This window comes from Plecotus auritus (genome assembly GCF_963455305.1).
Source record: "Plecotus auritus genome assembly, chromosome: 4".
Taxonomy (NCBI): domain Eukaryota; kingdom Metazoa; phylum Chordata; class Mammalia; order Chiroptera; family Vespertilionidae; genus Plecotus; species Plecotus auritus.
This window is the reverse complement of record NC_137775.1, coordinates 109,920,282-110,172,090: the sequence shown is the minus strand read 5'-3', so window position 1 is coordinate 110,172,090 and position 251,809 is coordinate 109,920,282. Positions and strand designations below refer to the sequence as shown.

The following is a 251,809-nucleotide window of genomic DNA, read 5'->3' as shown; positions in this document are numbered from 1 at the left end:
CTCACAGATTAACACATCTTTAATTTTCAACACTTGCGTGGCTAACTCAGTAGACAAACTCAGTGGTCTGAGCATCATCCCATGGACTGGGAGGTCCCAGGTTTGATTCCCAGTCGGGGCACATGCCCAGGTTGCGGGTTCGGTCCCCAATAGGGGGCGTGCAGAAGGCGGCTGATCGGTAATTCTCATCATTGATGTTTTTCTCTCTCTCCCCTTCTCTCTTCCTCTCCGAAATCAATTAAAAAAACAAAACCGAAAAAACCGTCCTTTTAGAGGGGATCTAATCTGCTGGGCTCGCGCTCTAGTGTGGGCTGATCTCTCCAGACGCTGCTCTATTTTCCACAGAAGGCGCCCTGACAACCCCTTATTCCTGGTGCCGGTGGAGAGCTGTTGGGTGGCACCGATACTGAATGCAGGAAGGGACGCCAGCTTGGGAGGCCTTGGTCATGGGAAATGAACGGGAAAGCAAGGCCTGACAAATGAAGCGATCAGGTTTCCAGCCAGGGAGACTTCTCTCATGGTAGACACACTTTGCCCTTGGTGGTTGTTAAAAAAAGCAGATACCCTGCTAATCCTATGAATGCCCCTGTAGTCATCGGTCTGTTTGACAGTGTTGACCTGCTTAGCTGGACAACCGCTTGCTGGTCGCGGCCCATTGCCTTTCCCGTGAGCACAGGGAAGGGACCCTCAGGAAGCTGAGCCACAAGATTGGATTCGTTGTAATGAAGAATTAGAGGTGATTGTCCCTCTAGTAGATATGCCTTGCTGAATTAGAACACCGGTGTTAAGGCAGAATCCTTTCCATGCTCAGCTCTTGTACTCCTAGGAGAGGGCGGTGGACATTCTTATTTTGAGGGTCTATAGATTGAAGCCCCAGACAACCAGCTGCAACTGAAAAATATCTTTGAAGGTCTGTGCTTTAACTTATTGGATTGTGATTCTACTCTATAATTAGTTGAAATACTTGAAAACTTCAGTTCTTAAAATGGACTCTCCAAGAAAATGTATCATTTTTATCCTGGGGGTTTGGGTGCCCCCTACCACAGTATTTTGAACTGATGGAAGGGGGTTGTGAAATCAACTTAATGGATGTCGCCTTTAAAAAAGAAAATAGAAGAGAATAGAGAAAATAGTAAGGGGAAGTATTGTCTCATGGAATTTTTGCTCACAGTAAGGGTAAGTATGGTCTCATGACATTTTTTGTGTGTGTTATGTCATTACAGATGTGTTATATACATATATGTTGTGTACTGAGTTCCATTGTAAAATGTATTTCTTACTGTGGTTGCCTCAGAAAGTTTGAAAGCACTGCCCTAATCTGAGAATATTAGGAGTCCAGATGGAGAAGTGCAGTTGTAAAGGACAAATTCATTCAAGAACTGTTCCAACTGTCTTGAAGTCCTTTAAAGTCTGTCAGGCCCAGGAGTCTTAAAGATTCCTTTATTCCAGAGTGGGGAGAATTTGGTTTAATAAGTAACTTAGATTATCCTAGCTAATAAAGAGAGAATATGCAAATTGACTGCCACACTGTAACAAGATGGCTGCGCCCACAGCGGAGGCCAAGTTCCCATAATGAGCCTTAAGGAGCAATCAGCAGGGACCTGAGGCTGTGTGGTGCTAGGCTAAGGAAGGGGACCTGAGGCTGTGCCCCCCCTCTCTGCCTGGTGGGGCTTGACAGGGGACCTCAGGCCACGCCCCTTGCCCTGGTGCCTGGAATCAGGCTGGGGAACCTCTGACCACGTCCCCTGCCCAACAGGGCTTGATGGGGGACCTCAGGCCACGCCCCCCGCCTGGCACCAGGGGACCTCAGGCTGTGCCCCCCACCTGGCAGGGCTTGACAGGGGACCTTAGGCTGCACTCTCTGCCCTGGCACTGGGCCAGGCGACCTGAGGCCACGCCCCCTACCCGGCAGGGCTTGATGGGGGTGGGGCTGGCCGGGTCTGGGTCCTGAGCACGCGATTTCGAGATGTAAGTGGGTGGGTGGGTGGGGACTTGACTCTGGTTCCCATGGCATGCCCCAGACTCTGACAGGGGGAAGATTTTCATATACATTTTACTAATTTTCTTTCATTTCTTACACTTATATTATAGAAAAAGGGTAAATAGCAATATTAAAATATTTCCTCTAATTAATTCCCTGTTAATGTGCACAAATTTCGTGCACTGGTTCACTAGTTTAAAATAACGGGATTGATGGTGTGAATTCACATAGAAATAACTGACTGCAGCCAGACCTTTTAGGAACATGGATGGGAGAAATGGACTTGCTTCTAAATTCAAAGTCCTTCTCCCGATTGAGATCACTTGTTAATCTTTGAGCAGCTGGAACTTCTGCCACCAATAACTTCTCTTCAGGTTCTAGTCCGGAGCTGCTCTGTCTTGTGGCCTCTGCATGCTGCCTTCTCTGTGTGTCCTTCCACTATGTTCTGTTTCCCTGGGAACTGAGAACGCTGTCTCTTCCACTTACATTCCAGAGAGTTCAGCATGATTGGTTCAGCAATTACCATCAGCTCTTGAGTGAGGAGCTCATGCTAAACCTGTGGGTTGGCCAGGTAGGCTCTGCTGGTCTAAACTGCTGGGGTTGGTGGGTAAGGCAGTTCATGGCAGTTATCTGAAACATGAACTGTCCACTCTCATGGGATCATTATTAACTTTCTGTAAGCAATAACAAGTTCAATGACATCTGACTTCTAGTTCCAGCATATATATTTTTAATTCCCAGGGGTAATATACAAAACTTTTTTTCTATCATTGGGTTAGAGCAGTGGTCGGCAAACCTCGGCTCGCGAGCCAAATGTGGCTCTTTGGCCCCTTGAGTGTGGCTCTACCACAAAATACCACGGCCTGGGCGAGTCTATTTTGAAGAAGTGGCATTAAAAGAAGTTGAAGTTTAAAAAAATTTTGCTCTCAAAAGAAATTTCAATCGTTGTACTGTTGATATTTGGCTCTGTTGACTAATGAGTTTGCCAACCACTGGGTTAGACTAAGAAAGAGAAAAGTGAGCCAAAACCGGTTTGGCTCAGTGGATAGAGCGTCAGCCTGCAGACTGAAAGGTCCCAGGTTTGATTCCGGTCAAGGGCATGTACCTTGGTTTCAGGCACATCCCCAGTAGGAGGTATGCAGGAGGCAGCTGATCGATGTTTTTCTCTCATTGATGTTTCTAACTCTCTATCCCTCTTCCTTCCTCTCTCTAAAAAATCAATAAAATATATTTAAAAAAAAAAGAAAGAGAAAAGTGAAAACCACTGCTATGCTTATTTTCAGTCAAAGGACATTTGTGAAATTATTTTATGTCGGGGAGCACAAGAGACGTGGTAGGAAAGTTGTAGGGAGGACATTCTGAGAAAAGGGAAGTGTGTGGAAGGCCACCTGTCCTGTTTATCGGAATTCCAGCTTAGGGGAGAGTAAAGGGAGTGTCGAAGGCTGCACCCCTAATTATTCCTTGACCTTTCCAAACAAGTCTGTGCACATGCAGACCCCCGGGTGTTTACTGGAATCCTAATGCTCAATCCCGGGATGCCCTTGCCTAGAGGACAATGTAAACACATGTCCTCCCAAGATTTCTCACCCTGCTGATTGCATCTAAAGATAAAAATTTCAATAAAGCCTAACCAGGCACGCAATCGAGGCTGCTTGGACCCTTGAGCCAGGCAAGCCCCTTAGCCCTCTCCCCCACAGTGACACTGTCGGAGTAATCTGTTCATCCATAGTTCAGGTTCATCTTTTTAACATGTGAAAGAGTGACCCTCAATGAAAGTAGACATGAAGGCATTTAATTTTTAAAGGATGTGATGAAGGAAGACTGGAGAAGAACTAGACTCCCCTTAATCTTGGCACAAGGCAACCCAGACAGATCTGTTGTGTGTCACATAGGGTATTGTTTAAAGCAAACCATGCAGGTTGGGGAAACATGCCAAGGTCATTTCATTGTGTTGGAGTCAAGGGGACAGGTCCTACTCTTGTGAACGGGGGCATGGTTTTCTCAGCAGGGCCTTGATAGGCCTGTCCTCAGCATCCTAGCATGAGGCCATCCTTGTGGTCCGGTGTTTCTTCCTTTTCTGCGTCCCGCACGGAAAGGGAAGAAAGACAGGTTCCTGAGGGGAGGAGCTGGGGGTTAAGAAATTAGAGAAAGAAAGAGACAAGAGACAGAAATAGATTCAAGCTGGGTGCCGGGTGGCTTCCTGTCCTCTGATAGAGAGACAGTCACACTCACCTCAGACAGCACAGCATATTTATTGGTTTCCAAAAGGGATTTTATGATAAAAAGGAGTTTAGGGTGTGCCCAAATCCTATACATCAGGATCTGAGTAAGCTCCTTATTTTGGGTGGGTTAAGGTCCTTTTTGTTCCTCATTCCAAGTACGTGGAATCAGTACTGATAACAGGATTCTGCCAGTGCCCTTGGGCTCAGCTGAATAAGAATTAAAAAAGTATCCATGTGCCTTCCCAGACGGCCCTCTACACATCCTGGGCAAGGCAAGTCCCCGATTTCTACTGGGATGACAGAAAATCCTCTACTCTCTGAAGCCAGGGGTCAGTCTGGCCTGAACCCTGAGGTATGGAGTTGCATGGAGTGTTCCTAGAAGAGGGAATTGGAGTAAGCCAGCCCTATGTCCATGGATGTAAGTCACGCTTGAGGGAGGAAGTCGGCTCAGCAAGGAGTTCTCAGGACAGGTCTGGGCCTATGCGGTAGTTGTAAGTTGTTCTTAACTGTTAGGGGTTGAATATCTCCCCCACCCCAAGATACATTGCAGTACCATCCCATTCAGAATGTGATCTTATTTGGAAATATAAGTTGGCATGTGTGTGTCGGGGGGTAATTGGTTAAGATGGGGTCATGCTGGAGTAGACTGGGCCCTGATCCAATATGACTGGTGTCCTCATAAGAAGAGAAGAAGGGACTCAGGCACACAGACACAGAGAGAAGATAACAGGCAAGCCATGTGACAACAGAGGCAGAGATCGGGGTGATGCTGCCATAAGCCCAGGAACACCTGAGGCCACCAGAAGCAAGACGAGGCAAGGAGGGATTCTCTCCTAGAGACTTCAGAGGGAGCACAGCCTTGCTGACACCTTGATTTTGAAGTCTAGCCTCCAGAACTGTGAGACACCTGTTCCCAAGAGCCTGTGTGACACCCCTGGGGGTGCTCAGGAAAGGCTTGGGTGACATATGGCCTTCAGATGTTCCTTAGATGTGGCATTTAGGCACAGTGTTCATAAGCCACTGAAAGTTGTAATTACTATTTGAGGGACATATTCACTATTGGTTCCTCTTCCTGTGTGAAGAGTTGTCTCAGTGTTGGAGTTTCTTCCATTGGTGTGCAGGAAAAAATATACAACTTGTATTTTTAAAACACTTTCATTTTAAAACTAAAATAATTGAGCTTTGCCAACATGTAGTGAATGGATTGACCATGGCACCCTCATGGCCTGCATGGCAAATGGCGCCATGTCCTGGTGGGACCTCCACAACAGGGAGGGGTTGGCTGTGTTGCCCTCACTGTTTAGTGTTCAGAATATTATGTTTGCTTTGCATGTCTGGTTCTGAGGAATTGCAGAATATATTACCTAAGTTTTGCTAAACTAAATTCAATCTCACTAAATGGTCACTGGTCTCAAAAGAGTCCTTTCAAATAAACCATGAGTTAATAAGGATGAAAATGCAGTATAAGCAAACCTGAGAAAAATTCGAGAGCCGCCTTATCTTCCTTGTGTGAGCTCTTTGCCAGCTACATTAAAGGCACACATGATAATATAATCATACCTGACATGAAAATGCCCAAAAATGTTTACAAAAAAGTAAGAATTGACAGAAGCATTTAAAATATGGGTTCATGTTCACTATCATTAATGATAAATGTAATTAGAACTGATGACATTGTAAGTATCCATTAACAAATAGCAAGACATTAATAATTAAGCATCCAAAGCACAAGGAAGACCTTACATATTTGTCTGCAACCTTTTTTTTTTTTTTTTTAAAAAAAACCCCACACAAAACACATACTAAGCCTTGGTTTGTTCATTTTTCTTTTTAAAAATTTACTTATGGGTTTTTAGAGAAAAAAGAGAGAGAAAGATCAATTTGTTGATCCACTTACTAGTATTTATGCATTAATTGGTTGATCCTTGTATGTGCCCTGACTGGGGATCAAACCCACAATCTTGGGGTTTCTGGATGATGCTCTAATCAACTTAGCTACGTGGCCAGTGTTGTAACATTTTGTGTATGTGGAAATTTTCAAATACATATAAAGGTTGAGAAATTAGTGCAATGAGCCCGGCCCATCATGTTCACAAAGTCATGGACTATGGGATCCTGTTTTATCTAACCCTACCCACTTCCCCCACCCACTCACGGATTATTTTGAAGCAAATCCTAGCCATCATACTATTTCATTCATAAATATTTCAATATTTTCTCTGAAAGATGATTCTTTTAAAAAAATGACATGCCATTTTTACATTTAAATAAGACCAATGAAAGGTTCCTCAACACCACCCAGACTATTCAAATGTCTCTTAATACTTCATAATTATTTTAACCATTTGTTCAAATCAGAATCCAAATAAAATCCATATAGTGAAATTGGTTTCTATATCTCTTGTCTTTTACTTTTTAAACGTTGTTTTTAGAACTGTTTCAGATGTACAGAAAAATGATGAAGACAGTATAGTGTGTTCCCCTACATCCTGCACCCAGTTTCCCCTTTATTAATATCTTACATTAGTGTGGTCCATTTGTTAGAATTAATTAACAAATACTGATACATTATTATTATTATTTTGGTTAATCCTCACCTGAGGATATTTTCCCATTTATTTTTAGAAAGAGTGGAGGGGAGCGGTTGGGGGGGGGGGGGGGAGAGAGACAGAGTGAAACACCCATGTGACCAGGGCCAGGGATCGAGCCTGCCACCTTGACCGGAATCAAACCCAGGACCCTTCAGTCCACAGGCCACTGCTCTATCCACTGAGCCAAACCAGCTAGGGTTGATACATTATTATTAATCAAAGCTTATATTTCCTCAGTTGTTCCCTGCTGTCCTTTTTCTGTACAAGAATCCCATCCGAAATACCACTTTACATTTAGTCACCAGGCTCAGGCTTCTCCTGGGTGTAATCATTTCTCAGTTTTCTTGTTTTTGGTGACTTTGGCAGTTTTGAGGAGTGCTGGTCAGGTGTTTTATAGATTGCTCCTAAAGTGGGATTCGTCTGAAGTTGTTCTCTGGTTTAGTGTGGGAGTATGGTTCTCTGAGAGGAAGACCACAGAAGTAAAGTGCCATTCTCATCACATCCTGTCAAGGGAACGAATTCCCAGCATGATTTGTCACTGTTGGTGTTGACCTTGATCACCTGGCTCAGGGAGTGTTTGTCAGGCTCCTCCAATGGGAAGTCACTCTCTCCCTCCCTTTCCATACTGTCCTCTTTAGAAGGAAGTCAGTGTGTGCCGCCCTTGCAGACTGCGGGGCTAAGCTGTACTAGTTCCTTCTGCAGAAGAATTTCCTGTAGTCTCCTGGCAACAAATTTACAATTGATGTATTTGAAAATTGTCTTTATTTTATGTCTCCACTTTTTATTTTGAAATAATTATAGATTAGCAGGTACTTCAAGAAAGAGTTCCCATGTCCTGTTCTCTGGATGGTGACATCTCACCTAAATACAGTACAGTATCAAAACTGAGAGACTAAAAGTGGTACAACCCACAGAACTTGTTCAGATTTCACCAGTTTTACATGCATTCATGTGTGTGTGTGCGTAGCTCTGTTCAATTTTATTACGTGATTTGTGTAACCAAAACTACATAACTGTTCTATCACCAAAAAGATATCCCTCATGCTACCTTTTTATTTTTCATTTTTGAAAAATTCTTTTTTGCTGGATATAGAATTTTAGGTAGACAGTGGTGTGTATGTTTGTCCTTAAAGATGTTCCATTTTCTCCTGGCCTCAATTTTTTTCTGATGAGAAACCAGCTATCCTGTTTTTTATGTAATATATTCATTCCCTGCCCTGTCTGCTTTTTCTTTTTATATTTGGTGTTCAGAGTTTGACTATGATGTGTTTGTAATTTTCTTGGCTTTTATGCTGTTTAAGGTTTAGTAACTTTCTTTGTGAGTTACTGTTTTTGATCCATTTTGGGAAACTTCCCAACCAGTATTTCTTTAAGTATTTTTTTCTGCCCCATATTCTTTCTCCACTCATTCTGGGACCCCAATTTCACATATACTGGACAGTTTGATAGCTTTCTACCAAAAGAGCCCTTATTCTCGTCTGTTTTCCCCTTTCTAGTTTAACGATTTTTAAAAATCCGGGTAACATATTTTTTAGTTCTAGGATTTCTATTTGGTTCTTTTATAGTTTCCATCTCTCTCCTGAAATTCTCCCAACATACACAGGTTTTTTGTAGGTACTTTAACATTCTTTAAAGAAAAATTCTTTATTGTTGAAAGTATTACATACGTCTCCCTTTTCCCCCATTGACCTCTTCCCACCCGCTCCCGCCCCCCAGCACAGGCCCTCACCCCCCTACTGTGTCCATTGGTTATGCTTATATGCATGTATACATGTCTTTTGGTTGATCTCTTAACACCCCCCTCCCACCCTCCTCTGCCTTCCCTCTGAGGTTTGAAGATCTGTTCAATGCTTCTATGTCTCTGGATTTATTTTTATCAGTTTACGTTGTTCATTATATTCCACAAATGTGTGAGATCATGTGATACTCATCTTTCTCGGACTGGCTTATTTCACTTAGCAAAATGCTCTCCATGTCCATCCATGCTGTTGTGAACGGTAATAGTTCTTTCTTTTTTATAGCAGCATAGTATTCCATTGTGTAGATGTACCACAGTTTTCTAATCCACTCATCTGCTGATGGGCACTTAGGCTGATTCCAAATTTTAGCTATTGTAAATTGTGCTATGAACATAGGGGGCATATATTCTGATTGGTGTTTCTAATTTCTTGGGAAATATTCCTAGAAGTGGGATTACTAGGTCAAATGGGAGTTCCATTTTTAATTTTTTTAGGTAACTCCATACTGTTTTCCAGAGAGGCTGCACCAGTCTGCATTCCCACCAGCAGTGTACTAGGGTTCCTTTTTCTCCACGTCCTTGACAGCACTTGTCAATTGTTGATTTGTTGATGGTTCTTTAACATTCTTTTTAGTTATTTTTAAATCATTTATCGGTCTGCTTTTATTGAATGACTTTTCTCTTGATTATAGGTCATATATTTCTTTTTACATCTAGTAATTAAAAAATGTTTTTATTGATTTCAGAGAGGAAGAGAGGAGAGAAAGAAACATCAATGATAAGAGAGAATAATTGATCGGCTGCCTCCTGCTGCCCCACACTGGGGATCAAGCCCACAACCCAGGCATGTGCCCTGACCAGGAATCAAACTGTGACCTCCTGGTTCATAGCTTGATGCTCAACCGCTGAGCCATGCTGGCCGGGCAGATCTAATAATTTTTATTTTATAGTGGACATTATGGGTATGTTATAAAATTTTTGGATTATGTACCTTCTGAAAACTGTTGAACTCTGTTTTCATATTGTATGTGGTGAAAGGTATGGAGCAAAGTTCTTTTTTGCATATGACTACAGTAAGTCCTCACTAAATGTCATCAATAGGTTCTTTGGAAACTGCGATTCTAAGCAAAATGATGGATCATGAACTCAATTTTACCATAGGCTAATTGATAAAAAACAAGAGTTAAGTTCCTATGGCATATATCTGCTCACAAAAACATCACCAAAACAAAAGCATAAAGACTCAAAACATTTCTAATATTAAACATTAAAATAAATGTGAACTATACATAATACAAGAGAGATTAATAAAAACAAGATTTACCCAATTTTAGTGACTCAGTGACGTGGTTGTAGTGGTGCACTCACACCCATACCCACACTCACTCAGGCTGGATCATGTTAGACAACAAGTTCACCTCACTGCACACCTTTGGGATGCATGTGGGGGAAAACCAGTTCCCAGAAAACACCATGCAGTCGAGAAGAATGTGCCAACTCCACACAGACAGTGGCGTTGGCTAGGAATCATTTTTTTTCTCATGAAGATTATAATGAAATGATGTTTTTTGAAGACCTGCTGTATCCAATTGTTCCAGCACCATTTGTTGAAAAGACATTGTCCATTGAATTGCCTTCACACTGAGTTTTCCAAAACTCAGTTGCCCATATATTGGTGGGTCTATTGCTGGACACTTATCTGGTCTGATGTATTTGTCTGTTTTTACATCAACAATATACTTTACTGTAGCTTTATGTAATAAACCTTGAAATCAGATAGTTTTATCCTTCCAACCATGATCTTCTTCAGAATCGTGGCTAATCTAAGTCCTTTGCATTTCCTTTGAATTTTAGAATCGGCTTGTCACTTTCTATGAAAAGCCTGCTGGGATTTTGACTGGTACTGTTTTGAATCTATAAATCAATTTTAGGACTTATATTTTAGCAAATTTGAGTCTTCTGACCCATGAACAAAGTGTATCACTCCACTTATTTAGGTCTTCATTAATTTCTCTCAGCAATATTAGGACTTTTTAGTGTATAGGCTATACATTTCTTTTATCAGATTTACTCTAAATATTTCATACTTGGTGCTGTTATAAAAGGGATCTTAATTTTATTTTTTATTTTTGATTGCTCGTTACTATATAAAAATACAATTGATTTTTGGTGATCTCTTATCCTTAAACTTTGCTAAACTCACTTGTTAATTTTAGTGTTTTTTTTGTGGAGTCCATTTGCTTATGTATATATACCATTCCTCTTATATCTGGCCAACTAGGAATGGAAAAATTGGCAGCTAAGCACAAGAAAATCTGCATGGCAGTTTTAAATTAAATATAGGGTGTCCCCAAAAATGTCTACACATGCTTTGAATAATTATAATGGCAGTGTTTATTAAAATACATGTCATTTCCAAAATTGAACTATCAGCTGTTAAAGTGTGTATACATTTCTTGGGGACACCCTGTATGGAGAGATGTGAAGTTGAAGAATCGAATCACTAAGGGTTATTTTTGGATGATGGGAAAAGGATATGAGAATTCATGTTCTCCTTTATTTGGGGAGAAATATCTAAGTGGAAAACTGCATATATAATTTTAATTAATATATGCTGAAACACAAGGTATTTTGAAGAACTCCTTTAACAAAATGGTAGTTAAGATTTATTTTAATTTTTCAATCTGAAAAACAACAAACAAACCCCAAAACAAAAAAACAAACTATACTTATATGTACAATGTCAACATTTTCAGAGCACTTACACTAGGAAACTGTGTTTATCTTCAATCGTATGACAGCACTGTATGTGCCGCAATAACATTTACAAAAACAATCGCGTCAGCAGTCACCCAGACAGCATGATTTCACATTCAATGCACAAGAGAAAACGGACGTCTTCCTGGCACTTTGCTTCCTCCTAACCGCTGCCTGCTTGCAGCCCAGCAGAGCAGGTCCCCAGGTGCTTTTAGAGCTTCAGCTTGTAAAACCCACGGTGGCTGTTTTAAAAGTCACATCCTTTCCAGACCCAAACTTAAATAATGAGAAAGTTGTCATTTAAAAATAACAACTGATGGTTTATCAGTGGGCATGGTGACATTTACCCACCAAAAGAGGTGTAAAAAAATTACATGAAAGGGAAAAATAAATACAGCTGTTTGTAAGTAGTCTTGTTTACGCTACGTTTCAGAACACTTAAACATAAACGTGCCCTTAAAGTTTTAGAAAGTAGTTATTTATGATCAAATTACAACTGCTGGACAAATCTAATGAAGACAAACTGATTTGGTAAAGGTTTAAAGACTCACACGCCAGTAGGCATTTCCCCACGCTCCACGCCGGCTGCCACGAGCAATGTGGCGACCTGCTGTTGTGTCCAACATAAGGCACTAGGTCTGAGTATGCCACACACTCGCCTTATGTCATGTTTCCTGTTCCATACCAGTGAATTCTTTGAAATAAAAAAATAATAAACATTTCAGGACACAGTGCACTTTAATGACATACAGCACTTGAAATCTTTCAGACAGAGGTCTGAAAATAGCCTTTTAATGCAAGCCTGACCCTTCAAAAACATATAGTCCTCTTTTTTAATGCTTAGTTTCAACATCACTGGAAACAATACCCATCACTAAACCCTGATATACATTCTTGGCCATTTTCCTCTCTTCCATGGCGTCAGTGTTCATGAGGCAAAGTGTGACCCAGAATCTTAGTTCAAGTACTACAATGGCTCCATTCACAAAAGTCATTCAGTTTTCGGCTCCTTTTGTTTGACACCTGTCAGTAGAGGGAAAATGAAAGTTTCAAAGGGATATCAAAATCCCTGACAGCACGTGCTCCTCCACATCGGAGGTCCCTGTGTACTGGGCAATGGACGGGCAGGGACTGAGCAGGTGGGCTCCAGGTTCCCCACCTCCACCCACCATGACTGCAGCATGCTTTCAATCGGTATTACATATTGTAATTCTAAATATGCAAGATTTAATTCAGAAAAGGATTCTGCTGATAAAGAATTGTAAAATAAATGTGTATTTACATTTTAGTGAAGATACAAAGTACTTCTATTGGACATATAAAAGTGTCTTAAAAAAAGCATTATACACAATTAAGGATAATTGCACATAACACCAACGTGATCTGGCCAGGATATTTCAAAATGGGATGGGAGAGTTATTGTTTTTCTCATCACAGCAGCTTCTCTCCCATTTTCTCAGTAGACACTCAACTTTTAAAAGAGATTAACAATTTAAAAAAAAAAATAAGGGGGCAACCTGGACAGTGTGACTCAGTGGTTAGAGCGTCGGCCCTCACACTGAAGGGTTGCAGGTTCAATCCCCAGTCAAGGGTATGTACCTGGGTTGCAGGTTCCATCCCTGGCCCCTGGGGGGGGGGGGGTGTGGGAAGCAACCAATGTATGCTCTTTCTCACACCTCTCTCCCCCTCCCTTCTACTCTCTAAAAATCAATGAAAAAAATACCCTTGGGGTGAGGATTAACAAAAAATAAAAATAAATAAGGGACTAAAAAATTGTGGCTAATGCCCTCTGTCTGCTGACTCATTGGTTGTATGTGTAGATACTTAGATTCATTTTGGGAGTCTGAGTTAAGTTTGACAATGAACTAGCTTTTTGAAAGAGGGACAATGTCATTATATTGTATCAGTATCCTTTATGGGGAATTGTGTCCATTATCAGTGAAAAGAATAACTCTGGTACCTCTTATTCACATAATAGTAGATGCTTTAAAAGTACATCTTGATTATTCCATAGACATCCACCCAACAGTGCTCTCCTGGGTATGGTGCCTTATTGTGCACAAGCAGCTTGCACTCACGGTTTTGGTTTCAACTCCAAGCACCTCGGAAGGGACCGAGGGCCTGTATCGGCCTGCTCATTTCTAGTTGAAGGAGCTGAGGGACCCGATGAGGTGCGCAGCTGGCACACACCCACAGCTCTCAGGGATCCCGGGGCGGGGCTCACCAGCCGGACCCTGGGATGATTATTCCAGGCCGCTCCCACGCATGGGAGCATCAGGCCCGGCTGCTGACCTGTTCCGGCAGCCCCGGTGTTCTGACAGGTCTGCTCCCAGTGTTCACTTGTCGTTATAGGAACACAGAGCGTTCGTTTTCCTAAACAGACAGCATTATCCACTCTATATTATAAAGAATTCTAATTCGGCTACCCATCTTTATCACACCCCCTCTGTGGTAACAGACGTTTCCAATTCCTGCTGCACGGCAGGTCCCTCCATCAAATTTGGATGGAAATGTAAACCCATCCAGCCCAATGTGCTCATGGTTCAAGACATGAAGGCATAGAGAGGATAAAGAACTGCACTGTTTACTCCGAGTTTGCGATGCACAACGAATCTTGGCTCCAGGGACAGCCGAGAGCCTTCCTCCACCAGGAGAGGGTGCCTTTCTCTGACGGTGCCAGGTTCTGTGCCCATATGGATGACTCTGCCCAGAGAGGAGGCCTCTTCCTGAAGTGCAGGAAGGGCTGTTTGCTGTCTATACATGTAATCTCTCTCTGGCTGGGTCCGCTCCTCAGCTGGACGCTGCCTTGGAGGGCTGTCCACTGCCCACATAGCTGTGGCTCACAGTCAATGCTTGTAGCATTCCACTGCCCAAACAGAACAAACCAGTCCATTCTTCTGCTCAAGGATACCTGGCTTGTTTCCAGCTTTAGTTTAATGTTATGAACAATCTCATATTCATTTATTCTTTTTATCAACATTTCATGATTATAAAGATTATCATGAGTTTCACGTTCCCTAATATCTGAAATTTTAAAGTGACCACACCAGGCCCCATATCTGGTTTCTGATTCGGAAGGTGTGGGCGGGGCCCTCGGTGTATAAGCCCAGGTGCTGCTGCTGCCCTGGGCCCCGTGTGTCCCTGCTCTACTGGAATCACAACCTTGGGGTTCCCACTCAGGGAATGTGATGCCTTCTCATGGGTGGTGGGGACTCCTGAAGGGCGGCATCTTTAGGTGAGAGGTCAACTGTAAAAACTAGTCTCAGCTAGTTTGATTTCTGAATGAAAGAAAAAATCAATACTGTAACGTAGTACACACACTTGAATGTTTAACTTCTAAGAGTTCAAAGTGCATGTCACTTGTCTACTGTCTTAGCATTCTTGGACTTGGTCTGTGTGGCCCAAGGCTGGGTTGTTTGTATTTTTTTTTTTTTTTAATATATTTTTACTAGTGGCCTGGTGCACAAATTCGTGCACAGGGGGTCCCTCAGCCTGGCTGGCGATCAGGGCCTATTGGGAGGTGGGATGGGGGCTGGCCGGCTGGGGGAAGGGGCCATGGGAGGTTGGCCAGCCGGTGGGGGGAAGGACAGTGGGAGGTTGGCTGGCCAGGGGGAGGGACTGCAGGAGGTTGGCCAGCCAGGGGGAGGGACCATGGGAGGTTGGCCAGCCACTGCGGGGAGGGACCATGGGACATTGGCTGGCTATGGGAAGTTGGCTGTGGGAGTGCACTGACCACCAGGGGGCAGCTCCTGCACTGAGTGTCTGCCCTCTGGTGATCAGTGCGCGTCATAGCAACTGGTCAACCAGTCACTTAGGCTTTTATATATATGTATATATAGATTGATTTCAGAGAGAAAGGGAGAGGGAGAAATAGAAACATCAATGATGAGAGAGAATCACTGATTGGCTGCCTCCTGCATGACCCCTACTGGGGATCGAGCCTACAACCCAGGCATGTGCCCTTGACCGGAATCGAACCTGGGACCCTTCAGTCTGCAGGCCAACACTCTATCCACTGAGCCAAACCAGCTAGGGTTGGGTTGTTTGTATTTACTGGGGGCAAGGAGGGGAGGAGGGGGAAGAAAAGGAAAGGGGCTGGCGGGTTTAGGACCCCTACAGTCCCCCCACTATTAACGTGTGACACAGAAGGAACACCAACTCTTTTCCAAGGCTACGCCCCCGGCATGCTTCTGGCTGGGACCCGGGGGGCAGGCTCAGAGCGAATCTGGCAAAAATGAGTTTAGCCATCGGTGCTGTTTGATAGTTAATTAATTTCCATGCACTATTCATGGAAAAAAGTCTGTTATGTCTTTTGTTTTATATACTCAAAACACTAGAAAGTCATTTTGTTTTTGAAGTGTAGATGGTGTCAACAGTTAGAACCCAAAGAATTTCCCTCCTGTTTTCCAGTTAGCAGACCTAAAAAGAAAGCAAAACTGAAGGGTGTTAGCTTTTTAATGGAAAAGGTTCTGATGAACTTGGCAATGAATCCTTGATTATTCGGGCACTGCTGGGCAGAGAGGGGCTGAGTCAGGATGCTTTCTACAAACTTTTCTCTTATTCAAGTAGAAGAATAAAACTTCACAACCACAAAGGAAATGAAAATGGTTTACAGAGGAACGCATAGAAGCCACCCTCCGGAGGAGCAGTGGCCTGCGTGCCCTGCCTCTGTCTCAGGAGATGAAGGTCAGAAACTGGTCTTTGTACCTGGTGGGGTGAGGATGAGGGCTTGCAGAATATCTGACAGGGAAATAATACCCACAATACTATCTGCTTCATTCACTACCACCAGCCGATGGACCTGCAAACAAGAGAAAAGTAGGCCACGTAAGCAAGTTTAAATAAAACGCTTTAAAATGGAAAATAGGAAAAAAATATCTTTCAGATACTCTACAGTGGATCCATCCCACAAACCACAGAAAGTAACAGCATACAGAAACACGGGAAGGTTTTTGGCTCTACAGTTCAAATGTGATGCTGATCTGCTTGACTACTTTTTTTTTTAAATTTAAGATTTTAAACTTTTATTGGTTTTTAGAGAGGAAAAGGGAAAAACATCAACATGAGAGTATAACATCCATCGTCTGCCTCCTGCGCGCCCTCTACCAGGGATCGAGTCCAAAACTTGGGCATGTGCCCTCACCGGGACTTCAACCAGCAACCTTTTGGTGCATGGATGACACCCAACCAACTGAGCCACACCAGCCAGGACTGCCTGACCACTTAAAAAAAAGATATATTTTTTTGATTTCAGAGAGGAAAGGAGAAGGAGAGAGATAGAAACATCAATGATGAGAGAGAATCATTGATTGGCTGCCTCCTGCATGCCCCCTACTGGGGGATTGAACCCATAACCCGGGCATGTGCCCTTGACCGGGATTGAACCCGGGACGCTTCAGTCCGCAGGCCGATGCTCTATCCACTGAGCCAAACCAGCTAAGGGCATGCCTGACTACTTTTAAGAACAATTTAGCCAGCCATGTCCAGCTGAGTTTTCAAATTTCACAATATTAGTATATGAAAGATACAACTCAAAACATGAAGTACAATGTAGCTATCATATTCTCTTAAACAGTTTTTATTTTTAAAAGTATCTCAGTTTCTAACAACTATCAGATTCTGTTTCACATGGGAAAAAGTCCAAATGAGCACTAATAGGCCACTAACTACCCTGGGATTGTTTTTTATTTATTTTTTATCATGTCTCTATGAAGTTCATATATTAATAATATTCAGAGGATAAATGAATCAGTAAAGCCAAGTAGGTTATAGTCATGTCTCTTTTTCTACTTGAAAGTCTTTTATAAAGAAGTAGGTGATGTTCTGAGGTATTTCTCTAGCGAAGCATCCTTAGAATAGGAAAGGAAGCAGAACATCCCACGTCTCAGATTTAAAAGCTTTAGAACTTACTACTGGTCAGTTCCTTTGGAGACCCTCTTCTCCATATGGAACCATTTAACACCTGGTCCCGCTGGTACAAAATGGGGATGCAGGAGGGAGATGGAAAGAGGGGGAAGTTGTTTTTATACTTTGTCTTTTTTGTTGTTGTTTACCCAGCCTTCTCCCCTTTGGCGACTATCAGCTTGTTCTCTATAACTATGGGTCTGTTTTCTGTTTTCTTTTATTTATTCATTTCATTTTTTTTAGAGTCCACATATAATTGAAATCATATGGTATTTGTGTTTCTCTAACTTATTTCACTCAGCATAATACTCTCTAGGTCCATCCATGTTGTTACAGATGGCAGGATTTCATTGCTTTTTATTGCAGCTGAATAATATTCCATTGTATATATGTCCTTCTTTATCCATTCATCTATCGATGGACACTTAGGTTGCTTCTATATCTTGGCTGTTGTGAATAATGCTACAGACACATGGGGTGCATATATCTTTTCAAATTCGTGTTTTCATGGAATTGCTGGCTCATAAGGTAGTTCTATTTATAAATTTCTGAGGAGCCTCCATACTGTTTTCCATAGTGGTTGTACCAATTTACATTCCCATTAACAGTGCAAGAGGGTTCCCTTCTCTCCACATTCTTGCCAACACTCATGGTTTATTGATTTATTGCTATTAGCCATTCTGACAGGTGTGACGTGATATTTCATTGTGGTTTTAATTTGCATTGCCCTGTGGATTAATGATGTTGAGTATCTCTTCATATGTCTGCTGTCCACATGTATGTCTCCTTTGGAGAAATGTCATCACTGGTACTGCATACCCTTCTCCTAACAAACTATGATGAAGCTGAAAATTGGTCTTTGTCCCCCACTGAGAAGTCACCTGGTGAAAGAAATTATTTTAATGAGGAAAGCCAGGATGGATAAGTTGAGAAACAGTTCAATTACATATTTTCCTCAATGACCTATTTCATATAACAATGAAATTTCTTTTGTTCACCAGATGAACTTCAGGACTAGCCAGATACTTTTTTCTTCTACCTGATGTGACAGGTGCTCACAGAGAGCTAGGGACACAGAGGAGTTTGGCACAACCAGAGCTCTGTCACCCAGAAACAGTCGCTGTTACCACTATGGTAGGAGTCCTTCTGGCTGCTTTTCTATGTATGTGCATGTATGTTACACAAAGAATCATGCTGTTATGCAGTACTGTAATGGCTTTTTCTCTTAGCAGTATCTTGTTAATGTTTTTCTATAGCATCAACATTCTTTAACATGAATTTTAATCGTTATAAAGGATTCCAGGGGGAGAAACCAAGATGGCGGCATAGGTAAGCACCTAAACTGCTGCCTCGCACAACAATTTCAAAACTACAACTAAAAGACAGAACGGACACCATCCAGAACCACAGGAAAGCTGGCTGAGTGAAAATTCTACAACTAGAAGGAAAGAGAAAAGCTCACAGAGAATTGGAAGTACGGCAAAGGGTCTTTGTGCGCGCAGAGGGGAAGGGCGGCTGAGAGCGTGGCTGACTTTCTCTGGCGGAAGGGGGAAGGAAGCCCCCGACCGCACTGAACCCCAGTTCTGACTGCACTGAACCCCAGTTCCGGGAGAAACCCAGTGGACCCAGGCTCATACAGGGGGAGTCTGGACTGTCTGGTAGAGAGAAAGGCACCTGGAGACTCGGAGATCCAGGGGAGACCAGGGGGAGCCCCGGCAGGCAGGGGTTTGGAGGCGTACACGCCAGTGTGCACAAAGGCTGCGGAGGTTGCCACAGGTTTTCCCTAGCAGAAGGGAGTCAGAAGCTCCTGACTGCACTGAACCCCAGTTCTGACTGCACTGAACCCCAGTTCCAGGCGAGCCCCTGAGGACCCACGCTCTTACGGGGGGGAATCTGGACTCTCGGGCGGAGACTCGGGAGCCGGGGAAGGCAGAGGTCTGGAGGCGCGCGCATGCCAGTGCGCACAAAGGCTGCGGAGGTTGCCACAGGCTTTCCCTAGTGGATGGGAGTCAGAAGCTCCTGACTGCACTGAGCCCCAGTTCTGACCTCACTGAACCCCAGTTCCAGGCGAGCCCCTGGGGACCCACGCTCTTGTGGGGGGAATATGGACTCTCGGGCGGAGACTAGGGAGCTGGGGAAGGCAGAGGTCTGAAGGCGCGCACGTGCACGCAAGGGCAAGGCTGACTGGAAGCCAAGACTGTCTGCTCTGCCCTGAGACTCCACCCCATCCAAGCTGAGCACAGAGGCTATTGCAATTTGGCAAGTCTAATCCTATAAGGCTGTCTCCAGCACCGAACTTCTCCCAGCATAGACACAGCTGATCCTTACAGCCAACTGGCCTGGAGGTCAATTCCTCCCAGTGATACCAACAACAATCAAGACTTAACTACAACAAGGCTGTACACACAGTCCACAAAGGGGTGCACCAAGAGTGTCCACCTCAGGTTAACTGGGGAGGCTGACCCACTGGGCCATATAGAAAACCTAGCACACAAATCTACCCTACCAACTCAGGGAAGCAGTGAAAATGCGGCATCAAAGAAACAGATTACAAACGAAAGAAATGGAGGAAAACAAATGACTGGATATAGAATTCAAAACCACGGTTATAAGGCTTTTCAAGAATATCCTAGAAAAGGCCGATAAATATAACAAGACCCTCGAAGATATGAAAAAGGACCAACTAGAAATTAAACATACACTGACTGAAATAAAAAATATTATACAGAGACCCAACAACAGACTAGAGGAACACAAGAATCAAGTCAAAGAATTGAAATACAAAGAAGCAAAAAACACTCAACCGAAAAAGCAAAAAGAAAAAAAAATCCAAAAAGTTGAAGATAGTGTAAGAAGACTCTGGGACAACTTCAAGCGTACCAACATCAGAATTATGGGGGTGCCAGAAGAAGAGAGAGAGCAAGATACTGAAAACCTATTTGAAGAAATAATGACTGAAAACTTCCCCCACCTGGTGAAAGAAATAGACTTACAAGTCCAGGAAGTGCACAGAACCCCAAACAAAAGGAATCCAAAGAGGACCACACCAAGACACATCATAATTAAAATGCCAAAAGCAAAAGACAGAGAGAGAATATTAAAAGCAGCAAGAGAAAAACAGTTAATTACCTACAAGGGAGCACCCATACGATTGTCAGCTGATTTCTCAACTGAAACTATGCAGGCCAGACGGGAGTGGCAAGAAATTTTCAAAGTGATGAATAGCAAGAACCTACAACCAAGAATACTCTACCCAGCAAAGCTATCATTCAGAATGGAAGGGCAGATAAAGAGCTTCACAGATAAGAAAAAGCTAAAGGAGTTCATCACCACCAAACCAGTATTATATGAAATGCTGAAAGGTATTCTTAAGAGGAAGAAGAAAAAAGCAAAGATAAAAATTATGAACAACAAATATATATCTATCAACAAGTGAACCTAAAAATCAAGTGAATTAAAAACCTGAGGAACAGAATAATCTGGTGAATATAATAGAATCAGGGGCATAGAAAGGGAGTGGACTGATAATTCTCAGGGGGAAAGAGTTATGGGGGGGGGGTTCAAGAAGAGACTGGACAAAAATCATACACCTATGGATGAGGACAGTGGGGGGGGGCCTAAGGGCAGAGGGTGGGGTGGGAACCGGGTGGAGGGGAGCTATGGGGGGAAAAAGGAGAAACAATTGTAATAATCTGAATAAAGATTTATTTAAAAAAAAAATAAAGGATTCCACCATTTGGATGTCCATAGGAAGGATGCCTTATCTATTTCTGATTATGATCTTCAAAAGGCACACAATTCTAAGGACATTAATAAAAAAGTTAAGACATATTCCTAAGTCAATTACACCTCTTTGCAAAACAAGTAGTGATGGATATTAAATTCAGGTAGAAAAAGGAAAGACTCTCCCAGGCAGTGTGGCTCAGTGGCTGAGCGTCGACCTATGAACCAGGAGGTCACAGTTCAATTCCCGGTCAGGGCACATTTCCAGGTTGAGGACTTAATCCCCAGTCGGAGGCATGCAGGAGGCAACTGATCAATGATCCTCTCTCATCATTGATGTTTCTATCTCTCCTTCTCCCTTCATATCTGAAATCAATAAAAATATATTTTAAAAAAAGAAAAGAGAAAGGGAAGACTTCATATTCAGATTCTAGTGACACACTGCAGCCATGACAGTTGAAGCTGGGGAGTCACCTCGGAGGAGGGCAGGGGGCAGGGCTGGGTGGGTTCTGCAAGGCTGGCTCCCAGCATGGAGCACTGCGCCCTGCTTCTCACCAAGCTTTCAGAAAACAAGCTGGTCGCTTGTTATTAGCCTGTAAAATAATCAGGTACTTTCATTCTTGGACTGCGCTCTTGCATTTATGATAATCATCAAAGCAGACTTATCGTCATGAATTGATTTTGCCTAATTAGAGAAGGAACATAGTTGCATCCTTCAGTCCTAGAGTGATGAACAGAGAATATTCCTCTTCCTGTCTAACAAGGAAGGGAAAAAAAATGATTTTAGGAATGGGCACACTGAGTTAGATAAATGTCTAGTAACCTCGTCTCCTGACCCTCGGCACTCATGTCCGTTATACTTGAAAATCCTACAGTAGTAAGTATAACGGGACATGAGTGCCGAGGGTCAGAAGACAGGGTTACTAAATCGTGAGGGAGAGGTACTGAGTGGGGAGAGAGAAAATTACTTCAACTTGAAAAAAATCAGAATACATTTTATCATTTACTTTGTTAAAACCGTATAATTGTACTTTTTTAACTTTTGATTTGTAAATACCCTAATGGAACTTGAAGCTCTTGGGACCTGTTTCCTCAAGTATGTATTTTTTAAACATGGCAGTATCTTACCAGTTTACTTGATAACAGGACTTATAAATTGCATTCAATGAATATTTACAGATGACCCACTATGTGCCAGGTAACATGCTAGGTTCTGGAACAGGGAACTGTGTCCTCCCACTGAACTTGAAGATGGCCCCATGGGCTGGTCCTGAGATTCACAATTCCTGAGGCGCCATTCACTGGTTACAGCTCGTATGACTTGGGGGATGGGGAGTGGGGGAAAGGAATGTGGAACAGTCATCTCACCTCCGCTCTTACTATTCTATCCACAATGGTCTCCAATATTTCCAGCTTACTGCACTTGACCACGCCCTCGAAATACTGGGAACGGTGCTGAAGCGCCTGGGTCACGGTGATATCTAGGTTATTGTATGTTTTTTCAGCAGCAAGGTTCTGTAATAAAGTATCAGAATGCATTACATGCTTTCATTTAAGTTCACACTAGTGACCGTGATTAGTAAGTTTAAAGCCATGTGATTTTAAACACATCAATGCTTATGCAGTACCAGCACACCAGCTTGTAATGTGTCATCGCAGTGAGAATTAAAGCTTATAAGGCGGACCTTAATCGTGGAGCAACTTTGTTAATTTGACCGCATGTCCTTCTAAAGATTTCCCCTGCCTCCCAAGGCTCCTTCCTGAATAAATTGTCTTTTGAGAGTTGGACTGATGTAGGGTGAAGAAGTGTCAATGGACTCTCCTTAGGAGCCCCTCGGGGTTCTCATTAACCTGAGCAGGCCCCACTCAGCCAAATTCCAATGAACGTATTTTCTGGCGTCTCTTATGTTAAACAGAATAGGATGAAACAGGCCTTGGGATAGCTGCAAAGGAGTGTTTAAGGCTGGGGTCAATATTATGGCCCCCGATGATGCGCACATGTGGCACTACCAAGTTTCAGTTCCCATTCTTAGAAGGAATGGAAGGCTCTAAGGAAGTACATTTAAAATGAATGAGAAAAAAAGCATCATGTGGAAAGATGGAACACCAAAATCAACCTAGTTTAAACCAGGGATGCAAATGGGATTTACCTAACTATTTGGTACATTTTCTGTCTTCTTTAGAACAGTTGTCCCCAATCATCAAACAACGGGATGCACGCATAAGTTCAGATGCACTAAACACCTGCCCGTTGGTGGAATAAACAATGTCTCCACATAGAACAAAGACGATTTAAAATATATACGCATGCTGTGGTGATGGATAAACTATACTATACATGTATTGAAAAGACAAAGGTTATCAAATACTATTAGTATATTATTAATTGCTAAACCAATGAATGTTAAAAGTACAATTACTACAGGGCATCTATGGAATTCTCTGATAAGATCTTTACACTCCAAAAAGCTAGAAATCATTAAAAGATGGAAAAACCACAAAAATGAATTAGTATGTTTTAAATGCATTTTAGATGACAGGTTTAACAAAATTAAAAATACTTACAATTACATCAAATTTGGAATAAATATCTACGACTTTCCCTAAAATGAAAATATATGTTAGAAAAGTATCTTAGGAACAAAAAATAACATTTAAAATCAATCTTAACTAGGCCATGATTAAGAATTACATATTGCTAAATAGAACTAGTGTGTCTATTTTTAAATGAACATAAAATCCTGTATTAATGGCAAGTGTGAAAATATGCCAGTTTAAAGTTCTTAATATCCGGAGTGCTCCTCAGTGCTGAATTTATTCACCATGTCTAAATGTTCATTTCCCCCACTTAGCTCAGGTGCAAGGCCATCTGACAGTAACTTTACTGAGATAAATAGTTTTTCTGTTAATGGCCAAACAGACCTGACTCATCCACAACAGGTAAGGCGGACACTCGTCTCTCCACGAAGACGTTCAGGGCTTTAATGATGGGTGTGTCGGGGTGGATGAAGGCGATGTTGTGGTAGGTCCCGATTCCCAGTGCGTCCAGGTTCTGCTTCATGAAGGCGGGCTTTGGCATATCGGACATCTGAACGGGAGGACAAGTGCAAATGCTCTAGACCAGCCGTGGGCAAACTACGGCCCGCGGGTCGGATCCGGCTGTTCTATCCTGTTCTCTTGCTCTCCCCTCCGCTCCTTTACTTTGAATTTATATTAGTTCACACAAACACTCCATCCATGCTTTTGTTCTGGCCTTCCAGTCCAGTTTAAGAACCCATTGTGGCCCTCGAGTCAAAAAGTTTGCCCACCCCTGCTCTAGACCCAAACAGGCTCACATATCCACATGAATGAAAAACTAGTGCGACAGATTCAAGCCAGTCTTTTCTAACAATCTGAATCAATATGAAAATGTTACACTAAGAATTGTCTTTTGTTCAAACCAGTTTATTTAAGTCCAGTATCTTTAACTACTTAGTAAAATACTGCAAAGTACTAACAGTGTAACATTTCCCCTTCTCTCTGCCCACTGAAAAGAGGATAGAAGGGAACAACAGGTCTCTTTGGAAGTTAAGACCCAGAAGCCACCAAGAATCCTTATTCGTAAGTATTCACGGGAAACCCCTGCTCCTGGGTCCTCACTAGGTAATACTTATGAGAACCCACACATTTCCAAACCCAAGTGTTTGATGGTGGCGGTCCGAGCTGTAAGCTCGTCCTCACACCATCCGCCTCCACTCACACCCGGAACTCTCCTTTGAGGGCTCTGGTTTTTGTCTACTAGGAATAAAGGACAAGCCAACTAAACAGAATTAAAAAACCCTTTGAAAGTGAACTTTTTTTTTTTTCACAGCTGTTTTAGAGGAGGAGGGAGAAGTCAGAAGAGGGAAGTCTAGGGTCACATTTGATTAAAACAAAATAGGGTCTATGGTTTCAAAAGTCCACCTTTTATACAGGGTATAGCTGATTCCATCCTCCTGGTGTACCTTATAATTATCGGGAAAGATGAACAATTAGAAGAAACAAAATGTTCAAGTCAAAGAGTTCATCAATATTCAAATCATGAGACTCCTAGAAATTTAGAGAGAAAAAAGAAAGCCCTATTAGGTCATCTAGCCCGCTGTGATGCAGGATAACCCCTGTTCCATACTGTGTGCTTAGGCTGGCGGTCAAATGTCCCCAAGGGGAACACTCTCTCAGAAAATGAGCTCACAGTTCAGTAAAAGTCAGATTTTGAAACGTCTTTAAAGTTCTGTATTATGATCAGAAAACCTCTAGCTATTCAGCTATTCTACTAGCATGGCTCTAATTACCATATTGGCCCAAATACAAGGCAGTACCAGCAGAGGCAACCTCCTTTAGTTTTATAGAGGAGAAAACACCAGAGGCTTGTCTCAAATTGCTGCTCCCTTCCTAAGGCAGCGAAGCCATGGGAAGGTGCCGGGAACTTGACCACTTCGCCTCGGAGTCACTCGCCTCAGAGTCACTGGACTCGGCGGGAGGGGGGGGGAGGATGGGGGGAAGGGGCTGAGAAAGGCTGCTGGTCAGCCTGCCAGCAGTGACGGTGGCAGCCACTCAGCCTCGATGGGTTTCATCACTTATAAATGGGATTAATAAAAACACCTACCTGAGAGGGTGGTGGTGAGGGTTAGATTCATCATGTGACCTGCTTAGGACAGTGCCTAACTTACTGTAAATGCTGAACAGTATTTAGCTCTTGGGATTAGAATTACTTTAAAATGCTGTCTCGAAGGGGTAAATTGGGCTCGGACCTGTGGGCCTTTCATGCCCGCCCACCCCGGTCCTGTGAAAGGTCATTGCTAAGGTGACTTCATTCCCAGCTCATTTGATGTCAGGTCTGATCAACAGCACCTACATGTCCCCAATTCTTCCTCCCTGGATCATCTTTCTATCAAACCTCATGCCTTTCTGTAAATGACGCTTCTCCTTCCTACCTTCTTCCTTAGCATTAATTTAAACATGAGGCGTGTTACTTTTCCACGTAAACTATTCAAATATGGGACTGGTTTGACGGACAGGAGTTTCTCCCAGTAACTACACCCCCGGTGCTCTGTCCCGCAGAGGTGGGCGGTGTTCCCCACTCCAGCACACTATTCCATTGCCTTATTTGAAGCAGTAGGTAAGGAATGGGAGAGCTAATCTGAGGCACATTGTTGATGTCTAGTAACTTCTTAAAAAAAAAAAAAAAAGACTCTTCAAATGATCTCTTCTGAACCATGAATGAAGCCGCCTATTGGTTCTAGCTGACCAATTACCTATAAGGTCAAATTCAGTGCATGTCCTTAACAGGAAAAAAATCAAATTCAGTGCCTATCATTAAAAAGAAAAATTTAAAGCCCTCTTGTGAACACTCGGTCCCTTTGAGCTCTTTGAAACCTGCCGACTGAAGAGGGTCTAAGTTTTGTATGATTATGAAACCATTTGTATGATTATGAAATCCAGTTGAAAAAACTTACAGATGACACAGCCCTAATTTGGACCAACATGGTATTCTCTTGCCAAAATTTTATTTGCTTTGGGTTTTCCTCTCACGGCTGCCATGAGAATAAGCTAATTCTGGGGACAGTACTTTTTGAATATATGTTTCCAAAACCATGATCCCAATAAAGCATCGGAAGGCAATTTGCTATAAATATTGGCTCAATTTATCTTGTGTAGTAATTCCTTAATTAGACTGACTTGCAAATTAGAATATTTTAGGTGGTAAAATATTCTAATTTAAATAGAGAATTCCAAGTGTTTTATTATTTGGATATTTTTTAATTGGAATCAACTTCTGAGAATGTACAATTCAAATAGCAGTAAGTTGAGAAACTGAAGTTTAGAAATGGAGACCTCACAACTAACGATTTCTGCTACTGAGGGCAACAGGACCCAATTTACTTGAAGTAAATTAGTTATAAAGTAGATGCAGCTATGTCTTTAAAAACACTAAAAACTACTTACAAAAAGCTGGAGGAACTTGAGGATTCTTTTGTGGGTAAGTATATAAAGTGCATTCCCACTGATAGGGTCAATAACTGGCAATCTGTGGATTTTATTTTTGATCAACGAGTTTACAGCATCGAAGAGGCTGCGGGAAAAGCCATTAAAGTTGTTAGGAAGCTTTCAGGACAAATTAGAAAGCTTTGGACCACCCCTGCTTTCAAAGCATTTCCAGTGTTTTTATATTACAATCATAAGAGGTCGAATGACTTAAAACAGTGGTTTGGAAAAGTTTTAAGCTGGAGATCTTGGTAAATATTCTGATTTTTTTTTCACAATCTGTGTTAATAAATCTCAAACACTAGTGTGAGCTACAAATCTCTGGCCGTTTTCTAGAAGCACATTTACTGCTTTTATTTGAGAAATGACAGACGCCAACCCCTAGGAAAGCTAATGGGCGACACCACCAGCGGCAGAGGCAGCTGTGAGGGGCAGGCCTGGACCGGCCGCTGGCTGCTTCCTGCTGTGCCAGCCACTTCTGGGCAGCTCTGGCCTCTCCTGTGACTGCCAACCAGGAGGCACGGTAGGTGTGTCTGTTGGGATTTGGAAATAAAATACTAAAAATCAATATTCCAGTTTTTCTCGCTGGGGTTCTAGAGTTAAGAATGCTTTCAGATAAGCGTGGAAATGTACGAGAGCCATCCCAGAGGCTTGGTAAAAAAATGTATGGGCTGGAAGACTTCGGAGAGGGCAGCCCTTCTTCTGGGCCACCTCCGGACCGATGGCTAAGAGAGACTGACTTTTCACCTTCACAGCACGTCAGCATGCTGGGCACTCCCGGGCAACTCCCCCAGACGGTTTCACAGGTGGGGGCAGAGCCCAGGGATCTGCAGTCCTAATGAGCTGCCTAGGTGATTTCTGCTACAGGTGACCTGAATTTCCAAACTGCTTAGTATGACCAGCTCCCTAGTCCATTATCAATCCCTTGCATCAATAATAGCTGTGATTTTTATTATCTCTAGACTTACTGAATTTAATATTTGGAATTAAGGAGGCTGGCCCTTATCTAGATAAGAAAAATCTGTTAACCAATCAATCATCGTAACAAAACAGATGGATCTGAGTGAATGTTTTCAAAGGAGAAAAACGGCCCAAGTTTACCTTGCATCTGGAGATATATTCACTAAAGGCTTAAATGTTTCTTGTAAATAAAGCTCTGTATTTACAGAAAGAAAAGATGTAATTAGTAACATATTTGCTGTTTGCAATGATTACATAAATTAAAATACTCTTCAATTTATAGATAATAATTAAAGACCCAAATTAAATTTCATTGACTGAACACTATCCTGTTAATTATAGTTATGGCTATTTTAAGTAACTCTCAAACTGAATGTTGCCTCTGTGGACAAGTTAAATATTTAACAAGAGTATTACAAGAGATGCTGCAAAAACGAGAAGCCAAGAAACCTGATAAAAGCGATGCCAGCAGAGGGCACTAGATGCTACCATGTTACTGCCACCCTCAGGAGCGGAAGCATGAACGAAGTCCTTTAGAACTAATTCTCGTAAGTTAAAAAATAAAAACTGCAACAGACTTTGTTCCCGAAAGGTTATTAAGTTTGATTTTACCAAACTGATGCTCAAAATTCACTGCATCCCAGGGAAGCTCTCTAGTGTAGAAATTATCTTTGTAAAGATCAACTAACTTACTGAAGTTTCTATACAGAAGGCATTCAAGGATATGTTGACATTGTTATTAGTGCTGAATAACCATGTAATGTTAAAATGTAAATATACTTAAACCTGGTTTAAGATGACTTATACAGTAGAATTTGACAAGAAGTAACTGTCTTAGTGTTGTTATATGCACTTTCACATCATAATAGGCAGTGCTAAGATATGGATCCCATGCTGGCTTTGTTTAGTTTGAATTGATAATGCCATCATAAATCAAATCTACCACACAATGAAAACTTCTAAATCACATGGAATTAACAGTCCCCTAGCCCTTTAGAGAATTCCAATGGATGTTCACATTTCACAGCTAGGCACAAAGGTTGCTTATCATACCAAGTGGACTATGGGAAGTACAAAGCAAAATTTCAATTTTAAATTCAAAAATTTCCTTCAACTGGTCCCTCCATTTCTCTCTAGGCGCCACTCCCCCACCCCCAAAACTCCCTCCTCAGTGATTCCCACCAGTCCTTTATCTATGGCAGTGGTTCTCAACCTTTCTAATGCCGCGACCCTTTAATACAGTTCCTCATGTTGTGGTGACCCCCAACCATAAAATTATTTTTGTTGCTACTTCATAACTGTAATTTTGCTACTGTTATGAATCGTAATGTAAATATCTGCGTTTTCCGATGGTCTTAGGCGACCCTGCTAGCGGTTCTCAACCTGCTGTAGAGCCTAAGACCATCGGAAAACACAGATATTTACATTACGATTCATAACAGTAGCAAAATTACAGTTATGAAGTAGCAACAAAAATAATTTTATGGTTGGGGGTCACCACAACATGAGGAACTGTATTAAAGGGTCGCGGCATTAGAAAGGTTGAGAACCACTGATCTATGGTATTCCTGCTGACAGTCCTTGGCCGCCCACCTCTGCTCCAATCCAGCATGATGCGTCTCACTGACACAGAACAGTTTCACAATTGTGCAACTTGAAATGGCCCCATTTCAGAAAGGGTACCGTGATTAAGGGAGAGGGTGAATTTCAATGTTACAAGTAAAACAAAGCAATTGGGACATTACTTTCATGTTATCTGATCCCAATCATGTAGTTCAAGGTTCACTTGTTCTATGTTTCTCCATAATTGGTAAAGAAATAATTATTAACTTTAAATAAGAACAGATCCTTGCTCTTGTTAATCTTAGGCATTCCTCTGGTGCATTTTTCATACAAAGGCAATTTTTTTGGGGGGTAATACTTCGTACTGAAATGGTGGCTCCACTGCGGGCAGAGATATGGGCACTGTTTAGCTTACTCATCTTCACATTCCTGGGCTTAGTATAAAGACCTGCTACAGGTTCTCTATAAATTTCTATTAAACAGAATGGGTAATATACACAGTAGATGGCATACTATCAAAACTAAGATATAAATAAATGTTTTAACTAATGCAATTTATTTTATCATTAAGCAGAGAGAGAAGGATCTGTGAAATTAAAACATTTTATATATGAAGTAAAACATGTTTTCTGATAGTAAAATATTTTAAATACCCCACAGTACTTACCCCTCCATGTTTCAATCTTATGTTCCTCTAATTCATAAATCTGTACCTGAAAATAAGAAAAAATTCTTATTTACAAAAGTTAATGTAATGTAAGAAACATTTCATCACTACTGCTGAATCCTATAATTCAGCAGATGCAAACAAGGTAATTCAGTACTGGAAATATAAATGAGAAAGAAAATGCTCTACATTTCTCTGAAGATAAATGTTCTGTCAATTTAAAACATAATAAACAAGTCTAATATATTTTCATTAACTAATTTGAAAATTTCTGATATACTTTAATTTTAAAGCACACATGGACATATACACTCATTCCTTCTTTCTGAGACAACAGAAGATCTTTAGCATCTCTAACTTAAAAAGAAAAAAACAACACACTTGAAAAACCCCTACACAACAACAGTCTCAGCTGACTAACTGTAATCCCCAAAGGAAGGAGGGGACAGGAAAATATTTGAAGAAACAGTATCGAAGAGAATGGAGAAAAAGAATATAATTTCAGTAGATACAGAGGAAGCATATGACACAATTCAACATCCATTCATGATAAAAACTTTCGTTAAACCTGGAAAAGGAATATCCTCAACATGGTAACAGGCATCTATGAAAAAACTATAGCTAACATCATACTTAACAGTGAAATACAGAACGCTTTCCCTCTAAGATGAGGAACAGGCAATGAGGCCTGCTCTCATGACTTCAATGCTCTACTGGAAGTGCTAGCCAATGAAATAAAGCAAGGAAAGTACCATGCTCACAAACTGCAAGACTCAATATTGTTAAAATGCCAATTCTCCCTAAATTGATCTACAGACTCTCAATAATACCAGCAGTCTGGTTTTTTGTTGTTTGTTTTTGTGTGTGTATGAATCCTCACCTAAGGATATGTTTTTTACTGATTCTAGAGAGAGGAGAAGAAGGGGGTGGGGAGAGAGAGAGAGAAACACTGATGTGAGAGAAAAATATTGATCGGTTGCCTCCTGTACATGTCTCGATGGGAATGGGACCTGCAACACTATGTCACCCTGGCCAGGGCCCATCAGGCTTATTATTTAAGTCACCAAGAGACTATGGTACAAGAGATAGACAAGCAGAACAATGGAACAGAATAGAGTATAGCAACAGATCCACACTTAAGGCAGTAAAAACAATTTTATGACAAAAAGAAAGGCTTTTCAATAGGGTACAACTGATAGTACTTGCAGACATTATTATGTGCATACAAAAATCCTGACAAATGTACAAAAAGGCTCCTAGAACTAATAAGTGAATCTTATAGGATAAAAGGTCAATATATAAAAATCAATTGTGTTTTTGTATACTAATGATGAGTACTTGGAAAATGAAATAAACCGTAGCTTTCACAATAGCATTTTTCTGTACATAATTAGAAAATGACGTGAAATGTGGAGAAAAAATGTCTCCTCAAGTATTAGCTGCACTTAATAAAAATCTATCCACTTACTAATCATACTCTGATTTTGCTAGTCCACAAGCAGAGAGATGACCATTACAAGGAAAAATCAATATTTGCCTGCATTGATGGTATTTAAGAAATCAGATCTATCATGTGAAATAAATATAAAATAACTACACAGTATTTGGCAAATTTTCCTTCTAAGAGTATGTCCTACGAAGAAACTTATTTCCCCGTTTTATGAAGGAATTTAGTTAGTGAGCAATATTGACTATTACATGTAAAAACGGTATTAATTGGATTGTCTTTTACCTTTTAGATACCCAAAATAGTACTAAAGAAACGAAGTATATAATTCTGTTCTTTTCTACCCGTGCAAACAAAAACAAAAACAACCTCTACCATATAATTTCACTTATATGTGTAATCTAACGAACACAAAAAACTAACAAACAAAATAGAAACAGACTCATAGATACAGAGAACAGACCGATAGGTGTCAGAGGGGAGGGGGGTTGGGAGGCTGGGTGAAAAAGGTGAAGGGATTAACCAAAACAAACAAAACCTCATAGACAGCCCACAATGTGGTGGTTACCAGAGGAAAAGGGGGGTAAGGGGTGGTAGAAGAGAGTAAAGGGGGGAAATGGTGATGGAAGGAGACTTGACATGGGGTGGAGAACACATAATATACAGATGGTGTATTATAGAACTGTACACCTGAAACCTATATAATTTTATTAACCAGTCACCCCAATAAATTCAATTAAAAAAAAGAAAAACAACAAAAACACAGAACCCCTCCCCCAATACAACAAAAGCCAAACAAGCTGGTAGAATCACGTAGTCAGAGTGTTAAAGGCCATATGTGGGGGTCTCACTCTTCTCTTACAGAACAGTGGGGCCAGGGGCCAGGGACCAGGGTGTTCTGCCACAAAAATGAACCCCAGCAGTCTTTTTTTAACTGGCAGGAAAATGTCAGTTAAATGTCTTCTGTTTTAATTTTTACTTCTTAAACCACAGAATACATATAGTTCTTGTTGTAGAATTTTGGGGGTAAGTACATGAAGCTGTACTCCCATCAACAGGCCATGAAAGTAAGCCCTGTGGTATTCTCCTCTCAAAGAGCGAGGCTGTCACTGGTGACAGCCACCCGGACAAGAGTGGTGCCGGGGCCGCCTTCATTCATGGTCCAGGCTGCGTCTCTCCATGACAACGTGCCCATGATGCTGTCCCCGGTCACACATTCAGTGAAACCTACAGAACATCTAGGCAACAAGTACGCGCATGGAAGTCTACTTCCCGGGAATTCCTGAAAGCTGAGTAAAGATGTGACTGCCTTTCATTTTTCCTGAGGCTTCCATCTTCAGGCTTCAAACATGTGACTGATTTACACAGAGGTTCCCTGCACATCATATATATTTGGAAAAATCAACCACCAGCATCACCCCTGTACCAAACCCCCACTCCCTACCCGCCCCCCCCAATCTTAAATGCACACACAACCAACCCCTATACACACACACAGACCACAGCTCCAATCAGACAAGGATTCTGGTACTTACCATGGGTGATTTATAATATCTATGTAGTATATTTATGAAATCTGTAATTGTTAGCATTCCTGGAACAAAGAATTGTATGTTAAATAGGAAACTATTAAAACACAAAGAAATTGCAAATGATGGGCAAACCTGGAATAGTTACTAGAACAGCTTCTAAAGTACACGTATCAAGCACAGTTTAATATATTATTTAAAGCTATTAATCTGTTAATTATCTATAGCAAACGAAGATACACAAATTTAGCTGAAATTTAACCTGACAGTAACTGGAATTAATCACAGTACTTGGCAAGTCAAGGAGAGAAAAATTAATGATGGTTACAGAACATCACAAAAGACTTTGCAGCTACATGTAAATAATTTTAAACACTTTAGAACAAGATCAAGCATTCCAGCAGCTCTAAAACAGGACACTGCTGGGGGCACTACGCTGCCAGGCGGGACTGCAAGAGGAAACGGACCCTTTCCCAGCAGCTGAGCTGCGTAAAGCACAGGCAGGGGACACCCGCTGTCTGCCATGGCTCCCAGGATGTGGAGTTTTGCAGTTTAGATAGCATAAGTTACACAATGTGTTAATAGTATAACAATGATTCAGCGAATGCATGGACCACTTTTATGCTTCCTTTGCCCTGTCAGAAAGGTGTTCACCCTGGAGGAAGCCGGGAGGGGCCACAGGTGAGTAACCGTGAGCACAGGTGGCTGACACAGACAGGTGCCCGACCACAGCCTCCCCCTCACATTCTGGTCCCTGGGCTCACAGGGACCGGCACATCAGATCCCCCAGTGACAACAGGGTGCTGAATCAAAGGAAATTCAATCAAAGTAGGGAAGTGATTTTGAATTACTAGTGGCCCTCCCTTACCCGGATGTAAAAGCAAGAATGTTCTTTAGTTTGGTAACATGTTTACTAGAGTGAATTTCAATCAGCTCCCATTAAAATGCCTTGGGCTTTCTGCTTTGTTGCAGATTTTCTTGCGGGGAGGGGGGCGCGGGGGGGGGGGGGTGGGCACACTACTTACCTACAAAACTTTGTTTCTTACTTTCCCACAGTGGCGCTGCTCGAACACCATTGGCTACTAAGGCAAAGAAGGCCTTTTTAACCTGAAGACAAATAAGAGAAATAACACATACTTTTAAACTCCAGGTCAGGAAGAAAAATACTGTCAAAAATATTCAACCAAATCTTATCAGTGATCTTCAACATTAATTTTTCTAAGTTTGAAATACAAGAAAGATCCGAATTTATCAATATTAGCAAAAATGCTTTTGTATTATATTTGAAGGCATATAGGAGTTGGAGATTATTTTTTGAAAATGGAAGAATTAACTTCAAAAAAATTTTTTCTTATTGTATCTAAGACTGGGTTGCGAGAGGGTACAGGCCAGGCTGAGGGACCTCATCCATTCACTGGGCCTCCAACATCCCCTGATGGGTCTGGAGTGCGGGTGAAGCAGATTCAGGGCCAATAGTGCCCCAGCAGCAACCTAACCCATGGCCGATTCGGTGAGAAATCGGGCTCCCTCCTCTACTGGTCAGAGCGTCTGCCCCCTAGTGGTCATTGCGCATCATAGCTACCAGGCGAATGGTTGAACGGTCAGATGGTTGCTTCGGCTTTTTTATATATATAGATGTTCCTTCAAGTTCAAGTGGACTAATCTTCCACTCTACCGATTAAAACCAGTTCACCTTTAACTTTTGACTCCGCAACAAAACCTGCCCACACCACTCCAGTCGAAGCTGAGACCCCTCCCCTACTCCCAGGGTATCTAATTAATCCTCTTTCTGTTGCTGTGGAGTGTCCCTCATGACTCCTTAGGTTTAAAAGTGGCAGAGTAAAAGCACTCTGACCACTTTCCCCCTTGAAAAGTTATCCCCAAACTACACGGAGTACAGACTAGAAGCAGAATGAACAAGGAGATCATTAGGACAAAAAGCAGATGGAGAGAGGCGAGTCGCAAGAGGAAGAGCCTTGCTGGGGAGGGACTGGGGAGCCCGGTGCCAGCAGAAGCACTCTGATCTCTCCCTGGACACAGAACACCCAAGGCTGGAGGCTCTGGATGGGCCCACAGGAGCGGGGATAGGTCTCAAATCAAACAGGACAACTTTCAAATCTGGTCATAACTGCAGCCACTTGGCATCACCATCAAAAGGCTATTTTCTGGAGAAACTGCTCCAGAAATATACAGATAGGAACAGCTGGGGGCTGCCAAGGAAAAGATGACTGCCTCCTACTCTTCGGTGGAATCCACGAGCAAGAAGCCAGCCTGTGAACGAAGTGCATCCCTCACACTGTTGGTGTCCACTTGGTTACACCACCTTGAATGCTTAACACATTGCGGACCAGTAGTTTCATTGCTAGCTTTACCCAGTGACCAGGTAAGTTTCTACTGAACGAGTACAAAATACGTTTTACATTAAAATTAAATACCCATTGCATTTTGAAGTTATTTATTACATGTTCTTATAAGCTAATATCTTTTTAAAGAATTCTTGTGATTGGCCACAGCCTTAGAACACGAGAATTCTCGTGATCTGTCTGCAATGTGTTATGTTGCAGAAGCTGTAGTTTTATACATATTCCACCTGGTGGGTCAGGAAAACAGAGCCTTCCAAAATGCAGAACAAGAGGCAATGAGAAGATACAGGATCAGAATACTCAAGGATCAATTCAGGGGGCCCAAGATCTGCTAACTGAAGTTTCCAAAGTTAGGCAAACAGCAGGACCCTGGCCAGGTGGCTCAATTGGTTGCAGTGTCATCCCACACACCAGAAGGCTGCAGTTCTGAATCTCGGTCAGGGCACATACCGAGGTTGTGGGTTTGATCCCCGGTTGTGGTGTTGTATGGAAGGCAACCAATTGATGTTTCCCTCTCACATCAACGTTTCTCTCTTTTTCTAAAATCAATAAAAACATATCATTGGTGAGGATTAAAAAAGAAAGAAAAGAAAAGAGAAAAGAAGGAAGAAGGGAAACAGCAGGAATGAAACCACTGAAGAAATGCTAGAGGACGGACTTGAGCGACATGTGTCAGGTTCCAGGGGCACATGGCGTGCCAGGCACGAGGAATGCAAACCACCACAACCAGGCCAGGCACACAGTGTGAAATTCCAGAGAACCAGATACAAACAGAAAACCCCAAAAGCTTCAAGGAGGGGGGATGACAATCTATACATACAAAGAGGTAATAGGCTAATTGCCGTTACAGTGTCCCCATACGACCAATTTGCATATTGATGCACTTGCAGCAGGGGGCGGGCAGCTGGAGACAAGTTCCTGGGGGTCTGAGGAGAGCGCCTGATAGGATCCTGGACTGCAAGGAAGGAAGAGGAAGTGGCCACGGGGAGCTCTTCCAATCCCCCTGCACGGACACCCTATCCCAGTCTCCGCAACCCGGGGGGACAGACGGACACCCTACCCCAGCTCCTGTAACCCCGGGGAGACTGGGAGCCTGACCGGCGGGGAGAAGACCCAGCCTCGGGGGTAGCTGCAGCCTGCACCTCCGACTCCTGAATTCTTCCCCAGCCACCCCCGCCAGGGGTGCCCACAACAATAGCACACCTGCGACCACCCATCAGTGCCCCGGAGGCACCTGGGGCCCATGGCCCACTGCTGCCGGGCCCCCACGGCTTGGGCTGGGCATGCCTCTCCTCCCTACAACTCCAGACCCGGAGACAGGCCTGAGCGGCCCCCAGGGTTGGACCCTTCCCCCCCGCCCTCCCCCCCAACAGCAGCAGTACCTTCTGGGCAGCGGAAGGGCGCTAAACCTCGCTGGGGGCACGGCTAAACCCGCCTTCCTAGCCCACCTGGCTCCATGCTGACCCAGCCCCCACCCCGCTCCAGTAGATTGGAGCCCCGCCCTGAGCAGGTACAGCTGCAAAACAGCCACGTACAATTTAAAGAATGGCACCAAGCAGGAAGGTTTGACAGTTACTTCCCCTTCAGCCTTGCCGTCCCCCTAGTGCCCCCCTAACGCCCTGCCCCCTGCCAGCACCTCCAGGGATGACCACCGCTACAGGGCTGCTGGCCAGAGCCCGCCTCTCCGAAGCCTGTGGAACCCTCTGCAAAGCTTCCATAGCTACAGTCCCAGGAAACAATCATGCCCTCCTCCCTAATAGGCACCTGCTACCTGCAAGGGTACCTGTGATCTTAAAAATAACAATCCCTTCCCGTTTAGACATCACTTACATAATGAAACATTTCTAGGTTTATTAGCTCAGAACCTCCTCAGGACAACCCAGTGAGGCAGGCGGAGAAGAGATTACAGTTCCCATGGTATATGCGTATGTATTCAGAAATGAAGCTCAGAGAGTAAACGTGTCAAGCCCACTGGTTCCCAAGGTACAGCACACGCCCCACAGGGCGGGGGGGGGGGGCAATTTGATTTTAAATGGGGGCAATTCGAAAATAAGTTAACAGTGAATTTTTTTGCATTTCTTATGGTTCTAGGGGGCCTCATCTACAGCGTAGCCTACATAATAAAAGGCTAATATGAAAATGACCGAATGGTGGAATGACCAGTCACTATGATGCGCAGGAGCTGCCCCCTGGTGGTCAGTGTGCTCCCACAGGGGGAGCGCTGCTCAGCCAGAACTCACGGCTGGCGAGCGCAGCGGCAGTGGTGGGAGCCTCTCCCGCCTCCAAGGCAATGCTAAGGATGTCTGACTGACGGCTTAGGCCCACTAAGCCATAGTCGGACATCCTCCCAGGACTCCCAGACTGCTAGAGGGCGCAGGCCAGGCTGAGGGACCCGCCCCAGTGCACGAATTTCATGCACAGGGCCTCTAGTCACATATATAAAAGATGGAGATAAAAAAAGAAACACAGCTTTCCCTTCAGTAGCACTGGCAGCTAGAGGTAATGGAAGGATGCCTTCAAAATTCTAAATTAAAGTGACTTTTATTCTGGAATTCCATGGTTCCACATTCCTAGCAGTCTGTGAGCTGAGTATAAGGGCCATGCATTCCTCCTCACCACCCCACAGTGGTTAGCCCCCAGTTTCATTCTTTTCTGGAGTACTGAGAGGCTATCCTTTTATCTATTTAGTGACTGGTCCTAAGAATGATTTAGCTTGTTGAAGAATCTTTCTGGATATTATTATCAGCTATTTTCCTGGTTTCAAGTCATTTGTTAATCAGATGACCTTACAGTAAAAGAATCCAGTGGGGTTTGACATGTGTCTAAGCCTGGGTCCCGGGAGGCAGAGCCTGGCCTGCACAAGTTTGTTGGGAACGTGATTCCAGGGCAAGGCATGGAGGATGGAAGGGCTGAAATGGGCCAGCAGGTGGGTCAGGATGTGGGTGGGTAACTGCAAGTGTGGGCAGACTGACACTCATTACATTCGGATCTTCTCAGGACTGCCCATTCTGAGGGTGCAAGGGAGCATTTATCCACCAGCTTATGTCCTCCATTGGTTACAGAAGCCGGAGGCGCCTGTGCTGGGCTGAGGCTGGTGGTGGATGGAGGAACAGGTGATGTGAAATGGCCCACAAGAGGCCCTGATATAACCAGAAACCTCAATCCAGGCTGATGGAGATTTAATCAACATCCTCTTCAAGGTCCAAATGAGTTGTTAATTCACTCACTGAGCTGCAAAGTCTGCCTCTTATCCATTGGGACATCACACAGGCCCTGCAGCTGCCAACAGAAAACCAGACATGCCTGGCATGGTCTACAAGGTTCACCTTCCGTGACCTTTGTTTTCTGTCAATGTGCTGGAGGCTAATTCCAGCATGTCATAAATGCAAGAAGTTTCATCAAAAGGTTGATGGAATCTTGAGGCTTCAGCAGGGCTGAAGATACATATTATTGCCTGTTGGAATGGCCGAAGGCATTTCCCCACACCTAAAGATATGCATATATTATTGCCTGTTACCAGACAACTGAGGGCATTTTAATCTACATGTTATTGCCTTCTGCTGGCCAAACACCTGAACAGCTGAAGGCAGTTCCCCCAAAACTGACAATGCCTCTGTATACTAAACCTTAACCTTTGATATGTATATCTACCTTGCCTTAGGACAAATTGTGTTAATAAAGAAAGAAGGGTCCAGAGATTCAGGAGAACTTGGTTCCTATAACTAAGCTCCTCTGGCTCCCCCATGGATTACAAATCTACACTAATAAAAGAGAAATATGTAAATTGACCGTCACTTCGCGATTCCCACCAGCCAATCAGGAGTGAGTATGCAAATTAACTCGACAAAGATGGCGGCGGCCAGTGTGAAGGCCTGAGTCCTGGGTGCCGGAGGAAATCTGGTGCCGGCAGCCAGGGGAAGGAAAGCCTATTGCATGAATCTTCATGCAACGGGCCTCTAGTATATATTATATTTCTAGTCTCTTTATTAATTTACGCCGCAGTGCCTTCTCCAGATTCCTGAACCCTTCCAGATGCTGGGAAACACCCACTGGCATTACAATGCATGACAGCTTCCTAGAAATGACTGCTTCTTCTGTTTTTTTGTTAATTATCCATTCAAACATCTTACCTGGGACTGACCATTCTCCACAATTCCTCTAGTGTTGTAAGAGCTTGGCTATCCATCCTCATTATACTAGGACCTGACTCATCTGAGTCTGATTTATGCAGACGGGTGCCCTCCTGTGATCTCTACAGTGATCTCAGGCTTTCATTTCCCCTAATCACCATTTATTATACTTTTTTCACTTTGAAGATCATTTTCTTTGAAAATTAGGAAGTACACCAGGAGCTGAAGAGGGTCACTTCCTCTTTGTTGCCACCTGTGGCCAGAATTTTGAGCAGCAGGCTAGCCCTGCCCTTTCCTCCCAGCTTTTAAAATATGCAAGGCCCCCCCTACCCATTTCAATCCCAACTGAAATCAGCTGGCAGCCCGGCCTGGTCATCCCTTCTTTGACTCACTTTGGACTCTATGTTCTTCATCCTATATTTTTTACATTTTCTTCTAAAAACGTGTGCTTGGCAAACAGTCAATGATTTGGATACTTGCTTATTTTCCCTTTCATTGGCATAATTAACAATCATATTAACTGGAATAATTTGAATAAGAAAATAAAGTAATAATGGGTTGTAACCTAATGGGAGATATATATATATGTATGTGTGTATGTATATATCTCCACGCACCTATACTGCTATAAATGATTGAATAAATAAAGCGGGGGTGGAGGGCCAGACAAATACCTTGTAGAAAAATAGCACCTCACTCAGGCAGACATTCTGCCCTCAAGGAGGGGAAGTCCCCACCCCTAAGCTCCCCATTAAATTGCTCTGTGACTGTGTCCTCTTGAGTGACTTCGAGGAACTGTCCACTTGATCACCTGAGGGCCAACTGCAGCGGCCTCCGGGTGTGGTGTCTCGGGGACTGGCTGCTGTTGCTGAGACACACTCTGTCTCTCAGGCCCCAAGTGGTCTGTGTGGACCTGGAAAGGGCCACTGTCGGTGACACTGCTCACTGGATCTGATGCGTAGGAAGCAGCAACGCCTCAGATGCCTCATGAGACACCTGCCACCCAGAGGGGGAGGCGCTGGCTGGAGTGTCAGACGGCCTCTGGAAAGTCTGCACATGGCCTGCGGGCCACCCATCTGGGCTTTTGGAAACAACACGCACTGACCTGAGTGGCTGCTCCGACATATTTACTGACGAGCCAGCTGTTCTCAGAGGGGACCAGAGCAGGAATACCCTCTGCATCAAGTGCAGGCTCCTGGTCCACGCGGCCCATGACCAGCGGAGTCACAGCCAAGGATACGCGCAAAGGAAGCCCCGTCAGGCACCAACAGGGAACAGGGGACCCATAGAGCAGATTCTAGGGATTTGGCGGGGGGTGGGGGGATGGTGGTGGAAACCCCGTCTTTTTCTGCAGATTATTTTTTTCCTTCTGAGAAATGGTTCCTGGCTTCCCACTGGGCCCTGGTAGAGACTGAACAACGAATGAGGAAATGCCAAGTGACCATGCAGCCTGAGTGTCCGTGTGTTATCTGGCCCGTCCAGCCACAGCTGGCCATGGTCAGGTGCCCAAAGAGTGAGGGACACAGGCCCGGAGAGTAAGGAGCTGCCCCAGCCATGCCTCCTGCTCCTGCGCTGGTGCCAGCTGCGCCACCTCCTGTCCCCGTCCACACCCAGAGCCTGGGTGGGAGGGACTTCTGGGAACCGCTGGCCTACAGATGTTCCTCATGGCAGGCTGGCCCTGCATTTTTCACGTATTACTCACTTTGGCTAAATTCTAAATTCAGGAGAAAGATAGTTTCCTGGTGAGGGAGAAGCTGAGTGAAAGCCGACTCAGGCTTCGGTGGCTGTCACTCTTCTGGTGGCGGGAAACCAGCGGTTAGTACCCAGGTCCTTGGAGAAGTGAACCTTTGGGGATGGCAGCAAGTGAGCTGGGCTGACCCAGCAGTTCTGTTGGGGCAGTGGTCGGCAAACTCATTAGTCAACAGAGCCAAATATCAACAGTACAACGACTGAAATTTCTTTTGAGAACCAAATTTTTTAAACTTCAATGTCTTCTAACACCACTTCTTCAAAATAGACTCGCCCAGGCCATGGTATTTTGTGGAAGAGCCACACTCAAGGGGCCAAAGAGCCGCATGTGGCTCGCGAGCCACAGTTTGCTGACCACGGTGCTGGGGAATTCAGACTTTCTAGTTCTTGGACTCCTGAAATCTGTAGTTAGAGTGGTAGAGACCACACTTCTAGAGCTACTGTCCGTTATGTTCCTCCTATAATAATGTTTGCAGCTTCCCTCTCCTCTTCAGGGTATAGGGTCCTTAAAGGGTCCCTGGTAAGTGAATTTAGCAAAATTGTAAGTATAAATCAGGTCAATTTACAAAAATCAGTTGTATTTCTATATGCTAATCAAAACCAGCTGGGAAATAAAACTCAACGAGAACAAGGCCGGTTTTTACATTCCCGAGAAGGGATGCAGGCAGAGTGGCCCCAAGAGCCCAGGTGTCCTCTGAAAAAGACCTGGGACGGGTGAGCCGCTGGAAGTGACACAGACCAGGCTGGGGCGGGTGAGGCGGGGTCCCAGAGCACAGGGCAGAGCGGGCAGAGCTTGGGCACACCTCTCCCAGAACAGCCAGGACACCTGACCCTAACCCTTCGCCTGCTGCCTCGCGTCAGTGCAGTGCCCTCCTGGGGCCCTTGTCTGAGATCTGACCTGCAGGGCTTCCACCTTCTGAGGCTCCCTAGCCCCTTCGGAAATCTCCTGGGAAGGACCCTAATAAAGTGTGATTCCCAGGAATTTCTGGCTCTGTCGCTACTTCTGGGGAGAACACAACCAAAGACAATCCTTCTTGGCAAAGACGTGTCTTAGAGCCGCTAAACGCAGACATGTATGTATGGGGACATTTGATATTACACTGAACGTATTATTTGCACTTTTCAATAGTCATATTGGTATAAAATGAGCTATAAAAAGCACAGTTTTAATACCAAAATGGACATGTTTAAATTTTCTAAAAAAGATCAATAAAGTTCTCAGGAGATTATACACCATAGTATTTTTTTTCTTTTTCATCAGTATTATTTCAAACTAGAGGCCCAGTGCATGAAATTCATGCACCGGGGGGGGGGGGGTTGCCCCTCAGCCCAGCCTTCAACCTCTCCAATCTGGGACCCCTCAAGGGATCGGGCTTAAACAGGCAGTCGGACATCCCTCTCACAATCCAGAACTGCTGGCTCCCAGCTGCTCGCCTGCCTGCCTTCCTGATTGCTCCTAACTGCTTCTGCCTGCCAGCCTGATCACCCCCTAACCACTCCCCTGCCAGCCTGATTGATGCCTAACTGCTCCCCTGCCAGCCTGTTTGCCCCTAATTGCCCTCCCCTGCTGGCCTGGTCACTCCTAACTGCCCTCCCCTGTAGGCTTGGTCACCCCTAACTGCTCTCCCCTGCAGGCCTGGTCCCCCCCAACTGCTCTCCCCTGCAGGCCTGGTCACCCCTAACTGCCCTCCCCTACAGACCCAGTCACCCCCAACTTCCCTCCTCTGCTGGCTGAGTCACCCCTAACTGCCCTCCCCTGCAGGCTTGATTGCCCCCAATTGCCCTCTCTTGCAGGCCTGGTCCCTCCCAACTGCCCTCCCCTGCTGGCCTGTTCGTCCACAACTGCCCTCCCTTGCAGGCCTGGTTCCTCCCAACTGCCCTCCCCTGCTGGCCATCTTGTGGTGGCCATCTTGTGTCCATATGGGGGCAGGATCTTTGACCACATTGGGGCAGCCACCTTGTGTGTTGGAGTGATGGTCAGTTTACATATTACTCTTTTATTAGATGGGATAGAGGCCTGGTGCACGGGTGGGGGCCAGCTGGTTTGCCCCGAAGGGTGTCAGGGTGGGGGTTCCTTTGGGGCGTGGGGCCTGTGGTGGTTTGCAGGCCGACCACGCCCCCTGGCGACCCAAGTGGAGGCCTTGGTATCTGGGGTTTATTTATCTTCTACCATTGAAACTTTGTAGCCTGGAGTGGAGCCAAGCCTTCTGCTTGCTCCGTGGCGGCAGCCATTTCTATTGGGATTTATGTATCTTCTATAATTGAAACTTTGTAGCCTTAAGCGAGGCCTGGGCCGGCTAGGGTGTGCGGAAAGCTTGGCTTCCTCCATCGCCGGGGGCAACCCTAGCCTCCTGCTCTTTTCAGCTCCGTGGCTGCCACCATCTTTGTTTGGGTTTATGTATCTTCTATCATTGAAACTTTGTAGCCTTGAGTGGAGGCCTAGGCCGGTAAGGGCAGGCGGAAAGCTTGGCTTCCTCCATTGCCGGGGAAACCCAAGCCTCCCTCCTGCTCTCTGTGGCCGTAGCCATCCTGGTTGGGTTTATTTGCATATTTGCTCCTGATTGGCTTGTGGGCATGGCTTGTGGGTGTAGCGGAGTGATGGTTAATTTGCACATTACTCTTTTATTAGATAAGATTAACTTGTGACATATTCTCCTAAATAAAAAACAACAACCTGCACACACTGAGGGAGGCATGCACGCCACACAGACTGCGGTCCAGACCCCATCCCCACCCGCTCTGTGGACCAAGATCTTAAATTCTAAATCTGCGGTTTCAGTTGGTGATTTAAGCTCTTTAACTTAGAACTTTAGTTTCCTTCTCCGTAGGAAGAGGACAGCGGCAGCACGTTCCCCATAAGGCTGCCATGAAGATGAGGAACTCAGACAAAACCTCAGCACAGCGCCCGGAGCGTGGGAGGCCCCAGTACGCGTCTGCGGGGATTTTCGGACTGAAATGACCTCCCAAGGTAGCCATCCCAATAACACAGCGATAAGTCATGAAAACCGGGCTCACTTACTTGTAACGTAGTATCAAAGACCACGAGCTTGGAACTGGTTGGGACGATGTCGTAACACTTGTGTGACCTCATGAATCTCATGTAAACGCCACCCTCCGAGTCTTCTGCTAAGAAGGAACGAAAAAAAGGCAAATATCAGTGATAATAAAGAACTCCCCAGAAGGGATGCAGAGTAGGCATGGAAAACCTACTGCTGATGGACTTAATGGAAAATATGGAGTGTTTTCCCTGTGTGAGTAAGGAGAAGACATGGATGTTCCCTCTGACAACGCAATGCCGGGCTGGAGGGCCTCGCTGGCACACTAAGGCAAGAAAAAACACAAAGCGCGCAGATTGAAAAGGAAAAAGCAAAATTGCTTTTATTTGCAGTCTATCTGATTTTCTACAGAGAAAATACCAAAGACTCTACAAAAAGTTCCCAGATCTTTAATAAAAAGAGTTCAGCAAAGTCACAGGAAGCAGAGTTAATAAACAAAGAACATGCTATCATATTTCTACATACTGGCAGTGAACAACTGAAAATTAATTTCATTTCACATGAAGGTACCATTTATGAAAATGTCATATGGAAATATGAACCCACACAAAAGCACACTGAAAACAGTAACCATGTGGACAAATGTACATCTTTCTTATTTAAGTCACTGTAAACCCACCATACATCCCAAACATCTACAGACGCAAGCGGCAGACCTTCCCCACACACCACACCATTCTGGATGCCATTAGCCGCAAACCTCGCATATCAACTCTGGTCACCCAATTTTAAAATCAGACTTGTTAGTGACACCTCTGGGTTTATAAAGAAAATTCACAAATATTCCAGTGCATATGGAAGAAATGGGGATGGTTTCCATTTTGGACGCGTGGCAGTTAACTGGTAAAAGTTACTTGACTACTGACAAAAGGGATGACAGCGTATTGTGGGGTTTACAGCATATTTATTAGTTAAGTGAGTGGCACCGCCACCCGACCAATGATACAGAAATCTAGGCAGCATCCTCGTCATATCGCCTCCTTCATCTTCACCAATTTATCATGCAAATCTCTTTCTCTTTTTTTAAAATCCTCACCCAAGGATATTTTTTCATTGATTTTTAGAGAGAGTGAAAGAGAGACAGAGAGAAACATCGATGTGAGAGAAACACATTGATTGGTTGCCTCCTACAAGCGCCCTGACCAGGGTCCAGGCCGGTGAGGAACCTGCAACCCAACCGAGGTACATGCCCTTGACCAGAATTGAACGCGGGACCCTTTGGTCCATAGGCTGATGCTCTATCCACTGAGCCAAATCAGCCAGGGCTATCACCCAATTCTCCCTTAAATCCATCTGTTTCTCTCTACCTCCGTGGCCACTGCCCTCAACCTGATATAAATACCCTGACTTCCTAACTGGTCTCTGCTTTCCATCTTGTTCCCTTTCCAACTGTCCATGTGGCATCCAGAATGGTTTTGCCAGACGCAAATCTAACCACATCACCCCTCTGCTGAAGACTCAATGGCTCCCAAGGACTTTAGAAAAAAGAATCCCGACACAGCCTAGGAGACTCTGCCCTGAAAGATCTGGCCCCCATCTCCCCAGGACTTCCTCCAGCCCCCATCTCCTCTTAGTCCTTCCTAAAGGTCATGCCCTCTGCTTCTGCAGGGGCTTCAGCGGCTGGGTTCTTGGCCTGGAATGCTTTTCCATCTCTTCTCAGCCTAGTCAACTCCTCCTTCACTACCCTCAGCTCATGGACATGACTGAGAAACTGTGGCACCAGAATTTGAACCCAGATGCCTCTTGATTCCAAAGGTGTGCTCTTCTCGGGTATGATGGCCCTACTGCCCCGGCCTGCCGTGACCTAACTCCCAGCCTGTCTCCATGGCTCAGCTCAATGGGCATCTCCAACTCTGTGATGATCTACAGAGGACCCCTCCCTCCCCCGCCATTCCGTGCAGTGTGGGAAGACTTAGATGGCCACATAAAACCAACCCAAGTTCTTTGGCTGGAAGGACCCTCGTTGTTCTTACATTTCTTACTGTGGGAAACAGTGTGTACTGACTGTTTGCCAACTTCATGATCAACTATGTGAACCTCTGCCACGCCTGTTTCCAGTTCTGACCTCTCTTCCGGGCACTGTAACCCTAACCACATCATTCCCATCAGTCCCTGGACAGGCCCCTCCTCAACTGTCTCTCCTCCTGCTTGTGCATCAAGTCCCACGTCTTGGTCCGCGCCCGGGAGCCTCAGTGATCTGGCTTCCCCGTAACCTGTTTCCCCACGTCATATTCTCAGGTCCAGGCAAACAGCTCCCTACTGGGTTCCCTACTGTCCTTAATCGCACTTGCTTGAATTCATTCAATTTGCTTTAACTTAAATATCCTTCTTTGCCTTTTATTCTCCAATTTCAACCCAACCTCAAACCCCATCTATGTGCTCACTATGGAACAAGCATCTTCACACTGTAACACCAGATGTTACATTGAATTCCCTTGTTTAATTTATGTAACAACCTGAGGGTGATGCCTTCATTTCTTCACTTTCACATGAGCAAACTGAGGCTCACAGGAGTGAAGTAACCGGCCCAAAGTCAGACAGTTAGGAAGTGAGCACGCTGGGATTTCAATCTGTCCAAGACTCCATCCAGCTCCTCATGGAGACTATGCGGCTGCATCTGCATCTGCTCGTGGCCGGGCGTGGCCAGGTGTGGCTGGGCATGGCGGGCAGATACCTGTGGGGCACTGCTGTCTGCTAGGTACTGTTCCTGCTGTTGGGAACAAAGATGAACATGGCAGACACGGTCCCTGCCCTCCCAGCTCACATGCTGGCAGAGAAGGAGGGCGCCTGGCCATGGGCAAAGGGTCACACGGGCTCTCACAGGTGGTGAGCACCCTGAGCCAGAAGGGTGAGGAAAGAGGTAGGCAATGGCCTCCTCCTCTGAATATGTATAGCATCCTCTATGCACTTCTCACCAATCATCACTTTATGTCTCGTTCACAGTGATTGTAAGCTCTAATATTCTTTCCTTTCCTGGATACTTTGAATGATCAGGATCTTCCTCATCTAGCACAGTGGTCGGCAAACTCATTAGTCAACAGAGCCAAATATCAACAGTACAACGATTGAAATTTCTTTTGAGAGCCACATTTTTAAAACTTAAACTTCTTCTAATGCCACTTCTTCAAAATAGACTCACCCAGGCTGTGGTATTTTGTGGAAGAGCCACACTCAAGGGGCCAAAGAGCCGCATGTGGCTCATGAGCCACAGTTTGCTGACCACTGATCTAGCATATTAATTCAGTCAATTACTATTTATTGCATAGGGTCTTAGTGTGGGTTCTCCCAAAGCTGACCGTGAGGCCAGGGGAAGTGAGCCAGGGAAGGAAACAGTCAGACTAGGACGTGTCGGTAAGCAGGTGGCAGCTCTGTGCAGTGAGGGTCGAGGCTGCAGGAGACCTGTCAGTCGGACTGTGCATGGACTTCAGACTGTCTTGTCATAAGAATCACTCCTGCCTGTTTTGGTTAGGAGGCTGCCCCAGGCAGAGATAATGAAATAAGAGAACTGGATGCAGGTAAGGCCTTGCTACCAACACTTCCGCTGTGCTAGAGGCCAGGGTCCCCTCTGGCTGATGCCCAAATGGAGGAGAGACATCAACTGTCACAACAGCATTGCGGGCACGACCCAGGGCAAGTGTGGGGTTTATGCGTGAACTAGGGGCCCGGTGCACAAATTCGTGCATGGGTGGGGTCCAGCCGGCTGCCCTGATGGGGGCTGATGGGGGCCGGGCCGGCGGGTGCGGGGAGAAGGGAGAAGGGACGTGGGAGGTCGGAGGGCGGGGGGCTGATCAGGGCCCCGATCGTGCTGGTTGGCCACCACAGTACGTGTCATAGTGACCAGTCTGTTGTTCCGGTCGCTTGGCAGTTGAAAAATGGGCGATGACCTTTAAGTTTGCGTGTTTCCATGTTCCCTGAAATACTGATCTATGGGAAAACGGGAGTCTTACAAGGGGAACTGAAGCACAGAAGGTCTCAGAACAGCTGCACAGACAGTTCTGACCATCTCTGCACTGTGCCCCCATCGCCAAGGACGCGACTGTCCTGCCATGAGACGTGCTGTTTCCTTGCCGCCTGCTCAGTGGGGATTTGTCAGACACAGAGGCAAAGAGATCGCTACAGTCAAGCATCCTCTTAGCTAATGTTTAGGTTACACATTGCCGGCCAAATCCATACTCCTGAAGTTCAAATAAATGAAATCAAGAGGAAAACTAACTATAATAAAACGTAATAATCCATCACCCAGAAAGGAAACCTTACAAAATATTTTGTTCATTAATTGAATTGCGCCTTTTCATAAAAGGAGCACACATATTATAGATGGTAATATCTCAATATGAATATCTGAGATAAAATCTTAAAATGTTATAAAAAGAAATACTCAAACTTAATATTTTAAGCTCTAAGTTTAGTGTCAAACAAATTTTTAAGGTACATTTTAAATCCTCTGTTGATTTTTGAAAAATATTTAAATAAACATTTTATTTTAAACAACTTTAGATTTAGAGAAAAGCTGTGATAATGAATCGGTTCCTGGTATACCCACACCCCACACCAGATTCCCCCTGAAGTTAACATCTGATATTACTGTGGCACATTTATCACAACTAACGGACAACACTGACACATAGGTTATTATTAAAGTTCACACTTTGTTGGATTTCCTTAATTTCCCTAATGCCCTTTTATCTGATCCAGGATCCCAAACAGGAGGGCACAGTTAGTCATCAGCTCCTTGTTCCCCCAGATGGTCACAGTTTTCAGACCTTGTTTTTGATTATCTTGACCGTTTAGAGGGGCACTGAGCAGTCTGTAGCATGGATCTTATGATCTCAACCTTGGGGTTGTGTGCTGGGAGGGAGACTACAGGTAAAACACCCCTCATCCCACTACATCAAGGGTGCATCTGCTGTCAACATGACACCTCACCTGGCTCAGGTAGAAGCTGTCTCCACTGTACTCTCCCTCCTTCCATACTGCAGGAGTTGTCTGCTGTCTACCTCAATGTGGACTCATGACATTTATTTCATACTCTGAGCTATAATCCAGTGCTACGTTAGGACTGGTGAGAGGTTGTGTGCAAGCCGACAGGGCATTCCCCTCCGCTGACGGATCTGGGTGTAAGTGTGGAGCACACTCCAGGTTCTTCCAAGTCTGCCCTGATTTTGACTTCTCCCCATGTCCTCCCCCGAACTCCCCTGCTCGTACCTGCAGCCTCCACATCAGCAGGGACCTGTCGGGGGCTGGACCTCTGGGGTCTTCTGTGTGTGTGTCCTCAGGAAGAGAGAGTGGTGAGGGAGTGGGGCTCCCCAGGTTCTTTCCCGAGCATCCACCAGCCCCCAACAGCGAGAGCCAGGTCTCCTCCATCACTGATGTCTTACATTTGTTACAACTAATGAACCGATAAAATAATAGTGAACTAATTATTAACAGAAATCCATTCGTTACTCAGATTTCCTTAGTGTTTAATCTCTCCAGGATAGCACATTGTGTTCAGCCGAGTCTCCCGGACATGCCTCGTGGCTGTGACGCTCTCCCAGACCTTCCTTGTGTGGTGGCCTGGGTCCTTCTGAAGAGGGCTGGGCGGGTCCTGGGAGACCCCCTCGGCCGGATGGCTGATGTTTTTCTTAGGATTAGACTGGGGTTCTGGGGCTCGAGGAGTACAATACTTTTCTTAAATGTAGAAAGCTTGACTCAACAAAGCAAAAGCAAAATGTTAAATATGTAAAACAAATTACAACAAAATTTATTTTGGTTCTCACTATGAATAGATGGTCATTGATGTAATAAAACAACATCAATAACAAAAGTGTCAGCATTTAAGTTAGGTAAAGAAAGTGAAATGTTCTAAAATGTCATTGCTTCTCCACACACAGTATAGCTTTCTGATGTTAGGTGGCTTCGTTTGTGTTATTTATATTACGATGAAGCCTTTGTTGAGTCAAGGCTGAGGACACACACATTCACTTGAAAAGAAAAATACACAGAAATAGTGAAAACTAGAGTGATCTGGAGTTCAACCAAAAAGAAAAAACAACAAAACCTTTCAACAATAACAGGTTGTTTGGAATGCATTATAACATTCCTGAGCAGGCATGAAGTTCACATTCTCATTATTCAGCAGGTAACTGGGGTTAAGATAGTATCACAACGTTCCGTTCTTTTGTTATTTTATAACTCACTGGGTAGAAGCATAATTATAGAGTATTCTACTGGCACCTGAGTTACTGGTCTACCAGAGGAGGTTGTTTGTGGAATGACATGAAATCTCACTACCCTTCCAATAATAATATGCTAACCCAACATCATTGTTCAAGGGAGCTGCTAAAGAGTGCCTTTGAGAAGCAGAAAATATGTGGTAAAGTATTTAATTTGCAAAGGTTAATAAAACAATTTGAAAATGCCACACCTAAGTTTAAATGCAAGCAATTAATACACATTTTTCTTTCTAAAGATCTGACTACATACCACCCTTGGCTCAATAATTCATGACAGGTCCCACTACTACACCTTCCCCCCAAGCCCCCCCGCCACACACATCATTTCATGTTTCTAGAAATCGAACTCTAACCCATCACATCCCCTAGGAACCTTACCATTGATACTTCCTTTGGGAATGTGATCCTTGTTTCCGTATCTGCTTTGTGCATGCTAGTCTCTCCCCGAGAATAGCGGCTTCCCATTCCACTTGCCTTTCTATAGTGGGATGAAGAGCTATCTCCTCCTGGCATGTTGGAAGGAGACCTTATTTGGAAAAGTAAGGATCTTGAGATGAGATCATCCTGGATTAGGTTGGGCCCTAAATCCAATGACCAAAGAGAGAAGAGGAGAAAACACAGACTGACCCAGAGGAGATGGCCCTGGGAAGACGGAAGCAGAGATCAGAGTGATGCAGCCACAAGCCAAGGACACCACGAGCTATGGACAACCAGAAAAGCTGAGAGAGGCCTGGGGGAGAGTTCTGGGGGAGAGGCAACCAGCCCTGCCGACACCTGCATTTCAGACTTCTGGCCTCCAGGCTGTCGTTCTAAGCCACCACGTTTGTGATAATGTGCAAAGGTGGCCTCAGGAAATGACTACACCTTCAAAGTTCAGTTCAAAGGTCCACAACACCTTCCTGAAGACCCGCAAGTCAGAAGGAATGGCTCCAGTTTTGACATTTCCATTAGAGCTTTGTGAATCACTCACGTTTGGAGTCGTCTGCCCTGTACTAACATCAGGTCTTCCTTTAGATCGCAGCTTTCTGAGGCAGTGGCCAGGCACGCAGCAAGTTCCTCCTGGGTGTCAGCCCAGCCTCAGGCCTGCTGACCTGCGTGTCACTGGCAGACACACTAGTAAATCGCAGACGACCAAGTATGAGTCCGAGATTACTATATTACATTTCTAACCTCAGAGGGAAAAACAATGCACAGGCATTCAAATGAATACTAAAGATTCTAGATTTAATGATCAGTAAAGAAACCTGATTTATAGGCTTTTATAGGACTGCAGGATTGGAAAGGGATGTTTTTAGTCACAGAAATAATGCATCTATGGAAATGCACCATCATTTTTTGTTAAAGCAAAACAGCATTGATCTAAAGCTTTAACAGTATTTGCAGGAATATTTTATATTGAAGCTTTTTTCTATTGGACAAAAACATGTAATTAAATTGAATGAAACTACTGAAGACCTTAAAATGTTCACACTATTGTCAACATATTAAAAAAACCTGAAAATACAGCAAAACAACTTTACAGTCATAAATGACTTTTTCTCAAAACCATGTACACTGAATTTTAATTTAAAATCTGTAAAAAAAAAATGTGTCCTAAGATGATGTGGTTCTGTGTGAAAAGGAACAGAACAGACTGCCACCGACCATTTGTTCGTCTGAAGAAGACGAGACTGAAGGAGGGGACAGAGAGGACGAGAGCAGGAGAAGGGGCCGGTGCTGCCGGAGGGCTGGCTGCCAGTGCCCACAGGACTCAGAGGGACACACTCCCCCGAGGGAGGTGACAGGAAACAGCAGCGCTGAGTTCAATAAACCTGACTCTGTAAGGAAGCCGCCAAACCTTCGGCAGCACAGAGAGTTAATCTGCTCTCTCTGGGCAAGCGCCCAGTGAACTCGGACCCGGGGATGTCAAGTCAAAGAGCATAATTAAAGCCTCCGAGTAAAGGACAGTCAGTAACTGCTCACTCTGCTCAGCTCCTGCTGCTGTGACACGGCAGCTAGCCAAAGGGCTTTATTTCATTTAAAAAAACTTTTAGGGTTTAATTTTAAAACAAAACATTTTTAAAGATGATTAATATGTTAGTTATTTTTAAAATTATCTTTTCATACTTTATTCCACATTTAGGAACACAAGTTTACTATTACATATAGTATATCTCCTTTTAGAAAACCATTTCAAATAGTTGAGCAAGAAATAGGCAAAAAAGAGGAACACGGGCCCTGGGCAGTGTGGATCAGTGGTCAGAACACAGGCCTGTGCACTGAAGGGTTGTGGGTTTGATTCCCGGTCAAGGGCACGTACCTGGGTTTCAGGTTTGCTCCCCACCGAGTCGTTGTTCCTGTGAGAGGCAACCAGTCAATGTGTCTCTCTCACATCAATGTTTCTCTATCCACTCCCTCCTCCCTGTCTAAAAGCAATGGAAAATATATCCTCAGCTGAGGATTAAAAAATATAAGTAAATAAAAAAGGGGAACACGGAAGTCAAAAGTATGTGCAAAAGCCTGGTCAGTGTTGCTCAGTGGTTGAGTGTTGACCTATCAACCAGGAGATCACAGGTCAATGGGTTGCGGGCTCGATCCTCAGTGGGGGCGTGCAGGAGGCAGCTGATCCATGATTCTCTCTCATCATTGATGTTTCCATCTCTCTGTCCCTCTCTCTTCCTCTCTGAAATCAATAACATACTTTTTAACAAGTATACAGAAAAGATTAAACTCGTATAAACTTTCCTAAAGTGCTTAGAATCAGGAATATTAACAAAGTCAAGGCTTAGATATAATTGAAAGGACTTACAAGGTTACAGATAAATAAAATGCTTTTATTCCCCTTTCCATGCTTTTTCATTTGGTCTCAACTGTCCATTGAAGAGGAAAACGCATATACTTTTCCAGATTAGGGGCAAAGAGTTATGAGAAAAGAAGGAAAAGTGTAAGTAAGTAAAGGCACACACTTTCCCCAATAAGGCACTTCAAGGAGCTGCAAGAGATGCCCAAGGAATGTCTCAGACAAAGCAGTGACCTTGAAATTACACACGACGCCCAGCAGAGTTTTAAAATGGCTCTGGGTGCAGCCTCTATCACAGTCCATGTTCCCTCTTTTTCAGGAAACAGACCCAAATACTGAGCTGCAACAACAAGAGGACAAGGTCAGCTCACAGGGCTCAAGCTCTGAGCACCAGACAGGTCAGGAGAGTAAGGACCCCTTGGGCAAAGACAATGCCAGGAACCACACTGCCCGGCCCTCAGGCCAATGGCGCTTGCAGCAATGGGAAGAAGCCGCCTCCTCTCTCGAGCTGACGACGGATTTCGTTACAGGAGCGTATACTGAATTTTATCAATTGCTATTCCAATCACTGGGATGCCCAGAGGTTTCTCTCCTTTAATCTGCTGGCATTCCTTCCTTGGGGGTTTCTTAATACGGTAGCCTTCTTGCATTTCTAGGACAAACCTTGCTTGCTCACCATGCATGGCTCACTGTGCTGATGTTTACATCTTCCAAACAGGTTAATCCCTTGTTTTCTTCCCCATTTGCTGGCATCTGATTCTGATGTTAGGATCAAGCTAGCCTCACACAACGAACTGGGAAGCTGCTAGCCTTTTCTGTGCCCTAAAACAATTCAAACAACAGAGGCATTAACTGTTCCTGTAGGGCAAGCATGTCAAACTCAAAGGCGAACACAGACAAATCAACAAGCTTTAGGTTTATGTGGCCGCAAGAAAACAAAAGCTTCAATTTCCAAAGAAAGGTAGGTTTATTTTGATAGAGACATGCTGAATACAAAAGGCTGAAATAAATGAGTCATCATTAATACAAAATAGAACATTTTAATAAAAATTAATATTTTTTCTTGAACGTTAACTTACCAGACATTGAATAACTGCACAAATTAATAAGCGTAACGCAACTAAACCTATTTTTCTTGTTCTCTGAGAGCGAAATATTTCCTGTTGTGCACACCAAACAAGTCAGTTCAAGACTAATGACATGGCCATCAGCTGCTAAAATATTTGCTGCCAGTATTAGTGGAGAGAAATGGTGCGCCTGCGTGTAAGGCGCGTAAGGGAAATGAATGCAACACGATTATAGTAATCAGTCATTAGTGAACGTTGTAGTTCATTGTTAATAATCATGTATAACAGGATATTGTAAAAATTAAGTAATGAAATTTTTATTAAAATGTTTCTTACATACCATTATATTGGCTGGGCCACAAAAATATTTGTTGTGGGTCACATGCGGCCAACAGGCCACAAGTTTGACATGCTTGCTGTAGGGTTTACAGAACTCACCATCGACATCGACAGGCTGAATAACAGGCCTCTTTTGCATGGGCAGAAGAAGGGTGAGGACTTTTAATAACTTTTGGTAGATAATAGCTTTGTTGAGATATAGTCACATCCATACCATTCTCCCATTTCAAGTGCACAATTAGTGACTTTTTAATTTCTTTTATGGTGACTGATCAAAGGGATAATCAATTAACCAGGAAAAAACAAATTTATAAGTTTATTCATAAATGGCAGAAAGATTTTTTAATTTATTGGTATAGTTTGGTATGTACAGGTTTCTTTTAATGGTATGTTTGAAATCTCTGCATTTATAATTAAGAAGCCCCTCTTATTTCTAAGGGGCTTTTCTAAGAACTAAGCTTTTGTTTTTGTTCAGCGAGACTACATTCTGTATTTGATTTCACTGATTGCTGTCAGTTCAGTAGGATTTTAGGAGGGAAGAGGGGTAAATGAATATATTCAGCAAACCATCCTGAATCACACGTGTGGCTGCCAAATTCAGTCAGTTGTTAGGTGATGCCACCAAGTCCCCACATGCCCTACAGTTTCTGATTCCGACAGGATGTAATCCTTCCTCGATCATACCGATGCATCACAGGTGAGCAGAGCCTAAACCTAGGTCCACAAACGCCTGCACATCTTTGGGGCTCAGCAATACGATAAACCCTCCTGCTCTGGGCCTCTGGCTACCCCAAATGCAGCACGCCACACTCCATAACATGAGAAAGCACCGTTAAGGATTATGATTTCAAATCAAAATATGATACGATGACGTGCAGAGTGAGGTGCTGCAACAGGCGCTTCCTTTATGAGCCCGCAGGCTGAGGGCCCTTTCTTCAAGCGCGCCAGGTGGGAAGGAGCCACCCTTCTCCACGGGGGCCTCCGGGCATCAGGTTCCCAGGAGCGAGCACAGAAGGGAAGCAGGCAGATCTAGACCAAACCTGGATCAGAATTGCCATCACCTTCAGCGCGACCTTGAGCAAATCACGCAATCCCTTTGAGTGAATTTCTTCATTTGTCAAGTGGGGATGACACCATCTTTCTTGCAGGCAATTCTGAGGAATAGGGATTGATCAACAGCCCATCACAAATGCTGCTGCCTGGACAGGCACAATATATTCACGTGGGAAAGTCTGGCTGTGTAGACACTGAACCTACCCCTGGATGAGTGGCTGTGACTGGAAAGCACACTCATGGTGACGTTGACTTTACATTTTTGCTGAGCCGCCTTTCCGGTCCTTTGTTCAGTCACCATCATGGTTACATTTACAGGGAATACCCCGGGACAGGTATTGCAGCGAACACCATGCTCATGTTATTCGACCTATAACCCTACCATCCAGGTACTGTTATTAGTTCCCACTTCCGAAGAAGGTGAGGTTGGAAATCACTTGCCCGAGGTCTCACAGTTTTTAAGTAGAAGAAACAGGACTCTGACATGAGTCTGACTCACGTCCTTAACAACAATGGCTCTAATTACATCTGAGACTTAAAGGGGGGGCACACCCCAAAGCTAGAGTCAAGGCGAAAGTGAGAGCCAAACAGAGGTATAAACAAACACCCGAGGATGTGGACGTGGGTGTTTCTGACAAGGTCTTAATGGAATGAGTAAACACTGCATTTCAAGGAAAATATGGTCTATGATCTATAAGATAACAGTTTCCAGATAGCAACTTGCTGTTAGTTACAAACGACCGAAGTAAAACAAACACATGAATCACAACCTTCAGAAACAGCAATGAGGTTAGGTAAGTGTAAGTACACAGGAAATAGCTCAGAGAGGCAGAAACAGCCAATTAAACAGATTAAAAAAACGGACCAATAATTTTTTTTTAAATAAATCTTTATTCAGATTATTGCAATTGTTTCTCCTTTTCCCCCCCATAGCTCCCCTCCACCCGGTTCCCACCCTACCTTCTGTCCTTACCTCCCCCCCACTGTCCTCATCCATGGGTGTATGATTTTTGTCCAGTCTCTTCCTGTATTCCCCACACCCCTTTCCCCCTGAGAATTATCAGTCCACTCCCTTTCTATGCCCGATTCTATTATATTCACCAGATTATTCTGTTCCTCAGGTTTTTAATTCACTTGATTTTTAGGTTCACTTGTTCATAGATATGTATTTGTTGTTCATAATTTTTATCTTTACTTTTTTCTTCTTCCTCTTCTTTAAGAATACCTTTCAGCATTTCATATAATACTGGTTTGGTGGTGATGAACTCCTTTAGCTTTTTCTTATCTGTGAAGCTCTTTATCTGCCCTTCAATTCTGAATGATAGCTTTGCTGGGTAGAGTAATCTTGGTTGTAGGTTCTTGCTATTCATCACATTGAAAATTTCTTGCCACTCCCGTCTGGCCTGCATAGTTTCTGTTGAGAAATCAGCTGACAGTCGTATGGGTGCTCCCTTGTAGGTAACTAACTGTTTTTCTCTTGCTGCTTTTAATATTCTCTCTTTGTCTTTTGCTCTTGGCATTTTAATTATGATGTGTCTTGGTGTGGTCCTCTTTGGATTCCTTTTGTTTGGGGTTCTGTGCGCTTCCTGGACTTGTAAGTCTATTTCTTTCACCAGGTGGGGAAGTTTTCGGTCATTATTTCTTCAAATAGGTTTTCAGTATCTTGCTCTCTCTCTTCTTCTGGCACCCCCATAATTCTGATGTTGGTACGCTTGAAGTTGTCCCAGAGTCTTCTTACACTATCTTCAACTTTTTGGATTTTTTTTTCTTTTTGCTTTTTCGGTTGAGTGTTTTTTGCTTCTTTGTATTTCAATTCTTTGACTTGATTCTTGTGTTCCTCTAGTCTGTTGTTGGGTCTCTGTATAATATTTTTTATTTCAGTCAGTGTATGTTTAATTTCTAGTTGGTCCTTTTTCATATCTTCGAGGGTCTCGTTATATTTATCGGCCTTTTCTAGCATATTCTTGAAAAGCCTTATAACCGTGGTTTTGAATTCTATATCCAGTCGTTTGTTTTCCTCCATTTCTTTCGTTTGTGATCTGTTTCTTTGATGCCGCATTTTCACTGCTTCCCTGAGTTGGTAGGGTAGATTTGTGTGCTAGGTTTCCAATATGGCCCAGTGGGTCGGTCTCCCCAGTTAACCTGAGGTGGACACTCTTGGTGCACCCCTTTGTGGACTGTGTGTACAGCCTTGTTGTAGTTAAGTCTTGATTGTTGTTGGTATCACTGGGAGGAATTGACCTCCAGGCCAGTTGGCTGTAAGGATCAGCTGTGTCTATGCTGGGAGAAGTTCGGTGCTGGAGACAGCCTTACAGGATTAGACTTGCCAAATTGCAATAGCCTCTGTGCTCAGCTTGGATGGGGTGGAGTCTCAGGGCAGAGCAGACAGTCTTGGCTTCCAGTCAGCCTTGCCCTTGCGCGTGCGTGCCTCCAGACCTCTGCCTTCCCCGGCTCCCGAGTCTCCACCCGAGAGTACAGATTCCCCCCACAAGAGCGTGGGTCCCCAGGGGCTCGCCTGGAACTGGGGTTCAGTGCAGTCAGAACTGGGGCTCAGTGCAGTCAGGAGCTTCTGACTCCCTTCCACTAGGGAAAGCCTGTGGCAACCTCCGCAGCCTTTGTGCGCACTGGCATGCGCGCGCCTGCAGACCTCTGCCTTCCCCGGCTCCCGAGTCTCTGCCCGAGAGTCCAGATTCTCCCCCGTAAGAGCGCTGGTCCCCAGGGGCTCGCCTGGAACTGGGGTTCAGTGCAGTCAGAATTGGGGTTCAGTGCAGTCAGGAGCTTCAGACTCCCTTCCGCTAGGGAAAGCCTGTGGCAACCGCCGCAGCCTTTGTGCACACTGGCACGCGCGCCTCCAGAACCCTGCCTGCCGGGGCTCCCCCGGGTCTCCCCCGGGTCTCCGAGTCTCCGGGTGCCTTTCTCTCTACCTGACAGTCCAGACTCCCCCTGTATGAGCCTGGGTCCACGGGGTTTCGCCTGGGACTGGGGTTCAGTGCAGTCAGAACTGGGGTTCAGTGCGGTCGGGGGCTTCCTTCCCCCTTCCGCCAGAGAAAGTCAGCCAGGCTCTCAGCCGCCCTTCCCTCTGCGCGCACAAAGACCCTTTGCCATACTTCCAATTCTCTGTGAGCTTTTCTCTTTCCTTCTAGTTGTAGAATTTTCACTCAGCCAGCTTTCCTGTGGTTCTGGATGGTGTCCGTTCTGTTTTTTAGTTGTAGTTTTGAAATTGTTGTGTGAGGCAGCAGTTTAGGTGCTTACCTATGCCGCCATCTTGGTTTCTCCCAGACCAAAATTTAACCCAAAGGCTCCCAAATTAGTTTCTTCCCCCAAAAGGCTCCCCCCTTTATTATCGGAGGCATGTTACACTCTTTCCTCCTCACATCAGCACAAGTCGACCACAGAAGGGAGACCTGAGACTTTACTCGGATCCCAGATCACGTAAGCAGTCGTCATACTTCTGTCCCCTGTTCCTGCCTTTCGTCTGTCCCCTCCCTGGGTGTAATAAATACATTTGCACTTCCTATTTACGTGGGAGACACACAGGCCATAGTCCTTTCCTCCGTTCCTCCCCGTGACCCTGCTCTGTGATAAGTACACAGTAACTAGGTAAATGGATGCCCTCTCACTGCCTCAAACAGAAAGGCCTTAATTATTATTATTACTTGAGGTCCGGTGCACGAATTCGTGCACGGGTGAGGTCTGGCTGGCCCCTCCCGAAGGGGTGATCGGGCTGGGCTGGCCAGGGGGAGGGGATGCGGGAGGTTGATTTGCCAGCTGGCCCACCCCCAACTGGCGTGGAGGGGGCTGACTGGGGGCGGGAGAAGCCATGGGAGGTTGGCCAGACCCTCCCCCTGGTCGAACTCCTGGTTGAGGGGACAATTTGCATATTAGCCTTTTATTATATAGGATTACTTTTTGTTAATCCTCACCTGAGAATGTTTTTCATTGATTTTTAGAGAGAGTGGAATGGAGGGAGAGAAACATCAATGTGAGAGAGACACGATTGGTTGCTTCCTGCATGGGCCGCGACCAAGACTGGGGGCTCAAAACTGCAACCCAGGTACATGCCCTTGACCGGGAATCAAACCAGACCCTTCCGTGTGTAGGTGGATGCTCTACCACTGAGCTACACCAGCCAGGGCAGAAATGCCTTAATTCTTTATAAGAAAGAGCATGAACCTTTGAACTGCACTAAGTCTAAGAGGCAAAGTAAAAGTTAAAGCTCATATATATGTATATACACACATACACGCTCTCCAAATATTTACTAAACTCAAAGTCTCGCTCATCACAATATCTTTGAGGCCTGGTAAATACTAAGTTCTCAGTCCCCATCCTCCCAGAGCTTACAATTCAATGGCAAGGGAATATGGGTAAATTCATTTCTCCTTCACAACCCAGATCTATTGTGAGGGATCATGAGACTACACATGGCGTCCTGTCTGGGACTCTGGAAAGGCTTCCCCAAGCACGTGATACAGGCTGAGACCTGGTGGCCAGGAGGAAAGGGAAGAACACTCCAGGGAGAGGGAACAGCCTGCGTGAAGTGCAGATGGCATAGAGGAACACGCAGTTAGAGGAACTTAAAGGCAAGGAAAGCTGGAGGAAATGCAAGGGGGAGACAGGTATCCAATGAGGTGGGGGTGGGGGGCGCAGGTACATGCGGGAACAGCAGGGTAGACAGGGGCTCCAGCAAAGGAAAATCACTGAAAGTTTTAAGCATGGACATAATGTGACTAGGTAAATGTTTTTAAAAAATATCTCTTAAGGCCAGGCCAGTGTGGCTCAGGTGGTTGGGCATTGTCCCATGCACCGAAGGGTTGTGTTCAATTCCTGGTCAGGGCACATACCCAGGTTGCAGGATGGATCCCCTGTAGGGGAACATACAGGAGGAACTGATTAATGGTTCTCTATCACATTGATGTTTCTCTCTCTCTCTTTAAAAAAAAAAAAAAAAAAAAAGATCTCTAAGTGCAGCATGTAAAACTTGTCGGAGGGGCCTGAGCAGATGCTGGGAGAGATCTGGCTACTTACGGGTTCAAGAGAAGATGCCAATGCCTGGCCCACCCGAGAGAGTAATATTTAGGAAGTAAAATTGAGAGGATCAGATTACTTGGGTGGGAGAGTGAGAGAGCCACAGCTAGGCATCATTCTTGTTAACAAAAACAAATTCGGTGGATGTGGTGCCATTGGGCTGGCTTTTTTAAAGAGGAGGTAGGGGCAGGAGACTAGAACTGACAGACTGTGACATGCATCAGGCAGAGATACCGAACAGGTAACTGAATACTCAGCTGAGGCCTGGTGGAGGTATCCATCTGGGATCCACGGGATAAAAACACTGGGTAACACGTGTCATAGCAACTAGAGCCAGGAAGGGCACAAGATGGTCTAGGACAGTCGTTGGCAAACTGCAGCTCGCGAGCCACATGCGGCTCTTTTGCCCCTTGAGTGTGGCTCTTCCACAAAATACCACGGCCTGGGTGAGTCTATTTTGAAGAAGTGGCATTAGAAGAAGTTTCAGTTTAAAAAATTTGGCTCTCAAAAGAAATTTCAATCGTTGTACTGTTGATATTTAGCTCTGTTGACTAATGAGTTTGCCGACCACTGGTCTAGGATGAGGGGACAGAATGAGAAGGGGCCCAGGACAAGGCCATGAGGAAGTCCCATGTCTAATGCTCAAGAAAGAAGAGCAATTGTATGGTATGTAAATGACCTCACTAAGCCTGTTACCAAACCAAAAAAAAGAAAAAAAAAGAAAGAAGAGTAAAAACCATCAAGAAAACCAACAGCCAGCCACTTATGAGGAATGCTGCGTGGGCGGAGGGACCGGTCATCTCTGTTGACTGTTCCTCAGAGGACAGGTAAGTGTCCCCTGGAGTTTGCAGAAAGGAGCCATGGGTGAGCACCCGGCGAGCTTGGGTGGAGCATGGGAATGGGCTGAAGAATGACGAGGAGATGAGAAAACGGAATGACAGTTTCCAAATAAAAGATGTTTCCTCTCTGTCATGCTCAGACTGTGCTTGAAACCTTGCCCTGAAGCAATTTATTTAACCGCTTACTTTCTTGATTTCCTCCTCTATAGAAGGGGGGGTGCTAAAAACATTTCCCCCTTAAGGTTGTTCTGAGGATTAGATGAGATACATGCAAAGGACTCGGAACTGAACCTCACTGTACTTAGCATGTGCCAGCTATTACCTTAATAATAAAAAAGGATGTAAAAATCCTCCATTTTTTTTTCAAGTAAATGGGAAATGCTTTGTAGTATCAACAGTTTTCTGACTTTAAAATTCACAGGTAAAATGTGAAGTCGCAGGAAACCTGGTATAACAACTTTTCAGGGTTTGCCCGCCCCACAAAGGAGGAGGGCACCACCCCAGCCATTAGACAGGTGTCTGACCCATCGACCTGGACTCCGGGAGCTGACCGGTGGGGCCAGAGCAGAGTGCCCACCAAGGAGCAGACAAAGTCGGTCTTGAGAGGAAAGGTGGTGGAGACCCTTGTGATGGAGATGAACAAACAGTGTGGTCTTAGCACCTGACTCCTGTCCATGATGTGGGAAACCCCAAAAAAATCCCACTTTCAGGATGCCCTGAGTCCTCCTGCGCAGTCTCCTTTCCTGCTGTTTCAGGTAACAAAACGCCCTGGGTCTCCAAGACAACCATTCTCTCAACAAATATAAGCTCCATCAATGCGAAGCTATGTCCTGACTTCAGAGACAGTAAAATGTGGACCTAAAATCTGACTAAATGTGGTGAGCTTTTACTATGAGGCCAGCCAGAGAAGAAAACATTTACGTCTTTATTGCTGAAAGTATTACGTATGTCCCTCCCCCTGATTAGCCCCTTCTAACATGCCCCCGCCCCCTGCCCTATTGTCTGTGTCCATGGGTTGTGCCTATATGCATTCAAGTTCTTTGATGGATCACTTCCCCACCACCCACCCTCCCCCGCCTTCCCTCTGAGATTCCCCAGTCTATCTTCTATGCCTCTGGGTCTATTTTGTTCATCAGTTTATTTTGTTACTTAGATTCCACATATGAGTGAGAGATCATGTGATATTTGTCTTTCTCTGACTGACTTATTTCACTTAACATACTCTCCAGCTACCTCCATGCTGTCTCAAAGGGCAAGAGATTCTTCTTTTTTACCGCTGCATAGTATTCCATGGTTTAAATGTACCACAGCTTTTTATCCACTCATCTACTCATCTACTGAAGGGCACTTAGGCTGTTTCCAGATCTTAGCTATTGTAAATTGTGCTGCTAGGAACATAGGGGTGCATACATTCTTTCTGATTGGTGTTTCAGTTTTCTTAGAATATATTCCTAGAAGTGGGATTACTGGGTCAAATGGCAGTTTTAATTTTTTGAGGAAACTCCATATTGTTTTTCATAATGGCTGTACCAGTCTGCATTCCCTCCAGCAGTGCACTAGGGTTCCCTTTTCTCAACATCCTTGCCAGCCCTTGTCATTTGTGGATTTGTTGATGGTAGCCATTCTGACAGGTGTGAGGTGATACCTCATTGTCGTTTTAATTTGCATCTCTCTGATGATCAGTGACTTTGATCAATTTTTCATATGTCTCTTGGCCATCTGTACTAGGTGTACCAATTAATAACGTAGCTTTTTTTCAATAGATGGAGTTACAAATATGTTGACATATATGCAATTTGATATGAATGCTATTTTGTTGTATTGACAGCAAGCTTCAAAACTTCATATGTCAAATTTGCTGAAGGTGTTAACATAGATATTTTTACGCTTAAAAATGTCGAATTTCATGCCAAAAAAAGAGCATTTGCAGTAAGTTTCAATTCATTGTTTTATTTTGAAGAAAAATGCTGCTGAAAGTTATCATATACTTCGGGAAGCTTATGATGAGCATGCTCCATCTCAAGATACTTGTGAACGCTGGTTTAAATGCTTTAAAAGTGATGATTTCGATGTGAAAGACAAAGAACGTCCAGGTCAACCAAAGAAGTTTGAAGACCAACAATTACAAGCATTATTGGATGAAGATGTGTGTCAAACTCAAAAACAACTTGCAGAAAGATTAAATGTTGATCAGCAAACAATTTCTGATCGTTTACAAGCAATTGGAAAGATTTTAAAGGAAGGAAAATGGTTGCTACATTAACTGAACAAAAGACAAATGGAAAACTGAAAAGTCATCAGTAAAATGTTGCTTCAACTGCACGAAAGAAAGTCTTTTTTGCATAGAATTGTGACTGGCAATGAAAAGTGGATTTATTTTGAGAATCCCAAATGCACAAATCATGGGTTGATCCAGGTCAACCAACCACACAGATTGTAAGGCCAAACTGCTTTGGAAAGAAGACAATGCTCTGCGTTTGGTGGGATCAGGAAGGTGTGGTGTATTATGAGCTTCTAAAACCGGGTGAAACCATTAATACTGATCACTACTGACAACAAATAATCAATATGAACCATGCTTTGATCATGAAATGACCAGAACGTTCCAGAAGACACAGGCAAACGCACCATCACACACTTCAAAACCAGTTAAAGACACGTTAAAAGATCTTGCCTAGGAAGTATTAATCCACCTGCCGTATTCACCAGACCTTGCTCCTTCAGATTATCACTTGTTCTGATGAATGGCACATGCACTTTCTGAGCAGCACTTCAAAACGTATGAAGTGGAAAATTTGGTCTCTGAACGGTTTGCCTCAAAACAAGAAAAGTTCTATTGGGATGGTATCCACAAATTACCTGAAAGATCGGGGAAATGTGTAGCTAGCGATGGACATGACTTTGAATAAAGCACTTTTGATGTTTCTCTTGAAATTATCGTGTTTTCTTTGATTACAAAATCCGCATTAGTAACCGGTACACATAGTATGTTCGTTCTAGGTTTGTGAAATATGCAGGTGGGGAGTGCATTGAATCTGTAGATTGCCTTGGGTAGTATGGACATTTTAATGATGTTAATTCTACCAATCCATGAACATGGTATATTCTTCCACTTGTTTATATTTTCCTCTATTTTTCTTTCCAATGTCCTGTAATTTTCCAAGTACAAGACTTTTACCTCTTTGGTTGAGTTTATTCCTAAGTATCTTAATTTTCTTGTTGCAATGGTAAATGGGATTGTTTGTTTAGGTTCTCTGAGAATTCATTATTGGTGTTTAAAAAAGTCATTGATTTTTGGATGTTGATTTTGTATCCTGCTACAATACCAAATTCATTTATTAAATCTAGTAGTTTTTTGGTGAAATCTTTAAGGTTTTCTATGTACAATGTCATGTCATATGTGAATAATGAGAGTTTTACTTTCTCCTTTTCAATTTGGATGCCTTTTATGTTTTCTTTTTGTTTGTGGCTAGAACTTTTAGTACTATCTCTATATATAAAAGGCTAAGCAACCATCGCATCCGAAACAACCGAATGGACGACCAAACAGGCTGCGTGGGGCGACCAGGCCAGCAGGGGGGGGGCATTGATGGGCAACTAGGTTGGTAGGGGGAGCAGTTGGGAGTGACCAGGCCAGCAGGGGGGGCAGTTGGGGGTGAACAGGCAGGTAGGCAGGTGAGCAGTTAGGAGCCAGTGGTCCTGGATTGTGAGAGGGATCCCGGATTGGAGAGGGTGCAGGCTGGGCTGAGGGGAACACCACCCCCCATGCACGAATTTCACGCACCTGGCCTCTAGTCTATATATATAAAACCCTAATATGCAAATAAACCGAATGGCAGAAAAACCTAACCAGTTGCTACGATGTGCACTGACCACCAGGGGGTGCACGCAGAACATGGCGGGCGTCAACAACAGGTGGCAGAGCACAGAACATGGTGGGCGTCGGCCATGGTGGGATGGTGGAACAGGTGAGCAGAGGCACCAGACCAAGGCGGGGCACCGGTCGCTGTCATCAGGGAAAGCCTCTAGTGGTTACTGAAAATTCTTTGCTCCCATACACCTGCTACCAGCATCACCTGCAGCTGGCGCTGGAGCTGCCACTCACACACACAGCCGGTGCCAGAGCTGCTGCTCACACCCACTGCCGGCGCCCAGCACCAGTCCTAATCACTTGGAGCCATTAGCGGGTGCGAGTGGCACCAATCGCCCCTGAGAGGTTCTCCACCTCCCCCTGCTCCTGTGGTGCGATCGGGGCAGCAGCAGCTGCTCGCATCCACTGATGGCACCGGTCCCACTCGCACCCACTGCTGGCGCCAGCCCCAATCACTCTGCGCTATCAGCGGATGGGAACGGTGGTGGTGGGAGCAGGGCTGTCAGCAGAGAGGACTGGGGGCCGTGGTGGGAGGGGCCAGGTGGGAGCATGGAGGATGGGCCCCTGTGCCCACTGCAGCCTCCCAGGCCAGTTCCTTGCAAGGTGCACAAATTCGTGCACTGGGCCCCTAATGTTGAATAAGAGTGGTGATAACGGACATCCCTGCCTTGTTCCTGTTCTTAGGGGAAATGGTTTTAGTTTTTGCACATTGAGTATGATGTTCGCTGTAGGTTTGTCATATATGACCTTTATTATGTTAAGATATCCTTCTATTCCCACTTTGCTGAGAGATTTTTATCAAAAATGGGTGTTGGATTTTGTAGAATGCTTTTCTATGTTTATTGATAGGAATATGTGATTTTTGTCTTTCAATTTGTTTATGTGATGTATCACGTTTATTGACTTGCGAATATTATACCAGCCTTGCATCCCTGGAATAAATCCCATTTGGTGATGGTGTCTGATCTTTTTAATATATTGTTGGATCCAATTTGCTAATATTTTGTTGAGAATTTAGCATCTATGTTTATCAGGGATATTGACCTGTAATTCTCTTTCTTTTTAGTGTCCTTATCTGGTTTTGGAATTAGGATAATGCTGGCCTCATAAAAAGAGCTTGGAAGTAGTCCTTCCTCTTAGATTTTTTCAAATAGTTTGAGGAGGATAGGTGTTAGTTCTTCTTTGAATATTTGGTAAAACTTCTGTGTGAAGCCATCTGGACCAGGGCTTTTGTTTGCTCGGAGCTTCCATTTCCTTAGTTGTTATTGGCCTATTCAAGTTTTCCGATTCTTCCTGATTCAGTTTTGGAAGATTGTATTTTTTTAAAATTTGTCCATTTTATCCACATTGTCCAGCTTGTTAGTATATAGTTGTTCATAGTATTTTCTTACAATCCTTTGTATTTCTGTGGTGTCAGTTGCTACTTCTCCGCTTTTATTTCTGATTTTATTTATTTGAGTTGTATCTCTTTGTCTTTTGATGAGTCTGGCTAATGGTTCATCAATCTTATTTATATTTTCAAAGAACCAGCTCTTCGTTTCATTGATTTTTGTATTGATTTTTTTTCTCTAGGTCATTTATTTCTGCTCTAATCTTTATTATTTCCTTCCACTTACTCTGTACTTTTCTTGTTGTTCTCTTTCTAATTCTTTAATTTGTAGGCTTAAATCATTTATTACTAATTTTTCTTGTTTTTTGAGGTAGGCCTATAGTGCTATGAACTTCCTTCTCAGGACTGCTTTTGCTGTGCCTGAGATTTCGGGTTGTTGTATGTTCATTTGTTTCCAGGAAATTTTTTATTTCTCTCTTGATCTTATTGATAACCCATTCATTGTTTAATAACATGCTATTTATCTTCCATGTGTTTGAATTCCATGTCATTGTGATCAGAGAAGATGTTTGATATGATTTCATTCTTCTTGAACTTGTAGAGACTTGTTTTGTGTCCTAACATGTGGTCTATCTTTGTGAATGACCCATGTGCACTTGAGAAGAATGTATATTTTGCTGCTCTGGGATAAAATAATTTATAAATGTCAATTAAATCAACCTGATGCAGTGTGCCATCCAGAGTCACTGTTTCCTTGTTAGTTTTTTATCAGGAAGATCTATCCAGTGAAGTCAGTGGGGTGTTAAAGTCCCCTACTATGACTGTATTGTTGATCTCTCCCTTAAAGTCCTCTAAAAGTTTTTTTTAAAAATATATTTAGGTGCTCCCATATTGGGTGCATATATATTTACCAGGATTATATCCTCTTGTTGGATCGATCCCTTTAGCATTATGTAGTGACCTTTGTTGTCTCTTATGATGGCCTTCATGATGAAGTCTATTTTGTCAGATATGAGAATTACTACACCAGCATTGTTGTTTTTTTCATTTGCATGGAAAATTTTTTCATCCTTTCACCTTCATCTGGTGAGTCTTTTGTTCTGAGATGGGTCTCTTGTAGACAGCATATATTTGGGTCACGTTTTTGTATCCATTCAGCTACCCTATGACTTTTGATTGGAGCATTTAATCCATTTACACTTAGATTATTATTGATAGGTACTTATTTATTGCCATTTTAATTTTGTATGCCTATGTTTTTCTATTTCTTCTTCTCATTACAGCAGTAGTCCCCTTGGCAGTTCTTGTAGTGCTGGCTTGGTGGTGGTAAACTCCTTTAGCTGCCATTTTTTAATTTATTTTTTGTCTGGGAAGCTCTTTATTTGACTTTTGAATGATAGCCTTGCAGGATATAGTAATCTCGGTTTCAGATCCTTGCTTTTCATTACCTTGAGTACTTCACACCATTCCCTTCTGGCCTGTAGAGTTTCTGATGAGAAATCAGCAGACAGCCTTATGGAAGCTCTTTTGTAGGTAACAGTTTGCTTTTCTCTTACTGCCTTTTAAGATTTTCTCTTTGTCTTTAATTTTTGGCATTTTAATTATGATGTGTCTGGGTGTGGGCCTGTTTGGGTTCTTCTTGCTTGAGACTCTCTGTGCTCCTGGACTTGTGTGACTTTTTCCTTTACCAGGTTAGGAAAGTTTTCTGCCATGATTCTCTATCCCTTGCTCACTTTCTTCTCCTTCTGGCACATATATTAGGTGACTACTGTTACATTTCATGTTGTCCTACAGCTCCCTTAAGCTGTCGTCCTGTTTTTTAGTTGTTTATATTTCATTTTGGTTCTCTGATTGTGTGATTTTTCTACCGTCTTCTAATTCACTGATCCAATCCTTGTCTTCCCCTAAACTGCTGGGTATTCCTTCCACTATGTTCTTTATTATGTCATTCTTCATAGTTACTGTATCTCTCCTCATACTATTGAGCATCTTTGTTATCATTATTCTGAACTCTGTGTGAGATAAATTTCTCATCTCCATTTCACTTAGCTCTTCATCTGGAGAATTCTATGTTCTTTCATTTGGGTGTTTTTTTGTCTCCCCATTTTGGCTGCCTGTTTGGGTTTGTGATTATGTATTAGGTAGATCTGTTATGCCGCCCAATCTCTAGGGCTGGACAGTGTCAAATGCAGTTTCTCACTAATTATATCAAGTAAAGGCTCCAAGTCTCCAGAGGCCCACCTCTGCCAGCAGATTCAGTCTTGAGTAGCCTCTGGATTCAGTCTTGAGTAGCCTCAGGCAACTGCCCCATCCACAGGTGGGGCAAGAGGTTTTCCAACAGGGTGGGGTAATTGCTTCTCCCTGGAGGCTAACTGTTATTCTCAGTCTTTTAATGGGCCTCAGAAACTCCACACCATGGGGTAAGATGTTTTCCAATAGGGTGGGACAGCTGTCTTCCCCCCAGGCAAAAACAACCTGGAGAGCAAAAGTCTGCCTGAGAAAGATGTCCTCCGCAGTGTGATGGACTCAGCACAGGAAACTGGTATGTCTGCCTTCCGAGCTCTAACTCCAGAGCCCCCAACCCCGGCTTCTGCTCACACAGCTCCGGTCCACTTTGCCCTTTTCTGCTGGAGCCCAAGGTGAGTGGCTGCACACAAAATTTTGTGCATTGGCCCTTTAAGAGAGTGCCTGCATTTCTCGCCATCTTTCCCTGGCAGACAGCAACCCTGCTGTTTTGCACAGCCAGGTGTTATGTGGACACCTTTCTCAGTTCTGGTGCTCTGGGGGCCCAGCTTGGGGTTTAGAACCAGATTTCTCAGTGACAACCCTCCATAGCTGAGATATCTCTCTGGAACTTCAGCTCCTGTCTCTGGGAACCCAGCCAGTCCTTTTGCACCTCCACCCTTCCTACCAGTCTCTGTGCAGTCTCCCCTTTCCCGTCCTTGGTTATCAGAGTTCTTTCCAGCTGGTCTTCAGTTTATTATTCAGGATGGTTTTTCTTTTTTGTATTTTAGTTGTAATTTCAGTTTGATCCTGGGTGCATGTCAGTGTAGCATCCACTTACTCTGCCACCATTTTTTATCTCTTCGAGAAGAAAACATTTAATCATAAATATTTCAAGCCTGGCAGGAGTGGCTCAGTTGGTTCGGCAACATCCCACGCACTGATAGGTTGCCAATTCAATTCCCAGTCAGGGCACATACCTGAGTTGTGGGTCTGATCCCGGGGAATACTGAAGGCAACCGACTGATGTTTCTCATATCGATGTTTCTCTCTCCCTCTCTCTCTCCCTTCCTCCCTAAGCATGCCCTCAGGTGAGGATTAAAAAAAATTTAAATATTTAATAAAATTATAACTATTTTTATAACAGAGAAAATAAGTCTCTTGTCTAACGGGAGTATGGAAACTCAGAAGGAAGGGCAGCATTTGGATGACAGGTGATCAGAGCTGTTTAATGTAATAGTACGTCACATAATCAAGGAGCAACCAGCTGTGCTGTCACCACAAACCTGACACTTGATGTCTCTGCCACCAGAGGTCAGTACCTGTCACACCATCGTCAATACCATCCAAGTGCACTCAGGAGCTTCCTGAGCAGCTGCTCTAAAGCTCAGTGACAGGGAACACTTCCACACGTTACCACAAACACGCAGAGGCAATTCTCCCTTAAGCCAATTAGGGCAGTGCTTTCCAACCTTTCTGTCATTATCCACCTCCCCTCTTTTTATACATTTTCCCCCTAATTCCATGAAACTACCACAAATATATATACGGCCTATCTGTCCCAAGACTGTGGCCCTTTGGATGGCCACAAACCACTCTAAATGACTAGGCTGACTAATCTTGCAATAAATCTGAAAAGGTTACACTTTGGAAAATGCCATGCAGGTGAAGAAGGGACAGCCAGGACAGAATAGGTCGCCTGGGAGGAAGGAAGCAGGCAGGTGGGGGCAGTGGAGAGGCTGCAAGCAGGACAGGTTGATGAAATGACCACAGTATATTAGGGAAAACCCGCATTACTGAAGAGTCTATGACAGCTGACACAGCAAGAGGGCAGCCAGGAGACAGCACAGGGGAGATTCTTCAAGTGCCAGAATGACAGAGCATTAATCACGAATAAGCTGCTGAAGATTCACCTACTTCAAAGAGCATTCATGGGTTGTGTTTCCACACTTAAAAGTGCGTGCTCCTGCCACTACGTAAGTTCAAGACAGTTAATCCTGATAAACACACACATAGATATGACTGACAGAATAATAAAAACATTTGAAAAGCAAACACAACCATGGGCTAGACCAGGGGTGGGCAAACTTTTTGACTCGAGGGCCACAATGGGTTCTTAAACTGGACCGGAGGGCCGGAACAAAGGCATGGATGGAGTGTTTGTGTGAACTAATATAAATTCAAAATAAAGCAGCGGAGGGGAGAGCAAGAGAACTCTCCGCTCTTTCGGCTCTGCGGGCTGGATAGAACAGCCGAACGGGCCGGATCCGGCCCGCGGGCCGTAGTTTGCCCACGGCTGGGCTAGACGCTGTTCTTGTCACTTTGCATATACCAAACCCAACGTTCTCAGAAAGTAACTACGGTCATACCCCTGATCCACAGGCTTGCCTTCTGTGGTTTCAGTTACCCATGGTCAACCTCAGTCCAAAAATATTAAATAGAAAATTCCTGAACTAAATCACTCATAAGTTTTAAACTGCATGCCATTCTGAGTAGCATGATGGAATCTTACATCATCCCGCTCCGTCCTGCCCATGACGTGACTCCTCCTCTTGTCCAGTGCTCCCCACTGTGAGACACTGCCCGTGAGTCACTTAGCCATCTCCATGATCAGACCAACTGCTGTGGCCTCGCAGTGCCTGTGCTCAAGTCACCCTATTTTATGAAACAACCCAAAGCGTAGTGATGAGGGCAATTTGTATGTGCCAAAGAGAAGCTGTAAAGCGCTTCCTTTAAGTGAAAAAGTACATAAATAGAGGAAAAAACATAGCATATATAGGGGTTAGGACTATCCATAGTTTCGGGCATCCACCAGGGGTCTTGGAATACATCCCCTGTGGATAACGAGGGACTAATGTATAAACTTTTAGTGTCTGTATTCATTGAGATACCAAAACACTGTTGAGCACCTACTCTATGCCAGCCACATCAGACACTGGGAAGAGAGACTAATTGTTAGAGAAGTATAGAAGGGATTGGGGGCATGGCTTCAAAGAGAGAGTGAGATTTGGGTTGAGCCAATGAGGTAGTGGTAAGATTGTCAGGGTGGAGAAGGGAGCAGAGAAGATCTTACCCTCCAAAGATGTAACACCTTAAGGCACAGAGACACGAGGGACACACCAAGGCCGTGAGGGACACACAGAGCAGGGTTCACACAGAGAAGGCTGACCTGTGGGCCAAATCCAGCCCATTTTCGTAAAGGTTTATGGAACACAGCCCTGCCCACTGGACTGATTTGGTCTCTGGCTGCCTCCTGCCTTGCTGTGGGGCACAGGCAAGCTGAGTAGTCATGACAGAGTCGGAGACCAGCTAGTTGGCCCTTACAGAAGTTTGGGGATGCCTGTTCTAGAGTCTTGTTTTCAGAGAGGGGTCTGTGAAGCAGCAGCACCTGGCGGTTTGGCAGAGAGTCAGACACTCAGGTCCCATCGCAGACCCACGGAACTAGGATCTGCCTCCTAAAAAGATCTCTGGCAAAACATTTTAAAAAATGTTTTTATTGCTTTCAGAGAGAGGAAGGGAGAAAGGGAGAGAGAAATATCAATGATGAGAATCACTAATTGGCTGCCTCCTGCATGCCCCCTACTGGGGACGAAGCCTGCAACCCAGGCATATGCCCTGAATGGGAACCGAACCGTGACCTCCTGGTTCATGGGTTGATGCTCACACCAGCCAGGCTCTGGCAATTCTTATGCTCAGAAAGCTCTCCTGTCACTGGCGTGTGGCCGGGAGGAGGTGGTGAGGCTGCAGATGAAGAAAGGCATGCACTTATTCTATAAATAGTCAGACAAACGCGGTAAAGATTTTCCCATAAAGGCGTGGTACCATCAGTCCATGCTCCAGAAAGGTCCCTGGGTCATAATGTGATGGTCAGAGGAGTTGACGTCTGAAAGCAGGTGGGCAGCGGGTGTCAGAACCCAGGCAAAGACCCGCACTGAGCAGGGGACCCTGCCAGACAGCTCCCTTTCTTCCCAGAAGCAAATGACATTCTAAGAGATTACTCCAATTTCACTAGTGCCTCCGATTTGCTTCTAGCAAATATAGCATCAGTTATAATTAATGAGGAAACAAAAAAATACTTAGTAACAAAATATTAGTAATCATGTGTTTCTGTGTACACAAAATGTATCTCCATCTAAGTAATGCTTCCGACCATAATACATAAATGATGAGATTAACTGGATGAGAAGGAAGTTTAAAGATTAAATGAGAATCAACTCCACAGCTATCTCTTATGTAGACTGCTAACACATCAGTTCCCAGGATATTTAGAGGTGTAATGTCTTGTTAGGACCCCCCCCCCATAAATGCATGATTCTGCTTGATATTCAGTTTTTCCATATTTTGGATGAATAAGCAATCTAAAGTAAAAATAAATAAATAAATAAATAAATAAATAAATAAATAAATAAAACAAAGAAAACCAAAGTAGCATTTTAGACAAAACGCCAACACCACTCCTTCTAGCTCGGCTAACAGCTTCTGAGTGATTGCTTAACATTCTTCCTCCTTAAAAATCTAGAAAAGTTTGACAAGGTTATTTGTGGGATTCAGTATGCTTTAGCATAATGAGAGCAATATAGATAAAAATAGATGAGTGAAAATGGGAAATTCCTTTTCTTAGGTGCTTAGGTTTCATAGTTTACATGCATTCCATTGACAGAAACAATGGAAAAGAAATAAGGCTTGTATATCTGCTCTGAGAAATGAAGCATAATTAAATAAATAAATCTCAAGTAAGAAAAGAACCCATCAAATTCATGTTGAGAAGACTCTCTATGTTAAGATTCATTGATAAAGCCTTAGGAAGTCCACAAATTCAGTACAGTGGTTAATGGTACTTAAGATATAATAGTTAATAACATTTCCTCTGGGTTTACACTGCATTAAATATCATCACATGGACTATTTCATTTAATCCTCAAAATACCCTGATATTAGCTCCATCTTATAAATGGGGAAAGTAAGGCACAAAGAGGTTAAGTTACTTGTCCAAACTCACACAGCTAAATAAGAAGTGGAGCTAAGATTTGGAGTGGGGCCTGTGTGCTTGACCATAACTGTGGTACCCAACTGCATCTGCTGTCTACTCTCCTCTTGTCCCCAGGTGAACCTGCAAGAAGTTTAAATGTAGTGGATGCTCATTGTTACTAATGTCAGAGACAAAGAAAACCCCTAGGATTTAGATATTCGCAGTCTTTTTTTTTATATTTTATTGATTTTTTTACAGAGAGGAAGGGAGAGGGATAGAGAGTTAAAAGCATAGATGAGAGAGAAACATCGATCAGCTGCCTCCTGCACGCCCCCTACTGGGGATGTGCCCGAAACCAACGTACATGTCCTTGACCGGAATCGAACCTGGGACCCTTCAGTCCGCAGGCCCACGCTCTATCCACTGAGCCAAACCGGTTAGGGCCATTCGCAGTCTTAATGGAAAGGGGGACACACCATATTGCCCTATAGACAGTGGCCAAAATTTGACCTGTGATAGAATAAAACCAAGGAAAAATGAGGTGGATTCATCAGTAATATAAAATGCAAATTAAATCTCAGTAAAAGTCTGAAATGTATCAAGTAAGCGCTTGTTAATAATAAATATGGATGCAGGCTTTTAATGATAATTACTGTGAATGCATTATTTTCTAGCTAAGGTGTTTGTGAAACTCTACAGAGAATCTAAAACATAAAATAAATGTAGGCACTGGCCTAATGCTATCGGGTTAACATTCTCAGCTGGTTGTTCCTGTATGTCATTTAAGTAATTGCCTGTCAATGAACAGAAGTATTGAAGCAAAGTTGGCACAAGGTACAGCACCCACATGGCACATTCTTTGTTCCAGGAGCTTCATTCTATCAAGACTCTTGGGAGAAAGAGAAGTCATGGAATAAATAATGCAAGTCCGAAAGACAGTGTGCAGGTCTTTCAAATATTTCAAATTGTGAAGCATCTTATACAAAGTTCTTTTTCCACTTTAAGCTCATCATCTTCCATTTAAAATACTAATTTTGCCCAAAATCAAGCTACTGTATTTCCCTTCAAATTTTAACAGTTTTTTTTAAAGACCCAGGTTTTAAACATTAATTTGGCCAAAGAACAAACTCATTCCTTTCACGTTTTAACAGCTTCAAAATAATATCCAGGTAAGTAAGACAAAAACAGGGCAGGGGAAAAAACCAAATGAGAGAAGAGGCGACAGAAATGATGGAGTGACAGTCACCTGAACTCCAATTCACTCAGCCGCTTCAGGTTTTCCCACCTAACTTTCCCCATTTACCAGAGAACACACCCTGGCAGTGGTCTTTTCACAAAAACCAATAAGGGGGCAGTTTGCGTTATTTACAGGAATGGACCATAAACATAACTCGGGGGTCACCCCAGCGCGTACGCGGCATTACAAGCAATGACTACTGCATGACACCTGGCTCCCACTCGGGTTTAGGCTGCTAAGGACAAAAGGACCGACCATCCTCGGACCCCTCGGCTTCCCCTGCGGAGGCACGGCGAGCCACTGCAGACGCTCCGCTGGCCCCGCGCCTCCGATGCCGGGCCGGGCGCGCGGTGGGGTGCGCGGCCTCACGGGCGTAGGGACCCGGCTGCCCGGCTCGGGGCGCACGGGCGGAGCGCTTCGCAGCGCGGGGCACTCACCTTCTTCTTCCAACTCGAATTTCTCCAGCATGCCGGCTTCCACGGGTCCCGGGGCCGCCAGCGCCGCCTGAGGAGGGAGGACAGGGGTCAGCACGCGCTCGGCGGGCTCGTCCCCGCGCGGGGCGGGGGCGCGGGGCCGGGAGCGCAGGGCGGGGGGCGGGGAGGGGCTGGGCTCCGCGGCCCCGCCGGCCGCAGCGGCCTCGCTGGGCGCTGCCGCCGGGAGGAGGGGCCTCCGCGCGGCTCGAACGGAACGGAACGGAACGCGGCCCGGCCCCCGCCCAACCACCGCCCAGCCCCCGGCCGCCCTGCCCCGGCCGCGCCTTCCCGCGCCCCTCCCCGAGTGGACCGCTCCGCCCTCACCCCACCGGCGGCTTTGGTACGGACCGGCGGGGGAAACGCGTGGGAAGGGGACCCCGGGGCGTGAGCGGGCGGCCCCCCACCCCCCTCGGGCCTGGCCGGGCCGTGAGCGGCCATTAGCCGGGAAGGCCCGCGTTCTCATCGCCGCCTCGCCTTTCCACCGCTCAGCTACCCGCACCCATGGCCGGCGCGTCCCCACGGGTCTAACCTGCGCAGGTGTGGTCTGGGCAGCTCGGGGGGGTGGGGCGCGAGGGGCGCGCCGAGGGGTGGGGGTGGAGGTGGGGCGCAGGGGTGGGGCGCAGGGGCGGGGCGGGGCGGGGCGGGGCGGCCCAGCGGAGATGACACCGTGGGCCAGGTTGATTATATTTCTTTTTTTAAATTTTAGGTTAAACTGCCTATTCCCCTCCCATATTAAAAAGAATTGTTTCTCGGGTTTCGCGTACTGCGCTTGCATTTCGTGGCTGCCACTCTCACCCAGCCATGGAAGTCTTACTTCGCTTCCTCTCTTCACCTACGATTCCCTGCTTTGGGTGAGCCGCTGCCAGAAGCGCACCAAATCTAAACCTGGCCCTGGCCACTCGGTCGCCCTGGATCTCGTATCTGAGCCTCTCCTATCGCCAACTCAGATTGGCAGGCAGCATGGCTGGCAGCGCAGAGCTGCCCGGGAGAGCAGCGCAGCGGAAGGTACAGGCACCGAGCTCCGGGTGACAGCCAGCTTCTACACCATCTACAGGGGGCCCTCAGCTCACTCCCAATGCCGGTTCCCTCAGCTCATTCCCAATGCCAGGGCCCTGATAACGAGCCTAGCTCTCCAGTGCTGATTAGAGCTGAAAAGGGGCCCCAGCCTCTGGAAAGGAGGTTTTATCAGTCCTGCAAGCCTAGCCTGGAGGAGCAAGTACTGACATCTCCTTTGCGCTTTCTTTTTGCTCTGTCATGTCAGTTGTGCCAATCCCTAAGTCTTAAGCTTCTTAAAAAGAGGGAAGTAGGGAAGTAGGGGGAGGAAAAGGAGACAAATTACATTTTTTAAGAGGATTGGGGGTAAAAACCTACAGCCATGTCATGGGTAAAAACACAGCAGAGGATTGATTGTGTTCCCTCAAGAGCAGAAACAGAGCAAGGACGTCTGCTTTCACACTGTCCTTATTCCACACAGTACTGAAAGTTCCGGCCTCTGCAATAAGGCAAGAAAACTTACTGAAAGGCATACAAATTACAAAGAAAGACACAAAACCATCCTTATTTGCAGAAGACATGGTTGTCTGCATAGAAAATCCCAAGGAATCTTAAAAACAAATGAACACACAAACAAAAACCTCCAAAACTAGAATCAGTGAGTTCAGCCAGGTCATAGGATACAAGATCAGGCAAAAATCGATCTCATTTCCATACACTAACAATGAACATGTAGAAACTGATATTAAAAACAATTCTATTTACTATCACTGCAAAGGAAATTAAATACTTAGGTATACACTTAAGAAAATGTACAAGATCTATATGCTAAAATTATAAAATGTGGATGAAATAGAAGGAAACCTAAATAAATGAAGAGGCATCCCATATTTGTGGACTGGGAAGTCCCAACATACTAGTAGTAAAGATGTTAGTTCTCCCGCAAACTCATCTTGAGGTTTAATGCAATTCCTATCAAAACTTGGATAAGTTTTTTGAAGACAAGCTTAGTTTAAAATTGATAAGGAAGCCCAGCCAGGGTGGCTAAGTGGTTGAGCACTGACCTATGAACCAGGAAGTCATGGTTCAATTCCTGGTTCATAGGGCACAAGCCCGGGTTTTGGGCGGTTGCAGGCTTGACCTCTGGGTAGGGAGCACGCAGGAGGCAGCAGATCATTCTCTCTCATCATTGATGTTTCTATCTCTCTCTCCCTCTCTGAAATCAATAAAAATACATTAAAACATAAGGAGAGGCACAGGCTCCAGAATAGCTAAAGCAATCTTGAAAAAGAAGAATGAAGTGGGAGGAATCATTCTCCATAAGAAAGCTTACTCCAGAGCTACAGTAATTAAGACTGTGTATTGCATATGATTTCACTTATATGACGAATCTAAAGAAAATAAATGAACAAACAGACTCATAGATATAGAAGAACAGACTGATGGTTGCCAGAGGGGATGGGGGTTGAGGGACTGGGTGAAAAAGGTGAAGGGATTAAGAAGTACAGATTGGCAGTTACAAAATAGTCATGGGGATGTAAAAGATACCATAGGGAATATAGCCAATAATATTGTAATAACTGTGTATGGTGCCAGGTGGGTACTGGAAATATCAGGGGGAATAGTTTGTAAAGCATATGATTATCTAACCAATGTGCTGTACATTTGAAACCAATACAGAATAATATTGAATGTCAACTATAATTGAAAAACATTTAAAAAAAGACTAGTATTGGTGGCAGAGGGACAGGCATATAATCAATAGAAACAGAGAATCTGACCCACATAAATGTGTCAAACTGGTGTTTGATAAAGGTGCAAAAGCAGTGGTGCTCGAGCAACTGGCCATGTAAATGGAGAGGCAAAAAGAAACCTCATTATAAGCCTCACACACCATACAGATGAGCTCAAGTTGGATCACAGACTTAAAAATACAATGTAAACCATGAAACATATAGAAGAAAATTGGATAACATCTTTAGGACCTATTGTGAGGAAAGAGGAAGACCTGATCTCAAAAGCATGAGCCACAGCCCTGGCTGGTTTGGCTCAGTGGTTAGAGTGTTGGCCTGCGGACTGAAGGGTCCCAGGTTTGATTCTAGTCAAGGGCATGTACCTTGGTTGCTGGCTCGGTCGGGGCATGTGTGGAAGGCAACCAATCGATGTTTCTCACTGCTCTCACTTTCACTGTCTCCAAAAATCAATGGAAAAGTATCCTTGGGTGAGGATTAACAACAACAATAAATAAAAAAGCATTATCCACAAAAGGAAAAATTAATAAATTGGACCTCCTTAACACTGTTAAGAGGATGAAAAGGTAAGTTACAGAGTGCAAAAAACAAACAAACAAACAAAAAAAACCCACAAAACTTACAAACCACATAGTAAATTACTAGTATCTGGAATCTGTAAAGAAGAACTCTCAAAACTCAACAGTAGAAAAAGAAAATCCAGTTAGAACATGGGCAAAATATATGAGGAAACATTTCACTGATGGCAAATAAGCATCTGTAAAGATGCTCAACATCATTAGCCAGTAGGGAAATGCCAATTAAAATCACACTAAGTGATCACTATACACCTACGAGAATGGCCAAAATAAAAATAGCAAATGCTGGTGAGGATGCAGAAAAACAATCACTCCTGCATTGCTGTGGGGACGCAACATCGTACCACCAGTCTGGAAAACACTCTGACAGTTTCTTATAGAACTAAACTTGTAACTGCCACAAGACACAGCAATGCACTCTTGGGCATTTATCCCGGATAAATGAAAACTATGTTTACTTGAAAACCTTGTATATGAATGTTCACAGCAGCTTCATTTGTAATAGCACAAACTGGAAATAACAGATGTCATTCAATGGGTGAACAATGAACTAAACCACAGTCATGCTCCACTTAACGATCTGAGAAATGTTAGGTGATTTTGCTGTCGTGCGAATATCATCATATGCACTTACACAAACCTAGATGGCCTAGCCTACTAGACACCTAGGCTATATGGTACAGCCTGTTGCTCCTGGGCTATAAGCCTGTACAATATGTTAATGTACTGAATGCTGTAAGTACTTGGTATCTAAACAGAAAAGTTACAGTAAAAACATGGTATAAAAGATAAAAAATGGTACACCTGTTTAGGGCACTTATCATGAATGGAGCTTCCATTTGTATATTTCTGGAAGCTGTTCTGGGTGTCAGGGAGTGAGTGGCGAGTAACTGTGACATTACATTACTGCCACTACTATAGCATTTATAAACACTTCACTTAGGCAAAACTACATTTATAAAATTTTTTCTTTCTTCAATAATAAATTAACCTTAGTTTACTGTAAGTTTTTACTTAATAAAAAATTTTAAGATGTTTTGACCTTGTAATAACACTTAGCTTAGAACACAAACATATACAGCTGTACAAAAGTATTCTCTTTGTTTATATCCTTACTCTATGTTTTTTTTCCATTTAAACATTTTTTAACTTTTTAAACTTTTTTGTTGTTTAATTTTTTAAAAAGTATGGTGGTGCACAGTGGTAGTGTCAATCATTTAAATTTTGAGAAGTCTACTTTTTAATTTCTTGGTATAATTTTAAAAAGAAATCCCTCTTCGTCTATTCAGAGTGCCATCAGTTTAACCTGTAGTAGGGATGAGTTGGTTTTGGAGACATAAATGGGCAGCTGTGGGCGTGTGTATTTAAGGAAGCTGCTAACTCTGCAAAAGTGGTCCTCAGACTAAAAAGTCCCATTCTGCCCTGGCCGGTTTGGGTCAGTGGATAGAGCGCTGGCCTGTAGACTGAAGGGTCCTGGGTTCGATTCCAATCAAGGGCATATGCCCGGGTTGTGGGCTCTATTCCCAGTGTGCGGTGTGCAGGAGGCAGCCAATCAATGATTCTTTCTCATCATTGATGTTTCTGTCTCCCTCTCCCACTCCCTTCATCTCTGAAATCAATTAAAAAAAAAAAAGTCCCTTCCCATTACTGCAGACATTAGTTGTGAATAGAAATGGAAAAAAATTCATGTGAATCTCTTCAGGTTGACTTCACTTGGTAACGTGTACAGGAGGAGGCTGCGGTGAAAACCTGGATCATGCTGGCAAGGCTGAGCTGCTCTCCATGGGTTGTTTTCACTGAGAAAGCTCATGTCTTCTTCTTAGAAAGGAGCACAGTCTGGACACTAAAAAGGGCAGATAAACTTCTCCATAACACACAAAGATAAACTTCTCCATAACACACAGCTGCCGGGTCGGGCCTGCAGGCGTCTGAGGTGTGCACATATGCTGACAGGGTCAGGTAGTGATGGGTTTCTTAGCGCAAATAATTTAAAATTGGTGATTGTCAGTTGCCCATTCATGGTGATGTTTTCTTGAAGTCTGAACAGACCTGTCTGCTCGCCTTAATTTTAGCTCTTTCAGGCAGGGCCAAGCCTGGAGAGGCCTGGCCATATTCTGCGTTTGTGACCCTCTCTCTTCTGTCTTGGGAACTCAGTGGAGTTCCCAGTTGACCGTTAGTGAGCGAATGCCTGAGAAACGTGGAGCCATTGCAAAGTGTGACCTTTTGGTTGGTGGAAAATGTTATATTACTAAGGTCTGTTGCGCACCATTGTGCCCAGGTGCAGAAAATACAGTATTTTGAAGGACTCTTGGGAGGGAAAACTTGAGTCTGAAAACTTAATCACAAAACGACTGCCACAAAAGCTTTTCTTTATGCATTGAGGTTACATATGAGTTCATTTTGCCTTAATATACAGTATATATGCTAGTGGCCCGGTGCGTGGATTCGTGCACATTGAAAGGAAATTAATCAGTAGAAAGATTCGTGCAGTAATTATGTTACTGCAAAATTACATGTCAAAATAGTATATATAATATAGTATTGTAAAATTAAAACACGTGTGCGATTGGTGCCAGTGAGAGCTTTATATGTATCACGTATGCGCAAGTCAGCATTTATTTTTAAATTGCCAGTGTGCGTCCTATGTAGCAGCTAGTCAGTCGGTTGGACGGTTGGATGGACATATGGCTGGTCACTTAGCCTTTTATATATATAGATAAAATCTTAAATAGCTACTGTGAGAAATCAATCAACTTTATTATTTATTTATATATTTTTATTGATTTCAGAGAGGAAGGAAGAGGGAGAGAGAGAGATAGAAACATCAATGATGAGAATCATTGATTGGCTGCCTCCTGCACGCCCCCCACTGGGGATCGAGCCCACAACCCAGGCATGTGCCCTTGACCGGAATTGAACCCAGGACCCTTCAGTCCACAGGCCGATGCTCTATCCACTGAGCCAAACTGGCTAGGGCGAAATCAATCAACTTTAAATACTAGATGAGTAGCTCCTGAGTAACTCAGGGCATGGGACCCACAGCTCTGAGGTTTTCCCCACTATCTCTGAACTCCGGCTCTGCTCTGCAGAGATGCCCTCTGTGAGGTGGGAACCTGCCACCAGGGCCAGGACAGGAGCAGCTTTCACCCCCACCTCTGGGCTGACCACTCCCAAGCCTCCATCTGAAGTTGAAGGCCATCTGCTGGCCATTGCCACTGAACTTTCTACAGACATTCAAACTCCTCCTGAATCTGTCCCTGCACGTGCTCTCTTCACCACCTCAGAATTCTTTGCTGCTGCCCCACGAAGCTGCATTTCCACTGTCCCATGCTTGCTGGCTGGATCAGCCCTAATTCCTCCTGTCTCGCCCTTCTCCACCCTGGAGCCAACGTGACCTTTTAGAAACACTCCTTGTTTCTCCGTGTGTGGAACCGCTCAATGACTCTCAGGAAGCTTTAGGAATGCTGGCTAGCTCCTCAGCGGGGCCTGAGCGGTTCATTCCTTTACCTTCTTTTCCCCCTGCAGCCCCCGCACTTGAGCCTTAGGCATGTCCCTGCCCACTATACTCAGGGTTTTGAACATTCTGGCTGGTTCCTATTCACTCCTTGAGAATGAGTCTTACGAAAAAGGCTCAGTTTTCCTGATTCTCGGCCTCTTCTCACAGTTTACCTGGTTAATTGCTTCTCTAATCCACACACTTACAAAAAAAAAAAAAAAAAAAAAAAAAAAAAATATATATATATATATATATATATATATATATATATATATATATATATTATTGATTTCAGAGAGTAAGGGAGAGGGAGAGAGAGATAGAAACACCAATGATGAGAGAGAATCATTGATCAGCTGCCTCCTGCATACTCCACAACCTGGACATGTGCCTCTACCGGGAATTAAACCGTGACCTCCTGGATGCTGGCCGGGCACCCACACACTTCATAAGGCACTTACACAGGGTTGGGGTTTACTTTTCGGTTTCCCGAAGCCCCATAAGCTCTTTGTGGGAAGATTGGCTGTTTGGTTATCCTGTGTCGCTTATGCCTGACACATAGTAGACATTCCAAAAAGACTCGAGTGAAATGAATTGTTCGTTATTAGCGAATCACTGGAAATGTGGTGGGTAAATAGTTGATTTAATAGTGAGAATGGTTCAGGGATGATTTCATGCCATTTACTCATGCTCCTTCTTCACCTCATTCCTATTTAGACATTGCACCAATTTCCCTTGAGCCTTGGACCTGACATTTTGAAAAGGAAAGAAAAAGTGACTATGCTAAGAAATAACGCAGCAAACGTTTTTGTTGTAACATGCTCTTCAAGGCCTAGAGATCACTGACACTCTGGTTTGGGTATTAGCTGAGAGCTTTGCTGGCTCTTGACCCCACCCTACTGTTTCAGTTTCTCTGACATGACTATTGATTTTTTTGTTTTGTTTTATGAATCCTCACCTTGAGGATATTTTTCCATTGACTTTTAGAGAGAGTAGAAGGGAGGAGGAGAGACACACAGAGAGAGAAACATTGATGTGACAGAGATACATACTCTGACCAGGGCCAGGGATCAAACCTGCAACTGAGGTATGTGCCCTTCAGGAATGGAACCCGGGACCCTTCAGTCTACAGGCTGACGCTCTATCCACCGAGCAAAACCAGCTAGGCTGTGACTATTGATTTTTTTAAAGTGGTATAGAAATTTGATAAAAACTAAAAAATATTGGACACCATAACTATTCATTCTTCTAATACATTTTAATAAGTATATTTTGGGGGAAAAGTTTTGTTCACTTTGATAGTTTTCCAAATAACCATTTCAGATGCTTTTAATAAAGTTAGCTCCTTCCTCACATTTTTAAATGATTTCCTTTAAACAGCGTTTATTCCACAGTAGCTTTTCAGAGTGTGGCAGCCAGTGTATGTAGTTCAACAAGTCAGCTGAAAATCTGTTTGATACGAAGTATTGTTAAGAAAACTGACAGAACCAAAAAAGTCCTGTTTGTCTGGATCCTTTGTGTTAAGTTATCTTCTAACTTCCCCAAAGTAGACAATGTTAAGATTTTGAAGAGAGTCATTCAGCAAATATTTAGTAACTGCTACCTGCCAGGAGCCATGGCAGGTGGGTCCATGAAATATCCAGATGATTAGAAATGCATATCCAAGATATAAAGTAGGAACCCTCCCCATACATAGGGTCATTCTGTTACTCCTCCAATTCTGATTCTGTGGCGCTTATTAGGGTCTGAAACCGGCATTTCTCTTGCCTTTCACAAGCAAATCCAAATTAGTTTTCCTTTTTTGCTACTTACAGTATTAAGTTTGTGTTTAACACAACTCACTGGGAGCTAAATACATTCTTCTGTTGACACTTATTGTATCATAATATTTTGCCAATTAAAAAAATCAGTATTTCTCCCTAAGCTCAAGAAACCTTTCTACTCTAGCCCTCCAGCTGGCCCACTCATCAGCCCTCTGGAGCAGACCCCGGTGAGTCGTTTTCTCAGCCCTTTCATCCCTGCATCTATGGGAACTCTGGCCAGAAACTGGTGAAAAGTTACACAAATGATTGAGACAGATTGCTTCCATGACTGTTGTGTTTTGTTCTACATAAAGCCATCAAAAGGAAGGACAATAGTCGAGATGCAATTAGCCCTGGCCTGTATTGCTCAGTGGATAGAGCTTCGGTCTGCTCACCAACAGGTCGAGGGTTCAATTCCTAGTCAACCGTGCGTGCGGGAGGCAACCAATCAATGTGACTCTCTCACATCGATGTTTTTTCTCTTTCCCCCCATTCCTCCATGCCTTCCACTCTAAAAATCAATGGGAAAAAATATACTCGGGTAAGGATTAACAAAAAGAAAAAAGGATGAAATTAAAGGGCCCTGTACTTGCTTCTGGTGAATTCTGTGATCTTTATTCCCTATCTAAGGTGCGATGCAGCTAACCAGGATGGATTAGGGTGAGCCTGGGACACAGAGCCAACTACAGGCAGATGTAGGACTAGTGTGCCTCCAAATGTAAATTTATATATATGTATGTATGTATGTTTCAGAGAGGAAGGGAGAAGGAGAGAGAGAGATAGAAACATCAGAATGAGAGAGAATCACTGATCGGCTGCCTCCTGCATGTCCCCCACTGGGGATAGAGCCTGCAACCCAGGCATGTGCCTGACCGGGAATTGAACCGTGACCTCCTGGTTCATAGATTGACCCTCAACCACTGAGCCATGTCGGCCAGGCACAAATGTAAATATTTTAAGAAATATTTTTTGTCTCTTTTTTATTGTGATATATATAATTTACCTGCAACAAACTGTATCCATTTCAGGCATACCACTTAATGAGTCAACATAAAACCATTGCTACAATCAAGATACAAAAACATTTTTTTTTTTACCCCAAGAGTTCCCTGGTGCCCCTTTGTGGTTCATCCCTCCCTCTCTCCGTGGCCCCAGGCTACAGTGACCTACTTTTTGTTACTATAGGCATTTAGGCTGAGTTGCATACCCTCATCATCATGGACCCTCGTGTGTGCCACATTGCATTCAGTTGTAGGGGATGCTGTTGGTGGCCCAATTGGCACCGTTTCCTCTTCTCACCTTTTCTAGAATAATGCCCTGATTTTGTCACAGTGCACACCCTTTCCTTACATGAGCCCTTGAGTCATGATGGGGACCATCACTCCCACGCTATCCAGGGTTCGAGGGGAGGACTTCTGGTTGGAGAGAGCCAGTGCCCACATGCGTGTGTGCACGTCACCTTCCCACTCTCTGTTCCTGCCCCGTCAGCACATAGTCCTGGCTACTGAGGACCAGCTTCCAGAGGAAGCCAGAGCAGAGAGACAGACAGAATTGGGTCCTTGGTGACATCACTGACCAGGCCTATACCTCACCTTGCCTGGGCCCATCCTACCTCTAGACCTGTAACAGGAGACAATAAATGTCATTACCTTTGAGCCAGTTTGAGCTACAATTTTGTCTTACTTTGCACCAAAAACATCCTAAGTGATATTTGTGTATTAATAGTAGATACAGGAGATGATGCTCTAACTATATGCAGGTCATATTCTAATTGTGGATATATCTGCATATGTAACAATGCAAAAAATTAAACTGTTTAAGTGAGCAACTATAGCAACTTCACAGTGTACATCAGTGCTACGGGTACTGTGGGAGGGAAGCTGCCCTCAGGAGCTGCATTGAGGCAGATCTGGAAGGAAGCGAGGAAGGAAGAGCATTTTGGATGCTGGCTGGGGCAGAGGAAGTGCTCTGAAGGCAAAGATGTTTGCATGGCCTTTATCCGAGAGCTAAGGGGTTGTTTGTTTGTTTTTATTTTTAAATATATTTTTATGTTGATAGTATTACAGGTATCTCCCTGTTTGTTTTTACATTTTTATTTATTGATTGATTTTTAGAGAGAGGAACATAGATTTGTTGTTCCACACATTTATGTTCATTGATTGATTCTTGTATGTGCCCTGACCAGGGATGGAGACCCCATCCATGGTGTATCCCGACGATGCTCTAACCAATTGGGCGACCCCGCCGGGACAGAGTTGAGTGTCCTTGTGACGTTAAAGAAAGATAGAAACCAGTGGGAGCTAAAGGAATGGAGTTAGGTTTCATACGGTGGGATAGAAGAAGCGGATGTAAACTTCCTCCAACCGTTTCGGCAATACAGAAGATCCTAATATCTGTGTAGAGTGCAGAGGATGGATTTGAGAGAGCCCCAGATCAGCAGGAATGTTTAAATGTCTTTACAATGAATGTAGAAGTTAAGTGGGAAAGTCTGAGAAGTATCGCAGAAATAAAAATGGGTTGAATGTGGTATTTCAGTGAATTAGGAAGCAAAGAGAAAACATACCAGAGTAATAATTAGGAACAGAAGCACCAAAAGGAGCCTCTGCATAAAGCAATGGAGTCTGTGTGGAAGCAAAGAAAAGCCAGTAAAGGCAAACGGACGGCATCACAGCAGCCGCCCGTGTGGCTGTAAACGCCGCTCAGGAGCTTCTGAAGTTACTGCTCGTTTCGCAAAGGCCTCTGCCAACCCTTTTTATTGACTTTGTTTCAAAAACAGTGGCTTTAGCCTCAGCGTTCTATCCTGTTTTATAACTCTCCTGAAAAGAGTGCAACTTGGAAGTTAAGTTTAGATTAGTACTGTTTTCCTGTAGCAGTCCTAAACAGTGTATACAGTTTGTTTTGTCTTACACAATCTATTACAAGATCTTTAAATTTTTATTTTGTCCTCACCCAAGGATATTTTTTCCATTGATTTTTTTTTTTTTTTTTTTTTTTTTTTTAGATAGAGTGGAAGGGAGAGAGAGGGCGAGAGAAAAACATTGATGTGAGAGAGACACATTGATTGGTTGCCTCCCATACGATCCCCAGCCGGGGCCGGGGATCAAACCCGCAACCCAGATATGTGCCCTTAATTGGAAATCGAAGCCTCGACCTTTTGGTGTGCGGGCCAACACTCTAACCACTGAACCACACCAGTCAGGGTAGATTTTTTTTTTTTAAAGCTTCATGATGCCTAGCAACTCAGGACTTTTTCTCTTCCCTCCCTCCCCTAACCTAGGCCAGCCCCTTATTGTGCCTGCTTTCAGGTTGCTGGAAGGTGCTTTACAAATGAGGTGATGTAGGCTCAGAGCAGCCAGAACAGGGCAGCAGACGCAGAACAGGAATCGAGGAAACCCGGTAGGTGCAGAATTTCAGGTTTTAGAAGCACAACAGTTATGAAGGGTTGAATGGGAACGAACTCACTGCAGGCATCTTCAGCATGAAGGGCAGGCTGCTGGGCATCACTTAGCAATTTTCTCCCTAACTCCTCCTGCCCTGTCTGATTCCTGAGACAGTGTCGGGGACAGGAAGTTGAGACAAACAAGGAGGAGGAACGTGAGAGAAGCTCGGGATGTGTTACTGCTGTTGCTGAACTTACCCTTAAAAATGAAATTATTCCCAAATTTAACCTGGGAGAGTTGCCCAACTTCCAGGTATTGCTCAAATAGGTGAACAGGTAATTTTTTAAAAATAATGTGTGTGTTTTTTTGCATGGCCAGCATGGCTCAGTGGTCGAGAATCGACCTATGAACCAGGAGGTCACAGTTCCATTCCAGGTCAGGGTACATGCCCAGATTGCGGGCTCAATCCCGAGTAGGGGGTTTGCAGAAGGCAGCTGATCAATGATTTTCTCTCCTCATTGATGTTTCTATCCCTCTCACGCTTTCCCTTAGTCTCTGAAAAAAAAATGTTTTATAGAAATTGATTTTAGAGAGAGAGGGACAGTGAGATAGAAACATCTATGAGAGAAAAACATCCACATTGACTGGCTGCATCCTGCATGCCTCCTACTGGGGATCAAGTCTGCAACTGGGGCATGTGGCCTGACTGGGAATTGAACTGGTGACCTCTTGGTGCATGGGTCGACACTCAACCATTGAGTCACAGCGGCCTGGCAGTGAACAGGTAATTTAATTTTCTGCCAATATATTGTTTCTGTGGGCAATTTTGTCAGTGAATAAGCTATGGCAATTGAAAACTCAGTCTAAACCTGCCACCTCAGCAACTCTGCACTGGTGGTTAAGTTAAAAAAGTTAAAGCAGCTTTGTTCCTCATGTCCATAGAGAAATGACACATTTGTCTGGTGAGTCAAGAAAAACTGGAAATAACCAAACATTTAAAAAGGATGACAACACAAGCTACGCTTCAGGACAATGAGCAAAACCACAGTCCATTTCCTATGCAAGAATCTCAGTCCAACAGTGTATTTCGCGCGGCATAGGTCTCTGCAGGATTGGATCCATTTAGAGGGTCTGAGTAGAGAGGCCAATGTCTAGGGTAGCACGTGTGAATAAAGCCAACACCCATCTCTTGTTTCCTGTCTGAGGAAAGGAAGTGACTCAATTGTGTTGGATCAGTACTTTGACTCATATAACATCATGGAATTCCAAAGCCAACAGGGGTACAGATCTCAAAGGGGTGTCATCAGCTGCCCTTTCTTTTATTAAGATCTCAAAGTCAACATGTGTGGCCAGAGCATAGAAAAAATGAAGCAACCCAGCAGTGCGACTGGGAACAAGCTCAGGCTCTGTGCCCCCGAGGGCCCGCCTCTGAGTCCCGCTTGGCCACTGGGGGCTGTGCGCCCAGCACGTCGGCCTCCGAGCCTCAGGCCCGTGTGTGCTGTGCTCCTGGCACTGTCCTCTGCTCAGGCCTGGTGCCCATACATGATAGCTCTTCTCAATGTGGGGGCTGCCCTTGGGCAACATGAGAAGAACACCGACTTAAAAGATAGGCCTCCATCCGAATCATGTCTCTGCCATTTACTAGTCAAAGTCTCCAGCAGATGAGTACATTTCTCTAAACCTTGATTCTTTAAAGAATATTTATTTTATTGATTTCAGAGAGGAAAGGAGAGGGAGAGAGATAGAAACATCAGTGATGAGAGAGAATCATTGATCGGCTGCCTTCTGCATGCCCCACAACCTGGGCATGTGCCCTGACCAAGAATTGGACCGTGACCTCCTGGCTCATAGGTTGACGATCAACCACTGAGCCACACTGGCAGGGCTAACCCTTGATTCTTCACCTGCAAAATGAAGATAATAATATCCCCTGTGCAGGGCTGGCATGAAAATGAAGAGAGAAACATTGATGTGAGAGAGAAATATCGGTTGCCTCACACATGTGCCCCAACTGAGGGTTGAACCCAAAACCTGGGTATGTGGCCTGGAGGATCCAAGATGGCGGCGTAGGTAAACACCTAAACTGCTGCCTCGCACAACAATTTCAAAACTACAACTAAAAAACAAAACGTCTATTACCCAGAACCACGGGAAAGCTGGCTGAGTGAAAGTTCTACAACTAGAAGGAAAGAGAAAAGAGCATTGAGACGTGCACAAGCACTGAAAAGCTGAGGTACAGAGGCGCGCGTATCGGGCTGGCGGCAGGCGACTGGGAGTGCTGCTTTTTTCAACCCGAAGGGAGACAAGCTCCCGATTACTCCGAACTCCAGTTTCTGGGGAGACGCGGGGGACCCAAACTCCTATGGGGAGAAGCTGGACTGTCTGCCATCGGGTCGGAAAGTGAGGGTGCCTTGCTTGCAGGGCTGCGCGCAGGAATAATTGTTTACTGCGCTGGGGCGCGGGACGCAGGGACACAGTCGGAGACGCAGAGCCGGCTAACTGGCAGCCATCGCTGTTTGCCATGCCCTAGCCTAGAGACGCTCTGAGACCCCGCCCCGCACAAACTACAAACCCACCCAAGCTCTAAGTAGCGGCTCTAGCATATGAATGGCCTGCCCTATTGCAGCTTAACATAGCAAACTTGCAGCCCCGGTCAGACAGCTCCAAAACCTCCAAACCCCAAGCAAAGAGGAGAAAAACTGTAGTTCTCGCTGTAGCGCCTGCTGGGTGGCCTCAGACAGTAGCTGACCTGCACCCCATTGGAGATCCAGAAGCCAGTGTACCTAGTGGTCAGTGTGAGACACCAGATTTCAACTCCTCACATCCATAAGTGACACATTCAAGAGGCAGACTCAGTGAGCACCAAAGCCCCACTGAAACAAGCCCTGCCCCATAAGTGTGTCTCCAGTGCAGCAGTTCTTCCATTATAGACACAGCGGGTCCTCACAGCCAAGTGGCCTGGAGGTCAATTCCTCCCAGTGTACCAACAGCAATCAAGGCTTAACTACACCAAGATTTTGCACTCAGCCCACAAAGGGGTGCACCAGGAGCATCCACCTCAGGTGATTGGGGAGGCTGAGCTACTGGCCCCTATAGGTCACCTACCACACAAAGCCACTCCATCAACACAGGGAAGCAGAAAAATGCAGAGACAAAGAAACATGTCACGAATGAAAGAAATGGAGGAAAGCAAACTACTGGACGACATAGAGTTCAGAACCACATTTATAAGGTTACTCAAGAATCTTCTAAAAACCGCAGAGAAACTTGATGAGACCTCCAAGGAACTTAGTGAGACCTTCAAGGATCTTAATGAGAATGCCAAAAAAATGGAAAAGGACCAGTCAGAAATTAAGCATACACTGTCTGAAATAAAGAATATACAGAAATTCAACTGTAGATCAAAGGACCCCAAGAATCAAACCAAAGATCTGAAATATGAGGAAACAAAAAACACCCAACCAGAAAAACAAAAAGAAAAAAGAATCCAAAAATATGAAGATAGTGTAAGGAGCCTCTGGGACAACTTTAAGCGTACCAACATCAGAATTTTTGGGGTGCCAGAAGAAGAGAGAGAGCAAAATATTGAAAACCTATTAGAAGAAATAATGACAGAAAACTTTCCCTACCTGGTTAAAGAAATAGACTTACAATTCCAGCAAGCACACAGAACCCCATACAAGAGGAATCCAAAGAGGTTCACACCAAGACACATCATAATTAAAATGCCAAGGGCAAAAGACAAAGAGAGAATCTTGAAAGCAGCAAGAGAAAAACGGTTAGTTACCTACAAGGGAGCACCCATACGACTCTCAGCTGATTTCTCGGCAGAAACTATGCAGGCCAGAAGGGAGTGGCAAGAAATATTCAAAGTGATGAACAGCAAGAACCTACAACCAAGATTACTCTACCCAGCAAAGCTATCATTCAGAGTTGAAGGTCAGATAAAGAGCTTCACAGACAAGAAAAAGCTAAAGGAGTTCATCACCACCAAACCAGGATTACATGAAATGCTGAAGGGTATTCTTTAAGAAGAGGAAGAAGAAGAAAAAGGTAAAGATAAAAATTATGAACAACAAAATGATATCAAATACATACCTACCAACAAGTGAATCTAAAAATCAAGTGAATAAAAAATCTGAAGAACAGAATGGACTGGTGAATATAATAGAATTAGGGACATAGAAAGGGAGTGGACTGACAATTCTCAGGGGGGAGGGGGTGTGAGGGGTGCGGGAAGAGATTGGACAAAAATCTTACACCTATGGATGAAGACAGTGGCGGGGGGTAAGGGCATGGGGTTGGGTGGGGAATCAGGTGGAGGGGAGCTATGGGGGGAAAAAAGAGTAACACCTGTAATAATCTGAACAATAAAGATTTATTTAAAAAACAAAACAAAAAAACAAACAAACAAACCTGGGTATGTGCCCTGATTGGGAATCGAACCTTCGACCCTTTGGTGTACAGGATGACACTCTAACCATTGAGCATGCTGGCTAGGACTCAACTAAATGGATTTTAATTGTGTCCCTAATTTCATCACTTGGCAACCAGGCAGGAAAGACCAGCTGCACCGTGTTGGGAAGTCAAAGAACCTGCGTTTGTTGTAGGAAATCAATGTGCTGAATGCTTGTTTTTGCTTGTAAAGAAAGAATAATAAACTATATTCAAAGAATGGTGGGTAATTTTGCTCCATAGACCCCGGAGCCTGTTGTCCTCTGCCTTCTCCAAATCCACTGAAGATCATTTTAAGACTCAAAATGATATTTTCATAAGCTGATCTAAGTCAGTGTTAGGTTGATAACACACACAGAAACACTATAAAATAGGATTGTCCCATACACATTAGTGAGGGACATATTGTTACAAATGGTTTTTTTAAAAGGCTCTCCATTATTTTATTTTATTGGTTTTAGAGAGAGGAAGGGAGGAGGTGGGGAGAGAGAAGAACATTGATGCAAGAGAGAAACATCCATCGGTTGCCTCAGATGGACCAGGGATTGAACCCTGACCGGGAATTGAACCTGCTGCCTTTGGTGCAGGGGACGATGCTCCAACTAACTGAGCTACAGGCCAGGGTTAAGTTACCTTCTTAGCCATTCAGTGCACAGATCAACAAAAGTGAGCACATTCACATTGTTGTGTAACCCATTTCCAGGATGCTTTCATCTTGGAGAAATGCTATTTTTACGGGAGATGATCAAATAATTCTCCAGGTGAATCTAATTTTTAAAATCAAATGCAAAGAAGATAAATGGAGTGACTTAATCAGGCTAAACCTAGATAACTGAATAGGCTTACCAACGGGTGAATGAACTCGTTACAAGCAATGGTCTTTTAATGGGCAGAGGCACAGCAATCGTGTGAGAGTGACCTCTGTGTAGTTCCTTAGAGCCACCTGCTCCAAATCCCCTTTCCTGAATAAAATACACCTCTTCTTTAACCATGCTCAAGTGGCCAGATGCCATTCTTACTCAGGATTCAAAATAACGTTGGTTTTGAGTTCCATGCCAAGCCTCCAAAACAGTGGGAAAAGCATGTAATCCACACAGCCCCTTGAAACAGCTTCCCTGGGCACCGGGGGATTCGGGCAGTCACTCATTAACAGGTTATGCACGCCACTCTCAGACAGACACCCCGCAGCCTTGTTCTAAACTTTTCCACCGTCTCAACTGCTACGTCCTACCGAGTCATTAAGGGAATGCTATTAATACTGCTTTTATTTTTGTGTCGCTGTTGTACCAATGATACTGCACGAGCTCAAGTTAATGCTTTTCTAATGGCTGTGAGTGAGGGCAGTCCTGGTTCGGAGATTAAAGAATTTCCATCTAAATGCAAATCAAGACAAGCCTGACAGGAATGCGTGAGTGGGTACAATGATTTCCCATCCAGTGGTCAGCGCCCCCCCTCCCCGCAAGCATGTTCACACAACTGTATTGGTTGCAGAGGTGTCCTTGTTAAGGAAACCATACATTTTCCTTCCCCGCACCGTAATGACATAGGTAAAGGTGTTCAGAGTCTTGACTTCTTTGACTTAATATATGGCAAATAAAATGGACAAAGAGGACCTGGCCCGGTAGCACAGTTGGTTAGAGCATCATCCTGACATCCAAGGTTGTAGGTTCAATCGCTGGTTAGAGCACATACAAGAAACCACCAAGGAATGCATAAAAAAGTGGAACAACAAGTCGATGTCTGTCTGTCTCTCTCAAATTAATATAAAAAATAAAATGGACCAAGAGAATAATTTTTTCTACTCTCTGCTTCTCTACTCCAGGCTTACATATCCAGGCCCCCGATGTCCCTAATGTCCCAAAAGAATCAAAGAAAGTGTGCCCAAGATAGAACGTGTCATTTGTCTCTAGACTACAACCCCTTCCTAATGTAAGGACACTGCCATCCATCCTTTCTCACCAGAAACTGGAGTCACCTAGACTCCTCCCACATGGCCCATATCTGCATTTCAGCCTATTTTATCTCTTACATACATTCATCAGGAACCCCTTCCTCTGGATCTTCCCTTCTGTGGCCTTAGTTCATCCCTCTGTCATCCCTCAGGGGACCAGTGTTGATTTTCTTTACTAGGCTTCTCGCTTCGTCTTTCCCCCATGAATTCCAACCACTAGCTGCCTCTGGACTGATGGCTCTATGAAAAGGCAAGTCTGACCAACTCTCTCCTCTACGCCATCGCCTGGGCAGACGTCTGTGATGCTCCTCCCTGGGCTCATGTCTAATGTGCATCCCCTCCTCACTCAAGGGGGTGAAGGGGAAGAAGGGCCTTCCCACCTTAGACTTACATTGCTCTGAATTCCTCCAGTCCAGCGGGAGAGCAGACAGTGTGACTTGATAAAGCTATGAGTGTGGGAGACTACGCAGCCTCATTCTTCAGGACCAGTTACCGTTTGGCAACTTTATGGCCAGTGCAATTCCTGGGCCTCTCAGGGGCAGGACTGCTGACTGCTTCACTGCGGTTTCCTGTGGGCCCTGCTCCACGTCTTCAGTGGGGCAAAGCTCTACTGCTTGTATCTTGCCTCTCTGGGGACCCGTCTCATTCTGCCACTTTGCACGGGATGGCCTATCAACTCATTGGATGTCACCGATGAGTCAGGGGCTGGCAATTTTTTTTCTGAAAAAAAAAAAGGCCAGGTAGTAAATATTTTTGGATTTGCAGGCCATCCCATCTCTGTTGCAAACACTCACCTGTGCTGTTGTAGTAGGAAAGCCGTCATAGAGGGTGCAAAAATGGACGAGTGTGGCCGTGTATCAATAACACTTTAATCCCAAACACAGACTGTGAGCCATTTTGACCCACAGGCCCAAGCGTGCCAACCCCTGAATTGGGGATATGTGTGTGCTAGAGAAGCCGAGACGCTCAGGCTTATCTAGAGGTGGTTGGGAACCATGCCAAGAACATGGATCTTGGAGCTCAATCACCTTGATTCCAATCTTGACATTCGTGTTGCTAGCTATGGAGCCTTTGGGTAACTTTGCACAGATTATCTTGTTTGATCCTCACCACAGTCCTCAGAGGTAAACACTATCTCTCTGGGATGGAGGTGTGGGTGGAGAGGGGTCAAAGGTTCAGGACCTTGTAAGTTCTTTCATCAGCGCACACCCCGCCCATCTTTTAAGAGAAATGCCTCTGGACCCCCTCCGCTACAGCCCTGACTCCCAGCTCCTCTTCACACCAAACGTCTTGATAAAGCTGTCCACATCCTCCGTCCACACTGTCATCCCACACTCACTCAGCGACTCTGCAAACTGGCCTGGGCCCCAGCTTATCAAAGTCACGATCAGCTTCTGGAACAGGGACACGCGGCCTCTTACATATTCAGTGACGGCTTTCACACCACCAGCCCAAGTGAGAGGAAAGGGTAATCATGGTGTGGTCTCCTCCCAGGAGAGGTGCTGTTGTAGATTACCCGGATCAACTCCTGTGGTCACCCCAGCGCTAGCGGACACCTGCATTTTCACCTCTGCCTCTCCCAGGTGAGGCAGGGCTGCTCCTCTATGGTGGAATCGTCTAGGAACCCCGACGTGGCCTCTGTTCTCATGGCAGATTCAACCACAAAAAGTGTTGGCTCCATTGACCAAGAGAGCAAATGACTCAGCACTGGAAATGGGACATTTTTACCCACATTTGTGTCCCTGTTATTCCAGCAATGCCAAGCACATGGCCCTGGGACCTGCAGATCTTTAGAAGCACATCCCTCATCTGTTAGGCTGTGACCTGGAAGTGATGAGGTGGGAGATGCCCCTTGACACCTCCAGGGTCCTGATTCTGCAGGCCTTCCCTCCTGCTGGGACACTCCTGGGGGTGGGATTATCTCAATTCTCACTGAGTATCCAGAGCCCAGTACAGTGCTGGGCACACGACCGGATCTTGGGAAACTGTTGAACGAATGATTTCCTGGGAGGGCATTTATCAAGTTAAAAAAAAAATCTTGAGCCCTGACTGGTGTTGCTCAGTTGTTAGAGTGTCGGCCTGTGCACTGAAGGGTCACAGGTTCGACTCCCAGTCAAGGGCACGTACCTGGGTTGCAGGTTCAATCCCCAGCCCTGGTCGGGGTGCATGTAGGAGGCAACCAATTGATGTGTCTCTTTCACATTAATTTTCTCTCTCTCTTCCTCCCTCCCTCCTTCCCTCCCTCTCCCCCTCTCTCTTCCACTCTCTCTAAAATCAATGGAGAAAAATATCCTCAGGTGAGGATTAACAAAAAATAATAAAATCTTGAGGCAGAAAGATCCAACATCCTTTCCTTGAAGCTCATCTACCCCAGGGAACAGAATAGACAAGAACCATAAAGACCCAGGCCCCTGCTCAAACGGGCCAAGCTCTGAGCCAAGGACGCCTCTCTGACTTGGGCTCTGTCTTCTTCCTGATCACTGAGTCATGCCTCCGACAGCGCAGGAACCAGGGAGGATGCCAGTTATAATACCCTGGCTTGACAGCAAGGAGAGCAGCGCCTCTGCCTGTCTCTTCACCACGCAGGCAGCACTTGTCTACGCCCGGCTGTCATGATCACCAGCCCCTGCCGCTCCCACTCCTGGACCCAATGTGAACCCCCCCAAACTATTTTTAAAATATCTAATCTGTTGTGAGCAACAGAATATAGGACTGTTACTTTGCCATTTCTGGGCAGATAGCTTTAACACCAGGCCTTATTACGTTGTAACTAGATATTTAAAATGGTGAGACAGGAATATAAAAACAAAGCCGTGCATTTACTCCTTAATGTCAAGTGATTTGAAATATTTTTAGATTTTTAAAGTGCTTCCCTATTTTTAAGAAGGCAATTATTCCAAATAACAATCTCGAAAAATTGGTTAGTGATTTCCATCCAAATAGTCATTCTGGGAAAAGTAGGAATCTTGGAGACAGATTCAGTGGAAAGTCAGGTTTAAGAAAAAAACACCAAAGTTCATGAATTCATTGAGTTACATCACCTCCCCACATACATGATGAAACAAGTGCTAGTTATTATTATTTTTAATTGATCTTAGAGAGGGGAAAGGAGGGAGGGAGAGGGAAACAGAGAGAGACAGAGAGAGAGAGAGACAGAGAGAAAGAAACATTGATCGGCTGCCTCCTGCATGCACCCCAACGGGGGATTAAGTCCGCAACCTGGGTATGTGCCCCGACTGGGAATCAAATCAGCCACCTTTTGGTGTATGGGACAACACTCCGACCAACTGAGCCACACCAGCCAACGCAAGTGTTATGTTATTTTTTTGATACATAACAAATCACTCCATACTCAGTGGCTTAAGATAACAATAATTTATAATCTGTTATGGGCTAAATTGTGTCCTCCCCCCAAATTTATATGTTGAAGCTGCAACCCCCAATGTGACTATATTTGGAGACAGGGCCTCTGAAGACGTTACTAAGGTTAAATAAGGTCATGAGGGTGGGGCCCTCAGCCAATAAGACTGGTGTCCTTATGGGAGGAAGAAGAGACACCAGGGATGTGTGTCAGGGAGGAAAGACGGTGAGGATACAGCGACGAGAGGCCGCAGCCCAGGAGAGAGGCCGCAGGAGAAACCAACCCCACCAGCACCTTAGTCTTGGACTGCCAGCCTCCAGGACCAGGAGCAGTAAACAACCAGCCTGTGGTATTCTGTATGGCAGCTCTAGCGGGCTCATAAGCGCCGTCTGTGGTTTCTATGGGTAAGGAATTCGTGGGCGGTCCAGCCAACTGGTGCGGCGCTCTGACCAGGTCTCTCAGTCAGTGTCAGGGCTCTGCTGCGTTTGAGGGCCCCAGCACACCCTCCACAGGCTCAAAGCACAATGAAACACACTCCTCTTGCTTCTGGGATGCTGTGTTTGCCTGCTCTCTGCCTGCTTTCCTGGCAACTCAGAATCCTTGTCCTTTGTTTATCCCTTGAATGTACATGTTTTCCTGGCTTTCTTCTCCCCTGCCACACATTCCTCTGTATTATTTCATCTACTATGACGGCATAAACGACCACTGCTCTGATGATGTTCAAATGTTAATAATTAGCTCCAGCCCTGTCTGGTGTGGCTCAGTGGATAGAGCGTCGGCCTGTGGACTGAAGGGTCCCAGGTTTGGTTCCAGTCAGGGGCATATGCCTGGGTTGCAGGCTTGATCCCCAGTGGGGAGCGTGCAGGAGGCAGCCAATCAATGATTCTCTCTCGTCATTGATGTTTGTATCTCTCTCTCCCTTCCTCTCTGAAATCAATAAAAATATATTTAAAAAAAAAATTAGCTCCAGATGCACACAGCCAATCGCTCTTTGAACACCTCCTCTTGAGTGTCCCAGACACCTTATTGTACCGCCACCACCTACACACACACACATACACACAAACATATGTACAGACAAGCACATCACATATGCACACAGCCCACTCCTCTTCCTGTTCTGTTCCCTACGCCAGAAAATGCAAGACATCCATCCAGTTTCCCAAGGTAAGACCTTAGGGATCCTCCTTTGATTCAGCTCTTTCCTCTGCAACTAACCAATCACCACCTTCCAAATTCCTTTCAATCCAGCCTCTTAAACAGCTCTTTCCTTCCAACTCTAGTCCACTTCTTCCCACCTTCAGCCGCCACTAGACCTGCCTCATTTCCCACTGCATCTCACCTGAGCTCCTGTGCCACACAAATCCAATCTAATTCCACACCTAACCCCGGAGGGATCACCCTAAAATGCAAGGCTGATGACTGCTCCCTGCTGCTGAAGGAACAGTCACATCCTGCTGCTGCGGTTGGCTCCCCCACTCATGGACTCTGGGCCAGGGCTCTCCTCCCATAACAACTACACAAGTTCTGTCAGTTCTACTGTACCTACTTACCTGTCTGAACCTCCCAAATGGACAAAAGCTCCTTTTGGCCAATGAGTTATTAGCTATCTCTCGGATCCCTCCAATGTACCATGTGTTGTTAATCAAGTGAACAGAACAGACTCTGTCCCTGCCTTGTGAGGTAACTCACCTTGTCACCCATCGCCTTCTCTTAGCACTGTTTCCAGCACATCCCAGGTGCTTAATAAGAATTTGCTGAGAAATTTGCTGCAGGGACGACTAGACTATTTGCTTCACTACTTACCCACCAATTTACTTCTGCATTTAACTAACTTCTCCCCAGCCTCATTCGGCCCCAGTAAAGATGCAGCTCTAGAAGGCGGGAACAATAGCTCACCTTTTCCCTCAGCACTTAAAACACACAATTCCCTACAGAGCATAGAGCTAATAAAACAGCCACAGAGGGACAAGGAGAGTCACAGGATGTCCTCTGCACGACAGCACATCTCCTTTCTCCCACAGATAACTGTTCTGGACGGGTCGTGCCTCTCCACCCCGCCTCCCCCTACCCCCCCGAAGCCATGTTGAAGTCCTAACCTCCAATACCTGTGACTATGACTGTATTTGGAAGTCAGGTCTTTGAGATGTCATCAAGTTAAGATGAGGTCATACTGGGTCAGGCTGGGCCCTGGTCCAATATGACTGGTGTTCTTATAAGAAGAGGAAAATCTGGACACAGACAGACAAGGAGGGAAGAAGCCATGTGGGAGAGAGGCAGAGGGTGGAATGATGCTGCTGCCAAGCAAGAAAAGCCTGGGGCCACAGGAGCTGGAGAGACTGTGAGCCCCAGGGACCTCGGAGGGCTCGGTCCCACCAACACCTCGATGCCAGACCTGCAGCGTCCAGAGCCAAGCAGGCTTTCTGTTGCTTCCTATTGCTATCAGGCCCCCAGCTTGTGCCACTAGGTCCCACCAGCCCCAGGAAAGGAAAACTACCAAATCAGAGTTGTGTCTGCACAGACCGATCTTAGTGGTAGGTCTTACATCCTTGCTGAGCACAGACCTAATACAGAGCATCTGCGTAGATGCATACGGAACGTGGACCAGGCAGGCGAGAGGAATGGAGTCCCTGCGCCCACATGCAGGGCGCGTGTGGGGCAGCAGGGGCTCCTCCGTGAAGACTCGCCGACCTCCTCGGAAGGAGCAGGGACAGCTGCTCCCCTCCACCAGGCAGGCTCCCCACTCAGCATGCTGCCCCACTCCAACAATGGCACACTTTACATCAGAAAACTCTAGAAGCAAATTCCCATTTTAAAAAAGCTGTGTGTTTGTTTGCTTTTTGCTTTGCCTATAACTTGTCACGTTAGTCTCCCACTCAAGCTAAATGCAAACAAAACTTTTTTTTTTTTTTAAAGAAGCGGAGGGACAAAGAGCTGTTTCTGGGTATGTTCCAGGTGTTACCACTTGTCACGGGCCTTCCACCCGCCCACTGGGCCCTCCCACTTTTTCTCGCAGCCTGTGATTCCTGATAAATACCCCACTGCTGTCAGGAGCCGCAGCCCCAGCTTCAGGGGAGCACCCTCAGACTGGGCCCTGCCTCCCAGGCAGGTCGGGCCCTGACTTACGGTTCTGGAGGGAGCGTAGTGAGCAGGGGACGCTGCCAGAGGCCGGGCTGGGCTGTGGGAGGCCAGGCAGAACCGCTGGCCCGTGTGTGCAGGGGAGGACGAGGCATAGATGCGGTTTTCCAGTCGCTCAGGCTCCTGCTTATAGGACTCGAGGGGGAAGGAGTGCTGCTTGGCCACTTGGGTGGGCGTCGATGGCGAGGAGGAGAGGCCAGAAGCTGGGGAGGAAACCACACGGAGCTGTTAGAGGTTTTGGGGGGTGGGGGTGAGGGTGGAACAAAGCGAGCTCCTCCACTTCCAAGAGCCCATATATCAAGAAGCAAGAATGAGAAGATTAAACTGAATTCTGGGACCAGTCTCTACAAACCACTGGCTCATCCCTTAAGAAATCCCTCGTCATCCAGCTTGAGCCGTGGCGGGCCCCCTTGCCTGAGGGTGCTTGGCCGGGTCAGAAGTTGCCTTGGTGAAAGTTTTCTCACAGACACACATCAGATGCTGTTTTCTCCCATTTAGTCAAATACCGCTGGAGCCCTGTCCTCCCTGCAGAGCAGGTGCCCAGGCACACAGTGAGGAACCAAGCGGCCTGAGGTAAGATGTGGGAAGTCACAAGGTATTCGACAGGGACAAAGGTCGATGCCAACATACACTAAGGACCAGACGGGACAAGCTGGTCTGTCAAAATGTACAGCATGAATGTGCCCCTTGTTGTGGAGCAGACGCGAGTGAACTCCCACTGGAGTCCAGAGCAAATTAAAATTTAGGGAGCCTTTATTAGCTGGCCGGCTGGCTGGCGACTGCTCTGCCCTTCTCCACACAGGGAGTCCAGAGAGCAGCCCCGACCCTTTGTGCAAGACCACTTTTAAGCACATTTACCACATCATGGTTTTGCAGAGCAAGCAACCCAAGACAAAACAGTTTTTCCCAAGCAACGTCAGAGTCATATCATTGACGACCATGTTATTCACAGGGTCATCCTGTTCTTCAGAAAGCTGACAGTGTTCTATGAAAGAAGGCCTACGTGCTGGGAAGGGGCCATGAGACTGTATCTCAAGGCCTGGCCTGGTGTCAGCACTGACAACTCTATCTGGGGCATAGTCCACGGCCTCTCTGGAATGGTAGTAGTAAGCATGCTCAAAAATTTCCACTCTCTAACACCCCTGAGTTCGCAGGTGAGAATTCACAACGAGGGTGCTGGAGGGGACTTCAGGGAGGAGGCAGGACGGGGAAAGGGCCTTGCAGAGTGACGGGTTAGGGACAGGAGCCAGGAGGAAGCAGGCGGGGAGATAGGGGCTGTGAACGTGCCTGGAGTAAGAGGTTGTCCACTCGAATGGGGCCTGTGCAACCCCAGGGGGCTCAGGCAGGGGGTCATCATGATATGGAGCTGACTCTGCCGTAAGATCAGTGTTCTGGGTTGAACTGTGTCCCCTAAAGAGATAGGCTGACGCCCTAACTCCCAGTCCCTGCGAATGTGACCTTACTTGGAAATAGCGTCTTTGCAGATGTCATCAAGGTAAGATGAGATCAGACTGGAGGAGGGTGGGTCCTTAGGCCAAGGTGACTACTGTCCTTGTAAGAAGAGAGGACCCAGAGTCCCACAGCCAGAGGAGAAGGCGGCGGGGTGACAGAGGCAGACCCTGGAGGGATCCACAAGCCAAGGAATGACAAGCCGCCAGAAGCCGGGAGAGGCCAGGAAGGATTCGACTCAGAGTCTTTGAGGAGGGCGCCCTGCCGGCCCTGGGTCTCAGAGTCCAGCCTCCAGAACTGGGAGAGTCCACGCCTGCTGCGTTAAGTCCAGGACACGAACACGCAAGAATGCTTCCTGATACTGACTTGTTTTCAAGAGAAACCATTGGGATTTGGGTCTGGTCTCTCACATCTCCTAGGTAACTGAATGAAAATTTTATTTTAAATGTGTTATTCAAACTATTTAAATCATGTGAGTAAAAGCAAAGATGCCCCGGACACGGCCAAGGCTACCCACTGCTGCTTCTGACCTAGAACTGGTCAGGACTGGTCAGCCATGAAGCCACAGCCGAGTCTCCTTCGCTGTGCTACTCCAGACTCCCGTCCCCAGTCCCTGTGTGCAGTGTCCCCTCTTGTGCTCCTGTCCTCACTTCCCACAGGGCCTCCACTCGGGCGTTGCTTCATCCAGTCTCCTGACCTCGGCCTGTGAGCCTCCCTCTCTGGAAGTCCCCCCAGTAGCTCCACCTGCGGGGGGTTAGCCATCACTGGAGGCGTCCAACTCTGACACCAAATGTGCAGGATGTGTGCTCCTGTCCCCAGGCCCTGCCCTGGGCTGGGTAAAGGCTGGCAGCCCAGGGCAAAGACAGGAGGGAGGGGGAGAAGGAAGGCTCAGGCTTAGTTCCAGTCTCCTCTCCCTCTGGTGCCCAGAGAGTGTGGGGCTGCATTTCCAGGGTGGCCGTTTTGGAAGTAACCAGTGAAAGGGGGAGTGCCTTTCCCAGGAGCCCCATACCGCGAGGTCACACCCGGGGGAGCCTCCACCCCAAGCCCAGGATGGCCATTGGGCGCGCGGGACACTGGATGCTCCACACACGAGTCTGCAGGTCTCTGAACTTCTGACATGAAAGGCCTCCCATGCAAAACCACGAATGCTTTGGAAACAGAAGTTTGCCCCCAAAGGTCTTGAGAAGCAAGGGCTGCCTTGAGGTGAGGCTGGAGGCGGGAGCGGGGAGAGTGAGGACCAAGAGCAGGAAGAAGCTGATGGCTTGGCAGCTCCTCAGGGGAGACCAGCGACTAGCAGGCAGGACAACACGGGAGGCACCTGGCCTGGGCCCAGCTCTCCTCTGGCCAGGCCCCGGTGTCGTGGCACCAACACTCCCCAGAGACGCCCAGAGAAGGGCGAGGAATGCAGATGCCAGCCCCGACTCAGAGCGTGGCTGGGCTGCCACAGCGGTGTCTGGGGACCAGAAGGCACTGCTGTGCTGGTGTCTGTGGGGCCTGCGTACCTCCCTGGCCTCAGGTTCCCGGAGGGGGGAGGTGTGGTGGGGGTGGCGTGTCCATCAGTGATTCTTCCAGTGGGCGAGTCCTCACAGGGGCACCAGCCCGGCTGCTGTCGACGGGCTAGTTCCCAGCGCCACATCCAGCAGAAAATGTTATGGTTCACGCTCCTAACTCTTGCTCTGGCCACTGGACACAGGCTTTCCTGGGGGCCTGCTCAGCATTCTGGAGGGGGGGCAGGGCTGGAGACCCCACGGAGGGGCAAAACAGAGCAGGCTGGGATGCTGGCAGTTTAGGGGTAACTACAACCTAACAGCCTGCAGGAGCCCCGAGGGCAGAGCCCTCTGGGGGCCTTGGTTCTTCATGTTCAGGGGGGCCTGGCCCAGTGATCTCTGGCACCCCTTGGTGATGGCGAAAAGCACCCAGATCTGTCCTAACTTAAAGCACAATCCAAATCAGCCCTCCACCAGGCCAGTGACCTAACTTTCTGGCTCAAACCACCCATGAAGGAATGACCCGGGCTCAGAGGAAATCGGCACCTCTGCAGAGGCATGTTGGCAAGATGCACGCCATTACTCGCGATTCCGCTTCTGTGACCGTCTGCAGATAGAGCTGTGGGATGCCAAATGGCGCGTGGGGCCATTCGTGAGCATGGCGCTTCGGAGAGCACACAGAGACAGGGATGCCTGTCCACAGGGAGAGTTAAACCAAGTCTGGCTCATCCACACCGACAGCCGCGAGTTTGGACCGGGCGTACAAGCCCCTCAGTCTTTTCATCTCTGCGACGGAGTGGGGAATGAAAAATGAAAACTGTACAGCCATCTGTATAGAATGATACCATTTCTAATTTCTAAAAAGGGAAGTGCACACACGCGCACACACACACACACACACACTGCCTGTCTGCATGCGCCCAGAGTGTCTCTGGAAGGATCTGGAAATGCTGTCACCAGACACAGGGCAGCCGGCAGGAGAGACTTCTGTCGCATGCCCTTTTCTACTTTTCAACTTCTATGTTATTTGTTCAGAAAATTACTTGTTTCAGGCCACTGTTCTGCTTCTGAGCAAGAGGCTGGCTGATGCGGGAGGTAAGCAGGAGCCTGCTGCCCCTGCGAGGCCCCAGCTGCCCCTGCTCCGCGCAGGTCTCTCTCCAGATGAGATGAAGAAGGGCTCAGAAGGCAGGGTCTGGGCTCCCTGGCTCCCTGTCTGCCGAGCGCGTGCTCCCACGACAGGCTCCCTCCTGCTCCATGACAGGCCTCCCCCTCACAGCATCCTGCAGGGACCATTCATAGCGGGCAGAATGTCAACATCTCAAGTGCAAACAGTTAAAGAGACCTGGGCTCAGCGGCTTGCCTGCCCCACCCCCAAGAGGCTCCTCCTCTGGCTCCCCTCATGAGCAGCCATCTCCAGGCAGTGCTGCGGGATCCTGAGGACCACAGAGAAGCTGGACACTAAGAGTGCAGCCCTGACAGAACCTCGCTGGACGCCAGCTGCGGAGAAGATAAAGCGGGTTTTCCTCGGGGGTGGGAACAAGCTGTTCCAGGTGGAACAGAAGTATTCCTCGCTGCCCTCAGAACTTCTCTCACTGAAACCTTTCCAATCTCAAAAGATGCTTCCCTGACGCCCCCTGGCCTTCCTGCCTCCTCTCTGCTCCCTTCCCAGAGCAGGTGACCTTTGTGACAGCAGGGGAAGGGGGATTGTGAGGGAGAGGACAAGTAAAATGACGTGTGAATCAGGAGTGTGGTGTTTAGGGTACAGGGGAAGAACCTTCCGGAACCAAAACTACGCCCCCTCATCACCGCTACCTGAAACAGCCTCAGAGGGGTAGCGTCTGGCAATAACAGTCTTTTTGCGGAATGCCTTGCTGTTTGACAAGTGCTCTCACACACGCTGTTCCATGTGCTCCTCGAAGCCACGCTGCAGGGGAGGGGTGGCAGGTTTACACCCACTTTTCAGATGAGGAAACAGGTGGCTGGAGAGGTTACTTATCCCGGTCACTTAGGGGGTAAATGGCAGAGGTCACACCTGAACTCGAGTGTCCTGACTCCAAATGCTAAATCCTTTAGTCAGGATTAAACATGGATATCGCCAAGAGAAAGCACACAGACTTCACACCACCCTTGGGTGTATGATGGGTGCAGGGAGGAGAGGGTGGGCTTCCCACCCTGGGTGGCCTGGGCTGGCAGGAATGGGCTTCCCCCGGGGGTGCTTCTCTCCAGCATCAGCCAGGAAGGTAGACATGGCCAACTGACAGGAGACTTCACCCATACTCAGGCTATCTACCAGTGTGTGTGTGTGTGTGTGTGTGTGTAGCTGTCTTATAAAAGGGCTGTGGGGCTGGAAAAAATGATATAGCTAAATTCTTTTTAAAATATTGGTTTAATAATTCACAAATAAAGAGGAAAATAGGGAACTGCAGACACAATCCCCCATTACTTTTTTTTTTTTTAAATATATTTTATTGATATTTTACAGAGAGGAAGGGAGAGGGATAGAGAGCTAGAAACATCGATGAGAGAGAAACATCGATCAGCTGCCTCTTGCACATCTCCTACTGGGGATGTGCCCGCAACCAAGGTACATGCCCTTGACCGGAATCGAACCCGGGACCTTTCAGTCCACAGGCCGACGCTCTATCCACTGAGCCAAACCGGTTTCGGCTCCCCCATTACTTTTTAAAAAAATCCTTACTGGAGGATATTTATTTCTTTATTTTATTTTATTTTATTTTATTTTATTTTATTTTATTTTATTTTATTATTATTACTAGTGACCCGGTGCACGAAATTCATGCACATTAAAAGGGGATTAATTAGAGGAAATAATTTAATATTGCTATTTGCCCTTTCTCTATAATAGAAGTGTCAGAGATAAAAGAAAATTAGTAAAATGTATATGAAAACCTTCCTCCTGTCAGAGTCTGGCACTCACCATGGGACCCAGAGTCAAGTCCCCGCCCACCGACATGCACCTCAAAATTGCGTGAGACCCAGACCCGGCCAGCCCACCCCCATTGGGCTAGATCCAGACCTGGCCAGTCCCAGGCAGGAGGCATAGCCTCAGGTCCCCTGGCCCAGTGCCAGGACAGGGGGCATGGCCTGAGGTCCCCCAGCCCACACCGGGGCGGGGGGCGTGCCTTGAGGTCCTCCGTCAAGCCCCGCTAGGCGGGGGTATGGCCTGAGTTCCCCCGACCCAGCACTGGGGGTGCACCTTGAGGTCCCCATCAAGCCCCACTGGGTGGGGGACACGGCCTGAGGTCCCCTGTCAAGCCCAGCGAGGCAGGGGGGCACAGCCTCTGGTACCCTGGCCCGGTGCTGGGGCGGGGGGTGCGGCCTGAGGTCCCCTAGCCCAGCACCAGGATGGGAAGTGCACCTTGAGGTCCCCTGTCAAGCCCTGCTGGGTGGAGGGCATGGCCTGAGGTCCCCTGTCAAGCCCTGCCAGGCGGGGGGTGCAGTCTGAGGTCCCCTGGCCTGGTGCTGGGGTGGGGGGGCACAGCCTGAGGTCCCCTGTCAAGCCCCACCAGGACGGAGGGCGGGGCCTGAGGTCCCTGCTGATTGCTTGTTAAGGCTCCTTAAGGGAACTTGGCCTCAGCTGTGTGTGCAGCCATCTTTGTGATGGAGTGATGGTCAATTAGCATATTCCCTCTTTATTAGATAGGATTTTTTAAATCCTCACCCAAGGATATTTTTCCATTGATTTTTAGAGAGAGTGGAAGAGAGAGAGGGAAAGGCAGAGAAACATTGATGTGAGAGAAACACACCAATTGTTTGCCTCCTGCATGAGCCCTGACAAGGGCCCAGGCAAGGGAGGAACCTGCAAACAAGGTACGTATCCTTGACTGGAATTGAACCTGGGACCCTTCGGTCTGCAGGCCGACACTCTATTCACTAAGCCAAACCGGCTAGGACTGTTTTTATTTATCTTAGAGAAAGAGAAAGGGAGAGAGAAAGATCAATGATCGGTTGTTTCCCATATGCACCTGGACCGGGGATCGAACCCACAACCTAGGTATGTGCCCTGACTGGGAACTGAACCCACAATCTTTTGGTGAATAGAACAACACTCCAACCAATTGAGCCACCCAGCCAGAGCCCCCATTACTTTTAAGTAGAGCAATTTATTTCTACCTTTGTCTGATCAGCAAGCACAGGCGTTGAGTGGGGAGCATATTATGATGAATCAGAGTCCCACATTATGATCTCGTTGGGGAAAATGGAACAAAAACAAAGTCCAAACCCAAGTCCACAGTAAGCATTGAGAGTCAAGTGCAGGTAGCCCAGGCAGGAGGCGCTCAGAGAAGAGCGGAGCCTTACCCTCAGTCTTTAATTGCTACCTGACTTCAAATTATCCTTGTTTAATCCTGGCTAAAGGATTCAGCTTGTGGAGTCAGGACATTCGCGTTCAGGCTGGCGGGTGGGAAAGCTCCCAGAGACACGGGGAGGCCTGCGTCTCCTCTCCAGGCAAAGGAAGCAGATTCCCCATTGTGTTCTCCTGAGAAGGCTTTCCCTCCCTCTTCTGGTTCTTAAAGACTTTGTTCAGGACGGCTGTCGCCTCTGAGAGGGACAATGCCTTTGATTCTTCATGGGCAGCAGCCAGGGCAAGTGAATGGGCTCAGTGAGGGAACAGAACCAGCTCCTGGCAGCCACACAAGACATAGGCAAGTGGCCCCAGACACCAGGGAGCCAGGAGCCAGTGATTTCACAGGGCCAGGCTGTACTGGCATGAGCTGCGTCTGGAGAGAAGGGGGAGGGTGCAGCAGGGAGAAGAGGGAGCGGCTGGAGGAATGTGAGCAGTGGCCTGAGGTTTCACCAACCCCTGGCCTTGGTGACATAAACCAGGTAGACCAGATGGCCCTGTGGTGTGCACATACACACATTCCTCCTCTCCCTACACCCAGTTGGGCAGTGCCAGCCTTGTTCATGCACATGGTCTAAAACAACAAGAAAGAAGGAAAAGTTCATTTTGTTTCTGATTTCAAAATGCCCTTGCAAACCATTGTTCCAAGAGGCACAGGTTGAGAAAAGCACCTTTTCAGTTGACAGTATGAGGGGTTTGCTTATATGCAGTTTTAAAAACAACTGCTGGTCAAGGACACAAGGGGGCTTGTGCTGTTTCTAACTTTGGAGGAATGGTGACAAGGGTCAGAGGGGATGGTGGCACAGGCAGGGTGGGTCAAACAAAAGCGCACAGCCAAGGAGGGGCAGAGGCCCTGCTGCCAAGGAGCTACGTGGCAAAGAGAGACCTATAGTTAAAATGACCATATTACCCAAAGCAATATACAGATTTAATGCAATCCCCATCAAAATCACAATGTCATTTTTTAAAGAAATAGAATGAGAAATCATCAGATTTGTATGGAACCACAGAAGACCCCAAATACCCAAAGCAATGCTGAGAAAAAAGAGCAAAGCTGGAGGTATCACACTGACTTCAAATTATACTACAGAGCTACGGTAATCAAAACAGCATGGTATTGGCAGAGAAACAGACACACAGATCCATGGAACAGAATAGAGAGTCCAGCTATAAAACCACATGTATATGGACAGATAATTTTCGACAAAGGAGCCAGAAACACACAATGGAGTAAAGACAGTCTCTTCAATAAATGGTGCTGGGAAAACTGGAAAGCCACATGCAAACGAATGAAACTGGATTACAGTTTGCCCCCATGTACAAAAATTAACTCAAAATGGATCAAAGACTTAAATATAAGATCCAAAACAGTAAGTTACATAGAAGAAAATATATGTACCAAACTTATGGACCTTGGTCATAGAGAACGTTTTATGAACTTGACCCCAAAGGCAAGGGACGTAAAGACAAAAATAAATGAATGGGACTACATCAAACTGAAAAGCTCTGCACAGCAAAAGAAACTGACAACAAAACAAACAGGCAGCTGACCAAATGGGAGATGATATTTGCAAACAGTAGCTCCAACAAAGGTTTAATTTCCAAAACATATAAAGAACTCATAAAACGCAACACCAAACAAACAAACAGCACAATCAAAAAGTGGGCAGAGGACCTGAAAATACACCTCTCCCAAGAAGACATACGAACAGCCAATAGATACATGAAAAGATGTTTAACCTCACTGGCAATCAGGGAAATGCAAATCAAAACTACAATGAGCTACCACCTCATACCAGTTATAGGGGCCATTATCAACAAGATAAGCAATAACAAATGTTGGAGAGGGTGTGGAGAAAAGGGAACCCTCATCCAGTGCTCGTGGGAATGTAGACTGGTACAGCCACTATGGAAAGCAGTCTGGCGATTCCTCAAACAATTGAGAATAGAGCTACCATATGCAGCAATTCCTCTCCTGGGCATACACTCTACAACCTCAAAGTCATGTATTTGCAAAGATATATGCACCCCTATGGTCATTGCCGCATTATTCACGGTGGCCAAGACATGGAAACAACAAAACATCCCCTGATAGAGGACTGGGTAAAGAAGATGTGGTACATAAACACGATGGAATACTACTCAGCGATAAGAAGGAATGAAATAGCACCACTTGTAACAGCATGGATAGACCTTGAGAATATTATGCTAAGTGAAATAAGTCAGTCAGAAAAAGCTAAGAACCATATGATTTCACTCACATGTGGGATATAAAACTGAAACGTGTGAATGCAAACAGCAATGTGTTGGTTGCCAGAGGGAAGGGGATGTGGGGAGAAGGGGTCCTAATATAAGGAGACAGGAGAAGAATTGACTTTGGGTGGTGGACACATGGTGCAATATACAGACCTTGCAACATAGAAACCCACACCTGAAACCTATATGTTCATGTTGACCAAAGTCATCCCAATTATATATCTATATATATAAAAGTTTAATATGCAAATTGTCCCCTTGGGAATTCGACCTGGAGACCGGAAGTTCAATCGCTCTCTATGACATGTACTGACCATCAGGGCGCGGAATGAAGGAAGGCCCTGGCCAGCAGCCACAAGGCTCTGATCGGCCCTGATCGCTGGCCAGGCCTAGGGACCCTACCCATGCACGAATTTAGTGCACTGGGACTCTAGTATGTATATATAAAGAAGGGAAAGAAAACCCCGGGCAATCCCAGAAACACGATAGAACTGCCCACTACACACTATTTTGCTGAGGATGCCTTTTCTCAAGGAGTAATTTGCTGTTTCAGTCTGTAACCTTCTGTCCCAGCTTTCCCTGTGCCTGGCTAGCCGCTGCTCCTCCCTGCGTGAGGCCTGGTCCGTGGACACAAGGGTTCACAAAGTCGCCACAAGTCCCTGCTGCCTGGAGATTTTGTTTCCAAAAGATTGCCCATCTCTGGAAAGATATTGTCCTGCTGCACCCCCCGCCCCGCACCCAACGAAGGCCCCCTCACTCTCAGGGGTGGAGTCTTTTGTCGCCTGACTCAGGGCTGGTCTAGATGTGTTACAATCCATCAGCATTGGCAACGGCCGTACCAGAGCTTACTCTCAATTCATGTATTGAATGGAGTAAGGTTTCTGGGTTACAAGTTCTGCTTATGAACTCTTTTGAACAATCTGCTCTACAAGCTTTCAGGATTCAAACTATTCAAACTATGCTGGGGAATGTGGGAGTCACCTTGGGAGTCACAGCATTATGGAAATGTGTGGGTGAAAAAGGCTATAAAAGCAAACAAACCAAACTTCTCTTAGGACATTTCCTAAGGCCTTCGTCTTCTGGAAGGAATCCAGGAAAAACACCGTTTTTATGGGCTTTCTGTGTCCAGCCATTCATGGTTGGCTCTGGCATGCAGACAGGTCTACGCAAGGACGCAAACAGACCTCGGCAGGGCTCACTTTTCATCAGTCCCCGCAGTGGGGACCCAGCCTCTGGGGGACCCTGGTCTTAGGAAGACCCCTCCTCATGCCTATCTGGGGTCCTGGGCTCTGCTTCAGGGACCCTATTGTGACCCTTGTTCCTCACTAGAGCTGGAGATAAGAGCACCCATGGCTTTGCATGTTGAAGCTCAGAGACAATCCTTGGGGAAGGGAGGAGAGAAAAAGCCTTCAGTCGCTTCTTTTTTAAAATAATTTTTTTAAAAATTGATTTTTAGCCCTAACCGGTTTGGCTCAGTGGATAGAGTGTCGGCCTGTGGACTCAATTCCGGTCAAGGGCATGTACCTTGGTTGCGGGCACATACCCAGTAGGGAGTGTGCAGGAGGCAGCTGATCGATGTTTCTCTCTCATGGATGTTTCTAACTCTCTATCCCTCTCCCTTCTTCTCTGTAAAAAATCAATAAGATATATTTTTTAAAAATTGATTTTTAGAGAGATAGGAATAGGGGGAGAGAGAGAGAGAGAGAGAGAGAGAGAGAGAGAGAGAGAGAGAGAGAGAGGGAGGTGAGAGTGAAACATTGATTGGTTGCCTCCTACACGTGCCCCGACTGGGGATTGAACCCAGAGCCTGGGCACGTGCCCTGACTGGGAATGGAACCCAAGGCCTTTCGGTGCATGGGACGATGCTCCAACCACTTAGCTACACCAGCAGGGCAACCCTTGGTTGCTTTGTGAGAGAAAGATATTCCAGAACAGTCCATTTCTCACATAAAACCGTTTCTGAAAAACCATGTGCTCAGGGTTCTCCAGTGAAGGGGAAATTGTCAGGCCAGCCCTTCTGGCCGCAGGCGGCACCGGGGGAGGGGAGTGGACGGCCACGACCCGGCATGCTGGGTCTGGGAGAGGAGGAGGAGGAGTTCAGGCAACTAGGGTCAGTGTGGTGACTCATTTCCCACGAGGACACGGGCAGCACACGAATCCACTAGGAGGGCAGACACTTAGGCTGATGCCAAGGTGCCCGGTGAGCTTGGGAAGGTTTGTCGAGCTGCCCACAGGTGAGTCCAGAATATTTTGGGCAGGAGCCCCCCACTCCCACCCCCCAGGGCCCTGCCCTGCTCATCTATGCGCTTAGGTCAGGACCAGGTTTCTATGCAAGTTCAAGCAAGTCTTCCGAGCCTGGTGTCCCCGCGATGCCGGTTATAACACAGCGTTGTTCAGGCAGATTGTTCCTGCAGAGCCAGCCTGTCTAGTGCACACAGGCATCACTGTCATGTCATCGCAGGTCTGGTTTGAGGGTACCTGTGATTAACCTGCTGAGATGGGACGGGTCAAGATTGGGGATCTCCGTGCCGGCCCCCTCCGATGCGGCTCTGCCTCAGCCCCTCTTGGAATTCCTGGGCGCCCATGGCCTGAATATTATTTTAGCCACTGGGGAATTCCCCAGAAACTGGGAAGGATGTGACCCTTCAATGTTTGTGGGTCCCAAGACCCTTTGATAACCTGGTGAGATCAATGAATGACGCGTGGACACACAAACTACTCTCTCTCTCTCTCTCTCTCTCTCTCTCTCTCTCTCTCTCTCTCTCTCTCTGAAATAACCTCAGGGCAGTTCCAACTTCCCAAAAGCCAGGTTTTAAGAATCTGAGTTCCAAGGGTCTCCAAACCTCCTCATAGTGTCATTCCCACAGGTTGCAGACTCACACCGAGCTGGCTTCCACCAGTAGCTGTGTCCATGCGGAGGGACCAGAAGAGGAGAGCACAGAGCCTGCGACAGGGAAACCCACGTGCTGACCAAGAAAAGGCAGGGGGCATGCCACACTGGGACCTGGCTCACAGGAGGTCCGGGAGCACTTCCTAAGATGTGAAGTCACCCGGTGAGGTGTTTTTTTTTTTTTTAATAAATCTTTATTCAGATTATTACAATTGTTTCTCCTTCCCCGCCCCCCCCCCCCCATAGCTCCCCTCCACCCAGTTCCCACCCCACCTTCTGCCCTTACCTTCCCACCACTGTCCTCATCCATAGGTGTATGATTTTTGTCCAGTCTCTCCATGAACCCCCCATACCCCTTTCCCCCTGAGAATTATCAGTCCACTCCCTTTCTATGCCCCTGATTCTATTATATTCACCAGATTATTCTGTTCCTCAGGTTTTTAATTCACTTGATTTTTAGATTCACTTGTTGGTAGGTATGTATTTGTTGTTCATAATTTTTCTCTTTACTTTTTTCTTCTTCCTCTTCTTTAAGAATACCTTTCAGCATTTCATATAATACTGGTTTGGTGGTGATGGACTCCTTCAGCTTTTTCTTATCTGTGAAGATCTTTATCTGCCCTTCAATTCTGAATGATAGCTTTGCTGGGTAGAGTAATCTTGGTTGTAGGTTCTTGCTATTCATCACATTGAAAATTTCTTGCCACTCCCGTCTGGCCTGCATCGTTTCTGTTGAGAAATCAACTGACAGTCGTATGGGTGCTCCCTTGTAGGTAACTAACTGTTTTTCTCTTGCTGCTTTTAATATTCTCTCTTTGTCTTTTGCTCTTGGCATTTTAATTATGATGTGTCTTGGTGTGGTCCTCTTTGGATTCCTTTTGTTTGGGGTTCTGTGTGCTTCCTGGACTTGTAAGTCTATTTCTTTCACCAGGTGGGGGAAGTTTTCTATCATTATTTCTTCAAATAGGTTTTCAGTATCTTGCTCTCTCTCTTCTTCTGGCACCCCCATAATTCTGATGTTGGTACGCTTGAAGTTGTCCCAGAGTCTTCTTACACTATCTTCAACTTTTTGGATTTTTTTTTCTTTTTGCTTTTTCGGTTGAGTGTTTTTTGCTTCTTTGTATTTCAATTCTTTGACTTGATTTTTGTGTTCCTCTAGTCTGTTTTTGGGTCTCTGTATAATATTTTTTATTTCAGTCAGTGTATGTTTAATTTCTAGTTGGTCCTTTTTCATATCTTCGAGGGTCTCGTTATATTTATCGGCCTTTTCTAGCATATTCTTGAAAAGCCTTATAACCGTGGTTTTGAATTCTATATCCAGTCGTTTCTTTTCCTCCATTTATTTTGTTTGTGATCTGATTCTTTGATGCCGCATTTTCACTGCTTCCCTGAGTTGGTAGGGTAGATTTGTGTGCTAGGTTTCCAATATGGCCCAGTGGGTCTGCCTCCCCAGTTAACCTGAGGTGGACACTCTTGGTGCACCCCTTTGTGGACTGTGTGTACAGCCTTGTTGTAATTAAGTCTTGATTGTTGTTGGTATCACTGGGAAGAATTGACCTCCAGGCCAGTTGGCTGTAAGGATCAGCTGTGTCTATGCTGGGAGAAGTTCGGTGCTGGAGACAGCCTTATAGGATTAGACTTGCCAAATTGCAATAGCCTCTGTGCTCAGCTTGGATGGGGTGTAGTCTCAGTCTTGGCTTCCAGTCAGCCTTGCCCTTGCGCGCACGTGCACGCCTTCAGACCTCTGCCTTCCCCGGCTCCCGAGTCTTCACCCGAGAGTCCAGACTCCCCCCACAAGAGCGTGGGTCCCCAGGGGCTCACCTGGAACTGGGGTCCAGTGCAATCAGAACTGGGGCTCAGTGCAGTCAGGAGCCTCTGACTCCCTTCCACTACGGAAAGCCTGTGGCAACCTCCGCAGCCTTTGTGCGCACTGGCACGCGCGCGCCTTCAGACTTCTGCCTTCCCCAGCTCCCGAGTCTCCGCCTGAGCCGGTGAGGTTTTTCTATGCTTCCTGCAATGTGGGCGACTTGAGCCCCTGAGAACCTTGACGATGGCGCCCTGCCACCTCCAGGAAGGCCTGAGCCACGGGCCTCCCCGCTGTGTCTTGGGCCCTTTTCAGTGTGCAGTTCTCTGACCCTCAGATCCCTGTTCTACCGGCATGTGGGCCCTGGGAGCACAGTTTCCAAATCTCCACTCTGGGAACAGGAGGAGGAGGTGGAGCTGGGGCCACGGCTGCCTTCTGCTGGGTCCCTGCAGGCCAGGTGGTGGCTGGCAGCCAGTCCCGGGCATTCCCTTCCCAGGTGCCGGCTGCAGCCAGCTGCCACGGGACTCCGACTAGGGCTCTCCTATGGGTCTGTTGACTCAACACATCACCTGACATCACCCGCCTCTGGGTGTGAGGTTCTGGGGAGACGGGACAGGGTGCAGGCGATGCCAGGGAGGTCTGGGGCCAGGAGGGCACCGAGCTGGGCCTCTGCCCCAGCACCAGTTTGCACGGGGTTGTTCTCCTCACTCACCTCCTGGAGAAAAATGCAAGATGAAAGCCTTATACCTGGTTGCTTCCTTGTGCTTTGGGAGAGAGGTGACAACTCTGCCAGAAGAAAATGGGGATGGAGTCATCTTTCTGGGGAGCTCAGAATCCCTTACTTCAGCGTCTGACCTACAGTGACCTCCACAGCCTGAGCTGTTTTATGTGCAGCGAGAAGACAGCCCCCTATTAGCATAATTTTAGGGTTTGAAGAGCCCCTGCCCCCTCCCAAATACCTCACCAGTCTCTTTGATAACCCGGTCTCCCCGTGTGGCACACTGTTGTCACCTGGAAGGCTCTGCGCCCGAATCCCCTTGGCCAACCTGCTGTAGGCTGGTCGCAGCAGCAGTTCCCCTGCTGTGACATCGAGGAGGGGCCATCACTGGGAGAAGCACGGGGGCCCTCGGACTCAGTAGTACGTAGTTAGCACCCTCTGTCTCTGCGGAATTTAATTTTCCCTCTGGTCTCCCTCCCTGGGTTTCCAGAACGGAGTGTGAGCAACGCCCCTGGAATGCTGTGCTCAGGAGAGCGGGGTTCCTCCTATTTGCCTCTGATTCACCCCACACCTTCAGCATTTATCCTTGGCTGACTCCATCTTTCATAAAGCCTGCTCTGGTTTCTACAGCTAATTATTCCTGCTGTCTGCGCCTGGCACATCCAGTGCTATAAAGTTACAGCATGCTGCAGCCACTTCTGTATTCCTTGTCCCGTCTCCTCCGTGAGCACGGGTGGCATCGAGCCTCACCGGCCGGGCCCCAGCACGCAGGTGCCAGGCACACACTCCCCACCAATGCCCGGTTGCCGTGCATATGAGGCACATACTTTGTTCAACGAAGTACTCAACAAGCACTGTCCACAGAAGCACAAACGGAAAAATCGGATTTTATCAAAACTAAGGTCTTCAGAAGACACTGTTAAGAAAATAAAAAGTGACAAGTGACAGGGAGAAAATATTTGCAAAACACATATGTGATAAAGGACTCATCTCCAGAATATATCAGCAATTTTCAAAACTCGGGAATGAGAGAACAAGTAATTCAATAAAACAAGTGTACAGACGATGAAATGGATATTTCGCCAAAGAGGGTGTGTTGATGGCAAGCACATTAGAAGACGCTCCACATGTTAGTGAGGGAAATGCAAATTAAAACCACAATGAGACACCACGACCCACCTGTTAGACCAGCTAAAATGTTAAAAACTGACAATACCCAGTGCCGGCAAGGATGCAGAGCAGCAGAACTCTCATACATTGCCGATAAAAATGCAAAATGGAACAGCAGGTTTGGAAAATAGTTTCACTGTTTCCTCTGAAGTTAAACATACATTACCTGGCAATGCCACTCATTGGAGAAAGAAAACTTATCTTCCCAGAAAAGCCTGATGCAAATGTTTATAGTGGCTTCGTTAATAGTTGCCACCAAACTGGACGTGACCCCAATGTCCGTGGGCTGGTGAGTTAATAAGCAAACGGGTGCATCTGTCCAGGAGAGAACTGCTCAGTAATGATGAGGAAAGAACCTCAGATACAACAACCCGGGTGAAGAATCTCAAAGGCTTTGTGCTGAGTACAAGAAGCCAGACCCGCAAGGCTGTGTGTGGTATTTGTCCATTTACATGACATTCTGAGAAAAGCAAATGTCAGGGGACAGGAAAGTTATAGGTTGCCAGGGGCTGACTATGAAAGAGCATGAAGGAATTACATTTTGGGAGGGATGATGAATATGTTTGTCAAAACAGATGCTAACATGGATGAATTTTACTGTCTATAAACTCTATGCCTATAAACCTGACTTTTCAAAGTGCTCTAAGATGAGTCTGGGCTGTCTGTGTGGCCTGGGCTAACCAGCCTGGTGCCATGTTCCCTGGGCCTTGAGCATGGAGGGGCCGGGCCTGAGCCTCCTCGCTCTGGGCCCTAGACCTGCTTAATAAAAATAGCAACTGGCATCCCTACCCTCGGGCCCAAAGGTCATCTCAGGAGCCCACCGGGAGCCAGCACTGCTGAGCAGGGAACAGAAGTGAGGTCTTGGCTCCAAGGGCCTGAGGCTCAGGCACCACTCTCCCGCCCTGAGGACAGGCAGCCTGTGCCCTCCCACCCCGAGGAAAGGGAGAGATTTGCCAGGAGCTCAAAAGTCAGGCTGGGAAAAGGGAAGAAGGTCCCTGCAGAGTGGGCAGGGAGGCCGTGCAGCCAGACTCACCCGACCCATGGCCTTGGGCCCATCAGTGCGCCTTCCATGGGGCCTGGCATATGTCTGAGCACACAGAGAGGCCCCCCCTACATCCAGCTGCCCAGAGGCAGGGCAGGGGCCCGGGGAACCTGGGGGTTCCAGAGCAAAGGTGCAAGGGTGAGGCCCCACACCTTCTGAGGAGGGAAGACCCGCATTCTGCCCAGGCTCCCCTCCCTGGGGCTCCTTCGCCCGTTTCCTCGGGAAGCCAGGCCAGGCCAGTGGAGGGGTCGATGCCATGGCACAGGCAGTGCTCTCTCTATTTCAAAACACCGGGGCAATGTATGGTGTTTTATTTGGTGCTTTGAATTCCTGCGTGGCTGCCTCCACCAGGTAGTAGGGAACCTCAGCTCCCAAAGCAGAAAGCCGCACAAACATACATTTGACCATCTTAACCATTTTAAGTGCACAACTCAGTGGCATTACATACACCCACACTGTTGTGCAGCCATCACCACTATTATTTCCAGAACATTTCATGTCTGCAAACCGAAGCTCCCAGATCCCCCCCACCTCCCGGCCCCCAGCCCCTGGCACCCAGCAGTCCAGCCTCTGGAATCTGACGAGCTGGGGATCTCACAGAAGTGGAGTCACAGTGTCTGTCCTTTTGTGTTGGTCTTATTTCACTTGGCATAATGCCCTCAAGGTCCATCCACACTGTAGCATGTGTCAGAATTCATTCCCTTTTAAGGCTGAACAATACTCCATCATATGGCTGGACAACAAAGAGCTTCCTTTCACAATTCCCTCCCGCTTTGCGCAGCTGTTTCTCCTCCCACTCCTCCCTGCAGCTGGCCTGGCTCCCACAGCCTGGAACAAGGAGCCAGGGGTTTGGTGCACACGCCACTCAGACTCCTGGGGACACCCTCTGTCCCTCTTGGCCAGAACCCATCCTTCTCAGCCGGTGCCACGGCCTGTCCCTTCTTCCGGGCTCGGGGCGTGTGTGGGATGCCGGGCCATGGTCACAGGAGGCTGAACGGGTCACCAGGCCTCCGGTGGGAGGGAGTCCGGGAGGTGTCACACATTCCTTGCCTTCCCGACGTGCTATCTGAGAGGCTTGCCAAGGGTAATGTGACATTTACATGACACCTGGTGAGGCTGCGTGGTGACATAACTGGGGGTGTGATCCTGGGCACCGCGCCTGCGGCTGGGCACAACCCGATGACCTGGTGTTGTGTAAATGAAAGCAGAGTCACGGGCTCTCCACGTCTCAGCTCAGCTTGCTCCCCTGACGTGAGCCAGCATCACAGTCGGTCACCTCCACCTTCACTCTTCAGCCTTCCTTTCCTCGCCAAAGCCACCAAGCAAACACCTACCAACTCCCCCGGGAGGCTGCAGCCACCGCCTCCACATGAATTCCTGTGAGGGGACAAGCCCTCGCAGCAGGCGCCTGGGACACGCCAGCTGCGGATTCGTTCCCGTGAGCTCGCCAGGGCTCCTGAGTGCTGGCTGGAGCCAGATGCTGTGCCAGGGCTGTGAACGCCTTGGTGGAGGCACAGCCTCGCCCCCTTTCCACTTACTCTGCAAGGAGTTTAACAACAACCTCCTAAGCCTATTGCCCACAAGGGCTGCTCCCTTCTAATCCAGCCTCCATGCAGCCATCAGTGAAACGGACACACCAAATTTGAACTCCTGCATGGCTGCCTCCACCAGGTAGCAGGGAACCTCAGCTCCCAAAGCAGAAAGCCGCACCTGGTCATGGGGGCCGGTCAGAGGCTGGGCGCTGGCCTGGCCCCTAGCCCAGCGTGCAGGGCACCTGGCCTGCACACCTGCACATTCCGCCCCTGGTGGCTCCAGTCCCAAGTGGACAGTTGGGAAAAGCAGGCACTGCCCCTGCCCAATGTTCATCTCAGCAGGAACTGTCTGTGGTTCATCTGGTGGAAAAAGTGGACCCCACTCTGTGTACATCCCCTGCCCCCTGCACCCAGCTCTTCAGAGGCCTCCTCCTTCCCTGCTCCTGTCTTTCCCCATAAGAGTGTGGTTCTGAGCCTCAGCCACGGCTAATGATGCTCTCAGAGAAAATCACAGCCCGTCTGGGCCTCTCACCACCACGTGTGGCAACCTGTAGTGTCGGGTGAGAACAGGGCCCCCAGCCAGGCTCCGGCGAAGCCTGACACAGAGGGACCTCATCACGGACATAGCAAGTGGCTGCTCTGGTGGCCTGGAGCAGGTGGAAAAGTGGGGGTTCGAGGGGACAAAGCTAGGCCTCCCGCACGGTGCAGTTGTCAGCTCTGCAGGCCTGGGTCCCCTGACGGCCGTCACCTGTTACAAAAGGTCACGAGAAGTCCCTCCCCGAACCTGCCATCTGTCATCGTCAAACTTTCAAAAACGGTTAGAGAGCCAGGGGAGGGCAGGGCTGGGCAAAGCTCCCTCTCTGGTCAAGCCAGGTGACAGGAACACAGCTGGAAAGGAAGGGAGGGCAGGGGCAGCCTGGAGAAAGTGAAGAATGAGCCAACCCATCGCTTGTCCTGGAGCCGACCAGTCCTCCGCTGGGAAGGGACGGAGCCACCGCCTGACGCCCAGGCAGGAGCAGCCTGCGCTCCCCAGACCTCTGGTCCCACTGGCTGCCACCTGCAGGCTCAGCCCCTCCCTCTGGCTCACCTGTCACAGCCTCTTTGTGCCCCAGACAAGGCGGGGGCCCTGCACTCTGCTAGTCTCGGCTGAGAGGCAGTGCAGTGGGCAGGTGGTCCGTCACGTCCGGGTCGGGTAGGAGGGACCAGATGCGCCTCCTGCTGGGGAGAGCCCCCTGTGAGGAGCCCGCATGAGGACTGAGGACGGCCCCTAGGAGAGCAGCAGCTGGGGGACCCCCTGGGGCTGCGTGCAGGGAACCCCACAGCCTGAAGTGGTCAGCATACAGTGGACCTTCCTGTGGCCACTCCGGCTCCCCTACTCCTTCCCCTGAGAGCCGTGAAAGCTACGTGTAGCCGAGATCCTGTGGCAACAAGTGAACATTCCAATGACGCCTGGAAGGGTCCTGCTTGGTGGCTGGTGAAAGTACCCCTGCGAGAAGGCTGCCTTCCTCCCAAGTGGGGCTGCAGCCGATACAGGCCCAGCGGGAAATGCTGCCCGGCTGGCCAGATGCCTGTGTGGTTATGGTCCAGGTGGTGGTCTCGGCCCCTAGCTGAGAAAGAGAAGCTGGGGTTACCACGGGCATCCGGGGGGTTGGCGGTGCCCCAGATTCATGGGGAGTGACAGAGGGAATCCTTTCTCTTCAACCTCTGTCATGGAGGAGGCTGTATAAGGAGGTTCCTTCCTGCTAGAGATGTTTATTTTTTTTTTACTAAGAAACAGCAAAGGGGATTTTCAGAGTATTTTTGCTTTGAAATAACCAATAGGACCGTAAGTATTTACTAGGTACCCAGTACACACTGACCTGTTTGGAGGGGATATAAAAAGGCATGAGCTCAGCCGGGTGGCTCAGTGATTGAGTGTTGACCCATGAACTAAGAGGTCACCAGTTCAATTCCCGGTCAGGGCACATACATGCACATTGTGGGCTCGATCCACAGTTGGGGCCATGCACGAGGCAGCCGGTTGGTGTTTCTCTCTCACTGATGTTTCTGTCTCTCTATCCCTCTCCCTTTCTCTCTCTAAAATCAATAAAACATATTTCTTTTTAAAAGGCATGAGACACAGAATCCGTGCTTAGGATAAGGGATAATGGGGTGGGCCGAGGAGACAGAAAGAAATATATGAGCCCACTAAGCTGCTGCAGTGCAAGGACGCATCTGATTAAGTATGCATAAATCTCTCTTGGAAAAAGGAAAGGTGTTCATAAATAAATGAAAGCTGGGTAAGATAAGGAGCTGGTACAGAGTAGAGCACAGTGCTGTAGGCACTGGGTGGGGGATGCTCTGGGCAGAGGCTGGACTCTGGGAATGATGAGAAGAAGATAAAGTGTGGAAGCTGGGGGTAGGGAAGCCAGAAGGTGTGGAGGGGGAGTGGGTCTGCTGCCATAGACTGTCCCAAGTCAGTGCCCCCAATTGCAAAAACAGTGTGCCTCAGTGGGAGACGGCGGTGCCTGCCAACGTTTCGCTGCACCCAAGATTAATGAAATAGTCCCACTGAAACCTTGCAATGCTGTTCTGAGCAATGTAGCTTTTGTCTTAATGTTTAGTAGGAAAGAGGTCATTGAATAAGTCATTGCAAAAATGGTTTCTTCCCCCACTAAGGGGATAGGAGCTGCCTCCCTGGCACCCAAATATTTTATGTTGACTGGATGAGGCACATTATTTGCAAGGCTCTGTTCTAGGTGTTGGAAACAGTGAGAAGAGGCCCAGCCCTTAGGGATCTAGATGTTTAGACCCCCGGGACTCGATGGGCAGAGGACAGCAGCCTGGCATCCCGGGAGCTTGTTAGACATGCAAACGCCCAGGTCCTACCCAGACCCATAGAATCCGAATCTGCTCTCCTCACACAGGTTAGACATAGGGAATCCATGGTAACCCCAGCTTCTCTTTCTCAGCGACCCTCACGCAGGTTAGAGTGAGAACCAGCTGCAGGCCAGCCGTGAAAAAGGTAACCAAGAACGAGATCCCCTGAGGGCCTGTGAGCAGGCAGGCTCTGGGCCTCACTCCTGGAGATAGAGATGAGGTGGCTGGGGCAGAGGCCCAGGCTCTGCATTTCTAATAATTCCCAGGTGATGAGCTGGTCTGGGACCCACTGTGAGAGCCAACTTCCTGGGTTCTGGAGAGCCTGAGACTATCCTGGCCCCACAGACAAGGAGAGGCCTGATGGCGGCTTCCCTGTGTGGCCAGGCCCTTGTTCCTCACTCTCCACACCGTTCCCCCCATCCAGGAGCAGTCCAGCTTTGTGCCCAGCCCAGCCCAGCCCAGCCCAGCTGATCCTCAGCACTTGTCCTGCCCATTTAGAGACCAAAGGTCTCTGCAGAACCCAATCTGCCTGCCCGGGAATCTGAGAAGAGTCATGCAGACGAGGCCACAAAGAATGAGAGCAGCCCTTGCTGTGCCAACTAAGACACAACGTACAACGGAGTGCCAGTCCTTCTCTCCCCCACCTGCCAGAGGTGGGAGGTGTCCCTCTTGCCTCCCTGTCCTCAGGGCTGCTAGCGGGGAGGAAGCCTCATTGGTGCAAGCAGACAACACCTACTTGGATAGGGTGGCTCCGAACCAAAATGCTGAATTATCCAAACTCTCCCTCCACAGTCTGTAGCTATGTGGTCCAGGAGTCAGTCACTAGCCACATGTTGTCATTTATATACTATCTAATAAAAGAGTAATATGCAAATTGACTGTCACTCCAACACACAAGATGGCCGCCCCCATGTGGACACAAGATGGCCGCCACAAGATGGCCTGCAGGGGAAGGCAGTTGTGGGCAATCAGGCCAGCAGGGGAGGGCAGTTAGGGGTGACCAGGCTGGCAGAGGAGGGCAGTTGGGAGGGACCAGGCCTGCAAGGGAGGGCAGTTGGGGGTGATCAGGCTTGCAGGGGAGGGCAGTTGGGGGTGACCAGGCCTTCAGGGGAGGGCAGTTGGGGACAGCCAGGCCTACAGGGGAGGGCAGTTGGAGGGAACCAGGCCTGCAGGGGAGGGCAGTTGGGAGGAACCAGGACTGCAGGGGAGGGCAGTTGGGGGTGACCAGGCCAGCAGGGGAGGGCAGTTGGGGGGACCAGGCCTGCAGGGGAGGGCAGTTGGGGGGAACCAGGCCTGCAGTGGAGGGCAGTTGGGGGTGACCAGGCCAGCAGGGGAGGGCAGTTAGGGGCAACCAGGCTGGCAAGGGAGGGCAGTTAGGGGTTACCGGGCCTGCAGGGGAGGACAGTTAGGGGCGACCAGGCTGGCAGGGGAGGGCAGTTAGGGGTGACCAGGCCGGCAGGGGAGGGCAGCTAGGGGCAATCGGGCCGGCAGGGGAGCAATTAGGTGTCAATCAGGCTGGCAGGGGAGTGGTTAGGGGGTGATCAGGTTGGCAGGCAGAAGCAGTTAGGGGCAATCAGGGAAGCAGGTAGGCGAGCAGTTGGGAGCCAGCAGTCCTGGATTGTGAGAGGGATCCCAGATTGGAGAGGGTGCAGGCTGGGCTGAGGGACACAGCCCCCCATGCACGAATTTCGTGCACCGGGCCTCTACTTTAAAATAAAATAGAAACTTCAGCTCCTCATTGCTGTTATGGGTTGAATTGTGCTCCCCAAAAGTATATGTGGAAATACTACCCCACCACCCAAAAAACCCTGTGAATGCGACTTTATTTGGAAATAGGATCTTTACAGAGGTAATCGCGTTAAAATGAGGTCATTAGGTGGACCGACTCCAATGTGACCAGCGCTCTTACACAAAGAGGGGATCTGAACCCAGGCACATTCCGGGGAGACTGCCATGTGAGGATGGAGGCGGGGCTGGGAGCGATGTAGCCACAAGCCAAGCATCACCAGCAACCGCCAACCCGGGAGACAGGGATGGAAAGGTGCTCCCTCTGGGCCCCCAGCAGGAGCCAGCTTCTGATACGCTGACTTTAGACTCCCAGCCTCTGGAACTGTAGGAGAGGAACTTCTATTGTTACCAGCCACCTGGTTGGTGACGCCCAGACACCAACTCAGGTGCACTGTCCGTAGTTCTGGTGCTCGGTAGCCACCTGTGGCCAGGGGGTACCCGAAGGGACAGCACAGACAGAGGACGCTGCCATCTCTGCACACAGTTCTGGACAGGAGATGTTGAAATACTCCCCCCCAGCACCCAAAAATCAGTCTGCCTTTCTTTCCAAGAAAGAGGCAGAGCTTAACAGTCTGATTTTCAGGAAAAGCCAGCTTCTGCTGGGTTAGCCCGATCTTGTCTTCCATATTCTCCACCTCCTTTGTCCCTGGCCTTCAGGAGGGAGAGACACCCTCCTTATCAAAGGGAAAGCAATGGCTCTGATGGGCTCTCCTCCCTGACACAAGAAAGTAACTTGACATTTGGGCAGAGTCCTCATAAACGCTGATAGCAGACAGCTGGGGTGCAGGTGCACCGGGAACCCGAGACGCAGCCCACAGCACAGGCCCTCTCCTGCCAGGAGCGTCCCCATCTGCTGCCTACCTTATCTCTTATCTGTCTGCTCTCCTCATCTGCCAGTAAGCCCTTTGGGGACACCCCAGCACATCGACAAATGCAGCTTTGAAGTTTGACACTTCCCTGTTAATAATTTATTCCTTAGGACGATGCAGTTATGGCCCCAAGAATCTCAAGTTAACACATCCAAATTATTGAATAAGACTGCTGCACAAATGAATGATCATGTGAGGCTGGAGCTCAGCCCCAGGACAGCGGAGCTGAGTGGGGGAGTGAGGTGGTGATGGCGAGGAGGGGAGACCCGAGCCCAGGTATCTCCTGGGAGGGGCCCACGTCCAGGACTGAAGGCACCTAAGGGCCAGAACAAAGCAGAGTTGACGTTGAACTGTCAATGGCACACTTTTGCCTCTGAGCATTCCTGCCTGTCCTAGTCACTCAGCCCCCTGGATGCTCCTTTCTTTAGCCGAGCACAGCACACACCAGCATGCCCAAGAGACCAGGGAGCCTGGCGGAAAAATGCCCCACCTGCCTTCCCTCCGGCCTCTCACATGGCCTGCTGCTGAAGGTGGCTCTCTTTCCCTATTGCCACTTCGCATTCTTTCACTTACTCATCAGCGGAGCCAGAGGCAAAGAAGGGAAAAAGAAGAGCCCTCTTTGCCACCGTAATGAGTAAGCGCTGCAAAGGGAAGGCAGCTGCTTGGAGCAAGAAAATCTGTTTGCAGAACTCCTCCACTGTCCAGGGTGTCTCTAATGTACTGACCAAAGGGCAAATAAGCCGGTGTTTCACCCACTAGTGTCCCTGCCTGGGTGGCAGCAATTCTGCTCTCAGCTCTGGCCCACATTCCTGCCGGCTCCTTTGAGGCCTTGATGCAATGAACTCTGACTGCGCCCTCCTCCACACCTTGCTGCTGGGGTTTGTAAGAATGATTTATGGGAGAAAAGTGGTATTGCACTGCACTGACATCATGAGTGTATGAATCTGCACAAGTGAGGCCGTCCTGTACGCAGCTCTCAGACAAGGAACAAACATCCTCTCCCCTCGCAGGCATCCCCCCTCATAAAATAACACCATCACAATGCCAAGATCATCTGCGAGTTCTGCCCGTTTTGTCTGCTATGCCAATGGAATCAGTAGTTTGTATCCTGCTCATACTGCGTGTGAGGTTCGCCCGCGCTTGCTGCACCATTTACTCCCACTACCGCAGGAGCCTCCTCTACCATGGTCAGTCGCTGTGTGACGCCATCTGGGTGTTCTCTACGCCGGGCTGTTATGGACGTGTGGTCTGACATTGCGTGCACACCTTCACCAAGAGGCACGCCCTTGTTCTCTGGGGCTGCTGCTTGCTTTGACTTGACATGTTTATTCAGCACAAAAATCTCTGGGGAGAGGCAAGGGGAGGGGCCTAAGGCTGGAGTATTTGTGGACATCAACTGGTGCTGGGCCTACAGGTCTCATCTGATGGAACCAGGTACCTCCTATAAGGTAGGATTTATCCCCCTGTATCTGGGATGCAAAGATAGAGAAAGAGAGAGAAGGGAGGGAGCTGGGGGGGGGGTGGAGGGGGAGAGGTTGTATTGCTCAGGGACGCATGGAAGGAGTCAGGCTGGGAGGTGAGGGACCCAAATCTGAACCCCCTGAGCTACGATTTAGTGGACAGAGCAGGCCCCAAAATGCTAGTGCAACAGTCTTACCCGGCAGCTTAGGCCACAAAGCACAGGGCGCCCTGAGCTGAATGAGGTTTCTTGGGAGTGTCAGATACTGTCTACTGTAAGGTACAGCACTGCACTGACAAACACTGTTTCAACCTTCGGTGGTTGATGGGACTTTCTCAGCGTTCTGATGTACAGCACCTGGGTGGTCCTGCCCTGGCGGAGGTGCCGGCTCCTGAACTCGCGCTGAAACTTGCAGTCACTACGCTGCTCTGCAACCCCTGTGGTATCAGGGTGGGATGAGCAGGTTGGGTTTCCCTTTCATTCCTGCTAATAAGAGAAAAGCCCACTGCCTTTGGAGCAGCACCAAAAATATGAAGGATTGTCACGTTTGTTACCTTACACACACACACACACACACACACACACACACACACACACACACACAGGTGTGCGTGCATGGGAAGTTAATCCGTCCGGGACAGTTGGTTGGCGAGCACTAAGCCCCCAAACTAAGCCCCAAACAGGATCACTGCAGCAGGCTGAACACGACCAACATCCGCCCCGCACACAAAACTGGCCTTGGACCACTGGGTGTGGCCCTGCTGCAGCCGGACTGTGTGACAGGCATTCCTTAAGGAGACAGACAGTGGGGGTCTGTGTCTGCACGCGCAGGGATGGAAGAAATGTTAGGACTACACGCAGGAGTGTCCTGCGGCTGGTCCGTGCTGTGGCACCCCTGGGGGGCAGTCTCTCTGTGCAGCAGGGCCTGGGAAGCGGGGATGCCTCCTGCACTCAGCCATCTGAAGCCTGACTTAGGAGCCATGGTCCCTGTCTGGCCGGCTCCTGATTCACTTTGTTATGTAAGGAGACATTGGAGGTGGCCGTGTCTGGCCGACTGAGCAGCTGTGGGCAGGGGTAAGTGAAACGGGGGCTTTTCAGAGAGAAGAGGACTGAGAGTCAGGCACAGCTGGTGTTCACCAGGGCCCAGGAAGAAAACAAGCCCCTTCATCCAAGCGGTCAGCACCCTCAGTGCCTTCTAGAGCTGCCGCCTACAGTCGCAGGGTCCAGGCTGTGGGGCCCCATCCTCAGGCACAGCACCAGCCACAGGCCTGCCTTTTCCCCGGGGCACACTGCACAGGGCCATCAGGGACAGGGCTGCCCCAGAGGGCCTTCCCGGCCAGCCCCTCTCTCCCTGTGGCCTTTTTCTTGATGTGCCCACACACCAGCTTCACGACCTCGTCCCCGAGCTGCCGAGGTCAGTGCTGTTGAGAGCAGGGTTTCAAGCCTGCAGCCCAAGTGCTCTGAGTGCTGCTTGCTTATCAGGGTAAAGACGGATGACAACATGCGTGGACCTGCCTTGCCCATCGCAGGCAGGTCAGAAATAGCGGCACCTTCCCTGGAGGAGGCGGTTAGATACAACGGTTCTGCAGTTTTGTGTGAGCCAGCACAGTAGCTTGTCACAGGGAAATCCAACCCAAAGGGGTCTACTGGGCAAGGGGAGCCCCAGATACCAGGCGGCTTCCAGCCCCAAAGCCCTGTCACAGGCCCCATTTCTCAAGCCAAGCGGGGGCCTTCCCCAATGCTGAGCCAGTCTCGGCCAGCCCCAGGGACACCACTGATAGAGCACAGCTACAAACCACGAAAATGACCCGTGGCCAGGGACAGGAAGCGACCAAGTCATCTCACAGCAGCCACACCTGGGCCTCCTTGCCTTTCTGCAGCCACAGCTATAAGGGCAGGGCTTGAGGACACAGTGGGTCTGACCAGGCAGGAATCCTTGGGGCTGTGGCATATTGTCCCTTGCCCTGCCACCTGGCCTGCTCTGGCTGGTGTCCCAGCTGCCATGACCAGCAGAAAGCGTGAAGGGCCCAGGGGAGGCTGGAAGGGAGCCTGCCTGCAGGAGACCCAGGCCGGCCACAGGCTCAGCCACAGCCACTCAGGGATGCTCCTGAGTCATGAGCAGAAGGCTCATTGCGGTCAGCTCCGTCCTGTGCTACCCAGAAGTCAGGTCCAGGCTCCTCACCAACGCCCTCTCCACCCCTTGGCCTGGAGCGCCAGCGGAGAAATCAGGCTTTACCTAGAGGTGGTAATGACTTGTTAGAGGTGAGGGTGCTGGTCGCCTGCTCCCGGTCCCCAACCAGGAAGTGGGGCTTCCACCTTGCCCTGCTTTTAACTGGTCAGGTCCTCAGGATTCCCACCTTCCCTGGACTCCCCAGGCCACGAAACAAGGGTCCTCAAGGTGTTAGAGCATCTCCCCAAGACAATGATGAACCATAAAGGGGAGCCCTAGGAAGACACCAGCTCTCCAAGCAGGGGTCGCAGGAGGCCAGCATGTGTACAGCCACCGATCTGCTTCCTAAGACACAGCCTCAAAATGCAACTACAGTTTCATAACGTCACCAGCTGGAGTCTTCCCAACTTCCTCCAGGGAGAGCATTCCAAGGGCAGACAAAGCCATGTGGCTGTCTCAGGGCTTGGTAACGGCATATGCACACGCTCCGTATAGGCTACCAGCTACCTCCAGAACATGTCTGCCAATTGCATCTCCTTCTCAAACCTGGCCTTGAGGCCACTGTGGCTCCCAGGCCTCTCAGTCTGGTGCAGCCAGCTAGCCTGGCCCGAGTTTGGGAGAACAGGGCCCCTGAAAGCACACCCCAAAGGTGTCTACCTATAGGGAAGAGGCGTCCTCCAGGCCCAGCCCCACGTCTGTCTCGGGACACACTGGGTGGTCCTTCCCATCAGTGGAGGTGCCAGGAGCACCAGCCTCACCCCAAACCCCAGGGCACGCAGCACCCGTTTGGAGGACAAGCTCACACACCTGGGGAACAACTGGGTCAGGTCACTAAAACCCCGTCCTGCCTCTCAGATGTTTCCCAAACTTGAGGATCCTTTGTCCGGGTGAGAGCATTTTGCTGGGCCGAGACCTAACAGCTCTGCACCCATTGACAGCCGGGCTGGATAACCCACCGAGGCAAATCCTGGGGTGGCGGGGGCTAGGGGGCGCACGGAGCCTTGGGTCAGCACCACTGAGCTGCAGCTCCATTTCCAGGGCCCCTCTCTTGACTAACCAGGGCCTCGGAGGCCTCTGCTGCTTCTCGGGACCCTGAGGGACCTTCCGAGAAACTCACATGTTCTCCAGTCCGTGTGTCAGCTTCCCCAGGACCTCGCGCGGGGTATCGGATGTTGCCTCTGGGAGAGAGGAGTGGAAATTCAAAGGCCGAAGGTTCTCCTCCCCAGGTAATCATCTCTCTTCCGACAGGGGTGCCAAGAAGGTGACCCGGTCTCAACCACCGTACCTAACGCAGCCATTCAGCTCGGAGAAAGGAACCTGAGGGGCCAGGCCCTTGAGGAGTCATGCTCCCCTGCAGCCAAACACAGGATGCACAAAGGACCGTACCTGACCCAGAGCCAAGTCACACAGGCCAGCCTGGGAGCTGGGCCCAGGGCAACAGAGGGCTCTGCATGGGGCCAGCTGAGCCTGCAGATCGCTGACCCCAGCAGCCACTGCCAGGGCCCAGTGCAAAGTCCGGGCTAAGGCAGCGCTGGTCCCAAGGCCCTGGGCAGCTCCCACAGCGAACAGGATCGCTATTTAGCCAGAAAACTCTCACCAGACCCCAAAAGGGTGGGATAAGGGCATGTAGGGACAAGGTACAGAGCTTCGACCTTGGCGAGACACCCTAATACACCCATGTAAGTGATTCTGGCCACCACCTGTCACAGGGTGGGGTGCTGCCTCCATTGTAAAGTAGAGAAACCCAAGTAGGAGGAGATGGAGTTACTTGCTCAAGGTCACTTGGCGAGCTGGACTTGAACCCAGGACTATCTGGTTCCAGAGCTTAAACTGTGTATCTCCTCAAACTCTCCCAGAAGGCAGCCAGTGTTCAATGTTGTGAAGGAAAACCATAAAGATGATCATTTCCTACCTCCCTTCCCTCCCTCTCTCCCTTCCTCTCTCCCTCCATTTCCTCCTGGGCTCAGAGAGGCCTAATTAAAGAGCTCAGAATTCTAGTAATTATAGCACCTGGGCTTGCCCTCAGCAAAAACTGCTCAGCGAGGCATTCTGTTGCCTCTCCATCTTCCGGTGTCAACCCGAGACCTTCCTGCCATTGAGGAGAGTCGAGCAATGGGACACAGAGAATGGAGGTGCATGAACCTCTATGAGGTGCGTGAACGCTGTTTTAATTCTGTAACCCTCTCATTTGAACAAAGGAGTGCATTTCTGATGCTGGGTTTTAAAGCGCCGAATCACGGGTGAAGGATCTTGGCCGGGGGCTTGTGGTGCCCCCGTGTCGTATTCCTCAGCTCTGGCTGATGGCAGTTAGAAAGGAAACACTGTTTGCATTGAGTCTATTCCCATCGTTTACACCAGTTGTTACGCAGATCACACTGGCAAAGCCTAGGAGATGGTGAGATGTTCGGACACCGTGACAAATTCTACAGGGAACTTGAGCACAAAAAAGTACCTGGCCAAGCACAGGAAGCCACACACATGGGCAGTCCTCAGTGATATGGACAGCTGTTCCACGTGAGCCCACAGCGTGGCGTGGTCGCCAGACGGCAGGGCAGCCCTGGGAAGCTCCAATTAAACAAGCACCCATGAGAGCTCCCAAAGCTACCTTCAATTCCGGGTGCTAGGGACTGGGCATGGGATGCCGATTGTGTGGGGACTCAGCGGCCACTTCACATGTCAGAGTGACTTTCAGCAGTGAAAGTGTTCATCCATTTCCCAGTTAGTAATGATTGAGCACATTAGTCTATGTGCACTTAAGAAAATATTTGCGTTAACATTCAATGAGCTAATATGTTTAAATACTTTGTCTACTTATTTAATGCTCACAAGTGATGAGGGAGATGTTATGATCTCCATTTACAGGTGATGAAACTGAGGCACAGGAAGGGTGAGTCACCACAGACATTTAATTCATCTTTGTGGAGTGAATGAACCAGTGAGCTCATTACCCGGCAGCAGAAATGTTTAAACAGAAACCCAGGACGACTTGTTCAGGTGTTGGGAGATCAGAGCATCAGATAGAGTTTTCACCAGAGCTACTGGCCCATCTGTGGCTTTTCCTTCATCCCGGAAATCCTAGACCCAGGGACTCCTCCTCCCCAAGCCCCGGGGTGACACAGTGAATGCGGGTGCAGGCCGAGTGCTGGTGGGGTGCCAGGGGCCGGTTCGGCTACATCACCCTAGAGGCCCCACCTTCCCTGAGGGGACCAAGGACTGGCAGCAGCCATAAGACTTTCTGGTCTTTGACCAGATGAGCTGTGTGTTCTGTACTTTATTAGCTGTGGGAGCTGCCCAGGGCCTTGGGACCAGCGCTGCCTTAGCTTGGACTTTGCACTGCACCCACCTGGTGGCTGGGTGACAAGCAGCTGGGAAGACCAGTGTCAGGGTGTGACTGGCCACCTGGGACCCAGCCTTCCTCCTGTAGCCTGCCCATCACATGCTGGAATAGGACTGGGCAGCTTGATGTGACCCCAACCCTCACATACCCCATCTGCTCTGCAGTGAATGGACAGGAAGGGACCTGCGTACCTGAGCCTGGACTTCCCGTGCGCTGGCTCAGAAGCGTCCACAGTGGCTGTCACTCCCTGGTAATAATTGTTTTCAGGCCTCATGGTCTGCAAAAGGCCACTGTAGGGATGGCCCTGCAAGGTACCTTATTCTGGTCCAGAGAGAGGGAGAGAGGGAGAGAGAGAGAGAGAGAGAGAGAGAGAGAGAGAGAGAGAGAGAGAGAGAGACTATCCCCACGGATGAAACCAAACAAGCAGCTCCTCTTGGCTCTGACCAGCTGACGCCCACCTGGAACCAGCCCTGGCACTGGGGTGGGGGTGGGTGGGAGGTCCCACTGGCCTGACCAGGAGGCAGTTCCCAGGGCTGCCGGCTGCAGGAGGGAGTCAGGAAAAATTAGACTCCTGCTACCAAAAAGGGCGTTGCTCCTGGGTAACACTCAGAGCTCAGTCACTGGGGCCACATTTGCAGAGGGAAGATGTGACAATGCCCGCCTACCCCAACCTTGATCTTTCATGGAGATATATACACCGTGGTGATGTAGAGGAGAGAAATGGTCTCTAGTCATGCAAATCCATTCCACTGGCATACACATTTTCCATCACCCACTGGGGTACAGGGTATTTTCAGAAGACTCCAGTGCCCAAGCAAATCATGTTTATGGGGCACCCCTCTGCACGTGGGGAAAGTGGCCGAGCCTCAGAGGAGAGGGAGCCAGCTGGCTTGGGGTGTTTTCTCTGTTCCTTCTACAAATACTCTTTACTCTGCTGGGTGGACCTCTGTTTGGAGCTGAAGTAGTTTCTGAATTCTTTTCTCTGTGGCTGAATAATGACATTGAGGCAGGATAACAGGATCTCTTGAATGGGGAGAAAGAAGACTCAAAAGCAAAGTCCCAGGAGGGAGGAGGTCAGTTAAGGAAGAGCTGGGAGCCTAACAGCTCAGAAATCCGATAAGTTCGTTCACAAACCTAAACGCCTCTGGGAGTGGAGAGAGTGCAGGATTTGTTATCCTTTGCTCTGATACCTCCCCTCCAAGGAAGGCTCCATTCTTTCATTGTGGTTTTTAGGACACACCCTTGACAGCAAGCCAGGCTGTGAATCAGCACGTTTTAATCCTCACCCGAGATATTTTTCCATTGGTTTTTAGAGAGTGGAAGAGAGAAGGAAAGACAGAGACATATTGATGTGAGAGAGACACAACGATTGGTTGCCTACTGCACGAGCCCCAACCAGGTATGTGCTATTGACTGGAATCGAACCCAGGACCCTTCTGTCCACAGGCTGACACTCTATCCACTGAGCCAAACTGGCTAGGGCAATCAGCAGGTTTTAAAAGAGGACGCAGTGCCAGCTCACATACATATGTATGACACAGTATTGTTTTCTTCACTTCCCAGTATGGAAACACTTGATCACTTTTAAAGTCGAACAGAATCATGAGCCCCCATTTCCCCATCACCAGTTTCAACAACTATCCATGAAGACAGTGTGTACACATCACCAGCACATCATGCCTGCATCATTTAGAAGTCTTGTTAAAGAAGAAAATTCCTGGACCCCACCCCAGACCAATGTATGACAATGTAGGAGTTAGCATCCCAGAATCTGCACTTTTCCCATACACCCTGAAGGATTCTCACAGACTTTGTTATGTGTGGGGTTATAGGGGTAGAACTCTCGGCTTGGGTCCCTGCTGTGCCATTTACTAGCTGGGTAACTTGAACAAGTTTCTTATGCTTTCTTTGCGACACCTCCATCAGAATACAGATATCACAAGGTTGTTGAGAGGAATAAACAAGATGGTATAAGGAAAGTGCCAGACTGCCCTGGATGGTGTGGCTCAGTTGGCTGAGTGTCCTCCCATGCACCGAGAGGTTGCTGGTTCGATTCCTGGTCAAGGGCACATGCCAGGGTTACGGGCTTGATCCCCAGTAGGGGATGTGCAGGAGGCAGCCCATTGATGTTTCTCTCTTGCTCTTCTTCTCCCTCCCTCTCTCTAAAAATCAATAAAAACATATTAAAAAAATAAAGTACAGAACACACAGCTCATGAAACACCCAATGTGGTCATTCCCCTGAGTCACTATGATTGGTTTCCAAGCCCTAAGGAAAACATACACCAAGATGGAGATTTTTGGGGTGATTCCAGAGGGAGTGCCTCCATCCAAACCCATGAGTCCCACCATCTCTCTGGAAGGTTGAGCCATTGGTTTAGAGTCACTGACCAACAGGGGACAAAACAACACACAAATTGGAGAGTTCACACTGTAGATCGCAAAGGGGCTCTGTGATAAATCTAACTGACAGTAACCTCAGAAGGTGAGCTGTTCACAAATTCCTAACGGGATAGGTCACAGTGGGTAACCACACCCAGGAGTATAACGTCTTTAGTAAAAGGCTGCCCTTGCCTTGATTAGCAAGCCCTGTCCATTCTTCTTGTGCATCTAGGTTAACACACCTTTGAAATGCCTCTTTTTCAGACCCCTTAAAGAGTAACCACCCTCAGGGAGCACATAACTTTGTTACCTGTCATGTTATCTGGATTCCCACCTTGCTTTCTCCCACCTCCAAGTAATCTTCCTTAGGACCCAATCCCGCCTTCATTCCAAACGCATAGAAGAAACTGTGAAACTGCTGTTCTCCGGAGCATTTGAGATCTTGTTTCCCGACACTGATGTCAGTGTGGCCCAAATAGACTCTTACAAAAATTCTCTGCAGGTTTAGATGCTTCTTACGTCAACAAGATGTTGCTATTGGCTGCTCCACCCCCACCCCCGGGTCACACATGGCGCTAAGCCCGAGATCCTCTGGATCTTTATTAAGAAAACTCAAAGGAAGATGAGTGAGGGAGCTCTTACTATGAAATGTGAGTACATTGCCAAGGAAATGGATAGACTTCTGTCATGTTATTCTGTCCCCCTGTGTGATCCTCTTTCATTAAAGAAGCGGGGCAGGCAGAGCAAGCCCCCCTCGTCCAAAGGGGGCTGAATCCACCTGCCCTGGTCTCAACAGCTCAGGGCTCAAACTGCCAGAGTGCACCAGTCACAGACCTTGGAGTGTCTGTTGTCCATGGAACGCAGCCCAGTCTCACACAAAGCAGGTGCATAACAAACACAAGACAGACGGGGAGCCTGTTTCCCCACTACGTTGACGTGGACACTGAGGTGTAGACACAGTGAGGCTTATGACGTGGATTCATTTTGCAAAGCACAGGGGTTGATACAAGCCTTTCAGTTGGTGGTTTGAATTCCTGCCAGGAAAACAGTTTCTACAACGCTTTAGAGAAATGAGTGTTGACAGTGGCAAGGGCAGCAGAAATGTGCCCCATAAGAATTTGGGGGAACAAAAGAACAAAAGAAGGAAAAAAGTTGCCCTTATAAAGTCAAGTTTTGAAAAACACATTAAAAAAAAAAAAAGTCGTAATTAGCCATTGATGACAGTTACCCAAGAGACGGTGATTATATGCCTAAAGAATTTGGGAACACCCATAACTCCACTCAGGGTGACCTGGGTCACCTGTAGGGAGGCAGAAATAATATTTTACTCTAATTTCGTAAGCAGAAACTTTTTGGAGAAACTCCAAAAAAAGAACAGTGGATGGATGGTCATTTAAAGGCACAAAACAGGAAACTCCGAAGCCCTTCAACACATGGTCCAAGGGGAGGGTGGCCAAGTGCCAGCCCCAGCCCAGGTCACACTCTTTTTTTTTTTTTTTTTTTAAATATATTTTATTGATTTTTTACAGAGAGGAAGGGACAGGGATAGAGAGTTAGAAACATCGACGAGAGAGAGAGACATCGATCAGCTGCCTCCTGCACACCCCCTACTGGGGATGTGCCCGCAACCAAGGTACATGCCCTTGACCGGAATCGAACCTGGGACCCTTCAGTCCGCAGGCCGACGCTCCATCCACTGAGCCAAACTGGTTAGGGCTCAGGTCACACTCTTGATCACTTGGCAGCTGCTGGTCTGGCTCCCTGTGGCACTCAGCCATGTCCCCACCTGTGCCCATCACCAGTGCAACTTGATGAGAAAACTCTAGACCTGGATAGCCCCTAGGAACCGAGAAAGGGGTCTGTTCTTGGTGTGTGAAAATGGTTGTCTTTCAGAGCCTACAAAGCTGATGACCCATCCTGAGACTTGGCCACTCCCCGAGGAAGTGTGACCACGTGGGAGAGGCCTCTTGGCAGCTGTTCCTCACCTTGCTTGGACCTCCCTCAAAGTCCCAGTCCCAATGTTGGGAGGACGTTGACCCACCAGCATCTTTACAGCTTCTCTGTGCTTGGCCTCTAGGGTGAGAGAGGGGCTCCAATGTGGGGAATTCTCTCAAGACTCTGACCGGCCCCGCTGAGGCGAAAGCATGTCACCATGGGACCTAGACCAACCAATGGCTGTCCTGGCTCAGAGTCAGCATCCGCTGCACAGAAGCAGGTGCAAAGCAGGATGCAGACAGGGGGCTGTCTCAGTCTGCCACAGCAAAGTGTCATAGGCTGTATGGCTTAAAGAACAGAAATGTACTTTCCTACAGTTCTGAAGGCTGGAAAGTCCAAGATCAAGGTTTGGAATGGTCAAGATCTGGCAAGAGCTCTCTTCCTGGCTTGCAGATGGCTGCCTTCTCTCTGTGTCCTCACATTCCTCTTTTTATAAGGCCACCAATCCCATCCGATTAGGTCCCCATCCTTATGACCTCATTTAACCTGAATGATGATCTAAAAGCTCCATCTCCAGGCTGGCCAGTGTGTCGGTGGTTGAGCAGTGACCCACAAACCAGAAGGTCACAGTTGGATGGTTGTGGGCTTGATCACAATCATCAAACTGTGTAGGGGGCATGCAAGAGGCAGCTGATTGATGCTTCTACCTCTCTCTCCCTCTCCCTCTCTCTGAAATCAATCAAAACATATTAAAATGAATGAATAAATAAATAAATACCCCATCCCCAAAGACTCACATTGGGGGTTAGGGCTTTAATAGGTGATTGGGAGGGGCACAATGCAGGCCATGGCCGTGGCAGAAGCACTGCCAGGGCACCCAGCCCAGCACTGGGTCTTGGGGTCTGTGTCCAGCGCTGCGTAGGGGCCATATCTCTGCTGTGGAAGTGACTCTGGGCACTTCTCGGGAACAGCAGCCTCATTCTTTGCATCCTGGGATTCTGTGAGCTACTTGCTATTCTTTAATACATTTCGTTTTGTCCACCTAACTAGCTGCAATGAATCTCTGGGCCTGTGACTAAGAACGCTAACTGATGCTAGACTAAATGGGACCTCCTTCCATGGAGTCCAAAGCTGACTTCTTTGAATTTCCAAATAGGATCCTCTAGTTCTTGCTCACTGGATCCGAAGGTGCACCTGCCCCAACCTCGCTCCCTTTAGTTTAAGAACTTGCAGCATCTCTCTTTTCAGCACTGCCTGGTGCTGCTGCCTAGGGCGCTCGGGGCCTGTGGTGTTTCAGGGACAAGTCGAGAGACAGACTCCCTGACCTAGCTCCTGCGGGGAGATGCTGGGCAGATCCGTGAGGCAATGCGTGTGGAAATACCTCAGTAGCCCAAGGAGTTCTCACAGGACAGGGAGGGGCGTCTGTTGGGACGCCCTGACATCTTCCTGGATAAGGTGAGGGTGGGTCTGCATCAATGCTGTATCGTCCTCATAAACACACATTTGCTCCGATTGTAACTCAGTTCTGAAACCATCACAATTGAGAAAGATAAAAAAGTTATAATAGATAAAAAGTGTGTGGTGAGGATGTGGGGGAACTGAGCTCCCATTCAGGTGGCAGTATACATCATACAACCTCCTTGAGGGGAACTTGACAATAGCTAAAAAATAAAAAAAAATACATGCACTCTTTGACCCAAAAATTTACTCTTAGGAGTGCGTATCACAGATATATTCACGCATAAGCACAAAGAGTATGTACTTGTTGCATTTTTAAAAAATTCTCACCCATGGCGGCGTAGGTAAACACCTAAACTGCTGCCTCGCACAACAATTTCAAAACTACAACTAAAAGACAAAACATCTATCACCCAGAACCACGGGAAAGCTGGCTGAGTGGAAGTTCTACAACTAGAAGGAAAGAGCAAACAGCATTGAGGGGTGCACAAGCGCGGAAAAGCTGAGGTACGGAGACGCGCGAATCGGGAGCACTGCTGTTTTCAACCCGAAGGGAGATAAGCTCCCAATTATTCCAAACTCCAGTTTCTGGGGAGACGCGGGGGACCCAAACTCCTACGGGGAGAAGCTGGACTGTCTGCTGTGGGGTCGGAAAGTGAGGGAGGCTTGCTTGCAGGGCTGCATGCAGGAATAATTGTTTACTGTGCTGGGCGCGGGACGCGATCGGAGACAGAGCTGCAGAGCCGGCTTACTGGCAGCCATCGCTGTTTGCCACGCCCTAGCCTAGTCACACCCTGAGACCCCGCCCTGCACAATCTACGAACCCACCCAAGCTCCAAGCAGCGGCTTTAGCATATGAATGGTCTGCCCTATCGCAGCTTAACCTAGCAAACTTGCAGCCCGGGTCAGACAGCTCCAAAACCTCCAAACCCCAAGCAAAGAGGAAAAAACTGCAGTTCTCGCTGTAGCGCCTGCTGGGTGGCCTCAGACAGTAGCTGACCTGCACTCCATTGGAGATCCAGAAGCCAGTGTACCTATTGGTCAGAGTGAGACACCAGATTTCAACTCCTCACATCCATAAGTGACACATTCAAGAGGCAGACTCAGTGAGCACCAAAGCCCCACTGAAACAAGTCCTGCACCATAAGCGTGTCTCCAGCGCAGCAGTTCTTCCATTATAGACACAGCGGGTCCTCACAGCCAATTGGCCTGGAGGTCAATTCCTCCCAGTGTACCAACAGCAATCAAGGCTTAACTACACCAAGACTTTGCACTCAGCCCACAAAGGGGTGTACCAAAGGCGTCCACCTCAAGTGATTGGGGAGGCTGAGCTACTGGCCCCTATAGGTCACCTATCACACAAAGCCACTCCATCAACACAAGGAAGCAGCAAAATGCGGAGACCAAGAAACATGTCACGAATGAGAGAAATGGAGGAAAGCAAACTACTGGACGACATAGAGTTCAGAACCACATTTATAAGGTTACTCAAGAATCTTCTAAAAACCGCTGAGGATCTTAGTGAGACCTTTAAGGATCTTAATGAGAATACCAAAAAAATGGAAAAGGACCAGTCAGAAATTAAGCATACACTGTCTGAAATAAAGAATATACAGAAACTCAACTGTAGATCAACTTACCCCAAGAATCAAACCAAAGATCTGAAATATGAGGAAACAAAAAACACCCAACCAGAAAAACAAAAAGAAAAAAGAATCCAAAAATATGAAGATAGTGTAAGGAGCCTCTGGGACAACTTTAAGCGTACCAACATCAGAATTTTTGGGGTGCCAGAAGAAGAGAGAGAGCAAAATATTGAAAACCTATTAGAAGAAATAATGACACAAAACTTTTCCTACCTGGTGAAAGAAATAGACTTGCAAGTTCAGGAAGCACACAGAACCCCATACAAGAGGAATCCAAAGAGGACCACACCAAGACACATCATAATTAAAATGCCAAGGGCAAAAGACAAAGAGAGAATCTTGAAAGCAGCAAGAGAAAAATGGTTAGTTACCTACAAGGGAGCACCCATACGACTGTCAGCTGATTTCTCGGCAGAAACTATGCAGGCCAGAAGGGAGTGGCAAGAAATATTCAAAGTGATGAACAGCAAGAACCTACAACCAAGATTACTCTACCCAGCAAAGCTATCATTCAGAGTTGAAGGTCAGATAAAGAGCTTCACAGACAAGAAAAAGCTAAAGGAGTTCATCACCACCAAACCAGGATTACATGAAATGCTGAAGGGTGTTCTTTAAGAAGAGGAAGAAGAAGAAAAAGGTAAAGATAAAAATTATGAACAACAAAATGACATCAAATACATACCTACCAACAAGTGAATCTAAAAATCAAGTGAATAAAAAATCTGAAGAACAGAATGGACTGGTGAATATAATAGAATCAGGGACATAGAAAGGGAGTGGACTGACAATTCTCAGGGGGGAGGGGTGTGAGGGGTGTGGGAAGAGATTGGACAAAAAGCTTACACCTATGGATGAAGACAGTGGCGGGGGGGCGGTAAGGGCATGGGGTGGGGTGGGGAATCAGGTGGAGGGAAGCTATGGGGGAAAAAAAGAGGAACACCTGTAATAATCTGAACAATAAAGATTTATTTAAAAAAAAAACAAAAAAACAAAACAAAAAAACAAAACAAAACAAAACAAAAATTCTCACCCAAGGATATTTTTCCATTGGTTTTTAGAGAGAGTGGAAGAGAGAGGAAAAGACAGAGAGAAATATCAATGTGAGAGAAACTATCGATTGGTTGTCTTCCACATGCACCCCAACCAGGGCTCGGGCCAGGGAGGAGCTTGTAACCGAGGTACGTGCCCTTGACAGGAATCAAACCCGGGACCATTTGGTCCATAGGCCAATGCTCTATTCACTGAGTCAAACCAGCTAGGGCATTGCAGCATTTTTTCATAGCAAAGAACTGAGAATGGCTCCATCAATAGAGGACTGGTTCAGTACTTCCAGGCTCTCTATAGAATGGAGAACTAGGCAGCCATGAAAAAGAATGACTGTCAGCATAAGCGGTTAAGAGGCTAAAGGCAAGTGGTAGAACAGTATGCATGAAATGCTACCCTTTGTACACAGAAAGCTTGGAAATGCATAGACTACACTTGAAAGGATGTGAGATAAGTACTGCCGAAAAACAGGAGGCCAGGGTCCAGGGAGGGAGAACGTCTAAATGTACAAATTAGTACATTTTGAATGTTCTAACAGGCACATGAGTTACCTATTCAATTGCATATGTATTTAAGCAAAACAACATTATTCCAGGATTAGAACTGGTCTGTGAACTTCCAGCATGGTCAGTGATGGGGTGTTGTGTAAATCACGTAATCTGAGCCCCAGATGCCTCATGTGTAAAACACACTCAGTGGTATTTCACCTTGTAGCTCCTTCTGCTCTAAGATAAAACCCCTTGTGGGTGGAGCAGAAAGATGGAGAATCTTGGTGAAGGGTCCCAGGACTGTCTTGTGCATGAACCTCTTTGAGCAAAGCAAAATGCTACTTACTCCCTAACTGCAGCTTGTGGGGCCCAGTGCCCAGCGCTGGGCGAAGCTGTGAAGGGTGTCGGGGTGTTTGAAAACTCCTCCTTCACCCTCTGCCCGCCCCGCCCCACCAATCTTTCCCTCCTGACACAAGGACACATTGCCCTTGGGTCCCTCTCCTCCCCTTGGCACCAAAACCTGCCCCAGGAAAGGGATCTGCTCTCAGTCACTTGTCCCTTCTCCCTCCGCAGTGGCTCTTCCCGGGCTTATCTCTCCCCTGGAAAGAGGCTTTGCTTTGATAAAGAAAAGCTGGTCGTTACCAGGCAGGGGCAGCAGGCGGGACGGCTCTGTGCTCCTGAAACCAGCAAGGTCCCGGTGGGAGAAGTGGAGATGCAGCCTGACGCCCGGGCTCCACCAGGGACCTGAGAGCGTCTCTGCCTCGTCAGCCCACAGCTCAACACCAGCCCGGCTCCTGGGTGGCCCGTCACTGCCACTTGCTTATCATGGATGTGCCACTAACACACACCACCCCCGGTTAGACAGACGCAGCCCCAGGTCCTCACTCAGGGACATTCCTCACCCCCAAGGCCTTGGGATCTTCTAACTGGCTCCCTATCTATCAGTCCCACCCTGCCCCTCCCTCCACTACTCCCTGAGGTCTCTGCCCCCAGAAAGAGGGAAACTGAGGTCTGCAGCCAGGAAAGGCTTTTGCCTCAGTGGAAACTGAGGAATTCCACACCGAACTCGCCAGCTGTTCCTCCATAAGCTCCAGCCGGGAAGGTGGATGCCAGCCATGTTCTCAGCCTCCTGGGACTAGTGTCAGTGATCTGGGAAGAGTCTAATTATTACCTTTCCCCTGATGCAGTCACGCTGGCAAGACCAACAGGAAGTATTTTGGGAGAACAGGGCCCTTCCTCCAGAGACCGGCCTCCCCTTTACTTGGGGCTCTGGGTCTGTGAACGGCTCGAGTCCGGGCATCGAGGAGTCATGCCTCTGTTTATGGTCTGAGTTAGGCTTTGGCTCAGCTGACCTGGAGCTGCTCTGCATGCTCAGATCAAGGGAGAACTGAGTTCACCTCTAGGACCACCACGGTCAGGCAGCCAAGGCCACAGGCCCGACAACTCGCACCACCGGGCTGACTGCATCCCTCGCAGTTAGCACGCCCGTGGCCCCTGCCACTGGGATCCGATGATGCCCGTCGCATTCAGGGTTTCAGCTCAACGCCAGCAGTGTCACGTCCTTTCTGCCCGACAGAGAGGAGTGACCCAGAGCTCCAAGGATGCTGGGGCTTCCCTGACACATCCCTTGTCGCGGTCTCTGTGAGAAGTGTGTCCTCTGCACCCTCCCGGCTGGGGGCGGGTGAGCAGGTCTTACCAGCACGTGGTGATCTGTGCTCAGGTTCCAACCTCCCTCAGCTCTTGGACACCTTCCTCTGCTCCATCTAGTGAAGGCCACCTTTGAGTACATGTTTTAGCCAAACAAACCAAACAAACGTCAGGCCCTTCTGGTCCCCAGAGCCCTTCTTAGTCCTCTTGGCAGGCCCGGGAGTGAGCACCTCCTCGGCGAGGCAGCTCTACCCCTCCCCCAGGCGTCGCACCCAAGAAAGGAGGGGACTCTCAGAAGCAGGGGTGGACCTCCCTCACCTGTGACAAATGCTAGGCACGCATCCAAGTCCCACGCTCCCTCCCCGGCTTCTAGGGCCCTCTCGACGAGATTTTCTAAGGACTCTGTGCACCCCCCAACCCGGCCACCTCCCCAGGCCATGGCTAGTGCTCCAACCTCATATACCTCCCCACCCAAGGTCAAGGTCTCCCAGCACCTCTGTGTGAAGGCTAATTCAAGCTTGACTGTGAAGTGCTTGCACAGAGGCCTCTTGGAGGGACAGCGTAGCAGAGGATGCTGTCAGGACCCAAAGCACCCAAGCATGTCCCTTTAGAAAGTCGCACTGTGGGGACATGGGTGCTCTCTGTTGCCCTCGGGTCACACTGCAGGTGGCTGTGACCTCACCCCACCGACCTGAGGCGCCGGCAATGGGTGTGGAGGGGCCTCCGGCTCCCAGCACCTTCTTGTTAGCACAGCAATGGGTGTCATGAGACCCTCTCCCCTGTGAGCATCGCCTTGGGAGCAGTGGGGCCATTCATATGGCCGCGTACGAGGGGGTGCCATGTGGGAGGTCCTGGGCCAATAGGAATGAGGGTCCAACCTGCCTGAAGGGCCTGTGATCTGTCTTGGTGGGAGGACAGGATGGACCCGTCCACGACAGATGAATGGGTGAGCAAAAGGGGTATCTACACACAGTGGGCATGATTCCGCCTCAGGAAGGAAGGGGATTCTGACACACGCCACAACAAGAAGGAGCCTAGGACAGCATGCTAAGTGCAAGACGGCGGACACAAAAAGACAAACACTGTATCATTCCTCTCCCGTGAGGTACCAGACTCGTCCAATTCGTGGAGACAGAAGTGGAGTGGTGGGTGTCGGGGCTGAGAGCCGGGGTGAGGAGTTAGCGTTTAATGGGGACAGTTTCATGGGGAGATGGACATAATGATGGTTGCACAACAATGTGAATGTGCTCAACGCCACAGAACTGAACCCTTAGGGTGGAAACGGTACATATAATGTTATGCATATTTTACCAGAATTAAACGATGCAACAAGAAGGAGTGGGCTTATCTCTAACATTGCCGTGTGTGACTCATGGGCAGGGAGGGCTCCAGTGAGGCAGAGCGGGGCTCCCGAGAAAGGTCCGAATCCAAGGACCCCAGGGCCCCCGCCTGCCCTGGCCTGTGTGCAGATGGCTACTTACTGCGCCACGGGCTCCGCCATCCAACGTGTCACGCTTCTTTCTCATTCTCACCACATCTGTGTTCTATTCCGGCCTGAATCTCAGAGCCAGGACCTCAGAGAGAGAGCTCAGTAAACCTCCCACCTGATGCTCAAAAACTCACCCTCAGCTGTGATAGCATGCTGCTGAGGGCCTACTGTGTGCAAGGCTGGTGCTCTGGGTGCCACACTGAGTCCTCGCAGCCACCTTTGGAGGACCACCACCACTGCTCAGCTGACACAGTGGCCCTGTCCTTGCAGGAACCCCCTTCCCAAAGCAGTTACCCCCAGAGCTCTGTGCGCGCGTTAGAGGCTCACAAAGACATCAGGGTGTTGTGAATCGTGGATCTAGGGGACATCTTGCAGCTTTCAAACATTTAAAAGGGTTATTTTACTTTATGATTTTAAAAACGCAGTGAAATGTGTTAAATATAAGTACATATAGCCCTGGCTAGTTTGTTCAGTGGTTAGACCGTCGGCCTTCTGACCAAAGGGTCCCAGGTTTGATTCCTGGTCAAGGGCATGTACCTCGGTTACAGGTTCAATCCCCCGCCCTGGTCAGAGCTTGAGCGGGAGGCAACCAATTGCAAATAACCGATGTGTTTCTCTCACATAGATGCTTCTCTCTCCCCCTCCCCCTCCCTTCCACTCTCTCTAAAAATCAATGGTGAGGATTAAAAAAATAATAAATACATATTTTTTCACAGGGGGAACAACTTCTCTTTTGCTTCGGCAGGGCAGCCCGTCAAATATTAGCTCGCTGCTGTCCAAGCCAGCATCTCCAGTTCTTTCAACTCCTTTTCATACGCCAGGATTTTGAGTTCTCATACCACCCAAATTATCCTTGACCTTGAAACCATTTACAATCTCGTAGAAAAATTAAGGTGAAAGATTAAGAAACTGAATAAAGTCCAAACACAATATGATTGTTTATAATTATTATATTTTGTGGTTCAGACTATAAAGGAGAAGACAGCCGAGGTTTAAAGCGATGGGTAACTTCAGGGTCCCTGCGGCCCGGTTTGCCACACACCCCCACCCCACCCCCACCCCCGGCCCTGTCTGCTTTTTGGGGAGCCAGCTGGTTCAAAAGGCCCCGAGCAGCTATGTCGCTAAACCTCGAAATCCGCCTGGGGTCTTGCAGCTGGGTGGACCCAGCCCTCCCCATTTTGATTTCCTTAGATTTTTCTATCCTGGGGATGAAGGTGATCTATTTTTAGCGAGAGGCTGTGTAAGCCAGGAGTTGCTATAGCGACAGCTGGTGGTTACAAACCAGGTCCTGCTACAGTTCCCAGTCATAAATAAATCCCAAAAGCTGAGCCCTGGAAGAATGCCGCCTCAGAAATGGGAGCTCCGCCCCGACCCACAGTCCCTGTCTGCTGTCCACGGGGTGTGCAATTAGCAGGCTGTGGGCGCTGGGCTCTGCCATTGAGAGGAACCCGGGGGGTTGATGCTAACACCTCAGCTACCAGATGAGGAAAAGCACCTGCATCTGCTTAGCGCTGGGTACTGGGTGGAGGCGGTTGGCTGTGCAGTGTAAGCATGAGGCTAGGAAGCCCGGGAAATGGAAACGTGGCACCTGATTACGGACTAGCCCACGAGGCCGACACGTGCGCGTGCGTACACACACTAACGCTGAAATATCTACCCAGGCGGCACACACGTTCCCCGACAGCCAGCAGGCCTCGCACGTGTCCAACAGAAATGAGTTAATGCACAGGAATATTCCCAGCAGCTGTGGGAGCCCAGGCCTGGAAACCGCCTGGGCCCAGGAGGGGGATGGAACTGTGGTCCTTGCCGATGAGGAGCTTTGTTACCCAGCAACCAAGTGAATGGACTTCAGCCACAACCGCGGCCTCGTCGCATCTCCCAAAGCTCATGTGAAAGAAGCCAGACAAAAAAATAAATCTTGTCTGGACCCAGCCTATGAAGTTCAAGACCAGATCAAGTAGCCTTGGGGGAAGTTCCTGGAAGGGAGTGCGGAGGAGACCGTTTCCTCTCTGCGTGGCCGTTACGTGAGCATGGAGTGCACATGCACCTCTGGCTTGTACTGTTTCTGTGTGCGTCCACGTAGTAAAACACACACGAACAGGGGTTTGGACGTTAGTACTGCATTGTTAAGCCCGCTTCAAAGGCATCTGGTGCTGGGAGAGTTCAAAGTAGTCTGTTCGTGGGTGGGGACCTCCCAGGAGGAGTGGCCCAAGCCCCACATGGCTGCTGTCAGTTCCGAGGTAGAATCACCCAGGCGTGTGGACTCAGAGAGACCCGCTGCCAGCGAGGGGACCCCTGCTGTGGGTGATCCCGAGAAGGGAGGCTGGTGGAGCAGAGACTGGAGAAGGGGGACCCTGGAGGGGCTGTGGAAGGTGAGGGGTCACCCCCTGTGGCTTACGTGTACCTGGGGGGTGGGAGCTGGTTCAGCCTGAAGACAGTGACTCTCATCTTTCTGTGGTGCCATCGGGGCTTCTCTCAGCCATGGCCACAGCTGTCGGGGTGACCTCCGGGCTACAGCACTTCTGTTGTCCGATCGGCCAGCTTGGGCTGCTCTGTGACCAGGCTGAGCCACCAGGAATGAGGAGCAGAGGACAGAGGGACTTCTGACTCAGTATCTCCTCTGACTCATGGCCAGCCAGGGTGGCAGCCAGAGGGTTGGGGACGAATGGGACGAATGGGATGAATGGGACAGAGAAATGATGCTTTTTACGTCACTGCAGGAAGGGGGTGAGCGTGGCCCACCTCACGTGCCGCTGGACAGGCGCTGGCACTCAGCTCTCCATCGCAGGGCCACATGGGGCTGACAGGTCTCCTGGCCTCTCTGGGCCTCAGTTCCCCCTCCACCACCTCCACCACCTGCTCTACCTGCCTCAACAGAGTTATCGCATGTAAAACACTACAGAAGCCACCACATGAGACATCATCAATGGCTAACAGTGATGTCCCATCCACCAGGCCAGAGCTCCGGGTCCCCTCCCTCCTCGCACTGGCCTTCCTCTGCTCCCCGACGACTCTCTCCCGGTCCTGGCCGGCTGCTGCACTGCCTCCCACAGCTCATATCTATCAGAGCTGGTGACGTGGGGCCCACACTGGGCAGGCGCCGGGTGACACAGGAGATGCCAGGCTCAGAGCAATGGGGCTGCCACAGCAAGTGGCAGGAGGGGTGGGGAAGAGCTGCCACCACCCATGCTGGATTCTGTAGGCCGGCCACAGGTCTGACCGGGGCCTGCGCAGGAGGGGACATGCTCCCCCCGGGGACCTATACCCTGGATCACTACCACTGTCATGGATACCCGTGCAGCCTACTGTGCCAGGGCCAAGGCTGGGCCACGGGCCACAGTGGTACAAGAAGCCAACCTGGACCTCAGGGAACATCCATGTTGATTCATTCCAGAGAATACTGGACTTTGCATATTATTTTCTTCTTAATCATTAAAACAAATTATTGCCCTGGCCAGTGTGCTCAGTGGTAGAGTGTCAATCCACGCACCAGAGGGTCTTGGGTTCAATTCCCCATCAAGGGCACATACCTGGGTTTGGGCAGGAGGCAACCAATCGATGTGTCTCTCTCATATTGATGTCTCTCTCTCTCTCCCCCATCCCTCCCTTCCTTCCACTCTCGCTAAAAATCAAAGGAAAAAATATCCTCAGGTGAGAATTAACAAAATAAACAAGCAAATAAATAAATAAATAAATACATTGATAAATAAATACATTAAAAAACCAAATTATTGCTTAAGGATAGAATGCGCCTTGCTCTTCTATATATACTAGAGGCCTGATGCACGAAATTCGTGCAAGAGTAGGCTTTCCTTCTCCCACCTGCCACCTGCGAGGGGCCCTTGTCCAGGGGCCGCCAAGCAGTGTTTGCTACCGGCTCCATAGAGAAACAGTGCAGTGGGCCTATGAGCTCTTCCAACAGGGCTCAGGGGGCAGATGGGGCTGGGGGGGGCAGACGGGGCTCGGGGGGCAGACGGGGCTCGGGGGGGCAGACGGGACTCGGGGGGGGGCAGACGGGGCTGGGGGGGGCAGGCGGGGCTCGGGGGGGGGGCAGACGGGGCTCAGGGGGGGGTGCAGATGGGGCTCAGGGAAACCTAAGGGCCTCGTGTGACTTCTAGCCGAGCTCAGGGTCCCTAAATCCTGTGTTCTCCTTGGGGCACTCGGGAATGCGCCCCTCTGATCCCAAACACCCACCATGACTGTTATAGCATCTGCCCCAACCCCAGCCCCAGCCTTGCCAAGGAGACGCAGCACCTCCAGGGTTCCCTGTATGACAGGAACTCGGCAGAGAGATCAGGGGTCCGGACCTGTGGAGGGACTGGGGCCGGCTCCTGTCCCAGCACCGCCCTCACTGTCCCAGGGCCCTCAGAGCCCAGCAGTGCTCTTCCCGGGACCCCCGGCTCCTCTGCCGCAGGTACGAGCCCAGCCCTCCTTCCTTACCCCCCCGTGGAGAATAACTGGGCTTCCAGGCCGCCGTCCCACCTGGGCCCTGACCTGGCGCTCCGCTCTGCTTCCTGCTGTCCGGCCACACTGGCCTCGCCTGTGACTGGAACACACCGTGGTCTCCCCCTGAGGCCTGGAAGGACCGACCCCAGGTGCCCACAGGGCCCACTCCCTCCTGTCATGCAAGGTCAGCAGGGGAGCCCCGCCCAGCCCGCCGACTCGTCCACAGCGCTCGCCCCCACCTGGCATCGCAGACGACCATCTGTGGAACAAACCAGATCCTGAGGACAAACACTGACTCCACTCATACAGGGCACCTCGAGGCGCCAGTTCATGGAGGCAGGAGGTGGAAGGAGTGCCAGGGGCTGGGGGTGGAGAGAAGGGAGTTGCTGTGGAGTGGGGGCAGCTTTCAGTTGGGGATGATGGGAAGTTCTGGGGATGGATGGTGGCGATGGCTGCCCAGCAGGTGTAAACGCACTCAGTGCTCCTGAACTGTACACTTATAAACAGCCAAGATAGTAAGTCTTGTCCTGTATGTTTACCCCAATTTAAGAAGGTGTGTGCCCCGGGAGGGTGGGCTGGTGTCCTGCTCCGCGGTGTCCCCGGGGCTGGCACAGAGCAGACACTCGGACGATGGTGGGATTGGTAGAGCGTTGGCTACTGTTGAACCTAAAGGTGGGCACCTGCACACCAGTCTCTCTACTTCTCCATCTGCTTGCGAATGTCCATTATAAAAAGCTAAACACATAGATTTGAATGAATACATTTTGGGATCTTTCGAGGCAACCCCACTCGGGACTCCAGGAGCCAGGCAGGCAGGTGGGGAGACCTGGAGGGGCCGGGTGGGAAGCCGAGGGGGGACAGAATGGACAGCAGCCTTCACTCTACAGCTCTGCCTGCTGCGTGAGGCCAAGTGCCCTGACGCCCAAACCAGACTGGCGCCTGGGAAGGCAGTGTTGGGGGACGAGTGCGCCTGGGCACGAGGACCTCTGGAGTGTTGCTCCAGAACCGGTTGTCTGTTCATCCCGTGGAGGGCAGACGGGAAGGGAGGCGCGGCCTCATGCCAGGACTCGCCATCGGTTTTGGTCTGGGTGTCTGCGGACTCCAGCGGCATGGGGACGGGTGTCAGCCCCCGAAGCACCTGGCGCGTCCTGCCTCCAGTGCCCCCTCAGAGCAGCTCCCCTCTAATTGCAGAGGGCAGAAAAGCTGCTACAGTCATTTCCTTTCTTTTTTCTGATTAGCATAATTCCCTCCAAATCTTCCTTGTCCTTTTTTTTAAAATCCTCACTCACCCAAGGAGTGAGGATACTTTTTCTCCATTGATGTTGAGAGAGTGGAAGAAAGAGAGAAATATCGATGTGGATGAGACACATCGCCTGGTTACCTCCAGCTCCCACCCGAACAGGATTGAACCTGCAACCGAAGTATGTGCCCTTGACTGGGAACCGAGCCCTCAGCCCCTCAGCCCGTGGGCTGACACTGCAACCACGAAGCCACATCGGCCAGGGCCCTTTTCTATTTTTACTGCGATTGCCACATGCTCGCCGACCACATACTCTGCAGTTCTGTTGACCAAAGAGGCTGAAAGAAAAGGCTAAGTCAAAATTGCTGCTGTCTACCCTGTGGGCGTGAGAACTAGAGGGGCCCGTGCACGGAAGCCAGGGGTGCAGCTAAATGTTGAGGCCCAAAGGGATGGGCTTTTCCTGAATCAGAACTTTTTTTAAAATATGTATTTTACTGATTTTAGAGAGAGGAAGGGAGGGGAGAGAAACATCGATGTGAGAGAGGAATACCGATCAGTTGCCTCCCATATGCACCCTGACCAGGGATTGAACCTGCAACCTGGGTCTGTGCACTGGCCGGGAATTGAACCAGCGACCTTTCTGTGCACAAGACGACGCTCAACCAACTGAGCCCCACCGGCCAGGGCATGAATCAGGGTGTTTTATCACAAGGTGTGAAGTGTTCAAAATTCCAGCATACTGCTGAACAAAAATGCCACCCAGGGGCAAATACAAATGCTGACCTGCCCACCTTGATTCGGGGTCAGCCATGCGTGCGTGCTTGTGTGTGTGTGTGTGTGTGCTTGTGCAACAAAGAAGGTGTGTCTCTCAATCTGAGGAACTGCAGGGAAACCAGCCGAGGAAGCAAAGTGTACCTTGTCCCCTGAGGAAGGGCCCTGCCTCCCACTGCTGTGGGGCAGTGACGATTCCTGGAAGAGACTGAACCAGCCACAAAAGCAGCAAAAGGGCCCAAGGATTCCACGCCGGCCGCCTAAGTGCGCTTGATCCGGGGGGAAATGGAGGACACAGAAAAGACGGACACACTCACGGCCCTCGTGGAAACTTCCTTAGGGGAGGAAGAGACTCCTGTACGGTTCTCTTGGTGACAGGAGTAACTAGAGGAAGGAGAGCGAGGGGTGGAAGGAAATTTAAGACCCCAAGCCCCGAAGCAGTGCTTCCTCGAGAAGCACGTGTAATCTTGGAGTGGCTCCTTTCCCATCCACCCCGCAACCAGCCATTCGGCAGGGACAGCTTGTGATGCCACAGGTGTTGGGTTTAGAACGATGGGTGAAACGCTCCTTTGGGGACGTGGTCCCGGTCCCTGACCAGCCAGGAAGTCCCAGGCGGGTGATGGGGGTGGTTGTGGAGGCAACGATGGTTCACCTGGGTCTTGGAAGGTGGGCCAGGTTTGGATAGGCAGGGAGCTAGGAGAAAGCGCTCAGTCCACCGTCTCTGTTCGGCCCTCACTCGTCACATCCAGGCCAGGCGCTGTCAGAGGGGCCAACACCGGCCATCTGGCCTTGCTCCTGGTTCCGCTCATGGAGGCTCAGAAAAATCAGGACACACCTGAATACCTGGGCTCCGGTCACCTCAAGTGGCCTCAGGCGACTTCCCAAATCCCAGAGGAAGGTTCTGCAGGGAGCCTTGATTTCCCTGACCCTGTGGTCAGCGCAGGCATTTGCATGTGAGCGCTTGTAAGACTTGGTCGACATGCAAATATCAGTGTTGCTCTCAGAAGAGGAGCAGACAGGGGGGCCGCCAGATTTAACTCCCAAGGGGAGAAACTGCCGTCGGGCAAGCACATCAGAGGCCTTTAATAATGGGCCCGCCCTCCCTATTAGCAAAACCTGACTTTTAGTTTAACAGTAGGTCCAGACTGAATTCTAGAGCAATGAAGGGCTTATTACTTTATTATTTAAAGTAGGGCTTCTTTTTAAACCATGTCTACGAATCCAGCCCCAGTGTCTGTGACTCCTCCGTTGGTTAGGGCGAGGCACCGACTGTGTTCCTATATAATTCACCGTTGTATCCAGTTAGAAAGCTTCCCCAGTTCCTCCCCAAGACTCAGAACTCCCTGAACTCAAGAGCTGCCGAGTCCCCCTCTCACACTGCACAGGGTCATCAACGTCACACAAGGCCCACCGTCCGTAAGTAACTGAATAAAATGAACATAGCTAGGACGTAGGCAAGTTTTCTAATTGCCTTTTTCTTGTCTTATGATCCCACTTTTCATGTTCTGCCCAGATGTTTTGCCAAAGTTGTCTCCCTACCATACATTACACATGTCACATTCCACTCAAGGGACACGACATTTGACACACCCCTTGCTGTCCCGTCTTTAGCACCACTGGGTGTGTGAGCCTGTTCCATCTGGCAGGGGGCGCTCGAACTACCCGTGTCGTACCAGCAGGATGACCCCTATTCTGACAGAAGGAAGCTCCCCCATCCCATTTGAGTGGCAGGTCTTGCAGGCTCCAGGAAGCTAAGAATGCTTCGGAACCCACCTGCCTGTCTCCAGCCACACGGGCACAGCCCACCCTAACCCACAGTCCACGGACACCCTCAACCAGAGATGCTTCCCCACCTTCCAGCTCCCTGGTTCCAACCTCTGCGCCTGGAGAAGGTGGAGGAGGCCCCAGAAGCCAGGGAGCCTACAAAGCAAGCTCCTCTCCCCAGGGACACAGGCCAGGCAGGTGCTGGTCCCTCTCACATGGATCCTGAGGGGCCCGACTGCTCAACCACGGGATGAAGGCCGCCGTAGAATTCCTCCCCCTACACACACATACATCACTTCTAACAGCCGAAAACAGCAGTTCCCATCCATCCTTACTTTTCCCCAAGCCGCTGGCTTTGCCCAAATGAATGACTGTCCAACCGATCATTAACCTCATTAGGCCCGGTGGCTGCAGAGAAAGGCTGTGGGGCAGCTCGTGGCAGCTGCATTGCCATCAATACGGAAACACACCCCAAACACACCCATCTGCTCCTCTCACTGCTGCCTAGCAATCACATCCACGGCTACAGGGAGAGGCTGCACCCTGCAAACACACACACACACACACACACACACACACACACACACACACACCCTGGGGTCTCCCTCCCCCGCATGCACAGCAGAGAACAGGGCAAAGGGCAAAGGGCAGCGTCCTACCAAAAAGGCCATGGGGCTCCGACTGGCGCCTCTCGGTGCTGCGGTTCGTCTCCTTGTGTTTCTTCTTCCCCCTGAGACTGCCGAAGCGCTTCATCAGGAGCTGTGGCCACAGGAATGGCGGCAGGTGACCATATCAGGACCCTTGGAACCACCTTCAGCCCCAGGCGGCGGGGGGCCAGGAGAGGTGCAGCATCAGCCAGCAGGTGTTTGGCGCCTGGCAGCCTCGGCCACCAAGAGCTCGGAGACAGCTGGGAGTCCCCGCAAACTCCCTGGGGCCCTGAGGCTAACGTAGGATGGCTCCCTCTCCGGGAAGCAGCCTCAGGACGCACAGGGTGGTGACCCCGGTGCAGCCCTTCCTCCCGCAGGACTCCCGCCGCAGCAGCTGGGGGAGCCCGCTGGCCTGGAGCGGCAAGGAGCCGCCCGAAGCACAGGCAGAGCCTCGCCGGTCCGTGGGTTTGTTTGTGGAGTTCAGGTCAGCTGTGTGCTCAGACACCCCAAGGGTTTCTCCTCCTTTACAGTAAGAAAGGAGGGAGGATGAAATAGGCAAACGGTGCACGGGCCCGCTGGTCATGTGCGGGTCTGCGGATGTCTCTTTAAAAAGACTGTAAAAGGAAACCACGCTGGGCAGACAAATCCTTGGCACCAATTGGCCGGAGCGCACTCCCATTATGACATGACATCACACAACTATTTTGATTCATGTGTTCCAGGGGCTCAGAAGGCTCTGGCGCTTCTCTGTGGAGAAGTCACATGTCCCTGGAAATCGCTGAATCTACTTCAGCGCAGGGCTCCTTGCGATGAAAGAAACAAGACCACCTGTAAGTGGGTGACCTGGGGCCCCCTGGGATTCACTGGAAGGGTCAGCAAACGCAAATCTGCTAAGAACTGTAGCATGACAGAGCTCGGGAGAGGTTGTAAAGCGGGTCTGGTCCAACCCCTTCCAGTACAGATGGGGAAACTGAGGCTTGGGAAGGAGATGGGACTGATCCAAGGTCCTGCAGGTAATGTCAGAATCAGGGCTAGAATTCTAAGTCAAATCCACCACCTAATTAAACAAACCAAAAGGCTTTTAGCTTGTGTTTTGCAACTGTGAAACCACAAGAGAGGGAAAACAGTTTCCCCCCTCCCCCACACCCCGATATCTTCACTAGACTACAGGAAGGTACAGGACCTGCTGACTTGCGTCGTGACCTTGAGAAAGTTTCTTCCCACCCACCGGCCTCAGTTTCCCCCTCTGTGAACCAAGAGGAGCCGTGGACACGGTGAGATCTACTCATTTCTCAGCCGGAACTTCCAGTGGCTGCTCAGTGTGCCTTTCCGTTCCTGCTGGAGGGCAGCTCAGTGGTCCAACATTTGCAGCAAGGATGTCTGAACGCACACACCAAATAGGCTTCGCCCTTGAGGAATTCCCCAAGGACTTGGAGAGACAATGATAAGCTGTTAAGCAACACTAGCTCATAAAGAAGCTGTATGAGAATGAGGTTAAGTGGTGAGAATGTCAGCACCGATGGGGGCTGGGGGGTGGTCCCGTGGCCCAGCTTGGAGAGAGGAGCCGGCCCTGAGGGTTGAAGGAAAGGAGAGAGGCCAGGCCCCTACCTGGGAGGAGCCGAACTTCCAGAAACAAGGTGTAAACCTACCTCCAGCCAACTCCCCAATATTCTAGTGGGTTATCTCTGTGGTTAAATATCTCAGCCCAAATTTACTGCGATAAACTCTGAAAAAAGACTAACTAGGTAGGTTTGGAGTTCCACATTTAGAGTTCCTTCTTCTTCTTCTTTTTTTTAATCTATCCAGCTGTTAATGAGAATTGAATGTTCTGATTTAAAAATAAAGTCGAACTTCTTTAGCAAAAAACCTGCTAAACAAGTGTTCCAGTAAGAAAAAACGGGGCATGTTTGATTAAAAGGAAAATGAGATGTTATATCTAAACCAATATAATATTCTTGCCTTAGTGATAAAGTATGGAGCAAGAGAGAACATTTCAGAGCGTAGCAACGAAAATGAGAATACAGCAACGCAGTTACGCCTGGTGTTCCCTGCTTAGTGCACATGGCCACTCACTCATCACACAGTGATTAAACCTCCGTCAAAGGTTCAGGGCAGGTGCTGATGGAGGGGATTAGTGTTATGAATAATTTGAAGGCATTCTTGTCCTCTAAGAACTCAATTTTAATTAGTAAAATAATAACTCCCATTTGTGGAGTGCTGGAACATGCCAGTCGGAGTACTGGTCACCACACAATTATTATTTTATCTCATCCTTCCTACAACCTGTGGGCAGGTATTAGTAACACCATTTTATTTAAAGACGAGTAACGCAGAGTCAGGGAAGCAGCCTGACTGGGTTCACACACCTAACAAGTTGGAAGAACATGGACTTGACCCTTATTTATCTGATTCCAAAATGCAAAGCTTGCCCCGCCGCACCCTACTTTCTCATGCACGTGCACAGGGAAATCCTGTGCAACACCCTGGCTGGACCCTACAGGACGTCAGAGGACCCTTGGGTGGGGCTGGAGCGATTGGGAAGTTCCTTTCTCTCCACTCCCACTTGTAATTTTTTTATTTATATGTTTTTATTTATTGGTTTTAGAGAGGAAGGGGGAAGAGAGAGAGAGAAAGAGAAACATCGATCTGCTGTCCCACTTATCTATTCATTCATTGGCTGATTCTTGCATGTGCCCTGACCAGGAATGGAACGAGCAACTTAGGCGAATCGGGATGATGCTCTAACCAACTGACCTACCCGGCCAGGGCCTCCCGCTTATAATTTTGATCTTCAGGTAAGATAGGGGCACCATATTTGAAAGTCTTTGTTCCCATCACAGTTCATCTTGTAACACCAGCCAGCCGAGCGGGTGTCTACGCAGAGCTGACCTGAACCAGGCTGCCCGGCTCTGGGAATACCATGCAGCCCCGCTCGCATTCCTGAGGCCGCGCCCGGCTGCTGAGCACAGGAGTGGGACGACACCTGTCCCCCGGCCCTGAGGGCCCAGAACCCAAGGCTGCCGCCCGCTTGGCTCCACGCTCCATGGACTCGCTTGTGAGAAGGGTTGGTGCCTTCGCAGAGCAGAGCAAGGGTACGGCCGAGTGAAGGGAAGGACCACCTGGACCCTCCGGGTCACGGCTCTGTGACTGAGGCGGGAGCAGAATATGCAGAACAGAGATGCTGGTGCTGGGCTGAGGCGCAGACGGCCATGTTTGGCTGCACACTTCACTGTGGTCAAGGATGCGGGCAAGCTCTTGGTGGAAGGAGTTGGGAGCGGCGTGAAGGGCAGCTTTAAGAAAAGCTAGGTGACGACAAATGTGACAACCTTGAGAGTGGACCCCCCTGCCCCCCAGAGAGACCCCAACTACAGCAACATGTACTTTTGACCTCAATCAAGATGTTCTCCCTGGAGTCAGCTTCACCGACGCGCGTGGGTAGAAGCCTCACATGCTGACGGGGATTCCGGGCAACTGCTCTCCGGGAGGCAGGCGAGGGAGGCTGGACTCAGCCCCTGCCACTCTCTCTGCACAAACACTCCAGCCGGGGCCCTTTCCTGGGTCCAACGTGGCAGGCACTGGCTTGCAAAGTCCCTGGAAACTTTACCATAGGCGCCCACTGGTGTTCCTGTCTGACCCACACATATCTGAAATTCCTTAACTTGGGAATCTCCTCAACGCCTTGCCCTCCCCAGGGGACCCGAACGCTGCACGGGGGCAGGCGACATCCACACTGCAGGAGAAGGGACTCGTGGGACCACTCGCAGGAACATGAGCCCTTTCCGACTGCTGGTCCCAAATGCGTGAGAGGGGCCTCCTCCACTAGCTGGGACGCACCCTGGGGTGCTGGGGAATTTTTTTAAGGGAAGGGTTAAAAAAATAAGGAAATACTGGTTCCCAAGACGGAACCGTATTTGCAAATGTCTCTCAAAGGGCCAGGCCTTTCTGGATCCGATGTTCATCTCTCGGTTGGAACAGGACTGGGTCACTGGAGCGGCAGACACCTCACACAGCATGTCCCAGGCAGAGGGGCAGGCCCCACCCAGATCACCACTCTGACTTGTTCCACAAGGTCTGGGAGGGGCGGGCTCCAGGCCATTCGACCTGTGTTCTTTGTTTTTCTTGCTGTAGTTCTTCTAGTTTTTCAACTATTAAGTAGTTGACAGCTGGAAACACAAAGTGACATCGGAGAGTGCCTCCTGGAGACATTTCACACTGAGCGCAAGTCATGCTCCCGCCCTGCGTGTCCCCTGTCCCCAGCCGGCCTGAAAGCTCCTTGGTGGGGCCTAGCACCCAGGGAGCAGGTTCCAATACAGGCTCCCGAGCACAGAGGTGGGACAGGACCAGGAACAGGTGTGCCCTGCACCGGTCACCTGGGGCAGCATATCCTGTCCTGGGCACATTGGCCCTCCCCCCTGGAGCCGCAGGAGGCTGTGACACCCTTCGCTGCCCTCTGCAGGGCTCCAACATGGCTCAGCTACAGCTCTGCATGTCCCCCACGCAGGTCCACAGAGCACCGGCCTGCGGCATGCGGGGAGGCGGGGTGGGGGGGGGGAGGGAAGCCAGGTGTCCTGATGCTCGCATATTGCAGGTGGTTCCCTCCGCACCTCCAGATACGGCAAACCACTCAGTAGCCAGAGTGCAGCACCCACGCTGAGGCCCAGCTTGTCTGTCACCACACCCAGTGCTCACCCTTGTGCAGTGGCAGGAGGCCCCGAGATGAGGCCACACGGTCCCGAGGCAGCGCCACCCCTCCACCTGAGGCCAGCTCAGCCGTGTGGACTGCCCACAGCAGCAGCGCCCCTGGGAGCCCGAGCTGCCTCTGGATGACCAATTCAGGTAAAAAAAAATGAAAAGGCCCCAACCGTCCCCATCCTGAAGCCGCGCCGAGTGCTGTGTTATATGCAGGGGAGCCGGGAGCCGCACCGATGGGAGCAGCCTGCAGAGCGGAGCCGGCTGCGTGGAGCCCTGAGTTCCCAGTGGAATTCCCAGTGCCGTCCGTCTGTCCCAGTTACAGACTTTCCCAAATCACCCTCCTCACTCTTTCTGTGCCCAGCTGGGGGCAGGGAGGCCAGCCAGTACTGCTCAGCTTACGAAATAAAAAGGAACAGAGGTTTGGAGAAGCCAAGTGATTTGGCCCAGATCCCCTGGGAGGGAAGCCAGGGGAAGGGGTGGGGTACATCCTGGGTCCCCAGTCCCCCATCCAGGGGCCCAGACTGCCTCTTCTCCGTCGGGAGTTGACAAAGTCAATAGATGCCTGTCCGCTGAAACCTCGGAGGATCATGTGACAGAACCTGAAAAGCACTCAGGTCTCTGAAAGACTTGGGCCCAGCACAACCCCGTTACATAAGAGTCAGCGGCCCGCGCGCCCTGAGCAGCAACACTGGTTAGCACCATTTGCCGGTGCTCCTGCTGGTTGCAAAACCCTGTCATATTTCATGGCAAGTTCTAAAGGTCACCGCAGCACGTGACTCTGAGTGCGATCCCTGTCACCTCCGGGGCTCCGAGGCCCTGCCCCAGAGCTGTGGATGAGCTCGTGGCCCCCCTGACTCAGGCCCCCATGGCTGCCAGCACCTCCTGCGTCACCCACACACTCACGGTCATGCACAGCCTCGTGGCTCCCGGGCAGGAGTTTAGAGCCTCTTTGAGTGACAAGAGGGTGGTTTCTTTGGGCAAAGACAAAACTCCTCAACTTGCAAGCTCATGTGAGTGACACCCAAACCCAGAGACAATAGGGGTACCGTCACTTTAAGAATACAGAAAAGCATAGAAAAAGTGAAAAACCATGGCAGGAATTATTCTTAGCATGCCAAAGTGCAGCACCCCCAAAATGTGAAATCCTGAAGTATCCTTAGCCTCTGAAAGGGGTACCACAGCCCACGGAAGGGCTCAGCAGTGGGCGGTGGGGGGGGGAGGATTTAATCCCTTCAGGGGGCCCTGCAGTCCCTGGGGGTCCATTCCAGGCCAAGGGCTCTGAAGACCAGGGTCCCCTGCTACCTGCAGCTTTCCGAGTGCCCCCTCGGGAGTCACAGTTCAGGGGCACTCAGAGGTGCCAAAGGGTCTGGCAGCCACGCCCCTGAATCCCTGTTTCTGAGTTACATCTTAGATCAAGAGATACAGGAAGCTGCAAAACCCTGGGCAAGAGTCAAGGCCGCGATAAGTCACCTGCTGGGCAGAAAGCTGGAGTGTGGCCACCTGGGCCCTCACTCCCTGCACCCGAGCAGGGTTCTGGCCCCTGGATCTGGGGCTCCTCCAGGAGGACCCCGCTGCTCGGCACTGCCTCACCTGCAAACACAGGCGTAGCCTCTGAGGCCTGGGCGGACCTTTGCCTTTGACCCGTTTCTCCTGACCAGTGGAATACAGCACAACACAGGTTAAGAGTTGTGTGTAAAATACTTGGGTCAAGCATAGCATTTAAAGCAATTTGGGTTCACTTCGGGCATGTGATTTTGAGCCATGTACTTTATTCGTCTATGCTTCTTCCATAAAAGAGGTCAGAGTATAGCCTTAGCCCATTTCACAGGCTTTTAAGGAAATCACATGAGATAAAAGAGCATTTTACACGGGATGACATCGCCTGTCCTGAAAGACACCTCGGGGGAAACCGCAGTGAAGCCTCTGTTACTGACACCGGCCCCCAGCTGACCGGCAAGCCCGGACCTGCATAAGAGCCCACAGACGGCAGTTCCCGCGCCAGAGCCCAGCTCCGAGAAGTCACAGGCTAGCGAACAAACACTGCTCTTCAGCCAACGTCCTCCAGCCCAAACATTTGATTTCTTGAATGAGGAGCCAAGGGCCTCTCCTACTAACAAGTTCCTCTTTGTGGCCACACACACAAAGAACACGAGTTTTTTAGCAGCGATGGGAGGGGAGGGTGCTGCTCAAAGCGAGAACACTGGGTTCACCGAGCGCGTCTCTGCACAGAAGGGGACGGGACTATCACGGCTCAGGAGGAGGGGTTAGGGGGCCTTTAGCCCTGAACTTGGTCTTCATGTATCAGTGGTGGCTGGATATGCCAATGGGCGTCACAGGGCAAACGCATTAGGACCCTATAGCATCTATGAACAGTGACATTATATTTAGTATCTTTTGAATAAGAAAACCACAAAGTGCCTAATGCATCTAAATGGGTGCTAAGTGGCTTAAGTTTCAGACATCTTGGAAGTTCACTTATGTGGCTGGTTCGCTTATGTGGCTGGCTCATTTCCTGAGGCTGACAAAATATAAAACTCACATTCTATAACTCAGTCTGGCCTTCTCACAAATTAATCAGTGTTACTATACTCACTAACATCCCTCACCTCAAAGTCTTCTCTGTGTAAGGCATTCTTCTCAAGGGGGAGATATTGCCCCTAAGGGGGTGAAAATGGGCTCTTGGAGAGCTGACATACTCTATTTATATGTAAAGCACAGATATACACACAGTACTAGTATATAAATAATACGTAGTATCTCTGTTTTGATTAAAATTGCGAGGGAATGGTTAGAAATTTTTTCTAAAAAGTCTTTATGAAAATAAGTGTTGATTAATTTTTTTATCACCCCAAGAAATCTCACCCCCCCCAAAAAAAAGTAAAGGTTGATTAATTTTTAAAAAGAAGGTAGAAGGGAAATTGAGAAGTCATGGGAAGTATTCATCGTGCATGGTAATTAGACAACAGATGAGGTTTAACATTGATAAGCCATAAAATAGCTGAATTTGTATGTAATTTTAAAATCCCTTTTGGGTTTTGGTGGAGTGGGCAGGGGACTAGAATGTAACACTTTGTATTGTCTGATTTCATGATGTGGTGGGTGACAGCGAGAGGGGGATGTCCTATGTCTCATTCTCTCAGGAAAGAGTTATTCCTAGGAATTAATGAACTGTGGCCCCCAGAATCCACCTCCCAACGTCCATCCGTCATGTCAACAAATCTCTCTATGGACCAAGTACAATGGAGCAACACATGAAGGTATTTCTGTCATTGAAACCTTGTCCATGAAAGGACACTATTAAGAGAATGAGAAGATAACTCATAGAAAGAGAGATAATACCTGAAAATCACACATCTGGTGTCTAGTATCTAGAATATATAAGGAATTCCTACAACACAATGACAAAGAGATGATCCCATTAAATAATGAATAGACATTTCTCCAAAGAAGATATACAATGGCCAACAAGCACATGAAAAGATGCTCAATGTCATCAGGGAATGAGGAACCAAAACCACAATGAAATACACTTCACACCCACTAGGATGACTATCTACACTAATGAAAGTTTAACATGCTAATTGACTGTACCTTCGAGACACCCACCAACCAATCAGGAGTATGCAAATTAACTCAACAAAGATAGCAGTTTAATTTGCATACACAGGTGCCAAGTGGCCGGGGGCATTCCACACCACCCCAGCTGCTCTGGGCCTCTGGGCAGCATGGGAAGGCGGAAAGGCGGCTCCAGGCCGGAGCAGAAAGGCGGTGCCAGCAGCCAGGGGAAGGAAGGCCCATTCTTGCACAAATCTTCGTGCATCGGGCCTCTAGTCCTATATAATAAAAGCCTAATATGCTTTTATTTAAAAGCCTAAATTGTCCCCTGGGGCAGTAGCTCAACTGGGAGTTCAACTGATCGCTATGACGTGTGCTGACCACCGGGGGGCAGCATGGAACATGGCAAGCATCAGAGATGGGGTGCTGGTAGTAGGCAGCAGTGGAGGCACTGCTGGCCCTGATGGGCCCCGACAAGAGCGGGACCGCGGAGGGATGGTGGAACAGGTGAGTGGGAGGTGCCAGGCCAAGGTGGGTGCAAGCGGGGGCTTGATCGCCCCACCAATTGCCCAGGTGCTGAGGGAGCTGGGCGGGGGCCCAGCCCTGATCAATCATTCCACAGGTGGGATGGTGGAGCAGGTGAGGGGCTGGCACCAGGACACAGTGGAGTGCCAGGCGGGGCTGCGGGGCTGCGGAACTGTGAGGCTGGGGGCACGAGCTGGGGCCCAATCCCTGCAGAGGGACCCCACCTGTGCACAAATTTGTGCACCAGGCCTCTAGTACTAATAATAAGGAAAAGTGTAAGTGTTGGCAGGGATGGAGAAATTGGAACCCTCATATGTGGATGGTGAAATTGCAAAATGGTGTGGCCGCTGTGGAAAAGTTTGGCCGTTCCTCAACCAGTTAAACATAGAATTACCAAATGGCCCAGAAAGTCCACTCCTGGATATTTACCCAAAATAACTACAAACCGGGGTTCAAACAAAAACTTGTACATGAATGTTCATAGCAGCCAAAATGCGGGACAACCCAAGTGTCCATCAACAGGTGAATGGCTAAACAAAATATGGCATACACGGACGATGGCATGTGCTTCATCTATAAAAAGGAATGAAGTTTGGACACACACTACAACATGCATGAGCCTTCAGAACAGCAGGCAGAGTGAAAAGCCAGGCACACAAGGCCACATACTGCATGAGTCCATTGATATGACATGCTCAGAACAGGCAAATCCTTAGAGACAGAAAGCAGATTTGTGTTGGCCAGGAGCTGGGGGTGGGGTGAGGGAGGAGTGGAGAGTGATGGTAATGGATATGAGGGATCCTCTCGGAGTGATAAAAGGTTCTGGAACTAGGTGGTGATGATAAGAGAATGTTCTTTTGCCATATTGGTTCAAAGATACCATCTTTATATTTTTTACAGCTACATAGTACTCCACTGTGTGGATGTACCTCCTTTTATTTTTATCCAGCTACTGGCCTGTCTGTCCATTGGGCCTAGAGGCAATGACACCCCAGTAGCAATGAGCACAATTGGCACCCAGATCTTATTTCTAAATAGGATTTGCCGCTAAAAGTAACAAGGGCTCTTTGGAGAAATGGCTGATTTCAGGGCCGGGCAGGGGAAGGACAAGATGAGCCTGGGGCCAGGTGGCAGGGGCACCATATCGGACAATTTGAGCATCAAAATATGAAAATGACAAGCGAAAACTCATTGAGTAAAATATGAATCCACGGGTCTATATGTATAACACAGGGAGAAAGGGAAAATGCTTCCTGAGTAGAATTCCACCAATCCAGGTAGAATAAGTGACAAAATCAAAGAAAAAAAATCACTTTTTGGCAGACACCATACTAATAATTCAGGCAAGAATAACGGACTGATGCTAAAGCTAGCAAGGGCAAGTTTGACGAGAAAGCAGGTATTTGCACAATACCCATGTTGGTGCCCATGAACTATTTGTTACTCACCAAGGGAAAAGTGGTGAGCTCTAATGCGCAGACACCTCTTAACCAAGCCGCCAGTCCGTTATCACCAGGAATGGCTCAGGGAGCTGTCACGTGCTCCCACTGTGAGTCCAGGAGAGGGCACAGGCCTGTGGCATCCTGCCTGACCAGTAAACCTGAATCTAATTAGGAGGAAATGTTGGGCTCACCCGGAGTGAAGGTCAGGCTACACAACAACTGACCTGTGTAGTCTAGAAAAATGTTGAAGACATGAAGGAAACTGAGGGCTGCTCCAGAAGAAGAGAGACTGAGAAGAGAGAGGACAACCAAATGCAATGTGGGATCACAGATTTCTGCTTAAAAAAGAAAAAGGAGAGCTATTGAGACCATTTGTGAAATGTGAATAGTCTATGGCTTAGCAGCAGACCCTTACATTAATGTTAATTACCTGAGTTTGGTCATTAAACTGTAGGTAGAAGAATGTCCTAGTTTGTGTGAAATATGTACTGAAGGATTTAGGAGTTATTCCATTATTCTTGATGGTTTAGATTTCATGTTAACACACACACATTTGTATTGAGAGAGAGGCGATAAGCAAATGCAATAAAAGTTGACACTGTCAAAATAAAATGTGATTTTAAGAAAAGGGAATTAAGAAATAAAGTGGTCAGGCAGCACTCGTCAGCATCTCCTTGGACCCAGTCCTGTGGCTCCTTCAGGGAATCTGCATGACAGCCACCAGAGGGCGCTCCCCCAGGGGACCACACTGGGTGCCCGGACACAGCTCTGCAGAGTGTTGGCTGGACTTTTCAGGAAACTCAGATGCCAGGCATACCATTCCTTTCTTTGTGGGCAGGCAAGAGGAGTCACGTTTTTCTGAAGTCTGCTCAGCCCAGGAGTCAGACCTCACCAGCTGCCTGGATTCAGCAGGCTTCCGGCTGCGCCGGGCTCAAGGCCCTGGCTTTGGCTGAGCCAGAGAAGCTCAGGGGGCAACTGTGGATGGCTGTGTGCTCTCTCAGCCTCAAAACCAAGCCGTGGAGCACAGCGAAGCCAGGGAAATCGTATTCAGCCAGGCTCAGGGTAAAACTCAGGCAACTCTGGGTTCTGGCAACATGTGGAGACAAACCCAGGGCCACTGGGACAACTTCCATGAGCAGGCAAAGCGTCAGTCCCCAGGCCTAACTAGTGCCAACCTGTTCACAGGCCTGGCTCAGTCTTGCCCCATTCATTAATTCATTAATTCATTCATCATTCATTCCACCCACTTCCTCCTTCCTCCTTCCTCCCACTGGCCACTCCGGCCTCGGGACCCTGGGGCGGAGGACTGAAGTGGGGGCACCTGCTGACCTGAAGAAGAGTCGCAGGTTCCCCAAGTGGCAGACTCTGAGATGGAAACGAACGTGCCGGATGCGTGTTAGGAACGCTCTCGGGATCAGCATTCGAGACAAGGAAAAGAAGGAGGCAGGGTGGGGCTCAGGACAAAGATGAGACGCATGCACAATCAATGGGACCTTTATAGAACCTTCTGGAGCTGAGGTGACCCCCAGAGCTGCTCTGCTTGGTGCACGGGGCTGACCCTGCAGCCATGACGCCCGGCCCCCTTTCTCAGCTGGCTTGCAGCCTGGGGGAGGGAGAGGCCTTGGGCGGCATCTCCGGCTGTGGCTGCAGCCGCCCTTATCTCCGATCCTGCCACAAAAACCAACTTCGGGCTCCCACCAGGTCACCTCTGTGTGCCCCTCCCCGTGACCCCTCCTTTTGCCTTTCCACCCAGCGAGGGAGGAGCTTCCCCACTGGTCTCTGGCTGGCTTCTCCGTCCTCCCTCACCCTCATAGCCTTCGTCTGCTCTACCTGCAGAGTGCCCTGTAGGTAGGACCCGGACTGACATGTCAGGGAAATGGACTCCTTAAGAGAAGCCAGGGAAGGGTCAGCACGGAGCTTCTGCAGAGTCACTGCCTCACGTGCTGACCCAGTGAGGGGGGACTAGAACCTGAGTGTGACCTGCTCGGCACTGGAGCAGAGGGGCCGTCGCACTCCTGTGCTGGCCGATTGCGGGCCAGCGGGGCAGGCGGGCCGGGCACCAGGAGCCCTAGCAGGTGGAGCAAAGTCCTGGAGACTCCAATTACAGTCTTAAAAGCACCAGTTCATCCTCCACACACAGGATAAAACCTTTGGCATTTTATGGGAAAGCAGACTTTTCTTTGAAAAAATAAACTTGATCGCTGGCCGAGAAAGGAAGAGCCATCTACAACCCAAAACAGAGATGGGGGAAAGGGCCGGAAGTCTTACAAGTGAAAGACATTTCTCTGGAAAGCTCATTCCAATTTCAAAGGGTCCTCGTGACATCCGCAGAGACAGAGGCTCGGTTCTTGGTTTCAAGAACCGAAATGCAGCGACCCGCTCCTGGGCACAGCCCTCCATGGGGGGTCTGCATCATAACTTAACTATGGACAGAGAATGACATTTACTTGGGTGTCCAAAGCGCACAGACCTCCATCATGGTTGTGAGCTGGTCTTAGAAGTGGATCCTTCCAATGTCTGCCCTCCCACCTCGGGCCAAACCCCAAGGTTTCCTTCAGTCCCCGGCTCCCTGTGCCCGAAAAGTTCCAGCCCCCCATGCTTCCAGCCGTCCCAACCCCGTCCTGCTGCTCCTGACCGTGCAGGGCGACCTTTCCCTAAGTGCAAATGCCCCCTCCTGCCCTGGAGAAGCCGACGTGGGTCTGATGAAGCATGCTTTGAAAACAAACAGGAGTCGAATGGATAGCAGAATGCAGGCGCCAGGGCAGATACCGCTTCACGAGAAAGGGCTTTCGCTGCACAGCGTGCATGTGGGATTGCGGCATAACTTATACTTCTTCCTGGGGCCACAGTCAAAAAAGTTCAAAACTGCTGCTGTGCTCAGAGGTATATGGGTCCTTCCCTGGCGGGCAGAGCCTCCTGCGTCCCAGGGCACGTTGTCGCCTCGTCCTTCTGGCCTGTCCTACAGACACCAGGGTCGCAACCTAGAGTGGCCCTCAGTGTCATCAGAGAAGCTGGCCGTCCAGGTCAGCCATTTCACCGCCTTCTTTCTTGTAGGACGAAGAGAATGTCCCAATGCCCAGCGGGACCCACTTCTGTCGGCAGCGATCACTCGGTGCGGACTGCTGCCCACGCAGGACGCGGTGCCCCTTCTTGTTCAGGAGGGGCCAATGGCGCACTGCCACGTCTCAGCCTGAGAGCCATTGCCACATGACCGTGCGGTTCTAGGAAGAAAACTGCTTCCAAAAATATCTGTGGCATCTAGTTTTTAAAATCCTCACCTGAGGATATGTTTTTATTGATTTTAGAGAGAGGAAGGGAGAGAGAAACATTGATGTGAGAGAAGGTGCCCACAAGAGGAAGAAGCTCCAGGGTACCCCAAATCACTTGCCCCCTGCACAGAGATGGTGATGAGGGCCGGCCCTTTCTTCGCACGTTCCAATCACTTTCATTTCATCCAGATGCACACGTACCTCCAGAGTACCTCAGCAGGCCCTGACCTCAGCCACGCTTACACCTGGGGCTGGGTTGCATGGGGTTCTGGTTGGCACTGGGGAGGACCTCGGAGAGCTGGGGAACGAAGGGCAGGCCCCTGAAACCTCAGACACCCCATCTTCCAAAAGACAGAAGTCACACGAGCATATCATGGAACACACAGACTGCACAGACACCTGAAATAACAGAGCTCAGCTCACGGCAAGCATAATCAGGCAAGGCTTTTTGGCGAAGGCAGGGCATGGGGAGGTCGCAAACGAGGCCGGAGACCATCACAGTTGATCCTCAGGTCTCTCTGGTGGCCTCCGCTGGTCCCCCCATCTCTGTGCTCTCGCTGCACAGCAGCCACTCTAATGCCTCCAGGTGCAGTCATTCCCTCAGCGGCGCCCGCCTGCTTGCTCCCCATCCCTGCTCAGACGCTTCCACACCTGAGGCCTTCCTGAAGCAGCACCTGTCCCTTCACCCTTGAGACGTTTCTGTGCAGCACGCGCATTTCTCACCGTCTCCCCTCCCTAGAATGTAACCCGCAGGGGCAGGGACTCTGCTGTGCCCCAGAGGCAGGCACAATGTGTTCAATGTGTGACCACGCTCCTGGGAAAGGCCTGGGCGAGCTGCTCAGTGTGCGGGGACACTGCTCCTCTGTGACATAGGCTTCCTTCTGTTTGAGAGGTACATTTGAAGGCGAACACCCCAAGCTGGAAACCCATCCAGGGAGAGTAAGTCTCCTCTTTGCCCTCTGGGCAGGGCCTGCATCAGGCTCAGTAGTGAGGCGATGTCGCTCCCTAGTGGTCACTCAGCCACAAAGCCAGGAAAAAACAGGTTTGCAGAACCTGGGGGCATATCTGGCTGTGGGGAGTCCTGGTCTCTCCCAGCTTCTGGTGGCTGCTGGCACCCCTTGGCTTGTAGACGCATCATTCCAATCCTTTTGCTGCCACATGGCATTCTTCCTACGTCTGTCTTTACATTGCCACCTTCTTGTTAAACACCAGTCATACCACATCAGGCCCACACCTGCCCTGAGCTGACTTTGCATCAATTAATTCCATCGGCAATGGCTTCACTTCCAGATCCCGCCACATTCGGAGACCCCGGGGGTGAGGACTTCAGCATGTCTTTTTTGAGGGGATACATGTCAACCAATAACCGTTATTATAAGGATTACATGAGACCATATATTTTTCTGATCTATGTAGCAGTGCCTGAAATAAATTCTTTATCTTGCCTAATTCCCTAACTAGCCCTTGCCCAATAACCTGACCACAATGCCCATGTGGCCCCTTCATTCCTGACCCGCTAACCGGGCTGAGGGGTAGGGCCTCCTCACACTCGATGTGCAGCCCCCAGGGAATGACATGCTTCGAGGCACTGTGATGAGTGGCAACTGCAGGCCGTTTCACCTCCTTGTTCTGTGACACTCATGACATTAGCCCTCGCCAGTTTCTGGAAAGAACCCTGAGACCTGCCCTCATGCATCGAACTCCAGCTCCTTTTACTGCAGGATTAAAGGAGGGATTCTGCAGAAAACACTGAGGTGGGAAAGCAGGAGGGCGGTGTGCAGGCAGGAAGGGAGGCCACAGCAAATGTCACTTTCCAGACGCCCGTCCCCTCCTTGTGAGGTCAGCAGCGGCCTCTCAGCACTCTTCCTTCTGGGTGGTTTGCACTCCATTCCCTTCCAGCCCAGGCCTCCTGGCCACGGCCGCTGCTCATCGGCCTGGGTGCAGGTGCTCCACCTGGGAGACAGAGCACCCAGGAGGCTGAGGGTCCTGCCGGGAAGGAGCAGAGCGAGGTCCCATCGCTGGGTCCCTGCTGAGACTCTGAGTCAAAATTATTCAGAGGAGAAAGAAAGGGCCGTGGTTTTCCTAAGAGCCTGGCACTATCAAGAGCAACGATGGAATGTGTGAGCAAGGCCAGGCCCAGCGGCAGCGCGCCAGGGCGGCCGGGCCGTTAAACGACCGAAATGCTTCAGAGTCAGCCAGTGCACAGCCTGGCCCAGAGGCCTCCGGCCATCCCTCCTGGATGTCCATCAATCCCACCATCTGGCAAAATGCTTACCCCAATAGGTAACCTCCAGGACAAGTACCTACCTGTGGTGCCAAGGCCACAACCCCATTCAGTCCCCAGGGCCAGGTGCTGGGCTGCACTGGCTGATAAGTTTTTGAGTAGCATCCAGGGTAAGTGGTCATGGAGAGGTGTGAGGACAAGGGACAGAGATTAGGATGGCACCTGATGCCTCGAGCTGGTTTATGGCTTGTCAATGAATTTGCAAGCCAGGTGTCAACTCCTACAACCTTCAGGACAAGCAGCGTGTCCTCAGCTCCTCACAGCCCTGCTTTGCTCATTGGGACTTCAAGGGAAAGAATACAGTGCTTCTCAGTGGTTAGAGCATCAGCCCATGCACGGGAGGGCTGAGGGTTCCATTCCGGTCAAGGGCATGTACCTGGGTTTCAGGTTCCATCCTTGGCCCAGGTTGAGGTTTGTGCAGGCGGCAACCAATTGTGTCTCTCTCTTACGTTTATGTGTCTCTCTCTCTCTCTCTCTCTCTCTCTCTCTCTCTCTCTCTCTCTTTGTCTCTCTCTCTCTCTCCCTCATTTAAACTTTGTTCCTTATGGATGTTACTTTGATATAACAAATGACTGAAGAATCACCTCAATTTTTTTCTCTCCCTAAATGGCTAGTTGTACTATCACTGGCTTAATATTCCTAAAACCCACTCCTCTAAAGCGGAGTCTCCCCATCTGGGTTAAGAGTGGATTGGGGCCCTAGCTGGGTTTGCTCAGGGGTTAAGAGTGGATTGGGGCCCTAGCTGGGTTTGCTCAGTGGTTAGAGCATCAGCCCAAGAACTAAAGGGTCTAGGGTTTGAGTCCTGTCAAGGGCACACCTTGGTTGCAGGCTCAATCCTTGGGCCCTGTCGGGGTGCGTACGGGAGTCAACCAACCGATGTGTCTCTCACATCAATGTTTCTCTCTCTCTGTTTCTCCCCCTCCCTTCCACTCTCTCTAAAAAAAAAAAAAAAAAAAAAAAAAAGGAGAAATATCCTCAGGTGAGGATTAACAAAACAAAACAAAAAAAGTTTTAAAAAAAGTGCACTGGGGAGTGAGACCGCCTCAGTTCAAAGCCTGGTTCTGCCACTCACCGGCTGTGTGGTCTTTGCTCAATGACTTACCCTCTCTGTGCCTCAGTTTCTGCTTTGAGGAATACTATTACTTCACAACCCTTTTATGAAGATTAAAACAATAGTCACTTTCAATGCAGTTAGAATGCATGTGATAGGCACTTGTAATTACAATTACTTATGATTACTAGCTTTATTATTTATAGTATTATAATTATTGTCAATGATTAGGGAGCAAAGTTTAGTAACATGAATTTAAATCCTTCTTGAACAACTGACTGGTTCAGGGATCCTAACTGGGCTAATCAGACATCCAGTAGTGAGGAATGTGAAATGGTAAGTGGAGAGACATGAAGACAAGGAGTTCTCTGGACCCCCTGGGAAGACCCATGAATTCCTGCTGCCGAGGCCCCCGGGCCAGCCTGCTTCCTCCCCTTCCTGAATCCTGGGCTCTTCTTTGAATTCTGTAAATACCCCAAATCCTTCCACAAAATTGTCCTTTTTTTGTCTTAAAAAAAAAGTGGTGTGAAAGTAAGAGACCAAAAATGGATTCAGCAATAAGGCTACAAACATATCCCATAATGCCCTGTGTACAGATTTGGCTCTAAGATTTCTAGCAAGCCACGCAGACAGGGAGAACTGGGCCATTTCATGATGTGTCCACTGGAGGCCAAAGAGCCCAGTGCTCAGACCAGCAGGCGCGTCCCCCGGGCCCTGGGTGATGGACAAGGTCTCCGTGGCCTCCCTCTGGTGGCTGCAGCAGGCTTCAGGGCGGCTCCTGATTAAGTCCCTCCTTACAGACAAGTGGCATTACTTTTAAGCTCAGCATTGCGAATTAGTTCTGGGGCCATGGGGTGCAATAGACAGTCTGGGCACCTTGACCCAGGAGCTGACGGAAACACGAGGAAGAGCAGAAAGACTACACGCCCTCCACTCACTGCAGCTGTGATGCCACACACAGCTAAAGAGCACGTGGCCAGGAGCCGATGGTCCCCCCCGAGAAGTGGGCACGCTCCACCTGGACCCGGACCAGGACCTTCCCCCTTCACCCCCGACCAGGCTGGGCAGGGTTGGTTTCCCATTTAGGGAAAGTCTGGTCTTGGGCTCAGTGGTTCCAGGCAGCAGCATGGGCAGCGTCCTGGGTACTCCTGGCCTAACGATGCCGGTGTTAGGAGCAGCCGGTCCTCCAGAGCCTTCCTGAGCCCCGCCTCCAGTTGCCTCCCCAGACAGTGGAGAAGCACCTTAGCAAGCAGCCCACACCTCAGCCACAGCATCTTACGGCACACCTTGGAACTGGGCATTTTCTGGCCAAGGACACGGGAGAGCCTTTTAAAAGAGCCCCGCACAAGGCAGCGTGGACTGCTGTCTCCCAGGGATCAGAAAGTCTGGCCCATCTTCTCCATCCAACATCCCACCTGCGGCTGCTCCCAGGCCACCCAGACCCCTTTCTGCCTTCAGAAATAACCCTGTCTGAACAGGCTGGCCACCCGGTAACCACAGCCTTCGGCACCCCAACCAGGGGTGTGAACTGCAGATCTCGGCTTTCCTATGTAACGTGTGTGCTGCGTTGAAGTGTTTGCCCCAAACTCGCACCTTTCCAGGAGCCGCAGAACATGGCCTTATTTGGAAATAGGGCTGTTGCCAATGTAATGAAGGTGAGCTCATAGGGCAGTGTGGGCCCTTAATCCACTATAACGCTGTCCTTATAAGAAGCAGAGGGAAGCACTCGGACACAGACACACAAAGAGACAGCACCATGTGACTCTGAGAGGCCGCGATGGGAGGGATGCGCTACAAGCTGAAGGACCCCACGGGTTGCTGGCGACCCCAGGAGCTCAGAGAAAGTCATGGGACAGATCATGTTCTCGACCCTCCAGAGGGAGCACAGCCCCTCTGACACCTGGATTTGGAACTCCCGGCCTTGAGAACCGTGAGGGAACGCACTTCTGATGCGGAAGCCCCCAGTCTGCGGTCCTTTGTCTCACGGTCCCAGGAAACCTAGCTCTCTGCACCCACCACAGGCACGATGCGCCGTTGAAGAAGCAGGACCCCCTGCTGTCGGTCTGGTCCCCTCCTCTGAGAGGCAGTACATGGGGAACGCTGGAGAATTTCGGGGTCCCTGTCAAGGAGGCTGGGCAAGCTCCCTCGAGCATCAGAAGGTCAGTGTTAATGGGCCTCAGACGTAGAGTTCCCAACTCCATGTCTGTGACATTTGTGCGCTTACATTTCGGTTCATCCCCCATCAGGGGATGACTTCGGGGTACTTGGAACAATACCCACACCACCAAAAGAAGAAGAAGAAGAAAAAAAAAAGAAAGAAAGAAGAGAGACAGCAGCCTTTCCCTTATAAGGTGAGGAGACGGAATTGGATGCTATGGCCCAGCTCCCAGGTCACACGGCACCGACTGCAGGTTTCGATACCAATGAAGCTGGACGAAAAAGGAAGACCACCCCAGACCTCTGGTGCCTGAGGGCAAGTCTGTTTTCCAAATCACTGTCTTCCTGAGTAGGACCTTCTTAGTCACCAGGATGAATTGGGGCGGGGGGAGGGAGCAAGGTGATGCTCTAAGACACATGAGAAGAGAAAGTCCACTTCAGAGTTTCCTGGTATATTTTCAACTCTGATCGGCGGTGCTCCATTGAGAAGGGTTTGCACTCAGACCACAAATGTTTATGACCCTGAAGCACTGTCTCTTAAACACACTCAGTCTGTCAGAAAGAGATACACTCCAATCTCCCAATATCAGACACAGGCACAGGCCCACTGGCAAACCAGAGCAAGGGCTGGGCCCGGCCTGGCACAGGACAAACTGTAGCTTCACGCAGCTGCTGTTTCTCAGAAAGGCCTGGAGGCCAAGGCCTCACTGGGTATCAGACATCTACAGTTCAGCCCAGCGGAACGGATTAGTGTCAGGAGGAGCCGACAGGTGGAGACAGACATTGTTCTGGAGGGAGATTTGTTCCCGGGACAGACACAGTGTAGGCGCTCACTCAGCACCAACTAAAGCCATGGGCCCGCTGTGCTGCTCCAGCATCGTGGCCAAGTGGCAGAGGAAGGGCCCAGCAGCCTGGCACCCACCTAGAAAATAGCAACAATGCCTTACTTTTTCTGGAGCGGGAGAAGAACCGGATGCCCCCCGGCGAGGTAGATGAGCTGGACGTGGGGGACGACTCTTTGGACGAGGAGCGGAAGATCCCGCTGAAGCTCATGCGCCGTGGGGAGCGTGGTGGGGACTCCTGGTAGGAGAACGGGAACACGGTTTTGGGAGAGCTGGGGCTGGTCTTGGGCCTCACAGGAGCAGACACAGGGCTGGAGGGCCGGCGTGGGGGGCCTCTGGAGAAGAAGCCTTTGGAGGGGCTGCCAGAACCGAAGGGGCTGTCCACCTGTGAAGAGACCGGCATAGGGATGAGCTACCTCGGGCACTCAGACCTGGGCCCTGCCCGGGCCTGTCACTGTCACACCTGCCGCTCTCTCCAGTGTCCTCTGTCACTGAGCTGCTCCTCCATGGCACCCTGCCTGAGAAACAGCCCTAAGCTCTTCTACAAACAGAGGTGCCACTAGTGGCCTGGGGAAGGCAGCTGCCCCCACCATAGCTCATCTGCAGGCTGGTCAGCACTACCCAGAGGCCCATGACCTCTGCCCAGCTTCCTGCAGGAGGCGGAGTGGGGCGGGGTGGGGGGGGATGACAGGCAGAGGACATGGCTTGAAAGGATGTATCTTCTCCCTTTGACCTGCTTGTGGGTCTGTCTCCTGTTCTCTATGCTCAGACCTCACGTGTGTCCTCGAGGTCTTACCACACGGGACAATGTTCTCCTGCCCTCCTCACAGGAGGAAACAAATCTCTATGGTCTGCACACTGGGCCTGGGCTCCATCGCGAGAGGCCCCAGGGCTGGGAAGTGATGCGTGTTTCAGCTCCACACTGCTGTGGTGCTGGAGTGAGGGGGCTGCTGACAGGTCAGAGGGAACAGGGCCGAAAGCCTCGGAGGCTGGCTGCATCGCTAGCTTGTCACAGGGCTTCTGGGGGCAAGGACAAGGCCTGGCGGGAACAGCCCAGCACGGTGAGACCCTGGTGAGGATCAGTGCGCTGGGACAGTAGGTGAACGCACACACGCAGAGGCAGGCAGGCAGCTCTGTGCCCACCGGGCCACTGTCCACTTTGCGTGCCTGTCGGACCCATTACCCTTATGAGTTCTTCGACCACCAGAGGGCGCCCCTACACAGGGCTGGAGGTTCCTTAAAGGATGTGATGCCCTCACCGGGACTCCACCTTCAGTGACCCTCCACCTCAGGCCCACTCTCTGCCACTCCCCAGCCTGCATGGGGCGTGGCAGCGTGGCCTCAGGGAGATGCAGAGGCCGTGCCGCGAGGCACCAAAGAGCTCAAGCTCACCCCTCACAGAGTTCACGCTTTTCTCTTTCTAACCATTTAACATGAAATGCATTTAGATTCTCTGTCTGTATCCAGTTTAGCCACTATGCCACCTACCAATGGGACTCAGGATTCCTGAGTTTTGTCTAATCCTAGAATAATTAACAAGGAGACGCTCTGCGTGGTGGGTGGTGAGTGCCTGTGGACGTGGCTGGGCAGTGGGAACAAAGGTGACCCGACAGCAGGTTGGCACAAGCAAGGATTCTGGACACAGGATTAGAGTTTGAATCCCAGCTATTTCTAGCAGTGTCACTAGTGCCTTAAGCTTCGGTATCCTCACCTTCCCAATGAGGACACCAGGCCGAGGCATAGGGCCGCGAAGGTGTTGGGATATACCATAAGGGGCGCAGCTGGCACAGTCCTGGCCCATATGTAGCTCAAGGAGTCTAATGGGAAGCAGACCTGCCAAGGTTCTAGAGTCAGGAGGAGGCTGTGTCTGCACTCCAGGGATGGTGCTGGGACAGGAGTGAGGAGACCAAGGAAAGACCAAAAACTCACAGGGGTCATGGGTCTGACAGGCACCCCCACAAAGTCTGCATTCCTCTTCCCCTCCAGTTCTCTACCTACCATCCACACAGCTTTCACTTGAGGCCCTGTCTCCAGCTGCACCAGGAGACCACCAGATGTAGGGAGAAGATACGGGGGCACCTGCAGGTGGAAGTGCAGGTAGGAGCACAGGTGGATATGCAGGTGGAAGTGCAGGTGGGAGCAATGTGGAGCACAGGTGGGAGTACAGGTGCATGTGCAGGTGGGAGCAGAGTCATAAGAGCACAGGTGGATGTGCAGGTGGGAGCATAGATGGACATGCAGGTGGGAGCACAGGTAAGAGTACAGAGGGATGTGCAGGTGGGAGCAGAGGTAAGAGCACTGGTGCATGTGCAGGTGGGAGCAGAGGTGGGAGCAAAGATGCATGTGCAGGTGGGAGCACAGGTGCATGTGCAGGTTGGAGCAAAGAGGCATGTGCAGGTGGGAGCACTGGTGCATGTGCAGGTGGGAGCAGAGGTAAGAGCACAGGTGGATGTGCAGGTGGGAGCAGAGGTGCATGTGCAGGTGGGAGCACTGGTGCATGTGCAGGTGGGAGCAGAGGTAAGAGCACAGGTGGATGTGCAGGTGGGAACACTGGTGCATGTGCAGGTGGGAGCAGAGGTAAGAGCACAGGTGGATGTGCAGGTGGGAGCACAGGTGCATGTGCAGGTGGGAGCACTGGTGCATGTGCAGGTGGATGTGCAGGTGGGAGCACTGGTGCATGTGCAGGTGGATGTGCAGGTGGGAGCAGAGGTAAGATGTGCAGGTAGAAGTGTGTGTGTGTTGGGCACTTGCTGAGGAAGTCCTGCCTTGCTGGCACCTCAAGTGAGCTCTGAGAAAGGTGACCTTACCTTACGAGAAGAGTGCTTCTCTGAACTCTCCAGGTCTCCATCCAGGAGTGGCATGGCAAAAGAGCTTAGATCCTAGGATGGAAACAGAGCACGTGGTCAATGACAGTGGCCCTCAGGTGCCCATCTGCCTCGTCCAGGGCTGCACGTGAAGGCCTCTTTGTGTCACTACCCCATCCTGATGCTCCTTCCATATCAACCATTAGGAAGGGCCATGGATGGCAAATGGGTGGAAGAAGTAGGTGACGATGCACTAGTCCCTCAGAAATTCTGACCACTCTCCACATTCCCTTCCAGAATAGGAAGTGGCTGCCTTTGGTCACCTGTCACCAGGTCACCTGTAACCAGGGAGGAAGGAACGAGAAAGAAGAGGCAAGGACTAAGGAGCAGGGAGCGGGAATGGGGCGGTGGCGGGGAAAGGCGCAGCTTTGGGGAGCAGCCAATGGGCAGCACCACAGCTGTCCATTAGACTCCTGGGTGCGTGGGTGTCTCTGGGACCTGCGCTGATTGGTCTGTGGTATGGTGCAGGCCTCACAGAGACTCAGCCAGCGCCCCGGGCAGATGTCTGGCAGCTTCCCACCAGTGAGGGTTGGGATTAGTCACTCAGCCGGGCCCCACGGATGTGCTGGTCTCTGCAGCCTTGTTTTTCGTATGCTCTGAACCCTGGCTCCTTCTAGCAACAGCCAGGCAGGCCCTTGGTGGTTTTTCCAAACAAGGCTTGTCTGGAACGCTGTCTTAACTGCTCAGACACCTCAGTTCAAGGCCTCTCAACCAACTCCCAGAACAGCCCCTCCCCTCCGGGACAGCCCCAGCCTCAGCGAGCTGGCCCAGGGCTGTGCAGGATCGCCCAGCTGGCTGTTGTCCTCTGCCCGCTCCCAGCCCTTCCCTCCGTGCCATGCTGCTCCCACAGCCCTCCACCCCCAGCCCTGAATCCAGGCTCAGAGAACCCCTGTGTGTCATGCAAAGCGCAATTCAAGTATTATCCCTGGCTGGTCCCCATGCTCGGGAGAAATCAATTCGTCTCTAATCTGTGTTCCCACAGTCCTTGAGATGCATCTGGGCCATCGGCTGCATTCCACATTCACAGTCTACTTCTCTGTGAGACTCACTCCTCGGGGGGCAGGAGGAGCTGCTCACCTTGTGTCCTCAGCCCGTTGGCCTGGCATACAGCAGGTGACAAAAGTGTTTGAATGAACTCCTGGAACAGGCACCCCCTTCCCTGGTCCCAGCATGAGGGCTACCCGTGCGCACTGACGGGCCAGTGAGAAAGCAGGTGCCGTGTGGCTCGGTCCACGAGGAGTGAGGAGCAGCCAGGCGTGGGGCCCGTATCTCCCATTTTAACGAGAACATTCCTCTCTGGTCTCCAGTAATCATCATCCTCGAATGTCTGTTCAGCACAAGTTTCCACAGGCGGAAGCCTTTTCATAAACGCTCATGTGTTCCTCCCCGAAGAGCCCCAGGAACCATCACACTCTCGCTATGGAGGCCCTGGTGGTTCAGTGACTCATGTCAAGCCCAGGACGCTGGCCCCTGCTGTCATGCGCTGCCTGTGGCGGTCCCATCAGCTGTTCCCACCCGGAGCGAAAGCATCGAATCCACCAGCCACCACTGCATGCCCACTCCTGGGTGCTGTGTGTTTGCTCGGTCAAGCATCCCTGCAGGGAAGTCCCTTGGCCCGCGTGGTGGCCTTTGCTGGAAGGCTCCCCACCCCACATTCCCTGATCTAATCTCCTGGGACGTACCAAGAAAGCGCGCAGTGAGAGGCCGCTGTGGGCAATCTCCAACTCTGGCCACAGGACCATTATCAGCTGGAATAATCGGGACCAGGCCTCTCAGGTGGGCTGACATTCCAGAAGGCCCAGGCTGTGGAACTTGTCCTGGCTGTGGTTTTCTGACTTTAAACTCCCACCAGAGCCTCACACTCTCCTCACTGCTTCACTCCCTGCCCCTGCTCCTGTGTCCTGCCAGCCAGCCAGGCACGGCCCCTGGGTGCCGAGTGGGCATTTCCCTGGGCCACGCTGAGGCAGCATTGTGGTTTCTGCCAAGAGACAGCTTTATACTCCGGGCTTGTCATCAGACCTGGCCACAGGCCCTGGAGAGGAGCATCGGGTATTTGGAAAAGGCAGTCTTCAGAATTTGGGCTGATGCTGTCACCTGTCAGGAAGCATCCGGACAAAAGGGAACAGCCCCAGGTTTGGGGAAATTCCTGAGATGTGAGCTGACTGTGTAAGCAGCTCACTTAACCCCCAGCCCTACACCTCTTCAGAAGTGCAGGAAAAGGTCCAAAGTCAATCACAAAAAAGTAGGGTGTCCACAGCAGAGCCGTCACTCATCGGCATTGGCACGTCCTTAAATCTTCCAATCGGTGCCATTTGGTCCCTAGAGCAGCCCATACAACCAGGAAAGTCGAGTGGTATCATCTCAGTGTATAGATGAAGAGACGGAGGGTCAGAGTGGTTATTAAGCCTCTTACCCAAAGCCAGACAACCAGACAGCAGCGAGCAGGCCCGATGACCCAGGTCCACCCACTCCAAGCTCAGAGCTTTTCCTGTTAAACCCTACCACCTCCTTGGTGTGGCTCAGGGCCAGGCATGAACACCAGCTCGGTGTCCGAGCCTGTGAAGACAGAGCTATTCCATGGAAAACAAGTATCCCCGGCACAGAGAGACCACAGGGGAGGGAGGAAGGGGAGGACTTGTAAGTTCAAGGATTCATACCCAAGGTGGCTGACGACACCAACTTTCTCTTGAAGGGTTGCTTCTTAATTAGAAGTAATTCAGGCGCTGATGTTGGGAAGAAGCGAGTGTCAGGTATCCCACCACCAATGCGATCATGCCACACCCTGCATATCTGCACTCTGTATAGTCGGGGTCTTATTTACAGCTCCTGCCCCCCCAACACTTATCCCAACCTTTCTCCGTAAGATAATAGACTTCACACCGTTTACAACCAGCAGCGTGTGAATTTCTGCAGGATGGGCTGTTTCACTCACATCACAGCCTTGGTGGAGGTGCTAGTGCCTGCAGACCAGACGCAGTCCTGGCCACTCAGCGTTTCTGACGCTCTCGGCTCGGTCTTACACAACTCCTTTGTTGCTGCAGCTGGAGTACCCCAGAAAGAGCCTGATGGGAGCGCAAATACAGGACCAGCAGAGAGGCTGCCAATGTCGGGGCCCGGCCCGCACCTGAGGACCCACCAGGGGGTTTAAATGTCGAGGTCACGACTGAACATTCCTACGAATTACTGGCCGAGTGATTCCTATCCAAGAAGGAACAAATCTAGAGAGGTTTTCATTTCCACCCACGATGAGCAGACCCATTACACCCACTGCCAGCGACATCGGGAAGGGACTGTGGGACAGGCGGTGGAGGGTGGGCTGGGCACACCCGGGGCCCAGCCCTCGGCAGGTCTCAACGCGAACTGCTCACAGGGACAGAGCCAGAGGCCACGTGCCAGCCCCAGCCCTGCTCTTCACTGCCGGGGACCTTGGGCACGTCTGAATTCAGGTTCCCGTCTGTCAAATGAGAGGGTTTAGCCGGATAATTTCAGAAGGTGCCTTTACGCCCCCACGTCCTCTGTTCTTACCTGTTGAATGAAACAGCAGGTGGGGTTACTATTGGAGGAGAAGGGCCCCACTGAGTAAATGCAGCTCTCCCCTCATGACTAGCGAGAAAAACAACCTTTTCCACTCTTGAACCACCAAATCCTCTCCAGGGCCCTTGAAGCTCAGGGTCTCCAGGCAGAGTCTCCAGGAGTGGGCAACAGCAAGGGCAGGGGAAGGGCATGCCCGCCACGTATCCCTGAGAGTTCACGTAGGTGGCTACTCCCCAGCTGGTCTGTCGCTTTCTAACTACCTTGTGCCTCCATCAGCTCCTTAGTGCTAAGCCTCTGGTTCTCGGTCGATTTCTAAGGTCCCTCAGTCTCTGGGTCATCAGAAAAAAACGGTAGGTGGGTCCTGGTGGACGCTCTGTGTGATTCCAGAAACGCCGTGAGCGGCATTTTCCGAAATGCAGGTCACTCAGGTTCCCACGTGGAACCCCCATGCCCGGCCCATCTCCCCACTCGCCCACTCCCAGTCACAGGGCTCAACCTCGTCTGTGTCTGACCTGCTGGGACCGTGGCTTGGCGCTCACCCTGGCGAGCCCTTTGGTGGGAGGCACAGGGAGGTGTCTCTGGGTGGAATGACTTTGCACAAAACCTCAACACCGCCAAACGGGCAATTCCTGGTACCATGGTAGGGGTGGTGACCACAGCCATGGCCAATTGGAGCCTTTGAAAAACACGCATGTTATATAACGGCTCTCAGAAAAAATAAGGAACAAGCCCTGAATCACTGGAACTCGTCAACAGGGGTGGGACAGGGGCCAAAAAAGGGAAAACCTAGACTGAACTCTCGGAGAGGTGCCAGGATTCTCCCTTTTCCACAGAGGACACCATGGTTCCTGACTGCCATCTCAGAGACTTCCTGATGTTAAAAAGAAAAGAAAACCACGATTTTTGGTGGTCCCGACGGATTCGTACGGCTGGCTCGCCTCTCGCCCGGCCCCTGGCCAGTGACCTGGGCCTTCGGCCTCCAGTGAGCTGGCCTTTCTCCAAATAAAGAAGCCCTGGGAGGTGCAGCCCGAGCCTCCCGTCCCTCCCTCCACCCCAGCCCCTACCCAGGGGCTCCGCTGGCTCAATAGCCCCAGACAGTAAACTTCTCTCACACCACGTGGCTACAGATTCCTCGATCAGAGTGGTTCGGAGGCCTCCATGTCCCCTCAGCTCTCTTGTGTGTAGCAAGTCATCCTAGCCTCCCAGGATCTCCACCTGGTCAATGAGTCCACAGTGCCTTCTTGTCGTCAGGGGGAGGTTGTGAAAACCATCAGATGATACAAAGCAAGACCCTTCCAGCGAGAGTCCTCACACCTGGGGACCATGAAGGCCACCCACTGAGGACACACTCACCAATCAAGGCCAAGGGGGAGAGGGGCACAGGGTGTCACCCAGGACACTGCCCTGAGCCCTGGTCCACCGACTCTTGCTGAAATCCAGCTGCAAAAGCTGTAGGGACATGAACTGCCGCTCCTTAGCATCAGAGCTGCCTCTGCCCCTTCCCGGCTAAGGCGGGTACTGCACGGCCTGCGTGGGGTATCCTGGAGGACGGTAAAGTGCGGCTGCTCTGGAGACGCCTCTGCCTCTTGCGGAAAGGCAGCTGGCCTGCCCTGCCTGTGGGCAGCCTGTGGTTGACCAGATCTACACGCAACCTCAGAAGGGCTCTGTGGTCCCTCTGAGGATGCTGTGTAGGCTCTCTCTCAGTCCCCTCCTCACTCAGGCCCCAAAGTGACCCATTAAGGCAAAAGTTCCAGTCCAGGTTGAGTTCAGCCTCTGCTAACCACAAAGATTAGGAACATGAATCCGCGTCTTGCCTTCTTCCGGCCCAGGTTCCTCCTGGAAGCAGGGAGTGTAAGGGGCAAGTTGGGTGGAGGTGACAGGGGGCTTGGGTCAGCTCACAGCCAGGAGGGAGGCAGGTGCCTGGAGGGGCCGCAGAAGACACAGGGGAGGAGCCGAGCTGCAGGGTCTACCGCAGCCTCTCCCCACAGGCCACCCACAGAGGCCTCCCCTGCTCCCTTCAGCAGGTGGGATTTAGGCCACGTCAGGTGGTAGGAGGAGGGAGCTGTCACAGATGAGGGAGCTCTGGGCTCCCCTGACCAGTGCCACCATTGAGTCTATGATGGTTCAAGTATGCGTGCATGCGGCCAGGCCACTTCACTGGTGGTTTAATCAATCTTGAGTCTGGAGGCTGTGGTGATGGTGTCTGTGGGTGAGGTTAGCATCGACAACCATGCCTTTCCGTAGGCAGATTCCCCTCCATCAAGTGTGGCTTCACCCATCGGCGAAGGCCATACAACAAAGTGGAGGTTTCCAAAAGCAGAAGAAACTCTGCCTCAGATGCCAGCTCAGCTCCCGCCACATTCCCACCTGATGGCCTGGCCTGTCAATGAGGCCTTGCCAAAACACCTTAGTATCTGTACTATTTGAAATATATTTATACTAGAGGCCTGGTGCATGGATGGTGCACAGGTGGGGTCCCTCAGCCTGGCCTGCGGGGATCAGGCCAAAACCAGCTCTTCAACATCCCCCAAGAGTTCTGGATTGCAAGAGGTGGTTCTTGGGTGACACACCCTGGAACTGGGCTCCCTCCTCTCTGGTTTCGGGTGTGTCATCTGAGAACCGCAGCTGCCAAGTCACCGCAGCTCAGCAGCTCCTGCGTTGAGCATCTGCCCCCTGGTGGTCATTGCACATCATAGCTACTAGTCAGACCATCTGCCCCCTGATGGTCAGTGCACATCATAGCTACTGGTCAGACCATCTGCCCCCTGGTGGTCAGTGCGCCTCATAGCTACTGGTCAGACCATCTGCCCCCTGGTGGTCAGTGCGCCTCATAGCTACTGGTCAGACCATCTGCCCCCTGGTGGTCAGTGCACATCATAGCTACTGGTCAGACCATCTGCCCCCTGGTGGTCAGTGCGCCTCATAGCTACTGGTCAGACCATCTGCCTCCTGGTGGTCATTGCACATCATAGCTACTGGTCAGATCATCTGCCCCCTGGTGGTCATTGTGTATCATAGCTACGGATCAGATGGTCGAATGGTTGAACGGTTGCTTAGGCTTTTATATATATAGATTATTGCATATTACTATCAATGGATGGGTATTAAGCATATATAACATGTATATTCCTATTAATGTATGTACATTAAGGCTATGTATGGAAGCTCTCTCTCTCTCCTCTTGGTTCTGTTTCCCTGGTGAGCCCTGACTGACACAGAACCCTGACCCCTCGCCTGGAGCCGGTGGGTGTTGACCTCAGGTGAGAGGCCAGGATGCTGCCCCAGGAAGTGAGTGGGTGCACTCAGGCACCAGGAGTCTCTGTACACAGAGTGGGACCTTCCCTTTGCCAGGCCCTGCAAGAAATGCCCAAAGGAAACAGGTGGACGGGAGGACCGAGACAAAAGAGAGAGGCTGTCCATCTGCCAAAGTGAGTGACAAACAGGAAACAGTCCCGACAGGCCCATTTTCACTGCCATGGAAAGACAGGTCATCAGGTTTAGAAAAGTCCCACGCTCACCCTGCAGCCTCCCTCTGAGCTCACCTGCAAGTGGAGGCGACACGGTGATGTCACCGTCGGGTAAGTGTGTGTTTCTGCCAGATGTGGATCAGCTGTTAGAAGTGAGCGCCCCTCCCCCCGCACACCAGCAAGGCCTGTCGTGCACCTGAGGGACGCGCTCCCCGAGTCCTGCACACATGGCAGGACTCTGATGATGGATGCTTTTTCCCCTGAACAAACGGATCCTGGAAAAGGCGCTAATTGAGCTCATGCATCCTGACGTATAAATGACTGGAGACAGCTCTGAGTGCGGCGAAGAGCAAGACCCGGTGATAAGAGAATGACACTGACTGGGATATTGTGGTCACTGGGGCCTTCTTTTTTTTTTTTTTTTTTTTTAAAGATATGCACTTTTTTTAAAATATATTTTATTGATTTTTTTACAGAGAGGAAGGAAGAGGGATAGATAGTCAGAAACATCGATGAGAGAGAAACATCGATCAGCTGCCTCCTGCACACCTCCTACTGGGGATGTGCCCGCAACCAAGTTACATGCCCTTGACCGGAATCGAACCTGGGACCTTTCAGTCTGCAGGCCGACGCTCTATCCACTGAGCCAAACCGGTTTTGGCTGGGGCCTTCTTAAGGCAAGGACAGACGGAACCCGCAAGCTGTCCCTGAGAGGAGGTGGGCCTTCCTTCCCAGGACTGTTTGCAGCTCTGACGTTCTGTGATTTTACTAAGACAAACCTCACGTTACCATAGGGTCTGAAAAGACCAGTTCTGGGTCTCTGGAGAAGGTTTATTAACCCACAAAGAAAATGCCAAACCACTAACGAGACTGTGGTCGCCTTGGTGTTGATGCCTCTGTGGGTCTGTCCCATGAACCCCGATGGCCTCGGTCAGACCTGAGGCCCTGGATAGCCGGCCTCCCCATCTACCCTGCCCAGAGCCCCACAGTCAGTGTTGGCACCACAGGAGGAAAATCACGTGGGTTTCAGTCTGTGTTTGAAGACAAACTGCAGGAGGGACACCACACATTAGAATAAAATTGGCACCGAGCGAACATTTGTATAATGTCTCAGGGCTGTTGGCGGGCTCTGGCACACCTTCCTCTATGCAGGGGGGTCTTGCGTGGGTCAGGGCTTTGAGCCCTCCTCCGGTCCCTAACCACCTTACCAAGGTGGCTCTGGACTTGGCCCAGAAGCTGGGGTCCCCAGTGGTTTTCAGCTCAGAATATCAGAATATCAAATGTCCACATTTATAAAACCACGTAACGAAAGATTCTCCCCTAACACTTGCTACAGGTGCCTGAGGGGTCTCCCATCCCTCCTGGCTGGGTCCCGCAGCCCCACTCTGTGCCAGCATGGGATAGACAGAAAAGTACGAGGGGTTCAGAGGAAGCAGAGATGCCAAGGAAAGAGCGCCAGGGCTTCGCACACGACACATATGGACACCAGGGCCTCGACCTGTTGTCCCCTTGCTTTCATCCTGCAGCGAGCTGGCTGCTCCAGGTGCACTTGGCCACAGGTTTCAAACAAACAGTCCCGCCCACTAGGATCATGATTGAGTGGGTTACACAGAGAAGTATGAATTAGAATAAAACAAGGAGGCCTCAGCGTTTCCTGGAGTTTTTATTTCAGCGATGGGCACCCACACATGCGGACGTAGAATAAAATGTCACCTTCCTGTGTTGTGGACAGAGCAGTCACAGCAATGTGCACCGGATGAGCTTTGCAGCGGAGCAGGTGACCTCAGAGATGAGTGACCCTCCGTCCCTCCAGATGTCCTGAGAGGAGACAATGAGCCCCATCTGTTTCCTCTGTCCTGGCTGAGGCCCTCTGACAGCTCTTTGTATTTTGTGCCCAGAAATATGCAGGGAGTAAAGAGACAGAAAATGCCATCTCTGCATTGTCATGCGGAAGTGGGCAATTCATTCCTTTCTCCCCGGTCATCCCACCCATCTGTCCCTCTCCTGGTGCTTTAAGCGGTGGGCACTGCTCTTCCTGCCAACCCCGCAGCCCCAGGCCACTGCTAGACCCAGAACAGCAGCTGTACCTTTGGGGGGAAACCCCACCCAGAGCCCTTCAGAGTGGGTCTGTCAGCACCTGTACCCACCTGACCGAGGCCTGAGGCATACCCCCCAGTTTCCTGATGCCTAGACCCAGGGAAATAAAGCTGTCACAGTGGGAAGAGCTCAGAAATCTTTCCAGGTGGGGTAACTGGGATAACGGATGACCAGGGAGATTCAGGTGAAGAGGTCAAAGCCACGTGGCAGAGTCATGACCCACCCAGACCAAATCCTGGTCTTGCAAGTTCTTGCCCGATTCTAGCCCACCTTGCTCTTTCCAGCTTGTTTTGACTTTCCAGCAAGTTTCCATGACGAAAGATAGTGACAACTGTTTTGAGTCACAGTGCAGATGGAGGCCCTGGCACAAGCTGGCTGAACTGGGCAACGAGAATGTCAGTCTTAAGTATCATATGAGGCTGTCCTCTCATTTATGTTCTGTTGGTATCTTTGCATCTTCCCTCCAAGCGAGAAAGTTCTTAGCCCACATCCCTTTCTTTGTCATCTGTTGGCCTGTGTGAAGTTGTTACTTCCCAGAATCCTCCACGTCTGTGGCCATGGCTAGTAGGTGAGCAGCTGCTCCGAGAACCCTTGGAAGTAAATCACCTCAGTATCCTGCCCGACTGAAGACGGGCGGGCGCTCTGCAGAGCGGGGCAGCAGGTGCGTGGAGACCAGCAGGCCCAGGAGATGGTACCTGCTCACTTCACCCTTTCCAGGGCAGGGCCCACGCTCGGGCAGCCCCAGGTGGGAAACCAGCTCTCGGGAAGAATAGGGATGCACTGGGAGCCTGCAATGTAGCTGCAGGGCCTGCTGGAAGCTCCTGAGGGACCCATGGCCATTGGTCCACCTGGGGACAGGAGCTGGGGTGGTCACTTAGCCCATGTCCGTGGCTCTAAGGCAGCGGAACGGCTGTATTGCCCAAGCCCAGACGCAGGGTCCTGAGCCGAGGGGGTCTTGTCTAAGGCCCAGCCTTCAGGCAGAGAAGAGAAATGAGCCAAGTGCAGCTCACCGCATGAGGCAGCAAGAGGGCCAGGGGAGGTCTGAGAACCGGGCCCTCTCTCAGGCTCAGCAGCCGATGTGAATCCTGCATCAAGGCTGTGGCCTCCACGCTCCAGATGGAAGTCAGTGTGGGCCATGGTCCCTAGGTAGCCTCAGAATATCTGGGGCAGTAGACAAATCCCAAGGCTGGAGGGGACTCGAGGCCACAAACCATGTCATTAGTATGAATCCAAACAAGGAATTTGCTAGTTTTTTTGCTGTTTGTTCTTTAGCTGCCAACAAACCCTTTCTGTTCTGGAGGGGCTCGTTATATAAGGAGGGGAGAGAAGGAAGATGCTGCATGAGAGGCCAAAGCCAGGACAGCAGAAACTTCAGGGTCAGCTGCTGCCACCGTGGGGAGTCAGGTACAAAACACAAGGTTGTTTTCCAAGGCAGGAAAAATAAACGCCTGCTTCTGACATCCTAGGATTGGGTTAAAAGCCATCAGCCTCACCCTAGCCAGTTTGGCTCAGTGGATAGAGTGTCGGCCCACAGACGGAAGGGTCCTGGGTTCAATTCTGGTCAAGGGCATATACCTCGGATGCAGGCTCAATCCCCGGCCCTGGTCGGAGTGTGTGCAGGAGGCAACTAATCAATGTGTCTCTCTCACATCTCTCTCCCTCTCCCTTCCACTCTCTCTAAGAATCAATGCAAAAATATCCTCAGGTAAGGATTAACTAAACAAAACAAAAAGCCCTCAGCTTCTGAGGAGGCCCTGGGCACTGAGAGATCTTCACGGGCAGGACATGTCCCAGGCCACGTGTGTCCCTCTGAGCCAGGACGGGGCTAGGAAGAAACGCCTCCCTGAGCCAACCCTTAGCATTTTTCATCTACTCCCTCATGGGATCTTAATTTTTCGCTGAAAATGCCCAGAAGGTTCCGGGCCAGGTCCTGAGGGGCCATTCCTGGAGCCAGGGGCCTCTTGGCGTTGCCTGTCCCTTGGCACCTCCGGCCCTTGGTTTTCACTCTTGGTCACCATGTGCCTGGAAGCCTCTGGACTACATATCTCTGCCCTTTGCACCTTCAAGGTCCTGGAGACACCTCCCCCGAGTCACAAAACATGGGGCTCCAGGTCCCAAGTCCTTGCACCCAGAGGGAGTGAACTCTGACACCCCAGGACCACCGTGGGAGCTGACCTTCCAAACGGGCATGGGAGACCAGCACGTCCTTGGGGAGGTCCCTGAAAAAGAGCGGGAGCCGAGCCCACAGTTCAGTCCCGAGGAGGCCATGTGACAGCATCTGGCAGAAGTCACACGTGCCTCGCCCTCCGAGCAGCCACGGCTCCCGAGACGACCCCAGCAGTCGGAGGAATGAAGGACGGACAACGTGCACATGGCAGTAGCTGGGGCCTGGGGAAGCCAGAGTGTTCTATAGAGGAATATGTCGCAGACGCCAGAAAGAAAGAGTGTGAGAAAGAGCCCTCCTGTGTATACAGTGATGAGCACGGTGCAGAGCAGGATGCACTCTCACAGGGACCTGCGGGTCAGATGGAGAGGCTCTGCCCTCCGGACTGTGGTGGGAGAGGGTCTGGTCCCCGCAGGTCCCTCCCCACAGATGCCACCGGAGACTTCAGGACATTTGCCGGGTCCGTGAGAAATGGCATCTGAGTGGCCTGTTACTTACGTCTGTCTTATTTAACTGTGGCTGAGCATCACATACAAAGTACAGGAATTGGTACCACGTGGGACAGTGTTTCTCTGACTGAAGACAGGACACCGGGAATGATATCAATTCAGCCAAAACAGGCTTTTTGTTGTTGTTTACGGAATAGACTAGAGCCAGTGCTCCAGGAAACTGGCTTTAGGGTGTGTCTGTCCCACTGGAAGCTCCTCATCACGGCTCATGGCCAGAGCCCTCCAGCCCCGGGCGAGATGGCTCAAAGTGCGGCAGCTGGCCGCACAACGCCACCCCTCATTCATGTCTTCCCTCCGTATGCATGAGCTGTCCCCCATAGCAAAGTTGAGTCTATTCTTCCATCCCTCTCGTCTGGGCTGTTGTCATCCACAGAAACAGCAGAATGACAACAGGTGACTTCCGAGACAGGCGATAAGGAGCCTTGCAGAATACCCCTGAATCTCCTGGCATCTTCCCTGGGCAAACCAGCGCCAAGTTAAAAATCTCACCACCCTGAGACCGCCATGCCATGGTTAAGTTGGGGCCAGCACGTGGAGAGGAAGCCAGCCCAGGCACCGGACGCAGTGTGGGGAAGTCTTGGGGACTCCGGCCTCAGCTGTCATCTAACTGAAAATTCGTGACAAACCCCAAGAGAGCACTACAGGAAAGGGGCAGAGTCAACCATGCCCTGGTGTCTGCCAAGATCCAGCCCAGACTTACTGGAGAAAGGGAGCCTGGGCGAAGGAACTTGGAATCGTTGGTGACGAGTTAGGGACATAGAAAAGTCCCTGCCCCGAGAGCCTTGGGGATGTTCTCCTGGTAGGCTCTGAGATTGCTCAAGCAGACCTTTTCATTTATTACTGAAAATCTAACCAACAAACTAAAGAGGTAGGCGATGAGGTTGGTGGTGTCTGGCTGAGTGGCAGAGCGAGTTTTCAGTGTTGTTGCTGGTTTTCGGCTTGCCCAAGACAGCGTAAGTCACGAGATCGGCACGTCTCTGCTTTTAGATGGAAAGCCGTCAACTCTGGGAACACTCATTACTGATTCTGGTTTCTGGAATGACTAAATGCAGACATTATTTGCTAACAAGTGCTTGCTAGGGTGAATGGGAGGAACAGAAGGAGTCTTGAGGGGAGGACTTTAACATTGTTAGATGTATTTATTCACCTCAACATCTGTTAAGCAGCCTCCACGTGCCTGGAATTGTGCTGGATACAGGTGTTCATGGGGAGACGGGTCTCAAGGTGGCGGGGGAGAAGGGGAGGAGTGGCGCAGGGACTTTTGGGGTGATGGGCACAGTCTGTGTCATGACTGCGGTGGTAGTCACGTGACTGAGAACATGGATCACAGCCCATCTAATTTATACTTACAATTGGTGATTTCATTGTATGTAAAAACGCTATCTCAATAAAGCTGACCCAAAGTGACCAGTGCACTATCACCCATCCCTGTCCCACAGGGGAGAAAAAGAAAACCAAGCCATCTCTCTTACTAATCCTGGGACACAGAATGCTTTTCCACAAGGTGAAAATAGCACTTTCCAGAAGCAGCTGTGCGGAAGCAGTAGTTATACCTTATTCTCTTGCAAAAGTCTCCTCCTTCAATCGCCTCCTTCATGCCAACGCACCTGCTACACCTACCAGACAGGGCACACTGTCCCCCTCCCCCTCCCTGGGTCCGAAAGGCCGGCGTTTCGCCTTCAGCAGAGACTCACCTGCTGGACACCAAGAGCCCAGTATCTCCCAAAGGTAAGTCCCAACAGTGTGAGAGGCCACACACCTACCCCAAGGCCTCTCATTTGGGTCAAAGTAGGATTTAAAAGGTAACCAAGAGAGAGAACTCATTAAACCATCCCTTCTCTGATCAGCCAAGGACTGGATTCACTCATTGCAGAAGAGAATCCTGCTGGCCTGCGAGAGAGGAATTAGAAGAGAGAAATCTGATGGGTGGAAATGCTCTGGCAGAAATGTGCTTGGGGAAGGCCAGTTTGGGGAGCACCAGAGTGGGGACCCTAGACCTCAGGAAGGGTCCTTGGAGTGGGGAACGAGAGGCCCAGTGGCCCTCATGGGCTACGGCCACGTGTGCCACCACCTCTCTATAAACCACCTGTTCCCTCCAGCCACAGAGGGAGTGCGGGGATCGCTGGGCTCCAGGAACATAGTGGCCATTTACACGTGATAAAGGCTGTGACCCGCAGCCAGGTTATCTCAGCCCGACATCCTTACTCCTCGTGTTCCAGGGTTTGTCAAAGTGGAGCTCCTGAGACCCTAGAACCTGCGGGGCCAGAGACTGGGCGCTGCTGGTTCATTCCTGTGAGTGAGGGTTGGAGTGCCTAGTTTTCGGACGTTAGCATTGCAGACACAGCAGCTGGCAGCTCTCAGCCAGCACCCTGGGTAACGAGGCCATTGGGATGATTGAAAAATACTCTTTGGGTTTATTTTATTTTTTGCAATTGTACAATGACTTCCTTATCTTTCTTCATGAGTGAAATTATAGAAGCTGATCTGGGGAGAAACTGCTAGACCCAGTGCCTAGCTGGACCTTGGGCAGGAAGGTCTGGAATCTTCTTTTTAGATAAATGAGCAGGAGAGGAAAGGCTGACTCTAACCCAATCTTCCCTGAGATCCGCTGTCCTGCAGAGCTGGTCCTGAGCCTCTAAGACCCCAGGCGGTTCCCGGCCTGTGAGGTGGCCACACTGAAACATCTGGGCCCTGTCTACTGGCTCAAGTGTTTCCTTCCCACGTTCATCTACCAGGCAGGGATCTGGGGAGGAGAAGGAGAGGTGAAGGCCTCCCTCTGCCCCCAGGCTTTGCAGGCCTCAGAAGCACCCCCTGCTGGGGAGTGGGTGGAGCTCTTGCATAGATGGTCCCAGCACCCACTCGCCAGCAGCCAGGAGGAGGAGCCGTCCTCCTGGGCAGCCACCAGGTGGCCACGGGTGAGATCACCAGGGGTCGGCAAGGCCTGGAGGGGCGTCCTGACACTATCCCAAGGGGCCTAGAACAGGGGTTCCCAGACCCCCAAGCCAGGCACTCAAAGCCCCCCCCCCCAGGCCTGATTGGAACATGCCCCTCCCTGCTCCAGGACCCTCCCTCCTTTCTAGTCCCCCTGGATTTGTGTTGGGTTTCAAGGCTCTGTGTGTGATTTGGGAAGGTAAGTGGGGATGCCTCAGAATGAGTGGGTGGTGACAGATGCCTGCCACCAGCTCCGAGCCAGACCTGGCAGGTCTGTGTAAAAGCCTGGCTGGGTCTTGGCCTAACATGAAGGGCAAATCCCACGGGGGCGGAGGGGGGGGGGGGCAGAGGGCTCTGCACATCTGAGCGGAAAGTCTGAGAAGAACCCCCAGCACAGTCCCATGCCCCCTTCTGGCCCCGGGTCAGCCCAGAACCAGCAGCAGGGTCACCAGGAAGCTCTGGCAGGAGTCTCTCCAGCCTCCCTCAAAAGGAGGGGTGCCGCCCTGCCCCGTGTGGAGGGGCTGTGCCAGGCGCCCCAGCATCTGCTACCAGGAGCTTTGTCTTCCCTCTCATCTTCAAAGCATCTCATTCCTGCTCGCTCCTGAAATGCAGATGCCCCTCTGAGGACACATCCAGCCACCTTCCCCTCATTCCTGACTCTGAACCAGGAGCGCTCACCTGGTGGCTGAGCTGTCCGGTACTCCTTGGTGGCGGGGGTCGGGGGGCATCATCTAGAGAACCAGCCTTGGTAGAAACACTGCTCTCCTGCCCAGGCTGGACAGAGAAGGGTTTAGGTGGCTTGAATTCTGGGTAAGTAATAGTCACCCTCCCGACCCTTCTTGGTAGAGGTATTTCTCACGATGTCGTCACAGGTCTCCCAGCGGGACACGCAGCACGAGCCTCCACCCCAACCCCCCAGAGCACAGCACCGTGCCCCAGGGTGGCTGTCATCATCCCGAGGAGCCTCTGCCTTAATCCATTTGACCCCGTGTTTTGTCACCCTTTTTCTTCCCAAGAGAGGATGACTCATGTCCAATATAGTCCATGGCCCTGATCCTCAGGGGGCTGTGTACCTGTCCCTACGCTGAGGGTCACACGATGTCTGTCCTTTTCCTGACCACAGGTCACCCTTTACCTTGGAAGTCTAGGAACACCCCAAAGGCTCACCAGTGTCAGCCCCAATTTTATATCCCAACCTCCGCCATCATGAAAACGTGACTTAGCTGATGCAGCTTGCAGGCCAAGGACCATGTCTGCGTGTGAGGTCAGAAAACATGAGCTGTTTGGGTTATGAGAGAGGAAAGGCCACACCAAGTCTTCTGAGGCTCGGCGTGTCATCTTATCTGTCCTTCGCTCTTGACTTGCAGCTGGTTCTCTCTCCAAGGAGCCGTGACACCCTGTGTGAGGAGCTTTAAACCACAGAGCCCTCAACCCACAAGGAAGGAGGGTCCAGGCAAGGAGAGAACTTGGACCCCACTCCACAGCCGCTGCCCCCCCACCCAGGGCTGCCTGGAACCCCCACCAGTTGGCAGCCCCACCAGGCCGTAGGGTCACTGCGGTGTCTGCTCTCTTACTCACTGAGTCTGCACAGCGAAGCTCTAACTCATGGGTGACTAACGAGCTGTAGCCATCATTACCAGGCAGATGGCAGACTCCCTTCAAAGCAGACACTAAACTGTATGGTGCCACCACACAGCTCGCCGCAAAGTAAAATCAAAACAGAACCCAAGTCTGGCTTGGCTTGGCTTGGCTTCTCCTCTCTCCCTGCCTCCCCTGTGCTGGTCTGAGGGTGGAGGGTACCAGAGGGAATCAGGAAGGGGATTTGCGGTTCAGGGAAGATAACACAAACAGGCCACTGCGACCTTCAGGAGGCACCTCCGCAGGGGACCACACTGAGATAACAGACAGCCCACCAGAGAGAGCAGGCTGTGCCCACACGGGTAGGCGGGCCGGAGGGCGGGACTGTCACCAAGGACAGATAGGGAACTGGAGCAGCAAGGAAACTACATGAACCCCACAGAACCCAAAGCCTCCTGCCTCCATTCCTGACCAATAATCGAAGTGATGCCACCCAGAGAATCCCATCCAAAATAGGCAAGTGGAGCACTGCCAGAGGCACTCTCCGGGCTCAGCTGGGCACTCCACCTACTGACCGCTCACCCAGGGGGAAGGCCCTGTGAATGAGCATCTATTATGTGCTGGGAAGTGGCCCTGAGCCCATTGGCCTTCACCCCAATCCGCGAGGCCTCACTGGGATCTCCATATTTAGGTGAAAAATCAGGCTCAGAAAGATGAGATAATTTTCCCATGGTCCCCAGATGGTAAAAGTTCATGGACTCCAACTCAAGTCCAACCGCCAAGCCCAGGGCTGAAGGGCTCTGCGGCTGAAGGGGGAACCTCACTGGCTTCCTGGGCACCGGACGATTGGATTGTACTCTTCTCATAACTTAGAGTTTAGTAACTGAGGTTAGCACCCTGCAGTCTGTCATTAAACCACTTTAGGGCTCTAGGGCTTAAGCCATGCTCATGGGAGAGGGTTCTCCCAGGCAGACAAAAGGTTTGCTGGGAGCCTGTGGGATTCCTGGGTGCGTGCTGTCCACCCCAGGGGTTAGGATGCTGAGACCATGGGGCTGGAGGGGTGGGGAGGCGTGGAGCCTTCAAGAAGCCATGGGCTTGTAGGTCCTGCCTAGGATTCTTGCTAAGCCACCATGCCATGATGACAGCTAGAGAGCCAGTTTTCACCACCAGACGTTCGTCGCACGCCCATACGGTGCAGTGGGAGGGGCGACAAACTCAGAGCCTGAACTGGAACCCTAGTTTGTAATTTCATGGTAAATGATTCAAGTTCTCAGAGCCTTGATTTCCTCATGTGTAAAATGAGGCAAACCTCCCAGGGTTGTCACAGGAATGAAAGTCATTAACATCCATGAAAACGTCAAATATGCCACCTAATACACAGTAAATAGTTATCAAAACACAAATAGCTGAGAGTAGTCGAAGAGGTGACAGGGAGACAAACCCTCCTACAAACGAAAACCCTGACCACGGGAGTTATCACGGAATTGATCTACAGAAGTAGCTGCACATAACCCAAGAGAAAATAATGCATAAGCAAAAGGCAGAGGCACAGCCCCGCATCAGCCTACAGGCTGAGTTTGAGGGAATGCAGGAAGGGATGGAGCGGGACTGGGCCACGTCAGCCTCTTGCAGGAGGAGAGGTTGAGACTTTCAAAGGAAGAAAAAGGCCTATAGTTTGAAGGTGAGCAGGGAGGGGGTTGGAAAATCCAAGAAGGATTCCATCGGTTATCAGCTGAGCTGAAATGAGAACCCCAAATTAGCGCCTCCACTGCAATGGGTCCCGGATATCCAGCAACATAGATTGATGAGGTCAAGACCAAGAGTCTTGCTGATCTTGGAATGGCAAGTGCCTACGGCACAGGGCTCAAGAGCTTGTTAAAGAGTTGGTTTCGGTGCCAGCCTGGGATCCACCCCATGGTCCTCAGTCTGTCCCCTCCCGGGCCCCAACCCCACGCTTCTCTTCCCACTCCAGCCCTGTGACTTTAGGAGAGGCAAGAACATGGCGTGCCTTCAGTAGCCTAGATTACCAGTGATCTTTGCTGAATGAATTTAACCTTCAGTTTCCTCTTCTATAAAAAGGAGTTTGCACCTGTCTCAGGCCTAATGTTGGGCTGAAAAAACACCAAAACCCCACCTTAGGTTGACCCAGCCCTGGGAAATGCCCAGGCAAACCGGGGAAGCAGCTGCAAAGGCGAGAAGCCCTGCACCTAAGTGGCCAGCTACTGGCCTCGCTGGGCCCATGAGCAAGCTGGGCTGTTGTGAGTCCGAGGGCAGCCTGGCTGGAGGCCCAGAGCCCAGAGTGCTGGTCAGTGTCGCTGCGTTTGCTTCTTACAGTTCAAGTAAGCTTCATGGGCTGAACCGACCACTGCACCCCCCGCCCCGCCCCTGCCCCGCGCTCTCACTTCTCTTACCTAGTCTACCTAACAGCACCTGAAAGCCCCTCCATTTATGTTTTAGGGTCTCCCCTGCCCTCAGATGTCAGCCTGCTGGTGGCACCATCCTGACTGTGTCCCTCGGGTGCAGGGGGTGTCTGTGGAGCCCCTGCCCCTCCAAGGAACCCTCTCTCAACTGTTCAAGTCACGGGTCACCCTGAGAACCTGCCACCGTCTAGCGCTTGATGCACTCCTGGCCCAGGAGTCTTGCACTGTCCAATGTCCTCTTTCTCCACCTCCCCACCCAGATGGAGAGTTCAGAAGCACAACATCAGGCCTCGTTCTTCTATTACAGTGGTCGGCAAACTCATTAGTCAACAGAGCCAAATATCAACAGTACAACGATTAAATTTCTTTTGAGAGCCAAATTTTTTAAACTTAAACTTCTAACGCCACTTCTTCAAAATAGATTCGCCCAGGCCATGGTATTTTGTGGAAGAGCCACACTCAAGGGGCCAAAGAGCCGCATGTGGCTCGCGAGCCGCAGTTTGCCAAACACTGTTCTATTATAACCCCCTCCCTCCCTCCCTGGGTGCTTCCCAGTCGCCAGGACTCAAATACCAGTAATCACACACTCCCAGCTGAAGTCCTCTTCACTTAGCCCCTGGCTTATGAAGGGATTGGAGCCCCCCCCCCCCCACACCTCCACCCCCACCCCCACCCCTGCCCCACCAACCAAAACTAAGTGGCTCACTCGCCTCAGGAGAAGTGAGGCAGAGCCCACAGCCTCTGAGTCCAGCCCTGTCCAGACTCGTCAAGTTCATTCTGGTCTCAGCCCCCACCGTCCAGCTGCCATCAGAGGACAGACAAGCCTTGGCTCAGACATGACAGTGAGGGTGTCTCCCACCCTCCCATTCCTTCAGTGTGTTACCATAAGTTGAAAGCAACAAGTACACTTTCTAGAGCCGGCCCTCCTCCGCAGGAGCCTGTGACTCCCTATGGGTCAGGCACCTCCCAGGGACAGAACGGGCCATGCAGAGGCCCCTGCTTCATCCGAGGTTTTCTGCTCGGGACACACTGCGTGCACGACGACTTAGGGGCAGGGAGAGGGAAGGCTTGCCAAGATTTCAGCGTGGAAACTTGGAGCCAGGTCGCGGGGGCGGGGGCGGGGGCGACCCGCACACAGGAGCTGCAGCTCTTCCCCCAGCAGCTGGCGGGAAGGAGGGACAGGACTCCCAGCAGCAAGAGATGCACACGCCCACATTGTTCTCTTCAAACCACTAAGAAAAGTTGCGTAAGGAGAAAACACACGCTCAAGGTGGCGAAGGAACATTTGGTTCCTCCCGGGGGTGTTTAATTTAATAAGCGGCCCCCGCAGAACCACATGGCGAGTCACCATCCATCCTGCATACCGAGGAGACAGGGCTGCCGCGAGGAAAAGCCGCACACAGGGCGTACAGTCCCCACGCACTCAGCAACCCGCTCCGCAAGGCCTGCTTACTCAGCCCTGAGTGGTCCTGCAGGTCTCCTCCCCACAGCGCTAATCAGGAGTGTGGCTGCGACACTGGTGACAGGAGACAGCGCTCCCAGCACCGAAGATCCTGCCGCCTTGCTCCTGAGGTCCAGGAGAGCAGGGCGTGCCCAAACCGGCTGCTCTCCGCCAGGGAGCGGCTGATGCACGTCTGCAACAGATGGGGACCAGGCTGGGTGTGTCCCCAGTCCCGAAGCCTAGCGACCAGCGGACCGCAGACAGCGCAGACAGCGGGAGCTGGCCTGACACGATGCAGGCGGTGGTCTTGCTGGCTAGAGCTCGTGTGCGGCTCCCCACGCAGGCACAGCCCCGCAGGAGCCCTCATGGAGCGCTGTACTCTGTTATCACCATCTGTGTCCTGGCCGCTGGGGAGGCACCTCCTTACTCCACAGGCAAGTCTGCAGGAGGGAGGGCCGAGCCAGGTCTTTTAAAAAGACAGGCAGAGGGAGAATGAAGGCAGGAGAGGCTGTGATGCCATGCCAATGGCATCTGGGCTCAGGGTCCTCCCGGTCAGCACAGCCCCTACACTGTACCCCTCTCCCTCGGGCAAGGCCAGTTAGCTTCATAGGACACCTGGAGTCCTGGAGCTCCCTGACCTTGGAACAGGAAAAGAAGCTTTCTCCCTGGCGAGAACAATTGGCAAAGGCCCTTCCAAAAGGCAGGGGTCCCCCAACCCTGGTCCCCCATCCCTGACCAGACAACCTGTAAACACCTGGAAGGCGACACGGTCCCTGCCTGTATTAACCACGTCTTCTTTCCTGTCATTCTGAAGCTTTTTTTTTTAATTTAATAAATCTTTATTGTTCAGATTATTACAATTGTTCCTCTTTTTTCCCCCCATAGCTTCCCTCCACCCGGTTCCCACCCCACCCTCTGCCCTTAGCCCCCCGCCACTGTCCTCATCCATAGGTGTACGCTTTTTGTCCAGTCTCTTCCCGCATCTCCCACACCCCTTTCCCCCCGAGAATTGTCAGTCCACTCCCTTTCTATGCCCCTGATTCTATTATATTCACCAGTTTATTCTGTTCATCAGATTTTTAATTTATTTGATTTTTAGATTCACTTGTTGATAGACATGTATTAGTTGTTCATAATTTTTATCTTTACCTTTTTCTTCTTCTTCCTCTTCTTAAAGAATACCCTTCAGCATTTCATATAATATTGTTTTGGTCGTGATGAACTCCTTTAGCTTTTTCTTCTGTGAAGCTCTTTATCTGCCCTTCAATTCTGAATGATAGCTTTGTTGGGTAGAGTAATCTTGGTTGTAGGTTCTTCCTATTCATCACTTTGAATATTTCTTGCCACTCCCTTCTGGCCTGCATAGTTTCTGTTGAGAAATCAGCTGATAGTCGTATGGGTGCTCGCTTGTAGGTAATTAACTGTTTTTGTCTTACTGCTTTTAATATTCTCTCTTTGTCTTTTGCTCTTGGCATTTTAATTATGATGTGTCTTGGTGTGGTCCTCTTTGGAATCCTTTTGTTTGGGGTTCTGTGCACTTCCTGGACTTGTAAGTCTATTTCTTTCACCAGGTGGGGGAAGTTTTCAGTCATTATTTCTTCAAATAGGTTTTCAGTATCTTGCTCTCTCTCTTCTTCTGGCACCCCCATAATTCGGATGTTGGTACGCTTGAGGTTGTCCCAGAGGGTCCTTACACTATCTTCAAATTTTTGGATTCTTTTTTCTTTTTGCTTTTCTGGCTGAGTGTTTTTTGCTTCTTTGTATTTCAACTCTTTGACTTGATTCTTGCGGTCCTCTAGTCTGCTGTTACGTCTCTGTATAATATTTTTTATTTCAGTCAGTGTATGTTTAATTTCTAGTTGGTCCTTTTTCATATCCTCGAGGGTCTCGTTAAATTTATCGGCCTTTTCTAGGAAATTCTTGAAAAACCTTATAACCGTGGTTTTGAACTCTATATCCAGTCATTTGTTTTCCTCCATTTCTTTCATTTGTGATCTGTTTCTTTGTCTCCGCATTTTTGCTGCTTCCCTGAGTTGGTAGAGTAGCTTTGTGTGGTAGGTGTCCTCTAGGGCCCAGTGGCTCAGCCTCCCCAGTTACCTGAGGTGGACACTCTTGGTGCACCCCTTTGTGGGCTGTGTGCTCAGCCTTGTTGTAGTTAAGTCTTGATTGTTGTTGTTATCACTGGGAGGAATTGACCTCCAGGCCAATTGGCTGTGAGGATCAGCTGTGTCTACGCTGGGAGAACTTCTGTGCTGGAGACTCTCTTATGAGACAAGACTTGCAAAATTGCAAAAGCCTCTGTGCTCAGCTTGGATGGGGCAGAGTTTCAGGGTGGAGCAGACAGCCTTGGTTTCCCGTCAGCCCTGCCCTATGAGGACCCTGGGTCTCAGTGTCCCTCGGTAATGGCTGCAAGCACCTCTGAGAGAAAGTCACCCTCGAGTTTCGCCTGCTGCCAGACAGTCCAGTTTCTCCCCGAATGAGTCAGTGTTCCCAGAAACTTGCCCGGAACTGGAGTTCAACGCAGTCGGGAGCTTCTGTCTCCCTCCTGCTTTAGAAAGCCAGCCACGCACTCAGCTTCCCGTGCATTCAGCAGTCAGTCCTCTCTGTGCCCGTGCGTCCACGCCTCCAGACCTCTGCTTTCCGCAGCTCCCGAGTCTCAGTGTGCTTTCTTTGTCCTGACAGTCCAGATTCCCCCTGATGAGTCTGGTTTCCCAGTGTCTCGCCTGGGACTGTAGTTCAGTGCAGTCGGGAGTTTCCTTCTCCCTCCCGCTTTAGAAAGCCAGCAGAGCACTCAGCTGCCGTGCACATAGCCGCCCGTCCTCTCCGCGTGCAAGCCTCCATACCTCAGCCTTTTGTAGCTCCTCTGAGTCTCAATGTGTTTTCCTCTTTTCTTCTAGTTGTAGAATTTCCACTCAGCCAGCTTTCCTGTGGTTCTGGATGGTGTCCGTTTTGTCTTTTAGTTGTAGTTTTGATATTGTTGTGCGAGGCAGCAGTTTAGGTGTTTACCTATGCTGCCATCTTGGTTTCTCCTCAGCAAAAGCAGTCTTGAGAGGGAAGTTCATAGCTCTACTCCTCCCGTTTCCCAGCTCCTTTTGACTCCTCACCCTCGCCAGGGGCGTCTCTCATTCTGAAGCTTTGACATCTGGGGCCCTGCTGACTCCCAGGGTCAGCCAGTCCCTGGAGAGAGTAAGCTGCTCACCTGGGACACACCTCCCAGCTGCAAACCAGCCCACCCAGAGCCCACACCTCTCCCCTCCTCTCAGCTCTCATGCTCTGGGCCACTATCCCCTGCCCAAATCACCTCAGGCAGGTCCAGACACCCAGGGACAGCCCTGCAACCAGACCCCAGAAATTACTCACACTCACCAGTCTGAGGCCTGATCACCCTGCCCTGCCTGGCCCTTCCTGAAGGCCCCACCCACAGCTCTCCCAGTCTTCTACCTCCGGACCCACCCGGTGCTACCCGTGGGGCTCTCCATGGCCGGCTGCGCCTGTTTCTAGGGGTCTGAGTACAATAAACTTCTTCCTTATGACAGCTGTTCTGGTGTCTGCGTGTCTCTCCACACCAGGTTCAATCGAGCCCTGGGTAAGCCCATACCCCTGCCCTACAAGAGTGAGCGAGCCGGTCAGGGAGAAAATGGATTTGACTCATTAGGAGACAATGAGGGTCCCCTTTCAGAATCCTGCAGTGTTTACCCTTCAGTAGAACTTGCTAAACCACCTTTTCAGCAATAAAGGAGCTGCTTCGAAAGACACGGAGCGACCCATCGCTGGCGGTGTTCAAGCAGAGGAAGAGTCTTCTCTGAGAATCGACCCTCCGATTCTGATGGGATGTGCTGTTCAGGTGGCACAGGGGCAGTGACGAGGACTGTGGGCGAGACACACAGGGCGTTGTGGCTAACCACCAAGGAAGGGTCCCAGTCGCAAAGGCATGAGGCTGGGAGCCTGTGGCTTTCTAAAGGAGACTCTCAGCCCAGCCAGGCGGTCAGGGCAGCCACTGTGCCTGCCACGGTCCATTCTGAGACCGGCGAGAGCAGAGGCAAGCATGGTGGCAACATCACTGGGCGCCAGGTTCTGGCTCCCACCAGCGGATCACCTGAAAAAGTCACCTTAAGCGGGAATGCTGCTTCTTGCCTGGAGGACCAGCCATGTGCCACCTGCAGATCTCCAGGTCCTCTCAGACCTAAACACGAGCGCTCCGTGACAACGGCCCAGTCCAGCCCCAGCTCAGTCATTTCTCTGAACCTCAGCGGCTCCTTTGAGAAAAGACCCTGAGTGAAAAGACCTCCCGGGCCCGCTGCAGGAATAACGGGCAAGCACACATTGGGACAAAAATAAGCACAGCTTGGGATGTGCACCTTATTCCAGAGCCAGGGTCAGTGCTAGCGTACACTCGCAGGGTAGCCCAAAGCTGGTGTCTTTTAGGGATGAGCAGGGAGCCCCACCCCGCAGCCAGCTCCCAGGGCATCTGTACAAGTGTCCACCAGAGACCCAGCCAACGAAAACATTTTCTCCTGCTGGTTCTGGCATTAGCCTCACTGGCTTAGCCGGGCTTGTGTTATTTATATGTGCTTTATTCCAAAGCACACAAACAAGCCTGCGAAGTAGCTGGAAACACCAGGAAAACGGGCTGCACCATCCAAGGTGCTCAGAGGCTTGCTCCACTGGGAGACTGGCACCTGGAAGTGACTGACGGGGGGTGAGCGCCTTGCGCAGGGCTGAGTGCCAGTGATCCCACGTCTCAGGGACCTGGCGGTATTTATCAGAGACTTAGCAGCATAAACAACTCTGCTCCGGCTTGCTAGCTCCCAACCACAAATATGGTGATTGTTTCACCTGCATTTACTCTCGCTTCCAAACTCTCCACTGCACCCCAGGCTCCTGCTTCCTCTTCAGGCTCTGATGGTCCCGCCCACTTTCTGGGAGAGTGAAAGTCAGCCCTCTTGCAGGAGAAGCCCCAACGGGTCAAAGCCATTAGGAAAGCCGGACCATTGCTGGCCCAACCCAAAGGTCTCAGGGACATTACTGCCTGAGGCACGTGCCTCTGATTTATGCCCTTCTCCCCACTAATTCATCTTCCTAAAGATTGCTTTCTGAGTGTTACCCTCAGCAACCTCAGCAGACGAAAACAGACAAAGTAAAAGCAACGTGAGACAAAACCCACAACATCAGCTCTGTGCTCCCTACCGAACACACCCCAGCTCCTCGGTGGGGCATGTCAGGCCCGGGAGAGCTCGGCCACACACCTCTGCCACTGGAGTCCTCATGGGTCCCTCTCCACCCCCAGTTGGCTCCCCTGGCCTCTGTTGGTGATCACCCTGCCGCTGTCCTGGAACTGATTTCTTAGTGTATTTTCAGTGCTGTGCACTGACTTAGGTGAACTGGCCGGCACCAGAGGGAGAGGGGTAGAGCCCTGTGTTTTACCAGCAGGGGAACTGCAGCTCCCAGAGCTGTCGCCAGGTCTCAACGCGGGACCAACGACAGGTGCCTTCCCTCCGAGCCTGGCACCAGTCCTCACTGCTCCAACAGCCGCACACGCCCACCCCTGGTCTTTATCTATTTGTGCTTATTTGTATCTTCTGGTTTCAGGCTTACTTATCACTCAGGTAATTCAACGTGAGAAGAAGGTGTTCACACTCCAGACGTCGGTCCCCTTCGAAGGGCCCATTCCAAAGGAAACCTGCAAGGTGAAAGCGGTTTTGCAGAGAGCCTCTGCAGCCACGGGAAAGCACCAGGGCGCCCAGTGCGCCCCCGAATGGGAGTGTCAGCTACACTCGCTTGGATGGAGCCCACATGGTGGTCTTGGGAACCAGCAAGTCAGAGCAGTGACTTCGAAGAACTGCAAAGGCCTGGGAAATGGGCAGGGGAGGGCCTCGGCTGTGTAAGTGACACAGGAGACTAGAAGCACATGTCACACAGGAGCAACAAAAGGACCCACCCCTGACCCCAGGTACAGCCCTGGGCTACATCTCTTAGCATCCCAGGAATCCAGCGCTCACCCTTTGCCAAGTCCCATGTCATCTTCAGCCACGAGCCCCAAAGTCAAATGCTGTGTGCCAGGCTGGTCACCGGGATGAGATGCAGGAAGGCAGCCACAGCCTTGACAGCAAAGGGACCAACAGCCCCATGTGGAAATGTGTAGGCTGAGAGCAGCTGCTCCATAAAGCCTTTATTCTCCCTCCTTTTGCAGGTAGCGATGCTGTCCCGGCGCTCAGAGTTGGCGATCCTGGGGCTGCGGACTGGTCACAGGAAAGCCAGAGAAATGGTGAGGCCCTGAGAGGTCCCCTGGGCCCAGTGCCCGGCTTCTGGCAGCACTGGGGCACCCATATGTCACTCAGAAGGGGCCTGGCACGGTGCTGGCATGGCTCTGGTTGGCCATTCACCGGGAAGAACATGTGAGACGTACTGGGTCAGGCAGGGAGGTCGATGGGGTGGCACTTGGCTTTGGGACCCCGTTCCTGCAACAGCGTGAGGCCAGCCTCCCAGCATTCATGAACTCCACTCAACACGCTGGGACAACCTGGTCGTTTCTAAAATATCCCAGTTGAGAATCAACCTGCCAAACAGGCTACTCAGCACCTTGAGCATCCTTACTGAAATCTATGTTCAGCAGCTCACAATCCCTAGAGCTCCTTGTCATTGGAGAAATGACAGGCATGCAAGGTAAGCACTGGCTTGGGAGGGCCGCACAGGCTGCAGCACCTCGAATAACCTCTGACCGCAGTCCCCTGCCCGCTGCCCCCTGCCCACTGCCCCCGCCTGTAGCCCCTGCCTTCAGCCCCTGTCTGCAACCCCTATCTACAGCCTCCTGCCTGCAGCCCCTACCTACAGCCCCTGCCTACAGCCCCTACCTACAGCCCCTACCTACAGCCTCCTGCCTACAGCCTCCTACCTGCAGCCCCTATCTACAGCCTCCTGCCTTCAGCCCCTACCTACAGCCTCCTGCCTACAGCCTCCTGCCTGCAGCCCCTACCTAAAGCCTCCTGCTTGCAGCCCCTACCTACAGCCCCTACCTACAGCCTCCTGCCTACAGCTTCCTGCCTGCAGCCCCTACCTACAGCCCCTACCTGCAGCCCCCACCTGCAGCCCCTGCCTGCAGCCCCTACCTGCAGCCCCTACCTACAGCCTCTACCTGCAGCCCCTGCCTACAGCCCCTGCCTGCAGCCCCTATCTATAGCCCCTACCTGCAGCCCCCACCTGCAGCCCCTGCCTACAGCCTCCTGCCTGCAGCAACAACCTACAGCCTCTACCTACAGCCCCTACCTACAGCCTCCTGCCCGCAGCCCCTGCCCGCAGCCCTTACCTACAACCCCTACCTGCAGCCCCTGCCTGCAGCCCCTGCCCGCAGCCCCTACCTACAGCCTCCTGCCTGCAGCCCCTACCTACAGCCTCCTGCCTGCAGCCCCTGCCTGCAGCCCCTGCCTACAGCTCCTACCTATAGCCTCCTGCCCGCAGCCCCTGCCTGCAGGCCCTACCTACAGCCCCTACCTGCAGCCCTTACCTATAGCCCCTACCTGCAGCCTCTACCTGCAGCTCCTGCCTGCAGCCTCCTGCCCGCAGACCCTACCTACAGCCTCCTGCCTGCAATCCCTACCTACAGCCTCTACCTGCAGCCCCTACCTGCAACCCCTACCTACAGCCTCTACCTGCAGCCCCTACCTACAGCCCCTACCTACAGCCCCTACCTACAGCCTCCTGCCTGCAAGCCCCTATCTACAGCCTCCTGCCCGCAGCCCCTGCCCGTAGCCCCTACCTACAGCCCCTACCTGCAGCCCCCGCCTGCAGCCCCTGCCTACAGCTTCCTGCTTGCAGCCCCTACCTGTAGCCCCTGCCTGCAGCCCCTACCTACAGCCCCTACCTACAGCCCCTACCTGCAGCCCCTACCTACAGCCCCTGCCTGCAGCCCCTATCTATAGCCCCTACCTACAGCCCCTACCTACAGCCTCCTGCCCGCAGCCTCCTGCCTGCAGCACCTACCTACAGCCTCTACCTACAGCCCCTGCTTACAGCCCCTACCTGAGGCCCCTGCCTGCAGCCCCTACCTACAGCTCCTACTTATAGCCTCCTGCCCGCAGCCCCTGCCTGCAGGCCCTACCTACAGCCCCTACCTGCAGCCCTTACCTATAGCCCCTACCTGCAGCCTCTACCTGCAGCTCCTGCCTGCAGCCCCTACCTACAGCCTCCTGCCCACAGCCCCCGCCTGCAGCCCCTGCCTACAGCCTCCTGCCTGCAATCCCTACCTACAGCCTCTACCTGCAGCCCCTGCCTACAGCCCCTACCTGCGGCCCCTGCCTGCAGCCCCTACCTACAGCCCCTACCTGCAGCCTCCTGCCCGCAGCCCCTGCCTACAGCCTCCGGCCTGCAACCCCTACCTACAGCCTCTACCTGCAGCCCCTACCTACAGCCCCTACTTGCAGCCTCCTGCCCACAGCCCCTGCCTGCAGGCCCTACCTACAGCCCCTACCTGCAGCCCCTACCTACAGCCTCCTGCCTGCAAGCCCCTATCTACAGCCTCCTGCCGGCAGCCCCTGCCCGTAGCCCCTACCTACAGTCCCTACCTACAGCCCCTACCTACATCCCCCGCCTGCAGCCCCTGCCTACAGCTTCCTGCTTGCAGCCCCTACCTGTAGCCCCTACCTGCAGCCCCTACCTACAGCCCCTACCTGCAGCCCCCACCTGCAGCCCCTGCCTGCAACCCCTACCTGCAGCCCCTACCTACAGCCTCTACCTACAGCCCCTTCCTACAGACTCCTGCCCGCAGCCCCTGCCCGCAGCCCCTGCCCACAGCCCCTACCTACAGCCCCTACCTACAGCCTCCTGCCCGCAGCCCCTACCTACAGCCTCCTGCCTGCAGCCCCTGCCCGCAGCCCCTGCCCGCAGCCCCTACCTACAGCCCCTACCTGCAGCCCCTGCTTACAGCCCCTACCTGAGGCCCCTGCCTGCAGCCCCTACCTGAGGCCCCTGCCTGCAGCCCCTACCTACAGCTCCTACTTATAGCCTCCTGCCCGCAGCCCCTGCCTGCAGGCCCTACCTACAGCCCCTACCTGCAGCCCTTACCTATAGCCCCTACCTGCAGCCTCTACCTGCAGCTCCTGCCTGCAGCCTCCTGCCCGCAGACCCTACCTACAGCCTCCTGCCTGCAGCCCCTACCTACAGCCCCTCCCTACAGCCTCCTGCCCACAGCCCCCGCCTGCAGCCCCTGCCTACAGCCTCCTGCCTGCAATCCCTACCTACAGCCTCTACCTGCAGCCCCTACCTGCAGCCCCTGCCTACAGCCCCTACCTGCGGCCCCTGCCTGCAGCCCCTACCTACAGCCCCTACCTACAGCCCCTACCTACAGCCTCCTGCCTGCAAGCCCCTACCTACAGCCTCCTGCCTGCAAGCCCCTACCTACAGCCTCCTGCCTGCAGCCCCTGCCTACAGCCTCCTGCCCGCAGCCCCTGCCCGTAGCCCCTACCTACAGCCCCTACCTGCAGCCCCTGCCTGCAAGCCCCTACCTACAGCCTCCTGCCCGCAGCCCCTGCCCGTAGCCCCTACCTACAGCCCCTACCTGCAGCCCCCGCCTGCAGCCCCTGCCTACAGCTTCCTGCTTGCAGCCCCTACCTGTAGCCCCTACCTGCAGCCCCTACCTACAGCCCCTACCTATAGCCCCTACCTGCAGCCCCTACCTACAGCCCCTACCTACAGCCCCTACCTATAGCCTCCTGCCTGCAAGCCCCTATCTACAGCCTCCTGCCCGCAGCCCCTGCCCGTAGCCCTTACCTACAGTCCCTACCTACAGCCCCTACCTACAGCCCTTACCTATAGCCCCTACCTACAGCCTCCTGCCCACAGCCCCCGCCTGCAGCCCCTGCCTACAGCCTCCTGCCTGCAATCCCTACCTACAGCCTCCTGCCTGCAGCCCCTGCCTACAGCTCCTACTTATAGCCTCCTGCCCGCAGCCCCTGCCTGCAGGCCCTACCTACAGCCCCTACCTGCAGCCCTTACCTATAGCCCCTACCTGCAGCCTCTACCTGCAGCTCCTGCCTGCAGCCTCCTGCCCGCAGCCCCTACCTACAGCCTCCTGCCCACAGCCCCCGCCTGCAGCCCCTGCCTACAGCCCCTACCTGCAGCCTCCTGCCCACAGCCCCCGCCTGCAGCCCCTGCCTACAGCCCCTACCTGCAGCCTCCTGCCCGCAGCCCCTGCCTACAGCCTCCGGCCTGCAGCCCCTACCTACAGCCTCTACCTGCAGCCCCTACCTACAGCCCCTACTTGCAGCCTCCTGCCCGCAGCCCCTGCCTGCAGGCCCTACCTACAGCCCCTACCTGCAGGCCCTACCTACAGCCCCTACCTGCAGCCCCTACCTATAGCCCCTACCTACAGCCCCTACCTACAGCCTCCTGCCCACAGTCCCTGCCTGCAGCCCCTACCTACAGCCCCTACCTACAGCCCCTACCTGCAGCCCCTACCTACAGCCCCTACCTACAGCTTCCTGCCTGCAGCCCCCGCCTGCAGCCCCCACCTACAGCCCCCGCCTGCAGCCCCTGCCTCCCTGCCCTGCCTCAGAGGACTACAGGGGATTCTGCTTTTTGGTTGGCCGACCCTTCCTAAGAAGATCTTTGGGAATCTGAGGACAGCAGCCAGACCTCCTCTGAGCCTCAAGAATCATCCATAGGGGATTGGCACACTGGTCTAAGATTTCCTTTCATTCTAACACACCACTGGTGCCGAGGCTGTGAGAGGAGGGGTGAGGGGACACATGGCCTCATCCATCTCCAGCACTGGGGGCCTCGGATGTCTACTGCAGCACCCAGATGTCTGCTGAAGAGCAAATGGCTCAGATTCGGTAGCTGCCCAGCCACTCCCTGAACACTTCCCTCCAGGTGCATCGAGGGAGAGCCAGCACATCCTGGACTCCTGAGGGCGCAGTCACTGGGACCCTGAGACCTCATGCCGCACTCTGAGGAGGGGACCAAAACCACGCCCACCTGCCGAAGGGTGAGTGTCTCCATCTTTCACAGCCAAGACCTGAAGGCTTTCCTGTGGAGTGCTCCTGGCCCCACGCTCCCCCGAGCCCTGAGTGTGTGGCAGGGCCCTTGAGTTCTCCATGCAGGAAGTGCCCTGTGCACTGGCTGTACAGGCACATGTTGCTGCATTTGTGTTTGGAGCTGTCACCTGACAATCACGGAGTTACCACAATCGAATAACCTAACGCACGTGTATGCTCCAAGTCACGTGCGGCCAGTTGGGGAGTGTCTTGCCCAAGGCCACACAGCTGGGTGCCCAGAGGGCCAGGACTAGCCCAGGGTGCTCTTGATTTCGACTCCAGCAGCTGCTGGACAGCTGGCTGGGCTTACTCACGTGGCCTGCAGTGATCTCTCCCCTAACTTCAGTCTGGACAGGCCCAGGGTGTGCAGGGAGCAAAGAGCAGAGGACCGAGAGAAAGGATGTGCCATTCGCGCCGGCAGCCAAACGACAATGCGCAGAAGGGGCACTGACGGCCTGTGGTGGACGGTCCTGCACAGGCTGAGGGCCTCTGCCCCACTCAGCGTCTTCGCTGAGCCACCCAGCCCCGTTGGTCACAAAGACTCTCCCGCACCTGCCATGGTTCTCCAGCTTCATCCTGTTACCTTCTAGGGCAAGCATGTCAAACTCGCGGCCCACGAGCCACATGCGGCCCACAACGAATATTTTTGTGGCCCAGCCAATACAACGGTATGCAAGAAACATGTTAATAAAAATTTCAAAACTTAATTTTTACAATATTCTGTTATACATAATTAATAATGAATACAACGTTCACTAATGACTGGTTACTATAATCGTGTTGCATTCATTTCCCTTACCCACCTTACGCGCAGGCGCACAATTTCTCTCCACTAATACCAGCAGCGAATATTTCAGCAGCTGATCGATTGCCACGTCATTAGTCTTGGACTGACTTGTTTGGTGTGCGCAACCGGAAATACTTCACTTCCGGATTACAAGAAAAATAGGTTTACTTGCATTGCGCTTATTAATTTGTGCAGTTATTCAGTGTCTAGTAAAAAGATTAACTTTTATTAAAATGTTCTATTATTTTATGTTAACAATTACTCACCTATTTCAGCCCTTTGCATTCGGCATGTCGCTATCGAAATAAACCTACGTTTCTATGAAAATTGGAGCTTTTGTTTTTTGGCGGCCACATAAACCTAAAGCTTGTTAATCTGGCCCGTGTTCACCTTTGAGTTTGACATGCTTGTTCCAGGGCCACCCTAGCTCCCTAGGAGCACACACTGTGCTGAATGCTGCCCCGTCGCTAACTAAGCACCTCACCCAGGCTCATGGCCAACCTAGGAGGAAAGCTCCTCGGACCAAGAGGCAGGAGCCCATCTTCTGGGGCAAATGTCCTCACCTTCGGCCGGAAAGGTTCAGTGCTTGGGAAGTCTGCATTTTCCTTAAAAACAAGACAGCCCCCCTCCCTTAACACCATGCTCCCCCTCCACAGCGCATTCCCCCCGCCCTTCTTTCTCTGTTCCTCTCCTAACGACAAAAGTCATGGACCCTCCAACACCAGACACTACAGAAGCAGGAGACAGAGACCCCACCTTGTGGGCCTCAGTCCTGGCCGGGAGGAAAGCCGCAGAGACAAGGAGCAAGCAGGCTGAGGGTCAGCGCAGGACCGGGTGCGGCAGACAGCAGCCACCACCACTGACGTTTCTAGAAGGGGCTGCTCTGGAAGGAGCCGTGGAAAAGAACGTCACGAGAGGAGGAAGGCTGGGGTATGAGGAAGAGGGTGCGTGTGAGCATGTGTGTGCCAGCAGGGCCCTTGCATTTGTAAGGCACTTGCTGCCCTGTGGTCTCTGGACAGGCCGTGAGGGCTGTGGAAAGCTCGGAAGGCTCTAGAAGGCTCACAGCCCTCGGTCTTCCGTGTACACCACCAGCCAGGTTTGGCTTGCCGACCACCGAGTGCTGACGGACTGAGCGGGGCCAGGCTCAGGCAGGCGCTCCAGTGCCGGATGTCCATGACCTAAAACCACCTCAAAGGCACCGCTGAGAGGAGGCTGGGGCTGCCCAGGCGGCAGAAGCCCCAGCTGCTGCTTCCCACGCAGTCTTCCCGATGTAACTGCCACCAACACGTGACTCTGGGCACGGCGGTCTCCCCCAGGCAGCCACCTCCCGCGCGCGCCCGAAGCGCATGCTCCGAGACAAACCGCGTGCCGCTGCCCCAGCAGAGGGCAAAGGTCTGCACTCGTCCTTTCAAACCGAGGCTACTTTCCTGTGGGTTCAAATTCCAGCTTTGCCATTTGCTAGACTGTGACCTTGGGAACATCCTCGAACTTCTCTATGCCTCAGTTTCCTCGTGTGTAAAATGGGATAAATAATAACTCTCCTACCCCACAGGGTTGCTGAGCGGATTAAACCTGTGTGTGTGTGTGTGTGTGTGTGTGTGTGCATACAAGGTATCCCAAAAATGTATACACACTTTGAATAATTATAAAGGCAGTGTTTGTTAAAATACATTTCGTTTTCAAAATTGAGCTATCCACTGTTAAAGTGTGTACACATTTGGGGGGACAACTTGTGCAGAGAGAGAGAGACATATATGCTCACATATACACATGTTACTCTGAATGATTGAGGGAGCTGCCCAGCACGAGGGCACACTGAGTGAGCAGGGCTGGGAGCTGGTGGGAACCAGCAGGCTGTGTGACCTGGGAACTAACGGGGCCCCAGGGGCCTCTCCTGCTGTGACAACTGCCACTGGAGGGAGCTGCAAAGCAGGGGGTGTGGTAGGTGAACAACAGAAATCCTGGGAGCATGCACTGCAGCCCCTCTGGGCAGGGCTGGGGCTGGAGCAGAGCCCCAATGCCCAGGATGCCCACGGAAGGCCCTGGCACAATGGAATGGGCTGCAGGGCCGGGGCAGGGCTTGGGTAATGCTGTCACCTCCTTTCTCAACCCCCTGACCATCCTGCCCCCGACCACCATTCAGTGAGCCTTGCTGGGTAAAGACCCAGATGGAGCTCAAAAGGAGCAAGATTCAGGCCTGTCCAGAGGGGCTCTGATCCACTGTGGAATCAGGTGCCAAGCTCAGCACCTGGGGCGATGCGCTGGACAGACAGGCGTCCGGGCGCTCGAGGTGACGGGCACTTGGTCTGGGCAGGGTCGCGGGAGGCGGGTGAGATTTTGACAGGTAGTAGGCAAGAGGGTGAGGACCGTCCTGAAGGAAGGTGCGCAGGACTCCGGGCACCGGGAGGGAGGCTGGATGGCCGGTGGTACTTGGAGGTGGTGGGGTACAGGCGGTGCCCTGAGGCTCTGAGTGGTCAATGCGGGGTGCCCCAGGGTGGGGAGAGCCGCACCCCACAGTCAGGGTCCCTTCTTTCCCAAAAATGAGTGCGGGGGCAGGTGGATCAAGAATCCGCAACAGAACATTTTCAGCCCTGATTGAAAAAAGCAAGCATAAAGCAACCCTGGACCAATGCCTCAGTGGGGAAGCTGGCTGCCACCGAGCGGGCAGCATTGCTGCGGACGCCTGTGTCCCTAGGACGCCAGCCTGGTTGTTAGCTCCACCACCTCCCCTCCCACGCCACAGCAGCTGCAGAACCCGGTCCCTGGCCTTGGCCGTCAGGAGCCCGAGGTCCAGCCAGCTCCATGGGCCGGGCCATGAAACTCAGCAAGAACAGGAAGGTCTCATGTCCAGGGCTGGGCTGTTGCCTAAAGAGATTACAGACTGAATGAAATGGAATAAACGCTGACACTTTAAAAACATTTTGACAATTTTAAAAGAAGTCTCTTAAAAGGTATTATACTCCTCCTTGCTGTTGTGGGTTGAACCGTGTGCCCCCACCCCGCCCTGGCCACCAAAAGACATGTTGGGGTCCTGCCCCAGCCCTGAGAATGTGGCCTTGTTTGGTTGGAGACGGGGCCTTTACGCAGGTCAAGTCCTATTGGGATCACTGGCTGGGCTCTAATTGGAAGTGGCTTATGTTCTTGTAAAAACGGGGACTTTGGACATGGAGACAGACAAGCAGAGGGAAGAGAGTAACTACAAGCAAAGGAGAGAGGCCTGGGGGGAGGGGCCTGGGGAGAGGGACATGGGGAGAGGGACATGGGGAGAGGGACATGGGAGAGGGGAGAGGGACATGGGGAGAGGGACATGGGGAGAGGGACATGGGGAGAGGGACATGGGAGAGAGGAGAGGGACATGGGGAGAGGGACATGGGAGAGGGGCTGGAGAGAGACACTTTGGGCGCCTTCAGAGGGAGCTTGGCCCGCACTCTGACTTCAGGCTTTGGACCCTGGAGCTGTAAGAGCAGACATTTCTGTGCCACGCCACCCATTTATGGTACTTTGTTAAGCAGCCTCAGGAAACGATTGCACTTGCTCTGATTTTACTGTTGTTGTTTTTAAACAGCTTTATTAAGATAGACTTCACATACAACAATTCACCCATATAAAGTACACAACTAAACTGCTGCTAGAGCCGTGTGGCCATCACCACCATTGATTTCAGAACGTGCTCATCGCCCCAGAAGAAGCCCTCAGCTGTCAGCGGCCACCTCCCGTTGCCCGTCTGCCCTAGCACCGGCAACAATGGTCTACTCTCGGTGTCGCCGGATCCGCCCCTTCTGAACATTCCTATAAATGCACTCGCTCACCATGTGGTCTTCTGCGATGGCTTCTCTACCTTCTTCGCAAAACAGAACCTGGTTAGTTAAACACAAGCCAGCAATCTGTGGCTGTAGGATCAGACTTTGAACATGTTCCCCACCTCTGGCTCTGTGACCCTATATCACTTGCCCAGCCCAGACTTCCTCCCTGTGTAAAGGGACCAACTGCAGCTCCTGGGACATGGGATGGCTCCGTGACAGCACCCGTGTGTCTGCCTGGCCTCACTGCTTTCATTAATTGCTGGTCCCCTCCTCATGCCTGGGAGACTAGCTGTCACTCATTAAAGTTGCTGTTACAGAGGCCCTTCCGCTGAGTGTCCTAGCAGCCGGTGAACAAGAGCTTTACACCAGAAAGCCCGTGCTCGTTCCGCAAATGGAACAGTCAGCACACACATAATTACTGTTTTGATTTGGTTCTGGCTGCTCCTTTACTGTCAGCTGCCCCTTTATCAGAGTCAGCCTCTACGCACCTTCCACCCTGCCGCCACCCTCTCTGGGACGGAGCCACAGTGAGCTGCCTGGGAACCGGCCACCACCCACGAGTTTGTTTCTATAACCACCCAGCACCCCATCCACTTGCTAAGTGATCCCCGTGCTAACCTAATGGCAACCACTGTGGCAAGGGGACCCAGCACTGTCTCCCCGTGACCTTCTGGCTCTACAGAGGAGGCAAGGGCAGCGACTGACCAAGGGACCAACATCATCGTGGGACTTAGCAACCGAGACAGGGACACCTGAGGATGTACAGGGCTGTGGGGACAGGTGGGAGGGTGCAGAGAAGAGGCAGGTCACTGGGAAGCTGAGTGATATAAACCACAATGCAGCACAGCCTGGCTGACGGGGAGACAGCGATCACTCATAATGAGGTCACAGCGGCCTGCCTCCCTGTGGCACCCCTGCCGCCGACTTCAGGCCTGGGCACGTGGCCTGCTTTTCCAGGGGCAGAGGGGTGCCACCCCCAAGGGGACCTTTAAGGGCTGTGCAGTGGTCTGACAGCCCCGCGGGCCCCTCTGACGGTAAGGGCTCCAATAGGGCTGCTCCTGAACAAACAGGACATGGATCCACTCCCAGCAGCCCATGCCACACACAGACCAAAGGAGAAACGAGCATGCCATTGCTCACGCTGAGATGCGGGGTCATTGTTACCCCGGCATAGTCGGGCCAATGCACGCTGTCGTCCTGCCCCTCTTCCTCCCTTCCTCTGAGTCTACTCTGGTCCCTCTATAACCTCAGAGTAACTTACTGTCGGCAAACAAGCTGCTTTCTGGGCTTACTCGCCCTGTTGGAATTGAGTTTGGACTGAAGAGTCCCTGAGAGTGAGCCCTGAACCCCAATACAATACGATGCTTCGGTTTTCTTCAACAATTTTTTTTATTGGTTTCTGATTACTAATCCCTTGGGTGTATGTCTTATGTCCTCAACAATATCCTATATAATAAAAGTGTAATATGCAAATTGACCCAACAGTGGAATGACTGGTCAGCAGGGGATGGGGCCTGCAAGCAGGCAGAGGGAGGGAACAGCTATGGCGGGGGGGGGGGGGGGTGGGGGGGCGGCGACCAGCGGTAGCGAGGGACAATCAGGGGAGGAGGGTGTGGGGCCAGCTGCTCACCGGCCTGCGCAGTCCCCTGATGGGCCTGCCCAGTTGCCTCCCACAGAGGGAGGCCAGACTGAGGCTTAGACCCGCTCCCCATGGAGTCAATAGGACATCCCCTGAGGGCTCCCAGACTGTGAGAGGGCACAGGCCGGGCTGAGGGACCACCCCCACCCCCCCAGAGTGTATGAATTTGTGTGCACTGGGCCTCTAGTCTTAAAATAATGTTATGATGATCTTTCTGAAAACACTCCTAACCCTTAACATCTACACCAGATGTAGCTCCCCCAGGCTGGGTTTAAGTCAACAAGCTCATGTTGGACAGCCGCCCTGTGCCAGGCACACAGGCGACAAGGACACAAAGAGGAAGGGCAGTCTTGGCCCTTCAAGCAGGCCCTAGCTTGGGGGGGCGAATGCATTCCAGACAGGCACTTGGTCTGAAAGGCAAGGCCTGGTGTTGCAGGAGGCCCCACCCCATTTCTGCCTGTGGCTCTCTCAGGCTCCCCCCCCCCCCCTTGCCTGAGGACTTGTCCCCGTGCCCTTTCCTTAGAACAAATGGATTAGGCTGAGGTGCACCCAGGTCAGTCATCGCCAGGCCAAACTTCCTGTCTGCCTAGGGCTCCTTCACCCCCTTTCCTGCCCCCAACTGCCTCAAAATGAAAATCAGTAACCAAGCAACCAGTAGGTCCTTGGCCAGTGAGTAGTGAGGGTGACCAACTAGTTGGTGTGCCCAGGACTGTCTGGTTCAAAACAGAAAGCCTTATGGCCCAAGAAACCCCTTAGTCCCAGGCCAACCCAGACAGCAGCCACCCTAATAGGTATTAGATCTGTCCCACCTCACCACATGTTCCCTCCCTTCCCCAGGAAATCTTTGCCACCCACTATGCCCTCCTCGCCCTCTTCCTCATGGCTCCTGACTCCCAGCTCCACTGATCCCACCCATTTCCTCTTTCCATTTCCCAGCTCTTCGGTCACTGAGGAAATTCTCTCCCACCTGTGCTTCCTCTCTGTTCATTAATGAGGTAAAAATCCACACTGATCATCGCATAAGAACAGAACGAGGGCTTTGTGCTTCTCCAGAAAAAAGTCACTATTAGGTGAAACCAAAGTTTTAAAGTGAAATTAAACATAAAGGCTATGGTCACCACATCCCAAGTGCGATATAGATGCCCAACAGTCTCCTTTAGAATTTCTGCAACATTTCCCATCCCTTTCTTCTCCCTCCTCTAATCAAACCCACTTTTTAAAAATATATATTTTTATTGATTTCAGAGAGGAAGGGAGAGGGAGAGAGAGACAGAAACATCAATGATGAGAGAGAACCACTGGGGACCGAGCCCACAACCCGGGCATGTGACCCCGACCGGAATCGAACCCAGGACCCTTCAGTCCACAGGCCAATGCTCTATCCACTGAGCCAAACCAGCGAGGGCCAAACCCACTTTTGACAAAATATTCTTGGAGATAAATAAAATGCTATTACAACCCCATATTGTCTCCTGCTTTTCAAGCACTGTATCCGTTCATCCACTCACTCAGCTGAGCGTTCTCCTAACATTGCATATGGCAGAGACTGTCGCCCTGAAAGATCCTGGTTAAGCCAAAGGCCACCTTAGCTCCTCACCAGCCAAAAGAAATCAGGGTCAGGAAATTTAAGATGAAAAGCGGAAACCAGTGTGGGCCAAAAGGGGCCACATGCTAACCTGACTAACTCAGGGAAGGCCTGCGTGGCGGCCTTGCAAGCTCAGAGACCTAAAGTAGCCACAATGGATGGTCTGAAATGGAAACTTTCATATATATATGATTTCAGAGAGGAAAGGAGAGGGAGAGAGGGATAGAAATATCAATGGTGCGAGAGAATCATTAATCGGCTGCCTCCTGCATACCTCCTACTGGGGATCGAGCCAGCAACCCGGGCATGTGCCCTGACAGGGAATCGAACCATGACCTCTTGGTTCATAGGTTGACATTCAACCACTGAGCCATATCAGCCGGGCTGAAATTAAAACTTTTAAATTAAGAAGCAGTCTATGGTGGATAGTCCTAGGCCAGTATCTTCCCTGGCAAAGATCAACTTTGATCTAAACTGAGTCTATTGGCCCTAACCGGTTTGGCTCAGTGGATAGAGCGTTGGCCTGTGGACTGAAAGGTCCCAGGTTTGATTCTGGTCAAGGGCATGTACCTTGGTTGCGGGCACATCCCCAGTAGGAGGTGTGCAGGAGGCAGCTGATCGATGTTCCTCTCTCATCGATGTTTCTCTCTATCCCTCTCCCTTCCTCTCTGTAAAAAATCAATAAAATATATTTTAAAATAAAAATAAAAATAAAAAAACTGAGTCTATTGTCTTTTTGCATCTATGATAACATACCTTTGGAATGTCAGGGTAGCTTGTAACTTCCCTTTTTCTGGACCCCTCAGGGCACAACCAATGCACTAGGGTGCCAGGGAAGAGACCACAAATCCCCTTGTTGTTATTGTTATCGTGTTAATTGTTGACTGTTAACTATCCTGCACCCACCTATGTAAAAGAAGCATGTGTCTATCATTTTACTTTTTATCCAATCCCAGAGGTTTCTCCACCTTTGCTTTCTCCCACCTCCCTAATCTATCACCAATGGATTTCATGTAACCCACCTACCTCTCCTCCTTTTGATGGTAGTTTATAAAAATAGGTGAAAAACCGCCATTCTCAGAGCATTATCTTAATACATTGAGATTCTGCTTCCCAGCAACTGTTGACAGTTTGGCTCAAATAAACTCACAAAAATTCTTTACAGGTTTGAATGTTTCTCTTTTTTTAAAATATATTTTTATTGATTTCAGAGAGGACAGGAGTGGGAGAGACGGAAACATCAATGATGAGAGAGACTCATTGATTGGCTGCCTCCTGCACGTTCCCTACTGGGGATCAAGCCCGAAACCCAGGCATATGCCCTTGATCAGAATCGAACCTGAGACCCTTCAGTCCACAGGCCAACGCTCTATCCACTGAGCCAAACCAGCTAGAACTTGAATGTTTCTTACGTTAACACCAGGAAAACAGAGAAAGCTAGAGAGAATGCAAGTCAAGCCTTACATTTGGCTGCAAACTTCCTGCAGGCCACTGGCTCTCATTCTCAATGCCCACCATGGGGGAATTAAAACAACAACACAGCCCAGCCAAGGGCATGTACCTGGGTTGCAGGCTGGATCCCTGGCCCGGGCCCTGGTCGGGTCTTGTGCAGGAGGCAACCAATCGATGTGTCTCTCTCACATCAATGTTTCTCTCTCTTCTCTCCCTCTCCCTTCCATACTCTCTAAAAATCAATGGAAAAATATCCTCGTGTGAGGATTAACAACAACAACAACAAACACACACACAACACAACCAATGCCTGGTCTCCCAGTTACCCATCCAATTGGTTTAGGATGTGGTGGTACTGGAAGTTTTAAATGCCCTCTGGTAACGCTAACACACAGCCAAGGTTGAGAACCACAGCAGTGGACCAAGAAAAACGAAAACACAGTGGGGTGTGAGGTGCTTGTTTTCCATAAAGGGAAGCCAGATGGGCAGATGCAGCTCTCCTGCACACACAGTCCCATGATTGTTTCCTGCAGTGGCCTTATCTAAAACCTGGATGGCTGTGTGCGGCTCTTCTGACATGGCTTCCAGTGCCAGACTGTGCACATCCGGGGTCTCCAGAGGGCCCACAGTGCACCATGCTCTGCAGCAGATGCGATGACCCTCCTCACCCTCTTCACTCACCTTCTCACCCAGCCTGGGAAGATGCCAGGGTAACCATCCGGTCCACGGAGGACGAAGCGCAGGTGGATCAGGGGGTCCGGGCACCACTATTTATTCAGCAAGTACACCAGGAGGAGCCCCTCCCCACGCTGGCCCTGGAAGGGGTGCAAGGTCTTGTCCCCACTTTGGTGAGGAAGACCTGCATCTCCTTTCCATGGAGCCATGACAGGTCCTGAGGGTCAGAGAGGCAGCGTAGGGGTCCTAAGAGGATACTTGCTGTGCCAGTGGGGGTGGGGCTGTCCTGGAAAGCAGGGCCAACATTTGATTCATCTTTGGGTTTTCCTGGCATAGAGCAGTTCCTGGTGCACAGCAGATGCCAGCAAATGAGAATAAATTGTTTAAAGCATGGAAAAAAAAAAAAGAATGACAGAAAAAGACCATCTCACCAGGTGGAATGCCAGAAAGTGTGGTAAAGCGAATATGAGAGAAAGGGTGGGTTTTCTGCAGGCTTAGGAAACTGACACACTGACAACGCTTGGCCTTATCTCTTCCTCCCTCCTATAAGGGCCCTTGGACTCATCAAGGTATCAGCATGAGACTGCCAGTACTTGAGTCCACTCAGTGTGTTGTGACATGTTCTGACATGTTCTGAGGATTCTTAGATGGGACACCAAAAGCATAGGCAACGAAAGAAAAAGTAGCTAAATTGGTCTTTATCAAAATTAAAAACTTGCATGCTTCAAAAAACACCACCACAAACATGAAAGGACAGCCCTGCCGGTGTGGCTCGGTTGCTTGCAGCATCATCCTGCACGCCAAAAGGTGGCGGGTTCGATTCCCACATAACCAGGTTACAGGTCCGATCCCCGGTTGGGGTGCATATGGAAGGTAACTCATCAACGTTCCTCTCTCACATGGATGTTTCTCTGTCTCTGTCTCTCTCTCTCTCTCTCTTACCCTCTAAAATCAATAAGCATGTCCTCAGGTAAAGATTTTTTAAAAAATGAAAGGACAACCCACAGAAGAAAATATTTGTAAACCATTTGTCTGAGAAGGGATTTATATCCAAGTATATAAAGAACTCTTGCACTCAATAATAAAAAGACAATCCAATTTAAAAACGGGCAAAGGATATGAACTGACATTCTCTCAGGAAGATTAGAAATGGCTAAAAAGCACATTTTAAAAAGATGCTTGGCAACAGTCGTCACTAGGGAAATGCAAATCAAAACCACAATGAGACACCACTTCACACCCGCGAGGATGACTCAGATGAAGAGACAGGCAATTCCAAGTGTTGGTATAGATGTGGAGAAGCTGGAACCTTCACACACTGGTGGGGGAATTTAGAATTTATGGTGAGCCCATTTGGAAAAGTGCATGTCAGTTACCCAAAAGTTAAACATGGAATGGCCATATGAGCAGTGATTTCATTCCTGGGTATAAACCCAAGAGAAATGAAAGTATGTATCCACAGGAGAATGTGTACCTTAATGCTTAGAGCAGCATTACTCCTAATAACCAAAAGATGGAAGCAGGCCAATGTCCTTTAACTGATGAATGGATAAGCAAAAGGGGGTCTATTTGCCCTGGCCAGGTAGCTGGTTAGAGCGTCCTCCCGATAAGGCAAGGTTGCGGGTTCAATCTCAGGTCAGGGCACATACAAGAATCAACCAATGAATGCATAAATAAGTGGAACAACAAGTCCATGTTTCCCTCTCTCTCTCTCTCTCTCTAAAATTCAATTTAAAAAATGAGGTCTGTTCATGCAATGCAATATTATGTAGCCATAAAAAGGAACACAGCTCTGATACCTACCATGCCATGGGTGAACCTTGAAAATATTACAGTAAGTGAAAGAAGCCAATCACAAAAGACCGCACATTATACGGTTCCATTTATATAAATGTCTAGAACAGGGAAATCTATAGACACAAAGAGCTGGTTCATGGTTGCTTGGGGGTGGGGAGGGGGAGGAGGACACATTAGTGACAGCTATTGGGTTCCCTATGTGCATGTCTGTCTTCCCCAAGTTTCCCCTTTTTATAAGGACACAGTAATATTGGATTCGGGTCCTAACCTGCTCCAGGGTAAACTCATCTTACCCATTTCCAAGTGAGGCCATGTTTTGAGGTACTGGAGGTTAGGACTTCAACATACCTTTTCCAGCTTTGCTTCTCTGTCCACCTCTTACCCCTTGTGAGTCGCTTATTATTTACTAGAGGCCCAGTGCACAAAATCCTTGCACTTGGGGAGAAGGGTCCCTCAGCCCAGCCTGCACCCAATCGCAGTCTGGGAGCTCTCGGGGGATGTCTGACTGATGGCTTAGGACATCCTTACCACTGCCACAGAGGCAGGAGAGGCTCCCGCCACCACCACTGCGCTCGCCAGCCATGAGCCTGGCTTCTGGCTGAGCTGTGCTCCCCCTGTGGGAGTGCACTGACCACCAGGGAACAGCTCCTGCTTTGAACATCTGCCTCCTGGTGGCCAGTGTGCATCATAGCAACCGGTCGTTCTGCTGAAACCAGATCTCCGACATCCCCCGAGGGGTCCCAGATTGCGAGAGGGCACAGGCCAGGCCAAGGGACCCCACCAATTGAAGCTGGGGAGGGACGTGGGAGGTTGACCAGCTGGGGAGGGACCGCAGGAGGGCTCCAGGGCATGTCCAGCCCATCTTGCTCAGTCCCGATTGGCTGGACCCCAGCAGCAAGCTAACCTACTGGTTGGAGCATCTGCTCCCTGGTGGTCAGTGCACGTCATAGCGACTGGTTGACTGGTCAACTGTCTGCCCCCTCGTGGTCAGTGCATGTCACAGCAAGCGGCTGAGCGGCCTTAGCATATCATTAGCATATTACACTTTGGTTGGTTGAATGGCTGACCAGATGACCAAACACTTAGCATATTAGGTTTTTATTATATAGAATAACACTTTGTTCTAAGTCTGCAAGCCTGTTCAAGAGGGATGAATTCTTATCTAAAATGTTAAAAGTAGCATTTTACATACATTTTGAGATTACGCTGTCCTGACTCCAGTCGTGGAGGCTAAAATAAACTAATCCCAGATCCCTCCACTCACAATGACAGCAGTCACAATCCTCGTAATCACGTGGCACTTTCTATACAGGAGCTGGAGCTGGCCAAGAGAGGATGGGTATAGTTTAAACCATGGCCTCTTGTTAGAAGAGGGAAGATTGCTACATGCACAGACAGCCAGAAAGTGTACTTGAAACGAGTCAGCAGAGACGCTTCTCACCAGGGGGCTGTGGGAAGTCCTCAGGGTTTGGGGGAATGGAAATACAAAAAGAGGGGCTGCCCCTTTGGGCATCTGCTCTGCCAGGTCCTGAGCTAGAGTGCAGAGGCCTCACCCCTACTGCTCTGATGGACAAGCATCGCCCCATTTTACAGACGAGGGGCCGTGCCAAGTCACAGAGCTCGAAGTGGCAGAGCGCATTTCAGGTCCAAGTCTGAATGTTCCAAAGCCCTTGTTCGTTCTAGATCCTGAAAGTGATGGGCAAAGCTAAGAAGGAGCCGCTGGCTCCTCCACCTGCAGCGCCCCATCCCCCAGGGTCCTGCCTTGGAACCAGGGGCCCGAGCCCACTGCCCAGCCGGCGCTTCATCAGGCCTGGGTCAGGACACAGGTGGCTGCTGTGTCAAAAGTTCCTAGTGACTCTGATGGGTGGTGGGGTGGAGAGCCACCTGCCTGCACCTGCTGGGTGATGCCGCAGAGGAAGGTGGGGCTAGGAAGGATGGGCTTGTCTGTCCAGAGGTGGGGCGTCTGTCTGTCCCACACAGGACGGCCTTCCCACGTCCGAGAGGGGCAGCTCAGCCAGGACTTCTGAGATGGGGGCTCTGCAGGCAGACTCAAGGGCATCCAGGGCCCGTACCTGCTGAGCTGCCTGGAGGCGCATCTAGTTTGGGACCCGCAGGACCCTGGGCACACCACGCTGCCCACACCCAGGCCCCGAGCTTTCTGTTATTACACCAGTGAGATCCGATGAGAACGAACATCAGTGACAGCTTCCTGTGCCGCCAGTTTAGCCCTGGGCTTCTGATCGATCCTTCCCTACACGATTTCTCTTTTCCTTTGGGGGCAAGCACCCCCTCTCCACCCCATCCCTCATCGCCCAACCCAGCGCCAGCATCAGACCGTGGTCTGATCGCAGCTGTCAAGCTCAGCTACACCCACAGGCCAGGGACCATGACAACCTGAGCGCTGCCTTTGGTTCAGGAGTCTACCCCCAATGGTGCGTGAAACCTCCCCTGCAACCACCCAGGGCACCTCCGCAGGAGTCAGCTTTCTGCTGTTAGGTCCAGCGACAAGTTCCCTCAGGACCCTGGAGACAGACTGTGCAGGTCCCGAGCCAAACCTATTGGTGGAAGCTGTGCAGGGCTCCTAATGTTAAAGGGCCAGCTCAGCCCATTTGCTAAGACGTTCCAAACAAGGGTCATGACCCCATAGACAGCACTTGAGGCAGCTCTTTGTTTAAAGTCCACTTGAACCTCCCCCGCTCTGGGCCCAGCCCTGCACTGGGAGCCCCCTCCTGCCAGCTCTTCACTGCAGGACCCCTGTAGGAAAGACACATGGAGAGACAGGTGTGACAGGGAGACACACCACGGCTGGGGTGCGTGGAGGACCAAGGCCCTCCTCCACCCTCGCCAGTTACAAGAGAAAGCCAATCCCTCAGATTTGGGGTGAGATGCTCATTGTTTTTTAATTAAGGAGAAAGCTAAACTTCTTCAAATACTATCACAAATACAGGGTATCCCCCCAAAATGTATACATACTTTGTAGATTTTATTACATTTTGAAAATGAAATGTATTTTAATGAACACTGCTTTTATAATTATTCAAAATGTGGGTACACATTTTGAGGGGTACCCTGTAATTTGAAATAGCTTTGAATTCCATATTGGGACCAATTCAGGAGTAATGGGGAGGGAAGGGGGAAAACTGGGCAGGAAGCTATAACCATGCAATAAAAGTAGGAAATTGGCAGCTCATCAGAGTGGCCAACAGAACCCAGAGAGGCTCCTGACAACCACATGTCACCTGCACCCTAAAGGTTTCCCCAAAAATGTATCGGCCTCAAAACACAGAAAGACCAATGGTCAATCATAATAATATAGAAACACTCCATGTCAAATGAACATGCACAGACATAGTTAAAATAAGTATACGTTTTAAAAGATCGGAAGCCAGCCTAGGAAGGGGCATCGTAAAGCCAAGAGGGAAAGAGAAGCAGAGCTCCGAAGTTTCCAGGGCTGACAGCTGTTCCCACCCCTGGGCAGCGGGCTTGGAAGCATGAACACCTTTACCATGTCTCTTTAAGATGCTTTACCGGCCTGCCGCCTGCCTTCCAAAGGTCCCTGGGCCTGGGCAGGGAGGAGTCTTTTTCTGGGCTAGAGGAACAGGGCTGTGGGGCTCCTGTGAACCCTGAGCCCTTGGTTCCCCACCCCTGCAACAAAACCACAGGACACTTAATGGTGCCTCCGGCAAAGTGGCTTTGGGAGAAGAGAGACACTCGGGACAGCAGGGCCGGTGCTGAATTGGGAATGGGGTCACTGTGGAGCCTGAAGCCGAGGGCTCTGGGAACACCCGTGGCCCAAGGGGAGGGCACAAGCCCCAGAAAATACTAGAACCTGCATTTCATCTTTCCTGACCTCCCACTCCAGGCAGTTCTTCTATTTCTAGAAACAGTGGTGACACATAGCCCAGCCCAGAAGAGGAAGGCTGGGGCCAACTCCCACGCCTGTGGCTCTGGGCCGGGGTCAGCAGGCCACATTGCACCACCCAGAGGCAGGGTTTCCTAGATGTGAAGGGCCCGGTGTCCCCTGCCCTTGAGCAACACGGCAATTCTGCCAGGCTTGCCTCTGGCCTCTGGGTGCCCTTGGCCTGCTCTGCCCGAGCAGCCGTGGCTGCCACCAGGGTCTCAGAGAAACCATCTTCTGGGCCCGGCCTGGTTAACCTAATTGGACACCAGGTCACCGTGAGAAAGAACGGGCTGTTCTGGAGCCAGGTCTGCAGCCTTGCAGCCAGCATATGTGTTAACCAGGTCATGTCCTAAGTGACCTGGTGGAGTAAATGTGCTTAAATACCTACCCCCGCCCCGGTGACCACTGGGCCAAAACCAACCTAGAGAAACATTTTTAAAAAATAAAAAATGCAGTGATTTTTTTTCCAGTCCTGAGCCAAATAAAGGGACGAACAAGGAAAAGGAGACTACAATGTGAAGAAACAAGAAACCAGACACCCTTGACAGCAGTGCGGCTTGGAGAAGCCGTCAGATGGAAATTCTCATGCTAGTGTGGGGCCAAGGAGCCGTCTGCAGCCCTGTGCACAAATCCCCTGCTCTTGGGCCCTCAGTTTCCCCAACTGGAAAGTGATGCCTGTCCACGAACCTGCTACTTCTCACCTCTCATTCAGAAGCCTCGCATTCAGTGCCTATGCCGTAAGTATAAGATAGGAGAGCTCGCAACTCCAAACGCTTGGACACACCTTACTCACATCTTGTATTTTAACTGCCTCATGGTTAACCGAATGCTTTACCCACACAATTTATCCCGTCGACAAGAGAAAAAGGGCAGAAAAGACATGCTGCCTCCTGCCTTGTAACCTCTGGGGGGGTAGGGAGAGGTGATGGTTTGATGGGCTCTCCTCGCTGGAGCTCTGTCCAGGCCTCAGGGTGCTGAGCCCCAGGCGGTCACACCTGCAGTGTCTCTGAGAAGGCGGAGTGGCTGGACCTCCGGTCACACCTGCAGTGTCTCTGAGAAGGCGGAGTGGCTGGACCTCCGGTCACACCTGCAGTGTCTCTGAGAAGGCGGAGTGGCTGGACCTCCGGGGAGATCCCCAGGGAGAGCTGTTTGGGGACCTGGCTGGTGGCTCCGCCCTGGTGACACCATGTGGCCCAGAAAGCCACCACAGAGGAGGCTGTGTGGGGCACTCTCTGGAGCTCTGGGCCAGAGGATTCTTGCATAATTGGGGGTGGGGGACTCAAGAGGAGACATGGCTTCCCCCTAAGAAGGCACGTGGAGCTAGGCGCTTACCCACCCTCTGAGCCTGGCGTCAGGTTCTGCAGCTGTCAAATGTGAATATTTAGTTGAAGAGTGTGAAGTGCCGAATAAACGCAAACTGACATGTGATTAGAGACTTCTGGTCAGAGACGGGAGCATGGCCCTTGACCCCGGAGGAGGGGGGCGGACAGTAGTGTGGGGTGAAGCCATGTGGCAGCCAGTGCTGGACAGGCTGGGGGAGGAGCAATCCTACATGGTAGGAGGACGTCCAGCTTACACCTGCTATTTTTTAAAATGCCTAACGCAAAAAAATAAACAAACAAACAAAAAAAAATGCCTAACGCTCACTTACAGCATTCCATATGACATTTCCCTCTTAAGTGACTCCTCGATGCTAAGAATTACGGTGCAGCACATCTTCAGGACAGAGAACAGGCAAACGTGGGGCTGCCTTCAAGGTCGTGAGGGGCGGCTGGACTTGCCCCACTTTGATTTATGAGTCTGGGTGCAGGTCTACCAGCCAATACAGCAGCATTTACTAGTAAAATGTGCACATACCAATAGGCCAAGGTTTCCACATCCATGCGAACACACACATCTATTCCTTCACAGCAGCACAGACTTGTGTGCGTGAAGGTACGTGTGCAACGCCCTCGTGTACACCTACATGTTCCGATGTGAGCCGTGCACACGCATGCAGCACACACGGTGGAACTGTTGGCCACGTGCCTGGAATAAGTCACGAAGTTGCCACATAAGAGCAGACGGCTGCAGTGGCAGGGCCATATCTCGTTTTGTAAGTTCTGAGCTTCTACTCGTCAGACGCCGCATTTCAGGTCTGTGGTTTGAGAAAGAAGTTGCAGGGTCCACCACTCCCGGGGCCCGGGGCCTTGAAGAAGCTGGGCCGTCACGTGGCTGAGGCTGTTGCTGTTTTCCTAATGCGTTGCCCTGCTGTTATTTTCCCCAAAGTTTAATAAATGAAGTTTAATAAATTATTTTGCTCCAAAGTAATACTTTCTGGAGCAAAGTTGAAGTGCTATCTTGCTGGTGTGCTTCCAAAGAGAATGAGAGCGCATTTCTTCCCCTTCCAGATCGGGGATCATGGGCCTCTCTCCATCCACACTGGGGCAGGGCCTCCCAAGGAAGCTTGGGCTGAAGCTGGAGACCGCTTATTGCCAAACAACTTCACAAAGTAAACTCATTGGGAGTCAGAAGACTCAAGGTCAGGAAGACTTGGACCCAATTCAAACATCTGGACTGAAGCTGACACTCGCTTGTTCAGAGCAGATGGAAACTCACCCTCTTCACATCGCCCATCAGTTGAGGACTCATGACCGAAAGTGCCCACGCACTCAGGGCTGGGCCGAGAGCAGACAGTGAAGGGGGTGGCTCTGAACCACACACGCACTCCAATCTGTGGCTTGGCCTCATGTCTGGCCATAGACCAATCACTAGGAAGCTTCTGAATTGGCATTCAGATTCCAAGGCGTTATGCTCTGTAGGATGGAGAAGTGGTGTGTGGGAAAAGAGCAGGTCTGGGAGTGAAGGCAGCACCTCAAGAGACCAGCCTCGTGGGGACCTCGGGGCCTCAGCTTACTCTTTTGTAAAATGGGAAGATTGCATGAGGTTATCTCGTCTCTATCATTCCGGGAAGTCTGAAAGGACCCTTATCTAAGGGAGGGACAGGATGTGCCGAGGCAGAGAGGGGGGCAGAATGAGTATGAAGGCCCTCCCACTGGGGGAGGCTATCGGAACAGGGGCTTTCACACGCTGGTCCCTCTCTATAGGAGCTCATACAATTACTTAGCCAGGGCCATATCTCACCCGTCTTTTATAAAACAAAACAGGACAGAATAGGAACTATCACAGTGCTGGGCTCAAAGTCAGCACAATGTAAGGATAAGCCATTGCTGTCGTTGTTGCTGTTATTATTTCTACTGTAGGTCATGATCCAAAGTTTGAATTACAGTTCCTTTTTTGGGTGTCGATTGTCTCTATTTCTGTACCAGAATGCGAGCTCCATGCATTAGGGAGTTCTTACACAGGCCCCTGAAGCTGAGACCGGGAGGAGCACTCTGCCACGTGTTTGGTTAACTGAGAACTGCAGCTCTGAAATGGTGCCTGGCACAGGTGAATGCTCAATAAACATCTGTATGACAAATGCATAGGCTTCATTCCATGAAATATTTGTTCCAAACATCTATCTCTTCCCTCTTGGGCCAGTTGACCCAAGTCGGGCAGGCGACATCTGGGCTCCTGAGGTGCGGGGCCTTGGCCAGCAGCAGATGGACAATCAGTTCCTCAGATGTGTTGAAAAGTGAAGCTCTGGGGACGAGGCTGGCACACAGGAGGAACTGCGGTGCTTGCGTGGGGCCCTCCCCACGGTAGCTGTACATCGCCCCACAATTCTCCTTCCTGGAGCATCCCCGCTCCTCACCCCCCACCTGGCAGAGATAGAAATGGGCCTCCTCCTCCTGACCCGCTCTTCACTGGCGCCAAGGCCAGGCCCTGACCCCTTTCCTTCTCAGTGACGGTCCTTCTGAGAACCCGAGTTCTGGGCTAGTGAGCGGAACAGACCAAGAGCTGCAGAACTCCAGCGCCTCGTAACTGTGAACCCCGTGGTCCTTATAGGGTGTGTCCTGGACCAGCAGCATCAGCATCAACCTGGGAGCTTGTTAGGAAAGCAGATTCTTGGACCCACTCAGACCAAATGGACCAGAACTCAGGATGGGGCCCCGCCCTCCAGGTGAAGCTCAAGGTTGAGAACCACTGCCCTCACCAGTGAAGAAGGACAAGGTGTGACGGGCCCACCTGGCAGCTGCCCCTCTGAAGAGAGTCAGGGCCAACGCATGTTTGGGAGACACTGGAGTTCAGTTACCAGGGTTTACCGGGGTGAGAGGGGAACAGCACAGGTAAGGTGGTGAGGAACATTCTTCCTTCCAGAGGGAGGAGGAGGCCATGTGACCAGACACTGAGAGTGGGAGGAGGTTAACAGAGGCATTTGCCAAAATACTGTAGTGGGAACAGGACCCACCTAACAGGTCAGAGTCTTCCAAAGCCCCAATGGCAGGACCCTGAGCTCACCTGCTCCCGGGAACCACCGGCACCCCCAGAGTCCACTGCTCAGGGCCCACCGCCCTTCGTTCTGGCCCCCCGCTCCCCCCGAGCAAGAAGGCGGCTGCCATCCCATTGGAGGCCACAGTGGCCTCTGGAGAGAAGCACTACCCGCAGCTCATGGAGGTGGTTTCAGGCGGCTCCCTGGACACAGTGTATCCCTTGTGATATTTGTTTTCATAGTTTATGGTGAGTCAAATAGTTTTCCATTTCTGCGAGTCTTAGAATATTTAAGAACAGATTTTAGGTTAAAAAGTAGTACTTGGGACAAAAATTGTGCAGGTAGGAATGATGCAATTTGGGGCTACCCTACCCATCCCACCAAGTGCTGTGTCTCTTCCCTGAGGGGCGGGGAACTTAGGACATTTCAGCCCATGTGTGGGTGTTTACATGTATACATGTATTTGTGTGTATATACATGTGTATGTGTAGCTAAGTAAGCTATGAATCCTGTTATGATCACCTCAGGATTCAATAAATAGCATGTGCTACTTTCTACATGTTCACCCTCTTCCAGACTTTGACCATTGGACGTTCTGTTAAGCAGGTCATAGAGGAGGAAGGCTCACCAGAGCCCACAGTTGTTTTGCAATGGGATTTGTGTTTTAATGCCACCACTGTGAGTCCCCGCCTGTTTAACAAATTGTTCTCAGCAAAATCACCAGGGCTCTTAATAATCAAAGTGGGCGTGGGGGTGAACGATGGGGAAGGGGCCGCCTGTGCAAAGCCCGTGCCCGCAGGGACACCTGTGAGGGAGAAATGGCTATGGGATCTCCCAGTGAAACCGCGGGGACCGGGCAGGAAGACCGCAGCCCTGAGCTGGTCCCGTGGACGCCTAGAGTCACGCTGGGCGCACAGCAGCATCCCACGCACTAGACACCAGCTTTACTGTGTGGCCGAGCTGGGACTGGCAGAAATATTCCTCCTTGGCAAAGCCCCCAACGGGAGGCCCTGGGCTGCTGGTAACTTCCCTCTGGCAAGGGTGAGGTGTGTTAACTGGTGGGGGCAGGGAGCCCCCGGGGTGAGGATGGGAAAGAGGCGAGTCCGTGTTAGGTGACTTCCCTCCCATTACCATCTCTGTTCCTTTCTTTAAGCCACATCCTCAGGGAGGGAGTCCCTCAGTGCCTCTCCCGGCCTCCCTACCAAGGAATGGGTCCTTCCCACGGGCCCCTGAAGCCGAGACCGGGAGGAGCATTCTGCCAGGCTATGCCCCCAACACAGGCCCTCCCCATCTGCACCCCGTGCTGGGGCCTCACAGACTCACATCCTCCTTTCTTCCAAAGTGATACAAGGTCATCTGGTAAACACGAGTGGCAAGGTGCCCACATGCTGTGCGAGGGCTGGGCTGGCCTGCTCCCACTCCCCTGAGCACGTCCTCCTGGCTCTGCATGTTAGACACACTGCATCCTTCCTTTGGGGTTCCAGGTCAAGAGGAATTGAGGCGCATCCCTGCGATGCCAGCACCTGGAAGGGGCTCATGCAAGCTCCCAAAGTGCTGTGGAAGCATCTCTTCCCAGCTCCACGGAGTGTGATCATGGGACACCTGCTGTGGGAGGAGTATTTACACCATAGGCATTGGCAAGACCACAACTCATGCTGCTTTTCTAGAGACAGCTGTTTACCCTTTGCCAGCAGCCCTTCGACCAGGCTGTGCAGGGTTCACCCTGCACCCCACCCAGGCTGCAGAACCAAACTGCAAATACCAAGGCTGAGGAAGGCGGCTTCTGTGCACTGCCCAACCAGGTGAACCTCGGACGAACACCTGACATTTCCTGCTCCATCTTACAATGAGAAAACAAAGCTAAAGACAATCAATAACTTTAAAGAGTGTGTTCCAATCCAGTTTGCACACACCGTCTGGTTTGACCTTCACAGCCCGCGAGGACCTTCACATCCTGTGACAGGTGAGGAAGGAAGGAGGTGGGGCTGGCCGAGGGCAGAGCTGGCTGGGCAGGTCCTGGCCCAGGCTTCCTGCTCCCAGGGCCTCTTCCCAGCAGTGGCTGCGGAGCTATGAATAAAAATTAATTTCTGTTTAGGGTGCCGTCTGTGAGCCGTGATGGCAGCGAGAGCTGTAACTGTGCTGGGGAGAGGAGCAAGCTCAGGCCCACCCGGAGATGAGTGCTTAGGAAAAGGATTTCCTGAGGAAGCGTCTTTGGAGAAAGTTTCTGGCTGGGAGCGCTCCCTCCCACACTGGCGCTCAGGCGGCCGCTAACCCGCTACTGCTGGCTGCCTTGCAGCGGCCTTCCCATCCAGGAGTCCAGGGGTCTCAGGAGGCCAGAAGGCGGTGGGGAAGCTCACGGTCCCCTCCCTCAGCCTGGCCCATGCCCCGGGGTCTCCCTGTCTCTATTCGACCCTGTCTAGAAGGCCAGGAGAGCAAAATGAAGGGGGGTGAAGAAATACACAAACCTGTTGTATTCGCACCCCAGGCTGCCGTAACAAGGAAGACACACTGGATGGCTTCAAACCACAGAAATTTATTCCCTCGCAGCTCTGGAGGCTAAGAGTCCACAATACAGGTGCCAGCCGAGCTCCCTCGGGACCTGGAGGGAGGCTCCTCCACGTTTTTTCCAGTTCCTGGTGGGCGCCACCAACCCCGGGCTTGTGTCTCTGCCTTGGTCCTCACGTGGCCTCCCTGTGTCTGTGCCTCTCTTCCTATGAGGACATGGTCATATTGGACCAGGGACCCACTCTGCTCCAATGACCTCAGCTTAGCCAATTCCATCACAGGGACTGGGGGTTAGAACTCTTGACATATTGGGGGGAGCATGATTGAGCTCCTTACTCCCACCATTGCTGCGTGCGCCCATGCTCAGCCCCCAGAATAGCTGTCACAGAGGGGCACCACTGGGCTGAGGGCAGGCCCGCCGGGCAGGGACAGCCCCAGCAGCAGTGCCGTGGGGCTGAGAACTGCTTTATCGCGACCCACAGGTTGAGAACCGCTAGTAGGGTCACCTAAGACCACTGGAAAACACAGATATTTACATTACGACTCATAACAGTAGCAAAATTACAGTTATGAAGTAGCAATGAAAATAATTTTATGGTTGGGGGTCACCACAACATGAGGAACTGTATTAAAGGGTCGTGGCATTAGGAAGGTTGAGAACCACTGCCTTAGAGAGACGTTCACAGCAGGCAGGTCCCTTGTGCTCCACTCCAGAATAGCTGAATGGGGGCTGAGGCTCAGGGGTGCAGGGGCCTCGCCGGGTAAACCAGCCAGAGCTCCCCATCAGTGGAAACACCGAGTCTGGCCTTGAACTCAGGAGGTCGGATTCTAAGACCCTGAACTTTCCTGAGCTCCTTCAGCCCCACCACTCTCCACCATCCTGTGTCCAGCAAAGCACCCCCTCTGCCTGCCCCCAGCCACCTGGCCTGGTCATCTGCTGGCGAAGCACAGAGGGGGTCAACTCAAGCCCCTGGGTTTCACTCCATGTCCCTTCAGTGCCTGAGAGGAAGGGACGGCGTGCGAGGGGGATCCCCCCCGCTCAGCTGCTGGCCATCTTACTGGGAGCCGAGTCTGAGAGCAGCGAATCAGGGCCCGGAGTGGCCCAGACAGGACCTCCAGCCAGCTTCTCAGCCTCAAGGCCGTGACCTCCTGCCTCCCCAAGAAGTGAGGGGACAGATCACGGTCCCTCCAGCAGCACTAGCAGGGATTCTGTGCGATCTGTCTTCTCTGAGAAACAGGTGGTGACTTAGTCCCTCTTCCTAAGGCAGCTGGCATCCAACAGGCTGCTAATGGCTGGGTGAGGACGTATCGACACAAACGCAAAGCAAGGAACCTAGCAAATGTCAGAGTTCCACTTGGTTGTGACCGTAAGTTGGTGCCTTGTCCTGTGAAAAGCCAAACCCACAACTTCCCGGAGCAGGAGTGAGTTTCTGCTGCCATCACGCCGTGGCATTTTGCTAAGAACAAGTTTTCCCCGTTTGAGGCCCTTGGGTTTGGGGCCTCTGGCAAACAAGTCACTTCTGCTTTTGACAAGCAGCTTCCCCTTTTCTGGAACCTGTTGGACCCCCCCACCCCACCCCTACCCGCTATTCCTGGCCCCGCCAGTGACAGCTGCTCCTCACCTCACTCACGGGCTGAGACCTGCCTCCGACAGCCCAGCTCTTTTCTGACAGCCTTAGGTTTCTCAGAGCTTAGCTCCCATGGAAATGCCTATATTCCTGTTCAGCAAAAAGGACAGGCTTTTAATTTCATGCTCACTGTTAAGCCACTAACCATTCACCCTTGACATCGTGGGCCCCAGGACACCGCCCGGAGGTCTCCTGTGTCGGGAGGCCCGAGCGAGTGCTTCCACACCTCACGCCCACATCTTACTCAGAGTCATCATCTTCTGTGAGCTGAGAGCACTGTCTGAACCTCACTCCTTGCACCCCTCCGCTTCTCCAGGGGCACAGACTCAAAGGGGAGCAGGGGCCATGCCCTGACTCTGCCCTGGTGAGGGGCTCCCCTCCAATCCCCTCTGCTGGAGAGCAGGCGGGGGGCAGAGCCAGCCAACAAGGCAGCTCTGAGGAGACTTCAGTGAGCCGCACGGAGGGCAAGACTGAGAACGCCAGGTCAGGCCTGCCCAGCTCCCACTTCTCGGCCTGGAACACCCACATGAAAGCGCAGACACAGGCACTGCCTGGTGATGAGCAGACGGGCCCGCAGAGCATGGGCCTCCGGAAAGCAGAAGAGAAACACTTGGCTTCAGCAAAAGATGAGGGGGGGGAGGTGTGTGTCAAAATCACAGGGTAGCCAATAAAGTAACTGCATTTTTGAAACTTAGCTGTTTAAAAATGGTCCTTAGGTACTTTTTTATATGATAACTAGAGGCCCGGTGCACGAAATTCGTGCACGGGGGGGGGGGGGGGGGAAGGTGTCCCTCAGCCCAGCCTGCACCCTCTCCAATCTGGGACCCCTCGAGGGATGTCCGACTGCCCTTAAATGGGCAGTCGGACATCCCTCTCACAATCCAGGACTGCTGGCTCCCAACTGCTTGCCTGCCTGCCTTCCTGATTGCCCCTAACCCAGGGGTGGGCAAACTTTTTGACTCGAGGGCCACAATGGGTTCTTAAACTGGACCGGAGGGCTGGAACAAAAGCATGGATGGAGTGTTTGTGTGAACTAATATAAATTCAAAGTAAAGGAGCGGAGGGGAGAGCAAGAGAACCGGATAGAACAGCCGGATCTGGCCCATGGGCCGTAGTTTGCCCTCGGCTGCCCTAACCGCTTGTGCCTGCCAGCCTGATGACCCCCTAACCACTCCCATGCCAGCCTGATTGATGCCTAACTGCTCCCTTGCCAGCCTGTTTTCCCCTAACTGCCCTCCCCTGCAGGCCTGGTCACCCCTAACTGCCCTCCCCTGCAGGCCTAGTCACCCCTAACTGCCCTCCCCTGCAGGCCTGGTCCCGCCCAACTGCTCTCCCCTGCAGGCCTGGGTCCCTCCCAACTGCCTTTCCCTGCAGGCCTGGTCGCCCCTAACTTCCCTCCTCTGCCGGCTTGGTCACCCCTAACTGCCCTCCCCTGCAGGCTTGATCGCCCCCAGCTGCCCTCCCTTGCAGGCCTGGTCCCTCCCAACTGCCCTCCCCTGCTGGCCTGATCACCCACAACTGCCCTCCCTTGCAGGCCTGGTCGCTCCCAACTGCCCTCCCTTGCTGGCCATCTTGTGGTGGCCATCTTGTGTCCACATGGGGGCAGGATCTTAGAGCACATGGGGGCAGCCATCTGGTGTGTTGGAGTGATGGTCAATCTGCATATTATTCTTTTATTAGATAGGATAGAGGCCTGCTGCATGGGTGGGGGCCAGCTGGTTTGCCCTGAAGGGTGTCCCGGATCAGGGTGGGGGTTCCCTTGGGGCGTGGGGCGGCCTGGGCGAGGGGCCTGTGGTGGTTTGCAGGTTGGCCACGGCCCCCGGTGACACAAGCGGAGGCCCTGGTATCTGGGGTTTATTTATCTTCTACAATTGAAGCTTTGTAGCCTGGTGCGGAGCCAAGCCTTCTGCTTGCTCCATGGCGGCTGCCATTTCTGTTTGAGTTTATGTATCTTCTATCATTGAAACTTTGTAGCCTTGAGCCTTGAGTGGAGGCCTAGGCCGGCAAGGGCAGGAGGAAAGCTTGGCTTCCTCCATTGCCGGGGAAACCCAAGCCTCCCTCCTGCTCTCTGTGGCCGTAGCCATCTTGGTTGGGTTTATTTGCATATTTGTTCCTGATTGGCTTGTGGGCGTGGCTTGTGGGTGTAGCAGAGTGATGGTTAATTTGCATATTATTCTTTTATTAGATAGGATTTCGATGACTTTATATAATGGATGGGCCAGATATTAGGTTGATTCTATAAGGTTATCACTTTTTTTAGGTTAGAAAAATGGGGAAATACTGGACATTTCATACGGTTTAACCTAATGGGGCTGCTGAGCAAAAGGACACAAGAAGACAAAGGATGAATATGACTCAAACCAAGACCTTCTCCCTCCCAATCCAGGCTCATCCTACCAAACCACAGCTTCCTGCCCCCAAACCATGATTAATCCAGGCCCTCCCTCCTGTCACAGACAGAAGCCAGGGCCTCTGGGTCAGGCCAGTGACCTGCCCACTTGGGGATTTAGCCAAAATCCACTCGTTTGTACCCAAGTTCATTTCTCATCCAGGACACCACAATGAGGTGCCCGACTGGGACGATAAGGAAGAGGCCGCCTGGCCCCGGCCACAGTCACTTACTTTTCTACATGAGTCTGCAAGGAGCTTGATTTAAGCTGTAAATTCCAGAAAATTGAACCCAGTACATTCTTTGTTTCCTAGTCTCTATCTATATGTCTCTCTCTCTCTCCACACACACACAGGCACATGCACACACACACACACACACACACGTGCATGCACATGTAACCTCCAGTGCTCGAGAAGCTGAGGGTAGTGTGGTCATCAGCCTCCATCAGGAGCCCCATGGGAGGCCTGGCTGGAGAGCCCCCACCCAAAGTTCCCCTCCCTGAGCACCGTGCATGTCCCCTGGCACATCTTGGACACCTGGAGACAGATCGGGGTCCCTGGGAGGAAGAACCGTGTGATAACTATGCAGCCCCAGGCCTGCAAGGGTCAGGCCAGGGGCTCTGGCCTCCGTCAGGGGAGTAAGATCAAGTGCCTGATGCTTCACGGGGCCTTAAAGCCCTTCTGGGTGAGTCCGTCTCAGCCTGTGCAGCTGAGCTGGGCCTGGATGCAGCTCTCCTGGCTCCCCTGCACTCAGTTCACGAGGACTGGCAAGACTCAGGGTCCCTGTCCTCTGGGCCACCTCCTGTGCTTCCCAAACCACAGAGCCAGGGGACATGCAGGGGCACAGACCCTCAGCAGACAGCTTCTCTGCGTGGGTCACGATGGCACCAGGACCTGCTCCTCCCGGCCTGAGGCTGAGCTCCAGGATCCCAGCCACCCCACCAGACACATCCCTCTGTCCACACCCCACTGTCTGTATCTCACTGTCCTCACACCCTGCTGCCCACACCCCACCACCCACACCCCACTGTGAGACAGCAGGAAGATCAGGTGCGTGTGGGATGCACTGTCAGGGAAGGGGGCGGAGGAAAGGAAGGAAAAGTGAGGGCAGAAATAAAAAGGACCGGGAATAGAGCCCAGCTCCACGCCCCACCCGGCACACAGACCAAGGAGATCTGTTCATCTGTTTGCTTCAACAGAGTGCATCCGTCCCAATGATTCTTATTTACACCCCTTCTTCACTACGAAGGAGGCTGCAATGCAGCCAAATAAAGTACATCCTAGGGAGGAGCAACCGCAGCCAGAAACACCAGGCAGGGCGGGTCCAGGAGTGAGGCTCTGCCCGAAGCCATGTGTCCTACACCCTGGCAGACACTGCCACACATCTCGCTCTTGGGGTTTCTGCAACATCGTAGCCAAGCAATGAAGATGATGGCATTGTAATAATTAGACCACATTCCAGTTAGCCCCATGATGGGCGATTCACGTGACGTCATTGACTTCTCATACCAGCCCTCAGGTAGGTGTTCTCATTGCTAGTTTACAAACGAAGCAACTGGTTCAGCGATGCCAAGGTGCTCGTCTGGTTAGAGAGGCTGCGGGCAGTACACCTAGCTCCCCAAGGCCCAGCTCTTTGTCATGATCTTTACAGGGAAGGGTCCTCAGGGGCACACAGGGTGAGAGGCCACACCCATCCCGGATGGTCACATCTCCCCATCTGGATTCGAAGGGAAAATGAGAAGCAATCTAGCAGGGAAAGAGCATGGAATATGGACACAACCACACCTGCTTCAAACGTGGCCCTCACCCACTGTGCACCTTGGGCAAGTCACTCAGTCTACCTACGCCTCAGTTTCCCCAACTGTAAACCTGGGGAATAATATGAAAAAGGAAGAGTGGGCCAAGAGTTAAATGACAAAATATGTGAAAGGGGCTGTCATGGTGCCAAGCACTGAATACGGTGCCCAGTCAATGAACATTTCATGACTTCTAGGGGGACCTCAGAGCCTGAGAAGCAAGCAGATCAGCCACAAGCACAGGGACAGTGTTCCCATGGGAACTCGCCTTGCCAGCACCTCTTGGCCTGTGTGGCAACCACAGGGAACAGAACTGGGTCAGAAGGCAGGTTTTTCAAGCTTGGTGAAATCTCACTGCCATAAAACAAAGAATGGGAATAGATACAGGGCAGGCAGACCAAAGAGGCAGGAAAGTGGATGACAAGAGACGCTACTGGTTTGCAGCCAAGCATCTGAAATGTCGGTCTTTTTATTTCAACTTTACATGAAAGCTGGTACTCCTTCAGGGTGTCTGAGACAAACCAGTACAATTTTTGAAAGTAACACTAGAAAAAAACACTAAGGCCCCTCAGCTCTCAATTACTAGTAGCGGGGCTGATCATTGCTGTTGAGGAATGTTTGCTGGGGATGAAGGGTGGTTAGAAGCAGGGGCTACGAAGGTAAATCAGGGTCCTGGTGACATTTAAGACCTTCCTTCTCTTGCCATAAGGCTCCCCGCTGCAAACCACAGAGCTTGGCACTGGGGTGCACCTGGCACTGCCTGAGGGGGACCCACCAGCACTGGAGGTCCAAGAACTGACTTCAGACATCACCTACAGTCAGCCCAACAGTGGTGGGAGGCAGACACCCTCGTCCCTTCCACACATGTCCTCCAGGCTGTGGGGCACAGTGGGTTGGTGTGGGGATCAGTTAGCTGGGGCTTGGAGCCTGCAAGATTTCTCACCTGTCCAGCCGGCATGGCTCAGTAGTTGAGCGTCGAACTATGAACCAGGAGGTCACGGTTCGATTCCTGGTCAATCCCCAGTGTGAATCTCTCATCATTGATGTTTCTCTCTCTCGCTCTTGCTCTCTCTCCCCCTCTCCCTTCCTCTATGAAATCAATAACAATATGTTTTAAAAAAAGATTTCCCACCTGGAGAATGGGGATAATAATGGCATTGGCTCACATGGCTCAGGTAAGCTGATGCACGTACATGCTCCAGGCGTGCTGGTCAGTGACTATTAGCTTATTATTATTATTATTATTGGCCACCATTCCTCTTTCTCTCTCCTCAAGGCTGACCTTGAGAATCATGTGACCCAAGTGCCACCTCAATGAAGCCGTGCAGGGCAGGCACTATCGCTCCTCCCAGCCGTGACCTTCGTTTCCTGCCACTAGGAAGGGATGGGACTGAGGAGACTGGTGCCAGGCTGCCCACCCTTTGCAAGGACATAGCCCAAGCTGAAGAAGGTGACCTTGTCCAAGGTCGGGGGCAGTCCTCACCTGATAAATGACTGGCCAACCCAGCAAAAGTCAGAATTGAGACGTCATCAGAGCCCAGCCTCTCCCTCTACCTGACTCTGCCCCCTACCCTCCCAGGAGTCATCCAAAGTCACCTGTGTGCCTATAAACCTCCCACACCGTCCCCATCTCTCAGCCCACCTGTCCAACATTCAGCCCGTGACCTGTGATAAGAAGGCAGGTGGAGCTATTGGCTTCTTGTTAAGAAATAGAGTATTTTACATTTGCCTGTGTGCGTGCCTGGGGCCTCCTGTCATTTCTGTAGTTTAATGCTATTTTCTCAGGAATGAACTAGGGGGGCTTGGTGGACATTTAAATACCCGCATCTCCCCCAACTTTGAAATTCTAAGTGACCCCTCCCCTCCCTTCCCCCTCCCCCATACTCGCAGGAAGGAGCTGGGAGACTTTGGTGCCTGGGAAATCCTGCCTCCTGGGGGTTCTAGATCATGCCAACCAGCTGACCCATTGCCGCTGGAAGACCAGGCGCCCTTGGAACTCACTGTGGTCACTGCTGGGTGTCCAGTGACCTGAGAGCTTTCTAAAGGTGCCGAGGTTGGGTTTGACCTTCAGAACCAAAGGAGTGTGGTGGGAGCTGGGAGCGCATGCAGGGAGGGCCCTTTGTGTGGGACGCACTGGGCGCTCTGAGGAGGGGCTGATGCAGAAGGGCTGGATGCAGGAGGGGGCCCAGCCTCTCTACCCCAAGGGTCCCCTCTCCTGCAAGCCTGGGGCGTATGCAGGTCCAGCCATCCTGGCCTACATCAGTCAAGGGAAGTATTCAAATCTTTCAGATACAGGAAGCTCAGGGAACCAGGTCTGGGGAGGGGCTGGACACCTGTGTCTCTCTCACCTGTCACAGACAGATCCAGGAAACTCAGGACCCTGAGGCATCTGAGCGCCAGGTCACCGGGTGGGGGTGTGGGCAGTCACTGCACCATCTGCCCAGGGAATGTACTTCTGGGCGTGACAGGTCTGGTACCAACGGATGCTCCCTTGAGAACCGTGACCAAAGGCTGGGCCCGAGCTGCACGTGGTGGGAACACGGATCCCACGGCAAGACCACGGCTCCAGCCATTCCCTCCAGAACCGCAGGAAACAGATCGCTACTCCTGTGAAAGGCGCGTCTCCAGAGGAAACAAGACAACGGTGTTGGCATTTAACCGTGATCTCAGCCTGCAAGCCGTGCTCAGCCTTTCTCTGGATTTTCACCACCAGCCAGGAGTCAGCTGGCCGGGCTTCCAGGCTGGCCTGTGAGGCAGGTGTGACCCGGGAGCCCTGCGGGTACTGTGTTCAGCTTCCAGGTAAAGTCTTCCAGAGTCAACTTCCGCACCCACCACCCCAACTCTCAGCGGCCCACCCCAAAACTTGGCCTTCGAATCTCAGGTGGTCTTCCCCACGGGCCCCTTTCTGGCGGAGAGGAAACCGACATTCCCAAAGTACCACCTGCTTTTTACCCATATATCTCCTTTCACTCTCCCCATCCCTGTGAGGTGGGACTGTGATGCACACTCGCACATGTGAGATCCGGGCTCAGAAAGCATCAGTGAACAGCCCCAGAGGACACAGGAGTGAGCGATAGACTTGCAGCTGGTCTCTGACACCCACACTCCCTCCCCACCCACACAGCCCTCTACAGAGTCAATGAAAACATCAAAGGATTCTGTTCTCAAGAATCTGGCACAGCCCTGGCCGGGTGTCTGAGCTGGTTGGAGTGTCATCCCGCATACCAAAAGGTTGTGGGTTTGATCCCCAGTTGGGGCAAGTACAGGAGGCAACTGGTCAATGTTTCTCTCTTTCTCCCTCTCTTTCCCTTCCTCTCTCTCTAAAATAAATAAAAACATATCCTGCCCTAACCGGTTTGGCTCAGTGGACAGAGCATCGGCCTGCGGACTGAAGGGTCCCAGGTTCGATTCCGGTCAAGGGCATGTACCTTGGTTGCAGGCACATCCCCAGTAGGGGGCGTGCAGGAGGCAGCTGATCGATGTTTCTCTCTCATTGATGTTTCTAACTCTCTATCCCTCTCCCTTCTTCTCTGTAAAAAATCAATAAAATATATTTTAAAAAAAATATCCTCAGGTGAGGATTTTAAAAAACAGGAATTTGGTGCAGATGAGAGTGAGGTCCGTGATGGGTGGAAGCTCCCCGCCTCCTGTGGTTTGAAGGGGGTGAGGCTGAGAGGCTGCCATCGGACCTTGGGCCAATCACCCTGAGTCTGTTTTCCAGTCACAGATTATCACGCATCTAACACCTCCTGCCTCTTTATGAGGCCCTTAGCAGTCAATTACTCTTGAGCAAAAAGCCCAAATACTTTCCCAGGTAGGAGATGGAGGAGAAAAAAAAGGAACTAACACAATAATGTTCCTTAAAAGTGCCATCGGACTGACCCTATAATTTGCCTGAAATTTTTCTCTTTGCCATTGTTGGCTCCTATAAGATTTGTCAATATTCGATTCACTGGATTTTTTTGGAATTAGCTCACAGAGTTAACTAAGCACCTGGAATCCCTAAGACCCCACATTTTTTTTTCTTCCCTCACTGTTGCTTGGCTTCTGCTTTGCTCACCACGATCATCAGCATCAACTTTAGGGTTGACCACATGGGAGGTGTTTCCTTGGGGCTGGGATATGAGAAGGTATGGATGCACTCCATCTTCAAAGGGGTGTTCGTTCTAATTAAGGAGACAACTCTGAAGGACCATCCCAGTTCCAGAATGTTCCACGGGGTCAGCTGAGACCTTTGCTGTGATTGCTCCACAATCTCTCTCCCTCTGCCCTACCTGGCTTTCCTTCCTTCCCTGGACACTCAAGAGCCCAAACTACAGGCACAGAATCACTGGGAAAGAATAATTTTGGGGTGAAGGTAACAAAGGTCATTTGATCATTACTAAACAAGGAATATAACCAATTATGTCCATTTGACTTTAGCCACATTTTATCATAAACTCTAGGTCTGGGTACCAAGCCTGCAGAACTCTGCTTGGAGTCTGACGTTGCCACATCTAGAGAAGGAGGAGATGGATGGAGGAGAGACAGACAGTACAGACCTGGAGCCTGGTTCTGCATGGAAAAGACATGATGCTCCCTCACTGCTTCCCAAGGCCCTGGCTTTTGAGGCAGCAAAACCCAGAACTGCTTTGAAATCGTTTTCTGACAGGCCTGCCCGAGGAGCAGTATTCCTGGCAGAGAGCCAGGCAGGCCAGGCAGATGGGGCTATGGCTCCCCAGAGCCTTCCCTTACCTTCCCACGGATGCCCACTGCCAGAGGAGGTCTCCCTCTTCCCAACATTCCTCCAAGAGAAACCCCAAGATTTCCTCCCTGCTTTGCCACTGGCCAGTCATGCCACCTCGGGCAGGTCACTGAACCCCTCGAGGCTGCATCCCCAGTGTGAAGTGGCCCAGGGCTTGGCCTCCACCCTCTGGCTCCACGCATACACTGGGCCACTTCTGCACCTGGTGGGGCGGCCACCTGGCCGAATTGCTCCCTCAGACCAATTTGGGGCTGCTGACCAGCATTTTCCTGTCTTTGAGCCGAGAATATTCTATTACCTGTGCTCCAAGGTCATTTTGGAAATCTCAAAATACACTTTAACAAGCAAAGAAGAGTGGTGAAGGTGAGTGTCAGAGGGCAAGTCTCTCCTCTGACACTCATCTTCGGGGATGAGACTGGAGGAGGTCAGTGGTGCTACCGAGTGTCCAGCTCAGAAGGACCCGGCTCCGCTGCTTGTCCACACACTTCTCCCCTCGCCCTCACTCATGGGCTCTCGAAGCCCAGCTGCCCCTGAGAAAACACCGTTTCCACACAGTCGGGTGCTTGATTGTCGGAGACCTCAGAGTGCAATCCTCACATATATTTGTATGTATAAAAATGTAAAAAATACTACAAACAGTATACACTGCTATATGTTAATTATATCATTATGTATTACTTATAGAATAAATTAATTATTAAATAGCACTAATTATATAATACTAGAGGCCTGGTGCATGAATTTGTGCACGGATGGGGTCTGCCAGCCCACCCTGACTGGGGCTGATCAGGCCAGGCCAGCCAAGGGGAGGTGCCCCCGATCGGGGTGGGGGGGCTGACTGGTGGTGGGGCCAGCCAGGCGGAGGGGCCACGGGCAGTTGGCAGGCCGGCCCCGCCCCTGGTTGAACTGCCAGTTGAACTGCTGGTCGAACTCATGGTTGAGGGGACAATTTGCATATTAGCTTTTTATTATATAGATGTTCACCTGTATGTGACCTTAATGTATTAATTATATTATAACCGAGTAATATATTAATAGATTATAATTATACTAGAGGACCGGTACACAAAAATCATGCACTGGGGGGAGGGAGTCCCTCAGCCCGGCCTGTACCCTCTTGTAGTCTGGGAGCCCTCAGGGGATGTCCGATTGCCACCACTGCTGCTGGGGCTTCTGGCTGAGTGGCGCTCCCCCTGTGGGAGCACACTGACCACCAGGGGGCAGCTCCTGCGTTGAGTGTCTGCCCCCTGGTAGTCAGTGTGCATCATAGTGACCGGTCATTCTGCCATTTGGTCAATTTGCATATTAGCCTTTTATTATACAAAATAATTATAAGAAATGCAATTAACATATTGGTTATCATATATATTCTCATATATCAATTATTATATATTCTATATACATTTGAGAAAGAATAAATATTGTTTCAAGTCACTGCATTTGGAATGCTTTGAGAGCAGCAAAGTGAACTGATGTGTGTCATGTGCCCCAGATCCCTCTGGAGACTGTAAACCTTGTGAGGGCTCAGGCCATGCCAGCGTTGGTCACAGTTACACCCTCTGAGTCTCGCACGGTGCCTGGCACACACAGGCTTTCGGTAACTACACTAACTCAGTAAGAAACAGCTCTACAGTTCTGGACGGAAGAACCAGCATAAGATTTGGATTCCTGATTTAGTGTTTATCCTAATATTCAGTTACTTAAAAAACAAAAAAATTAGAAAGAACTGGGGACTAAGACCTATGAAATTATAGAAGGTGGATTATTTACTTTTGAGACGAGAAGATTAAAGAATAGCCTTCAATGACCTTCATCTAAAAAGGAACCAAGAGTCTGGAGATCTGGTCAACCCCAAGGGCAAATAGCTTGCCAGACCCAGTATTTCATCCTTCATGTGCCCATCATGTGGGTGAGAACTGCCTACCCAGCAGTCCTGCCTCCCATCCTCAGGCCTCCTGGACCAGTCCTGGGGCATCAAAAGCCTGGGGCTGGGGCTGGGCCAAACAGAGCCATCAAAAACCCAATTAAGGGTTTCAAAACACAACAGAGAGTTTTCTTGGCAGGTTGGGCTGAAATGGCTATGAGCATAAATGGCCTACGCTTCTTTCTCTAAGGTAAGAATAATGACATTGATACTGATAGCAATACTATCTCACAGGGTTATTTCAGAGATAAAGAGAAACAGCTCATATAAAAATAGATGCCTGGCACATAGCAAGTGCTCCATCAATATTAGCTCAGTCTGATGACAACCAGATCATCCCAGGTGATATCTGATAATCAATCATATAGATCAGTCACAGCCGCCATAAACAAACTACCCACTGAGCAGCATCTGAATTTCGAGGCGGGAGAGCTCTCTGGGGTGCTTACTGTACAATATGCTATGGGCAAGAACTGGCCCTGGTAACAACAGCTTCCAGCCCACGACCCAGTGGCTGTTAGTGTGGCCGCTGCCGGGAGGCAGGCTGCACGTAGGTGGAAGGTTGCCACGTTAACCCAACAAACAAGTGTCTTCCTGGAAGATGCCTACCAGTCTCCGGGATGCTGCACAGGGAGCTGAGCTGGGCTCCCTCTCCTCGCCTCTCCACCCCTAGCCCTGGCACTGATTCCGGGGCGATGGTTATGTACAGGGAGGAGCAGGGCCAAGAGGAGGTACTTGAACAAGCAGAGCAGGCCTGGGTCCTGGAGCTGCCACACCAGCCTCATCACAAGCTCAGTTCCCTCACAGTCCCCGCCCCAGCCCCACCACCCTGGGATTTCCAGCAGGAAGGAGTGTGTGTGTGTGTGTGTGTGTGTGTGTGTGTGTGTGTGTGTGTATGTGTTGGAGGGGAACTAAAAGGGGAGGATATAATGAAAGACCTGGATCTTGGGTGAAAATGCAGACATGAACTGTGGGCGGTGGAATGCATGCCATCTTCGCAGACCTTGGCCCCTCCTTGGGCAGAACATAGCCTGTAGGTATTTGCTATCCCAACTGTGCTTTGTAGGCAAAGACCCTGTTGTATTAGGTCCCTGGGACAAACAGTGTGGTTTAAAACAACAGAAATGTGACTCCCACAGAGGCCCCAAATCAAGGTGTCAGCAGGGCTATACCCTCCGAAAGCCTCAGGGAAGGATCCTTCTTGCCTCCTCCAGCTTCTGGTGGCGCCAGGGGTTCCTAGGCTTGTGGCAGCATCCCTCTCATCTCTGCCTCCATCTTCACATGACCTTCCCTCTGTGTCTCTGTCCAAGTTCCCCTTTTCTTAGGACCAGTTCTACTGGATGGGCCCTCAGCCTGCCCTCCTTCCAACATGGCTGATTACATCGGCAAAGACCCCGTTTCCAAACGAGGACATATTTACAGGCACCAGAGGCTAGCACTTTAACATGCCTTTTTGGGACATAATTCAAGCCGTAACCCTGTTCATCTTTGTACCTTCAACACGTAGCAGTGGGCCTGGGAAACAGACGTAAAGGAGTTGACTGGTTTCCAGTCCCAGCTCTGACCCTGCCTGATCCCAAACACGGTGCTTAGCAATTCAGCTCTCCATATCTTTACAGCCGAGAAGCTGGTGCCTTGTTGTCTAAAATTCTCCCCTGGCACTGGTGCATCCCCGCAACCCCCCCTCCCCCAGCACAAACGGAGGTCACTCCAACGCTGAGCCAGGCTCTGCGCAAAGGGCATCCCCAGCCGGCTCTCTCCGCAGCCGGCAGAGCTGCAGCTCTCCCCACCGCGGTCCGGCCTCTGCCTCGTGAATAAAAGGCTGGACTCCTGAGGTTTCCAAGAGCAAACTGGTCTTTGTTGAACACTCATCAGCAACTCTGTGCCAGGTCAGAGTATATCAAAATACTGAGGCCCTGGCAGAAGCCCGGATGGTATCTGATTGGTCTGTGACAAGCCAGGAGTTGGCAGAGAAGGGCTTCCTGTCAACAGGAAGGAAAGGATGGAGATCAAATTATTTTCAAAGTCCGTGGAGGAAGAAAGAGATGAGATTTGGATTAATCATTCCAGCACAGGGGTAAATCAGTCGCGGTGGGGTTCCCTCTTCCACAGGGAGCGTGGCCGGGGACAGTCAACATTTCCTCTGTCCAGCGGCACCCTGTGCAGTGGGCTCCCTAATTCCCCGCGGCTAAGCCTCGGGACACAGCCTCACTGCCACTGGGCCCTCTGCCCCTCTTACAGCAGGTTATGGACAATTAACAGGGCAACTTAAAGGCTCTGTTTCAACTCGGCTGCTCACTTCATTGGCCTTTGTTTGCTCCACATTTTAAAAGATGTTGACAATACTTTGATATTTGGTTCCGTTTCATGGGGTTATCATGATGGGCTGGTCTGCCATCTTGCAAGAAGTGGGAGACACGGGTGTTTCATGAGCTCTCACACTCAATGGTGGATCAAAGGGAGGGTGGATGGAGGTGAGTGGGGGGAAAGGGGTCGGATCCTAACCCCAGAGACCAGAGCTGTCCCCATAAAAGTGACATGGTGCCCAGGAACAGACTGTCACTGGCAGCGAGCTGCGTACATCAAAACAGGAAAAGTAAAAGAAAATAAACAGTCGAGAAACAGCATCATTTAAGAGCACATGTACAATGGTTTCAGAGGATGCAAACAGATTTAGAAGTTCAATGAATGAGGCCAGGTGAGAAGTGACCTGGGCAGGTGAGAGGCACTGCCAAGGAAAGAGTGCTTCCGAGTTCTTTCTTTAGTCAACCTGCGGTTAGCACGGTCAACGTGCAGCCCAAGTGAAGGTCAACGATAGCACTGTGTCCTAGGTTCTACTGGTCAAGGGAAGCTCAGAGAAAACAGGCAGAGAGACTGGCCAAGCACTAGGAATCCCGATAAGCTGGTGACGTGTGGGAAGATGCAAGACTGAACCCACAAACCACATTGGGCTGCTGTGTCTCTCTGTTCCCTCGTAGGAAAGATGTCCTTTGGCGAGAGAGTTACCCCGGATGTCAATAGCTGCGTTTGGCGTTAGAACACAATGCAGTACTCAGAGCTGATCCATGGAGGCCCTGCCCGCTTTGCATGGAGAACCTTCCTATATCCATTCTCCCCCTGCCCAGTCCCTCCACAGGCCCAGCGCTGGACTATGCTTAACTGGCATTCAACCAACATCCAATGGGAGCCCACTCCCCAACTGCCCAGCTGTGAGCTGTGAAGGGGCATCTAGGTCTTGTTTATACACCCTGGAGCCACAGGACAATTCTGGGGGCTCCATCACTGAGTAGTTTGACTCCTGAAGGTCTGGATCTCAGGGCACCCGAGATACACTAAGCCACTAAGATGCTGAGTCAAGAAATATTCCAGTGTGGCCTACCAGACTGGCCCCCCTGGGCTACCTGGCTGGGGCTGATCTGAGAGTGCCTTTACTCGAAAGCCAGAAACATCCTACCTTGTTGAACAGTCACTAGTCGAGGATGTCTCTTCTCACTGACAGCTAATATAAGTACAGATGACAGATAGGTAGACAGCTGTTTAGACAGATAGGTAGATGGATTGATGAATGGGTAGATGGATGGATAGGAAGGGAGGAAGGAAGGAAGGAAGGAAGGAAGGAAGGAAGGAAGGAAGGAAGGAAGGGAAAGAAGGAAGGGAAAGAAAGAAAAGACTCATGCAGGCAGAAGAAATGGATTGGTATTAGCACTGGGAAAGTTGGAAACCAATTGTTTTAAACCCCCATAGGCATAAAAATCACCTGGAGAACTTGTCAGAAACACAGACCTATGAGTTCCACTCCTCAGAGATTCTGATTCAGGAGGTCTGGGCTGAGATCTAGGATTTCATTTTTTTAATCCTCCCCCAAGGAATGAAGATATTTTCTCCCATTGATTTTAGAGAGAATGGAAGGGAGGGGGAGAGATATATATAGAGAGAGAAACATCGACTGGCCACCTCCCACATGTGCCCCAGCAGGGGGCAGGGATCGAACCTGCAACCCTCCTGTGCACAGGCCAAAACTCTAACCACTGAGTAATGCCAGCCAGGGTGGATTTCATATTTAAACATGGTTCTACTTAAGCTGGTTCAGGAACCACAGTTTGAAAAACACTGCCTAAACCCTAATCCAATAAATCTTGCTCAAGGTGGTACACACCAACCAAGGGCAAGGCCAAGGTCAAAACTGACACACTCCCGCCTGTGCTGCATGGTGCCCCATTTCTCTTCCCATAGGGTCATCCAGGGTGTTTGAGTGGTGTGATGAGCATTTGGTTCTCCAGCCCCAGGAACAGAAGGGCAGCTCCTGTTCCCACACACACTGGGCCACGCCTCCTACTACAGCGAATGCCCTAGCTAGTAGTGTGGTAATGGGTTGAAGGCCCATCCATCACCAATGGGGAGGTGTAAGGCTTCCTCTGGACACACCACTTGGGACAGGCCTGCCCACTTGGGGCAGTGTCTCCACAACCCTGCGTGACCAGCCAGTTGTCCTTGCTCTATTTTTAGTTTGTCTCCAGTGGCTGTGAAGGATTTCTTCAGCACCCCTCCCAAGAGGCCCAGGGACATGTGTGGTAATACTCAATGTCATCAGAAAATACTGGGCCACTGGCTGTGTCCCCACTGGCTCTTGTGTGGGTCCTTCTCTCTGACACCCTCTCTTTGCCTTTTGTCACCTGCTCTGTCATTGGCTTGCTAACAGTTCCAAAGACCCATGTGCAGGCCAGCCATAATCAATTAAAACATGTCTGAGGTATACAGATTTCAGCATTCATAGGGAAGCCGCTTTTTCTCAGATGAAAAGGGAAAAAAGAGCAGGCCTGTTCCCAGCAATGCTTCTCTTGGAGAATCCTGGCAGAACGCCACACATAGCCAGGCTATAATGAGTTATTTTCTAAAGCCATTCCCTCCCCTCATTACTACTCCTACTTCACATTAGCAATGGAGGCTAAGAGAGGAGAGCTAAGGCAAGGTGCCAACTCAGCTTGCCAGGACGCTCTAAACACTGCACCTACCTGGCTACTTTTAAAGGTCCAGCGACCCCAGAAACCTGCCCTCAGTCTTTCCCCTGCCTCTCTTCTCTCTCACACCTTCTCTTTCCCCTGACAAGACCCCAAGAGGACTTTCCCCAACAGGTGCTACAAATGGCCTAAGAAAGAGGCTAAAATCAAGCAAAGGCTGCATCCTCCATCAGGCCAAGGGCCGTTCTCCCATCAATCAGATACAATTTACTAATTACTTTACTTAGCAATTCTAGGTCTCCACTGCCCGTTATAACCCATGGGCCTGAGGGTATCTCCTGAAATGAGCTCTTCCATGCTGGTGTCTCACACAGGCAGGCGCTACTGGTAGGAGGCAGGGTGAGATGGTTAAGGACAGTCAGAGCCTGGATTGGAGGTTAGCAGTGATGCTCCCCAACATCCTAGGTCATGGTTGTGTTCATGCCCAGGACACGAGGGTGCACACTGGGGCTGACTATGTCCAAAAAGGATTCAGTTCAGTGAGGGGACAGGCAGCTTGGACACTGGAGGCCCCAGGAGGCCTCGTCACTATGAGTGCCCCTGGACATGACAAATAACCCCATCCACAGGCCTGCCAAAGGCCTGGATGGAGGGAACAGGAGAGGCTGTGGAGCTGTCCCTCAGGAGCCACTCTTCAGAATCCCCAATGTCCCTGGAAATGGCATTCTCTGGGCCCCAATGACCACCTGGTGGTGGGGAATGAGGAAGCAGATGTAACACCCTTCAATTTGCTGCTGTCGGTTCAAGTCCACCGTGGCTATGACTAAACTCATCATTCTCCCCCAAGAACTGGCTCCTTATACCAAATACCTTAAAACCCAAAGTCAAACCCAAGGTCAACCCAATTCCCATCTCCCCTGCCATTCACCAGACCCCGAGACTCACCCAGTCTTTCTTCTAGCATCTCACACCTCCCCTTTATTCCCTCTTGTCATTACCGTAGCTCAGCCCCTCAGAGCCTTACCTCTGATTTTTACCAGAGAGTTTGCCTCAGTTTCCCAGGCACCAGCCCCGCTTTCCACGACTCCACTTGGCACGCTGCTACCAGGCTGTCTCATAAGGCATGGCTTTTATCACCTTTAACTGCTTCTTAGTTAAGGTTCCCACCAAAGCAGACAGCAAGAGGACTTAGGTTCATTCATTTATCTCACGGAGGCGGGGGAGTGAGCAGGGAAGCCAAAGGAGCCTGCAAGGTGCGTGGAGGAATGGACTACCGCTGTGGGCATCTGGCTGGACCCTGTGGGGCTCTAGGAGGCAGACGGCAGAACACCTGTCAGAACTGCCCACCTGCATCCCTCCTTGGCAGAGGGCTGCCCCTTAGAGCATACTCCGGACCCCAGCAGGCCCAGCCCCGCCTGCAGCGCCCAGGAGGACCTCTTCAGGCCTGGATGGAAGACACAGGAGAGGCTGTGGAGCTGTCCAGCAAGGCTGCAGTGAACTCTGGGTGGGCCATGGGCATGCGGGCAGGGCATCAGCAGCAACTCCCCGGCCTCTCGGCGTCTGCGGGAGGAAGTCCTCATTCCCTGGGCCTGCCTTCCAGGTAGGGCTGCAGGATGCCCAGGTAAACTGGGATGTCAGTTAACAATGGACAGTATAAGTTACTTCAAATGGTGCATTCATCTACTAAAAAGTTGTTCATTGTATGGCTAAGATTCTACTTTAACTGGACACTTGGCATTTTTATTTGCTAAATCTGCCAACCCCACTTCAAGGCCCTCCTTGCTCTGGCCTTAGTCCCTCTCTGATTTCTCTGAATCTGAAACCCTTTCCTCCACGCTAAGGGGCTCTTCACTGCACCTGGAAGCAGTCAGCCAACCCCTGAGCCCATGGGGGTGCTCAAGCTGGTTCCCTGTCAGGAGTAGCCCCTGGCTTCTCACACGTGTCTCCTCCTGCCCACCATCTCTGGGTCTAATCTCTGTCACCTCTCACTGCCCTCCCGCTGACAGCAGGTACTGCCTGCACCTTGGGTCATCTGCAAGCATCCGTCTTATTTTCCCAGTTAGATCATAATGCTCACCCAGTACAGCACTATGATCAAGATCCCCCTGGCCCCACCAGCAGATGCAAGCCCTGTGAGGGTGGAGACAGAACCCTCCCATTCACCCCTGGATCTCACCACCACAAGAGCACTGGACGCGAGCTGTGCAATAACTGAGTGAGTAGTACTTTAGGTCAGGGCTGGCTCGTGTCAAGAACATTGTCTAAAGCAGCCAAAGTCATTGCCAGTAGCAGGAAAGGTGGTCAGAGTACCTCAACTATATGGTGGCTTTTCCACATTCACAGCCTTTCCTCTCAGTCCTTTTCCAGGTCTGGATTTTGTCCTGCATCCCGACCCCCACCCCCAGGGCCCAGGCACATACTCCAGGCCGGACTTGGGATTGGTCCCACCATCAGCCTCAACACAACATGGCCTGTCCAGTGGAGAGTGTCAGTTCTTCTCTCCCCTCCCCTCTCAAATCAAGTGCTCTGATGCGGATGTAATTTCTAGACGTTTATATAACACTTGAAATTTGTAAGAGCTTTCCCATGAATTATTTTATTGGAACATAAAGAATTATCTCTGTTTGACACTGCGTGGTTAAATGGCTGACTTAAGTGATCATCGCTTTTGGAAGATTTGTAGTACTAATGTGTAACTTTTCATTTACAAACGTGGTTAAAATGTTTTTGCATTAGCAATGTAAACAGAATGTTTCATTTTCAAGTAGAATGCTTATTAAAAGGAATGCTTATTTCTGCATATTTGGTGGTCACATGACAGTCCGGGGTCCAGTCACCTGCTCAGGGAGCTTTCCCCTGGCAGGGAGGACTGGCCACCTCATCTCACTTCAAGCTGCTCCCCAAGTCCCCATCAGATGTCTGGGGTCAGCACCCCGGACTCTACCCTCCCTCATCCAAGCGTTTTGTACACAGAGATGTGAAATAAGGAGCTGTGTTCAACAAACTCTGGAGGAAAGTACCTAATGGGGTTCGAAGGAGAAAGTGGGTGCCAGCCACACCCCAGCCCCACCCTATCGCTGTCAGGAAAGATTGTCCTCAATCAAGTGTCAGAGGCAGCTCACTTCGCACTCTCACCCAGTGCCCAAGACCTGTCACTCGGGCGAAAACAAAATTACATTCTCCCTGGAGCCCTACCCTGTGTATGTACAAACATTCACTTTGGTGGAGGCCGGGGTGTGACCCAGTTGGAGTTTTCCTTAGATTCTAAGGCTTAGAGTGAAGTTAAGGACTGTGCCGCACGTCCCACCACCGGATTCCCCTTGGGAAGGCTAGGCAGGGCTGCGGGGGTGGGGAGTGGGGAGGGCAAGTGGCCACGGGCTACCTAGGCAGGCAAACCTGTGGGGGGGGTGCGGCGGGGCGGGCGCACACCCCAACCGCCTTCCCTTCAGCTGGGCAAAGTCAAACCGCAGACTGATCGAAGTCGCCAAAGTCCGGGCTGGGCTGCCCGCGTGGCCGGGGCTGAGGTGCACGCTTTAGGGATCGCTGAACCCCCAAATGTCCGAAATGTGCTAGAGGAAAGGGCTGGCAAAGGGAATGGCTGCAGAGAAGTTCCCTGCCCCAGGCCCAGAGACACCTGAGGGAAATTGGGGAGGAAAGAGGTCCATTTGAGGGCGCAGCTACACAGCCATCCCCCCTCCCCTGCTGTCCCCACCCACTGCCCCTCCCCTCCGTCCCCGCGTCCGCGCTCGGCTCCACCTCCCCGGAGCGCAGTCCACACAGTCCTTTTCCAACAAAACAACTCTACGCACCGCCTCCCGCACTCGCAGGGTCGAGACTACGCCCAGCCCGCAACCTGCCGGCCCGGGTCCGGGAGCGCGCTCCTTCCCCCAGCCCCCTCCCAGCCGCAGACGGTTGGCGAGCCCGGCTGCAGGCGGGTGGGGAGAGAGATGGAGCCGGGCTCGGCGGCCCAGCTCTGCCCGGCGCCTCCACTCTTCCCGCGAGCGGCCCGAAGTGACAGGAGGGGCACGTACTGCGCGCGGGGCTGCCGTGTTAACCGCTTCGTCGCCGGGTCGGCAGCCACGCGAGGGCGGGGACCCAGGGACTCACCGGAATAAGCACCCGCAGCGATCGCCTTTTCTGGCTGGGGTTTTTCTTGCCGCTGCTTCCGCCCGGGCTGGAAACATCTTTCTTCTTCTTGGTATCCATGGCCGCGCTTCCCATAACTTTAACCAGAAGTTAATTCCGGGTGACTCGTTCCTGGAATACGGTCCTCTCCTTCCCAGCCCGGCCCCTGCCGTCGGCCTCGAGCTGCGCGCTCGTCACTACCGTCCTTCCCCCTAAGACACCGCGTGGGGCTTGCACGGGAGGGAGGGTGGAGCAGGTACCTCGCGCCGCCGCCCGCCGCCGCCACCTGGGAGGGATGGCGGTCGGCGCGAGCGCTGGGCCTGTTTCCTCTTCCTCCTACAGGCTCATCAGATGCCAAATCACAGCCACAGGCTGTCCTGGTTCTGGTCTCTCTCCGGGTTACGCGTGGCGGACGTCTCCAGTTGGGTGACAAAGTTTTCTTCCTTTTGCAAAGCGAAGCAACATTTCCACCCCCTCGGCTCCTCCCACAGATTCCCAGAGGCAATGTGAAGGGCAGGTGCAATTAACCCGGCGCTTTGGGCAATGAGCTCCTCGGCCCGCACCCAAGTGGAGACTCCGGTGAGGGTGAGAGTTTGTGTGTGAACGTGACCCTCGACCGCGGAATAAACCAGCCCGAAGCCTGGAGTGGGGCCGTCCTCCCGCCGCGAGGGAGGGAGGAAGGGAAGAGGAGGTGCAAACGCGGGCTTTCGCGTGGGGCTCGGGCTCGGTTGCGAGCACAAATTGCGGTGCCGTCCTTGCCCGGAAAAGGGGCCGCGCGCCGCTCGTCCCGCCGCGGTCCCGGGGGCCGTGAGGGGCGGCGCGGACGCCGGCGGGGCGCGGGCGGCGGGAGGCGGCGGGCACCCAACAGGAAGTGCGCGCCATGCGCTTCGGCGCTGCCCCCGCGCCCCGTCGCGTGCCGGGCAGGCAAGGGCTCCCTCCTCTGCGGCCGCGGCCGCGCGGGTCTCGCTGCTTTCTGACCGGTGTCGTGCGGTCCCCGGCGTCTCTGTCTGTGCCTCAGCCCCTGGAACACGCCCAA

General features: G+C 50.2%; 1 protein-coding gene across 8 annotated transcripts; it reads right to left on the bottom strand.

Annotated features, from left to right (window-relative positions):
• Nucleotides 1-11,185: 11,185 nt before the first annotated feature.
• On the bottom strand, nt 11,186-251,228 carry PRKAG2 (protein kinase AMP-activated non-catalytic subunit gamma 2). Of its 8 annotated transcripts, none has more exons than XM_080665942.1 (16): nt 250,756-251,228; nt 175,485-175,556; nt 172,783-173,062; nt 100,700-100,914; nt 75,771-75,837; nt 44,347-44,450; nt 34,111-34,192; nt 33,092-33,150; nt 30,110-30,155; nt 28,021-28,075; nt 26,881-27,007; nt 23,839-24,004; nt 23,482-23,519; nt 22,285-22,431; nt 15,997-16,090; nt 11,186-12,312 (listed from the first exon to the last, which is right to left on the bottom strand). In XM_080665942.1, exons 1-16 carry the CDS (start codon nt 250,867-250,869, stop codon nt 12,281-12,283), a joined length of 1,698 nt encoding a protein of 565 aa, XP_080522068.1. In that variant the 5' UTR covers nt 250,870-251,228; the 3' UTR covers nt 11,186-12,280. The 8 variants fall into 8 exon arrangements, with proteins under 8 accessions (XP_080522068.1, XP_080522067.1, XP_080522071.1 ...); XM_080665941.1 differs by having other exon boundaries at nt 44,347-44,453; nt 250,756-250,972; XM_080665945.1 differs by lacking the exons at nt 172,783-173,062; nt 175,485-175,556; nt 250,756-251,228 and adding an exon at nt 152,873-153,467.
• Between the last annotated feature and the right edge of the window lie 581 nt (nt 251,229-251,809).

Coding starts and splice junctions, on each gene's coding strand:
- PRKAG2 (XM_080665941.1), bottom strand. CDS start 250,869: ATGGGAAGCGCGGCCATGGATACCAAGAAGAAGAAAGATGTTTCCAGC. Junction 100,915..172,782: donor CTTCTCCCGCTCCAGAAAAA/GTAAGGCATTGT, acceptor TTTCCTCCCCAG/CTTCTGGCCTCTCCTCCTCG. Junction 22,432..23,481: donor ATTCCAAATTTGATGTAATT/GTAAGTATTTTT, acceptor ACTTTATTACAG/AACCTTGCTGCTGAAAAAAC.